The following is a 288358-nucleotide window of genomic DNA, read 5'->3' as shown; positions in this document are numbered from 1 at the left end:
CTTTGTAGTTATTTTAGCTATTATATGTATAAACACTTTAGAATCTTGGTTTAGAATCAAAATGGTCCTATATGAAGCTGGATCTTATGGGTCTTCACACCCATCTTTAGGCATTACAGTCACCACAGCTTTCTTCCAGGATGTTGGTGCTTTTCCTTCTTTTAAAATACCACTAAAAAGACATCCAGATCTTTACCACTTTCTCCCCTCCTAGCTTCCAAACCTCCACAGGAATACCATTGATTCCTGGAGACTTTCCTGTTGATTATTTATATGTCAACGTGTTTATCTCATCTCCTCCAATCCTGTTAGCAATTGAGCATCATCTACCTCTAACCATGGCATATTTAATTCTTCCATAAACATTTCCATTTGTACTTTTTCTTGAGTTCCACACTTACCTGCTCTGTACAGTTTTTCAGAAATTTTTGAGAATATTTCTAATACCTGTGCAGGATCTCTGGTTATTTCCTTCTTATAGGCTCCCTAAGCTTGGCAACAACCCTTTCTACTTTCTGTTGTCTGAACCATTGTGCTAAAAGCTTTTGTGCTCTGGAGTCATCAAAAGGTAGCTGATTTACAGCAATCTTTCTAGACCCATGCATATTATCAAGATAGACCCTTATTTTCTCTTTAGCAGTTGCACCTCTTCTTATTCTGTGAGATTCCCTTATTCTGCAATACTGTAACCTTTGTCATTCCATCTAAATAGTTTTTCTTACATCTTAACCATATCTCTTTTTCTTCGATTTCTACCCTATTTTTAAACTTCACTTTAATTTTATCCCACTCTCTAGTTATATATTTTCTAAAGAAATTTCTATCTTTCCTAATAACTCACGAATAATTTCCACTACCCATTCCTAAAATTCCTTTCTGTTTATCATATAGGTGGGAAGTGCCAATGTCTCATTTTTATTTCATTACTCTGCATTTTTATTTTAGTTATTAATGGTGCGTGACCACCTCAAGACTGGTGGCAACGCACGATGCATCGGAGACCATCCAGGTGCAATTAACCATAGGCAAGACTGCTCTGCAAATTGTAGCATGTTACAGGCCACCCTCACAAACTCAGGAAACTCACATGGCCTTCCTGAAAACACTAGAGGGGATAAATGTATCACCAAACACCATCATACTAGGTGACTTCAATTACCCTAATATAGACTGGGAACACTACTCAAGCCCAAACACCCTAGCCCAAAAGTTCCTGGAATTCATAAACTCAAATGCCATGGAACAACTAGTCACCATCCCCACAAGAGGAGATAACATACTTGATCTCATCATGACGAACATGGGAGCACAATGTTCAACACCGGAAGTATACCCCTCACTGGTGAGATCAGATCACAAACTAATCTCGCTGGAGGTCCTCATCCCACCCCCACCTGAAATAAAAAAGACCACAGTAAAGAAATTCTCTAAAGCCGACTTCACTCTTCTAAAAACCAGTGTGGTCTCCTTTCAGGCCCCCGAGCCCGTGGAAAACAATACTCAAGCCGCTGAATCACTTACAAACGCCTTCTACCAGCACCTGCAGGACTGCATGGATAAGGCAATCCCAAGCAAAACAAAGACTCTTTGTACCAAAGGCAAGCGTCCAGTCTGGTGGACCCCAGCCATAAACAAACTCTACAACAAAGGAGGAAGCTACTACAAGATAGAGCAAAATCCTTAAAAGGTAAGACACCCTTGATCACTATAAGTAAAAACTAAGAGCTCTCATAAAATCATCCAAAGCAAATTTCGAGAGAAAAATAGCTAAAGACTCAAAAGACAATCATAAGGCCTTCTTTAGCTATGTTAGAAACCTAGGAGGAAACTCCCAGATATGCTCAGAACTAGTTCAAAATGATGTGAAGATTACTGATCCTACAGACATTGCCAACATACTGGCTGACAGGTTCAGTGCAAACTTCTCCCCTCCCCCAAAAGGAGAGATATCTATACCAAATGAGTGCAGCCCCCAAACATCTCCAGCGCCCAAGTGAGAACTGCTCTCTCCAAAGCAAAAACACAGCATCCATGGGACCCGATGGTGTCCCCGGCTGTGTGCTCCACGAACTCAATGAGGAATTAAACCCACAGCTAGGACAGCTGTTTAATCAAAGTCTTACCTCTGGATACGCACTCCAGGAGTGGCGCACTGCAACTGTGGTCCCACTTCACAAAGGCGGTGCCTCCACAGACCCTGGAAATTACCGCCCATTAGCTTGACAAGCCTTATCTGCAAAGCCATGGAGAGGATCATAATGGACCTCATAAATAAAGACATAGGGAATTTGCAGACTTTGGATCCAACCCAGTTTGGCTTTGTCAAAGGCAGATCATGCCTTTTAAACTTGGTTGACTTTTTCAAACAGTCACCAAAGCCATTGATGAGGGAAAGGCAGTCCATACAGCCTACCTCGATCTGGCTAAGGCCTTCGATACAATACCCCACTCGGGTATCATTGAAAAACTCATCAGCTTAAATGTTAACCCATACATCACAAGATGGGTTGCAAACTGGCTGAGTGACAGAACCCACAGGGTCAGAGTTGCTGGCGCCATGTCAGACTCAAAGCCTGTCACAAGTGGTGTCCCACAGGGCTCAGTCCTGGGCCCACTCTTGTTTGGCATCTACTTTTCCGAAGTACAAGCAAACACAGGAGGGTTATGGCTGACAAAGTTTGCAGATGACTGCAAACTGGGCCATAGTAGAAAACACATCTGACACAGATATCCTTCAGAAGGGTCTCACAGAAACGGATAACTGGTGCCAGAGCCACGGCCTAAAGTTAAATGCCAAAATATGCATAGTCATACCCTTCGGGAAAAACAAGGTTACCCCTAGCTACCAAATAGGTGGCAATCCACTGAGCACAGAAGAAGTTATCAGGGACCTGGGGACCCAGGTTGATAGTAGTCTGTCATTCGACACCCATGTAGCTAAAGTAGTTAGGAAGTCCTTCTACATTGCCCACCTTATCATGAAGGGATTCTCATCTAGATCAAGGAGGTCATAGTCTCCCTTTACTCATCACTCATCAGACCAATGATTGAGTACAATGCCCCATTCGAATGTATCTGACCCGACACTTGCAGCAGCTGGAGAGGCCACAAAAGTTCCTCACCAAAAGGATAAAGGGTCTCAAAAATCTGTCCTATGCTGCCCGACTGAAAGAACTCCAGCTCTATTCAGTCGCCACCGCCTGCTCAGAGGTGACCTTTGCCTAACATACAAGGCCATGTCAAACCCAGATTTGATGAATATGCTTCACCTCAAAAAATCTAGATCCATCAGAGCCACAAGGGCGGAGACTTAAACCTCGACACGGCTATTAATAGGACGTGCTGGAGGGATAGATTCATCACCCAAAGACTCCCTATGCTGTGGAACAAAATCCCGGTACATGTGAGGCAGAGCACCTCGCTGGCCTTGTTCAAGAGAAATCTTGACCAATGGATGGGAGATCGCAGATATACCCCAGGAATTACCTCAGTGTCACTGCTCGACAGAGGCACAGCAAAATAATGGGTATAGTTCCCCATACTAAAGGGGTGGCGTAAGCCACAAAACAATGGGCTAGGCTTATAAATGCCCTCGGGCAGATAGCCTAGTATGAACCTATGAACCTATGAACCTATGAAATAGTTATTGGATGTGTATCGAAATTTTCAATTGAATACCCATATTCCTGTGAAATATAATCTCCTACTACTAGTCTAGCCCAGTTTTTCTACCTTGGGAATAATATGTAAATTCTTTCTGAGCTCCTACTACTTAATTTACTCCTTTCAAGCTAAATAGTTTCAAACATTTCTTCAGAAATCTATACTCTTTTGTCAGTTTCCTTCTAAACCCCCAGATACATCCTTACTGTTGCAAATAAAATTCCAGTCTCTACCTATAAGTAACATTCCCTGCTGAAAGCTGATTATTTCTCTCAGAATTATCTTAAGCTATATTGTAGCAGTTTTAGGTGGAATATAAATACATGCATGCATAATCTTCCTTCCTTGCTAGTATCTATGACTACTACAAGTCTGACATTATTATCTTTTTTTCCCTCTCCTATCACTATTGGACCTCCTCTATCAATTAATATAAATACTTCTTGTTCAAGAGAAATCTTGACCAATGGATGGGAGATCGCAGATATACCCCAGGGATTACCTCAGTGTCACTGCTCGACAGAGGCACAGAAAAATAATGGGTATAGTTCCCCATACTAAAGGGGTGGCCTAAGCCACAAAACGATGGGCTAGGCTTGTAAATGCCCTCGGGCAGATAGCCTAGTATGAACCTATGAACCTATGAACCTATACCCTTTTCCTTTGTCCCAAATATGCTGAATAACCATCATGAAATCCTTTCTTTATCACATTCACATGCTCATTTCTTTCCAAATGTGTTTTCTGTAGCATAGCTATTTGCACTCTGCATCTTTAATATAGTTCACTACTCTTTCTTTTTTGTATATACCTGTGAGACCATTCACATTCAAGGATAATATGGAAAGTGTTGCCATTATGATAAGAATTTATTATTCCCACCTGTTATGCATGACAGCTTTTTAATGTCTAGTTTTAGCTTTTGTGTTAAATGCATACACTAATGTTTTGCAAGTTGATCTTTTATACAGTTTCTTGTCATATTCATTTAAACCTACGTCACATCTGTCAATAATTTTTGCTTTAATGAACACCCTTAAACAAAAACAAAAATACACACTCAGAGCACCCATATAACCTGTAACTTAATACAAACATACAAAACTATGTTCATCTTCAAATAATGAAGTTTAACCCTCCTAATAGGAACAATTGCCCAAGATTCACAGCTACACTCACAATTTTGAATTGACTTATAATAAAGGTTATCAATGTTAATATGCATAGTACAGCTTCTGTTTCTACTTACACTAAGTGTTGTCTGTTTTTGTCTTATCTGCATTCCTCTCTCAGATGTACAAAACAACTTGAATACTTTCAGCAAACATTATCTTTTAGCCATTGAAATAAAATAGTATTATGTTTCTATTGCCCTTATCAGCTTTTTTCCAAAGAAACATAAGAACCAGATACACAGTTGTCTGCAGCTTCAAGCTTCTTATATTGCACTGTGATCAGTTATTTGCTGCAGGAAAACTTTTCTTTAAATTCAATGCTCTTTTATTTATGCTTTCCATTAAAATGTGTTAGATCTCTTAAGCCAAGGGCTTTAATCCTGTCATTCCCGCTATGCAAAAGTAAGAAAAAAACATATCAAAAGCATATTAGTTTTACTCATATCATGCTATTTTGTCCAGGCTTTTTTCTCATTTTACATTGCAATGCCTATATTACTTAAAACTGAACAATATGGAAAAAAGAAACAAGAAGGAAAAAAGGGAACATGTTTACTTTAGAATCCCTATTACATACAAAAATAACTGAAAAAGCTTTACTTTATTACATGCAGCATTGGTCATGTTTTATAAAAGTAGTGTTAAGAACAAAAACTGTTTTTCTTACAGTTACCTCTCTCCTTCTCCTTCCCCTTTCCTTAATGTTCTTCCAAACATTAATGAAATGAATTAGGACATATGCTTTGAAATCCCCTATAAATTTAACAAAGTAAAAAAAAAGTCCAATATTTTTGGTTGTGCCATATTCCAGAAATGTGATTGATTTTTTTTGTAATGCTACATTTATTCATTAATTTCTGAGTTGGTGGTTTTCTTCCTGTTGATTTCAAGTCTCTGTTTCATTTCTAACATACTCACATTTTTTTAGTTAACTCTTGTGCTTTTTCTGATCTCTCAAGCATTTTCCTTTGGAACATTGGAAAGGGTTTCACTGTCATAGTCTTTCTATAAGCTTTAATATCAGAAGAATAAGAAGCAGGATCTCTTCCTTTTTGATAGGTCATTTTTTGTTGGACAAACTTTTGTATTTCCTCTTTAGCATGTTCTGCATCAAAAAAATACTTTAACCCTCTAGGATACAGCAATTTCAGCCTCACACATGCTTCTCAAAATTCTGTGATTGCTGGAATAAATTTACTTCTCTTCTGCTTGGTGTGTACAGTGATTAATCTTTTTCCACAAACACTCTACTGTCTCCAGTGTTTAGTGCTTTGTCCTTTTGCCACAGTTTTGTCAAAATCAATTCTTTCTTCTGGTAGGATTGCATCTTTACTATTAGAGGTCTTGAATGCTTTCTTGTGGTCATGTTTGGCGCATACATATGATGTGCCCTTTCAATTAACAACTTCTGTTGTGGAGTACCAGTCCAGTTGATTTTATGTGATTTTATAAAATTAATATAGTTTGTTCTTTACTGTTTCTCTGGTACAGCAGAACATCTCAGGATTTCCCTATGTGCTCTGCCTCTAATTCTACAATTTTCTGAAACATCTCTTCTCAAGCAGTCTCATAATTAGCCAGCCTTTTCTTCATTTCAGCTTCTGATTGTTCCAATTTTATTGGCTCATCTAAATATCTATATAAAGCTTCTTCCATTTTCCAGCCATTTGTTATACGCAAATATATGTGTTATAGGAGTTGATATACTCCTTCAGTGTTTCATTTATTTTAATCAGCTCTCAGCATATCTGACTTATGTTTTTCCTCTAGATTACTAGAGGTCATGTCTTGCACCAAAGCTGGAGCTTGAAATGCTTTTTGCTGAAGGACTACAGGATTCTTCCCAGCCAGTGTTTTCTCTTCACCTTTTGTGATTGATTTTCTTTCAAGTTCTCCAAATTTCTTCTTTGTCGACATTCAGGCAGTGCACTTTCTAGTCAGTAGTAGTGAAAATTTACCCAAAAAGACAAATTCACTGGTTCTCTTTGTTGAGCTTCTATTTTCACATATGGAGAGCTGACATTAAGCTGTTACTCGGGGTACAGCCATCTTGGAAGTCCCATACCATCTTCTTTGTACAGTTTGATACACATCCAGTTCTTTTCTCTCTACTTGCCCTCACTCCAAGTGATTTTCCTAATGCCAACCAAGCCTGCATTTATGCATTATACATCATGTTTGGTATACAGCACCAATACTGTATTTATCAGGAACATTTTAACTACTTTATGTTCATCTCCTCCTATTCTATCTTTTTTTTTTTGATTGGCTAGCTAGTTTATTTCTTTGACATCTGTAAGAGAGCATCCAAGTTTCAACCATTCATAGTGGGTTCACGCTTTTGCTTTTCTATACATATAGGGTTATCTTAGAAAAATATCCCACATATATTGTCTTACTATTTTCAGTATACCTTGAATATAGCTATCAAAAAAAAAAAAATAAGCACACAAAAATAAAAAAAAAAAACAGCCAGAATAGCTGATTCAAACAGAGAGGAACAACTTTCCTAGCAAAAAGTAAAGACTAAGTGTAACTTGCATAACAGGTGACCTTACATATCAAAAGAGAAAAATCTCCAAAATTAATAGGAGGAGGATCCATGGGCAGACATACTGAAATGGCTGATAATTTCCCCTTATCAAAGGATAAAACAGGCCATAGGGTAGTAACTCACAGAAATGTTTGATAGCTAGAGGTATAATGTTGGATAGAGCTTTGGTTATATGTGAGATACCAACTAGAAAATATTCCCCACTGGTTAAAATAATATTTCCTAGTAGCAAGATTTCTTCAGAATGACCCTGATCAGTGGAAAGTATAGAAATGCATATGGGAACATTCCCAATCACAAGAATGAAAATGCATCTATTCTCCAGGACTGTCTGCAATGAGTCCTGGTGCAAAGTTTACTCTGTTTTCTGTTTTGAAAGGGGTTTTACAGATGTATTTGAGGTGTTCCCCACAACTGGCTCCATACCTTGAAGTCATACTCATTCAGTTTCTTTTTGTGAATGCCTGTCCTGCTCCTGTTCTGCTTGTCTGCCACTACATTTTGATCTGATGGTATATAAAATGCTTGGAGGGTTATATAATGCTGTAGGGCTACTTCCCATGTCATTATAGCCAGCCTGCACAAGGGGTGGGACCTGGTACCCCTGTTTTATTTATGTATTATATCACTGTGGTATTGTCTGTAGTCATCTGTAATGGTCCTGAAGACCACAGGCAATGAAGAGATTCTGTAGCATGGATCACAGCTAACATCTCTTTGGCATGCATGTGCTTTGGTTTGTCTAAACTGTCCCACAGATCTCATACCTTTACCCCCATCAGAACTGCTTCCCAAGCAAAAACTGAAACATAGTACTGCCTCCAGCATTCCAGTTCTTTCTTGATAAAGCCCAACATTTGGAATCTGAAAATCCCAGAGGATAAGAATGCTGTGGCCACATTTCTAATAAGTCATTGAATTTTCTCATGTATAACCTGGCAAGAGGAATCAATCGAGTTATAGAAGCCAAGAACCCTAGAATCCTGAGATAGTGTCTCTCTGAAGTCTCAAACAGATTGGAGAAGATCCAAAAAGTTTCCAGATACAAATTTACCTTTTTCTGTGTTTAGAATGCTTTTGAAGAGATGTATCAAGAAAGCATGCTAAAAGCACAATCCTGTGTGATGGAGCCAAAGAGGATTTTTAAACTTTTATCTGGAAGCCCAGATTGACAAGGAGTGAAAAAAATCCATGTTAAGGACTTCTGATTTCTGGCAAAAGACTCTGCAAAGATTGATAAGTTGTCTTAAAAAAAGGAATCTATGAATGCTTTGCAGTCTGTGTTGGACTATCCCTGGAGACAGATATTTTGTAAACAATGTAGGAAGTGTATCTAACTCAATGGGTAACACAGATAAATGATAATGTGACTTAGACACAGAATATGAGAGAAATTGTCTGAAGCCTGTGGCTATGAGAATGTGATAATAAGCATCTTTTATATCTAATGGCATCATAAAACACAGAAGAGGAATAACTAGCAACAGACCCTGAAGGGTCAACATTTTGAATTTTAGTACTTTCACAAACTAGTTGAGAAAGGAAAGATCTAGAATTGACCTAGAGGAAAGATCATGCTTTAAAACCAGTAATATCCTGGACTAAATGCTTTCTTCCTTTGGTCTAAAGGCAATGGTACTATGACTCCTAGGGTGAGCATGTGTTGAAGAGCCTGAAGAAAAATCTCTAATTGGTTTGGAGGGTGGTGACGAAATCCTCCTGAACTAGTATTAGTATCCAAGAATATGAAACAGTCTGTTGCCAAAGGGAAAAACTGTCTAAGGAACAGACTTAGAGATGTATGGACAAGAGGGGAGCAGATAGGTAAGGTGATTGCCAGAAGATGGCATGGATTGATTATTTTGTCTTTACAAAATAATATCTGTTAACACTTGACAAAATAAACTGGAAGAAGGAAAATTTCCTATGAAATCTGTCTGATACCTTAACTTCTACTCCACAAGGGAAGGGCTGGTATTACTAAATGTTCTACTTTTTTTTGGCAGACTGAAGGCTGAGAGCCAGAGTTATTGCAGGCAACATTTAACACATCCTCCAAGGCTGACATAATAAGAGGTATGGGTGTAACATATGGTAAATCCATTTGCAGCATATCATAATATCTCCACAGTTTAGGGAGAACATCCACTTGTTGCCACAAAATTATATAATTCACCCTGAAACTAGTCTTAAAAAAAGAAAACTCCTCTGAATCAGAGCCTTTGGCTTAGGAATCAAAAAGCCCTGTTTCTGTTTATGTCACTATCCTCTGACATATTTTCCTCAGGAAAATATTGACCTAATTAGTCTTCTGGTATAGATTTCTCCAAGATAGAATACCTGCAATAAACCTCCAACTAAGGTAAAAAAATCATCCTTATGAACAGACAAAATATCTTTGGATAAGCAATGTATAACCTTTTGTTTCTTTTTTCTAGGGACATGCCTGAAAGGAGACCAACTGAGAGGTGGCACTTGATCCCATGTAGGAAGTCACTATCACCTGCTGCTCTTGAAAAACCTCCCTGAGAAACTGCTAGACCAAAAGAAGGTGGTTCTTCATTGCTGAGATTGGGCATTAGAATAGTTGCAGCTGCAGAGGAAGTGGCTTATTCTCAGTCCATGCTGGAAGGGAGCAAACCAGAGGAATCCAGAGAAACCAGTGAGTGATCTGAGGAATGACAAATGGGCACTGCAGAGTCAACCACCATGCGTGGCGCTGTCTGAGCCTGGATATAGGCAAATGCTTTTATTCTGTTGTTTTTTCTTTTAGGTATAGTGGGAGAAGAAACAATGCAGGTATAAGAGTCTATGCTGTAGCCGAGGAAGAAGTGTGATTGCCAGTAAGCACTCTTGGAAGTAGTTTGCTGAGATGATAAGTTGTTAGGCACGTGATCAGCAGCTGTGCACACACTTACACTTCCCCACACAGTACCTCAAAATTCAAAAGTAAAAGCAAAAGCAGTGCACCAAAACCCTGTCAGACTCTAAGTTCCTTTCACATAAAGTGCTCAGAGAGAAAACAAGAAATGAAGATAAGTTTTCATGAAGTGTAAACAGCACCAAACATAAAATACATTTCTAGATGCTTAAATAACATCTTCAAGCAAAATGTCTCAAGCAGCAAAATAATGAAGGAAGGTTGTCACAAAGTGTATACAAGCAGCAAAACACTCAAACAGTATTTGAAATAAATAAAATACTCCTCACCCTTTAAATCCTTACATTTCAATTAAAATATTTCAAAAATAATACCGTTTTCTCACAGACAATCACAGTATTCAATAATAAGTCCAGGACCAAAAATAACAGTTTCTGACAAGTAACTGTTATATTAATAAAACAGTCAATATTCTACAGAAAATAAAAAATACATAAAAATATCATCAAAAATGTTTAAAACAGCAACACTTTATGTGTAGAAGGGTGCCCCTATGGGGATTTATCTGCCAGCAATGAAGCCTGTAGCCAATTGCTGCTCCTATGAAGCCTTAGAGCTGCTTTTCCTTGAGGTGGCAATAAAATACTGAAGATCTTTTCACTCTGACTGCTGATTTCCCTCCTCCTGGCTGTGCAATCAACAGTCAGAGTGAAGGTGTGAAAGGGAGCTAGAGCTATTTCAAGCTGACTGGTTGTTGCTTCTTATTTACTGCAGCAATTTAAATGATGAACATCTTAATCAAATTTTAAAATGAGGTGAAGAAGTCAGGTGCAATTTGCAGATACCCTCCATGCCAATCATGTTTAATTTTTCACTATCTGCAAACTGGCAAAGCAAGCCATTCATATAAAGACATCCAAAGCATTCACATCCTAGCAATTTTCCTTACAAAATTTCATCAAAGCAATTTTAACAGAAGGTTAAGTTTATGATTGAATATAAATCTCCTAATCAAAACTCAGCACTGTGCTATATTCTGTGCACTAAAGGACACCTCTTAGTATCTGACTTGCTTCAAGAATTCAGCAACCTCCCATCTCCCCTCTACACATCCTGTGCCACACTCCCCTATATCCCTCTCTTCTACTTTGAACCAATTGCAACCAAATAAATTGTAAACTCATTTGAAAATATTCTGTTTGGATCAGATATGTTATATTCATGGTTCCAGTTCCATTGCACATAATTTATAATCAGTCCTCTACTTCATATTTACAGTCTTTGCTTCACATCTAATCTTATGACCAACATATGGAAATCAGCACTTGAAAACTCATAGCCCAAACAGCCTAAGCCACTAAAACTTCTCACATCTGCCAAGTCTCAACTACCAGGACTAGGTAAGATGCTAGAAATATATACAATCAATAGTCAAGCTGTCTACAACAATACCACCTCCTGTCACTGAAGCAACATGGGTTTTTGCATGGGAAAAGCACCCTCACTGATGAAATCCTTCTAAACATGGACAAAGGAAGCCATAGTGGTGCAGTCTTTATCTGGCCTTTGACCTCGCAGATGTCTACTTAATCCTTTCTCATTGGATTGAAATATATGTCATCCCATGAGCTGATCCCTGGTTTGTAGACTTCCTATCCATGAGAATCTTTAAAGTTAAAATCAGGTCAGTCACTTTTACATATGCTTCTATCCAAGCAGCTGTCTCACAGGGCTCTATTCTAGTACCACTGGTGTTTTGTGTGTGTGTGTGTGTGTGTGTGTGTGTGTGTGTGTGTGTGTGTGTGTGTGTGTGTGTGTGTGTGTGCGCGCGCGCACGCGTGTGTGCGTGTGTGTTATTGTCTTTTATAAACAAATTTTACTCTGATCTTCACAGTTTCCCTTTATTATTATTATTATACATTAATGCCATGCTCATTTATAGTTCCAGACCTAGTCATACTGACATACAAAGTCAGCTCCAAGAAGACCTTCTAACACTCATCTCCTGGCTCACTAAGTAAAAAATCTATTTAGCACAAAGAAAACTAAATCTGTGATTTTCAGCACCTACCAAAAACCTCCAAAAGCCCTAAAGCACTAAACAAAAAAAAAACTAAAGCAACCTTCCCATCAAAACCATCAGTACTTTCAAGGTCTATGGGTATATGACTACACCAAACACTTAACTTTCAGATCCACATAGAAAAAAATAGAACAAAAATCATTCACCTCCTATTCTGAGACTGTATGCTGTCCCGCTTTCTTTCCCATCCAGATGTAGTCATCATATGTAAGGTATATTATTTATCCAAATGGTATATTGTCTACCATTTAATGCCACTGCTCCAAGAAAAAGTACACATCCTTGCAGTTACTCTGTAATAAAATCTGTGACTTCATATGCAGTTCCCCAATAAAGAACACCAGTGCCACACCACTAAAAAGGCTAACTGGCTACCAATAAAACATAAAGACAAGCTCTAGTCAGACTCCTTAGTATATAAGGTCCTGCATCAAACACTGTCATTCCATGCTGCACTAAACCGATACCTATCACCCCCATCTACAGCCTCAGAAGGCAATCTCTATCTGGGCCATCCCTCCAACTCCCAAAACAAAGTTTCACTGTACCAACCACGGCTTCACTCTGCTGTCCCCTAAACTCTGACATGAGCTTGCCCTCCACGTAAAGTATATTCCAACCTACACCCAGTTCAGATTGGAATTTAAATCATATTGGATAAAACAAAACCACTGTAAATGTCCAATCTCCAGCCACATAACTTAATGACTACACTTGCCCATTGCATCTATCCTGTCTTCATACTTGCATTTCTACCCTCTGCTGGCCAAAACCTGAATATATGCACATTGCATTCATCACTCACTACTTTCTTTGCCATGATATCTCTTCTTTATTCGTCTGTCTATTCCTCTGCATACAAATCTTCTCATTTTTCTGTTTAACTATCACTACTCTATAATCAAAATTAATAATCTATTCTACCACGTATACTCTGTTTTATAACTGATGTTGCAATGTTTTACTTGTATCCTAAAACCTGGGCTGGCCCTGAAATTGGGCATTGGTTGATCAGCACACTACCCCAGTAAACAAACTTAAATAAATTACTAGTATATTATACTACCTGTATGGACCTAATTGTGCAGAACTGTCTCTGCTTCCTGCTGAGCATCTACCCTGATTAGACATTAACTGTGCTTAATCTATTTATTTTATCAATCACTCCCTGATCTTTTCCCCTTTTATTTTCAGCTATTTCATCAGTATCATAATCAACAGAATAATATAGCTTACTTCCATAACTTGTGCATTTAATGTTACACTGTTTAAGAATGACTATATATAACACAACTGTCACATCACTTTCTGGACAATTTTGTATTAAACACCCTGAATATTTCATCAATAATTTCTGGCAGTGTTTGCTATCTTATTGCATTTTATGCTGCAGATACAGCACAGGGCACATTTTCTTCAGTATTCATGCCTAACCATGCTCCCCAGCAACTATTCTAAATGTCTTCTGTGTCTACAGTGTCCCCATGCACATTCAGAAGAATCTTCTAGAAATGGGTTATAGTTTCAGCACCATAGCACTCAATGGAATCAAGGACAAATCCAGAAATAATCAGGGACAATCGGGGCACTTTTAATATAGTAGTACTATTAACTTGAGACATTGACTTAATAGGATAATGTGAATTAATGTCCCTTTTGTGAAGTAAAGGAAGTCTATAACACTAACTATTGTCATTATTTATTAAATGTAATTTACAAACCTTTCTCCAAAAGTCATGAGTTTTAGGATGGCTTAAGAAGGACAGAACTAAAATTTGAGTTGAAATCAGGGACATTTGAGACGTATGTTCAACATTACAATACAGTATCTATCCTAAACTAAAAAAAAAAAAAAAACTCTCCCTTTTTTCTCAAGTAATGAATGACTATAAATGCAGTGTTTGAAATCCTAATGGTTTTATAATGTTATTCATAGGTTCTGTTTTCTAATACTATAGATGCAGTGTCCAGTGTCCTTATGTGTTAATCTGAACAAATGCTTTTTTTTTCAAAAGAATCCAAAAAATGTAACTCTGTTATCACAAGCAAGAACTGCTGCAGCATAAGCATTTTTTTTTTGGTTAAGAGCTCCAGTATTCCTAACAGATTTTGTTCCCATAACACGCATTATTAAATGTTCAATAACATCATGCTAATAGTATTCACTGCCTGATAGCATTTACAATACAGGACAATGCCGGCTTTTATTCCATTCACTGTCAGATATGAATCCAAGCTCTTCTACCAGTTCTGCCTTAGCTAAAATCTCTCCATCGCACCTCAACCTGCATTTGGTGTTTAGGCACCTAGTCGTCTGCAGAAGCATATCATTAGTCAAATGATTTTTAGTAATTTTAACTTGAGAATTGTCAGTAGCTTCTAATTCCATCTCCAGCACACTGCATGCCTTCCAGTTATCTTCCATTTTCTTCAAGTTCATAAAACACATTACTGGCCACACTTATAAAGACTGTGGTTATTTTAATTACAGATTTGCATATGTTCATATTTTATTTTGGAAACATCTACTTTTGTACATATTTACATTGTCAATGATATCTTTCCTTTTCCTTCATTTCCTTTCCACATTCAAAGCTTCTCAAGGTCTTTTGTTAATAAAATTAACATGCTTTTCTTAATTTGTTTACAACTTACTAATTCAAAATCTTAATTTATATCAAACTTGCATCATGGAAAATGTATACTTCTCTGTAGTGTCTCCTAACATAAACAACTTTTCATTATTTTATAATCCCTTTACATTCCAGTTTTCTTAAGCTGTCAAACACTATCAGCATTATCACATTGCTTATTATCCAAACAATTGTCACACTTCTCATTCCATACTGTCCATCCTTCAATTACTGTTATTATATCAGTTCTTACATATTTTTCCATTGGTTAGTTCTGATAAACATCACCACCACCATCATCAATCATCATCACTCACCCATTTCCCATTTTCTATCATGTCAAATGTAACCTATCCTCTCAATTCAATGCCACTTTCCTACCTGCTTCGACAGTCATGCCTGACTGTCACAGGTCTTGTCTCACACAGTCCGTGAACCTCCTTGCTGGATGCCCTCATTTCCTATTGTCTTCTACCTGTCTGTCCCAAATCGTTACACCAGATTGTCTTCTGCTTTTCTACACATGTACCTGAACCACAGTAATCTTTTCTCTTTAACCTTCTCTGCAATTAGAGCTAATTGGGCTTCTGATTTTATGTCATTTTGCTTGGTCAGTTCCACAGTGTGTATCCTACCCCCCATCTTAGGCACTTCATCTCCAGCACCTCTAACTTTTCCAATTGTTCTATCTTTACTGCCCAGGTTTCAATACCATACAGTAGCACTGGTTTTGTACATCTTACTTTTCAGCTTCTTTGGCATTGTTTGGTCACACATTACCCCTGACACTGTGTGCAAGTTGGCTGCAGCCCCTCTAATTCTAGCTTTGACCTCCTCACCCAGACTTCCCTTCTCCTCAGCCACCCCTACAAGATACTTAAATCTGTTAAATACTTTCCCTTCTATCTTAATTTTCAGCCTCTTCTAATTTCTGCTGTTATGACTGTCTTTTCTGTACTCAGTTTCATCCTGTGTGCCTTCAAGTTTTGCATCCCATTCCCCTAGCATTTGCTGGTTCTTGTTCAGAGTCTGCCCGTAATGCCACATTATTTTCATATAGCAACTTCGTTGCTCTGTTCCTCCTGCCTGTTTGGTAATGTAGTCCATCACCAGTATGAACAGCAGTTGGCTCAAAGCTGAACCCTGGTGCTCACCCACTCCCACTGGAAGACCCTCTGTGAGTCCTGACACTTTTTGTACTTGTGTCATTGAGTCTTTCCACATAGTCTGCACTAATTCTTCCAATGTTTCTAGGACTTTGATCCATCAAAAAGTTGACAAAATCAACTTTTTTTGGGACCCTGTTACATGCTTTCTCCTAGTATAGGAATGTCTAGTTGGACTCGTTCATAGGTCCATAGGTTCATAGGTTCATAGGTAGGTACTAGGCTATCTGCCTGAAGGCATTTATAAGCCTAGCCAGAATGTGTTGGCTTTCGCCACCCCCTTAGATTAGTTCTCTGTGCCTCTGTCCAGCAGAGCCACTGAAGTGATCCCTGGGATAAACTTTCTGTTTCTCATCCACTCGCCAAGGTTTCTCTTGAAGAGGGTTAGCGAGGAGCTCTGCCTAATATAGATTGGAATCTTTTTCCAGAGCATGGGAAGTCTCTGGGACAGGAATTTATCTCTCCAGCACGTCCTATTTATTGTTGTGGTGAGGTTTAGATCCCTGGAGTGTGTGGTTCAAGGGGATATGGTTTTCTTTAGGTGGAGCATGTCCATCAATTCTGGGTTGAACATGGCCTTGTATGTCAGGCAGAGATCACCTCTGAGTAGGCTGTATGCAACTGAGTACAGCTGGAGTTTCTTCAGTCGAACTGCATAGGGCATCTGCTTGAGGCCAGTGATCCTCTTGGTGAGGAACTTCTGTGGTCTTTCCAGTTGTTGCAGGTGTCTTGTAAGGTACATCCCAAATGGGGCATTGTACTCTATGATCTGATAAGTGATGAGTAGTGGGGCACAATGACCTCTTTTGATCTGGATGCAAACTCTTTTGTGATTAGGTGGGCCACGTAGAAGGATTTTCTAACCACTTTGGCAATGTGATTATCAAAGGAGAGGTTACTATCTACTTGGGTCCCCAGATCCCTTATTACGTCTTCCACATTTAGGAGGCTACCACCTATGTGGTAGTTTGTGGGTACTTTGTTTTTTCCAAAGGGGATGACTATGCACTTTTTGGCATTTAGCTTGAGGCCATGGTTTTGACACTAGGTATCTGTCTCAGTGAGACCCTTTTGGAGGATGTCTGTGTCAGCCGGAGAGTCAATTATAGCCCCTAGTTTGCAGTCGTCTGTGAACTTAGTCAGCCATAGTCCTCCTGTGCTTGCCTGTACCTCTGAGAAGTATATGCCGAACAGGAGGGGTCCTAGGACTGAGCCCTGGGGAACACCACTTGTAACCGGTTTAGAGTCAGTCCTAGCTCCCGCAGCTCTTACCATGTGGGTTCTGTCCATGAGCCAGTTGGCAACCCATCTCATGATGTAGGGGTTTATGTTCAGGCTGGTGAGCTTGTCTATAATACCTGAGTGGGGAATGGTGTTGAATGCCTTTGTGAGGTCTAGGTAGGCTGTGTGGACAATCTTTGCCTCGTCTATAGCCTTGGGAATTGTCTCAAAGAAGTTCACCAGGTTTCTTCTCAAATATCTGTCTAGCTGCAAACCTTGGGTTGGTTGTGCAGCATTTTGATCTTAGTCTGAACTACTCATTTCCCATCTTACAGTCTACTACTCTATATATTCATTTAGCAATCATCCTGTTCAGAACTTTCATGCACTGTGGTAGGAGTTTAATACCTCTGCACTGCCCAGAGTTGTGAATGTCCCCTTTGTTCTTGTACACTGGACTAGAATGCTTATTTTCCAGTCACCTGGGAACCACCTTTCTCTCCATGCTGCTATGAGTACCCTCTGGAGCCACTTCTCCTGTAACTCACCTAGCATTTTGATCATATCAACAGTGACCACATGCCAGCCTACTGCATTCTGACTTTATTTTCAACTATGCTGTTTTCACTTCTTCTAAGGTGGGCTCCTCTCTTCTTCTTCTATTTTCATCATGGCCTAATTCTGGAGCAGTACATCTTCTGTTGGGATTTCTTCATTTAGAAGCCCTTGAAAATGTACCTTCCATCTACCTTTGAGGTCCTGTGGGCTGCTGAGTAGGTTGTTGCTGGCATTTCTTATGAAGAGTGTCTGCTGACTCTCTTCTTTGTCTTTCTGTCTTTGTCTTGCAACCTGATAGAGTATCATTGTGCCATCAGCTGAGTCCATTTCTCTGAAGCTGGTGGACTGCCTCTGATACATTGTATTTTGCTATTGCAACTGCTGTCTTGGCCTCTTTGTTAGCCAACCAGTATTCCTTTTTAGTCTCGTCTGACTTTTCTATCTCTTACTTCTTTTCTGCACTCTTTCCTTTTTCTTTTCTTTTCTTTTCTGGTGACTTTATGGACTTCTGTAATAAGCACCATATACCACTAAAAGTTCAAGTGTGTCACAACAGGTCCACTTAGGATATCAGAAGAGGCAGTCAGATGAAGAAGGACCTTGATCTTGACAACCTTTTTTCACAAAGAACTGTGCATCCTTCTTAAAGTGAGAAGAAAAAAATATTAATATTTAAGCAAATAGGTCAACAATGTGAAAAGCAACTTAGCTGGATTAGTGGAAGCAATGCATATCCCACTGTACAAAAACAGTTATTGTCTTACATGAGATGCCTTTATGGCATGCCAAGTAATGAAAACAAAATTATCCCTGTCATCAAGTCTTCCATGTAAGTTCACGGCATCATATCATGCTATGTATCTTATGAAGATTATGATTATGCAACCATTTAGAAGTCAGAGATATATAATGCATAAAAACAGGTAGAATTTGATGCAGTGAAGAGTTTAGCAAGTTATAACAGAGACCAATACATCTCAATCATCTGCAATGAGATCCATATGGAGCTTCAGCTTCAATTTCAACTTTTGCCTTATTAAGGTGTTTTATTACAAAAATACCAGTAACAATAAATTAATAACACAGTTCAGAAATTACTAAATAATCAATGATAAAACAGTAAAATGAACAATTAGGAATGCATCATGCAGTAAAATGAAATACCCTTGAGTAAACCAGACATTAAATGAATGCAAAAATTCTGCCAGCTTAGAAACGTATCAGAAATAAAACAAAAGACTCTTGAGTAAAACAGGCATTAATTAAAAGCAATAATTTCACCAACAGGTAGACTTTGATAATGAATACAACAGTAAAATTAAACCATGGACATTAAACATAGTAATAAGGCAACTCAGTCATGTTCTTATCAAAAGTCACCTGAAATGTAAGCAAAGCTTTGGTAACAAAAAGTCTGCAATTGAATCTCTGCACTCCCTAGCAGCTCCAGGAAGAGCAACCATAGCTCATCAGGTAAATGGGACCCAATCATATATGGCTAATCTACTAACAACAAGATTTTAAAGAAGATATTATAATGGACTAGGATCCAATGTGAACTCCTTAATGCAAGTATAATATTATTGCAATGAAAATACCAGTAAGTCACCTGACCATTGAATTTGGTACTAGCTTAAAGGATTATGCTGAGAGTGAGGAAGTCCTTGATGAATGACATTGCAGTAGCTGAGGTGACATGAAACTAGATCATGAACAGCTAATAAGAGATTCTCTTGAGGAATAAGATGTTTGATCTTGGGAATATTCCAAAGATGGAAAAAGGAAGCCAACTGGTGTCCAGAATTATATCTAGATCACTTACCTTACTTATAAACTCAAGCCTGTTGTTACTAGGAATGATAAATGGTGGCAAGGCAGCCAGCTGAATAAAGGAAATATCATTAACAGTGAAGTTTCCCGTATCTTTACATTGAAACCTACTGGGAAAGAGCAGAAATCTAAAGATAATCAGACACTGATCAGACCAAAAGGCTCCTTCTATAGCCACTTTGAATTATGACTGCATGAAGTGAAAACACAAATAAATACATCTAAAGGCTGTCTTTTAACAAATTGCAGAAGAAGTCATGTGAGCAAAGCCAACACCCAACATAATGTGGAGGAATCCCAGGGCTAGTCCATCTAATCTATCAACAGTTTAGGCATTTGTCACAAATGAATAACTATTTTTTGTAATTAGACACTGTCAAACGCCTGAAGAAAATCCAAGATAAATGATAAATTAGAAAAAAACTAAAAGACATGCACAAAAAGCTGACATTCTTGCTTCTAATTAAAATTATTTACAGCCCTTAATAAAAACCTCATCTAGCCATGATTGAATGATAAGCACCACCTCAATATCTCATAGCCAGTGTGAAATACTTCCCAGCTTGTTACAAACTGAACTGTTGCTACTCAGCAGAATGTGACATAATGCCTAAGGAAAACAAGTTATATCAATCAGTCAGGAATGATGATTTAACTCCCTGGTTCCTCAAAAAGACAAGAGAAATGTCTCCCTAAGGTTTCTTTCTCCATGGAGGCATCTGGTAGTCCTTATTGGAATCAACCCACCCTCATCTATAATTATTGAAAATCAGCCTCTGTAATAACATATAATGGTACTAGGCTTTTCCAAGCTGCCAGTACAGTAAAGTTACTCTAGAAGATGGACATACAATATTGAATTGTGCTTATCGCAATGGAGACATATATCATATGAGGAACCAATACATTAATTTACAAAACTGTTAGCAATTGGAATACATAAAATCAAAAACAGCAATTGGACAATATTTAGCTGTGATTCACAAGATCAGAGAAATATAAAAACTGCATTGTCCTGTACAAACTAGTATGCAAAAGTTGCTACTGACAGTAGATATTTAGTATTACTGTTAATTGAAACTCTTGCCTAATATCTAGAATTTTTTAGGCACAGTATAACTGCAGAAGAAAAGTTATTCATATCAATTATTCCTAGCTATAATGAAACAGGCAAATTCTACTGAACTCAGAAAATAATTGACAAACTACTCAATAGTTGTATTATGTGAGAAAATGAAGCAAAATGTTCTAGAGGCAAATAAATCAACATTAACAGAATAATTCACATTTGTTTGCTTAATAAATGAAGAATAGTGAAGCCATAGCTAATGCCAGAGAAATAGTATAGCAGAATTGGTTAACATAAAATCATTAAGATGTATCATGTGCAACTGCCTGGACTGTTCAGTCTGAACCATACATGTACACAGGAAAAGAGCAATCCATTTACTTCTGGTAATACAACATCCGTAATACAAGGCTTGCTTAAAAAACAGTCATTCAACTGTCCTTATGGATATCAAAGTGGTTATATTTTGGACCACAAAAATTATATTCAAATGTAACCATGTTTAGGCTTGCATTTACTTTCCTCTTTATAAATTTGAAATAAAAGGCAATAAATAAATAAATAAATAAAACTGGAAAGTCAGACCTGCTTGTTTAATGATTTTCTTACTGAGAGGACTTCTGTAGCACTTTAGTCTGCACTACTTGTTCAGTTGACTAGATTGATAAAAGCTGTACAGTGATGACAGAAACTCTGTGGTGGAGTTTGAGAGTTACAGAAGTAATCAGCCTATCAAATTATAAAAAAATATCTAAATGGCCTTAGGATTATTATCCAGTACATGAGATCCTTTAACACTTCCCCTCATGGCCCACAGGTGAGGAATTGAGATCTGAAATCCAGAACTGATGGCTACATAGTAGTCACAGTGAGCTGACAGAAAGGATTGTTCATTGCTAAATACCTTCAAGCAGCCCTCCAGGGTAATGATAAACAAGGTTAAAATGATAATGAACTCACTCATTTCATTCCAGAGGGGAAAGGCCAACCAGAAGCAAAGTTAAAAAAATAGAAACACTTCAGTAATGTGGCTAAGAATACCAACATAAGAAAAATACTGCACGGTCAGTAATTTGTAAGGAAGGGCCTACTTATCTTAACTGTAATCGAAGTAGGGTGCGAGTCAGGTCAGAGAACACAAACTGTTTTTTAAGGGAATGCAGAATTTAAGTTAAATCCAGACCTAGCAGAAGGGAAACATTTGATAAGAACAAACCAAGGAAAGAATAAGTAAAAAAAAGATAAGTTCTGGAAAGAATAAGTAAAGAAAAGTTAAGTCCAAGTAACACAATTACTCACAAATTGGTAAATCAATAATAGTTACTATTTAGCTGCAGTAAAATTTTGCTGCTGAATTAATTGGCGACTATTCACTACCATCTTCTTCAGTATTTCTGACAAATGAAATGATTTCTGTGTCAGTATATATGCGATTGTATGTCTATAAGTAGAGTGTTGAAAAAGGAGACATGGAGGTAGAAAAAACTCAGATGTAAGACATTATGAAGAATACCTGAAAGAGATGTAAGGCAATATTTCACAGAAAAGTTGTAAGATGATTAGAAAGCCCTCCTGCATGAATGGTAACATCAAATACAGTAACAGAATTTAAGAATTCCTGAGAAGAACATAACACAATTTGTATGCTGACATATAATAATAAAAAGCCTTACCTTTTGCTAAGCAGAATACACAGTTTATCAAAAAGTATAAAAATAGACATGTAATACATGTGTCACTGATTCGTATATGCTTACTAAATCAACGTTTCTGTTTTAATGTCATTATGCTTCAAGGATCAGCACTTCAACATAAAATCTATTTCAATTGAAACATTGGACTTATATCGAACCATATACATCGATCCATTAAATGAGAATGCCTCTAGAACTCTGTCAAAATATAACAATTTTTACATTTATTTCATTATCTTGTCTCAAACAGGCAGATTTCTAAGTGGAATTTATTAGAGGAAAACAACATCTTTAACTTGCATTAAGATAAAAGTTAAGCTCGATTGTAAAGATGTTTTTAGACATGAACTGTCTGTTTCAACAAATTTCATTTTTCCATATAAAACTCTCAAATGGCATATTAAGATTGCAAAATAATGCATTTGAATACTACTGAAAAAAGAATGTTCTTCATTAATATAAAACATTGTGATTACTCAGTTTATTTAAAGAATACAAATGGTCTCTTACTGAACAAGAACAAATAAATTTTGCTTTGTGGCATCTGATTTGCAAAGCAAAAAACTCAGCTGATCTGCCTTGACAAGATGTACAGCTGCATACAACATATACGTCCTTATTGACTATTGAATTTTCAGTGTGAATTTGTTATTTGAAATCTGCTGGTGACTAGCTGAATTGAAAATATAATGCTCTGTTAGGGTGTGCGTGAGTGTGTGTGTGTGTGTGTGTGTGTGTGTGTGTGTGTGTGTGTGTGTGTGTGTGTGTGTGTGTGTGTGTGTGTGTGTGTGTGTGTGTGTGTGTGTGTGTGTGTGTGTGTGTGTGTGTGTGTGCGTGTGTGTATGTGTAAAGTAAAAGTATATATGTTGGTCTGTTTGTCTCTCTGCCTATCTGTGCAGTGTGTGTATGTCTGTGAGGGAGTTAAAATGGAAAACCATGGTAAGCTAAAGTTTATTGGGTACTTTTGATATAGCTTGGAAATACTAATCAGAGACAGAGGTACATGACATTGCTCTTCTGATCATTTGAAAACAAATGAAATTATTTGTGTAGAAGTCCAAGTCAGAAGGCCCCCAGTGGTGATCACATACATTGTGCATAGAATGAGATTTCTTTCTATTCTATTTGGCCATCTGTAGGACTCAGTGGTCTGGCGTTCCATCATTCAGGTAACTGGGGATTCACGGTTCAGAAGTGGTGGAGATAGAGCTGCTCTTCCTCTGGAGCCAATGAAATATAGATAAGGTAGTGGTACAATAAAAGCATTTTACTGATGGAAGTTAATCATAATCTAATTCTCCAATAAGACCACATTCACATCAACAGAATAATCTACCTTAACTGTGCACCAAGACTCCCAGATTAAACCAAGACAATGGCGTAAGTACAGCAGATTGTAAATGCTCTGTACTTTTAAAATGTTTTTTTTTTACAGGACTTCATTATAAATTGTATCCAGTCAATGACAGAAGTGAATGAAAAGATGTATTTTGTCCCATGCTCAAATTATAACAGTCAAAAATTCATAATTAAAAAATACCCTGTCAAAATATATATCAACAGACCACTTGAAGGATGTTGGTTTTCAATATTACTGGACAACAGACCATCTCTACAAAGAAGGATTTGCAGAAGGTGTTCTCATCTGTATAAGAATTATCCTTACAAGTAAACAATATGGATAAAAAGGTATTCCACATACAAAAGAATGTAAAAAAAGTTTGAATTTCTATATAACTTGATCCGACGACAGAATGCTCATATAGACAGTATAGAAACACGTTTAAATGACATTGAGAGAAGAATAGGTGAGAAAAAAACACTGAATCTTTTCTAAAATAAAATAACTGTCTTCTGTATAAGGTAGATGACAAAAAAGGAAAAAATAAATAATACAAGAATTATTTGGGGACAGATACTAAAAGACTTGATCTCAGTACAAGTCTGCCCTGATTCTGAAAGATCTACTGTCAGTGTAAGTGACTTACTTTGGTGTAAGGCCTATCTATAAACAGGCCCTTCTATGAAGACCGGATTCCAAATCACCTGCTTTCAGTGTAAGTGGTCATTTACACTGAGAGCAAGTCTTTTGGAATCAGGGCATTGTGATGTGCCTGAGAAAAAAAGGAGAAAAAAGTGGTTAATTTTCTTACCAGCTGGATTCCAAAAGTGTTAAACTTTCAGGAAGGCTTGCTGTATGGTATATTGAGATTTCATAAATCTTTCACAAAATATGCAGTTAGGAAGTCATTCTTAGGTCTATAAATGTCAACTCCACCTCACATCTCCATTTCACAAAATCTGCAGTTAAGGAAGTCATTCTTAGGTCTATAAATGTCAACTCCACCTCACATCTGTAGAAATAACTTATTAGAATTGCCTGGACAAACTCATCTCAGAAGTTTAGTAGTTCTGTCATCAGTTTTCATCATGACCATAAACAGAATATAATGGGGGGAAAGGAAGATATGCTTACCATTCTTAAAGTCCCTAAAAACGTGGCATTGAATGGCAAATGTTATTTCCAGCAAGATTAAGAATATTTCTTTCAAAGGAAAAAAAAACACTTTTGACTCTTTAGATGATGATCTTTCCTTTCTTAACTCAGAAAAGATAAGTAGTCTTCAAAAATAAATAGACTGGAGTCATATAACTCTAAAGAGTCAAACAGAGAAACCTGAATAGCAGACTGTTTATTCTAACAAAATCAAAAAGACTTATGAAAATGGAAAGTTAATACAAATTATCTTTCTGGACTTCATTGAGACATTATTATTCATTTTCTGCTATAATTTAAAATCAGACCATGAGAATAAATATTATTCCTTTAATTGGTCAGCTTAAATATAATACAGCTTTTCAAACTGAAAACAAAAAATGAGTACAATGAATCTTGGGTGACTGATAGTATTAAATTGCATAATTGATTTCTTTGTCACTTTCATCCTGTACTCAAACAAGACTTCTTCGAAATAAATTTAAAAGAAAACAGCCCAACTTATATAAAATAATGTCTAATCATATGACACAACCCATCCAATGAAATCATTTTTATAAATAAAAAACATCAATTTTTCATAGAAAACATGTTCATTTAAAAGTTGCAAATCTGTTCATGTTTCAATTTTATAATGGTTCCCTACTGAAATGTTGGCATTCAAAATGCCAAGTGCCAAAAAGTAGGTGAAAAAAAAAGACTGAAAACCTGGAGAAAAGCAAATACCTAAAATTGCTCTTCTCCTTAAAACTTCCTTTTGCAGGAGTGGGACCATCTGCATCCCCCTCCACACTCCCCAAATGTGTGTATATATATATATATATATATATATATATATATATATATATATATATATCAACTCTGAGATCACCACACCTCAGGGAAAAGGGAATATTCAGAGAAATGGCATGTTGGACTTGATATATACATCAAGGCCCATCTTTTGGCCATTCAGTGTCTGCATTTTGGAACTTGTTCTAGTGGGTCCCGATATTTTGAATGGTTACCTTTTAAAATGCAACTAAAAGATATGGTTTAATTTAAAGTGACACTTGTCTGATTCAAATTTCAATCACCAATATAATTCCCTTATAAACAACTTTTTTTTAAAATTACCCCTCCCTTCTCTCTCAACCCTTTCCAAAACAAAAACAAAAAATACAAATTTGTTAATGCTCTATTTAACCAAAGCATTCAGCTCATCGTTTAACATGTTAACATCATAGCAGTGTTGATAAATATGCTTTTTGAGGGCATTTTCAATTTTCTAAATGTAAAAAGCAGAACAAGACAAACATATCGCTACGTACATCACATTAGTCATGTTACAGTTACAATGACCATAACAATTGTGTGTGACATTGTTATGTCCTAAATAACAATTCCCCACATTTACATATCTGTATTGTTGGCATGCCCCACATTTAAACATGCCTAACTATCTACTCTGATGGGCATTTATGTTATTAAACTCAGCTCTACTTTTAAAACTAGCACTGTTTCTATATGTAAAACATGGTGGCATATTAAACTTGTCAGCTATACCAGCTACATAAAAATATATTCCAATATTTGCCAACAATGTCCTGAATGTCCTTATTGTCAACTGACACTAGTAAACACAGGCATTATAATAAATAAGGCCATTAATATTTTTTCCAAATCACTTTTGTCAAAAGCTTAAAAAGAATGGGTGCAAAAGAATCATTTTTATATACTTGTCAGACACACTGCCTTTCTTATCCTTTACACATGAATATAGACTGACAGCCAATAGTTTTATTTGGGGAGGCATGATTCATTTATATAACCATTTGTTTGTTAAATTTGGTTTTAACATATACAAGAAGTCTACATGTTCAAATTCATATTTGCATTATTCCAGTGGACACACCAAGCTGGTGAAGCACAATACAGTTGTCTTGCTGACAAGTTTCGTATGAGGCCACACTTTACATATAGAAACAATGCTAGTTTAAAAAGTTCTCACCATGACTGTCTAATCAATAAAAAGGGCCTGTTGCCATGGATATGAACTTTTCCACTATCTCCTTTAACAGCTTGGAGGATATGGGCATCCTTAATCAATTTAGAAATTGCCTCATGTTTTCTTACATCCAGCTAATTCTCAACCAGAGTGATAAGTTATGTGAGAGATGAATTTACACAGTGTTACTGGAGGAAAAGCTCTCACATAAAAGCACTCCTAATATCTATGAGGTTTGTCAGTAGTACACGTTACACCCATTGCACACAGCACAAAGCAGACACATTAACTCATATATGCTGAGACACTTAAATGTAACCTTCCTAAGCCCCAAAGACCTTCTAGACATAGTAGACATAAAAAAAAATGCTCTCCACACCTCAGAATGTAATCTTTCACATCAACACATACAGCCACTTCTCATGGATTGCCTACTTCTAATCCCATAAGGTAAGCCACTACACAATCAACATTCTGCTCATTCGAGTCTCCATTGTGAGACACACTGATGTTCCTCTTACCAGACTGAGTAAGGAGAAAGTCAGAGAGTTGTTTATTGGGGCCAAGATCTGCCACATTGCACTTTCACTCAGGTCATTTGACCAGAAGTACCAGTATGACTGAGTAATAGTCAATGTGGGTATAAATGATCTGAGACATACCTCCCTAGACAGGTCTATATTATAACATCAAAGTTGCAAAACTTTGAATGTTATAATATTGAACCCACTACACCGAAGGATGAAAATAGTGAAGCCCCAGAACATCGAATTCTTACCTAGGGCAAGATTTCAGTGGGCCGTTCCGTGGCTTTGCTATTTCCTCCACTGTGGTGTGATAGTTATGGACCTTAGGGTTAGGGTGCGGGTTAAGGTAAGTGGATAGGTAGGAATGTATGTATGGTGTAGTGTAGGGTTGGGTTTTGTTGACTGTATGTGTGTGTGTATTAATTAGTTTGTTTGTGTAGTTTCGAAGGGTATGTGTGCGATAGTTACGGACCTTAGGGTTAGGGTGTGGGTTAAGGTAAGTGGATAGTTAGGAATGTATGTATGGTTTAGTGTAGGGTTGGGTTTTGTTAACTGTATGTGTGTGTATTAATTAGTTTGTGTATAGTTTCGTAGGGTATGTGTTCGATAGTTATGGACCTTAGGGTTAGGGTGTGGGTTAAGGTTAGTGGATAGATAGAAGTGTATGTACAGTTTAGTGCAGGGTTAGAAGTAGGGTTTTGTTAAGTGTATGTGTGTGGTTTATTTATTTTGGTGTGCTTGTGTTGTGTGTATGTTTCTCGGAACAGCAAATTTTTTTCCCTGGGAAAAAAATCACTATTCTAGGTGTTCGATGTTATCATATTTCGAAATTCCAAGTTCGAGCTTATGGTGTTCAATATTTTGGAATTTCGAATATATGATAGAGACCCTCCCTAGACTATATGAAGAGCAGCATCATGGTAATCTTGGAACATGTGTGCAGCCTTCTACCTTCTCCAAGGATAATACCACAATACGAACAGAAGATGACAGACTAATATTTGGCTTAGTTTCTGATGTCATGCTAAAGGGGTGCACTAGTTGCTAGCATGGAAGGAGATGGTCAACAGACTATACTGCTTTTCCACAGACTGTCTGCAGCTCTCCCCTCTACACATTTGAATATTAGCTAAAACCTTGTCCTCCCCATAGTACCTTTTGTAGGCAATGCCAAACTGAAAATACTTTGGGTATAGCAAATACAAACCAAGAAAATGCAAAGGTACTACTCAATGTTAAGGGTCTAAAGAAGAAACTCCACTCCCTACAAGCTCTCCTCACCCTAGAGAACACTGATGTCTGTGCAATCACTGAGATTTAGTTTAAAGCCACTGAGAGCACCCTAGCAGTGCAAGACTACAATGCCTTCCATACATTTATACCAGCTACTACTCAGGCAGAGACTAAAGGTAGACATGTCTCAGTTTACATCAAAAATAAATATACCTCAAGGCTGGTCAAACAGGACAATTTATTTGAATTTCTCCATGTTCAAATCACCAAAGGCAAAATCCCATGCCACTTCATTGCAAGGTATAGGTCCCCCTCTATGACCTAAGAAAACCATAGTAGGTATTTAAGCTTCCTGGAAACACTCACCATCCAACCCGGTACCGTATTCATGGGCAGCTTTAATTACCACACTATGAACTGGAAATCATATGCAACACCAAATATGCAGGCATATAAATTTCTGGATTTTATGAACACAAACTCCCTGAACTAGATTGTCAGTACACCAACCAGGGGCACAAGCATACGAGATCTGGCTTCTATAATACGGGGGAGTGCTGGGCATACCTACTCTAATGTCCCTCTGGTAAGGTCAGACCACAAAATGCTTTCCTTTGAAGTAAAAATAAAAGCTGGAACCCAGCAAACTCTGGAATGTTCAGGAACTGCTCTAAGGCTAACTTCCTAGTATTAAGTGATAGGTTGGAAAAAATTTAAGCCCCTTCTTAATAACATATTTAGTATAACAACGTACCCAACACACTAGTTATAGGTGACTCTATAGTCAGGCACACTGATGTTCCACTCACCAGGCTAAACAAGGAGAAAGTTACTGTCAGCTGCCTGTCGGGTGCCAGGATCCACCACATAAGTGTGGAAGAAATATTAGCTGAACTGGTAGTTAGTCAGTGTTTGCGCCTATTTAAGTGGTACAGTGTGAAATATTTTCTGCTTAAAAACCTCCTCAGCTTGGCGGCTAACAACTTGCTATATTCAACTGGTATAAGAGACAAAAAAATACAGTATTTAAATTGATTTTAACTGTGTGGTTCAGTGTGGAAGAAATATTAGCTGAACTGGTAGTTAGTCAGTGTTTGCTGAATTTTGTTATTTGCTAGTAATTACAGGTGTGGGGATAGTCACATTCTTTGATTTCCTGTCCTTGCCTATTTAAGTGGTACAGTGTGAAATATTTTCTGCTTAAATAACAACTTGCTATATTCAACTGTACCTTTATCTGCTTTTTTCAAAAATACAGTATTTAAATTGATTTTAACTGTGTGGAAAGAATATTTAGCTGAACTGGAAGTTTTCACTCTGCTCTTCAGTTTGTCCCACCCACCCTCTCTGTTTTTGTTTTGGTGTTAATCTTAGTTGGCCCAGCCTGCCCGCCCCTCTTGTAATTTGTGTTTGGATGCTCCTTCTGGGCCCATCTCATCTGCTCACTCAACTGAGTGCAGTGAGATCATATTCTGATTTCAGGCACGAGCCCCAAGCCCTTCTGTGTTGGAGAGTTTTTTCCTATAACTAGCCAGTTTTCTAGTTTCAGCACTCAAATCTGTTTCTTTGATCTCAGCACTTGTACTGTACTTGTGTTTCTACCTACTTTAAAGTACTCAATTGTATTTATTACTGCTTGGTGTAACTCATTCTAAGCCTTCTGGTTTAAACACTTCGGACCAGTTGTTTTGCACTGAGAGGGTTTGTGGTCTGCACTGTAGTGGCAGAACAGGTAGCTTACATCCTTCTAGGTTGGGAACTGCTGATTGAGGGCTCAGTGTCTGTTATTCTAAAAGTGTATTAATTCTGGTTTAAGCACTTAGGCTTTCAGGCCAGTTATTTTACATTAAGAGGGTTCGTGGTCTGCACTCTTGTGGGAGGAGAGGCTGGACTCTGCCCTTCTGAGCTGGGAATTTCTGATTGAAGGCTTATAGTGCATGCATATCTGAACTGCTTCTTACTGAAGTTGGTGGCCTTGTTTGCTGTGGCATAGACTGGATTCGGGCCTGCTGGATCAGTAACTTGATTAAAGTTTAGCTGTCATTCTAAGTCTTTTGGATTAAGCACTTGGGCTTCATACCAGTTGTTTTACATTAGGAAGGTTTGTGGCATGCACTGTGGTGGCAGGACAGGTAGCTTTCATCCTTCTAAGTTGGGAACTGCTGATTGAGAGCCCAGTGTCTGTTATTCTTAAAGTGTATTAGTTCTGGTTTAGGCACTTGGGCTTCAGGCCAGTTATTTTACATTAAGAAGGTTTGTGGTCTGCACTCTTGTGGGAGAAGAGGCTGGACTCTGCCCTTCTGAGCTGGGAATTTCTGGTTAAAGGTTTATAGTGCCTGAATATTTGAACTGTATCTTACTGAAATTGGTACACCTTGTTTGCTGTAGCATAGACTAGATCCAGGCCTGCTGAATATAGCTTTGTTTATATGCTTGTTGTTTGTTTGCTTGTTATTTCCTGGAACGCTAATTCCACTGTGGCTCACTAGTGATATCTGCATTGCTTACTGTACTTATTTCCTTGTTTCACTTGAAAGAAAGTTACTGTTTGTCGTTTTGCATTTAAGTTACCTGTAACACATTGCACTTAAGTTACCTGGCACTTGCTCACTAAAGCAATTATATAAGTCAGCACTAAAAATTAAAAGCACTACACCCTCACTCCCCACTGGCCCTGGTTTTCAATTATTAAGGAATTCCCAATATTATTCTAGCATGTCCAAAGGTCAGTTGTCAATCTCCTCTCAGTCCAGCTGGTGAATCTGGGAATCTTGAGGCAATGTTACAACTGCCTCATGTACACAGACAACCCTCTCCTCCTCCCAACAAATTCCAACACATGTGAGAGATGCAACCATATAGCCAAACTGGAGGCTAAGCTCTCTCAACTCAGTACTGGCATAACCAGTCAGGAGGAGAAGGAAACCATACCCACTACAATTCCAGTCTCACATAGACCTACCACGACAGCAAACCAAACACATAATCACACAAAACATACCGGAGGCTCTAAATAAAGATCTAAGCAGCAGAGACCTCCAAAGCAGACATAAAACAAAACACGTGCAACACATATCTCACAAAGCCAGTGTGCCAAACAGTCACAGCCCTTAAGACTAAACCTGATACACTTGTAATAGGTGACTCAGGCACACTGACGCCCCGCCACCAGGCTGAACAAGGAGAGGGTCACGGTGAGCAGCCTGTTGGGTGCTAGGATCCGCCACATAACACAAGCACTCAGGTCACTCCAAGGCATGACTCAGTCATTGTCCATGCTGGTGTGAATGACCTGAGATGTACCTCCGACTACATGAAAAGAGACATAAAGGAGCTCTCTGAGCATGTAGCCCAGGCCGGTATGACCCTGACCTTGAGTAGCATCTTACCTCACCAAGAATGATGCCACAATATGAAGACAAGATGATCAATTTCAACAATTGGCTTAAGTACTGGTGTCATTCAAGGGATCCAATGCCTGTCAGCTTGGGATGATATGCTCGACAAGCCACGAACGGCTTGCACCTGTCACCCTGGGCTTTCGGATATTGGCAAAGGCTCTTGCTACCCCATAGTGCCTTTTTAGGCAAGGCTCAAAAGACAAACCCACCTCCATAGGTATCACAAGGATAAGAAACTAAGAGTAATGCTACTCAACGCCAGAAGTCTAAACCTCAAGATGCAAAACTCTCCTTAGCAAGGAGAACATCGATATCTGTGCAGTAACAGAAACCTGGTTCAGGGCTATCGAGAGCACCCCAGCACTACCAGGTTATACCTCATACCATGCTTTTCGGCCCCAAAACTTGGACAGAACCACAAAAGGAGGGAGTATCGATATTCATCAAAGATACCCACACCTCCAGGTTGGTGGCAAAGCACGAAGCATCAGAGACTATCCATGTGCAACTAACAGTGGGTAAACTGCCTTCCAGTTTATAGCCTGCTACAGACCACCCTCCCAAACCCAGGAACCCCACTCGGCCTTCCTGAGAACACTGGAAAATATGAAGGTCTCTCCAAACACCATTATATTGGGCGACTTCAACTACCCAAACATAGACTGGGAGCATTACTCTAGCTCCAACACCCTAGCCCAAAGGTTCCTACGAATTTATAAACTCAAATGCTATGGAACAACTTGTTACCACTCCCACAAGAGGGAAAACATACTGGACCTGATCATCACCAACATGGGGACTCTATGCTCCAGACCAGAAGTGTATCCCTCACTGGTAAGATCAGACCATAAACTAATCTCACTGGATATTCACATCCCACCCCACCTGCCCAGAAACCACAGTGAAAAACTTCTAAAGCAAATTTTACACCCTCAAAACTGAGGTGGAATCCTTCAAAGCCCCGGCCTGTGGAAAATACAGCCCAGACCACAGAATCCTTTATAAACGCATTCTATGAACACCTTCAGGAATGCATGGATCATGATCCCAAATAAAATCAAGACCCAATCCTCCAAAGGCAGACGCCCTGTCTGGTGGACCCCAGCCATAAACAAACTATACAATAGAAGGAGGAAGCTACTAAATGATAAAGCAAAATCCCAAAAAGGGAAGGCATCACTGATCAGTATTAGCAAAAACTACGGGCACACATAAAATTGTCTAAGGCCAGCTTTGAGAGAAAAATTGCACAGGACACTAAGGATAATCACAAGGCTTTTTAGTTATGTTAGGAACCTGGGTGGTAATTCCCAGATATGCTCAGAATTAGTCCAAAATGACAAAAAATCAACCCACAGACATTGCCAACATCCTAGCTGACAGGTTCAGAAACTTCTCCCCTCCCCAACAAAGGCAAATATCTATCCCAGCAGAGTGCTGCCCCTGACATCTCAGATGCTCAGGTAAGAGCGCAAAAACACAGCATCAATGGGACCAGATGGTGTCCCGGTACATGAACTCAAAGAAGAGCTAAACCCAAACATAAAACTACTGTTCAATCTCAGCCTTACTACAGGATATGTGCCCAAAGAGTGGCAGCAACAGTGGTCCCTCTCCATAAAGGTGGTGCCTCAACGGATCCTGGAAACTATCGCCCATAAGCCTGACTAGCTTGGTCTGCAAAGCTATGGAAAGGATCATCATGGACCTCATAAATAAAGATATTGGGACCTACAAACACTGGATCCTACCCAGTTCGGCTTTGTTAAGGGCAGATCCTGCCTCTTAAACCTGGTTGATTTCTTTGAAACAGTCACCAAGGCCATTGACGAGGGAAGGTGGTCCACACAGCCTACCTGGACCTTGCAAAAGCATACCCCACTGGCATTATAGATAAGCTCACCACCTTAAATATAAACCCCTATGTCACTAGATGGATTGCAAACTGGCTCAAGGACAGAACCCACACGATTAGAATTGCTGGAGCCATGTCAGACTCCAAACCAGTTACAAGTGGTGTCCCACAAGGCTCAGTCCTGGGACGGTATATATTTCGGAGGTACAGGCCAACACGAAGGACTGTGGCAGATGACTGCAAACTGGGTGCCATAATCGACTCTCCAGCCACAAGCATCCTCCAAAAGGGCCGCATAGAAACAGACAACTGGTGCCAGAGCCATGGTCTCAAGCTAAATGCCAAAATGTGTATAGTCATCCCCTTTGGCAAAAACAAAGTGCCCACAAATTACCACATAGGTGGAAATCCATTAAGTACAGAAGAAGTAATTAGGGACCTGGGGACCCAAGTTGATAGCAATCTCATTTGACAATGGCCAAAGTGGTTAGAAAAATATTTTATATAGCCCACCTAATCATGAAGGGATTCACATCTAGATCAGCTCTCATCAGGCCCATAATCGAGTACAATGCCCCTTTTGGGATGTACCTTATCAAACACCTGCAGCAACTGGAAAGACCCCAAAAGTACCTCACCAAGAGGATCAAAGGGCTCAAACAGATGCCATATGCTGCCCGGTTAAAGAAACTCCAGCTCTACTCAGTGGCATACCGCCTGCTCAGAGGAGATCTGTGCAAAGCCATGTCCAACCCGGAATTAATGGACATGCTGCACCTCAGAAAAGAGACTTGAACCTCAGAAATGAAATAAATAGGACATGCTGGAGGGACAGATTCATAACCCAGAGGCTCCCTTCACTCTGGAATAAAATCCCAGTCCAGGTTAGGCAGAGTCCCTCGTTGACTCTCTTCAAGAGGAATCTTGATGAGTGGATGGGAGATCGTAGGTTTACCCCGGGTATCACTTCTGTGTCACTGTTAGATAGAGGCACAGTATACTAACCTCGAAAAAGGGCATAGCAAAATAAATTTAAAATGAGTGGTGAAAGCCAAACACATTCTGGCTAGGCTTATAAATGCCCTAGGGCAGATAGCCTAGTATGAACCTATGAACCTATGAACCTATAATGCATGCACTCAGGTCACTCCACAACAAGTACAAATGTGACTCTTGTCATTGTCCATGTTGGTGCAAATGACCTGAGATGTACCTCCCTGGACTACATGAAAAGAGACATGGAGGAACTCTCTGATCTTGTAGTCCCAGCAGGTATGACCCTAGCCCTGAGTAGCATCCTGCCATCACCCAAAATGATACACAGTACAAGGACAAAATGATTGACTTCAATAATTGGCTAAGCTTCTGGTGCCATTCTAAGGGGATCCAGTATCTGTCTGCCTGGGATGACATGATCGACACACCATAATGCTTTGCCAGAGATGGCCTGCACCTGTCACCCTTGGGATTCCGGATACTGGCTAAGGCTATTTCTACCCTTATAGTGCCTTTTTTAGGCAAGGTTCAAATGACAAATTCTTCACTGTAACAGGTACAAGCAAGCAAAATCTGAGGGTAATGCTACTCAGTGCTAGAAGTCTAAACCACAAAATGCATTAACTCAAGGCACTCCTTAAAATGGAGAACATCGATATCTGTGCAGTGACAGAGACCTGGTTCAAGGCTGCAGAGAGCACCCCTGCATTACCAGGCTATAATTCATACCACACCTTTTGGCCACCTAACCTGGACCAAAACACTAAAGACGGAGGCGTGTCCATATTCATTAAGGATATCCATACCTCCAGGCTAGTTGCTCAGCATAATGCATCCGAGATTATCCAAGTGCAACTAACTCTGGGCAAGACCACAATCCAAATTGTAACTTGCTACAGATCTCCCACCATGCCGCTGGATTCCCACTCTTCATTTCTTGACACACTGGAAAATATTAGGGTACAACCCAACACCCTAATAATAGGTGATTTCAACTACCCCATCATTAACTGGGAAAACTACTCATGTACCAACTCTTCTGCTCAATGTTTTCTGGAATTCATAAATTCCAGCGCCTTGGATCAACTTATCCACACCCCCACCAGAGGCAGCAATATCCTAGTCATTACCAACATGGGCGACCGGTGTTCCACACCAGAGGTCAATTCCTCGTTGGTCAGATCCAACCACAAGCTAATCACCCTAGACATGCACATCCCACCCAAACCCCCATTAGGGAAACCACTGTAAAAAATTTCTCCAAAGCCAACTTCACGCTTCTTAAGACAGAAGTGGCAAACTTAACGATACCCATGCAGATGGACAATAGAGGTACGACTGCTGAATCCTACACAAATGCACTTTATAAGCACTTACACAAGTGCATGGATCGTGCTGTCCCTAACAGAGTCAAGATGCTATCCTCCAAAAAAAGGAAGTCAATCTGGTGGCCCCCTGCCATAAACAATCTCTTCAACAGAAGAAAGAAACTGTTGCAAAAAAGAGTAAAATCCCATGATTGGAGGAACTCCCTGGTCATCCTCAGTAAGAAGCTGAGATCCCTCATAAAATCCTCCAAAGCTAGTTATGAAAACAAAATTGCCACTTATTCTAAAGACAACCACAAACCATTCTATAGCTATGTCAAGAATCTCAATGGCAACACTCAGATCTGCTCTGAGTTACAGCACAATGGCACTAAATATACAGAACCAACTGATATTGCCAACATCCTGGCAGATAGGTTCAGTGCTAACTTTACCCACCTCTCACCCCCTAAAGGGCCCATTTCTATAACAGAAGAATGCAAAGTTCCTGTAATCCCAGCTGCAAAGGTAAAAACCTCACTCTCCAAAGCCAAGAACACAGCATCCATGGCACCTGACAACATCCCAGGCTGCGTTCTACATGAAATAGAGAATGAAATGGCACCCCACCTAAGTAACATGTTCAGTCATAGCCTCACCTCAGGCTTTGTGCCCACTGAATGGTGCACAGTGACGGTTATCCCACTCCACAAAGGGGGAGCCACCACGGACCCCGGGAACTATTGCCCCATTAGCCTAATGAGCCTGGTCTGCAAGGCCGTGGAACATATCATCATGGAACGTATAAACAAAAACATTGGCAATCTCCAAACTCTGGACCCCACCCAGTTCGGGTTTGTAAAAGGCAGATCATGCCTTCTAAACTTGATAGAATTATTTGAAGCAGTCACCAAAGCCATAGACGAGGGTAAGGTGGTTCACACAGCCTATCTAGATCTCGCCAAGGCTTTTAATGCCATTCCCCACCCTGGAATTATAGATAAACTGACTAAACTAGGTATAAATCCCTATGTCATAAGATGGGTTGCCAACTGGCTCACTGACAGAACCCACACTGTGAAAGTAGCAGACTTCAAATCCAAATTCAGACCAGTGACAAGTGAAGTGCCACAGGGTTCAGTCCTGGGTCCTGTCCTGTCTGGTATCTAATTTTCTGAAGTATAGGCTAACACAGAATGTCTTTGGCTAACAAAGTTTGCAAATGACTGCAAACTAGGAGCCATAATTGAAACTCCTAACGATGTGGACATCCTACAAAAGGGCCTCACTGAGACAGATGCCTGGTGTCAAAGCCATGGCCTCAAGCTCAATGCCAAAAAGTGCTTTGTCATCCCCTTTGGTAAAAACTCTGTACCCATGAGTTACCACATAGGTGGTAGTCTACTTAACACCAAAAGTGTGATAAGAGACCTTGGGACACAGGTGGGCAGTAGTTTCTCCTTTGATAATCACATCACCACAGTAGTCAGGAAATCCTTCTACATGGCACACCTCATCACAAAAGCTTTCTCATCCAGGAAAAAAGAGGTCATTGTTCCCCTCTACTCATCACTCATTAGACCCATTATAGAGTACAACACCCCTTTGGGTATATACCTCACAAGACATCTACAATAACTTTAAAGGCTGCAGAAATACCTCACAAAGAGGATTACCAGCCTCAAACAGATGCCCTATGCAGACCATCTCAAAACGCTCCAGCTTTACTCTGTCACATATCACCTACTCAGCAGTGATTTCTGCCTAACATACAAATCTATGTCAAACCCAGAGCTGTTGGACATGCTCCACTTAATGAAATCCCAATCCCGCCAAGCTACACACTCTAGGGACCTAAACCTTGCCACCACAATAAACAGAACATGCTGGAGGGATAGATTCCTGTCCCAGAGACTTTCCATACTCTGGAACAAACTACCTATCTATATCAAACAAAGCTCCTCATTAGCACTCTTCAAGAAAAGTCTTGATAATTGGATGGGAAATAGGAAATTCACCCCAGGGATCACCTCTGTGGCTCTGCTCGACAGGGGCACAGGAAAATTATTTTCTTGGGTGGAGAAAGCCAGGGTACCTTTTTGGCTGCTTATATAGGCCCTAGGGCCAATAGCCTAGTACCTACCTATGAACCTAAACCCTGAGAACACTGTTGCCTATGTTGAACTGTTGACAGAAGCCTTATACAAGCATGTTAATACCAGCATAGAGACAGCTGTACCCACCAGGAATAAGTATAGAACAAACTCAAAAAAGAGGTCATGCTGGTGGAATCACAACATCTATGTATAACAGATGGAAGAAAATCATGCAAAAATCAGGAGGTGTAGCACCTAGCAGGAAAAAAGTGCTTTCTTCAAACTAAACTTGTTACTCAGAGGACAAATAAATTCTACCAAAGCCAAATTTGACATAAATTTAACCTTTCAGGCAAAGGACAACCACAATGGATTTTTTTATGTCCACAACCTCAAAGGCAATACACAATTGTGTGAAGAGGTCATTGTTAACGGAGCCACCTATACTGAGCCAGAAGATATAGAAAACCTACTGAGAGGGAAATTCGGCTCTAACTTTACCCCTCTCTCCCCGTCAGCCTCCTCTAAGGAAATACCATCAAATATAATTCCCCCTACTATTACTAGGAAACAGGTGCTCAATGAATGCTCTCTCTAAGGCCTAGAACACTGCCTTGATGGATGCAGACAATATCCCAAGCTGCCTTCTAAATAACATGAAACATGACTTATCAAGCCCTCAAGAATCTTTAGTTAACCACAGCTTCCAACCAGCTTTGTGCCTCAAAAATGGAGAACACCAACCATCATGCCTTGCACAAAGGCAGGCCATCTACAGACTCTGGAAACTACAGACTAGTCTTAATTGGTCTAATATGAAAAGCCACAGAAAGAACAAGCATGGAAATAATCAGTAATGGCATAGAAAACCTCCAGACTCTGCACTCAACACAGTCTGGTTTTGTTCAAGGGCAGGTCATGCCTGCTCAACCTGGCAGACATCTTTGAGAAGGTCACCAAATCAATGAACAAGGGCAAAACAGCTCAGATTGCCTATCTTGAGCAAGCCAAGACATTTGACACAATAACCCACTCAGGCATTGTTGACAAATTCAGAAGGTTAGGTATATATATGTCACCTAGTGCATAGCCTGCTGGCTCACTGACAAGGCCTAACAAGTTAGAATTGTGGAGTCCACCTCTACAAAGAGGCCAGTCACAAGCGAGTACCACAAGGATCAGTCCTGCAACCACTCCTTTTTGGCTTCTATTTCTCTGAACTCAATGCCAATGTCAAGGGCCTCGGGCTGACCAAATATGCAGACAATTGAAATTAGAAATCATAGAATTGTGCACTGACACTAATGTTCTCCTCAAAGAGTTGATAGAGACAAATAACTTGTGTCAGAGCCTTCGACTAAAACTATATGCCAAGAAATACATAATAATATAATTTGAGAACTCATCCACCCTGGTAATTATCATATGGAAAACACATTTCTAAGAGTCAATTCATAGTCATGGACATGGGGGCACACCTAGACAGTAATCTAGCCTATGACCATTACATGTTTACAGTAATGCAGAGCTCATTCTATGTTGTGCATCTTATAAATAAAGGTATGGCATCTAGGTCCAAGGAAGTCATTGTTCCTCTGTATTTGGCATTTAGTTAGTTAGTTAGTTAGTTAGTTAGTTAGTTAGTTAGTTAGTTAGTTAGTTAGTTAGTTAGTTAGTTAGTTATCAAGGAGTATAATGCCTCCTTTGATATGTACCTAATCAGGTGCATCCAGCAACTGGAACATCCACAGAGAGTTCTTCACTAAAAGAATGAGTAACGTCCTATGCAGACCAGCTCAAAGCCTTTTCCCTGTATTCTGCCCCTACTGCCTGTTGAGGGGAGATCTATGCTTGGCATTCAAGGCATGGTCAGACCCCACTCAGATGGACCTCCTGTATATCCACAAAATGAACACCACCAGAATTATTCATTCTAAAGACTTTAAACCTTGCCTGAAATATAATTAGGACCTGCTGGAGAGACAGGTATGTATCCCAAAGACTACCCCTTCTCTGGAACAAGCTTTCCATCCATGAAAAGCAGAGTTCTTCCCACACTCAGTTTAAGTGTAACTTGGACAATTGGATGGAGAACAGGAAATTCATCCATGGTTTGGCACCTATGTCTCTAATGCCTACAGGCAGTCTGTGAATGATTCACCTTTCATGCGCCTGTTTGTAAATGTTCCATCTCTCAAGCCTTTGCATGCACTTATCAAGGCTACCAGAATTTGCCAGAGATTTGGGATACTTGGCTAGGCTTAAAAAAGCCCCTGTGGCCATTAGCCTAATATGCACCCATGAACCTATGAATCTATAAATTACATAATTTAATCATACCAGTCACTGAAGACACATTGTGCATGTTTTTTTATTTTCAGATGTGCAGTTAGTACATGTGCGCTTCAGAGACAAGTTCTGTTTTTGCTTTTGTACAACTTTTCAGTCTGTGTCCTTTACTTCTTAGGACAAGGACTGTAAATATCATCTGTTGTTTGATAAGACCTGCCCTACATATGTCTTCTTCAGTGTTTAACATATTTTATTTACATACATAAAGTCTATTCTACAAGTATATATCACTTAATTAATGTGAAAACATATTTACCTGGCATTTTTAGTATATTCTTTCATGTAAAATATGTTTTACAGTAATTTATTTTTTCCTTTCAAAATATAGTATTACTCTTTCTATACTGCTGTTTTAGGTGATTTTCATGTTTAATTTTCGGATCAGTTCATTAATTTGCAATTTCATTGTTTTGCCAGTTTTATGCTAAAATAAATATTTCTCTCAGACTAAGCCTGAGCTCTCTCACTTGTGTAAGCTATAAGAATCAGTTTACAGCATTTTAAAAACTCATGATAAAAATAAAATGTGGAATCACTCTCTGACTTTTCCCAATCCAAAAGGAGAGGCTTCTGGGTTAGTGATTCCTGTTTGGTGTGCAATCAGTCAGAGGAGGAATGCATTGTTTGTCTACTTTACATGGCTTTTTATTTGAATGTTCATCTAATGTCATAAACTAGGGCTAGAATAACTTATTTACTAAGAGTGAACAGAGCACAATGTGAGGAGGCAGAAAGGAATGCTCACGGATTCAGCATGGTTTATTTTTCAATGGGGACATATATGTATCAGCATGTTTACACATAAGCATTCACATTTTTATATCCATCTTTCCAAGTGTTAACTTTTGTCTTTTAAAATTATTTTGTAAAGACTATATCATATATATACATATATATATATATATATATATATATATATATATATATATATATATATATACATATATATATATATATATATATATATATATATATATATATATATATATTCTTCTTCTTTCAGCTTTTCTCGGTTAGGGGTCACCACAGCAGATCACCTGTCCGCTCATGACTGGCAGTGGAGTTTTACAGTGTTGAGTTGCTAGCCCGGCGCCCAACCTTCCACAGAAGGCACACACACACACACACACACACACACACACACACACACACACACACACACACACACACACACACACACACACACACACACACACACACACACATGCACACCTAGGGCCAATTTAGAGTGTCCAATCCACCTGCAGCTTGTCTTTGGGATGTGGGAGGAAACCAGAGCACCCGGAGGAAACCCATGCGACCACAGGGAGGACATGCAGGCTCCGCACAGAAGGCACCCCAGCCGAGGATCAAACCGGAGAACCTTTTGTTGTGAGGCGACAATGCTAACCAATATATATATATATATATATATATATATATATATATATATATATACACAGTGGATATAAAATGTTTACACACCCCTGTTAAAATGCCAGGTTTTTGTGATATAAGAAAATGAGACCACAATAAATCATTTCAAAACTTTTCCCACCTTTAATGTGACCTATAACCTGTATAATTCAACTGAAAAACAAACAAATCTGTTAGGGGAAAAATATAAAAATCAAAAACATACAATACGCTGGTTGCATGTGTGCACACCCTTAAACTAATACTTTGTTGTGTATGCATACTCTTAAACTAATACTTTGTTGTGTGTGCACACCCTTAAAGTAATACTTTGTTGTGTGTGCACACCCTTAAACTAATACTTTGTTGAAGCACCTTTTGATTTCATTACAGCATTCAGTCTTCTTGGGCACAGACCTGCCATCAATTAAAGAGACTCTGATTAACCCCAAATAAAGTTCAGCTGTCCTAGTAGGATTTTCCTGACATTTACTCAGTTGCCTGCTACAGCAAAAGCCATGGTTCACAGAGCTTACAAAGCATCAGAGATCTCATTGTTGAAAGGTATCAGTCAGGAGAAGGGTACAAAAAACATTTTCATAGCATTGGATATACCATGGAACAAAGTGATGATAGTCATCAAAAGGTGTAGAAAATATGGGACAACAGTGAGGTTGCAAAGAACCTGACATCCCTCCAAAATTGATGAAAAGACAAGAAAAAAACTGGTCAGGGAGGCTGCCAAGAGATCTACAGCAATACTGAAGGAGCAGCAGGAATTTTTGGCAAGTTTCTAGTTGTGTACTACATGTGACAACAATCTCCTGTATTCTCCATATGTCTGGACTATGAGGTAGGGTTGTAAGACAGAAGCCTTTTCTTACACAGAAAAGCATGCAGGCCTGGCTAAAATTTGCAAAATAATACATTGTCTCCCAAAAGCATGCGGGAAAATGTGTTATGGTCCGATGAGACTAAGGTTGAACTTTTTGGCCACAATTCCAAAAGGCACGTTTGGCGCAAAAACAACACTTTGCATCACCAAAAGAACACCACCCCCTGGTGAAGCATGGTGGTGTCAGTATCATGCTTTGGGGTTGCTTTTCTTCAGCTGAAACTGGGGCTTTAGTCAAGGTGGAGGGAACTGTGAATAGTTCCAAATACTAGTAAATTTTGGCCCAAAACCTTCAGGCATCTGCTAGAAAGCTAAAGATGAACAGGAATTTCACCTTTCAACATGACAATGACCTCAAGCATACATCCCAGTCAACAAAAGAATGGCTTCACCAGAAGAAAATTAAAGTTTTGGAATGGCCCAGCCAGAGCCCAGACCTAAATCTAATAGAAAATCTGTGAGGTGACCTGAAGAGGGCTGTGCACAAGAGATGCCCTCGCAATCTGACAGATTAGGTTCATAGGTTCATAGGTTCATAGGTAGGTACTGGGCTATCTGCCTGAAGGCATATATTAGCCCAGCCACATTGTGCTGTATTCACCGCACCTTTGGTTAGTTCCCTAGGCCCTAACAGCTAGTACCCTTGGCCCCTCTCTAGTAGAGCTGTTGGTATGATCCCTGGTGTAAACTTTCTGTTACCCATCCACTCATCAAGGTTCCTCTTGAAGAGTGATAGTGAGGGGCTCTGTCTTATGTAGATTGGGACCTTGTTCCATAGCAAGGGAAGTCTTTGCAAAGGGAATCTATCCCTCCAGCATGTTCTATTCATTGTTGTGCTGAGGTTTATATCCCTAGAGCGTGTAGCTCGAGTAGATTTGGTTTTGCTAAGATGGAGCATGTTCAACAGTTCTGGGTTGGACATGGCTCTGTATGTTAGACAGAGATTGCCTCTGAGAAGGCAGTATGCAACAGAGAAAAGCCTTAGTTTTTTCAATTGTGCTGCATAAAGCAACTGTTTGAGGCCAGTAATCCTCTTAGTGAGGTACCTCTGTGGTCTCTCCAGCTGCTGGAGATGCCTAGCCAGGTACATTCCAATTGTTGCATTGTACTCAATAATGGGTCTGATGAGGGAAGAGTAGAGGGGCACCATTACATCCTTAGATCTTGACGCGAACCATTTTGTGATCAGATGGGTCACATAGAAGGATTTTCTAACCACCTTGGCAAAATGGTTATCAAAGGAAATCTGACTATCTACTTGGAATGCTTTTGCAAGGAAGAGTGGGCAAATATTGTCAAGTCAAGATGTGCCATGCTGATACACTCCTACCCAAGAAGACTGAATGTTGTAATTAAATCAAAAGGTGCTTCAACAAAGTATTAGTTTAAGGACATGCACACACAACAAAGTATTAGTTTAAGGGTGTGCACACTTATGCAACCAGCGTATTGTATATTTTTATTTTTATATTTTTTCCCCTAACAGAATTTTTTGTTTTTCAATTGAATTGTACAGGTTATTGGTCACATTAAAGGTGGGAAACATTTTGAAATGATTTATTGTGGTCTCATTTTTTATAACACAAAAAACTGACATTTTAACAGGGGTGTGTAAACTTTATATACATATTTAGCATGATTTTTCTGACTACTATGGGATTCTGAATAAGTTATTTAATCAAACAGTGCTTTTTTTGGGGAAGCTGGGATGGATTCTTAGTAGTCTACATGACTGCAGGCCTGATGATTGCCTATGACCCTAAATATTAAACAAATGTTTCAATGGGTTCAAACTATTGTATAATGATAAGGAAGAAGAAATTAAATCAGAATTTCTCTCTTTTTCATTTTTCACATTTTTTCTGGACAATGTGGTTGGTACTTTACCTAAAGCAAGAATGTTTATGCTTTAAGCATTGAGATAGGGTTGTTAAAAGACTGTTACATAAATGGCTTTAGATTCATATAAATAAAGGTGGGTGATAGTTTTGGATATCAGAGCAAATGGCAAATGGTGTATAATTTTACTTCTGGAATATGAACAGTGTTAAGAAACTTAATAATATGAGTGTTGGGAGAGTTTGAAGTCTGGCAGTTAATATAAGTGCATTGAAACAATAAACTGTTGACAAGATTACAAAAAAGGGAAAATACATTCTTATTCTCTTATTCCTAAAGACTGACATACTTTAACAATTAGATCCAAAATAACAACAAGAACTAACCATATCAACAGCATATCTATACCACGTAATAAAAGGAAATATACAGACATGGAAGAAAAGCTGGACTATTTTAAAAACACACTATGAAAAAAATTAATGCACAAAACAGTAGTGTAGAAAATGAAAATGTAATTGATGCTTTTTAAATATGAATAAACAAAAAATTAATATTTTTAGAGCAAATAAGGAAAATAGAGTCCCAGGTACCTGAAACTCTCTGTCTTAAAGACAACGACTCAAACATCTTGCAGCTTGTGTAGGCTGATGCTTGACGTCAACTCAAATATGAATTGAGACAAACAGCTGCGGGACTTACCTGAACACATTGTTTGAGAGGTAAGTCAGGTAAATGCATCAGCTGTGGCTGGGGGGGATTTGGAATAGCGAATGGGAAGGGAGTTTTAGGGATAGGCAGTAGAATGGACATTTTAGGATTAGTAAGTGATAAGACAATTTAGGTTTTGGGAGTGGGGTTACAGCTTTAGATTTAGAGAATGATCTGGGACTTAAGTATTAGCACATGGTTTGTGTTTGCAAAGTTCTATAACCTTTTCAAAAAAATAATGTTTTCTGCAAGCACTGTGGTCAGATAAATTTTCATTAACCAAAGTTTTGGTGTTGCTTAATGCTCCAGTTCCCATATGTGCACCCAAGCCTCAATTTCCACAGTGTACACGAGCCTCAATTTTCACATCTCTTTAAATTATTAACAAAAGCCAGGAAAATGTATATAAAGAAATGAAAAATGTCATTATCCCATCATTTACAGCATTTAAAAATACTGTCACTGCTGTGCATCATAAAGAAATGTCTACTATCAATTTGAAAACAAACAAAACCACATATATTTACTTGATAAAACTGAACTCATCAGTACAGATGTATTAATCTATGTTCTATGATCTATGTATGTTTAATTCATTTTATTAATGTATATATCTATAACTGATGTAGATGTGTAAATAGTGATTTTTATTACATTAAATGTTTGCTTCTATATATTATTTCAATAAAAATATTAAAAAAATACTGTCAGATTCATTTATATTAATCATTGTAATCTTCTCTCTAGAGTTGAGATCAGTGAAATCTGGATTCGGTGAAATTCCTCTGACATTTTATAAATTTTGTAAAGTTTATATCAACAGTGCATGCTGTCTGGTAGTTATGCCTACTTTGTGAGGGAAGAGGAATAATGGATAAATTGATGGCTAGGTGAAGATCTAAGTAAATAGCTGGTGTCAGCTTTCATAATCCATATCTTGCAATAGATTTTAATACTACCCTGAGTGGACTGCTGCTGGAGCTTTCCTTGGACAATTAATTAAATTAGAAATTGCTTAAAACCCATATGTGTCCTCCTTCTATGTTTGTTACACGTGTTTTTAATGTCACAGCTATCCTGGTTTTCAGGTATAGCTATATAGACATAGTCATTCTTTGAGACAGTGAGCTTAACTTGTTAGAATAAAAATCTGCAAATGTTAGAGGAGGCACTCTTCTCTTCTCTTCTCTTCTCTTAGTCATAGATCGTTGATGAGTCTATCCATCCTGATATTAAACTTTTAAGCATCTCCTCCTGGACAGAGAAGCTTGTTTCTATGTCCTTTTATTTCTGGTCATTGTCTACTTGCTATCTAGGTTTGTTAATTTGTCATGCTTCTACCCTATCAGAATCTTCACTATTGGCTGACCTTAATGAACTCCAATGATCATATCTTTTTATCACTCTTAACTTTATCAATTTGTTTTTGTCCATTAAGCCCCAATGTCATATTGCTTGCACCTGTGGCATATCCTAATAACATCCTGACTATGGCTTATGGATTAAGATGATTTTTTTTTTTTTGCATTTTAGTGTGTTTAATAATACTGTGTTATAGTATCCATTTATACAGTGACATGCAGCTGCCTGACCAGTTAACTGTGCAAATGGTAGGCACTTACGTAGCCATAGGTGTGAATTTAATCCCATAATTAATTGTTTGGATGTATGGAAACACATGTTAATCTACAGTAAATTCAGTTATTAAACATTTGTCTAATAGCTACATTTTGAAGGTCTCCAGTTTAAACAAGATGGCTTCAATAATGAGTGTGTAAATTATCAGTTAATAATTTAATTTTTCGGTTAATTATTAAAGTAAGCATATGTAGGTTTTCAAGAATGTGTTTAACTTTCATTTATGTTTAAGTTACTTTCAATGACATGCTTTCTAAAGAGGTATTGTAATGGGTAGAAAAACATGATGGTTTGCATGACATGACAGTTTGGGCAAAAGATGATTTCCTTTTGTGAGATTGATTATTGAAAGTATAAATTTAGATATGGATAGGGTGCTGCAAAGCAGCAAAGAGAAACAGAAAGAACTCAGGAAAAGATTATGACTAGGGTAGTACAATATGTACAAGAACTTTAAAGAAAAAAAGAAAGTAGTAAAAAAAATGCAAAGTAAAACAAGTTAACAGAAAAAGAGAATAAAGAGTTGGAAAAGGTAATTTCTTAGCTAAAGTATTAGGACAAGCAAATATAGATTTGGCTGCAGGACCAGGGGGAATATGGTATAAAATGCATAAAAATTCATGGGATTGGCAAAAAAAATTAAAGAATATTTTTAAACACATTGAATGAATGGTTAAATGAAAGTTTTATGTATAAAGAATTATGTAGTGGAATACATAAATTCATATGGAAGAAGGAAGATAGAAGATAGAAGACAATTAAAAAACTGAAGACTAATAGTATTGAATAGTAATGATTATAAGATATTTATAAAAATAATACAAAAGAGATTTGAAACTAAAATTTACAATATTATGGAAGCTAGTATAGCTAGATAGTACAAAAGTGAAGGGTTGTCAAGAATTATTAATGACAGAGAAATTGTGGATAATATGAATGGAAAATAAGTGAAAATCATGATAGAACACCCTAATAAGGCATTTGATACAATTGGACATAAATATAGGTAATAATGAAAGAATATAAGTGAGAAAGTTAGAAAATTATGTATGTCAACATACAGTAAGAATAAAGTAAAAATACTTGTAAATGGCTGGTTAAGTCAAGAGGTACATATGAAGAGTAGAATAAGACAGGGATGTCCAATGAGTTGTATACTCTTTGCATCAGTTATGAATATGATAATATGTGAAATAAACTACAAAATGAAAGAGGTGGGGTATATAACACCTGAAGAATTCCAGTTCTGTTAACATATGTACTGTAGATGGCATCATAATACTTGCAAAAAATAAATTGGATAAAAGAAGTAATACTTTTCATAAATGAGTGCATAGAGGTGATAGAGATGGCTTTAAATAAAGAGAAAAGTAAAGGTTTCTGTGATGTAGTAAAGACTGGAGGTGTATATTTTACAATAAATGAAATTTCTGTGTTAGGTATAACATTTGTGAATAAAGATGTAAGTAGAATTCAAAGGGGAAAAAACAAAAGAAGAAATAAAACAAACCATTTTTTTCTGTTGAACATATAAATTATTTTCAGAAAAAATCTTATTTTATAAATTCAGTACTGATGGGGAAAATTATACTTAGCAAGTATATTTACGTTGTTGAAAGTATTTGAAATGGAATTATTGCAGATATTTTTTCATTTATATGGGGTTCTAGATTAATACTAATAAAAAGGGGAGTTTTGTATGTAAATAAAGAGGAATGAGGTTAATATATGCTGCTTCATTAAATGTGTACAGTGTTAAAGTGGATAAATGAAAAAGATGAGAGATTAGTAGTAAAACTGTATAAATATAAGTATGATACATTTTGAGATATGGTAAAAAAAGTAAAACAGAAAAAGAGTATATAAATGAAGAAATAAAATGTTACGAAGAAAAAAATATTTTTGTGGAAAATAGAAATTGATAATATAGAAAAAGAAAAGTATGGTATAGTATGGTATAAGAATGTAATGATAAAACATTACTATATAAAACCATGGGGAAAATTAACAAATGAAAAAATGGAAGCTGTAAAAATAAGAAGAAAATGGGTGTAATCAGAAAGTAGAATGCCAAGATTTTTTTGTGGAGACTGGTAATAGATACATTGCCAGTAAAGAGATATATGCTATATAAAAAGAAAAGTGATAGAATATGTTTACATTGTCAATAAGAAGAACCTATGTAATGTGTTTTGAAATGTAAAAGAATAAAAAAAATGGAGAAGACTATGTAAAAAGATGTTTTTGAAGAAGTGGATAAGATAAACATGGATATGATTAAACACTAATTATATAAGAAAATAAGTAAATAATATGTTAAAAGAATATATAAAAAGTTATAGGTTATATGGAATGAAAGAATAAATAAAATTATGTTTAATGTAAATGGATTTTAGTAATAATATTAAGTAAAATTAGATGGTGATTGGAAGGAGTGGAGGTGTAATAGGGATGAACATTTAGTATTATTGTAAAGAAAATTATGAATATGTACAAACAGATATAGATTTGTATATCTATATATTTATACAATTTGCAAATATATTGTTAATAAGAATTATTTTGGCATATAAATAAAGGACCGCTACTCTTTCTGATAGGTGACATGGGATATTTTATATCCACCTGAGCTAATAACATCTCAGGACAACACACTCTGGAATGCAGCACCCCCCCCCCCCCCAAGGTTACACTGCAGTGCCAGCAATCTAGTCACCTGAAATATGTATATGAGTAGAGTATGTGGTTCAAGATTTAATTCAATGTCTCCTGCTTTATTTGTATGGTACAAATATGTTTATTGTTCCAACTTTTTTGTAAGGTAAAACGTTTAAGTAATTAAGATTACTTTTATTTAGGATGGTAATATAAAATTGATATGAGTGATAATTGTTTTTCTATAATATAAGAGAGCTGTGCATGTCTTGCAAACTGCCTGGTAGAGTCTGTGCAGCTTAAGAAACTGGATCTGTTTTCCTTTAAGATATATATTTATAGTATGACTCTTGTAACATAGTCTAAAAAATATGTTGGAGGAGTACAGGAAGTATAAAGGTGCATGCCCTGGAAGCAGCTGGGTATGGAAGCAGGAGGGATCAAATTAGGTTCCCAGTCAGTGTGAGTGGCAGCTAGTCAGTGGACACATACACACACACACACACACACGCACACACACACACACACACACACACACACACATGCACTGCATAGAGAATGGTGGAGAGATGGTGAGATCAATAAGTAAGCTGTACAACTATACCAATGTTAAGAAAGAAAACTGATCTCCAGTGCTGTAACTGAAATGTAGAAATTACTGGGCAGTGTTAAGACAGGGAAACTAAAACCTAAATGCAAATGTATAGTGCTGCTTGTGTAAAAGTAGGTCTCATGGTTCAGAGCAAACTATATGCAGATGGTTTGTTGGGGACAGATATAAAAACAGTAATGCTGCTGCATACAGCTAAAACAAAGTGTATATGCCTTACAAAAATTAAATAAACCTTTAAGATCATTTGTGTCATTGGCAAACAGATTCATCCAAGTACACCATGAAATGGGACAGTAGCAGCACCTCATCACTTCATTCAGCAAAATATCTGAAGAGATTTAGAGGTGAGCTCAGTTTCTTATAGAGCTTGTCTACTATTGCAATGTATATAGTGTCAGAAAGACAATAAAAATACACCACTAATTGTACTCTGGTAAAAAATAATGCAGGAAAAGAAAAATGGACTTGGGTTCAAGAGATACCAAGACAAGAAAACAGTAGATATAACATATTGGCAGCAGTATGTCAGCAGCAATTTGTAGATACATTCCAGACTTATTTTCACATGACCTTCCTTATATGTTCATGTCTGTCAGCAACTGCTTTTCTGTGTCAGTATCCATATACTTATTTTGTCTGTGTCTCAATCAATGCTATGGAAGTACAAAACTAAAGATAATTGGTTGAACCTCTTGCAACAACATTAGCCCCATACCTGTGATCCACTTACAATGCAGCTGGCTTTGTCTCATCATATTAATGAAAGATGGAGATTCTGTCATTAAATTCTTAAGCATTATGAAACTCTTCAGTTGTTTCTGTTCACAGTGCTACTCTCTGTCTTCCTGAAGTGAGCTTCTCTTCCCCATTTCACATATTTCAGGATTTCAGTTTTTTTCCTGATGGTCTTCCATTTTATTTTCTCTGGATCAGGTTGCATACTCTTTTGTACTAATAACTGTCCCACGTATCTGATACTAGCACATTCTGCTTTGTTTAGTTTAAAATTACTATCTGCTACAGGACACTTTCCAGGTCCCAGCAACATACTCTGTCTTTAGAGGTTTCAGTTTAGTTTTGTCCTATAAAGTATATCTTTAGTAATGTTTATAACAAATGACATGCCTATCAGTTATCTGTACAATAGCTGTTTTAAACACCTCAGGTGCTGAAGAAATAAAATGCATTCTTAAGAGTCTCTATTTTCCCGGTGGTGTTGAATATACACAGATATTTCTGAATCAAGTTTGATTTGTCAGAAGCCCTGACTAGCATAAAGTACAATAAATATTTAGCTCCTGGTATCATGGACACAATTCCTTCAACTGTCTAATGTTACCTTAGAACTGCTTTGTTGAGATCTTCTCCTTCATCTGGATCATAGCCACGTTTGTGTAGTTACTGAGACTTGGCTTAAATCTAATGAAAGCATTCCCTTTATACCTTGTTTTTTACACAAATTTTGTTTCACTGCTGATGGTAATTCACATATCTCCATATTTGTCAATGATCACATTTTCTCCAGGCAGATTCCCAAAGATGTCCAAATAGATGTCATAGAACACCAGATCACAATAAATAAGACAAACTAGCAATTTACTATGTGCTACAGGACACCTTCCATATCCCAGACAATCATTCTACCTTCCCAAGACTGTTAGAAAAAACTCATTAACAAATCATTACCATTATTTTGGTATATTTTAACTGTACTGCATTTAACTAAAGGCTGCAGTGGTACCATAGGATCTTTTACATCCAGAAGAGCTACCACCAACTCAGGCAGATGAGCATGAGCTTAATGTCTCATCCAAAGGACAGCATACTCAGGAGTGAAGTACCCCTCCCCCCCATGCTGCACTGCAGTGTCAGTATTGGAAAGTTAGTCCAACTACCTGGCATGGGAATAGAACCCGTAGACATTTGATCTTCCAGCACCAAAGGCAAGTATGCCCTGACATGGCAGGGCAGTTAACTTACCCATGGCCTGCCCCTGTTCCATGTGGTGAGTTGTTAGATAAGCACCCAGTGTGCTTATCAGGCTATAAAGTATGTAGTGTTGCTGACACACACACACACACACACACACACACACACACACACACACGTGTGTGTGTGTGTGTGTGTGTGTGTGTGTGTGTGTGTGTGTGTATGCGTGTGTGTTTATGCATTTGTGTGTCCATAAGCATTTCAACCTCCCAGTCCCTGTACTCACCACGCTGGAGTACTTAACATACTGACTATACCACATGTTTCATGATACACAACACAAATCATGTACTGTCATGCACATGATACAGTCCGTGAATTGCATGTATTACAATTCTGCATACCAGATGGGATCAACTTTACATATGATACAGAGTAAACCATGTATATGAATTTGGCTGTTGGCATTTCTCACAGACTTATTGGATTCATTTTGAGACATGCCCCCCCAAAAGCCCATATTTTCTATGCGCTTCATTAATTAATATATTCCCCTCCACTTACACAAATATATTTTCACTATCAAATGATAGCCTTAGAGAGTATCAGTCATTGATTTGTGGCTTAAGATTTTATTTTAAACTTTAAGATTATAGTGAGTATTTTTTCTATCTTGCTGTCTACTGCTATTAATAAACAGGGCTAGATTTTATGGATCTATATGGGTGCTTCTTTTTTTTTCCACAGCATGCATGTCAGAAATTCAGCTGTTCAATGGTCTTAGTACTTTAAGTCTTGCCACTGAAATCTTAACTGCCCTCCCGTTTTTTTACTTCTCATTACTATAAAATGTGGTTATCTGCAGATGTGCAGTATTACAGTAAGAATGACACTCTCCAGATGTGCAGTATTACAGTAAGAATGACACTCTCCAGATGTGCAGTATTACAGTAAGAATGACACTCTGAAGCACTGCACATTGCATACTGCACACGTTTCTCAGCATTTTTTGTCAGAACACAGGATTATGATTGAGGAACTTGTCAATAGGTTAACAAATAAGCCAAAATGAACTTTACCTGGAAATAGGAAAGAAATACTCTTGCATTGTTAGTTAGTTGCTGTGGTGCTTACCTTAACAAAGCTACATGCAATGTAATTTCTTTTCATTTTTGATTTACTTCTGTATAATGATTACAATATTAGCACCTGTTCAAACCAAATTTTTCATGGCATTCTTTAGTAAAACCCTCACAAACAACAGGGTACCATCTTGCCCATAAATGTCTAGCATATCCTTTTATGTCTCCTTTTCACCATATTAAGCCACCAAGAATATAGTTATTTAGTTTTCACTGATCATTGCGTTATCTGACTGCTTGCCTGATTTTTTGTTATTTCCTGATAAAAAATGAAAAATATGATGTGTGATATACAAGTTTTCATTCTTACTGTTATGTCTACAATAAAGAGCAAATGAGAGACAAAATATCAACATAATGAGCTGAAAATCTTTAAATTTATATGTTAGTTGTATGTTTCTACTTATCTTTCACATGACATATGGACAACCCCCTACACCAAGCTCTTTGCATATAATTGTTTTAATTTTTACTCTTAATGGAATGTTTGTTTTGTGTAACATCCTTTATTCCCACTAAACTCATAGCATCCACTTTATGTGACATTTACAATGATCTTTTGTACAGCACATTTTTTGTAAACTACTTACAGCTTTTTTCTCCAGGTCTTGAACAAAAATGGCTACAACCCATACCTGATCCATCTATAGAGATATAGGGACTGATAATTTTCAGCTCATTATTATAGCAAGCTCGGATGCTCATAAGCCTAACTACTTATTATACAGCAGGTTATTGTAACAATTGTTAATGTCTGTTATGTACTTCGCAGATGATAAATACTCCAGTTGTCTACTGATGTACTATGTTCTTCATCTGTAACTATGTTTGTAATTGTTAATTGCTACATTGATCAAATTGTTAATTGCTATGTAAATCCAATGTAACTACTGTCTGTATATTTTAACTGTAGAGCTTTTTTCCCCGGGCCTCCCCTGAAAATGGACCTACATCCAGTCGGACACTCCCAGTCAACAAATGTAAATAAATAAATAAATAAATTATTACCCAGGTGATTGGTTTGTTTATTAGCCACAGCACCTATGGAGCTGGATAGAAATGACAAAGGAGTAAACGTGTGATGCCTGTTCACCTTTCTCAGGTAGAAAGTGGGTGTGAATGCTTGGGGGACACAAGGGTGTGACAATGGAGAAAAGCAGTAGAGGGTGCAACTGAGAACTGCAAAATTGCACATCCAGCATTATTTTAAGTATTTAAAGAGGAGGATCAATACAGGAAGCAAGACTTACTACTGTGTAAGCCCAAGGTTTTGTTTTTTATTTATTATCTTCACCAAAAAGTTTACGGGGTGTGGGTCTGATGTATGAAACCAGCTGGTACAAAGATAGCAAGTATTCTTCCCTTAAGAGCTGATCAGGTGCTTCATCTCTGTGCTCTTGCACAAGGTTTTAGGGCAAAAACCCCAAAAACTCAAGTCACTACTGATAGCTGCCTAAACAATGTCTCCTCTAAGCCAATCCTTGCTCCAGTGATAGAGACAGAAGGAAGAAATTGGCTGAGAAAGAGAAATGGATGTCCAACAGACAGTGAAGGCAAAGTAACCGAAATATAGGTGTCACAGCAATGGTAGTCAATGCAACTGAATATATAAATACATAAACTAGCAGAAAAACAAAAAGATAAATAGCTACAATATTGCATACACTGATATCAAAGAATCCATTTTGTAATAATGCTTATCAAACTCATGCACGTCTGTAATGTGAAGAGTTGTGTCAGCACTTTCGCTGTTGCAGTAGAGGAATGCAGCTTATCTATGATACTTCATTTTTTCTCATTAGGGAAATTTAGCATTAAGTAGTATCTGGAGCATTTCTCCCCGGGCCTCCACTGAAAACAGGCTCTGCGAAACCTAGTAGGACTTTCCCGGTCAACAAATGATAAATAAATAAATAAAAAAGTACAGTGACCAACTCTCCAAGGCAATTGTTATATAACAACTGAAAAAGTAGGGTGCGGAACACACATATGGAAATAATTAACAAAAATATTCTGCAACTAACAGTTTCTCTTGCCAACAAGGAATTTACATTAAGACAGTATATTCATAAGACAAGTTTATTTACACTGTTCTCGCTAAATTTTTAATATTGTTTGTTTTGTGACTATCAGAACTCCAGGGCATATTTGCCAAATACAACATTAAGCTTTTATTTTACATTAGTATCATAAAATATGTTGTCTTTTATGGATGCTTTGTTAACAATTTTTTGCTGTAGGCATAGTACTAGTAGTGGTAGTAACCTGTAAAAGGCATTTTACATTTTGTAGATAAGAAATAATGGCAAATGAACTATTGCTGTAAAAGGTGTAATATGTCATTGCTTCTAAAACATGATTTACTTGGAACTTCTAAATATGATCACCAAGCTCAAAATGAAGTGATGAATCAACCCCCCCCCCCCCATATTTTTCCTTATATTATTGCTTTATAATGTGCCAGTATATAGCTTAGGACTGAATTTGATAAACTTTTGCATCTTTTCAAACCAGGATGCAATTATTCATTACTTTTATGGGGTTCTACTTAGAAACAGGGTAAAAAGACAATCAGTGCTGGTGGGATATGAAATAAAATTATATCATTTTAATCTCATACAGCTGGGAAGATTCTACAACTTGTTCCTCATAACATGGTGCCTTGCCCAATAGATCCCCTGCTTTCACCCAATTAGTAAGTTTATTCATTTTTCTAGAGGGACAGCCAGGAACCCTTCAACCTTTGTGGGATCCCTTTGGTCCATTTGTTCTCTGCTTGGAGGGCCTAATCAGCCTATTCCTTTGGCTTAGATAGGAGAGAGACACGTGATAGGGAATGTGGCAGACTGCTGGGCTCAGTGAACTCTCCTGCCTTTCTCTTGGAGCTCCTTATCCCCACAGTGCCTCTCCAGAGCTCCATTACTGATGCCAGATATGCATCTATAGGCATGCTAATCACTGACCCCCTAGACAGTTAATTCTATGCAGGTTTGAGTTACAAGGATTCATGTCGATCCATCAAAGGTAGTTTTGACAAATGCAAATAAACCCAAACCAGTTCACTGAAACTGCCTTCATAAAACATGGGAGCATTTTTTTATGTGGAGAGACACACTCAACCCCCTGGAATTATACATACCAACTCTATGGTTGCATAACAGTGGAGAAAAAGGCAATGTCTACTTTCGTCAAAGGTGGTTTTGGCGAACTGACTTCAATTTGTTTGCATTCACTGAAATTGCTTTTGACTGATTGACATGCTCCAGAGTTACAGCATCTACCAGTCCTTCTTACTGTCCCCAACGTGTTGAGCCAGAACCACCTCCCTCCACCCCGACGTGTGAGCTGACAACAGCAATTCATTCCCAGCAATTCAAGTCCACTTCCTCCAATGGCCATGCTGTTAACTGAGCACAAGTCATTTGGGTTGTAGTTAAGACTTCATCCTGACAGAATAATACAGACTAAAATATCTTCAAAACATAAAGCATGATACATTTGATGCAGTAAAATACATTCACTAATTGCATACAATACTAAAGAGACACGTTTCACAGATTAAAAAAAATCAGTCTTTGCGAAGTATAATGTTTGTAAACATGAACTTATTAATACCGTTTGATTGCTTCTATATAAATGTAAATGTGCCTATGTCACAAGTGATAATTCAATAAAGGTGATTAAAATATTTCAAACTTTTAGAAGATAAAACTGGTATACAAGATAAACGTATTAACTATGAAATGATTTTTTTATTATTATTAATGGTATATTGTGTTGAAACTTCCATTCTAGTTTTGAGTTTTTGTTGGATTTTTTAATTTTTGCTACTATCCAGCTTGAAATATAATACCAACTTCACATTTTTTGTTTGTTTTTTTACAGAAATGACTCATGACAGGGGCCACTAATATTAATCCTGGCTTTACAAAAACTTATTTGGGCAGAGGTTTGAGAAGACAAATTAATGAACCACCACAGTCAGTGTAGACTTTAAGAAGAAAGTTTCCATGATGAATATACATATTCTGAATGAGCTGATCCCTTACATTTGTAATTTTCCACAACAAGCTACTTGTGTGCCTAAGGAGAACGTTTTAACACTACACCAAATGTTTTTCTAGATGATGGCTAGCTGGCTGAGCCAAACTTTTCTAGCAAAATGTAGGGTACATACAATTTTGACTAAGAGAGAACTGTACACATTACTTTGTCTTTCAAAATGCCATAAGAAGATTTTTGAAAAGCTAGAAAGAAGCCTAGCAAGACACTATACCAAGTCTGGACAATAGCATGTATAACCAAATTTCACTACGTCATTACTGGTCTGACTCTGCAAAACATATCAAAGAGTAATTTGTTTAGTCTGTTTTAAATATTTTTACAGGAAAATGTAGCATTTCCTCCACTGGCAGGCATGTTGGTATTACAGCTATTGTTGTCCATGCCTTATTTAATGTGGACAAGAAAGCTAGCAAATCTCATCCACTCTACTGTTCATTAACCATGAAACAACAGCTACTTTTCAAAGTATTACATAGGGTGTTTCATGTATATATGCATTTATACCCCCTGATTTTATGAGGATTGCTAGGACAAAGAACCATGTAAAATTTAAAGTCTTAAACTCTAATTAAGTGACAGCTCAGTGCACTTTAATTCTGAGATTTTTACATTTTTTTCCAAATTGAGCCAAAAGAAATGAAATATATTCACAAATCAGTATACAAATGGAAAATATCAGTTTCATGCTGCATCGGAAATGTCTGTTTGTAATTCTGAGCAACACAAATGTCAAACAGTTTAGGAAAAAATAAATCTAGTAAAAATTAACAACATTCATAGGTAGTAAGCTCAAGTTTACATCAGTTCATTTATAGTACTATAGTGTCTTTTTAGTGGTTCTGTGACTTTCTGTTGGTGTTCAATGATCTGATATTCCAGCTTTTGCTGTTCCTCTTTGTGAGTCAGCACTTGACAGAAGTCAGTTGCTAATTTGACTGCTTGTTTAGCACAGTCGTTAACAACTTGCAAAGCTGTAATAGTTTGTTTAGCAAAGATAAAGTCAGGCATGTCACTCCATGCTGCAGGATCAGCTGTTAAGAAAGATGGGTTTATGTTGACAGTGGTGAACAGACTCATTGATCTGTTGCAAAGTCAGATAAGGTCATGCCCTGGAAACTGGCAACAGGTTTTGCATTGACTCTTCTTAGATCATCCTTACTGGGTGGCTTTTTCAAGGCTTCAGTAATGTGCTGTTTCTCTTTGTTCCACACTCGATCTGAGAACAAGGACAGTGCTATGAGATCTTCGCTCAAATACCAAAGGTGTCCCTTGAGCTTTCGCAAAGCAACTTGAGCCATCTGGTTGTCTATGGCTGTAAACGACTCCAGTCTCTGCAGCAGGCAAATATCATTGAGTGGAGCATTGCAAGTGTCAGTAGCTGAAAACTATGCCTTAACATACACTGTCACTGTGAAGAGGCAGATTGGGTGAAAAGCCTGACTTTCATGTGCAGTTAATCTAAACTGCTCCTGGAAGGAGTAGATTTTAAGGCGGTATATGCCTTTTGCCATCCACCTGGCATGATGGCATGCACCAGGTGGATGGAAAGCAAATGCTTCACCTTGTGGTTTGTCATCAAGGATGAGCAATGACAGCTTGAGAAATTCAAGATAGTCATCATGAGGCTGTGTTTTACACATTAGCTTGTCTCACAATAGTGCAACAACCTCACTTCACTTATCAGCTAGCCAGTGTTTCTTACAGTCTAACAGGCATCCATTACCTCCAGTTTCCTTAACCAGTGGTGCATATGCATTCGAGTCAAGAAGTTCCCAGTATTCTTTAAATCTTCTAAAAACTGCTGATTGTGGTCCTGAAGATGGGAAGAGCATGTCAAACAGTGCAGTAGAAATGATTTCTAAAATGTGATGTCTGCATGGTAAAAACAAGAGTAGTTTCTCGAATGCTCGTTGAATCACTGTGATGGCACCTGTGTGCACACCAGTATTGGCACTGGTAGTATCAAAGCACAAACCGGCTAGCCATTCTGGAACACCTGGCCAGCTATGCAATGTCTGTACCACTGCTCACCAGTGCATGATAGAAGTTGGGGTTTGTCCAGCACATTTTCAGTATTTTGACCTGTAACAACAATTGGCATGTAATCAGCTAATTCTCCATCACCTTGAGGTAACAGCTTCCCATCAAAATGTGCTACAAGGGGTGTTGATGATTGAAACGGCTTCTTTACTTTCTCAGCAATGGATTGTTGTGCAGCTTGCCTTGCTCTGTGTATTGAACTTGTGGAGATGACCAGATCATTTACGTCAACGCCAGCCACTTGCAGCACCGGTGCCACAATATGCATCACTTGACGAGAAGTTATTCTTGTGCGATCCAAGCTGGCAACAAAAAGAGGATCAGCCACCAGTTTTCATTTTTTTGGATACCGATTCAGGTGATCCTGTATCTACTGTGCTCACTTCTTTGACAGGCTGTCTACCATTTACTAAATTCTGGTGGTATTTTGACATGTTTGCTACTGCATCATCTTCATTGCCATTTTCATGTTCACTGCTGTCTTCTGCCTCTGTCAGCTCTCCAGCTTCTCTGACTGTTATTTTCAGCTGTTCTTTATCTTTGCATTTCATTTCTTCCTGTAGTTGTTTTTACTTTCTGTCCATTTGTTTTTTGAATTCAATGTCCTCTCCACCAACTGTTCGTGTAGAAAATCCTAGTCTTCTTGAGTCTTTATCAATAATTTTGCATCAGCATGCCCCACATCAAAAAGCTTCAAAAGTGCATTGCTAAAGTCTGTTTCTAACTGAGACTGTGTATCTCACTGGTGCTTCTTAGTCTTCTTGATTCTAGAATGCTTCTCATACAGACATTTGAGCTTTGCCACTGCATTCGGCTTCTGTATTGTAGGTATACTAGCTAACTGCCATAATTGCAGAACTTCATCAACAGCATTTGAACAACTCGCCGAAAGAGTTACCTTGTTGGTTTTAAAATCATAGAACAGTATGCGTAAAACATGACTGTTGGTTGGAAGCTGATTTGAGCAAGCTGAGATATTAAGGGCAGGTAACTGCTGGCCAACAAGCCAGACATCAGTAGCAGCTCTGGTTGACTTTCTCACTGAGCTCATGGTTCACCATTAGGGGGACTGGGCTCTATCAATTAACATTAACACTGCCAGCTGCATGTGCAGAAACTATATGAATTGATAAATCATCAAAAAATAATTAAATATGTTTCACTCTGCACAGTGCAAACAGGAAACAGCACAGAATTTTGAACAATGAAAATAGAATTAAATAGTGCACAAGGCTTTAAATAAGTAGAGTAGGTTGCAGAAGGTTATGGAAGCTCAAGTAAAACTGACTGGAGATAGATAAATGCAACACTGGAATGCAATTAACAGTACTGGAAATTATGTGATTTTTTTACATGCTATGAGCTGTCACTTAATGAAGTCAGGCAATTCTAATTTTTTACATACACACACAACTCACCAACCCTCACATTTTAGAAACCTATGCAAAATGGTTATTTTTTTGAAACACCTTAATGTGACAGTTTGAGTGAGAAATTGATAGCATGTCTGTTTGCAGCAACTATTATCAAGTCCTCTTGCAGCAACTGTGTGACACCCTACTCTCAGTAAATTTTGTTTCTCTACCCTTCATACAATGTAGTCAGTAGTAGGTGCATAGCATGGCAGTCTATGTACCCACTGGACTGTAAAACGTCCATCTCAACCTCTCCAATGCACTTTATACCTACACATAGCAGAAGGCAAAGTCTGTGTTTGATTTATGGCTTGTATCTATTATGAAGATTTGCAGAAATGTTCACAACACTACTGGCATGCATAGCACACAGCCTGCTCTTCTGCATTCCTTAACCCTAGCATTGGTAATTCTGAAGTGCCCCTAGTCCAGTCAAAATGCAGTTTGCATCTGTAGTGACTTTTTTTAGCCTTCATAGTCCAGGTTTATTTGGCCTGCAACACAGACACGTGTACTCATGTACAAATAAAGACACATGCACACACACACACACACACACACACACACACACACACACACAAACACGCACACACCCAGATATGTGCATATGCACATACATGCACATACACAGACACACATGCACATATAAACAGACACTAAAAGGTAGACATGCATACTTGTATGCGTGCGCGTGCATGTGCATGTTAGCATGTATACAAGTGTGCGTCTGTGTATTGCATGCAGTTAGGCCCATGTCTTTTCATATGCAACACCCCTACAGCACATGCTGCAGCAGTATGTCATATGTAATTCATAAAGGCTTTGTAGTGGTCCACATATGAAAAGATTATGTACACCACATGAATGTATACCATACTTAACATGATCAGTGAACTATGCATTTCCCTGAGCTTTACAAACGTTATGTGATACTGTGTACATGATTCTTTGTGGACTAATGTTTACACCAGCATTACATTTCAGACATGATCTTCCATGTGTTAGAGATAATTGTCAGACCAGCACTGAAAATCATTCTGCCTGTGTATTATATTATAGACTTCTGACTACTTTGTGTGTGAATCAGTTCAGAATGGTGAGATATGTGATCCTAGTTGTTGGCTATAATCACAATGTGCTTTATGGTGCTTGCTGTGTTACTGACTCTAGGTATTCAGTTCCTTATCTGGAAGGCTGTGCCTTGGGTGCTGTGCACTTGCTCTATGCTGCTTGCAGTGTTATTGAGTGCAGTTATATTAGTCTTTACGTGGAAGGCTGTGTGCTCTGGATGTTTTGCAACTCCTTAATGTTTCTTGCTTTGTTATAGACTGCAGTTATGATACATTTCCCCAGAAAGGATGTGTGTCCTGGATATCATGTACTACCTGTTGTATTGTTCTCTTGGGTGTTGGTACTGCCAGTTTGACTCTTCCCTGAGTTTGGCTTGTTCATCACTGCACCGGTAAATATTGTAAATGCAATTTTCTAATATATATTCCTATGCAACTGTTAGAATGTATAACATAGCACTGCAAGTTTTAGATTTTTACTCATATATTCCTCTTTGCTATACCATGATAAGTTGTCACATCTTACTGTACATATGTAAATTTATGTCTGTTCTTCTGCTTTTAGATGTATACTGGCATGTTATTTACATAACTATGGAATTAAAATATACACAATTGTGTTTGTTTTGTGACCAGGTTCATGACTAAAAAGTGCCTTTAACCAGCCCACCCATCTAGTTAACAAACAAAGATAAACATACAAAAAATAAATAAATAAACAAGTAAATAAATAATATCTTAGGAATGCTGTTGTGAGTAGAAACCTACTTCCTAAATACTTCTTTATTAACAAAACATGCAATAAACTAGTATGTTAGAAAACTGCCTTCATGAGGGCCAGAACCTTTAAAACAACTATTATTCATACGAGTTAAAATTATGTCATACACGCTGGAGCCAATTAAAAACATGGGAAAATTTTAAGTAATATTCAGGAAGGTGAACAAAATCACATCAATTTATAAGGACAATAAAATGGAATAAATATGTGGATACTAATAAATAAATACATATTCATATTAGTTTTCATATATATTCATACAAACATTCACTAGACATAAAATTGGTGCAACAAAGTTGTCATATTTAATTTCTCATCCAAGTCAGTTGTTTTTGAGGTATTATTTACAAAAATAAAATGGACTTCCTTTTGTTGTATACATATGTAAGATCAATTATAAACTGTATTGAAGAGTGACAAAAATATCTGAATAATCTATGGTCCTGGGACTGTTCAGTAATAAAGTGATGGACCACTGTGCTCAAAGCTAAGCCTTTTTGAATCTCTTTAATATGCTTCTGAGCCCATGTTTTAAAATCACGTTAGTACTTCATGGCATATACAAAGGCTTGTGTATAACAATACTAATATTTCTTAATTCTAAAGTCATATCTATTTATATTCTGCTGTATTCCCCTTTCCCTGCAATCACAATTAGAACAACCCTTACATCCCACTGAAATGTAGATACTACAATCCAAAAAGTAACCAAACTGATAAATCAGTCTATCAGGCTTGAGAAGTTTTATATGCAAACTTAACAGAGGGCCCTACAACTGTTTCCAGCAAACTGTCACTGAAAATTTATATCAGTATTTCTTTATATCCTCACTATCCTCCCCATTGAAGAATCACTATTAGTTACAAAATACACGTCTCAAAAAGATATGTCAAAATAACTGACTGAAAGGACTTCCTAACCTTAACCTAACAACCTGGAAGAAACACTATACTAAACTAGATGGAGAACAGCCACTACATACGATACTGTGAATGTTATCCAAAGCCACCTGATGAAAATCCAAGTCTTCAGAGCAAATTGTTTTAGCTCTTTAGAGCTCACTCACTATGGGGTAAAATTGTATTAGATGGTCTGGGTTGCACTCATAAAATACAAACAATCATCTCTTGCATGCTTTCTATATAACATTGCAGCTTTTTATTAGATACATAAATCCTCACCTTGAGACAGCCAGGTCTCTCTTTTTGACAGTTTCATTGATGCAACAGGTAGCCCACTCACCTTTGGTGCAGAAGGTTGTGAGTTCTAGTCCTACACCAGGAAAATTGATTGCTGACACTGCCATGCAACATAAGGGGGGTGCTGTACTTCAGATTAGAAAGTGAATCCCTCATCTGCTTGAATCAGTGGTACTTCATGTGGATGTCAAAGATCCCAGGGCACTTATCAAAAAGAGTAGTGCAAGATATTTGATGCGCCGGACAAATTTCCACTAGTAGCATAAATACCACCTCTAGTTCTTCCCTGAAGAGAAGCTGCTAGCCTACTGGGACTAACCTGGTTAACAAAAGACATATTAAATGTATACATTTTTAGCACATGGTAGTCTAAAATAATTAATATTAACATTCAAAAATCATGATGGTGAAAAGCAAATTAACAATATAGCATTTATAAAGTATAATTATGAATAAAAATCTTTCATATATATATATATATATATATATATATATATATATATATATGTATATATATATATATATATATATATATATATATATATATATATATAGTTTCATAGGTTCATAGGTGAGTAAAAGGCTAATGGCCCTGGAGCCTTTACAAGCCTAGCCCATAGGATTACCCTGGCATCGTGCCACCCAACTTTAGTTCCCAGCGCCTCTGTTGAGTAGAACCACTGGAGTGATCCCCAGGGTGAATTTTCTATTTCCCATCCACTCATCAAGATTTCTCTTGAATAGGGCCAGTGAGGTGCTCTGTTTGACATATATTGGAAGTCTATTCCATAGCATGGGTTATGAACCTGTCCCGCCAGCATTTTCTGTTGATTGGGTAATGAAGTTGAGGTCTCTGGAGCATGTGGTGCAGAGGGATTGGGAATTCTTTAGATGTAGCATTTCTAACAGAGCTGGGTCAGACATGGCTTTTTAAGTCAAGCAGAAATTGCCTCTAAGTAGGTGATATGAGACAGAGAATAGTTGGAGTTTTTTTAGTCTGTCCATCTAGGACATATGTTTAAGGCCTAGGATCCTGTTTGTGAGGTACTTTTGCAGCCTCTCCAGTTGTTGTAGGTGTCTAGTGAGGTACATGCCAAATGGGGCATTGTACTCGATGATTGGCCTAATGAGGGAAGAGCAGAGGGAGACAGTGACCTCTTTCTTCCTGGATGTAAAACCCTTAGTAACGAGATGTGCCACATAGAAGGACTTTCTGACCACAGTGGCAATGTGGTGGTCAAAAGAGAGGTTGCTGTCAATCTGTGTTACCAGACATCTTATAATGCCCTCTGTATTCGGGGGACTTTCCATCTATTTGGTAATTCATGGGAACCAGGGTTTTGATGATGACACATTCTTTGGCATTGAGCTTAAGGCCATGGTTCTGACACCAGTCGTAGGTCTCAGGGAGGCCTTTCTGTAGGATGTCAACATCACTTGTGGAGTTAATAATAGCTCCCAACTTGCAATTGTCTGGGAACTTTGTCAGCCAGAGTCCCTTTGTGTTGGCCTGGACTTCAGAGAGGTACTAGAGGACCCAGAACTGAACCTTGTGGGACTCCACTCATGACTGGTCGGCAGTCTGACTTGGAGTCAGCTACTTTCACACTGTGAGTTCTATCTGTGAGCCAGTTTGCAACCCACCTAGTGATATGTACGTATATATATATATATATATATATATACATATAAACACACACACACACACACACACACACACACACACACACACACACAAGCGCACACATATAGTTGCAGTACTTGTTAGAATAATCATTTAGTAGAATCATATTTGGCAGAAAAAAATTACTAGAAAGCATATTTGGTGGAAGATTCACTTGGCAGAATCACATTTAAGCACTTGAACTCAGTGGGTGCATTTTCAGGATGAATTTTGAGAAGTGAGTTTGTTGGCTGATTTTTTGCAGTGTGTTGTTTCTGAAGTTTTTTTTTCAATATTTTATAATTTTAGTGATGATTTTCTTAGTCTGTAAGGGCAACAGTTGGCAAAATGTATGTGGGTAGAGAAGCATGTTTATTGTTTTCTGTGGGAAATCACATACTACTTTATTGTGGATAGCAGGAGTCAAGGTCATATTTACACAACTATATACACACACATATTGACTGCTGTGAGATTAGAACCCACTACCTCTCTAGCTGTGCAACCTAAAGATTACAGCTTAATGCAAGTGCCACTGCAGAAATCTGATTTGTATATTGTGAGAGTACACTTTATAGAGGATGATATCAGTGAGTTGTTGCAGAGAAGATGATGTTGGGGGAAGGGTCTGACAATGATGTGGACTCTCCCTGAGTATAAAATTTACTTCAGGATACTACTTTGTTGTGGATAGCAGCTGTTAAGGTTATACTTACACAACTCCATACACAGACACACACACTCACACATACACACAAGTTGACTGCTGTGAGATAAGAACACCCTACCTTTCTATTGACACAACCTAGAGAACACAGTACTTAACACAACCACCACTGCAGTAGTCTGACTTTTACAGTGTGACAGTGCAGTATACACAGGATTAGCATCTCATTCTGTGTCAGAGAAGATAGTGTGATGTTAAAGGTTTTGTTCAAATCTATATTTGTTGATATGATGGAGTAAGTGCAATGTTATGATCAGTAATAAATACATACTGCTTACTTATGTCAGCTATGCTGTCATTAATTTATACTGCAGAAGTGAAAGTGACATATGTCTACCTGTCTTGTAATGATGGTATGTAAACCTTAATGAATGTGACTGATATTAGCAAAGGTGTGCACTTATGCATGGACAATGTGGACTATCCATACCAAGCAATACTTAATGTTCCAATGCGGGAGGGATAAAAAATGATTATTTATTTGCATCAAGGCTGTATGTGGTTGTATATTGTTTGTAAGTGTTAATGCTGCAGTGCAGATCCAGCGGTCCAGAATGAAGTGGCCAGTTAACGCGCACAGTTCACTGCATTTCATGAGTACATTAAAAAGTTTTCATGTAATAAATTAATATAATCCACTAGCAATACTTATTTTTGTACCAAATCTCTTCCTAAACCGCAATGCTGAAAAACATATTTGTGTAGATGCTGTTAAATTGTTCACGCATACGTTATTATACCTTGATGTGTTTAATTTGGACTGTGAAGTACCAGTGTTTTGTGTTGTTCATTAGTACTTTCTGCCAACTGTTGTGATACTGATTACATTTACAACACATCTGTTTTGCCTTAACATGTTGCTTACATATGCTTTGCATGTTTTACTATACCTTTCAATGTTGGCTTCAAAGTTCAAATCAGAAATGAAGCTTTGCACCTGCCTTCCCCATTTGTGTGACATTATGCTGCAAACAGAGTTCTCTGCTGAAGGAAAATGTAAAAGACTTTAATTTGGTGTGCCTTCTACAGTGCAAACAGGCTTAGTGGCAATGTCTGGCAATCAGCACTCTGGCAGTACTTAGTGGAGAAAATTCACCTGTCAACCTAGCTTTCTCTGTGGCACCAGGTGTAAACTCACTAAACTAAATGAAAACGGATAGATGATGCATCCCATATGCAGATTAATTTACAAAGAGTGTCGGAATGTGATTGTTATAGTAACTTTTTATCATGACTTTAAGAATACCTAGGAATCACTATTATAAATACGTTGCCTGGCCTAATTGTGTGTGTAATAGCTAGTGAAATAAACTCTTATGCCTACTACATATGACGCATGTTTCAAGGGTTATCACAAGTTAAGTGGGTGTACAATGCGGTGTAAGGCAAACACTTACTGCATTTTTCAATGACATCTGAACTGTCATTTTGCATCACTTACTGCAGTTGTTCATTGCCCAACCTCGTGCAAATGCTGAGGATGGCAACTGATCAAGCAGAAGGGGGTTAGAGAGGTATATAGGCAACTCATTCATAGGAAAGACACTTATGAAAACAGGCAGTAAGAGTTTCACTTAATGCTGGATTCAAATTGTTGTCAAGATGAAAAGTTAAGTTTATAGACTTGATCATCTCTACACCCCATCAAGGAAACCCCATACTTTACACATCTCAAAATCACAACTTTGAAGGGACAGTGATAATGTATTCAGCTAATGGAAGATGTAGGTTTTATTCTTCAGGAAAGTAATTATGGACTGAAGATGCTATAACAAGAAATTTATATCCATGAGCCTAATGAACAGTCAACAGTACAAAGGGTTGAGAGGGAAGGGGAGAAGATAGAGGCAGATATACAGACACATATAAAAGGGTTGTGTTATGGGTCATTAATGCACTTCTTTATGGTGTGTCCTCAGTAGTTATCATATTCTGTATCAGTAAGTGATGAAGAAGCTGTAGGACAGAAAAAAAACTGATAAAGACATAAGTAGAATAAGCGTGGTTTACTAAATCTTCCTTATGGTCATGGATGTGTTGGCAAATGCTTAACTGGATAAAAAGTAAGATATGTGCAGGAAACATCTCATAGACTTACAATATCACAGTAAGAAATAATGTGACATACATCTGGAATCAAACTATAACTTCCGCGGTGGTGCAGCGGTAGCATTGTTGCCTCACAGCAAGAGGTTCTCCCATTCGATTCTCGGCTGGAGTGCGGGGAGTGCCTTCTGTGTGGAGTCTGCATGCCCTCCCTGCAGTTGAGTGGCATTCAAAAGACATGTGCAAGGGCGTGCCTTCGTTGAAGGTTGGACGTCGAGCTGGCACCTTGGCGTTCGTGAAAATCTACTGCCAATCATTAGTGGACCGGTGTTCCATGTGGTGACCCCTAACCGGTAAAAGCTGAAAGACAAACAACAACAACATCTGGAATCAAACTCTTGATGCAGTAATCAAAAATGAATCTTCAGACAAAGGATTTATGTTGACACTCCACAAAGGATGTTGCACTCAACTACATCCAATAGTCAAAGAGCCGTCAGAGTAAATGTTACCAGTGATTTCCTTTAGACTGCCTTTACTCTATATTTTGATAGCACAACATGTTTAAGCAGCTTTGTGCAAGGAGAACCAGACTACTTCAGGTGATGGCAACAACTGACCAGCTATTGTCATAGGACATAAATAGCCATTCACCATCACTCAGCGCTGGTGCATGATGCCAACATCTGTGCAAATGCAGAGAGAGAAAAAAAGTGAAGACTTTCTTATGGGCAATTTCTGGCTATGTGTGTTGTGTGTCATTTTATCTTTTGACCTGCTTAAATGTGCAAAAAAGGAGTTGATAGGAAAGTGGTGAAACTGGGGGAAGAGGAAGCAAGCAGAGGGGAGGACACAGGGTACAAAGTACAGGAATTTGCATGAAGTTAGTTAAAGAGAACCATAGATATCCACTTCTTCACAACAGAAATGTCAAAGAGTAGCCACACTTTGCTGTATTTGGACTGCCACCATGCAAAGGGTAGGTGACAACAGCAGAATAATGTCATACAGCCAATTGTACCAGCTCAAAGTGTGTCAAGAAGACACGCAGGTGAAGTGGAGAACTATGTATGGGTCATTATGTTTTGAAGGACAGGTGCCCGTTTTTTACCTTTTTTTCAAAGAAAGAAGAATGTTGAGGAAGACGCTTAGGAATATGAGGGTCAGATAGGAAGGTTAGGCAAGGAAACAGGTGCAGACATACAGGACAAAGAAGACAGACAAGGATAGTGATGGATACAAAAGGCTGGGGGACGGCATGATTGGGATAGGTAGGGGACCTAGGAGGCGCACCCATGTCAAGCCTCAGAACATAAGAATCGACTCCTCATCCTCAGAACTATTATCACTGTCTCTTATCATCTTTCTGTATCAGTACTCGATGTGGCATCATCTTGCCAATGTCATGAAGCACTTTTTGACACGGCTGATATGGGCACCATGGCCCTTTCCATTATACCCTCCACCAGACCTGTCAAGTCTTGGTGGGCAACAAATACACCATCTCTACTAATACTACTCCTGCAGGGTATGAGCACACCAGGTGCCAATGCACCGCTACTTGATACAGATAGAGCAGGTAAGGCAGAGGTTGTGGAGGCAGTGCTGACAGTTTGGGACCCTGAATTGCTGAGTGTCAGTGCTGCAACCTGTGGAGGAATGGCAAGCCAATCCGCAGTGGGGGGTCTACCTCTCTGTGCTGCATGTCAGTTTTTGTAAGCAGAAATGTATGACAACAGAATATTTTTAAGCCATATAAAATGTCCACCCCAAAAAATTAAAAAAAAAATGTGATAGAAATGAGAGGAGTGAAACAAAAAGAGAGAGAAGTAGATCCATTGCATATCACATTACTATATAATTTCAGACAACAAACAGTTATGATTATCCAGTCTATACACCTTTGCCACATCTGGGTATGATGGGAAGGTTTTACTCTGTTGTGCCATTAATCAATGTCACTGCTATTAATCTAGTATTGCCATATTATATTCAATTACAATACTTATTAGGTTTACAGTAAGACCTGATGCATACATACCCTGTGCCTGTCTGAGGCGGTTTAACCTCTCTTGATCTGCCTCACAGTTCAATGCAATATCTTCAGCAGTTGTACAAAAGAGAAAAAGGAAAGAAGAGACATGAAAGCATATTGAATAATAATCTTGGCTGTGTCCTACATTCTATATCATTTAATACTGGTGGGCAGTATACTTACACAACTGAGGGATATCTCACTATACTGGTGACAATTCTCTACAGTGCATATGATGCCAGTTGCACTAGAGATAGCCTTGGCTAATCTGTTCCAAGCCTCAGCCTTATACTGAGACCCAATACAGTCCCCCTGAAGCAGCCTACATCTGTAGAGCTTCATGAGGAGTGCAACAAAACTCTTGGACTCCTCCACACCCCAACTTTGTGCTCTAAATTCAGCACCATCTTCTCCTGCACCAGCCATGCCTGCAGACGTCAAGCAGCAACTCTGTCTGAAATGGCACCAAATTCCAATCCTGCATTTAACAGCCAGTGTGCAAACATGCACAACTATGCCAATTGCATTTGTGTGATGGTTAGCACAAAGAGGGATTTGTAAACAAAGTAGAAGGCATTTTATCAAATGTCAAAGAAGGTCAAAAACATGGCAGCATGATTTGCCATGCATGATGCCTAACATATTCACACTTTTTCTATATGGTCAATGCTGACAGTCTCAGTGTCTTGACTTGGTATCCTTCCTGTTTTACACGTTAAATAGGATGATTTGGCATATAACTTTCTGGAATTGCACACTGAAAAAAGATAGTTGACCAATGTGGAAATCAAACCTAGGCAAAAAAAAAATGCATAATTTTAATCAAGGTGATTATTTGTCAGTGCTACAGGAGAACTTTGTTTTTCAGCCATGTTGATTACAGATAAACCGAATTCAGTATGAATGGAGATTTACTCCACATGGGCCTGTAAGTATGTGACTTTAGGAAAGTCCTGTGAAATCCAATCCAATGAAAGAGTCAGTATTACTGTTTGTAAATGTATGTCAAATAGATAGACTTTCAAGAGCTGAATAATATAAGTAGGGGTATGATACGTACACACCTCATTACACATACTGTCTTAAACACAGAGTTGGTCTATGTGAGGAGGAGAAAAGATGATTTTAAGTTAGGTATTCTGCCCATCCTAGATATGCAAGTGCAGTTTTATTCCATTATCAAAAATATCCTGCTTAAACAATTACACACACACACATTCAACTGCATTTCATAAATAAATCTGTAATAACATATCTATTTGGAAAAAATTAATTTGTAAAAGCATTAATGACACATGTATTGCAATAAATATAATTGTTATAGCTATTTGTATGTAGTGTTACCTTCCTAATCAAAGTGTTATTAATAATTGCATTCTGACACCCTTTGTAAAAATAAGTGTCATCTGGATTTGAACTCTGGACCACCCATGTTCTATCTCTAAAGTCTGTTGTCTGGGCAGCTGGACGTTGAATTTTTAGGTTTATTGGTACATACGTGTTTTCTAGGTTAATGACCACAAGGGCCTTTTTAAGCCTAGCCATGCATCCCTAATCTGTTCCAAGTTCTGGAACCCTTGAAAAGTGTAAGTAGAGGCTTGGGAGATGAAACATTTACAAGAGGGAATTTGGGAGATGAAACATTTACAAGAGGGAATTTGGGAGATGAACCATTTTCAGGGTGCCTATGTCTATTAGAGATATAGGTGTCAAACCAGGGATCAACTTCCTTTTCCTGAGCCAGTTGTCGAAGTCACACTTGAATTGGGTTAAGGAGAAAATCTGCTTCACATAGAGGGGCAATCTGTTCCAGAGAAGGCGTAGTCTCTGGGATACACATCTGTCTCTCTAGCTGGTCCTATTTATATCACAGGAAAGGTTTAACTCTTTAGAATGGGTAATTCTGGTGCTGTTTGTTTTGCATATATGCAGGAGTTGCATCAAGGTGGGGTCTGACATTTCCTTGCATGCCAGGCATAGATCTCCCCTCAACAGCCTGTAGGAGACAGAATACAAGGATTGGGCCCTGAGGCAGCCTGCATAGAAATGTTACTTATGCCCTATATTATTTTAATGAGGAACCTTTGTGGACATTCCAATTTTTGGATATGCCTGATTAGGTGCATACCAAAGGGGGCATTGTACTCAATGATGGGTCTGTTGAATGCCAAAATACAGTGGAAATGGCTTCCTTGTTTCTAGGTGCCATACAAGTGTTTATAGGTTGCACAATATAGAATGATTTACTGACTGCTATAGACACATGATGATCAAAGGCTAGATTACTGTCTATGTGTGTAACCATGTTTCTAGTTATTGATAATATTGCCATCAAGAAAACATTTACACAACAAATGCCATCACTGCAAACATTTTAACAGAAAGGGTGTAATGTTAATGTAGTAATCGTTTTTTTTTTTATGTGGGGGGCTCCCTTAGCTTGTATATGATCCAAAATGAGTATTGTGTGTTCAATTGTTTTGTGTTGATGATGGCGTACTGGTTTGGTTTGAGCAGAATGGTTTCTGTACTACAAATACTTTTTTTTTTCTGTTTCATGTCATACATGATTAGGGCACCCAGACCATCTGTTCCACAAAAGGCATCATTCAGTAATGCAGAGAACTAGGTCATCACTGAAGCCTTAAGCCACCATAGATCCTTCCTACGTGACAGAGGCAGAGGTGATATGTTGGCCAGAAAAGCATATGGCAGCAGGTGGTCGCTGACATAAATGAAGTAGGCAGATGTGCCAGAAATTATAATCAGGTGCGGCACAGTGCCACTGATATGATTACAGCTGCATGCAGGAGGGCAACTGTGGTAGCACAAGAACAGATGGCTATGGTGGGGGTCCTGCTACAGAACCACCTCTAACTGAAAATGTGCATTTCTTGTCCACTGTCAGAGATCCAGACAGCTCAGAACACGGTTCACACAGACTCCTTGATGTTGGTGCTGATGTGAGTACAGGCTATGGCCCTCAAGACTACAGGGAAGTGTGCTATAGTATAAAATTGTATTGTTCTTGCTCTCTCCTCTGGGGTGCATAGAAAATAGATGTACTCCATTGTATGTTCTAGTATAATATTGAGACATTGATGAGATATTCTGAAGGCTGAGGCCTGTGACACTTCTCTAATATATATATATATATATCCACTGTGGGTCTCTGAAATGTTCCAGTAGCTAATATCATTAATACCACAAATACCTTAGTTTCCACTTGTATAGATTCTCCTTGAATTCCCCTGTGTCTGCAGTGGGGGTAGCAGAGGTTGCAGAGTACCTGTACTGTTTCCCTATCAACCCACTATCACTCTACTATTTCAGTGTCATGCAGTCCAAGATATGTTACTTGGGGTCTAAACATACTTCTGGATGAGGTCTCTCAGCTGCAGCAGCAGCATAGATTTGAATCTGTTGTACATACACATGCAAGAGACCCACAGCAGCTGCTCACATTGCTATTTTTTCTAACTGTGATGGCGACTGTATTCCAATAGGTTTTGGTGTTCATGGCAAAGGGCTACACCATCTCTACAGAGTTATTTTATAGCTTCCTGAATGGCTCTGCCATATTAGATTGGTTCATTAGCATGTAATTCAGCTAATTATGTGCTGTTTTACTGCTGACTGTTATTGGAAACCCTGAAATAGAGGAAGAAGAATGCAAGTCTGTGGATTTGCATACAGAACAAAGCAGCAGGTTGTCCTATAGCTAGGATTTGTATATGTGCTGGAATGCATGTGTCAGACCAGCACTATTGTAGAGTGTACTTATCAGGCTGCCCCAGGTTGAAAAGGGTTGGGGCTAACCAGAAAACCCTGAGAACTGTTTGGATAATAGTTTCTCATATCTGCTTCTAATTGAAAAGCATGATGGGGGCAGTCAGGTTATGAGAGTGCTGGTATTTGGTGGGCAACAGGGATAAAAAATGACACACTGGAAAAACAATCAAAGTGAATGCCCATGCTAAAGGAAAGATACTCATATGGGATAAGAATACAGTCTCTTCAGGACTCAAGTAAATATGACGGCAAAGTAAAGATAAAAAATGTGGAATAAAAATCTAATTCATTCATACCATTTGAAATCCTTTATATGATATGTATTATCATATTGACATGTTTTTTTCACTTTTATTGGCGTAAATAATAATGCTACTGCTACATAATAATAATAATAATAATAATAATAATAATAATACATGTTATAGCAGCACTAGATATGCAATAAAAATATATATATATTTTTTTTAATTTTCAAACATCTTGTGCGTTTAGTTATTATTTATTTATTTATTTATTTCCAGTTTGATTACCGGGGAAGTCCATTGGGCCAAAATGACCCATTTTCAGTGGAGGCCCGGGGAGAAAAGCTCCAAGTTGCATAATACATTTACAATACAAGTGGTACATACGTATAACATATACAGTATACAAAAGTAAGAGTTAACACATTTGGAGTCATGGTATTTAACAGAGTTCAGGGTTTTACAATTTCATTTAAGGAGAACTCTAATGTGTGGAGTTTAACAACAATGTATGTATGAACATGAGTAGAGGGAGAGATGACAGATAAAAGACATAGAGAATACACTCTGCTTTACAATTCAAATTTACATAAAATGGGTATAGTTTACAATCGCTACCCTTAGTGGATATTCCAGCATTGAAAAGAGGATGGGAAGCTCAAATATATCTTTTACCATCAAAGCCTAAAAGTTTTAATTAATGGTCAAATTCTTCTCTTTTCTGAAGACATACATGCATTTTTGTAATGGTCATATGTTCAACAGTCACTTAATTATTATAGGTCCTATTTATAAACTTGATATTCAGTTCCACAGGGCTGAAATGCAGTGGAATCTACATATACTGGAGCCCTGCAGCTACACGATTAACACACACATATACACACACACACACACACACACACACACACACACACACACACACACACACACACACACACACACACACACACACACACACACGTCAACAGTGACACACTGGCCACTAATCAAGCCTAAATGACATACCCACAAAACAGGGAGAAGGTATTCAAATATGGGCAGGCTCATGCTTGAGTCATAAAAATACAAAACACCAGTCTTTGAGCCTTTGTTATTAGCATGCCTTACAAGCATGTGATTTTTGGATCAGCTGTAAGCATGTATAATAAAACACCCCCATTTGCTCTCAGCAACTGATGTATTGGTCAACCAATTGTTGCTGAACAACAAATCAGAAGAAATTCAATAAATAAAATGGAAACGTCTAAGAAATATGGGATGCATCAGAACCATTCTCTACAGGAGTAGCAGTCATGGCAGCAATGTGCCTCAGCCACACATAACTGGTCTACAAATACTGTGATGCACTAAGCCACACACAGTGGCAGCTGTAGTAGCACTAGATCAACTTATATGCATATCATGTGATTGCCCACGGTTCTACATCTATGGCAACAGTGGCAAATACAATTTTTAAATATCACTTGTGCATGACCACAGAGCAAGGGGTATCCAGTGTACATTGCTATTGCTTTACTAAGTGAATCTGGAGTCAGTATAATGAAATTATTGTACATTATGTTTGCATTTAATATAAAATTCTCCACATGAGTCATTTGTCCAAATGTGCTAAATGCAGCTACTAAGAAAATGTTAGTACAGCACTAAATATAGCTTTTTAGATGCTGAAGTCATATACTCAGACTGCTTAAATTACATCAGTGCTTTTCTCTTGACATATGCATGGTCAAAGCTTTGACAGTTTATAAGGTCTTTATAGCAGAGAATGCCAACACTGGGTCCCACCAGACATGAGTTTGGAACATGGGGCATGTGTGTGTTGAAGGTGTTGTGAAGATATGGATAACTAGTACATAGGCAGATAGCAACAGAGATTCATGTGTGATGGGTGAAATCTCAGCTTAGAAATGAACCAGGAAAGCAGTTTATTGTCTTGTCATGGTTAAATAAAAAAAATTAATTATTTTGGATATAAAAAGTGGGATAAAAATGCTGGAGGTACTTTCCTTTAACATGAGAAGAGACTGTTAAAAGTTTCTGATTTGATGAGGAAAAACACAAGGATACTACCCAAACACTGGCACTAATGGGTATAACATACCAGCCTTTAGTACTAGGCACTCCAGTACAGGATTCATTACAGTATCCTCTCACTATATCATTTGTCCAATCCATCTTTATGAATCAAAGTGTTCACACCTGTTTTCTGTGAGTACATTCAACACTTACAAATACAAAGGCTCTCATGTTTATTTATTTATTTATTTATTTGACATTTGTTCACAGGGAACGTCCGACTGGGACAAAGCCCTTGTTCAGTGGAGGCCCGAGGAGAAAAGCTCCACAATACAAATATAAAAAATACATGCTACAACAGAAGTATAATATAATAAGAATAGCAATATATAACATGATGATAAAAAAGAAGACAAGAAGAAAACAGAATAAAGTAAATTAAATATAACAGAAGTGCATGAAGGTATAACAGATATATAGAGCAGAAGATAGTAAAATGCAGAATATTGACTGGAAACTAAAAGATATCAACAGAAGGAGAAATATGTTAAGGAAAGATAGAAGTATAAAAAGAAAAGAAAAGATATAGTAGGAACTAGATTCAGGTAGGGTGATTCCAGTGACCTTTCCAAGACTGATTCAGGTATTCTTTGAGAGATCTCTTGAATTTATAAACTTGAGGTATGCTTCTCAGGGTCATAGACAGCTTGCTCCATTGAATAGCGGGTGAGTAACTATTTAAGTTCTGTCCAACAGATTTTTTAGGTTTATGAATCCGTAACCAATACTGAACTTGAGCTCCTTAGAGATCAGGGATGGGGTATAAAATGAGACTAGCGAGGACAAGCTAGGGCAGTAAGAAGGCTTATTGATGATAGAGTGAATGATGAGCATTTGGGTGACTTTAAGTTGGTTAGGGAACTCAAGCCAATTGACTGATCTAAGGGCAAGACAGTGGTGTGATTTGGATGGCAGATTAGCAGCAAGGTAGTTTCAAGTATAGTGAGAAGAGAAGACCGAAGATTTGTGAAAATTTGTGAGGTGTAGAAAAGGTTAGGAATATGATAAGCATTTGCTAGTGAGATTCTGGCATCAGGGGTGAGGAACCTTTTGTTTTGATATAGGAGGCCAAGCTTTGGGTGGGTTTTCTTTATAGAGTGATGTATATGAAGGTCAAATTTTAGTTGGGCATCTATGATTATTCCAAGGAGCTTAGTCTGGCTAACATGGGTGATGTTATTATTATTCAGTGAAAATATGTTAAAAGAGTATTTGAGGTGGAAGAGGAATTTGGGGAGGAAAAGTAAGAGTTTTGTCTTTTTGGGATTAAGTATTAGATGGTTATGAGTAAGCCATGTTTCAATTTGTTTGAATGAAGTTTGTGTGAGGGTGAGTAGTTCAGTACAATTGTCAGTTATAGATATAATAGTAGAGTCATCAGCGTATTGTATTAGGGAAGACTGAGGACAGGATCTGTGTAGTTCATTGGTAAAAATATAAAAAGGGGTCCGAGAACAGAACCTTGTAGGATACCAGTTTTGATGAGGAGAAAAGGAGAAACAGCAGAGAGCCATTTGATGGACTGCTGCCAATTTGAAAGGTAGCTCTTAAACCAGGAGATAGTTGCTGTAGAGAGATTAAGTTGGGATAGCTTTGAGAGAAGTAAAGGGTGGGAGACGGTATCAATGGCTTTTGACATATCTAAGAAGAGACAGGACACAAGTTTATTATTATCTCTAGCTAGGGAAATGGTATTGGTAAAGGAAATAAGAGCAGTAGAGGTACTATGGTGTGGGTGGAAGCAGTGCTGGGTAGGGGTGATCACGTTCCTATGAATGAGGTAGACCTTGAGTTTTTTGTAGATGCAATGGTCAAGCATTTTTGCGAGGGGAGAAAGTATGGCAATAGGTCTGAAGTTAGAAAGTTCTGTAGAATTCCTACCTTTGTGAATAGGTATGGTAAAGAACCTTTTCCAAACAATAGGAGCAGTAGCTTTAATAGTAGAGTGGTTTATGAGGATAGAGACATGATATGCTATAGAAGTAGCAGCAGTTTTTAGGAAGAAAGATGGCAGATTGTCAGCTGATGGGGAACAGGTTTTAAGTATGAGAAGAAGTTTTTTGATGTAACTTGTAGGAAATGGCCTTAAAGAGAAGGTAGGGTTGTTGTTGAGCTATAGCCGGTAAGAGATAAAAAGGGTTAGAAGTCTACAGAAGTTTGCTTATGATGTCAATGAAGTAAGAATTGAATATGGATGCAGTTTCAGAGGGAGTATTGCTGGGGCAGGGATTAGGTGATGAGGGATTGTCTGGGTAGAGTATTTGGTTTATAGCATTCCAAAACTGTTTAGGATTGCTTGACTGTGTAGACTAAGGTTGTTGGTAGAAATGTCTTTTATCATCATTAATATGTTTTTTGGTGAGATTATGAAGTTCCCTATATTTATTTATTGATGTTTGATTACTTGGAAAGTCTCACTGCTTAAGACACCATTTTCAGTGGAGGTCCGGGTAGAAAAGCTCCAAAGTATTACAAAACTTTTTAAAAACAATAGTTATGCAGTCTTTAAAAATAATACAAAAAACTCTATTTTAAATAATTAAACCAAATTAGAAAACATTAGTTAATAATAGATATAAGTTATATGACAATGATTTAATAGAGAAATTTTAGCCAGTTTAAAAAGAAATTTGAGGTAAATTAGTACAATACAAACAAGAATGGCAATACGAAGTTAGAGAAAAGCAGGCTTATGGTACAGTTAGAGAGAAAGCCAGGGGAGAGAAATTGATAGAAGTAAGGAAGTGATTAAAGAAGGGAGAGTAAGGAGATGTAAGATATGAATCAGTATTTGTTCACGTTTAGGGACAGAGTTTATCCTGATGCTGAGCAAGAACAGAGCCAACCTTTGGCTAGGAAGTCTTTCAGAATGGTTTTGAAGGATGGGAGGGTGGGTATTGACCTGATGAATACAGAGAAGGAATTCCAGACTTTAGCAACATGATAGGAATACAGACCATGCACAGAAGATTTGATAGGTTTGTGGACAGACAGGAGATTTGGTCACTGGATCATAATGGTCGACTGGGAATATAGTTATGTAGAATGTTATTTAGTCTTGGACAAGCAGGTGGATTCTGGATAATTGTATAGGTGGTAAGAAGCTGTGTAGATGTTAGTTGGGGTAGTTCTATCCAATTTAGGCTTTTTAGTGCTATACAGCGGTGGGTTCTGAAAGGGGTACTTGCTGCAAATTTAGGTACTTTGTTTTGCATTGTTCAAGTTTTTATTTTTGTGATGCCTGAAGGTTAGTAAGGATGGCAGTGCCATAAAGAAGTGTGAGGAGAAGATAAGTAGTGGCATGAGTAGCTTTAGTTATGTCCATGAGTAAAGTTTTTGTTCTATAAAACATCCCTAGTTTTTGATGAGCTTTTCTTATACAATTTTGTATATGCAGGTCAAATTTAAGATTACCATCCACTATCAACCCTAATAATTTGCTATGGGAAGTGATTTCAATGGCTGTATTATCAAGAGAGAGAACTTCCAATTTTTATTTATTTATTTTTTATGTGAGAGGGATTTGGGAAAGAAAAGTAGTAGTTTGTACTACATATGTTAAAGGTACTTATATACATTTTGATCATTTTTCTAGTAAGCCATTTTAAAGAGCAATACAACTCAGAAGGCAATTCCTTAGGCATCTGTGTATTATATAATAGTGTGGATTATGATGTCCAAAACAACCTGTCTGAAATCCCAAATGAATTATTTAGCCTTCTGGTTTATATTGTATTACTATCAAGAAACCATCTGATGTCACACTAATGTATACTGTTTAGTGAAGAAATGTCCTACATGTTTATTCTTCACTAATCTACTATGACCTACTTCAAGTTTAACAAAGCAAACGCCCCAAAAAATCCTGAACATTATACAGCAATTTTATCTTGCATTCCTCCATATCCTTTCAGGTATGTAGAATCATAGATTCAGAAGTACTTACTAGGCTATTGACCTGTGAGGATCTTAAAAAGCCTAGTTTGACATTCTGATGGTAGTTTTCCCCCTGTGTTTTGTGTACGAGTGACCCAAAGGTGAGCAGAACAATGATATGCTGGAATATTTACTTGTTGCTCCTATCCAAGAGGGAGGTGCTAAACTAATGATGAATTTTTGTTTGCCATCCATTCATCCAAAGTCTATTTCAACAGTGTGAGACAAGTACTTTACTTTATGTGGAGTAAGAAATGCTTCCATACAAGTGGCATTTTCTGTGATGAGTGGCATAGCTAGGGTGGGGTGAAGGGGGCAACTGCCTCAGGCACAAAGTGTTATGGGATGCAGCCATCCAATCCAAATCACTCCTTAGTGTATACCATATTGCAAAAGCCAGTATTGCATTTACAGTCAATTCCAGCTCTGTGTGCTACAGTTAAAAGGAAACATTTTAACTAAATCCTGAGGGCTGCAGCTCTCGATGCATAGAATAAACTGTAGCAACTGCTTGCTACAAATGCAGTTTGCTACAGTGTAAAAGAAAAGGGTGAGTGTTGTAGCATAGTATAAATTGCAGCAAGCAAGTTATAGTTATGCTATAGTTAAAATTAAAAAAATAGTATTTCTTTAAACAAACTCTCAGTGAATTACGCTCCATGTGCAGTATAAACTGTAGCAACTACTTCCTACAGTTTAAAAGAAAAAAAGCTACTTTCCTTCTTTTTTTAACTAAATTTTGAGCACTGTAGCATGAGTAGATTGCTACAGTTTAAACAAAAAGTTTTTTTTAACTAATTCACATCTGTGGAAGGAGGGTTGCAGAAATGGGATAGCCACAGGATTTGGCTGGCTGGTTGGGTCCTGCATTCCATGAGCACAAGCCACCAGACTGCAGATCTTTTTTTTTGTTTCTGCTCCTCACTCAGCAATGTTGATGAGCTGCATATTGAGAAATGCACCAGGAGCTAGATGAGCCAGCTATGCCAGTTTCTGTGATACTTACCTATCCCTCCAACATGTTCTATTGAATGGGTGTTCATGCTACCACTGGACATGCGAATGTGTAATAGGACAGAAAGGATAGGGTCGGTTAAGGCAAGGCAGAAGTAATCTCTCAGCAGCCTATATGATGCTGAGTGAAAGGACAATGCTTTGAAATGGTCTGCATAGTATTTATGATTCAGGCCCATCATTTTTTTAGTGAGTAGGCACAGTGGTCTTTCCAGTTTTGACAAGTACCTGAACAGGTATGTACCAAAAGGGCCATTATACTCAATGATCGGCCTAATGAGATCTGAGTATAGTAGAATGATTACATCCTTTCACATAGACATCATACCTTTAGACATAAGCTGTGCAATGAGAAAGGGCCTCCTTACCATAATGGATACAGGGTGATTAAAGGGCAGTTCATAATCAAAATATATTCCTGGATCCATGACTTCAGGATGTTGTCAATGTGATAGAAGAGAGGACATGCTTGCCAAAGGATACTCTTAAACATTTCTTGGCATTTAATTTTAGTCCATGGTTTTGACACAAGATATTTGTTCGGGAAAGGCCTTCTTGAAGGATCTTGGTAGTCTCTAGAGAAATAACAATGGGACCAAGTTTACATTCAACTCATACTTGGTCAGCCATAAACCCCTAACATTTGCTTTGAATTCCAAGAAGTAAATGCCAAAGAGAAGTGGTCCAGGGACTAAACCCTGGGGTATACTGCTATGGATAGGTATTTTGGAAGCTGTAAAGGCACTCACTATAACATTGTAGTTTCTAGTTATGAGCCAATTATCTATCCCACATAGGGATTTACTTTAGTCTCTTTTTTAATTTCTCCAAATCTTTTGGGTTTCTAGTACCATGATGGGAAAGGACCCCATTCCTAAGTCAAAGTATGATTAAAGTTCATGAAATTAATATTGTTTCCCTCTTTGATGTTAGTCAGACATACTCTTTACAGCACCCCCAGTTTACCCAGTAATGACTCCTTCTGCAATTCATACAGAGTAACATGTATTGGTAGCATATTTAAGTATATAAAAAAATTAAGCAAACATCCACACTGGCCAAAAGACTTTAATTACTAAAATAAGAAACATACAAAATAAAATAGCATGTGCTTCAGCGGATGTCCCGCTTCTTCAGACTATTAACAAGAAAGTAAACCAGAACAAATAAGAACAATATTTGAATACATACTTTTCCAATAAAAACACCTAAAACAAAACACATGACATACTTAAAACAAATAAAATCAGTGAGTCAAACCACTGTTTTTCAAGAGAGGTTTTAAAGAGACGTGATTATTAAGACCTAGACTAAAATTTGTTCTAAAATCAACAATCCATTGCAGTTCACTACATTCAGTTCTATTACATATATCTTATAACTTTCCCTAACACTGTCATTAATCAAATCTAAAACTAAAAATGTAAACGAATGATCATAACCACTTCCAGAAATGTGTTAGGCTAGAGCACTATTGACTTTCATATTTTTAACATCATTACAATGTTCAACACCCTTTTCCTGAGTGGGCAATTTGTTTTGCCTATATAAAGTCCTTCACATTTTGTGCACTGTGCCAAATAGACCAAGTTCTTAGTACTGCAATCTGCATAAAAACTAAACTCAATACTCTTGTCAGATCTGGGGTGCCTTATACGTGTCACACTCCAAATATGCTTACACACACTGCAAGACTGACAGGGAAAAGTTCCATGATGATCTGACAGCACATTGGGATTTACTTTTTGTCTTTTTAGTTTCCCCACATCTTTTGGGTTTCTAATACCATGATGAGAATGGACCCCATTCCTAAGTCAAAGTATGATTAAAGTTCATAAAATAACATTGTTTCCCTCTTTGATGTTAGTCAGAAGTGCTCATCACAGCACCTGCAATGTGCACAGTAATGACTCCTTTTGCAAGTTGTACAGATTTACATGTATTGGTAGAATATCTAAGTATGACAGTAAATTATTTTTTATAAGACCCATTGCTTCTACTACTACTGGAACTGTCTGGGTATCCTTCTTTCACATTGCTCTTGTTTCTGCCTGCAAACCCTGGTATTTTATGACTTTGTGTCTCTCTGTATGTAAGACACTATAGTCACTAGGTATAGCAATTTCAATGATCAATGCTACTTTTGACTTCTTTTCACAGACTACCATATCTGTTTTTCTTGCATTTATTTTTTGAATTGTTGGTAATGGGTGATCCCATGTGTTATAAACTTCATCATTTTCTATAATGCTTTGTGGTTCATGTTTCTAGTGTTTTTCAGTTACGTCGATATTATAATGTTTACACAATCCCCAGTACAACAGTCTTGCCACATTATCATGTTTTTCAGTATACAGTCTTTCTGTCATTAGCATATCACAACCACCAAGATATGTGACTGTTTCCAATTCCATTTTACAAAACCTACACTTGTCTGTTTCTCCCACATGTTAAATGGACCTTATAAACCAATGCATACATAGTCAACTATCTGGGGTTGCCAATATTAACTTTTTGTTTTTTGTTTTAAATTCACCTCTACTTAACCATTCCTACATTTGATCCTAATCAATATGAGATTGCTCCAAGGGTTTTCTATATTTGCAACTATATTTATATGTTTTCCACATTTCTTGCCTTCTCATCGGATCTTTCACCTTATATTCTTTCTTTAGTTTTTTGGCAAATTCAGTTGCTGCCTGAGTTTTATTGACTTTTGGTTTGATTTCCACTCCCACTTGACACCGCTATGCTTCTGCTAAACTAAGCAGGGAAGTCATCTTAGACTTATTCTCCTCATGTTTCAAAACTTTCACTAAGTTTGGGTCTTGTGAGGTCAGCAAATATGTATCCAGTGCCACGATTGCAGATCTATACATGAAGTCAATTTCAAGGAGGCCCACACCCCCTTCAGAATGGGGAATATATAGACTTGGTGTGAAGAAAATGAAAACACCGTCATCTATGCTAGCATGTCTGGCAAGAGATTTGTGTATAGTCTCCAATTAACTTGTATTGTATGCCAGCATGTCTAATCGTGAATATGTAAATGAGTTTTTAAAATGTTGAGTATTTCTCTGGTTATACAAAATGTTTAAAGAATATGTAAGTGTTTTGATACATTTCTAATTGCACATGTTTGTGAGGGAGATTCTAAAGTAGAAACTAACTGTGGAGAATCAGCTGATCAGTAGATGATGTCATTAGAATGTTCCTGGTTGCTATGTAATTATTTGAACAGATGATTGACAGAAAAAAATATTTTTTTCAAACAGCTAATTGTTATTTTAAAATAAGACAGTTGAAACTGTTAACCTGGACTATAAAAAAGACTGCTGAAGTCAATTGTGGGCAGTTAGTTAAGAGGTGCAGTTAGTTAAGAGTTGCAGTTACTTACAGTGCTGTGCAGGGATACCCAAGAAAAATAACTCATCAAAAACTATAAGCCTGCCTTACTGTTATGTTTTAGATTAGATCGGAGACAATATTCTCTAGTTAGATTAGGAAAGTTTAGCTTAGAGTTTTTCTAAAATGATGGGACTTATATCCTACAGTTTAATTTTATATTTCCTGGTGATTGCATTCTGGTGTTTATTGAAAGTTATTTATTTTTTTTAATAATCATTTTACTTATTATTAAATGTTTTTCATTATTTTACATTGTAGCTGGACAATCAGTGTATTATTTAGAGTTTAAAGGGTGCTTATACCTTTTTGATACTCCTCAGACCACCTCAAATACCTGGCTGCTTCTTATCATAGTTAACATTTATTTTCATATTTAATTTTTAATAATTGATCACCCTTTGAACAGCATGTAGACCTATCTGACTCTGGTGACAATGTTTACCACTGGTACTGGGGACGGGTCACAACTGGAAATCTATGTCAGACTTCTCATGTTTGAGTGTGTGAGATTTGAATTTATTTTGAGTGTAAGTGAGTCAGAGGTCATAAACTGGAACAAACTGCTCTGAAGTGATAAGGGATTACATTTGTGGTGGACAGAGGTATATAGTTCAGCCCCAGGAAACAGAGTGTGTTCTTGTTGTGCTTGTAAGGGAAATTGTAGAATTTTACAATTGTGTGCTCTGCACTCTGATGTTTTCTGTGATGCTCCCACACTGGAGTCAGTAGGGAGGATTGAGGCTCCTTAATTACTGACCCAGGTTTTAAGTTGGGGCACATCACATTATCGATGACAGTCCAGATGGATATTAACTAGATGTCACATTATTGGTGGCAGTCTGGTAAGATATTAACAGCATGTCACACTTGGTATGCATTGATTTTTTTATAAATCATTTTATAAATCATTTGATGAGCATGAAGTACCCTTCTTGTTTTTTTGTCCAACCTAGCCAAGATATTTTGGGGCCAGTCAGCTGCTTTCAGTATTCATTTAAGTCTTCTAAAATATTCCTTACTAAGTTTTGTTCACCTTTGTTTAAGTTTTATTGTTGATCCTTCATCAATTCCCAAATATTTATATAGTCCCTCTTCCTCAAGTTCTTGTATATTAAAGTCCTTTCCCAAACCGATGCTTTCTTGGTGCTGCAGCTTTCCTGCTTTAAAGGTTGCTTTTGCACATTTATCAAGATCAAATGGCATTCTTATTTATTTATTTATTTATTATTTATTTTACATTTGTTGGCCAGGATTGTCCGACTGAGCTGAAGAGCCCTTTTTCAGCGGAGGCCCGGGGAGAAATGCTCCAACATATTATACAATTTTCATTATAAATTAGCATTAAACAGCAATGTTACAGGATTATTACAAGGCATTAAGTAGCAATACAGTGTTATATAGTGTCAATAATCAGGAGTATAGGATAACTATTTCACGATGTATAAAAAGAAATATGTCATTAAGATGAGTATAGTCTTTGGAGTAAGTGGTTAAAAAAATCCAGTTTTATCATGATGTAGTTGCATGAAGGCAAGACAATTACAATAGAATGTTTCTCAGAGGCAACAGGCTTATATCATCTGAAAATGTTTTAGCCACTTGCAGTTGTGCTTTCAGTTCTTCATTTAATGAACTATTCCAGTTTTAAACAAAAAGAAGATGAGAAGTCTTTACAGTTTGTTGTTTTCTGGGAGCAAAATTGTAACCCTGACCCTAACCTGTTAAACAGGCTTAATGGGTTAAGGACAAGAGAAAACAGTAGCAGTGATGGAAAGTCACCTATCCCCCTTTGAATTTTTATTCCTGGAATAATAATTTGTCCTTTATCATGACTTAACTACAAAGTTGTTTGCCAATGTTACATGTAATATAACTGATCAGTGTGGGATGTATCTTATACATTTTTAAGCACTCTTTAATCCACGTTTATGGGATACTGTGAAATGCTTTTTTTGTATTCTATCCATGCCATGCTTAGATTCTTCCCCTTTTTACAGTTCTCCATTATGCCTTTATTTAACAACAAATGATCCTTTATTCCATATGAATTTCTTTTATTACCATTTTGTTTTAGTGCCATGATTGAGTTTTCTTCTAAATGACTATAAGCTCTGTCAGCATCAATTCCATTGTGTAGTTTATACTTCACTGAAAGGCAAGTTATTGGTCTATAGTTTTTAGGGTACCTTACAGGTTTGCTCTTAAGTAGGAGTGTTGTTTTTCCTGTTGTTAACCAGGTTGGTGTCTGTTTGGGGTGCACATATAAATAGTTTTTACTAATGGCTAAATCATCTTGTAAGGATGTTAATACCTTTAGCGAGAAGTTAGGTAATGCATCTGTGCCTGAGGTTTTCCAATTGGAAGCTTTTCTTAACTTTGTTTCAATCTCTGTGATCATTACTTCATACCATTTCATATCCTGTACATTTGAACTCATTCTTTTTACTTCTTCTATCTATTTACCATCTTTATTATGTTCCAAAGGATCTTCGTAGATATTTCTCCAAAATGTATCTATTTCCTCTTTCTTTGGTAGTCTTTCAATTCCTTTTGCCTTGTTTCTCAGATCTCTATAAAGCTTTTTGGGTCATCAATAAATTTCTTATTTTGTACTTTTTCTTTATATTTATCTGCATATCTTCTAAGTTTTTCTGCCTATGCTGATATTTTTAGTTTATTATTTGCAATAGAGCACAATAGATCCTGATCTGTTTTGAAACTGTGCATTGTTTTTATCACATCTATTTTTCTGAGCATTTTTGCTGATCTGTTCCCTCTTCTATACTCTTCTAACAGTGACACTTCTTGTCTTAACTTCTTTATACTTTTCTCTATTTGATACTTCTGTGATGGCATTAGATTGTTTCCTTTCTCTTCTCTTACTACTCATTTGTTATTATTTTAGCTGCACAGTAATATATGCTATTTACTTCTGTTATATCATGATTCCTAATTAACGTGTGCATTTGTTTTATCAAACTTCTATTTTGGGTTTTATTGACTTTCTGTATCTATATTTTCATTGAGCTTAATATGTCTATCCATCTCTATTAAATCAAGTAGCTCTTCTCTTATTTCATTTTCTTCTAAACTGAGGGCACATTCTTTTTCCTCCATTACCTGAAGGCATTCTATAGAAAGTAACAGAGCATCTTCCTGTGCCACATTCTCTTCAATTTTATCCTGTGAACTCACTAGCCTACCATTCCACAATGCTGACTGCGTCAGAGAAGCCACACTTTCCTGCTCCTTCCCTTGCTATACAGAATGCTTATACTGCTTTCTTATGGAAGACTCCAAAGTATCTTCATGTGCCAACTGATCAATGTTTCTGCTCCACTGTTTTTCCTTAATTTGGTGATCCATTGCTTTAACCTGCTGTGTTGTTATCTGAGTAAGGTTTTCTGCACTAAATCCTTCACTTTGTAGGTAATCCATAACCTCAGTTTCTGTTTCTTTAACTTTTCCATTGTTAATCTTCTTTTTTACTTTTCCTCTTTGTTTTCTTATTTTTCGTATTGTAAAATTTTCTGTCTGGATGACTTTGCCTGTATTTCCCTTCAAATATCTTTGATGCCACTCTTTTTGTATTAATTAGTTTGCTTCCTCCTTTTGCATAAATATTGCACCATATTAAATCTCTTTTTATTTCCCATGTCCATATTTCTTCTTCAAATGTCTACCACTCATCCTGTTTCTCCTTACTTTGGGGACTCATTTCTTCATCATGCATACAACTTGTGTTAGATTTCTACACTAGATCCCTTACTTTGTAAATATTCCATAATTTCAACTTCAATTTTTTTTAACTTCTACTTTACTAATCTTCTGTTCTATATTCCCTCTTTGTGATCTTATTCTTTTTATTGTGAAATTTTCCATATCTGGATGAATGCCTCTGCCTATATTTCTCTTCTAATATCTTTGGGACTGCCCTTTTGTATTAATTAATTTGGCTTTCTCTTTTGCATAAATTTTGCACCATATCAGATGTCTCTTTTTCCAATGTCCATATTTCTTTTTTACATTTTTCAAAAGTATCTAGATTTTGTTCTTTATATTTTCGCACTTGCTGAGTCACTTCTTTTACCAATCAGCTCACGGTTTCATGGTCTTTACAATGTTTTTCATAAATCTGTTGTATTAATGAACACAAATTTTTATTTGAAACTTCTGACAGTTTTTCTTGTGGAATTATTTTTCTTTCTTCAAATTTCTCTCTTAATCTTTTTGTATATCTTCTGTCTGGAAATTCTGGGCTTCTTGCATAATAACAACAATACATAATTTCTTTCTTATCCTCAATAGTCCACTCTATCGTCTTTCCAGCTCTTTTTTGGCCTGTCAAATTTTGTGATTTTTGTGGACTGCTACTTCCTTCTAAAGCAGGGGGCCATCCTCCCCATTGGCCTGGCTTAGCCCCATTGTAGGAATGTTTCTTGTCTTGAGGACTCTACACTGTCATCTTTTCAGTTCTGGCATCAGTGTACCTACCAGGATTGGGCACTTTTTAATCCTGACTCTTGTGCACCCAGCTATCTTTTTTTAATTTTTTTAACCTACTTCTGTCCATGATATATGCTATATAAAATACAGTCTATATATCAGTGTCATCTTGATGAGATTTTGTGAAAACAGGGTCAACTCCATGAAGGTACTCACCAGGAATTGAAGATTAATTCAGTTCTAGCAGTACCACACTCCTTTGCTTGCTAACTTATCATCTCTCCATTCAGACACCATTTACGTTTAGCTGGAAGAGTTTATCTATGATACCAGAGTGTGGGACAATGTTGAATGCCTTTGCAAGATCTAGATATGTAGTGTGCACTGATTTAACTTCATCCATTGCTTTGGTAACATCCTCAAAAAAACTTACCAGGTTAAATAGGCATTTTTTCACTAACCTCCTAAAAGAAGTTTATCTGGTTAAATAGGCAGAATTGGTTCTGGATGAATCTAAACTGTCTTGGGTCAAGAGTTTGTGGGTTACTTATGTCCTTATTTATTAATTCCACAATGACCCCTTCCAAAGCCAGGTCCATTAACATGACACATTTATGAAGGGGAATGGCATAAAGCCTGTTTGGAGCCTGATGTTGAATAGTGGTTCGAAAGTCCTGTTTCAAGGCAGTCTGGTATGTTATCTGGTCCCACAGAAGTTGTGGCCTTGGCCTTGGATAGTGCTTTGAAGAGTTGTTCTTGAGATATTAGAAGAGTAGAGATATGGGTATGTGCTCTGGTAATATATGAGGGGAGAAGGGATTAAGTTTGGGTTAAACATGTCCAATAGTTGATTGTCCATGTCCTCTGGGCACGGCTATGTGATATAATTTACTATTAGCTCTGCACAGTACTAGAAATAGTTTCTGAGGTTTCTAACATAAATAAAAGGTTTGTGGTTATTCTTCAGCTGGGTGGCAGTTTTTCTTCATATCTGGCTTTGGTTAATTTGATCAGAGTCCAGACTTATTGCATTCAATGAGTCTTTTTTTTTTCTTTTATTGTACAGCCTATTAATATTTGGGTTCCACCATAGGGGTTATTTTTACATTTTGCATTGCATTTACTTGGAATGAAGATAACTGAGTCTATGCAGCTATTTACATGTGTATAAAGGGGATGTTGAATCTAGCCAGGTCATCACTCACTTTTAGTAGATCAGCCTTAGCAAAATCTCTGAATATTGAGGTATTGGAAAAAGATTTTGGCTTCAGTCATATGGTGAATGTTACTGAGTTGTGGTTTGATTTAACCAGGGAGAAAGTTACAATTGGTGGGGAGCAAAGCTTTCCCATATTGGTAAGGACCAAGTCCAAGATTTTATCATCCCTGGTTGGGGTGGGGATTAACTCACCCAGAGAGTTTATATTGATGAGGTCCATGTATTTCCGGTATACATGCCTCCCAGTTTATGGAAAGGTAGTTAAAGTCACCTAGGAGAACGGTGTTTGGCTGAAGGGGAGATAGAGAAGGTACTTTAGTTATCTATGATATGATAAGGAGTTTTACTGATAATAAGTTAAATGTAGAGAAGTTTCAGGTTATTATCTTGCCTAAAGAGAAAGAAGAATATGGAGATAAGGCCATTTTAAGTGCTTTAATCTAGTGTGGTGGGCCTGGACATGTTGTACTCATTGAAACCCTGCAGTAATGGAGAGCTGTCCTTGGTCTTGAACAAGGTCTCTTAATTGTTGCATATATATATATATATATATATATATATATATATATATATATATATATATATATATATATATATTTATATATATTCCATGATGAGGAATGCTTGTAGGGAGTGGAGTGTTTTTTGTTGAGACACCTAGCATTGAGCAGCAATACCTTTATGCTATCCAGATTCTGATTTGTTATGTTGGAAGCTTTAGGAGACTAATATTGCCTAAAAAGCACTATGGGGTAAGCAAGTATTTAGCCAATGTATAAAAGCCTTGGAAGTATAGGGGCAGATCATCTCTAGGCAAAGCAGTTAGGACTATCTACCATCTCCTCCCAGGCTGATATTAATTCTTCTACTTTTGAAGGACCTAAGAAGCAAAGCTGAAGCTTATAGTCTTCTGTTTGTACTGAGGCATCATTCTTATTGATGGTAGAATGCTGATCAAAGCAAGGTTTATACCTGCTTCAGACAAATATACCAAGAGCTCCATCCTGACTCTCTTCATATAGTCCAGGGAGGTATGTCTCAATTTAATTGTACCCACATGAACTATGAGTGGTGAGAAATATTACTCAGAATTAACCCTCAACAAGAATACCATCTCAAAGCTTTCTCCCTCTTCTTGCATCATACAGGTTACTGAGAGAAGATCTCTGCCTTGTATATAGAATCTCAGCAGACCTTTTTCTGTCAGACCTATTACACATTTGTAAGTCCAGTAGTTCATAGGTTAGTACTAGGCTAACTTCCTGATATTTGCTGTAAGAAGCTATACTACAGTATATGAATAAATGTATGAAATAAAAAAAATGGTGTTATAGTGTGCCTGACTAGTTTTATCAAACCAGTGTGGCAGCTATAATGAATATACCCTATAATGGATATGCAATTCAAAACACACATACTCACAAAACAGACCTTCACACACACAAACACACACTCATACGCACTCACACACACACACACACACACACACACACACACACACACACACACACACACACACACACACATGGTCTCTGTGCATGATACCAATCATATATATATATATATATATATATATATATATATATATATATATATATCTCTAGGTCTACTTCACATGACAGTTCATTTGATCGACATTCATTTCACCGAGACCAAAACCCCTAAAGTCCAAAACACCAAAACCCATTTGATCGAAACTCATAACATCGACACATGAAATAAATCGCATTATGCCCTTTTCTCCACTATAGTGCGATCCTGGAGTTAGAATATATAGTTAGGGGGGTATGGGGGGTGTAGACCCCCACATACTTCATATATTTGAAAGATACACATGGATACTTATAACTGATATGAGCAACTCTTTGCAGACAATAGTTATCTAAACTATGTGGGGGGCTATGCACCCCACACCCCCCAATGTAGGGGGCTGTTCCCCCCACACCCCCCTAACTATATATTCTAACTCCAGGATCGTACTACAGTGGGGAAAAGGGCATAATGCTATTTATTTCATGTGTCGATGTTATGAGATTCGATCAAATGGGTTTTAGGTGTTTTGGACTTTAGGTGTTTTGGTCTCAGTGAAATGAATGTTGATCATATGAAAGTTAGGTCATATGAAGTAGACCCATATATATAGTTATACTGTATATGATTATCATAGTCACATACACAGTCAACCATTCACCTATATATATATATATATATATATATATATATATATATATATACACGCACACACACACACACACACACACACACACACACACACACGCTCACTGTGCATGATACCAATCATATATATTATATTTATATTGAAATATAAATATAGATCTATACTGTATATGATAATTGTAGTCACATACACACTCAACCATTATACGATCATAGGATCATAGGAAGTTACTACGCTACTGGCCCTGAGGCTGTTACAAGCCTAGCCAAGAATTTAGCCCATGTTCCAACAAGTCAGCACCCGATGCTCCTGTCCAGCAGGGACACAGGTGGAATCACAGGGGTGTATTTTCTGTTCCCCATCCAGTTATCCAGGTTGCACTTAAAAAGGATTAATGAGGTACTCTGCTTGATGTGGAGAGGGAGACTATTCCACAGAAGGGGGAGTCTCTGGGACACAAATCTGTCCTGCCAAGTCCTATTGATGTCACAGACCAGGTTGAGGTCACGAGTGCGGGTTACTCGAGTGGAATTCGACTTGCTGATATGCAGCAGTCTCATGAAGGTGGGACCTGAGATTGATTTGTATGTCAGACAGAGGTCACCTCTGAGGAGTCTGTATGAGACTAAGTAGAGGGACAGGGCTTTTAGACTATCTGTGCAGGGTAGATGTTTGAGGCCCTGGATTCTCCTGGTGAGGAACCTCTGTGGTCTCTAGCTGCTGCATGAGCTTTGTGAGGTACATGCCAAAAGGGGCATTGTACTCAATAATGGGTATTATAAGGGAAGAATACAGGGACGTTATGACATCCTTGTCCCTGGATGAGATACCCTTACTAATGAGGTGGGCCATGTAGAAAGCTTTCCATTCAACGGAGGCAGTATGGTGGTCAAAAGTCAATTTGCTATCAACCTGGTTTCCCAAGTCCCTCAAAACTGATAGCATGTTTAGGATCTTGTTATTAATGTGATAATTTGTGGGGATGTCACTCTCCCCAAAGGGGATGATGATGCATTTTGTGGCATTCAGTTTGAGGCCATATTTCTGGCACCAGTCATTGGTTTGAGTGAGAACCTGTTGGAGGATGTCCACATCACTAGGGAAATTAATGACAAGGCCCAGCTTGCATTCATCTGCAAACTTGGTTAGCCATAGCCCACTGTTTTTGGCCTGCACCTCAGAAAAGTATATCCCAAACAACAAAGGCCTCAAGACTGATTGTTATGGTTCTACTGCTTGAGGTAGCTTCCCCTGTTTTGATTAGGTGGGTTCTATCTGTAAGCCAGTTTGCTACCCATCTGGTAACATATGGATTGATGCCTAGTTGAGAGAGTGCATCTATTATACCCGAGTGAGGAATAGTATTGAAGGCATTGGGTGGTCAAGGTAGGTTGTGTAAACCATCTTTCCCTCGTCCGTGGCTTTGGTGATTTTCTCAAAGTCAAACAAATTTAACAGGCATGACCTCTACTTGATGAAAACAAACTGTGTGGGATTGAGTGTTTGGAGGTTGCCAATGTCCTTGTTAATGAGGTCCATGATAATCCATTCCATGGCCCTGCAGATCATGCTAGTTAGGCTGATGGGTGTATAATTTCCTGGATCTGTGGATGCATCACCTTTGTGCAATGGAATGACAGTGGCTGTCATCCATTCAGTTGGGATGAAGCCAGTATTCAGGTTTGGTTGGATAGGATGTCTAATGGTGCTGTAAGTTCAGTTCTTGTAGAATGCAGCCTATGATGTTATTGGGTCCCATGGAGGCTGTATTTTTTGGCTTTGATAGGACAGGGATGACCTGCTCCACAGAGATAAGGGGAGAGGGGCAGGTGCTGGGTATGTGCTAATTAACTGATGGGGGGACAGAGGGGTGAAGTTTTCATTGAACCTGTCTGCCAGCAGGTTAGCTACATCTATGACATTTGTGTATGTGGTGTCCTTGACCACCAGTTTTGAGCAGATCTGAGTGCTTCCTTTGAGATTGCAGATATATGTGAAGAAGGCCTTAGGATTGTCTTTAGTAGATGTGGCCAGTTTGGACTCGAAGTTTGCTTTGGAGGATTTCACTAGTGCTCTTATTTGTTTGTTCAGGCTAAGGCGAGATTGCCTCCAATTAGGCACCTGCTCCTTCTTGGTCTTGGACAGCATTTTATACTTTTATTATAGAGTTTATTTATTGCAGAAGTCCACCAGACAGGTTTACTCTTCTTTTTGAGGATGATTTTTTCTTGTCAGGTATTCCTGATTCCATGCAGCTATATAATGCTGATATAGTACTTTGGTATATGGTTGGACATATGTGCCAGTTCCTATGAACGAGGAGTGGACTGTGAAGCTATTTCTACCCTCCCTTGGGAGTTTGCAATCAGTTTTGAAGATGTTTATTTGTTTGACGCTAGCTGGGGGGGGGTGTCATGGAAGATGGTGACTTTGAAAGTAACTGCTTTGTGGTCGGACCTTACCGGGGAGGATGACACTGTACAGATGCTGCAGTGGTTACTCATGTTGGTTGATACTAAGTCCAAGATATTATCACCTGTTGTGGGGGTGTCGACCAGCTGGTCCAAGGCATTTGCACTGACGAAATCAAGGAATCTCTTGGCATTTATGTTTTGGCATGAGTAGTTCTTCAAATCTATGGCTGGATAGTTAAAGTCACCCAGGATCAGGGTAAAGGGTTGAATCTTGATAGATTTGAAGAGGTCCAGATAGGTGGAGTGGGCATCTTGAGTCAAAGTTGGGGGCCTGTAGATATCTATGATTTGAATAGGGGACCCGTCAACTGTTAACTGCACCTGGAGTGTCTCCTGTGTGTCATACTGTTTGACCAGCCTGGAAGTGTGCACATCTTTAATATATATTGCAACTCCATCTCCTTTTGCTTTGCTGCCCATGGTTTTGGGTCTGAATGTATGATAGGATGAGAAACTTGGTATGGCTAGGCTACTCTCTGCAGCTTTGAACCAGGTTTCTGTGACTGCAGAAATGTCTGCATCTTCCAGGGTTAAGAATTCTTGCAATGAGTGCAGTTTCATGTTTAGACTCCTAGCATTTAGCAGCATGACCTTTAACTTGCATTTTGATGAAATTTGTTTGTGATAAATGTTATCGTGAAGTTTAAATAATCAGTGAAGCTATTAATCAATGAAACAAACTCTGACAGACTGTTCTCAACTCCTTTCCAAACCAGAAACAAATCATCCACAAAGCGTCTATAAAAAACAACATTCACTTAATCCAGAATGACGGCGTAGCAATGGGCACATCATGTGCTAACAGCTATGCTAACATTGTTATGGCCAGTTGGGAAGAAGAGAAGCTGTTCCCTCTGGAGAGTTTTAAAGCGAATGTTGGTTTTTATAGACGCTTTGTGGATGATTTGTTTATGTTTTGGAAAGGAGATGAGAACAGTCTGTCAGAGTTTGTTTCATTGATTAATAGCTTGACTGATTATTTAAACTTCACGATAACATTTTCCAGGCATCACATCTCTTTTTTAGATATCAAAATTGAGAGATTAGATAATGGCCTTCTTAACACGGGAGTTCACAAGAAAACTTGTCATAGGAGTACACTATTACACAGGGACAGTATGCACCCTTTTTACATTTTTAAAAATGTTATGAAAGGCCAAGCATTGAGGGCCTCCAGACGTAATCCAACTGAAGATGGATTCACACAGGAACTCTTAGATCTGAAACAAAGGTTGGTTGATAGGGCTTACAGTCCAATAAAGGTGGACAAAGTTATAAGGGAAACTAGTTCAATGAGGACCACTAGAGCAAATCCTTATTTCTCAGATAAATGCAGTGATACTAACATGATGACTATGAGAACTTGTGATAACATTAAAGTACCCATGTTTTATACTTCTGACATCAATATTTTGAGGGACATGATCAGGAGACATTGGGGTACCCTACTCCTGGATGACAACATTAAGGGGATTGTGGGTGATGAACCCAAATTTCTGTTCAAAAATAAAAGGAACGTGAGACAAATATTATGTCACCCTTCCAATTTTAGGGCAGGAACCTACAATAATCACACTAATATTGGTACGAAACCTTGTAATAAATGCAAACAGTGTGATCATATAGATACAAGGCACACTTTCTCACATCCCTTTCTGAATCAAGAATTTACATTCCATGTTTCAGCTGATTGCCAAACTGAACATGTTGTTTACCTTGCTAGATGCATGTCTTGTGAAGCATTCTATATAGGCAAGATGAATAGAAAGTTCAGGGAGAGAATCAGAGAACATCTCTATCATGCACGTATAGGTTCTGATTTTAATGCACTTGCCAAACATAAGATTACAGCTGGTCCATTACATGTCTTTAAATTCTCAGCAATACAAGTTATAAACCCTAATATATGTGGTGGTGACCTTAAAAATTATACAGAGGAATGTGAACTAAGATGGATCATTAGGTGTAGAGCAGACAAACCACCAGGGCTTAATGACAAAGTGCCACTAAGACCAATACTTCGGAAAAGACGTTTGAAAGCACCCAAATGAAATGCTGTTAGGGTTCCTTTAATTAATCTATCTTGTCCTGTATGCAATGTTATTTCTATACTTGTCAGTAAAACCCCTATACTTGAATTGTAGCCCTTCATTATTTTACTTTCCTAGTCCTATATGTTATATGTATACAACATTAATTAATCAATCTCGTCTTGTATGCTATGTTATTTCTATACTTGGCAGAAAAACCCCAATACTTGAATTGCAGTTCCTTATTACTCTGCTTTCCTAGTTCCATATGTTATATGTATACAACATTTATCAGAGGTTTTTGACAAGTTTTATGTGTTGTCAGTCCTTGATTTTTGCTTGTTATGTACTATATGCATTGTTTACTTGCAATGGTCGAAATTTGTATATATTTTTAAACTTCTTATGTGTGTGATGTTTATCACACATTTATTTAGGATGCATTTGCATGCATTTTACGCTTTGTATCATTATCCCTTGGTCACACGATTTTAGTACTTTGTAATGAGTGCTATGCCATGATTCTCACTAGGAAATGATATTAGTTATTATACTACCAATCAGAGAATTTGTACCATTATTTGAATGCTGCTATTCTGCATAACTTTATGGTCTGATGAAGCCTACATGGTGAAAGTGCTTACCTGTTTCTCATGGTGTCGAATAAATACTTATATTTTTATTTTTTACGGAGTTGTTCATTCAGTATTTGCTTCGTGTTTCTTTTTGGATATTCATGTTACAGTCTACCCTAGAAAGGACAGTTGCTGTGATAGTTCCTGTGGATGTTATTTATTTCTATGTGTAATCAATTAATTACACCCATATTAAAAAATTAGTCAATTAAGTAAAAACTTTATGGTTCAACTATACAATTTCATATAAAACTTCTCCAGTGACACTCTTTGCTCAATCCTACTGGTTGTAATGTATTATATTTTAATATAAAAATTGATTCTTTTTTTTGAGTAAATATTTTTTTTCTTTCTTCAGTCAGAAAACTAAAATGTATTTGTTCCAAGACACAAACCTGCAAATTACTAACATCTCCACCATGTTTCTTATTAAAATGCTCTGCTACAGGGCTTATTATTTTATTATTTCTAACATTTCTAACATTCTCTTTTACTCTTTCACCCAAACTTCTCTTAGTTTCTCCAATATAGAAACTGTTGGAAGAACATTTAGTAACATAGCACTTGCACTTTTGCAAGTATAATTCCCTTTTATATGAAATAATTTTCCATTGATTTTATCAAATGTACCTACTATATGCTGACATATTGTGCACTTACCACAGGGAACAGTGCCTATCTTTGATGTTATGCATGTTACTGTTTTTACAGGTCTTTTATAAATACTATGTACCAAGAAGTCCTTTAAATTTCTCCCCCTTTGGTAAGAAAATTTAAGATTCATTCCTGCAAATGAAGGAACTTCTCTTTTAATGATATTCCACAAATCCTCTAACAATCCTTGCAGCTTTTTTGAAAATAATGTATATTTGGAAACAAAAATAATATTTTGTTCCAAATCCAATTCCTTTTCCTTAGCCGCAAAATAATTACTTTGACTATTATTTTTAAAACTCCTATTATTATATTCAAATATTTTCATATAACTGCCCATAACAATTTTTTCTTCATATCCTCTGCTTATAAACATATCTATTACTTTTTCAGCTTCTCTTTTTGCAAAATACATATTACTGCATAATCTCTTAATTATTAGAATTTCTCCATATGGAATAGCTCTTAAAGTATGTAAGGGATGACAACTTGAAGTGTGTAACATGTGACTGGACTGTTCAAATTTTCTATAAATCTGTGTGTTTATTTTACCATTTGATAAACCTTCCAAAGTCAAATCTAAATAATTCACCTTTGTTCCCTCTTGTAGTCCATCATATTTAATATGGAACCTGTTGTCATTTAAATAATCAATAAATGAATTTACTTCATTTCTGCCTCCTTTACAAATATCAGGTCATCTATAAATCTAAGGTAATCCTTTACAAAGCTTCTATAGAATTTACTCTGATATATATGATTATATTCCACTAAACCCATGAACAAATTTGCATATATGGGAGCAAAAGAAGCACCCATAGCTGTTCATTGTAACTGTTTATATAAAGTGCCATCAAATTCAAAGATGTTATTTGTTAAGCAAAAATATACTAACTCTTTTATCTAGTGTGTTTTAGGGCTATCTCCCATGAAATAACTCAAAGCCTCCATACCAAATGTATGCTGTATGTTAGTATACAAACTAGCTACATCCAATACTAAGAAATACATTTCTGATTCCCAGTGTATGACTTCCAGCTTTTTTAACAAATCAAATGAATCCTTAATATATGAAGGTAATTTAAGTACTTCTTTTAATAAACATTCACGTAAAAAACACCCTAAATTATGTGTAAAATAGCCACTAGCTGAAACTATAGGTCGACCTCGGGGTGTGGCATATTTTTGTGTATTTTCAGAACACAATAAAATCTAGCCATACTAGCACTGTCTTTACTAGAGAATTTATCTGCCATATCCGATTTAGAAAAATAATTTAAACAGACCCCTTTATTCTATAATTGTACATATTCTCTAGTGGCTTGCAAATAAATCTCTTCATTCACTTTACTATAAACATCTTTATTTGCTAAATGTTCCATACACATACTAAGGTAATCGGAATTTTTCATAACAACCAGTTCTCCCCCCTGTCTGATGGTTTAAAAACTAAGTGGCTATTGTCACTAAGATGCTTTAACGCTAACCATTCTTGTTTTGATAGATATGTTTTTACTTGTTTGTTGAAATCATGCAATTCCTTCTCAAGTATTAAATTACACACAGTATGAAACTGCTGAATGCATTCATTTCTAAATGGAGGCATAAAAGTAATTTTAGCCTTTATTTTAATTGTATCTAGTTTACTATATGCATTACTGTCCATGACCAACTCACATGAATAGAAACTATAATCAGTGGAAGAGTCCATAACATCATCTAGCACATTACCTTCTGTTTTATTCAAACTGAAAAAATATTATTTTATGTACATTTTGCGTACTAATTGAAAGACATCACATTTTAATTCATATAGTCTAGGTAAAGCTGAGGGTATAAATTTCAAACCCTTTTGTAACACAGACATTTCAACATCATCGAAATTATAACCTGACAAGTTGACTACATATGAATCTAAGTTACTTGTTTGTACCTTATAAATTTGTCCATTTGCTTCTTTCATTGTACGGACCATAAGTTTGCTCCTTAGTTGTACCATGTCCATACCAGGAGCATTTTTGGTCCCATTTTTGGTCCTGTTTGTTCATGGAACATATTCCAAAAGGATTCACCATTCTTCGGATGTGGCAATCTAGGAAAATGTTCAACTTCATCTCCTTCATCCATTGAAGATGCCACGCTTTCTCCGGTTGTAAAATAATTGGGTTGCTGGCCTACCACTTCCTTGTCTCTTTGGAACCTTACACGATTAAGAACAGGCTGCTGATTGGTAGATAGCTGAAATGCCTTCTTCCTATCGTAATCGTGTAGGTCCCTCTGAAGTTTATTTTTTTTTTGCGGTTCAGCAATTCTTTTTCATGGGTTAAAAGTCTATCATTTATACTGCCCAAAAAAGATTCTAAGACAGTATTTGATGTTTCTTTAATTACATCAGAACAAAGTTTTTTAGTTTCTTCCTTAAGCTGATTTCTTTTTACCATGTCCCTTTCTATCAGGATCGTTACCCATTCACTGCTGCAGCGATGAGCAGCAGCTACCCATCTGTCATGAAATAAATGATCTTGCTCTTCAGCAAGATTGAATGGGGTAGATGGAATTTTCATAGCCCGAAGAACTCGGGTGTGATTTTTAATTGTTGGTATCTTTGTAAACTATGTAGATTATAGAAAACTGCCATTTCTTTAAAAAACAACTTTTCAATTTGATTACAAAGTTCTTGTACCACAAGCAGAGTTGACAATTCTGTCCTTTTGCCTATGGCAGCAAACAAATTGGTAGTTACACAACTTCTATCTTCATCCCATTTTTTGAATATACTGGGTTGTGCATCCAACAAATTGCTGGTAGATGCACCCATATTTTCCACATCAGGATTAAGCAAAGACTTAGACCCCTGTTGCACATTAATATCAGCACTCTGTTGTGATATATCCATACCCGCTTCCTGGAATATGCGGGGTAAGGAGGTAAAAGAGTCACTGGTCATAAATACTATGTAAACCACAATGTACACTAACTGTTATTCACCCATATGCGCACACACACACACACACACACACACACACACACACACTACTTTTCCCCTAATTAAGCCCCCCTACTGTGACCACACAGTCAGACGCACATACACACACTCTATATAAAGTCATCAGACATCAAACATAGCCCTGCAGACATGCCGCCTCAAACTCCCACACACACACAAGCATTCATATCCCTCACCACTACTTATGCACTGAACTTCTTGGCACTGGCCTGTGACATAGTCTCTCCCGTTGGAAATAGTGGCATTTTGGCCATGTTAATTAGCGTGATTGCTTGTGCTAACTGGCATAGATATTTCTGTGGGATACCAAATGGCTAGTTAGTATCAGCCACTCCTCCCGAAAGCCTTATTAGCATTAGCACAATTGTGGAGATAGCCTACCATGGGGATTCTACCATCCATGTAAAATTACTGTACTGGGCCTGAAGTGCTCTTCGCAACACCCACAATTTACATCCATTAGTGTCCACTCATGGTAGGCTTGCTGATTGCAGCAGCACTTTCTGAGTTTGAAAAAATGTGATAATTTAATACTGCTATATTAACTTATCACAATAACACTGTATATGTGATAACTGTGTCAACAAATTTGGGACATAAGAAATTCTTAAAAGCTTCCGATGTTTAAGTTAAAACGCAGACATTGATAATTTAAATGTGCAAAAGTACATCCATAATAATATACAAAATGAGCTATCTTATTTTTGCAAAAATACTCAACTCTAAAATATCATTTAGACTCCCATTTTATTTCAAACTTTACTGCAGTGTGTTACTACCTGAATACATGATCTTGTCTTGACTTTCTGTTGATTTTTTTCTGTTCTTCACTAGTCAAAAAGTAAAGGAAACATGTATCAGTCATTCAGTGCCTTGTAATAAATTAAATTTTGGTTATCAAATCTTAAACAAGTTGGAGAGTTAACATACTCTTTACCATTATGTGTTTATATATATATATATATATATATATATATATATATATATATATATATATATATATATATATAATATATATATAAGGGATTATGTAAGAACATCAGAAATATCAGAAATATTTACAGTTTGACCTTGTGAACTTATAAATGGCAAAATTGCAATCTGTTTTCAGAGACAAATTGCATAAAGTAAATAATTTGTGGTTATTTAATTCAATCAGTTACATGTTCGATTCATGTGAAACCTCCATGATACCTTCCTGATGGAAAAGTAAATGCACTATTGTATGACTCAGCTTGCACAGTAGATAAGGCTCTAGCAATTCACAAAGGAATGCCAGCAATGCAGTTGCATTAAAAGCCATTCTGGAGTTGTGCTTCATTTATAAATAAGAGCCAAACTATGAGACATTTTCAGAAAAGGGCTGATAGTGCAGGTACCCCAGCATTGCATAGTAATGACTACTGAGGTGCACACCAGTAATTTCTGGCATCAACTATGCTATCCACCTAGTACAACTTCAAAAACTGGATATTAGTGTATGATATACACAGGTCTTTACTGATCCATTCAGCATCCACTTACACATTTATGTATTTTGTAAAAAGCAGTATTTATAGGTGCTCCTAGATAAGATTTGTTGCATGGTACATCATGGGAAACTAAATGTGCACAGTTTAGATGTAACGATATATGCAAATTATGCATGTCAGTGCACACCATTATGCCCAAGCTACATACATTGTCCATCTCAATGCAGCATATGGTCTGTCTTTGAATAAAATATGGTTGGGGAAAATGTGCAAATAATGTGACACTTGAAATATGCTTGTTAATAAAATACCAATTATTTTTTTGCTTGTTGTGTACTAGATAACTCTTGAATTTCTATAGCATTACAATATTTTTTTATTTGTTGCTATTTCAATGTTTGACTTCAGATGTAGGAAAATTATATTTCTATCATGACATTTAAAAATTGATTAGGAGCATTTGCACAACCTATTTTTTTAGTTGGATTGAACAGGTACAGAGTGGCAATTTTGCTGGTTCACTTACTATAAGGGAACAGATGGAATTCCAGTATACCACAAAAGAGACTGATGTCTCTAGTCCTGCTGCAAAATATTGGGAATATGCACCAGCTTGTTCATCTGTGGCATGTCGGCACTGATGATATGACATGCTGACAGTGTGAATGGGACAAGGATAGTTCATTAAAAAAAACACCTGAAAATAATGGCTTGCTGTAGCCAGACACATCTGGCAATATGGCTTTAACCAGGCAGTGGAGAAATTAATGGGTTAATGGGGTGCAGACTAACTTGATCATCATGGCAGGGTGGGCAAAAAAAATAATTTTATTGGTGAATGATATATTGAATAACTTTCATACCATATGCTATGTCCTTTTATATTTTAAGTATTGACAATTGTCATAAAATGGGGAAATTATATTACTCTAGTTTTCCATCATCTACAGAACCAAAAAAAGTTAAAACAGTGACATTCATAAATATGGGGTATTCATACTTCTCAACTGTGCAGGTTTTCACAGAATTCCAAATTTTGTCCCATATTTTTGTTCCGTTTTTCATAAAATTGTGGTTTTCTGGCAAATAAGTGGCATTAAAGCATTAATAATCATTAAAGATTAAAGTATAATATAATTATAGACATGTGAGTTTCAGACTTCATATCCTTCAGAACATTCATACTAATGCAACATCTGTTATTCTATCAAAGTTCTAAGTTTGTAAGAGCAATATTTTAAAAAGTGACTCTATTTGTGGGTCTTTGGCCCTCTTTTATTTATGGCTTTGTGCAGATTTCCTGCTCTAAAGGTTGAGAGGTATGTTATACTGCACAGCAAGGGATCACTCAGTAGTGGCAGTATGTAGGTTGTAAAGATAATGATTCAAAGACATGAAAGGCCACAGCAGTGTGTACACCTAAACCCTAATGAATTGTGTAAAAGTAAACACAAAGTACACCATGCACCGTCTATGTCAGATAGTGCATGAAGCAGAGCATGGTAGTATGTGCAGCACAAATGAGTACCAAAAAGACATACTGCTTAAAAAAATAATCCATAAATACCACTAGCAGTGCTTGGTGTGTGGGGGGAGGGAGGCAGCCCTCTGGATATTTCCACACAAGAACAGGGCAGTAGGCTGCACAGTGACATACTGAACTGCCTTGAAATGTATATATAGATAGATAGGACATTGAGCACAGAGTCAGGATTATGAATTACAGGCAGTGTAAACACAAGTGAAGATTGCCGCTACCATATAGTCATGGAGATAAACACAAGCACATGCCCATGGATGTCACTGCACAGGTTCTGTGCAGTATATGGCAGTCTACATGGAAAGGTCAACCAGCAACAACATGTGTGAAGCAAATGTAGTAATACCAGGATAAGTGATGTACAGAAGGTGAGAGATATGGAATACACGGAATGGGCACTGACCCCAAGATCATCTGCATATTGCACAGCCAAGTGACTGACAGACTGATAGTAAAATGTAAAGGTCATGATACAAGGCCCAGGGACATAACACCCTACATCGCATAAAGTTATGCCAAGAGGCACCTGTAACCAATAATAGTTAACTTGGTCGAATCACATTTGTGTGACTCATAGGTGCATAGGTTTATAGGTACATAGTAAGCTAGCGGTCCCTGAAGGCTGTATTAAGCCTAGCCATTTTCACTTTTTTGTGCTCAAAATAACTTATCCCATTTGGTTATAGACTGGCCTTACCCATCCCATATTCAATAATTATATATTACCCAAATTAGAATTACTGAGATCATGCAACAGATAATTTGAGAGGACCCATACATGGGATAAAGCATTTAGGAGTTGCCTGTGTCCATTAGTTGTACAGGGGGAAGTCCTGTGGTAAATTTGATGTTTCCCATCCATAGATCTAAGCCCTGGTTGAATATGCACAAGAATAAACTTTGTTTTACGTTTCACAGTAGAGGTATCCTCTGCGAGATAATGATGTCCCTCCAAATTGTTCATTTGATGTTGCAGAAGAGATTTAGATCCCTAAACCAAGTACTTCTGATGCCATTTGACTTTCTGATGTGCAGTAAATCCATCAGTAATGGGTCAGAGGATGCCTTGTATGCCATACACAGGTCACCTCTTAGCAGTCTGTAAGATACTAAGTATAGTGACAAGGCTTTGAGTCGGTCCATGTTGGACATATTTTTATGCCTTGTATCTTTTTAGTATGGTATCTCTGAGAGCATTCCAGTTGTTGCATGTCTCTGGACAGAGACATGCCAAAGAAGGCATTATATAAAATGACTGGCTTAATGAGGCCTGAGTAAAGGGGCACAATGACATCCCTTAGATCTAGACACAATTCCTTTGTTTATATGCTGCGCAATATAGAAGAGCTTTCTTACTATAAATGATACATGTTGGTCAAAAGTTAGGTCACTGTCCACCTCAGCTCCCAAATCCTGAATAACTGGATCAACTCTTAGATGTGTGTTGCCAATGTGGTAGTTCCCTAGGTTAGATGAATTCCCAAAGGATACCAAAAGGCATCTAGTTTCATTCCATGATTTTGGCACCAGTTATTTATCTGAGACAAATCTTCCTACGGGATGCCTAAGTCATTTGGGGATTCAGTGACTGTTCATAGCTTGCAGTCATCTGCAAACTCAGTCAGATAGATCCCTTTAGTATTGGCTTTTACTTCAGAAACGTAGATGCCAAACAGGAGATGTCCAAGCACAGAACCCTGGGAGACTCCACTGGTTACTGTCTGGGGAGGTAGCTTTCCCTATTTTCATTGTTTTCCTCCTGTCGGTGAGCCAGCTGGCAATCTAGTGGGTGACATATGGGTTTATTGCCAGTTTATTTTGCTTTTCTGTTATACTTGCATGAGGAACTATGTCAAAACTTTTGACCAGAATGAGGTATGCAGTGTGTACATTTTTGCCTTTTCCATTGCTTTAGTAACCTTTTAAAAAAAATCCACCAGATTGAGAATGCATGACCTGCGCTTGACAAATCCAAACTGAGATGGGTCCAGTGTTTGGAGGTTCCCTATGACCTGACTGATTAATTGCATAAGTCCTATAATGGCTTTTCATATAAGGCTGGTCAGACTTACTGGTCTGTAATTGCTTGGGTCTGTGAAAGGTCTTTTCTTATGCAGGGGAATGACTGTAACAGTTCTTTATTCATGTGGTACAAAACCTGTATGGAGACTGAGACTTGGCAGTGTTGTTAGGGGTGTGGCTATATTGTGCTTCGTGCTATTTAAAATGCATCCATGGATATTATCAGGACCCATCAATGCAATATTTTATCATTTGATAGCACTTTTATTACTTGGTCTTGTGTGATAGCAGGAGGCGAGCCAGTTCCATGTATTTCTTGAAGGATAGACAGGGCAGATAAGGGTAAAGTTAGAGCTAAATGCATTGGTCAGGAGCTTTGCTATACCTTCAGCCTCAAAGTAGGTAACATCATTGACAATCAGCTCAGTGCTTTACTGCATTATACTTTTGAGATTGCAAACATAACTAAAAAGTGGCTTATGATTGTCCTTAGTCTGAGTAGCTATTTTCATCTCAAAATTGATTTTGTTGGATTTTATTAAGCTCCTGAGTTCTTTGTTTATTTCAGTGATAAGGGCGGTAACATTCTGGGAATTAATCTTCTTACTTTTGGTCAAAATTATTTTCCTTTTATTATAAAACTTGATGTTATGGTTCCACCATGTGGGTTTGATTCTGGGGTTTGCTCTGCGCTTGTGCCTTTAGGGTACAGCTGTTCATATGCTGGTATGGTGTGATGGTGTACATTTATTCATATTCAGTGGAGTTAACTGGGTTAGGTGGGGATTTGAAGCATGCCAATGTATCATTTAGGAGTACATAGTTGTCTTAAAGAAATTTCTAAAGGTATCATGGGTTGAAGGGATCTCTGGTTTCAGTTTTATTTCAAAAGAGACTGCTTTATGATCTGACCTAACAAGTGATGAAGATACACAAGGGATGATTCAAGATGCTCCCATATTAGTAAGGACAAGATGTTATTCCCCTTAGCGGGTACAATGACTAATTATTCCAGGACATTTGTACTGACAAGGTCCAGGAATCTCTGTGCTTGTGCAGTAATGGTGGTGTAGGCTTCCCAGTCTATAGATGGATAGAGTAGATCACCTAGGAAAAAGATATTGTGTTTAATAGTGAGTGAATCTATTTCTTGTAGATAGGCCCTGTGGCCTTCTTTTGGCATAGACAGAGTTCAATAGCTAATTAATACTTGGTGCAAAACCATATATTAGCTAGCTAATATATGGAACTGGACCTTTTTGATGGTTATATGGACATGAAGAAGCTCTAGTGCGGGGACGTCGCCAAGATGCCAGTCTGACAGCAGCAGAAATCCATAGCTCTACTTAGATTTTAATATCCTGACAGGAAATATACTTTACGTTTTAGAAAAATCTAACTAAAAGTATACTAAAACTAAGATTAACATAGACTCTTTATTATTTTCTAAAAATTAATACATAGTCAAGAGAATTTTTTAATTATTCCTGTCAAGAAATTTTCTACTGGAGATCTCAAGATGAGCAACTCGAAAAACCCACAGCAGGAGAGTGCAGTGAAGAAAGAACTACATCTTATAGGTTCATAGGTTCATAGGTTCATACTAGGCTATCTGCCCTAGGGCATTTATAAGCCTAGCCAGAGTGTGTTTGGCTTTTGCCACCCATTTTAAATTTATTTTGCTATGCCCTTTTTCGAGGTTAGTATACTGTGCCTCTGTCTAACAGTGACACACAAGTGATACCCGGCGTAAACCTACGATCTCCCATCCACTCATCAAGATTCCTCTTGAAGAGAGTCAATGAGGGACTCTGCCTAACCTGGACTGGGATTTTATTCCAGAGTGAAGGGAGCCTCTGGGTTATGAATCTGTCCCTCCAGCATGTCCTATTTATTTCAGTGCTGAGGTTCAAGTCTCTCGAGCGTAGCTCGATGGGATTTGGATTTTCTGAGGTGCAGCATGTCCATTAATTCCGGGTTGGACATGGCTTTATACGTCAGGCACAGATCGCCTCTGTACAGGCGGTATGCCACTGAGTAGAGCTGGAGTTTCTTTAACCGGGCAGCATATGACATCTGTTTGAGCCCTTTGATCCTCTTGGTGAGGTACTTTTGGGGTCTTTCCAGTTGCTGCAGGTGTCTGGTAAGGTACATCCCAAAAGGGGCATTGTACTCAATTATGGGCCTGATGAGGGATGAGTAAAGAGGCACGATGGCCTCCCCTGATCTAGATGTGAATCCCTTCATGATTATGTGGGCTATATAAAATGTTTTTCTAACCACTTTGGCCACGTGGTTGTCAAATGAGAGATTGCTATCAACTTGGGTCCCCAGGTCCCTAATTACTTCTTCTGTACTTAATGGATTACCACCTATGTGGTAATTTGTGCACTGTTTTTGCCAAAGGGGATGACTATACACTTTTTGGCATTTAGCTTGAGGTCATGGCTCTGGCACCAGTTGTCTGTTTCTATGAGGCCCTTTTGGAGGATGCTTGTGTCGGCTGGAGAGTCGATTATGGCGCCCAGTTTGCAGTCATCTGCGAACTTGGTCAGCCACAGTCCTTACAAACACCCAAGAACTGTCACTAAAAATGGTCAAATTCGAAAACAAAATGGGTATTATCAAACAAGAATCCAGTAAACAACTGGAACTTCTAAATGGAATAGTAAAAAACAGTCTGAAGAGATTCTTGCCTTAGAGAAAACAGTAACTAACCTAGATACTAGAGTGACAGAAAATGAACATCACAATGAATTTCTTCTGAAACAAAACACCAGGCTGATTGAGAAACTGGAAGCCTTGAAAGCAGATCAAAGATTAATAACATAAGAATATATGGAATTCCTGAGAAAGAAGCGGGTGCTAACATGATTCAGTTCCTCAATAAGTGGTTTTCATCAGCACTAAACATACCTGAATCCCTCTCTTTTGGAATTGAGAGGGCTCATTCGTCCTTGGCAAATCCAGCTTCATCTCTGAGTTCATCTAACCCCAGGTCTATAATAGGTAGAGTTCTTTCCTCGCAAGACAAGGACTTAGTGCCGAAATCAGCTTGGACTAATTCCCCTATCAAGATGAGTGAAAAAGTTATTCATTTTGACAATGACTACACCTCTACAGTTATATCCAGAAGAAGGGAGTGTGTTCCTCTAATTAAGCCTTGACAAAAGCCAATATTAAAGCTCAAATTCTTTTTCCTGCAGGAATAAAAATCACCTTGCCAGAAGGAGTGAATATATTTGATTCCCTACAAGAAGCAGTAGAATTTATCCAAAAGAAGAAAATACTGTCGGACATAGTAAAAACTGTATGGTCATCCCAGAGTTTGAAGAGACAGGCAACAAAAATGGATGGTCTATGAAAGAAGGAGCAAACAAAACTAAGAAGCTAAAGGACAAATGAATAAATTCCTTCTAATTTTAAATGCATTGTTTTATGAATCATATTTGATTCTGGAAAGTCTCTATGCTGTAAGCTAATGTGAATCATCTTTATTATTAACTTTCTCTTTTCCTTTCTATATCTAATTCTTCTAATTACATATAGTACTAAGTATTTAAATAACATTCTCTCCCTTTCTCTTCTTTCTTCCTATTCCTTTTTGTTACCAATGTTCCTTTTCTCTCTTTTCCCCATTATAAGTACGTTACATACTTTTCCCTTTTAAATAACTACAAATGATGTATGTCTTCTAATTCTTCAGTAATAGTATAATTTGACAATACCAAAGTGCATTTTTTCTAGTGGGTCAGTGGTGGGGTAACAAGGTGTTTCTAATTAGTGTGTGTAACTAGATGTTTTAGACTTTTTGTTTAGATACATTTAAACATTAATACAGTACATTAATGGTGTTTTATAGATAGCTAAATATAAGTTTATATATATATATATATATATATATATATATATATATATATATACATATATATATATATATATATATGGTTCTACCTGACTTCGTCGACAGCGCAGAAGACCGACAGCGGAATTCGGAGCTCCAGAAGATCGAAAACGAAGAAGACCGGCGCGAATCGCAGTGGCAGAACATCGACAATGCAGAAGACCGACTAGACGGATGACAACACCAACGCCGAGGATGCCGACATGGGGAAAGGCTGTGTGAGTATGCGGTAGTGACGGACGTTAGGGTGCGAGGCAGGTAAGTGTGGAGATTGACGGTCTGTGGGGATAGGGGTGGGTTAAGTGAGTTAGGGTTAGGGAGCGATAGGGGTGGGTTAAGTGAGTTAGGGTTAGAGGCGATAGGGTGGGTTAAGTGAGTTAGGGTTAGGGAGCGATAGGGGTGGGTTAAGTGAGTTAGGGTTAGGGGCGATAGGGGTTAAGTGAGTTAGGGTTAGGGAGCGGGTAGGTAAGTGTGCGATAGTGACGGACCTTAGGGTTAGGGTAAGGTTTAGTGTGGGCTTGTAAGGATTTTGGTGTGCTTGTGTTGTGTGTGTGGTTTGTGGAATGGGGATGTGTTTTGTTTTTAATAATTGTTATTGTGGTGTGTGCAGTGTATGGGGTTTCGTGTTTGTGTACCGTCGGTTATTTCGTTGTCGGTTATGTGTGGTTTCGTGTTTATGGACTGTCGACTATGTGGTGTCGGTGATGTGGTTGTCGGTGTTGTGTGGTTTCGGCTATGTCAGGTAGAACCATATATATATATATATACACACACACATATATATATATATATATATATATATATATATATATATATATATTAGGTTCCTTTTTTCACCTCTCTCGCTGGCCTGGTTAACTGGTGAGTAAATGATTGAAATGTTGTGGTATGATTTCTGATTTGAGGCAGCTGTTGTTACTTAAATAGCTGTTTTTATATGAAAGGATTGATTTTTTCATGATGTTGATGCTTTGTGAGGAAACTGGTGGTCTGTGTGACTGTTCTCATTGTGGAGATTCATGACATGCACTGACAAGGCAGCTTGAGTGTTTTTTTTTTTGTTTGTTTTGCTTTCTGTAGACTCTAAAAGCTTCAAGATCTGAATTTTCCACTGAAAATGCTTTTTTCTTCACTAGAGACAACTTCTGTTGTGCATGAGCCTATTTAGATACTTTTTAACAAGTTTATAAAGCTGCAGCTTGAGGAAACAACAGTGATGACATCATTTGACCTTTTGAACTTCTTAAACGGTTGTACTTAGAATTCTTTTCTCTTGAAATTCTGTTATCCTTCACTAGATGCTTTAAATGGTAAATAATTAGTTTTAATAAACGTGTTTAACTCCTTTGAAAATGCCTATGTTCTCTTATAGATGCATACATTCTGCAGATTCAGTGACACTATTAGTAACTAAATGACATCAAATGAAATAGGAGCTGCATTAGAAAACTCATTATACATATTAACATCAGACTTATGTTATATAACTAAACTTTGCTAACTAAACAGAGGGTTGTGAGGTCCCTTCTTTTTTTTTCTCTCCCTCTCTCCGCCCTTCCTGATTTAAGACGTCAACATAGGTATTGTTAATACATATGAGTAAGATGTGTATAATTGCAAAATATAATAGTTATGTTGCAATAAGTGTTATATATATATTCAACAGATCCTTACATGAAAAATGTTAGCTAGATGACTGACAAAATGGTTACATTATCTGATGTTTCATGAAAAGTCTTGGAAATAATGACAATCTGCTTAGCCTTCAGCTTCTAATGTTTATACGTACTTTGATCTGATGTGTATTTCTGGCATATCTACGTATTAGAGGTGCTATTATCATATGTGTCATATTCATTTAGCTTCAGATATATTGGACACTCTCATTCTAATGTATATTTCATGGATTCAGATTTTTTTAGTTGCTTTCATAATGCTTTTCTTTTTTGTTTTTATACTATATTCTAAGCAGAGATGGATAATTTGTGTCTTTTTGGTATTGGAGAGGTGGTGGATGGATGGTTTAGTTAAGTTTTTAACTAAACCATACACTTTATATTTCATGTATGTGTTTGTAAATAGTTTGGGGTTTTTTAAAGTAGTGCTTAATACACATTATGCATTCATAAGTAAGTTTTCAGTAGATTTCAAGTCAACACGGAAGAAATGTCTTTCAGTTAGTAACAATATACACATTATAGTCAATGGCTTATAAATGTTTATCATTAAATATTAATGGTTTGAACAATAATGTCAAAAGAGCTGGTTTGCTTAAATATATCAAAATGCATAAAGCCCAGATCTTTTTTTTACAGGAAACCCATCTATTAAAAAAATACTCATTCAATGGCTATACCATTCTGGCTGATTCATGTTTTAAGACTAAGAGAAGGGGCACTCTTACTCTATGGAAAAATGCTTATGCTATGCCAAGAATTATAGATACAATTTCAGATAAAGATGGGATGCTAAGCATGGTTATTTTGGAAATCAATAGAAAATAGTGTACTTTGATTAATACATAGTGGATACCAGGACTGAGTATTAAATATGTTGAAAAATATCTGGACCTGATTACTTTAAATGCAAAAGAGGAAACTATAGCAAAAGGTGATGTTAACTGCCTATTATCAGGCAATGATACTTCTAAAAATGGTACATGGTCTAAGAGAACATTATTCCTTTTTCTATACTCACTATTCATATCGGTTTGGTACACAAACAAACATTGATAAGGTCTTTGTATCAAATAATATATACTCTAAAAAAAGTGATGTATCTATAATGACTTGTCTATTTTCGGACCATAATGCTATAAACTTTACATTAGCTACACATACAGAAGATTTAAGATTTCTACAGAGAATTCCTTCTTACATAACTGAGTTAAATAACTTTAGGTAATGGATAATGAAAGAAATAGACATGTTTATGGAAACAAATGACAATGGTGAAGTGACTGATCCTATACTATGGGACACCTTTAAAGTTTATAAATATGGTAGAATAAAATCTTATTACCTTAAAAAAAGGAGAGAGTGGGACAAAGAACTTTTAGACTTACAAAAAACAAAGACAAGATAAAAATGGATGCAAAACCAAATAACAAAGTAGCACATAACAAAATTATTAAGTTAAATAAAAAATACTTAGAAGTTCTGAATCATAAGGTAGCCATAAACCTAGAAAAATTGAAATTGCATTCTTATGCTGTAAATCCCAAATATCTACATAAAATAGCAATAAGGTCCAAAAAAATAAACAATCAAAATTTTATTAATGAGATTAAATATAAAAGTGATGGTTCAATTATGAGTGCATCTAACTTAATGGACATATTAGAAGTGTTCACAAACTACTATAAAGATATAAATGATAACACACCACTTTTGCAGACAGATAATGTAAGAAATACTTTTATTTAATAAAATATAACTACTAAGGTGCCAATGCAACAAAATAACACATTAAATAAACAAATAACACTAACAGAAGTGAAAGAGCAAATAAAAAATGCAAAAGATACTAAAGCTCCAGGACTGGATGGAATAATTCCTGAACTATATAAGATTTTTCCTGATTTTGTAATAAAGAAAATGATGAGTGCCGTTACTATGGTTGAGCAATAATTTATAACACCCCCATCATGGAAATACTCAATTATCTCCCCCATATTAAAATAAGGTAAGGACCCCAAATCTTGTGATTCATATAGGCCAATTTTATCACTAAATACTGATTATAAAATTTTCATGACAATATTAGCTAATAGGATAAAGAAAATATTACCTAATCTAATACATAATGATCAGACAGGGTTTATTCTTCATAGAAAAGTGAAAGATAACATTATTAAATTACTATCATTAATAGACATGCAAATACAAAAACAACTATTATCAGCCTAGACATAGAAAAGGCTTTTGATTCTATTAGTTGGTCTTATCTACAAAGAATTCTGATTGGTTTTGAATTCTCCTCGGATTCTGTCAACTTATTAAGGAAAATTTATAGTGGGGCACAAGCTTATGTGAAAATCAGATCATGTCTATCCTCACCACTAGAAATCCTCAAGGGAACTAGACAAGGTTGTCCTTTGTCACCATTATTGTTTGTTCTTTTAATGTAACCTTTTGCTGCATATATCAGAAACAAGCAAAATATAAAATTATTTCAAATTAATAAGGACTATTGTCATAAGACATAATTATTTGCTGATGATATGTTGTTAACGTTGGGTGATATTGATGGTTCTTTGCATGATGTTATAAATACCTTAAGCAAGTCTGAAAGAATTTCAGGGCTTAAATTTAATATAATAAAGCCAAAACATTACTAATTAACAAAAAAGATAAAAAAAAAACCTAAGATAGATTAGCCTGTTTAATTGGGAGAATTATGTATTAGAATATTTGGGTGTCAGTATAAAGAGTACATGGAAAGAGTCTGTTAAACTAAACTACAATAATTTAATAACCATCATTAGTGAACTAATCAAAAGATGGAATAAAATGTTCTTCACAACAGAGGATAGGCTCTCTTTAATTAAATGATAATTTTATCTAAAATTTTGTTTTATATACAGTCATTGATACCACCCCTCCCAAAAAACTTATTTAGAAAATTAGATTCCATGCTACTTAAATTTTTATGGTTCCCCTTAAAACCTAGGATTGCATATAAATGGCACATTAGAGCTTGGAACAGTAATGGGATAGAATTCCTTAGCTTAGATCTTTATTCCAAATCGGTTATAATTAACATAATATTACATTGGATCACACCTACCTATATATCTGGCTGGAAAGCAATACATGAGATTCATATAACTGATGTCAGAACTATAGAAAATCATTTTAAGGAACAATATGGAATAAGTACAGTTCATTGGCTTTTACATGAATTTTGTTTATTGAATAAGTTTGAATATTTTTCTTATGGCATTAATCGAATATTTAATAACTTTAAAAATGTAATTGATTGTAATTACAACATTAAACAATTTCTATTTCTTATATTCCCTATAGCATACTCCCAATTGCCTAGATTCTTTCAACATCAATGCAATGCAAAAATTAAAAGAAATAAACTTGATATTCCGGCATCAGTTTATTGAAAATAAGAGTATTAAACCACTAAACTCTCTTTTATGTAGTTTTGATAATAGTCAAGACAATTGGTTGTTTATATACTCACTACGGCAGTTTATAGAAAACAAAATGAGAGTATCAATCAACCTAGAGACTGAATCTATGCCTAGTTTGATTCAACTTTTTATTAGGTATCTTGTAAAGACAGATAATCAAAAATTAAGTATCTCACCTGGAGACATGCGTGAATGGGCGTACCTTCGTTGAAGGTTGTGCGTCAGGGTTGGCAACTCAGCACGTAAAAATCTACTGCCAATCATTAGCGGACCGGAGTTCCACTGTAGTGACCCCTAACCAGGAAAAGCCGAAAGACACCACAACAACAACAACAACCTATCTATAAGATATTAAGAGAAGACACTCAAAAGTTTGACTCAGATTTTTGGAATTACTATGTAAAGATTAATAGACAACAAATATCGGATGAATCCAAAAAATTGTTATTGAATTCTACGTATCGTATCTCTTCTTCATTATATTGGAGATTGTATACATGGAAATTTATGAATAGGAGTTTCTATACTCCACATAAAATAAATCTTATAGTCAAAAACAGTGAAAGTAAATGTTGGAAATGTGATGAATTACAGGAGGCCAATTGGGTTCACATGTTCATTTAATATAGAAATGTTGTTCAATACTGGAAAGACTGCAAATATTTTGTAAATGCTTTATGGTCTGATAACTGTTATATTTCTAACTCACTAATCCTATTCAAGTTCCTCTACCTAATATAATACTTAAATCTCAGATTCAGTTATTCTGGTCAATTCTTGCAATTTCCAGAAAAGTTATTACTTTGAATTGGAAAAGTAAACAAGATTTGATGTGTAAAGATTATATTAATTTAGCAAAAGTTTTTGTAAAAAAGAACTGCAAATCATTTGTTATAGAACTCATAACATTACTCATAAAAAATAGCATGGCAAAAATTGGAAAACCTTTTGAACTAATACTGATAACTTCTCATGGATAAAATGATTGTTTATCATGGACGAATGTAAATATTGTAAATAGTTTTGTTATTGTTTTATTGTGTTTATTATATGTACATTTGCGTATGTTTATAATGAAAACAAAATACAAATGTTTTTGAAAAAAAAAGAAGCTCTAGTGCTTTAGGTTGATTTACCAGCCTTGATGTCAGCCCCTTCTGGATGCAGATTGAGACACCTCTACCTTTTCTCCCCTCCTATGCAGTAGAAGGCATTATAGCCCTGCATAGCCATAGTGTTCTCCACTGTTTTAAACTATGTCTCAATCACTATACAGATGTCAATGTCTTCCATGGTGAAAAGGACTTGTAGGGAGTGGAGTTTCTTGTTCAGATTCCTAGCATTGATCATAACACTTCATATTTTCCTTTGCTTGTTTTGTTATGTTGGTAGATTTATCAGTTTGACATCACTTAAAAAGGCACATTGGGGGTGAACAATGTCTTTGACAATAATCAAAACCCTAGACAGGACAGATGTAGGCTGTCCCTGGTGAAGCAGCGCAGTTTGTCCATCATATCCTCCCAGGCTGACAAATATTGGACCCAATTTGAATGACATCAAAAACTAAGACAATTATTGAAGTCAATTACTTATTGCTCATATTGCGGCATCATTCTTTAAGTAGGTAGAATGATGCTCAATGCTAGGCTCATACCTGCCTTGGACACATAGTATGAGAACTCCATCATGTCTCTTCATATAATCCGGGGTAGGTACACCAAGCCATTGACACTGGAATGAGCTATGACAAAGTCATACTGGTACTTGTTGTTCAAGGACTTGAGTGTGTATGTGATCTGACAAATCCTGGCACCAGATAAGCAACTAACCATCACTCTTTCCTGGTAAGAGACACATCTGTATGCCTTAAAATGAAGTCAGCAATCACAAGAATGTCTGCTTGGGTCAATGCCCACCTTATGGGCTCAGCATCTGTGACTTTGGGGCTCCTTGTGCTATGTGAGGAAATAGGCTTAACATGCTGAGTGTGCTTTGTACCTCTGTTGTGTTTTGCATGTCTTTGAGGTTTAGGCAAGTTCATCTTTAAAACTTCAACATATGATGGATTATGTGTAGTGTGATGGTCATGGAGAGGTGTGATGTGTGGTGTACTGGTGATTATTTTGGTGTCTGTGTTTACTGTGTGTGTGTGTGTGTGTGTGTGTGTGTGTGTGTGTGTGTGTGTGTGTGTGTGTGTGTGTGTGTGTGTGTGTGTGTGATGTTTTTGCCTCCAAGGATATTACATACAACTCTCATATACTGTGTTATGCTGTTTGAGTAATAGATGATTGTCAGACAGCATGCAACAATTCTTACACTCTCTCAATCAGGCTAGCTAGAGAAGTTGTAGGAAAGTGCTGGTCCATGATACAGACATGAATGACTCTGGGGGAAAAGATAACTATAACTGCTTGGAATTCTGTTTTAGAATAATGTTTGGGTGGTTTGCAATGGCCTCAAGACTTAGTAGGCTGAAAATGTCTTGGACCATAGTTGGCTGGAGTGTGGAGGTGGTGTCAAAGCCAACAGCAATTACCCTCTGAAGCTTCTTCAAGATACTTGGTAGCACATCAGCAGTCTCCACATCCTGGAGTACCTTTCATGACACCTAAAATTGTTCTGCTTGTGTCTTAGATTCCTTGATGCACTGTTCTCAACCTCCTCCAGAAGAAGTCATATAGCCCATTCCACAGCTGTACCCACATTCTGCAAGAGGATCATCACTACCTTCTGTCTAACTGCCTTCCTGCTCTACTGATGCACCTCAGTAGGCTAATCTGAAATACTCATGATAAAGGATATGTTCAACATTATGGCACAGATAGGTGGGCTTCATAAACAAACAGCATCTGACTTCATCACAAGTAAACAAAGCAACAGTAATATAATGCAGACAGAAATTAAAGTAGACGGCATGATATGTCGAAAGGGGCAATAAGCATTGCCTAGCATATGTGCTACTCTGAAGGTGTAGCAAGCAGTTCAGAAGCAATGTCACATCTGTTTACACAAAATGTGTTGATCTGTTATGTGTAGACTGCTTTGTTGAGACAAACACAAGACTAAAAGAGAAGAAAGATATTCTGCTGTGTCCACTTACAACAGTACAAGTTCCCCAGCATATGAACATTGTGGTGACAAACTAGTACGCTTTGTCCACCACAAGTACTTGCATCTTCATAGTGAACACATATTAGTAATCTGCGCCATACCTCTCAACCTCTTAGTACAAGAAATCTGGCAAAGCCTACAATAAAGGTGGGAAAAGGGCCCAAAACTAGTGACAGATTTTAAATATTCAGTCCAAAAAGATGCGTGACTTTCCAATGAGCAATAAAATGAAAGTAGAAATTCAAACAAATAAATCCATGTAAGTTAGCAAATTGTTTATTCCACATGGATTTATTTGTTTGAATTTCTACTTTCATTTTATTGCTCATTGGAAAGTCACGCATCTTTTTGGACTGAGTTTTACTAGTGTTTTAGCGTGAGTATCCTACCTCAACTAACAGCAGCTCTGAGTTTTGGATTTGTGCATTTAGATTTTAAATATTGTTCTTATAAACTAGAAAGCTGCTAGTATAACAGCATTTGTGTTAGTATGAATTTTCTGAGGATGTAAAGTCTGAAACTCAAATGTAGGTAAAAAGCTTTCTCACACTGTGAAGGACAACAACGAAGAAAAGAAAAGGCAAACACTACTAAAAACTCCTGTTGTCCACCACGGCAGTAAAACTTGATAATAAAATCAAAACTTTAATAAAAAAAGAATATAACATAAAACAAGCAGACCTCAGTCTTCCGATAAGTGCTTTCGGCAAATATGCCTTCCTCAGATCGTAAAAAAGGAATGTTCAACTTTTGTATTTATAAGGCATCACAGCCATTCATCTGTGACACGCCCTTGTTGGAAACCAAAAGGAGGAACGTATCCTTAGACATTTAAGGGACATCAAACAGAAAGATCCCAATAATGCCTTAGCAGCCCATATAGTACAGTATCCTTCTCATCACTTTGTATTTAAGGCCATAGAGGCAGTCTAGACCACAAGAGGAGGTGATGTTCATAATCGCACAGAGTTAAGGGAAACATGCTGGATAATTAATTTAAGAGTGAACAGATTACCAGGTTTGAATACCATTGTGCCATTAAAACCTGCGGTTAGGAATAGAAGGAATACGATCAGCAAGCTTACTTGAATGTTGCTTGATTCATATAATGTATTCACATGCATAGATACTAGTTTTCTCATATACAATCTCATAGTAAACAGAAGAACTGCCCTTTAATTATAATGAAGGAAATTATACCTCTTTGCTAGCTGGCCTCCTTTTGGTTTGCAACAAGGTTGTGTCACAGATGAATGGCTGTGATGCCTTATAAATACAAAAGCTGAACATTCCTTTTTTACGATCTGAGGAAGGCATATTTGCCGAAAGCACTTATCGGAAGACTGAGGACTGCTTGTTTTATGTTATATTCTTTTTTTATTAAAGTTTTGATTTTATTATCAAGTTTTACTGCCGTGGTGGACAACAGGAGTTTTTAGTAGTGTGAAACTCAAATGTATGTCATTATTTAGTGACTTCAGTCCTCAGCAATTTGCCAGAAAACTACAAATTTTATGAGGAACTTGCCAAAAAATATGAGGCAAAAATCTGGATATTTTGCAAAAATCTGGACAGTTGAGAGGTATGAATTATGCACAACAACAGCTAGCATTGCACAAATTTTCCCCAGTTTAAGGCCTGTGGAGTCGGCATGTACACTGGTGCAAAATGCACTATTATGGCATATCATATGCACTACAGACCTGCATACAACCTGCATGGAAGATAATGGAGAATACTGGATCAAACAGAAGGTCAGGATCAGAATACCAATATTGTGATCTCTCTAATTATTAGCTTGAGAATGCCTTGAACCTGTGTGTATCAATATGAAACTACATATAAGTGCAACTTATTAACTGTATGTTGCAGTTACATGAAAGAAATGTATGTTGTTAATTAGATGAAGTTACATAAAAGAGAGCTCCATGTACTTAACATGACAGAAATGCCTGCTTTCATTTAGCTGAAATTACACAAAAGCAAGTCCTGTTTGTAGTTTTCTGATACTTCCTCATGGCAGCTTCAAGGACTTTTCTGTTGCTGGGTACTTTACAGTGAGTACTGTGAACCACCTCTAGTCCAAAAGTGTGATATCAAAGATCACGTGAAAATGAAGAAACTTCAAGGACATTATCAGAGAAAAATAATATTTTAAACACTGCTACAAATAAAACTCACACATATAACTTCTACTGCATTTTTCTGCTTCAGGCATTATCCCCTTGTATTAGTTGAGTTTGAGTGCTTAAGAGAGGAAAAAGCATAATATTTTTAGGACCGGTCTTAGGTGAAATGGCAGATCTTTTTCAGTTTATTGAAGAACAAGATTGTCAAAACCTATATGGTTGGAACTATATGTCTACAATTTAGTTTGTTGATAAACTACATAAAACCAAACAACACCTGCAAACAGCACAAACAATGCTTTTGCAGGGGACAAACCCCCCCTGCACTCCCTGTTAATTATTTATACCAACTCTAACATTGCTCTACAGTTGGGAAAAGGGAAAATTCCCTGATCCCCATTGCACTGCGATCTCAGTCAGAATGGTTCTAGGAACTAAACTTTCAACCATATGGGTTTCAACAATCTGGTCCTTCGATGAAATGCAGTAGAGTCTAAATGATACTCTGGATGAAGGGCTAGGCATCAAACTACTGCCAACTGCTCCAACTTGTACACACTCTGCAGTACACCCGGTTTCTAACATCCTGGAGTCTTCATAACATCCATCTTACTTTTTGCAACCCTTTCTTGCACATCCATTCAACACACCATAACTGGTCAAGACTGCACTACAATAACTGAAAAGGAAATAGCTAAATTAATCCAGGGTCTGGGGGGCTATTAGGACCCCAGAAGCTATAAGTTTCTAGATGGTCTGAGGTGCTTTTTATTGTTTCTTTCTATTTTCCATCTTTAATGTTTTAAATAATGCAATATTTGGCCTTACACAGATATTGCAAATGAAAAGGAGACTTTTGCAGAAAAGAGGAAAATCCCAGGATGCAAAAAACTCCCTTACTAGCCTCAGTAAGAAACGGAGATGCCTCATAAAATCCTCCAAAGCTAGTTACGAAAATAAAATTGCCAAAGATTCCAAAGACAACCACAAAGCATTCTATAACTATGTCAAGAATCTAAATGGCAATGCTCAGATCTGCTCTGAGCTAAAACAGAATGGCATTAAATATACTGATCCGAAGGATATTGCCAATATCCTGGCAGATCGATTCAGTGCCAACTTCACCCCCTCTCACCCCCTAAATGGCCCATCTCAATACCAGAAGATTGCCAAATTCCAGTAATAACGGCCACACAGGTACAAAACGCACTCTCTAAAGCCAAGAATACAGCATCCATGGGACCAGATGACATCCCGGGCTGTGTACTACATGAACTACAATATGAACTGGCACCTCACCTAAGTGTCATGTTTAATCATAGCCTCACCTCAGGTTTCGTGCCCACTGAGTGGCGCAGAGCTACAGTTATCCCAATCCACAAGGGGGGATCCACCTTGGATCCTGGAAACTACCGTCCCATCAGTCTGACAAGCCTTATCTGCAAGGCCATGGGGCGTATTATCATGGAACTTATAAACTAAGACATTGGCAACCTTCAAACACTGGACCCCACCCAGTTTGGGTTTGTGAAAGGCCGATCTTGTCTCCTGAACCTGATTGACTTCTTTGAATCAGTCTCCAGAGCCATGGACAAGGGTAAGGTGGTCCACACAGCCTATCTAGACCTTGCCAAGGCCTTTGACACCATCCCCCACTCTGGAATCATAGATAAACTTACTAAGTTGGGCATTAATCCCTATGTCACCCAATGGGTTGCTAAATGGCTTACTGATAGAACCCACACTGTAAAAGTAGCCGACTCCAAATCCAGCTCCAGACAAGTGACAAGTGGAGTACCTCAGGGTTCAGTCCTGGGGCCACTCTTGTTTGGCATCTACTTCTCTGAAGTACAGGTCAACACTAAGGGACTCTGGCTAACAAAGTTTGCAGATCACTGCAAACTGGGAGCCATTATTGAATCCCCAAATGATGTGGATACTCTACAAAAGGGCCTTACAGAAACAGATGCTTGGTGCCAGAGCCATGGGCTCAAGCTCAATGCCAAGAAATGTATTGTTATCCCCTTTGGGAAAAAACATGTATCCATGAATTACCATATAGGTGGCAGTACACTAAACACAGAAAGTGTGATAAGAGACTTAGGGACACAGGTGGACAGTGGTCTCACCTTCGATAACCACATCGCCACAACAGTCAGGAAATCCTTCTATGTGGCACACCTCATCACAAAGGGCTTTTCATCCAGAAAAAGGAGGTCATTGTCCCACTGTACTCATCCCTCATTAGACCCATTATAGAATACAACGCCCCATTTGGTATATACCTCTCAAGACATCTGCAACAACTGGAAAGGCCTCAGAAATACCTCACTAAAAGTATCACAGGCCTAAAGCAGATGCCCTACGCTGACCGCCTTAAAAAACTCCAGCTATACTCTGTCGCATATCATCTACTCAGGGGCGATCTCTGCTTAACATACAAGGCCATGTCAAACCCAGAGATGTTGGACATGCTACACTTAAAGAAATCCCAATCCCTCAGAGCTACACGCTCCAGGGATCTAAACCTTGTCATCACAATAAACAAAACATGCTGGAGAGATAGGTTCCTGACCCAGAGACTCCCCAGACTCTGGAATAGATTGCCCATACATGTCAAGCAGAGTGCCTCTTTGGACCTCTTCAAGAGGAACCTTGACGAGTGGATGGGAGAAAGGAAATTCACCCCAGGGATCACGTCAGTCGCCCTGCTAGACAGGGGTACAGGAAAGTAAATAATGTGGGAAGAAATAGCCAGGGAATTGTTATGGCTAGGCTTGTATAGGCCCTAGGGCTGATAAACTAGTACCAACTCCAGCTATACTCTGTCGCATATCATCTACTCAGGGGCGATCTCTGCTTAACATACAAGGCCATGTCAAACCCAGAGATGTTGGACATGCTACACTTAAAGAAATCCCAATCCCTCAGAGCTACACGCTCCAGGGATCTAAACCTTGTCATCACAATAAACAAAACATGCTGGAGAGATAGGTTCCTGACCCAGAGACTCCCCAGACTCTGGAATAGATTGCCCATACATGTCAAGCAGAGTGCCTCTTTGGACCTCTTCAAGAGGAACCTTGACGAGTGGATGGGAGAAAGGAAATTCACCCCAGGGATCACGTCAGTCGCCCTGCTAGACAGGGGTACAGGAAAGTAAATAATGTGGGAAGAAATAGCCAGGGAATTGTTATGGCTAGGCTTGTATAGGCCCTAGGGCTGATAAACTAGTACCAACCTATGAACCTATGAACCTATGAACCTATGAACCTATGAACCTATGACATCGGGTACAAATACTGCTTGTTGGCATGTTCCAGTAATAAAATACATGACTGAATTATGCAAAGCAGATCTGATTTTAATGTTTACTCTTGTAAGTATTCACTTTATGTGGATGTATTGTGTGCTAAACAACCCCGTTCAACATGTTATGCTACTGCATGTTTTTTTTTTCTTGCTTGGTTAACTCGCCTTTGCATATGCTGAGACAGACTGCTATTCTGGCAGCTGTTAAACCATGTTACTACAGTAACATTTAATCAATAAGCAAAAACACTGGCGAGGTCTCATGTTTTCTGTTATTGTCCATGCATGTCAGCTGTATAGAGCTGTTTATTATGTTACTTTATGCACAATGGCCAATGTATAATATTACTTCTGTATGCAGGCATACTGAACTATTTTTATCTCAGTAACTCAGGTATGTGGTTGTCTTCTGTAGACTGTGTTTTTGGTATGCCAAGATGTAGGTAAACAGACTACAGATAAAAGAATAATGAGACCTACCTTGTAACACTCTTTGGCTGTGTCCTTGTTGGTCATATTCAAATGCACTGGAAAGGTGAACTTTACTTAGGAAGAAAAACAAGTTCTCTTAATGGAGTACATGTGAACTCCGATCTGTTACTAGGCCAGGGGCAAAAATGAGCAGTAGGAGCAACACTGGGCTCAATCTGTGCAAATGTAAATGAAGTTCAAGGCTTTGGATACCTCACAAATGAATCTGATATGAAAATGATAAGCATGATGGTGAGGGAAAGGAAGAATGTACAGAATATGTATGGGCGGGCTAAATTTAGGAGTGTGGGTATGTCCACAGGCATAGCCTTGGCACTTGCCAAATAAATCTTGCCTACTGACTTGGAAGTTGCCACTTATCATGTAGAAAGCATGAATGATATTGAATACAGCCTATCACAGATATCTATCAGTACTTGGAAGTTATGGCATTTGTGCACATCTGCTGCTTCTGTTACTGTTTATGACCTGACCTTCCATAGCTGTTATTAACATTATGGTAGGAATGCCTTCAGGTCCACAACATTCTATAACCATCAGTCACCACTGATTGCACAACCGCTGACCAAGTGGCCACATATGATTAAGATAGGTGTGCCTGCAAATGCACTGTTATCATGGTAGTTGGTGCCCCATTTCATCCTCAGATGTGAAGTAACCCTTTACTACATAGAACCATGAGCAAGTACTCATGCTATGTACTGTAACCATAGACTCATCAACTGCAGTGACAATCTCTGACCTGAGGATTGTGACATCCATCACAAAATATTGGACGGACATCTGGAAACCTCCCAGTGTGGTTACTGACAACCTATATATTCAGATAGTGGTATCCATGCCAGTTTAAGCAGGCAAGCACATTATCTCTAGTGAGTATGTATATATGCATGGAGATGTGAATAGAGTCTGTAGTACTAATTATGCCATGTATTCCTACCACTACATAGAAGCTCCTCATTTTTGGTGTCTTCCCAGCAAGGACAGTGGCCATATGGAGCTGATTCGCTGCCTTCTGCATTATGATGTACACAGACTTGTATGGGATTTAATTGAATGAAGCCTGGGATATTAGAATATGGTTACTACCGAGTCTTTAGAAAGTCCCTAATATCAGTACTGACACTGAAGTATGTCCCCCTGGTCTGCAGTGGTACTGACCTTATCCAAGCACCCATCACCTCCCCAGCCTTGCATATATCACACAACCAACTGAGCACAGAACTGTTCATTAGATATTAGTCCATTTGTTGTTGCTTTTATCCATACTAACAGGGTTGCCTATGATGCACCTTTGACTGAGGTGTGCAGCATATTTATGATTAAGACAACACTATGATCCCATGCAGCTATTGGTTTTGCAGATTAACTACGTTGATTTTCATTGTTTTTTGTTGGCTCTTCTCTATTGTTTAGCACATATAGTACTTTTTTAACCTCCCCCTGCTATTTATGCATGGTGCTGTTTGAGTACATTCCGTATGTATGATAAGTATGTATACACACTGCTACTTGCATACCACTTGCCACTTGCTATGATGATTGTGTCTTTCACTGTACTGTCACATTGCACAGTGTGTTTATAAACCTTACCCAAAGGTAAATATAACTGAAACATGGCTAATATTATACATATTGTCATGAGGAACAACATTTTCCTCCCTCCATCCTGTTATTATATTAATTTCCAGTTACACAAGTTTATTAAAACTATCATATTTTTTCCAGGTTACAGCCACTTCAAATGTATAAGTAAGTACATGGTCTATTAGTTTGTATAAATATCTGTCATCATGCACCTGCCTATACCTCTCAGTCTCTCAGTGCAAGAAATCTGAACAAAGCCAGAAAAAATAGGGGGAGCAAAGGTCTAAAAATAGGGACAGATTATAAATACTGCTCCTATAAACTTAGAAAGCTGATAAAAAGACATATGTTACATTATTATATAGTTTCTGAAGGATATGAAGTCTAAAATTTAAATATCTGCCAGAAAACCACATATTTTATAAGGAACAGACAGTAAGAGGCAAATATCTGGACATTGTGTGAAAATCTGGACAGTTGAGAGATATGCACCTGCCTTTTTTAGTTTTAAAGTTATTTAGATCTAAGCATTGCAAACAAAATGATGGAAATGAGAATGAATACTCGGTGGCTTGACAAAAACAACCAAATTGAAATGTAGAATAATACTGCCACTGAATAAAACACAGTCTGAACAACCATAAAATAAACTGGTTTCAATTAAAAGGCATTTAATCACAGCCAAAATAACCAGGTAAGCACTTTCACATATAGCTTTCTCAAACCTTCTAAAAAGACTAATCAAGAGCAGTGTGTTTAAATAGCATTTCAATTAAGCTTATCCAGTGATCATCACAGTAAAATCTGTAATTAATTACACAATCTTACAACAATTCCTGAGCAAAGAAATCAATTACATCAATTCCTCCTGCAGATACCTCCCATGAAATCAGATGCCTGTATCACATCAAGAATAAAATCAAGCCAAAAATGCCTGATAATAAGATCAATAAATAAACATATAAATACATAGATACAAAAGTACAAAAGTATAAATTAAACACAAAATAAACTGCAAAAGTTAATTCCTGACACCATGTTTTCTCAAAACGGGTCTTAGAGAGGCTTTTTCATTCAAGCCTCTACCTTGATCTGCCCATAACCTAATAATCCATCTAATTTCTCTGTTCTCCAGTATATTCCTACAGTTACCTTGTCATATATTTCATTAAACCCTAACCCTGTCAATGGCCATGAATTTAAACGTATGTGTTGCACTATAACTTAAAACATGCTTATTTAAAGAACCAATACGTATGTATAAAGATGTTTCCTTATGTGATCGTTTAACATTTGATCGGTTTTGCCCACATAAAATGAATAGCATTGTGTACAATGAGCAAGATAAACCACGTTTGGTGTTGCACTCAGCATCAACATTGAATGAATATTGATGGATCATATCAGGATGTACAAAGAAACCAGAAGTATCTATGTATTGACAATAATTGCATTTCATCCATGCTCTTGTAAACTTCTTTATAGGGTCTTGACCAAAGTCAACATAATCTTTAGGATAACATAAAAGTCTTTTTAAAGATTTTTTCATTTTTATAAGTGAATGGAGGTTAATCACCTACTATTTCTTTAATAAGTGGATCAGCTGTAAGAATTTCCCAATGTCATTTAATCATTTCAGTGATACCTTTTACATCATTGGCATAAAAGAGTGGTACATTTACCTTTCTCAAAGTCATATTACAGATGGATTTATTCTGGTCAAGGTCCGGACAATCGGAAAATATGGTAGACCTATATCATGTTTCAGAGTGGGTATCTGTAATAACGTGTCATCAATCTCAACCACACCATACCCTCTAGTGGCAAGTCTGTCCCTGAGAGCAGACAATTCCATATGGAAACTTTCTTCAGAACCATTTAACCTGGATGCCCTTAAACCCTGTCCCTTTGTTATGTTTCTGAAGACATACAGGGGGTGCATACTATGTCTGTGTAAAAGGGTATTTCTATAACAAGATTTTCTATACATCCCTGTATCTATGTTGCCATTACTCAGTTTCTTAATGAAGACATCCAAATAATTGATCTCTGAGGGAGAAGAAAACAGAGAGAATATAAGAAATGTAGTTCTGTTCAAGTGATCTAAGAAAGTATAAAGTTCCTGTTGTTTGCGAGTCCAGATGAAAAACAAATCATCCACAAATTGATGATAGAAGGGAACACATAATTAATTTATACCAATCTGTTTCAAGCATAAATGCTTCTTCCCATGAAGCCATTACTATGTTAGCATAGCTTTTGGCACAGTGTGTGCCCATAGCTACTCCGTCATTCTGTAGATAGTATTTATTGTCAAAGGTAAAGATATTATTCTCAAGGACTATTTCCATGGAGAGAAATCAAATCTACTAAAACAATACAGATCTTGCAAAACATGTTGTGTATCATTTAAAACCATGGTATTCCTATCCAATATAGGTCTCAAATGCCTTCTCATGTATATCAAGAAAGGTTCAGTGAACCATTTACACCCCACTACTATTGGTCTTAAGATCGGGTATAATGAGTCCTTACGTATCTTCAGCAGGCCTTAGATTAAAGGTATCAAGGGTTCATCTACCAACAAAAATTTGTACAAATCCATGGAAATTAGTCTACTTAGGAGTCAATCATTCAAAGTAATGTAAATTCTCTTATTTATTCTATCTCACTAATGTCAATCAATCTATAAAAAGAAGTGTCACTCAACATCTGGTTCATGGAATCATAGTAAGGTTTCCTGTCCATAATGACAACTGGACCACCTTTATCAGCGAGTCTCATTACACTTGTTTCATCATTCTGCAATGTTTTTAAAGCTGCCTTTTCTTTATAAGTCAAATTATAGCATCTTTTTTGTTTGTGTTATCATCTCTCATGTAGAGACAGTAAATGTTATTCTCAACCAATTTGCTAAAAAAAATCAGTTAGCGGATGAGAAGATGGAATGTATAAACTAGGTTGCTTAAAGATATTAATATCAGACCTAGACGTATTACTAAATTCCAATTTCAAGAGAATATTTCTGATCTTCTACTCCTTTCGGCTTTTCCCGGTTAGGGGTCGCCACAGCGGATCACCTGTCCACTCATGATTGGCAGTGGAGTTTAATATCTAAGATGGTATCAGATCACCCTTTTTTGTGAGGGTATGAAAGAAAGTCCTTTCTCCAACAGTTTCATTTTATCTAATGTTAAAGCTCTTCTCTTTTCAGCTTTAACTCCCTTTCCTTATTCTACTTTTTACTTCCTTATACTTGCCTCATATACTTTTATACCTCCCTCTCCTCTCACTTCCATAGCATATATATTCATATCTGTCTTTGCTTAAAAAACTAATTTTGATTGAACGGTTTATTTATTTGTATGTACTTCATGTGTGATATTTTCTAGACCTGTCAATTGTTATTCAACCTACTCTATATACAGATATTCTCTAACTGTTGATTTTCTTATTATATTTCATGGTGGTTTTATTTTTTTGCTCTTACTTTTATTTTTGATTAGATTTTTATTGTAAAAATATGTAATAATTCTGGAGCTTTTCTCCTCAGGTCTCCACTGAAAATGGACCCCTGGTTCAGTTGGACTAACCCGGTTAACAAATATCAGTAAATAAATAAATTAAATAAATAAATAAAATAACTCGTGGAAATGTTCCACACTATTGCATCAATGTTTGCTTTCAAACTTTCTTCAGTGATTGGGTGGTATTCTGTTCAACTGGTAACTTTCCTTTGGTACGCCCTCTGCTCCTGGATCGACTCCATATCTGATGAAAATCACGATTGATGGGTAAGGGAAAATTTGAGGTGGTATCACTGGGTAGAGTGCTGGTATTGGAGGGAATTTTCCTTCCCCTGTCATTTCCTAAGTTAAGAGCTTTTGGAGGTTCCACAGATGTGCCACATTCAAAATCAGTATTAGGTGTTGCCAAGTTAACTTGGCTGGTGCTATCACAAGTGTTGACTGTTCATGCCGAATTTGTCACCTCATTACGGATACTGGAAGATAGCTTCTTGTTAGTCTTAACCGTGTTATTAGTAGAGGAACCAGGGCACTGCTTAGGCCATGTAAAAACATGGTAATTCCTAAAATCTGCAATATCCCTCTCTAATGTAGAACATTTCTGCATTAATAGTTTTCTCTCATAAATCAAGGCTGTATCAATCAGGGTATCTATGCTGTTATTAATAAGCATAGCAGGAAAGCGTTCATGCAAATCTAACTGTTGTTTCCTGATGTCACTTCTTAAAGTCTCTTCTTCAGGTGCAAAAAATGTTTATTAACAGTTTCATATAACTCATGCTTACAACAAGACTTAACTTCTGCCATCTCAAAAGTAACTCAGGATACTGCTCACCATACGTGGGCATTTTAAGCAAACGCAGCCCACGAGGAATGATCTGTCTCTGAAGACACACTTCCAGATGTTGTCTCTGTGTCTGGAGGCATTTCAGTCTTAACAAATTATATTCCAGATTATCTATCACGGTGGTCAAAGCATCAAAATCCACATTTGCAGCACAACTTTTCTCAACAATGGTGTCTTTCTCATATAACAATAGCAGATTGTCATCTCTGGTGATACATCACAATAACCACTCTGTTTGGTTAAGAGATTGTTCACCGGAGCTCATGGGATTATAATCTAATTCTAGGTCTCTTGAATATCCCTTGGCCATGCTTCCCATTGCCATAAATGACACAGTGCAAACAAAGAAACAAAATGAAGGAGATGAGAATGAATACTCGGTGGCCTGACAAAAACAACCAAACTGAAATGTAGAATAATAATGCCACTGAATAAAATATGGTCAGAACAACCATAAAATAAACTGGTTTCAATTAAAAAGCATTTAATCACAGCCAAAATAACCAGTTAAGCACTTTCACATATAGCTTTCTCAAACCTTCTAAAAGCACTAATCAAGAATAGTCTGTTTAAATAACATTTCAATTAAGCTTAACCAATGATCATCTGATCATCGCAGTAAAACCTGTAATTAATTATACAATCTTACAATTCCTGAGCAAAGAAATCAATTACATCAGTTGCTGCAGATACCTCCCGTGAAATCAGATGCCTGTATCACATCAGGAATAATATCAAACCAAAAATGTTTGATAATAAAATCAAAAAATAAACATATAAATACATAGATACAAAAGTACAAAAATACAAATTAAACACAAAATAAACTGCAAAAGTTAATACTTGACACCATGTATTTTCAATATGGGTCTTATAGGGGCTTTTTCATTCAAGCCTCTACCTTGATCTGCCCATAACCTAATAAGCCATCTAATTTCTCTATGCTCCATTATATTCCTGAAGTTACCTTGTCATATATTTGATAAAACCCTGTCAATGGCCATGAATTTAAATGTATGTGTTGCACTATAACTTAAAACATGCCTGGGGAGCCCATTATTTAAAGAATCAATACGTATATTATAAAGATGTTTCCTCATGCAATCTTTTTTAACATTCAATCAGTTTTGCCCACATAAAATGAATAGCATTGTGTACAATGAGCAAGATAAACCATGTGTTGCCTTCCAAATGTAGGCAAGATTTCACGGCCAACTGCTCAACTTTCTCAGCTGTGCGAGTTAATTGGGCTTTAATTCCCCTCTCCTCTTCTGCCTGAATGATGTATTCTCTGACAGTACAGGTCTAAAGTAATCACAGGTGACTGGTTCCACACAGCAGGCCTTACTACACTGCAGTATACAGGCTGACACATATATCATGTCGTCCTATCCTGGAGCCGATCCGGAGACTGGCCTACCTTCCAAAAAGTAGCTGTCATACAGCAAGAATTTCTTTTTGTTGCTATAACCTTTGCCTAGGAAGGGAAGAGCCACTCAGCCTCTCACAATAATTTGTCTCTGGCACCAATGAACTCTAACATTCAGGATTGCCATTGGAAATCAGGTCATATGCAGCACAGTCAGGGTGCTATCCTTGTGTATCCCAGAGCCATCCTGTGCAAAATACTATAGACAGTTTGTTAACAGTTGGCACTTTATGCAGCCCTCTAACAAGTATCTGCTGTACTTTCTACCTTCACTAGAGGATAGAAGTAATTTAGTTAGTTCCTTCACCTGGCATCTAGTAAGAAAAAGCACAAACTACCTGCTATATCCCAAGTCTCCCTGCCAGCAATCATTGTAATAGTAAAACTAGTAAAATCCAGATTCCCAGCAGCAAGTGAGGGAATTCAATTGCTAACAATATAATACTATCAGATGAGGATAACCATTTGAAATGTCAGGACCCACTAGAGTAAGTTCCTGAACACACAGACTGATTGTAAAAAAAAACAGACTTAAATATAGTAAGCCCGATATGGCCATTTCCTAAGATATACCCTTTTCTCTGAGGAAGGGCAGTCTTGGAGTTAGTATATATACATTTTGGAGGTACATCAGGGTTCAGGAAGGCCTGCCCTCCTGCAAAAAAGAAGTTTAAAGGGTAAGAGCGATGTTCGAGATTGTTTTGATTTTCTTTATTTTTTTTGTTGTCGGAATTCAACATTTCAAGTGCTGACATTTCAAAGGGAGCCTGGATGAGGGCAGAAGTTATATGAAGATACTATTGATTCCTAAACTGTATTATAGGCATAGAATGGCATAATGGTTATTGCTATTTTTTGATTTGTTCTAATGTACAGAATATGTATGATAGCATAAACTGGTTTTGTAACAGTACATTTTCTCTGAGGTGACACCACACAGACTAAGTATGTAATGATATTGTTAACATTTTGTTCTGATGCACACATTTTTTTTTACTTGTAATTTACAATATTATTATAGTTAAAACCTATAGTGATGGAAGCGGGATATATATCCTCACATGCTGGCCTATTTATTAATTGGTTTAAAATATTATCTTGAAACAATATCAGAGAGTTTTGAAATAAATTTTTTTATAGACAATTTAATTTTTTTATTTGTAAAAGATATTTATTTATTTGAATAACAAAAATTTGGGTTTACCTTTACAGATACAACAGAATAGCAAATCCATCTGCCTAATAGGACTTTACATCCCACCACGAAAAAATCTAGCAGCCCATGGAGAATTTCTACCGTGGATACACAACAATATAAATAAAGAGACTATAATCCTAAGTAATCTTAAGTAATGTAAGTATTGATTTGGAAACAAATACCCATGCCAAACCTGAACTAAACTTATTTATGTTCTCATAACTAATGAAAATTACTACCAGGACACACAAAAAACTAACCACACTGGATTTAATTCTTACAAACAAGCCTCACAACACCAGTGAGACCGGACCTTTACCAGATAGTATTATTGACTTTCTACTCACCTATGTTATTAAACAGCTGCTAAACATTCAGAGATAAGTAACATGCAAACAAATCTGAACTTGTATAATTTAAACCGTAAACTATAACAGCCCGAAAGCAATATAATTGAAACTGACTAAAGTCCTTACCACTAGATGATGCAGTTACTCATTTTAACCATATCTTCCTTACCATACTGAACAAACAAAACCCATTCAGAAATAAAAGTTAAAACTATCCCAGTACCCTGGCTAACAAAGACTGCCAAACAACTATTGACAAAAAAATGACCCTACCTGGAAAACATATGCAACAAATAAAACCAAACAACCATACAAATCTATAGACATTTCAGGAATCTCAAAAAAAAAACAGATACTTTGTGACAAAAAGTATATTTTATTGATCTAAAAAATTCCCACCAAAATAACCCCAATGTTTTCTGGCAGTGCTTAAAGTCACTGCTTATCCCTGGACAAAGCTGTACCCCCTCCCCAACAACAACTAACCACTCGGGTAACACAGCAACTCAACACCCAGTTTTTAAGTTATGTCTTGGTACTAACCAAGCAAAACTCCTCATTAGTCCTCACTACTCCACAACCCAATACCACCAACAAGCTACTCTTTAAACTTGATAGTACCTTCTTCCCAAGAAAAAAAAAATCTAATAAAACTGGAACCAACATCCTTGGGTGCTGACAAGTTATCACCTGAGTTCCTAAAAATATCAGCAGAAGCTATAGCACTCATTGTCTACATACTGATTAATAGATCCATACATGAAAACCACACTCCCAGTAATGGGAAATTATCATACATTATACCCACCCACTCAAATATCTCACCAACAACAAACTACTCTCCTCAAGACAACATGGCTTTCGACCTAACCACAGCGCCACTACTGACCTTCTAAACTTCACAGTTACAGTGAATCAACTCAGTAACCACAGAAGGTTTGTCTCAAATCTCTTCTTGAACCCGTCAAAAGCATTCAGTACAGTAGCACACCAAAAACTCCTCCAGGATATGATCCCTCTAAGCCTCAATGCCATATCATTAACCTGATTCCACAGCTACTTATCCAATAGGACACAAGCTTTGAAATGACATCAAGACTACTCTGATTTCCTCCCAGTAATGGTCAGCATCCCTCAAGGATCAATTCTAGGCCCCTTACTCTTCATTATCTTTATCAATAGCCTAACTCCACCATTAAACAAGCTATGCTTACCTGGTACAATGTGCAAATGATGCCACACTCATTTGCTCAGCTCAGACACTAACCTCTCTACATGATGGGTTCATATTATAAGAAGGAAAACTGAATTGCGTGAACACATATTGAGTGACACGTAAAGGACGAAAGCCCAAAATATCGAATCCCAAACATGACAAAACCAACAAACAAATACTGTCACTAACTGTCGTATGCAGGGGGCAAGCCCCCCTGCACCCTCCAGACCCCTCTACTTAAATATACCAACTCTGAGATCGCACTCCATTGAAGCAAAGGGAAGAATTCCATACGGCGGTATCTGTTCATACCTTCGATATTGTGAATTTTCTCTCTTTACGTGTCGCTCAATACGTGTTCGCGTGATTCAGTTTTCGTGCTTATAATATGAACCCCTACAGCACAACATCCAACAGTCCTTTCTAGCCATTGAAACCTGGCTAAATAGCTCAGACTTGGTCCTAAATGCTAAAGAAAAACAATTTATGCTTTTCATCCCTAAAAAATACTCCAATCAAGAGCAATCATTCCATATCCTATCTGCCAATAAAACTAAACTAGAATCCATAAAACAAGCCAAACTCCTTGGAGCATTACTTGATGATAGTCTTAAGTATGACCAACACCTAATACAAACCATCAACAAGACAAACTGGATACTAGGATACCTCTAAAGAGCCAAAACATTCCTTATAGATCACTCCAGAAAACCATAGCACAAGCATACCTACTCTCTTCCCTACTTTATGCCTCTCCTATCTTTACAAACCTTAACACAACCATCAAAGAGAAACTAGTGATGGCCTATAATAACATAGAAACATTTGCAACTAGTAACCCCAGCAAAATCCACTACTGCACAGCTCTAAAAAGCCTTGACTAGCTAGAACATACAATCTACCTCAAATATTTTCAACTTACCACAGCCCATAAACTAATACACTCCCCAGAAAAGTGCCCAGCTCTAAAAGGAATACTACAACTCCATACTATTAATCGAGTCCTATGGTCCAGCAACAAAGCTCTACTATCCATAATAAGAAATAATAACAGCACAGGTGATTCATTATATTCTAACCAGGTTGCAAAAACCTGGAACCAAACCTCCCCTGAAATAAGACAGATAAACATGATAAATAGCTTTAAGGTATCACTGAACACCTACTAAACACCTGGTGTGCTCTTGTGCTACACCTGGCTGAACCCCCAGAAGTCAACCACACTCCTCCTTCTACAGCCATACACACCCTGAATCCATCCTAATTACACTCTGTTAACTGTATATTTCTTTACTCTAACTTACACACTCTCTTTCTTTTGCACTAACATAATTACAATATACTAACACCCAACATGGGCCTCTACTACTTTTTGCCATTCATCTACAGGCTTTCCAGTACAGCCCACAACCCATCTACTCTTCCCCATAACAAATCTTCTTCCAGGTAACCACTGATACATCTATTTCTTTCATATATGCTTTTACTGTCTGTCTACCCCTCTTCTACATATATAGTATCCTATTAGAATTCTTCTTTCTTTAAATACATCCTCCAATATAATCCTTCTGGCTTCCTGTGTTATCCATCTTTACATATTCTACGTAAAAATATCACTGGATAAGTTAACTACTCTTAAATGTCAAATCTGTCATCAACTACCTCATGTTTCAATAACTCAAATGTGTATAGAAAGTATTCTGTATTGTCTAATGTAGTGCAATATATCACTGAATTGTCTATATTATGTTATATTCTTTCTGTTATGCAATGTATTTTTTTCTTATCTGTGGAGATTTTCTCCCCAGGCCTCCACTGAAAATGGGAGAAACCCCAGTCAGAATTTCCCTGTAAACAAAGAGAAATAAAATTAATAAAATCATAAATGTACTACGAAGTGTACATGACCATGTACATGAAACAGTATATTTTTTGTATTCATGAAGCACCCTTACATGGTGCTGTACAGTCCGCCAATATAAAGACATGAAGCACAGCAAAGGGCTGGCCCCGCAGTCATGCTGAATGATAATGAGACATTCTGGGGGGAGCATCTACATGGTCAAGGAATTCAATAAACCACTTGGCACTGCCATTCCCCACCATGTTGCTATAGTGAACATAGCCAAAAGGCTGTGTTTGACTGTAAAAAAGAGGACAGTGGCAGAATTACTCTACATCAGAGGATCAGAGGTCACTGTAAAAGTGCCATAATGGCAACAATCATCAAAACTGGAATCAGAACGTGGAGTAGGGGTGGGGAAAACAGAGGACACCAAGGATAATAATGTTTAAGGTGCTGTTTCAGAACCACTGTTACTATGGGGACCAGGGTGGAGGGTTGCACATTCTACTGTGGCAGCACCAACTTGACTACAGTGATAGGGGAATATGCTGGACACTAGGAAATAGTGCCCTAAGGCACAAAACAGTATGATGGAGGGGGGGCTTCAGACACAACTCTTAAGTGCTGTAATGGCATCAACAACAATATGGGGAATGGGGGTGGTGGGAACCACTGGACATCAGGCATGAGTCTCTAAAGTGCAATAATGGCAACAACATTACTATTGGAATGGGGGAATAATTAATTGATGCAACCTCATTTAAACCTGGGAATTTATCTGCCCTAAATCTAGAAATCTCATTTAAGTTTGCCATATTACAGGTGATGAATAATAATTTAGGAGGGAGTGATATAAAACATATACAGAGTGTGAAGAGTATAAATGGATTTCTAGGTTTAGGGCAGAAAAGTTCCCAGGTTTAAATGTGGTAGTATTAATCAAGCCAGTACTAAAACAGAAGCAAACTGAATGTTGATTTTTATTGGTATATCTGTGATACATGATTTTTTACAAATGATATGGATAGTGATTCATGAACATGTGAATGTTTTAATACATGATGAAGCACTTCATTGTGTGAAAGCTTGCTACATTTATATGTGTATTTCTTAAACATTTTGACATTTGTACAGGGGTTTGCCTAGAGCTGGAAACTGTTTTCCATTGTGAATCTGACTTTTGTTTCCTTGGTTCGATGAACATGCTGGAGCTGCCAAAGCTCTTACGAGATACTTTTCTACTGTACTAAGAATCATTTATATCCTTGCTGGGGGAAGATTAATGTCCAAAACAGATTTTGGCAACTATCAAGATACTGCTACTTCTTTCTGTTTAGCTAATTAAATGAATGAAACAATGTCTTCTGCCTACTCTTTTTTACATTAAATGAAATCAGCAATGTTCATTAACTGACACCTTTCACTGTTATACTGACTTCATCAACTAGCTTGTTGACAAATAAATTACTGCTTCTAGCATTATGGAACTGCTTAAGTGCTTTTATTTCTGCAATTTTGAATGCCAGGTTTTATTTCTGTACATATGATTATTTTAATAATTCTTCTGCTTGTGAAAATATATATCATGAAGGAAAATATGTAAATAACCAAAGTTTTCTCTCTTCTCATCTTAAGATTTGCTAATCTCTGCTACTGTATCCGAAGTGAACTATAAATGATGAAAGCATTTAGAAGCTATAAAATACAGTTATGTATGCTGTCCATTAAAACTTACAGACATAGTTACATACAAAAGCTTTCTAAGTAAATCACATAAATATATAGCTCATTATGGAATAAAACTGTAAAAATCATAGAAAATGTGCAATAATATCAAACTTATTTCTATCTAAGTGGCAAATCAGATGAAACTTACATCATATCCCAGTGCCACAGTTCATCGGGCCAGATGAAACTTGCATATCCCAGTGTCACAGTTCATCAGGTCATCTCTTAGGTTGTCAAACCAATGATATGCCTGCACTCCTGAAGGATTGATCCCTAAATGTGGCAATTCAGCAAAAGAGGACCTTCCATGGTCCAGAGGAGTAAACATTATAGTGCACAAGTATGGACAGTATTAGCTAGGTCTCCTGTTCTCCCTAGATGAATGAAAATGTTTCATCATAACACACTTTTCATTTCATGTATCATAGCAGCAATCCACAGATATAGCACATGGTACTCCAGCCATTTCAGTCCTGAGCTTCCAAATACAGACCAAAATGCTGGAGCTCAAACATCCCATATATAAGGGTTTACCACATAACAAGATATACAGATCATACATTAGTATATCACATGCATTCATGCCAAACCCCTCTGAGATATCCTGTAAATAGTTATGAAGCCCTGCTCATTTTCTTTATCAAATAAGTATGATGTGTATCCTAAATAAAATTAATGTATTCCATGACATTTAATAAAAGTGAAGCTCTTAATAATTTGTAAAAGCGCATATAAATAAATAAATAAATACATGGCAAATGCTGACTTATTTCTGGAGTAACATGAAACTGAGCTAGTCTTCTGATTCAACAAGTATGATGTCTGCCTGGTACATACTACATTCACATACTGCTGACAAAAATGCTGAAAACAATCACTGATAAAAGCTATGAGGAATAAATATTGACGTAAAACTTTACTTTTCTAGTAAAACAATATAATAAGTGCATTTATATGTGTTTAAAGACAAAAACAGTGTGTTTTATGAGAAAGATAAAGTTTTGCACTGCTATTTAATTCTCAAGGTTTTAGTTAGAGTCTATTATCAGTAATTTTTTTATTAATTTTAGTTTTGACACTGGTTTGAGACTTACATTTTTTTTAAGTGCATTTACAATTCAATATCGTGCCATTAAGAAATGTGTGCAGCTGTCTGCAATTTCTTATTATAGATGCAGTGCACTTTTGGTTATGTTCAGAATGTCACCAGTACTGTATGGTTATTAAAATATCCATTGGGACCTGCAGCTCAGTGATACATGTCAGCTGCTATGTGTGTGTTTGGGAATAGTTTATCAATGCTGTGACTATCTGCATGTGACTGTGGGCTGCATGTGCATGGTACTTGCATATGCCAGTGACAGCAGTAGCAGGAGAGTTTTACATATGCAGAGAATGAGGAATTTCTGGACATATTTTGACTGCATGTAGTGCCACTACTTGGTCATTGGTGAGTAGTTATGAGCCAATATTGTCAGCAGGTTGAATTTGACTGGTGGCTCTGGAAGCACAATGTGAGACACTCATCATGATGTCATGGATATGCATGATTAGACATACTGCGTTCTGCAAGGGAAATTGAGGCAACTAAAATCTCACTGGTGGTAGTACAATCCCTATCTCTATTAAATGATACAGAGGAGTTCATGGTCTTCCTTGGTATCCATGGATACAACCACAGGATACCCCATGAAACATTTACTTTGGTACCCTTCCTTCACACAGGTTGGTGTTTTACCTATAATTACTACTATTTGTTTGTGATATACAGCTCTGGTCATGGTGCTGATATTTAACAACTTCATTTCACCTAAATTGTATGCCTTTTCCTACAAGTAAGGATAGCCGTTCTGCAACTGTTTCTGGTGCGAGACAAGATATGGTGCATAGTCTTGCATATCATGGGTCACTGTTGCCATTACATCACATTAGTTCATGTATCACATGCATACTGCTTATCATTCAAGGCCTTCCAGGACAGGAGCAGAGGTCAGTTAGTCCTATAGGTGGGTGCTGTTCCCAGGTATGACATTAATCATTAATGCATGCTTGTCTTACTGTTATCAGTCTTCAGTCTTTTAGGCAAAACTGTTATCCAACCTTTGTCCAAATGTCCAGTTTCTGGCATTGCTGAATGATGCAATGAATCAATTAATACTGACTTGTAAGAAGTTGTACATGTCTCCATCAGCATGGAGACGGCCTGGGATGTTGTAGAGCACATGCAGATCATGACAACAAGTAACATCGGACATGGCAGTTGCAAATGCACCAGTACTGTCTTATAATGGTCAGGCAATAGTTAGGCTCCTGAACTATATTAGCATAGGGGAGGTGGGATTCCAAGAGGACTGTGATTCTAGTGATTCTGAAGGGAAAGACTCTATCAAAGGTCATCACAATGCACAATCACCTGTCAGACAACAAGGCACATTTGATTCATGCCTACATGCAGTGCCATCTATAGCAGATGGATATGAGGACAGTAATGAAAATGAGAACCAGGACATATACAGTATGTAGGATCTGCCATTTCAAATCTATATGATCATGCAGTCCAACAAATGTCTATAGTGGTAGATTGTATATTTTGCCATGTTTGCTGGGGCTTTGACTGATGCATTAAAAATATTTGTCATTGAACAAACAGAGGCTGAAAGATGCCACTATGAGCATGCAGGTTAATTTACTGGAATAATGCCTAGTTGCATATCAGTTTCTGTCTGAATGTACACAGACTGTAAGATTAGTACATAAGTTTCTTAGTATGTGCTGCTCATGGTGAAGCATGTGTATTTTATGGACTTATGTATGTGGTCTGGGTGTCTGTGACTATGTCAAGGGTGCACAAAGGAAAATATCAACTTCAAAGTCTCTAACATTGGCACAGACCATGATCAATAGTCCTGCAAGCTCATGGCTAGAATGCATACCCCACCTTGGTATACCTTGGGGATCAGAATCTCTTTATGTGCATCCATTCCATGGTCAACAACACACAGCCCAGCTACAGGCATGAATTTCCATTCAAAAGCTCATAGTGGTAAAGATGCCTCCTCTGTATGCAAGACTTACCATGGGGTGGACGTGCACATAAAATTACATCTATGCTACATCATGGGCATCCACATCACAGTCTGTGGCACATATGTGTATGTATTATGTCACCCCCTGTGTTTCTGTGATGAATTGTTTTGTGTAACCTCTAATGCCTTTGCAGATGATGGCTGCCATGCTATTTTATGCAATGTCTTTATAATTATTTCTGCCATGTGCATAATTATTTCTGCCATGCACATAATTATTCCTGCGATGTACATAAGCTTTCTTTAACTGAGGCTATGTTACTGGAATTAACTGTCCTTAAGTATTGCAACCTTTTCATTTGTTTAAACTGATTGTATACATTTCCTGGAACTTTTCTCCATGGACCACTATTGAAAATGGGCTACAATCAAATGAACAATCCAGTAATCAAAACATAAATAAACATAAATGAATAAATAAATACTGTAAAGCATTTTCTGGTTTAAATTGTGGGTGCAGTCTGATGTTACATGAGTTCATGACATGCTCATATTAATGTGATTTGGGCAGGTATTGACAAGGAAACTATCTATGCTGGAATCATCTTTTCTCTCTTCTCCACCTTCAGGTGGTCCTTGATGGAGGATCATGCTGCATCACTTGTGCATGGGCACACTGCAAGCACTTTCCTCTTGCATGCTGCTGTTCTTTCTCATCTGGGTCTTTGTTGCCATGTACTGATGTGTCTCATTACTGTTCCTGCTTAGTTATCCAGGGTTCATAGAACAAGTCTCCAACACCTTAGATCAGAAGCCTGCCATGCCTGTCATCATGTTGTGCTGGAATTCATGCCTGGTGATAATCTGAGTTGTTTTCCCAGGTGTATATTACATAGTACTCTTTCAGATGCATTTAGGCATTTGAATTGGGACTTCATTAATCCCCAACACTCATTCAGCCTCATTCCTGATGATGCCTGATTGCAAGATTCAGTCTGGCAGTTTGAACAGATTATTAAGGTTCTAAGCTGTTCATGAGCTGCCCCCTGTATTCAAGAGTAATGTGTTTAATTCCTTCCATCTCCATTTGCCTATTACATGACACTGAACAAGTCACTTAACCAGCCTTAGTTCCTAGGTCAGTCCTGATAAGGGACACTTTGTTCAATGGGCTTACTCTGTTAATAGATGGATAACAAAAAAATCATCTTCAGATGACTGAGGCTGGCATTACTGATGTCATAAAACAGAGCTCCAGGAGATACCCACTGTAACTTTAAAAACCTAAGGACATATTGTTATCACATATGCAGTAGTTTATGTTCTTTGTACACGACTACATGCTACCGTATTTTCTATATTATGTACTTACCCATTAAATTATGTTCAAGAATGATCTTCATGAGGGGCCTGTGTCTCCATAAACAGGTTCACTATATATGGGAACTGAGAACAATAAAAGAGAACGAGGTTAAGCCTTAACAGGACTTAACGACTGGCTAAGAGAGAGTCAAGTATTTCATTAAATGCCATTCATAAAAGCTGATTTATCTCTGATCACCATCTCTGGGAAGGGATTTTATAGCAATCTGGCTGTATTCAGTGCTCCCTCCCCCATTTCAAGTGCATCCCAATTGGATGTTGAGGATGACAAGAAAGGAATAAAAGTTCTCTCAAAGTTAAGGATGAAAAAAAAACAGGAAAACATTCTCTCAGAAGGATTTTCAGGTAGGCAAAGAATCATATCTTTGATCACACCTGTGCTAAACTAAACTAAAGAGCATGCTTCACCAGTTGCATTGAGGAATAAAGCCCAGACTATAGCTCAGGTGACTGAGGTTTGATTAGCAACTCTGCTTGATTGCGAGGCCAGAAGGGATAGGTATGATCACCATGCAGGAAATTGTAGATCTCAGCTCATCCAGGTTGATAACTACTAGAGGGCAGGAACTGAGATGTAAAAGTGGTGACTGGTGCAAAGAATGATGTGGGTGCTGCCAACCAAGATGGTGATGGTAACCCTTGTTGGCCACATGAAAGAAAATGCATGAGCTGACAGAGGGACTTAGGTAATCTATACAGTACTTCAGATGCTCCTGTCATCACCCAAGGGGAGGAGTTAGGGCCTTCAACATGAAGCAGCCGTCATTACCGTGATTCCTGTGAAAGCACCAAACTCTTTGATGTTTGCCTGGATAAAAACAATTTTAGGTGGCTCTTAGCTTAATGGATCTGCAAAGGGATTCCTGCATCCCTAAGAAATTAATGGATTTGAGTCCAGTAGGGGTTGGCTTGATGATAAGCAGGCAGAGGGGGAAACAGCACCTGAAAAAATAGCAAAGTAATATGAAAGCTCGTTGCTATAGCTTACTGACTGTAAAATATAAGATTTTTTTGGGATAGACAAAGAGTTATTATGTTGATACATAACATCTATTTGTTAAAATGCTTTGCTAAACTGTAGCATAGAGCTATACTATCTTCTTACTATAGTTCTTAACACACAAACACTGATTGACTGTCACTTAAGCAGCAACAATTCATGAACATAACAGCTTATTTGCTGTCTCTACTTGCAAGGACTGATCAGAACTCCAATGAGCAGCCCAGTCATGCTGCCTAACAGCCTGCACCTAGCATACTCACCTACATTCTCCCTACATTTGCTACACCTCTAGACCTGCCTCCTATCCAACAGGGGCCATTATGTTACCTTACTGGTTGCTTCCTTTTTTCAGGGTGTGCAGCAGATGGTGTCACCTCATTAACCATCAGCATATTCACCTGCAGGGTGGCACCTGCCAGGACTTTATAAGTCTTTCAGCTTGATTGATACCATCCTGTCCTGAAAGTCTGAGTCAGAGTGGCTCTCCACTTTTTAACTATACGTTTATAAAGGCACAGTGATACCTGGATGGATTGCAGAATTGCACATTGCTGGTGCCACTTCACTGTACATACCTTCACTTGCACACTTTGCCTGAAGATGATCATTATGGAGTCACCAACATCAGACAATGTCCACAGCTTTCACATAGTGTCTTGCCTAAATGAAAACAAGACTGGAATCCATGCCTTAAATTTACTGTCCTTGAGATTCAGAAACATTTTTTACATTGAGGGAATCAACTTTGCATAATCAGTAGCTGTGTGCAGTATGTGGGTAATTCAGAGACACCCTGATCATGAGTGGAGAAGCCTAAGACATCCTGTGACCCCCATAGTATGCTAATGGTGGTATAATGAGATGGTGTTGAACAGCAATATTAAAAGGAGCATCTCTGCAAATGTCAATGAGTGTTAACAGAATGATAGAATAATCCACAGATATACACATAGCATAACTACAGGCACTAGTTCCATTGTGAATGACTGCAGCAAATCGTGGAGTTACAGGAGACAAATAATCGGGCAATGCATGGTTAGCCACAGCATTAGCAAATCTGCATGTACAACAAGCTGCACTTGTTTCTAGTAGCCAAAGTATTGTGCATCATCACCTTTGCTGACATCATGTAATCTGTCCATGCCTACATCATTTCATGCCCTCCATGACACTGAAATTGTGGATCACTACCATGTGGATAGAGTCACTATACAGGAGTGAGTTGAGATGTGACACCCTCCTTTGCATGCCCACATAATGTTTGAAGTACTTGTCTCTTTTGATGACAAGGTATGTGAGACTGTGAATACTAGGCACATGGACCTTTCAGTGACCACTGGTGGACACAGTGGGTATATTAAAGATATCTGTATTAAGGGTGCCTAGATCTTCAATCCCATGCTGTAGCATGTGGAGGACCATATGCACTTTCCAGTAACACAGATGAGACAGCCAACACCATGCTGGTTTTATATGACATAACTCATTTCCCTGTGGTACTGGGAGTCATAGACTGCAACCACATTACAATAATTCTCCCACCTAGGTAACTGAGCAAAGGTTTATGAAGTGCAATAATTTCCACTCCATCATACCTCTCAACCTGCAGACATAACAACAGGAAAATGATACTCTTCCTTAAGAGTGAACCTGCAAGCTATCTTAAAAACTATAGATCAATAGCTTGCCTTCCGACAATGTATAAACTATATATTGGAATTGATGCTGGCAGAGTTTATAGTCATTTAGAAGAAAACTCAATCAGCAAGACAGCAAAAGGGTAACAAAAGAAAATCATACAGATCAAAGTATAATTTGTTAAATAAAGTTTTAATGGAGAATTGTAAAAATAGGAAGAATCAAAGTATGGCATGGATAGATTACAAAAAACATTTGACAGCATCCCACATTCATGGATAAAGGAGTGATTACAGGTATATAAAATACACCCTACATTGATCAGTTACATTACAGTGGCCATGTAACAGTGACAAACCACTTTGTAGCTAAGACATGATAAAGGATAAATTATTATCCCAGGGATACAAATTCAAAGAGGGATGTTCCAGGGTGACTCTTTGTCACCTCTGCTCTTTTGTCTTGTCCTTAGCCCATTAAGCTGTCTTCTTAACAGATTAGATCATGGTTACAGTTTGGCTCCCAGAAAGCAATGTGTAAAGACTTCTCATCTTCTTTTTGTAGATGATTTAAAACTGTATAGTTCATGAGATGAGGAGCTGAAAGGACAACTGTAAGTGGTCAAAACTTTCTCAGATGATATATGAATGCCATTTGGTCTTGATAAATGTGCAAAAGCAACATTTAATGCAGGAAAGCTGTAGTACCAAGAAAATAGCAGTTTGGGACAGGAATGTGATATAAAAGAACTTGAGCAGGAGGGAGTATATAAATATTTGGGAATTGATGAAGGATCAACAATTAAAAATGAACAAATGCAAACAAAACTCAGTAAGGAATATTTTGAAGATTAAAATGAATATTGCACTAGAACAAAGTCCAAGCTATAAACCAATTTGCTTTTCCTGTTCTAACGTACAGTTTTGGGGTGATCGACTGGCCCCAAAATGTATTGAATCAGTTGGACAGGAAAACAAAGAAATGATTCATGCTTTTCAAATGATATATAAAATTCAGTGTATACCAAGATTATATATTCCTCATTCTGAAGGAGGTATGGGCCTCTCAACATTGATTGTATGTATAGATTTGCAATTGTAGGATTATATATATATATATATATATATATATATATATATCTGTTGACCTCACTGGGTCCAAACTCAGTGAAAGTTTTAAAACATCAAGTGAACAAATCTAAAATCACTTTCCTGCTTAGTTTTGCATACATATACTGGTGTCAAGTGGGAATGGAAACCAAACCAAAAGTAGACAAAAATCAAGCAGCAACTGAATGTGCCACAAAAGAAAAAAAATGAATATAAGGAGAAGGATCAGATGAGAAGGCAAGAAATGTGGAAAGGCATAAATATAGTTGCAAGTACAAAAAACTGCTAGGACAACCTCATGTCGATCAGGATCTGATGTTAGAATGGTTAAGGAGAGGTGGATTTAAACCTGAAAACGAAAGGTTAATATTGTCAGCACAGGATAAAGGACTACATACACATTGGTTTACCAAGTCCATTGAACATGTGGAAGAAACAGGCAAATGTTGGTTCTGTAAAAGAGAACTGGAAACAGTTGTATGTCTTGTGATGCACTAATAGCAGAGGGTCTGTATATAGAAAGGCATAATAATGTGGCATGACTGCTGCTTTGTGGATTGTGCAAACATTATAATATTAAAGTATCTGAGAACAATTGGAAACATGAGCCACAAAGTATTACAGAGAATGATGAAGTTTATATCACATGGTATCACCCATTACCAACAGTTCATAAAACAGATGCAAGAAAAACAGATATAGTGGTCATGAAAAGAAAAAAGTAGTATTGATCATTGACATTGCTACATTCACTAATTACAGTGTCTTGCATACCGAGACACAAAGCCATAAAAAATAGCGAGATTTGCAGGCAGAAACAAGTGCAATGGGTCTCATAAAAAATATTTAGATATGCTAGCGATACATGCAACTCCATATGAATTGCAGGAGTCATTTCTGGGCACATTGTGGGTGCTGCGAAGAGCACTTTTGGCTAACATCAAAGACTGAAACAGTACTAATTTCATGAACTTTATTCATACTTTGACTTAAGAAAGGGGTCCGTTCCTGTTATGGTATTAGAAACCCAAAAGACATTAAAAATAGGAACAAAGACCACTGAAAAGTAAAAACATCCAGCTAAAAATTGAGACAACTAATTAACAAAAAAATAAATACCAAATAGCACAAAACTCTAAGCTCTTCCAGTAGGAATGTGGAATACTGCACAAAAACATGCTGAAAACTGACAAAAGTGATATAAAAATATAAGCACCTTTTGAAAGAAACAGTGTAAAATCTGAAGACTTTAGTGAAGTATATTGCAAAATTCTGCCCCACAATGCCACTTATTTTTGCTTCAGGAAAAAAAGCTGATGTATGATGTGTGTCCTCTTTCTTTAAATTGTTGCCATTGGTTTGTTGGTCCTGAATAATGGTTTTCTGTGTACAAGACAGCTTAAAAAATCCCATATGATGAGGATGTTTCAAAAAATTCTCTGAATGGGGTAAATCAAGCATGAAAATATATACAGGGACATCCTGTGCAGTGGAAACTTACACTTGGAAATAGGAGTGCTCCTCCAAAATATGACCAGCTGAGAGGTCTGCACTCCACTGCTAGGTGGACTGTAATGCACAAGGTATAATAAACAAAGTGTCTGCAGGCCACCCCAGCACTACCCACAACTCTCACATATGGTACACATGTGACCTATATCAGTAGCTTGCATGAGATGATTTCACCCAGAGGCATATACTGCTGTTACAGGATACACCCTAGAGCCATGCTCACTGACACCTATCAGAAATCTCCAGACCATGGTAGAAATTGGCTTTAACTATGCCCTGACACAAATCTTGGTCATTGTTGAGTATGTTTTGGGCCTGATGAAAGGGAGCCATCCATCCTGCATTATAGCCCTGACTCATGCAGTAAGATATTTTCAGTCTGTTTTGTGTTACATAACAGCATTATACACAAGCAGTTATAGCAGGGCAGACACATTGAGGATGAAGAGGCCCCACACCTTGTAGTGGACAATGAGTCTGTTCAGGAGCCTGCAGAGGAGCTGGCTATAGGACAGGCAATGCCAGGGAAAGCCAGGTGGCTAGTTTATAATTATGGGCCAGCCTGAAGCAGTATTCAGAAAAGAAAAGTTGTGCATACAGACCTTTGCCCAATCTGTGCTCTTCCATACATGGACTGCCTACTCTGTGGATTAGACAAAGGCTGCTCAGACTGCAGAGGGTAGGGCACAGTTATAATCATCTACATTGGTGGAGAGTGAAACAGTGTCAGATGTTAGCCATGGGTAATTGTATATATGGTGGTATGATTGAATATAACTTAGTGCTGTAGGCATCAGAAATGGAGGGATGATACACTGGGCAGGGAGGGTACACTGTCTACAATGTTTTGTGTGTGTGTGTGTGTGTGTGTGTGTGTGTGTGTGTGTGTGTGTGTGTGTGTGTGTGTGTGTGTGTGTGTGTGTGTGTGTGTGCATGTGTGTGTGTGTGTGTGTGTGTGTGTGTGTGTGCGTGTGTGTGTGTGTGTGTGTGTGTGTGTGTGTGTGTGTGTGTGTGTGTGTATGTGTGTGATGGAATACTGCCCAAGCAGAACAGTGGTGATATGTTTCAGACAGATCCATGGCACCTACTGGAAATGTATGTGCAGACCATGAACTCCCCCAAACACAGAAGTGCACTGCCTTGTGTGAGATGTGTGTGCAGACCATGCATGCCCCTGACAAAGGAAGTGAACTCTCCTGTGAAGGTCACAGGAACTATCCGCAAGAACTGGAACTGAGACTGAGAACAAGAGACACAAGTTTTAGCGTAAACAACAATTTATTTTCCGCTTTTGTCATTAGAATTCATCAGAAAACAATACATTCAACTGTAGAAAGCTTTCAGTTTAAAAATATCCATAAGCCAATAGAAGGTACATCTTCATCCCACAATTAAGTGACATCACAAACTCAACTATTAAAGACATACACTTCTATTAAAAACTATTTGTTCAAGTGAACCCTGTGGTTCTTTAAAAAACACAATGTTAACTACATTATTCAACCCTGGTGTTTTGTCAGAGTTTAACCTGATCTGCCACGATGCTTCTTTTTGTTCCAACTCTGTCTTAAAATCCCCACCCTTTATGTGTAGTGATCCCTATTCCAGAACTGAAAATAGGTGTGTTTAAAAAACGCATTTCTGTCATCCTTCTTTTTTATGCTGTAGTAGTGCTCTTTGATCCTTGCACAGAGAACCCAGGTGGTCATCAAGATATAAAATGCAGTACAATGAGAACATACCCCAATGTACACCACACCTTTGGTTTTGCAGTTAAACTATTGTTTTCTGATGAAGTCTAATGACAAAAGCAGAAAATAAATAGTTGTTTATGCTAAAACTTGTGCCTCTTGTTCTCAGTCTAAGTTCCAGTTCTCCACGAAAAGCAGAAACAAACTAATAAAAATAGTGCTTCTGTATTTTTTATAAGTTCCAGTTCTTCCAAGTTGTTGTGATATTCTGGAAGTTTTAGTCTGTTTTTGTGGTCACAGGAACTATCCTGACATTAACTATAGGAAGGAGTATTTTGTAAATTTGATCAATGGCCTGTGACATACATCAATGCAGCACAATCGACTCACTCTCATGAACGTCCACGTTGTATACTACTACCCTCCCTTTCACTTCTCATTAGATAGTGGAGTGGAACTGATGGCATGTGCCTGACCATGGCCTCTCCTCTTCCATGGTGACCTTCACTACTGGAGACAGAAGTAGAGCAGCCATGGATAGTGCACCTGCCACAATGCTTGTGTGCACAGTGAGACGTAGGTTGTGCAACCTGTTTCTGCAACATGTAGAATACAAATGCAAAATTCTGTACTGTTGGCTAATGCCAGAGTTCAACTATCCATGAGGAGGAGGGGTTGGCAAAATAGTAAAGGTCTTGTTTTATTTTGACCTCTGGTTATTGGCTAGGCTTGTAATAGTCTTCAGACTGATAGCCTCGTATTTGCCTATGAACCTATGAACCGATGCTAACTTTAATGGCTAGTAGTAGTGCTTGGGATGATCTTTCACTCCCTGGCATGCTTTAGTCTGTTGGGTTGTGGACTGCACAGCTTGCCTTGGTGATTGTCCAGATCCTACTGACAACAGTGTAACTAGTGACAGTGTTTTAGGTACTAGCTTCTATGTGGTCTCTAATTGCTGTGTTTAACAGTTGTTGTTGAATTGTGTTATTGTTAATGCTCAAAAAATAAACTTCCAATCTAAATGTATATGGCTTCAAATTTTCTACTCAAAGGTAATGTAGATCCAGTCATAACACATTAGGTGGAAGTATCAGACAGGTATGCACATTACTTAAGTACTTTTAAAAAGTTTGGTGCTCTCTTCAAAAAGAGATTTATTTCTATTATCAGTCATACATTAGGCTGGAGATTGTTGGAGAGTAGGCAGGACATGGTTGGGGAATGGATCCTGGGGAAATTTGCTACATCATACAGCTAATGAGTTCTGTACTATATTTATGCACCTAATATGGACTGTCCAGTGTTTTCTGTACATTGTCCTAAGACTGTATAGAAGTTAATTCACAATGTGGAAAGAGAGCTGATGTTGCATAATGTTTCTGAAGATGACCCATTTTCATTTAGGATAAAATATGTCTGGAGAATACACTTCTTAGTATTTTTAGATTAAGAAACACAGAGTAACATCACTAAGGGGCTCCGGGGTTTATGCAATACACCCTATCCAGTCTTCTGCCTGCCAAGGTTTGGTGAGAGTCTTTTAAACTCCACATCACTACTTTATGTCAAGGAGCCAAGAAACTGGAGTTACAGAAGAGAGAAGGGAAAACTTGATGATTATAGGAGGAAGCAGCTCACTTGTGGGGAATGTTAGAGGGTGTCATATTTTAGGGACCCTATGCAAGTTTGAGAGTGCAAGCTATCCATAGGAAGTGTGGCCTAGCTAAAACAAATTTTTCTAAGTTATGTTTAGTCACCAGGCTATGTCCTACAAAAAATCATGGGATGAGTTCTCCTCTGGCACTTTTAAATAATGCCAAAAAAGATGCTTGTTTTGGTCATATATTTGGGTGAAAAATATCACAAGCTGGCTAAGTGAAATCAATACAGCTTTAAAAGAATTCCATGAGAACCCATGAATCTGTGTTAAGTATTCATTCTATCTGGTCCAAACAATTTCAATAAAGTATATATCTTTTTGTTAAACGTTAACATTCCTTGGCTGACCAAGATAAAGGTAGAAGACATTAAATCCCCTATTATATGGAAAGAAGTGGGAAAAGCCTATCAGGGATGCTCCAAAAGATAAAGCCACAGATCAGATGGTCTTTCTAAGAGCTCTTTCACTTACTCCAGGAGACCTTATACCAGTAACTGACGAAGAAGATTTTAAATACAGCAGACACCTGCTTTCCTCATCCTCTTTATCCATCATCTCATATGTTGGTAACTCTAATAAGGCCTTGTCTAAAGTTAGTAACTATTACTCAAATTTCCTCATAAAAATAGGTATTAAATATTTGCCACAACCTTGGGGAACAGACTTAAGATGCTATTACTCAAGAGCCTATAAAGGCTATTGCATCATTTTTTTATTAATGTCTAGCATAATAGACTATGCTTCTAATACTTTTGTATATACTGATTGTCATATTTAACTGTAGTTCTATTATTATTATTATTATTATTATTATTACATCACTGGTATCTCCTCATACTTTATTGGATTCTGCATACTCTGCTGTCAAATTGTATGCATATATGCTTTTTAATTACATCAATACTACTGGAGCTTTTCTCCCCTGGCCCTCTGCCGAAAATGGGTATTTATTACACAATCGGACTTCCCAGATAAACAAACGTCAATAAAAAATAAATAAATAATTACCTAGTTTCATTTACCCCCATGAAGGCAACTTTATCCTCCAAAGAACTAATGTAGAATACTTTTGAACAATAATTACTTTAATGCAACCTCACCACCAGAGGTAAACCACAATGATTTCTGTTTCCACTGACATTGAAAAAAGCCTTTTTATTTCTGCTAAGCCTACCTCTAGAGGATAGTGGGAAAAATGGGAACCAGGCAAGGCTTCTCAATATGGCAGGCCCTTTTTCTCTTTACAAGTAAGCCTTTAACTAGGTTTTTGCAGTCAGACACATATGACAATGAGTGGCTCTGTACTGGGGTAAAAGTCCAGTGTCTTTTTGCTGACAAGTGCTTGCTTCTTTCCCTGAATCCCATATATGATACTTTTCTGTTTCAAAAGAAAATGTTTTCCTTTGCTTTCATCTCCAGACTACATATTACCATTGTGAAAAGCAAGATGTTCCTTGCCAGTCAGGCCATGATGAGGCAGAATGACAGTTGAGTTTGTGATGATGTAATGGGATGCCACACGTGTCAGACTTAAATTATATCAAAACCATTTAGGAAGCTTGAATTAAATCTATACTTTCTTCGGACAACTTGCTTGAGTTCATAAATCATATGTATGTTGTTTAACTTCACACGTGATGTAGGATGACTTTTTCTGTACTTGGATGAGTGGCAATAGATAAAATGTTTTACACCCCCATTAGTTTTGTACATCCTGAGGAACATACCTTATGGGCACACTTATCCTGTACTTTCAAGAATTGATCAATTAGTTTCCCATTTTGTATGCTAAGTCCACAGAGAAGTGTTTTTGCGCCCATGGGAGTGGGAGGTTTGGGAACCCACGGTCTTGCAAAGTTTGTTATTGCATTTATCTGTTATTCCATTACAGTCTGACCCTGAGAGGATGACTCATTTGTAGCAGTAACTAGAAGCTAAACTGTTGAGACTGACTCAGAAGCAGCACATTTACAATATTTGGTCAGCTTGCTGAAATTTACTGAGGGATGTTACATTTGCTTTGTTATGTAGTAAGGTCCAAGAAGTACAAAGAGAAAGTCTGCCTCAGAGAATTAACTGAGTTTTGACATCCACATTGCAGAGACATCCTCTCTATCAATTGGAAGAAATATAGTGAGATGGTGAGGTTGGGCATCAGTAGGTATTATGTATCTGAAGGATGAGTGCGACAAGATCAGTGCTATGCTAGTCTCAGCATATATTCAGCATTTATTAGAGAAATGCAACTACTCCTCTTAGGGATCAGTAGAAATAATTTGCTGTGGAATGGTGTTAAGTCAGACCTAAGTCATATTTTCCAAAAAGGGATCTCTTTCTCTGGATGGTCTTGGCTCAGTATGTAAGTCAATCTCAATATGGTGGAACAGTGCTAAAACCTTTGTAGTGTTTCAGGCTATTGAATGCAAGGGAGAAGGAGTAAAATGCAAATCCCTTTCAGTGTGTGTGAACATCTTTGAGGTCAACCTGCACCTTGACACTGTAACACTGTTAATTAAGTCCTTTGTGTAGTACTACAAGAAATGGTTAGTCTTCCTACATCAATGTGACTATACTTCTAGCTTGAGTCAGAAGAAAAGGTTTGATAATAAGATGAGCTATTTAGATGCAGAGTGGATGCCCTGGACACATTGCATTCATTTTGGGGGTGCTCATCAATTCAAATGTTTTGGGGACCTGATCACAGACCTTGCCAAACATGTGCTGGAAACTCCAGCAACTAATGCTGTTGACTCTTGCAAGACAATGGCAACCGTTTGCTATATTTTTACTAATAGGTCAGTCTAGAATACGGCTCAGTTCCTTATGTCCAATCAGAACATTGTATTATGGCCCACTTGCATCCCAGTTACTTTGATGCCCTTTTAGAAATTTCCATTTGTTTCTTTATTTTCCACAAAATTTCTGCATCAAACTTTATTTCTGTATTGCCACTAAACATGAAGGCTGCAGCTGAGACATGGTGGGGTCATGTGTTTCCTGTCTTTTAGGCATCAAAACTCCAGGACCCAAACAGAGATCACAGGCAATGCATATATTCTGCTAAGCTTTGGAACTGTTGACATGTTGCGCACTTTCACCACATCACATTTATAGGTTCATAGGTTCATACTAGGCTATCTGCCCGAGGGCATTTACAAGCCTAGCCCATCGTTTTGTGGCTTACGCCACCCCTTTAGTATGGGGAACTATACCCATTATTTTGCTGTGCCTCTGTCAAGCAGTGACACTGAGGTAATCCCTGGGGTATATCTGCGATCTCCCATCCATTGGTCAAGATTTCTCTTGAACAAGGCCAGCGAGGTGCTCTGCCTCACATGTACCGGGATTTTGTTCCACAGCATAGGGAGTCTTTGGGTGATGAATCTATCCCTCCAGCACGTCCTATTAATAGCCGTGTCAAGGTTTAAGTCTCCCGCCCTTGTGGCTCTGATGGATCTAGATTTTTTGAGGTGAAGCATATTCATCAAATCTGGGTTTGACATGGCCTTGTATGTTAGGCAAAGGTCACCTCTGAGCAAGCGGTAAGCGACTGAATAGAGCTGGAGTTCTTTCAGTCGGGCAGCATATGTGACCAATAAATGGTGGGCCATTGATATAGATACATAAAGCTTGTTACTTTCACAATATTTATATATATATATATATATATATATATATATATATATATATATATATATATACATAGAGAGAGAGAGATGTGTCTTACTATATACTGTATAGAGATATATCTCTATATAGTTATATCTATATCTGTATCTATATATCCATATATATAGATACTGATATATCTATATATCTGTGTATATAATCTCTGCAGAGCTATACTATATAAAAAGCTCCACTACAAATTGATCACAAACTCAGACAGTCAATATTCTGGGATTAACATTTAGCCCCAGTGTTTCATTTTATGTGATAGGAATAAAGACAACTTCTCTGTAAAACCTTATTGGAAGTTGTAATTGTGTAATTTGTGAATGATTTGAATGGAGCTGCAGTTTAAAGGGAAAGTTCTGACAAGATTTTAGTTCAAGCTTGCTAACTTACAATGTGCAACAAAGCCATTACTGATAGTCTTTATTAGCCGCTGAGCTACTGCTTTTTTTCTCTTCTGCTGAGTGTCGAAAGGCAGTCTTGCAGCCAGTCAGACGACTGGGAAGCAGAGAACAGGACAGCTTGAGCTGCACTGCAGTCTGTAATGCAGGTGCTTGTGTGTGTATACGACTGAGTGGCTTGCTCAGCATTTCAGATTGACAGACTCAGGATTACTGGCTTTTTGTGTATTTGCTGATATATAATAAAAAGCACATTCATACTGGACTTTCTCCACCACCTTTACACCCTTATGTTATACAGATACAGATTTCAACTAGATAACAACTGGATGCATTTGACTTCTTCACTCTTGCTACTATTTTTATTATTACTTTATTGAAGAATAGTGTGTAAACACCAACGCTCAAGGTTTGGGCTTTAATGGCATTAGCTGGATAAACTAACCGGTGCCCATTCTGGGTCTGCTTTGACTTATGAGAATGTTATTGGCTTTAGAGAATTCACTGACTTCTGAGAAGTTTACTGCCTTTTTCAATCTTACCTGTGGTGCCTTTTAGTGGTCTTTGCAGGAGTTGACTAGAGGCCAGGATTATGTTGAATTGGAGCCATTGTATTTTGGCATTGGTCTGACCATCTGACACATAATCTAGCATAGTAGTGAAGCAACCTGATTCTTTGCAGTGCTTGTGATTTCTCCAAAGACACCTGCTAATATTAGGGCCCAGAAGGTATTAAATCTTGCTCTGGTCATTTTTGTTGGTTTGCTTAAATATCTGTCTGTAACTGCATTGCATACTGTTTTAAGTATCAAAAGCTATCATGTGGATTCATAAAAGTTACCACAAAGTTTACACTTTATGAATGCAAGAACAGCCCCACCAGAATGGTTACACTAAATGTACACATAGACTATACTTTGTGGTAACTTTTATGAGTCTAGTCATTTATATGCTTTTTTTGCTGACTCCTGGTCTGGCTTAAATCTGTATAGTTCTGTTTATTTTACTTTCATTGCTTTAAATTGTTTTATAAGCACTTTATTTTATTTACAGTTTGTTTTATCTGAATACTAATTGGATTTATTTTAGTTTAGTTTTTGGTTTTAAGTATGTCAAAGTTTTCTGTGTATTTATTAATTTTTTCCATTTAGTTACAGTGATAGTCTGAATGAGCAGCAAGCCCCTTTTCAGCAGAGGCCCAGAGAGAAAAGCAGCATTACAGTAACATATAGAGTATGCAAACGATATTAGTTAAGCAATCAAGTTTAAAATACAGATAGTATTATAAGGCCCAAATAAGATACAGTTAAGTATATACATGAACAATAAAGTACAAGGCTCAAATAAGATACCATTAACTATTGTTTTTGAAAAAACAATAGACATTATATTTGGAAAAAAAAGATACAGTTAAGTATATATGTGAAAAATAAACTAAGTTCAGATATCGACATTTAGTCATAGCTATAAAGTACAAATACTCTACAATTTGTAGTTGCAATAATAAGCATGGGTCTGTCTGAAGTCAATTTTAGATTTACTATAGGTGGTGATACAATGTAGGAAGTTTTAATAATACCCACTGGACATACAATCCATTTTCAGGGACAACATCTGGTTAAGTGACTTGCTCAGGCTTAAATAGTGGGCAAATGAGTGCTGAGGATCAAACTCTTTTACCACTGAAGCTACAGATCACAGCATTAATCCTCTGCACCAACTGCCAGACAGGAGAAAACATTGCAGAAAGTGAGAGCTAGTGCATAGAAATATGGGAGGAAGAGTGTAAAGGAAAGTAGTAATGCAGACTTAAAGTTGAAGGACAGATAATTGTGAAATAGTATATACTATTACTTAATTGGATTGTGCAATGATATTAGCCTGGGGAGGTACAGGACCATTGACAGAAAAGTTGTGTTCTGAAGCATTTTGGATTATCAGATTGACAGAAATTCCTATGGAGTTCCACTTCTTGTGACCTTATTCGATTAAAGTGAGTCCTTGCCATGTTATTAGATTTGGTAACAACTAGCTGAAGTTTGATTTTGGAGAGAAGTAGCCTATTTGTGGTATAGTGGGAGATGTTGTCAGTTAGTGATGGTCAGTTTTCTGGTTTTGTAAAGAATGTATGGGTTGTAGCTAGCTGAGAGAAGAATAGGCAATTTAGAAATCCTGTCCACTGATGTTGTTTTAGTATGAGGCAGTGAAGAGTCCTATTTGGCAGGTTGTAACATTACTCTAGTTGTTCTAACTCTGTGGTTTATACGTTTGTGAGAAAGGAGCTGGCATATAAAATTGTTGGAAGAAGATATATTGAGACAGTATGTTTATTATTTAACTCTGTATGGAGGGCCAAGTTTTCAAAGAGTTTCTTTTTATTGCCTGTTTAATATGCTGGCTGAATTTCAAGTATTTATCTATAGTTACACCTAGGAGTTTGGTGAGAGTGAGTTATTTGATTTGAGTATTATCACCTGAGGCCGTATAGAATAGTGTCTTTTGTATTAGCAATTGTTTCAGTGCCAATAGATTTAGTTTATTTTTGGGGGTTTTAAAAATTTGGGAGTTTGTAAGCCATTTTTCTGTGGAGGTACAAGACTCCTTGTATGAATTCATACAGTTGTTTGAGGGTTTTGACAAAATAGGTCAAGACTGATTTGTCTTTATATGCAAGCAATAATGCCAGCAGGTTGTGTGTTAATATGTAAATAACACCTGCTCAGGGGTGTTATGAGGCCCGACGCTGCAGGCAGAGGGCTTGTACACCCCTGGAAGGGTGTTAATTACACATTAACACACACCCTGGAGGGCATTATTGCACTTAGACAATGGGATCTCTGTAAAATTGTTGTGTTTTACTTACTTCATGTTTTTTTAAGAACCATATAATTTTTTTTCATGTTTGTGATGTAAAATAGTTCCCCCGCCTAATGTTTAATCTTGCTGTATTGAATGTTAATGGTGATGGAGGAAGCATTTTACATCTAAAACATAACGCTTTAAAATGTTCAAGTATTTACTTTCTTTTTTTGGTTCCTTTCATAGACAGTCAAACTATGTTGCTGCAAACACAAAAGCAACTATTCTTGAAAGGCAAATAATGCTTATTTCACCATATGTGCCTTAAAATTCAATGCTTGCATTTTGCCATTAGAATTTTTTCTTCTGATAGAACAGTTACCATGCATTACATGCATTAGGTGTATTGGCACAGTGTCTTATGAAAAGTAAATATTCACAAACTGTTTGATTCCAGATTATACATCTCTCTGCATCATCACAGGGTCACATTAAGCAGTCCAAGTCTTAACAGGCTGAATTACATTGTATTATCAGATGATTCATTTAGCTCCATTGTAAGACAAGGAAGACTGCATTACAGGAAGGATTACAAAGCAATTCAGTCATACTTCATGAAATGTTTTTCCACTGTATAGCTTGTATTTCCTTATTATGTTGTACATCCATATTTTACTATCCTAAGGTAAGAGATAAAGAGGTATACAGACCTCTTTAACTGCTGCTGCTGCCAGGGATTGCTCTCGCTCTTCACTCTCTCTCACACACACAGTTTCTTTTGCTTTCATACATGCATACACTCTCACTCACAGACACACACACACACACACACACACACACACTTTTCTATTTTGTTTTTTTTTTTTCTTTTACACTCACTAAACACCAAAGTGCTGCTTAGCGAGTGTAAAATAACAGCTCTATCGATCTCACTGTTCAATCTCTCACTCTCTCATACTCACATACACATCCCAGGATTCATGAAGCTTGCGCCAGGCGCAGGCATAGCGTAGGCGGTATAACGCCAAACATGGCTGCCGAGCGATTCAGGTACGATCCAATTCCACGTGCACTACCGGCATATGCCAGATCTGTGCAGCCCTCGGCTTAGGTATGCAAATCACCCCATGCGTAGTGCCGCACCATGCAAATGAAGGTACATAGTGATTCATGAAGTGGTGCAGGCATAGTGTAAGCCCACAGAAATGTAAACCAAAAAAACACGGTTTACATTTTTCCAAACAGAATATCGGAGCTATAAAAGTGGGCCAGACTCATGTATTACAAAGTTAACATATGCCAATGGCTAAATATACAGCCAATGGCATAAGGAAAGATGCACAACACCTAAAAAGCAACATTTAATGTCAAGTCCAAAGTAACGCAAAGTACAACCGCAGGACATGTGTGCGCAAATGGGAACACAAAGAAAATATATACAAATGTCATAAAATCGCAATGTAATACAAATCATGATTTCACCATAATACTCAATGGTATGCATGGTACACCACAACCAAGCTGCAAGGGTTGCTAAGGGTCTGTGACAGTGTTCGGCGTGGTAACTAGGAATTAATAGTCAATGCCATGGAAATGAGGCAGGCAATAGTGAATCGCAAACGTCCCGCCGGACTAAGGATGTACCATACGGCGCAGCGCTACAACACTGAAGAGTGGCTTAGAGGTATGCATGACATCAGCAGTGGGGTGTGCCACCGGAGCTGTAAGCACATTGCAGCAATGCAAATCCGGCCTGGCCGTTGCTAAGCAAAGCCGCAGGACACTGGTGGGGAGGTAGGCATAGCATCGTTTAGCTGATAGCACATATGGTGCCTAAAAGCACATGTGTACAGGGAGGAAAACGTGCCAAAAACCCGGTAAGCAGACGCACGCACCACACACCATAGCTCAAACAGGAAGGTCAGGGGAAGAAAATAAGGAAATGCCGCAGAAGGGTAATTGGAGTACAACTGAGCAATTAACACCTATTAACTCACAGCGGGCAATCGACGGCAGCTGACAAGTCTGCTCGCAGAAACCTGCAAAACACGATAGGGGAGGTGTCGGATTGCAAAGAAAAGAGAACTGTCATAGCAGAGCAAAGCAAACCTGCAATAGACCGGCCATAGAACACATTACGCAAGATAAGCCAGGTGTAGGAAAGTACAAATGAAAGCAGACTGCTGGATGCATGCCAGAAAATGGGAGGTGAAACGTGAAGAAATGTAAAGGGAAGGGCAAGAGGTAATCCACGGCAGCCAAATGTAATTCAACACCAAAGGCACCACAATAGTAGTTCCTGTCGTAAAACACATAAGATACATACACACCCTATGACATCATCGGTGTTCACAGCACAATAGTATAAAGCGTGAAAGCACCCCACACACACCTGTGTATTCCCAAACACTGCACCATAGGTATAAACATACGGGGAACTTTTACAATGTACATGTTGGGAGCTGCCATAGCTGCGATTCATCACCATGTGTTAGAGACTGGCGGTGTTGTGGAGGATGATGTTGACAACCACCGCAGGCCCCGGAGGAGGAGAAGACTGTTCAGACCAAGGGTAACCTACCAGGGGCTACATGATCTGGAAATAGGAGAGCATTACAGGGTGGACAGGGACATCTTACAGCAAATAGTTGAGCTGTGCCGGCCATGCCTGAGATCCAGAAACAACAGAGGGGAACCCATCCCAGTGGACACGAAGGTATATGTAAGCTTGCGAATACTAGCCACAGGTACCTTTCAAAGGCCAACTGGAGATATAATGGGGATCTCACAGGCATCAGCATCCAGGGTACTACACCAGTTCCTGGATGCCATGTTACCACATGTCAATGAGCATATATACTTCTCCCAAACTCAGGAGGAGTTGGCCAGCAATATGCGTCTCTTCCACCATGTGGCACACTACCCGGAGGTCCTGGGTGTGATAGACTGCACGCACATACATATCAAGTCACCACCCGGTAGGCGTTACATAAACCACAAGGGATACCACTCCATCAACTGCCAGGTCGTGTGCAATGCCCAGGGTATTATCATGGATGTGTGTGCTGGCAGCCCTGGAAGCTACCATAACTCCCACATCTGGCATGCCACACAGCTGTATCAGGTATTTGTCAAGGGGGACATCCCACATGGCCACCTTGTGGGGGATGCTGGCTATGCACTGGAGCCGTGGATGATGACTCCCATCAGAAATGCACACACACCCATGCAAGAACGCCATAATGAGGCACACGCACAAACCAGAATCATCATAGAGCATGTGTTTGGGATGCTGAAATCATGGTTCCGTTGCTTGGACATATCTGGTGGAGCCTTGCAGTACTCTCCAGGCACATGTGCCCACATCCTCATAGTATGTGCCATGCTACATAATATGATCCTGTGGAAACAGCTGCAGCAGGGACAAAATGGTGAAGGTCCTCACAGCCCACCGCAATTGCCAAGGCCATTACAGGCACAGAGGGATTCAGACCACAAACACCCTGTGCCAGCCCCAGTAGGCAGATGGAGGCATGCCCAATATGCCTATGCCTTGGCAAAGAGGGAACTTATAGCACATACTCTGACAGTGTAGGCCCTTATGGACTGACACACCTCTCCACCTGCACACACAGTAAAATGGATGGCAAACACACACGACCACCTGTAAATTGTAATGTATAGGTGGCCTACTTTGTGAATCCTACATAGGCAGCCCTCAACCATTGTACACACAACAGCTATTGGAACAAGGAATGTCAACACCTGAACAGTACACGCACCTATCAGCATATGTTGGTACTGTGTGTATAGGTTCCTAGGTACATCGGTAGGTACACGCCCGATTGTCAGAGGCCATTCATCAATTGAGGCAAACAGTGTCTGCTGTCGCCACCACATCGAGTAACCAACTATCGCTCAGTGGAGCAGAGCCAATTGCGGGATCCATGTGTGTAATCACTGTTCCCCACACACTCTGCATGGATTCCCTGGTGCGTTAATGAGGGGCTCCATATAATGTAATCATGGATGTAGTGGCAATGCATGGGGTGTACCCATGACAGGTATCTGTCACCCCAGCATGCTCCACCTATGGTTGTGTGAAAGTGTAGCACATTATAGTGTGTGGCTCACTGTGACATACATACCCAATGCTGGAGCACATCCATTAAACATCACTTGGACATACCATTAATAGGTCTCATCCATATGTAAACTAACTGAGTTACCCATTTGATCACAGTATGGAGTAACAGCCCACATACAAAATGCCATAACACATGTACAAATCCCAGATGCCCAAGTGGTAAATGCAGTGAATGTCGTGCATGTTCCCAGTCCCACGTCCTACAAGGGATGTAATGTAATCCCGAAGGCACGAATAATGCATGTTGAATGCAGGTCATCCGAACATGTTTAGCACATGTTAGTGGGAATATGCGTTGCCCAGTGCTGGTAAGCGTTGTTTAAATATGACTATACAGATATGCGCGAAACAGGGCTAAGCTTCTCTGAAAATCACGCAGATCACGGTCATTGATGTCCAGAACAGGTGAAACCAGCATTATTCACCCCTGTACTAATAGTGCCTGCTCTGAAGGGTAAAATGACCACTGCCAGGAGTAGAACACGCAATCATGTACACAATCACCTAACACTAAGCTACCCAAGATGTACCAACGGCAGGTGTGTAATGTGACAGGTCGAAACACAAACGTGCAGAGTCCAGGTAACAGTATACACCGACATGTACACAATGAAAGGTGTATTCTGCCTGTCACTCTCTCTGTTTTATATTTATATATATATATATATATATATATATATATATATATATATATATATATATATATATATATATATACACACATATACATAATAGAGATAGAAAGGGTGATAGAGAGAAATATGTTGATCTATACGGATTCACCTATATCTGCAAATATGTAGATAGGTCAATGACATATACACAACCATGGAGGTACAAATAAATAGGATACTGCCAACTATGGAATGTGTCACATACCAACACGCGTAATCACGAGGATGAAAGACCGAAAGAACACAGTACCGGAACACTAGAACCGCATGTAATATTATCACGATATTAAGGGACATTTAGTTATCGCTGCCGGTGTTGCGGTCCACGTTGGTACTATGTTCAACTGTGTTTGTGATTGCTGTAGTCTGTGTATGTGTGTGTTGAGGGTGCCGTGTGTGTTTCTGTGGGACTGTAATGTGTGTGTGTGTGTTTGCATCATGTGTCTGTTAGTGCTAACTCGGAGGTAGATCATTACAGTAGGTGTGGTTATAGCTGGCCGTAGGCATACGGTTACCACCTGTCCCACTTTAAGAGGGACAGCCCCTCCCTGGGCAGTTGTGTCCTGACAAAAAATATTAAAAAGGGCAAATGTCCGAGATTGTAGGACATAATTATGTCCCATATATTATGTAATAGTTGCATTAAATAGTTATGCCTGTATCTAAAAAACGTAAATGTTACATGAAACATGATAAGTAGCTAAAGTGCTACAAGAATAAGTATGTATTCAGGATAAAAGTATGTGCTATCCTGTGTACTGATCGTGGGTATGTGTCGGCCTGTAAACACCGATGTGTGTCCTGCAAATGTCCCACTATGGCCATTTGAAAAGGTGGCAACCCATGCCAAAGAGGTTCAGTCACCAACACAACTGCAATGAGTGCAAATATCTGTGACAGAAATACACAGGACAGCTGTCATTTAGTAACATTCCTTTACATATTGCTGTATTTCCGGAGGTATGGAAGTATCAACCTCATCTGCATACTATATAGAAACCAATTAACAATGGCCCAATGTATAAGACCGTAACAACCATAGTTTCAGTCTACTAACTGATAGGTCTTCAATTAGGGAAGGAGCCCAGACACATATATGGAATAAGTAGAAATGCAGTCCCCACAAACCTGTATATGCTATGTACACCCACCTACATCTCCCACACATGAAACAATAGCAATACAGACTGTAATATCACAAACATCCACTCACTCAATTACATCTGCAGAAGCATTAACATACCTTGTGAGAAACACATTTGTAAAGGCGCCATGTGAAATCGTAGCTCTTGTAAAATGGAACAGACGGCGATGTTACAGGTTTTGTTTGCAATAGTCCCTTATCAGACGGTTGAGATGACAGGTACACTCACATGTAGAACCACATACCCTAGCCATCACACACAATCCACGAGGGACATGAATCCAAAATATCTGTGTCTCTACAAATAGCAGTTGCAATTCCACACAACAAAACACATACAGGCTGTCTCCCCGAAGGTTGGGCAAAAGGGCAACGCCCAAGTGGAGAATTCAATTATACCCCACTGTTGCTGCGTAATTGGTGAATGGAGTAGCTGCACAGCTGATGTGCATGTAATAATTTACTCAGGAACACCAATTGGCGGCAGGAAACCACATGTTACAGGTATCGATGTATATAAGGATGACTTGCCAGACATTCAAACCGTATGCTCATACCATAGAACTGTTTAAACAGTAAAGGTGTAAGAGAGATAAGTACGAACGTTCGGAACGTTAACAAGGTATGTAGAACACTCAGTATGTTAGTGTATGTATAGCCTGTTTTGTATTAATTAAAAGTGTCTGCAATGCATAAAGTGGGAAAAGGTATTATGTAGTGATGTCTTGCTGAGCATAGTAATGCTTGTAGAAATTGTGTGTCCTGCTGTGGGCCACAAGGTAAACATCACAGACACCACAAGGGATGCTACATGAGGGCTTTAAACAGAACAATTCCAGACCACCCGCCGTCAGTGGTAGGGTATGTCCAACAAGTACGTGCCATAGCAAGGGATAGTATATGTTGATATAACTGTCACAGTAGGCATGTGTATGGGCATATAACGACAATAACATGCCTAAGGTGGTCCTGCTGTGCAAGTATGCTTTGCATTATGGGATAATATGTAAAATATGTGTAATGTACAGTATTGTAGGTAGATATGTCAGATATTCTACACAGCATAACAGTTATATCATGCAAACAAAAGGTATCGTCTATTGGCATGTACAATACGCAATAACAGGATACATATGGCTTGTAGTCACGGGACACTGTAACAGCATGATAGCTAATCGAAATGGAACAGCTACTCAATTAACCATGCACAAAGGACATGTTATAGCTTCACAGGTTCATAGTGAGGTACTATGCTGTCTGACAAGTCTATGTGTAAGCCCAACTAGAAGTGTTTACACCAGCGGCACCTCTCTAGGGTAGTGTCCTGTCTATGAGCAGCAGAGCAATGTGTTACATGCACCTCTGCACAGTACAGCCACTGCAGTGATCCCTGGCATACATGTGTGTCTCCCATCCACCAAGTGAGGTATCTCATAAACAGTGCTACTGAGTGTCCCTGCGTGATGTACATAGGAATTATGTTCCAAAGCATGATGAGTGTCTGGTTTGGGAATGTAACCCTCAAGAACATCCCACTCATCGTTGCGTTTGTGCACATATCCATGAGCATGTTGTTCTCAGTGGCTTTTGCTTATGTCGCTTATGTGGATACATCCATGAATATTGTTGTGGACATGGACCCTGTATGTTCAGCAGAGGTCACCCCTGAGTATGCAAATGTGTACAGTCGTGGTGTCTGTAGTTCTGCCACCTACGTCAACCTTCGGAGCTCAATAATCCTCATGGTGTGTTAATGTTGTGGTATGTAAAGCCATTGCTGTTCTGTAAGGTACACCCTAAATGGGGTGTTGTACCCTTGAATGTGTGTATACGTCAGGAGTTTAGAGGTACAATGGGTGCCTTTGTTCCAGCTACAAACCCAGTACAGATAAGGGTGGCCACGTAGAAGGATATCCACGCCACATTGGCAATATGGTTATCAAAGGAGTGGGTGCTACATACATGTGTACTAAGATCCCATATAATGTCACATGTATGTAGGCGACTACCACCTATGTGATAGTCAGTGGGTGATTGGTGTAATCCAAAGGGGATGTTCAAGCACCATGTGTCATGCAGCTTGAGGCCATGTTATCAACATCGGGTATCCGTCACAGTGACACCATTATGGAGGTAGTCTGTATCATCTGGTGGATCAATCATGGCACCTTGTATGCAGTTGTCTGGAAACCTAGTCAGGGAAAGTCACTCTGTGCTAGCCTGTACCTCAGGGAAGCATATACCGAACATGAGGGGCCCTGTGACTGAGGACTGTGGTATGCCAAGTGTAACTGAAATACAGTAGGTACTACAGAATGCTACCCTCATTGTGTGGGTCCTGTCCGTGAGCCACTTTGCATAACACCCTGAGACGTAGAGGTCAATGTGCAGGTGGATGTGTATGTTGTCAATACCAGAATGGAGAATGGTGCTGAAAGCCAATCAGAGGACAATGTAGGCTGTGTGGACCCCCTTACCATCATCAACTACCCTGGTAACTGTATCAAAGGAGTCCACCAGGTGTAGGAGCCATGGTCTGGCCCTAACAAGTCCAATCTGGGTGGCATCAAATGTCTGGAGCCCACCAATGTCGGCGGCCAAATGGTTAAGGTGTTTGCCTTACAAACTCAAGGTGCAGGTTTCAGTCTCACAAGGGGTAATTGGCTAGGCTTAAAATGGCTCACAAGGGCAGTTAGCCTAGTACTAACTATGTGCCCCATAGCCTTGCAGAACAGTCCAGTCAGGCGTATAGGGCAATAGTCCCTCTGGTTCATTGTGGTGCCACCTGTGTGGAGTGTGATAACTGTTGCTGTGCACCATTCAGGGGCCACAATGTGTAAATCACAGCCTGGGATGTTGGATGGTCACATGGAGTCTGTGTTCCAGGCCTTAGAGAGTGCAGGTTGGAACTGTGTAGTTTTGACTGCAGGGACCCCGCAATGTTCCTGCATGGATTATGGCCCTGTAGGGAGTGAGAGGGTGTAAAGTTAGCATTGAACCCATCCGCCAGGATGTTGCCAACATCACTCAGTTCTGTAATGTTCCTGAGTAACTGTCATATGCCAGAGCAGATGTAGGTATTGCCATTGACTACTGACATACCTCCATAATGCTTTGTGGTACACCCTGGAATGTGTTGCAGTAATGTTTACGTAGCTAGGTTTGGAGGATGTGATAAGGGATCCCGGAGCCCTACTGAGGCTGACCAGTGAGCTACCCCACCCATGGGATTGTACTCCACTTTGCAACAGCCTCCACCTTTTGTTGTATATTATGCCCATGGAACTGGACCCCAGAGTAGAGTCTGTTATCTGGTGGGTACCATCATGGCTCTGTTTGGAATAGCATGATCCATGCAGTCGTGTAAGTGCTAATGAAGTGCACTGGGGTATGTTTCAGCATTTGTAGGTGCATTGTCCATCTGCACGGGTGTCATGACGTTTACTACTGCTGTCATAAGACTTCTGTAGTAGGCGTTGTACTAATCTTGTACTGTGTATGCCGTGAAGGGTGTGGTGCCAGGATGCGGATAACAAGGGTTATTAGCATATGTTTGGAAACTACCAACGAGGGGATAACCACAGGTGTGGAACACCAGTGACTTGTTGGTAATGTCCATGTCTAGGATATTGTTGGTCTTGATGGTGGTGTGTATGGGTTGATCCAGCCAAGTGGAGGTTATGAATCCTGGACAGCGTTGGCCTAATGTGTCGGTACATGAGTAGCTATCCCAGTTAAGTGTGGGGTAGTGTCAGTCGTACATCAGTAGTACCTGTCTGAACCCTACTGTCCAGTACACCAAGAAATGAGGGCTGGTAACCGTGGGGTATGTTGTTGAATCTGTAGCATGTTACAATGTGTATAGCAGTTCTGGCCACAGTTAGTAGCACGTGGATCAACTCTGATGCATTGTGCTAAGTAACCAGCCAGGAGGTGTGTACAACATAGTGAAATATGGACACACCTCAGCCATGGGTGTTCCGGTCCAGGTTACATGACTGAAAGGTGTGGTCTGCGTATAACCTGTCAGTGCAGGTGTGCTCTGCAGAGCCTAGAGGCAGGTCCCAGTCACTGCAGAGATATTGAAGTGGTCCATTACAAGGAGTGCCTTGCCTGCGTGCGTCAGAGATGATGCCAAGCATTGAGTCACATGACCCCATGTTTTGCTTGCCTGTTCCCGTTCTGGTGGTGAATGTTATTGGAAACTGTGCAGTATAGGAGCAGCAAGAGCCTTACATGTTATCTGTACTCCCAGGGCTGACAGGTGCAGGTCATCTGTGCCAAAGCATCGTGTTTTGTTGACCATGTCATTCAAAGCGGACAGATACTGGATGCCTGTGGAATGACAGCAGAAGCATAGGCAACTGTTGAAGTGAAACAGTCAGTTGTTGTACAGTGGCATCTAGTCTGGATGAGTGCAGAATGCTCCCCAGGGCTTGGCCGATACCTTCTGGGCTACAAGACCGGAGAGCTATTGCATGTCCCTGCACATGTAGTCTGGGAAGTTACATCTCAGGGCAGTCACACTAACATGAAGAATGACAGTCAAATTGTACCTGGTGAGGTGTGGCATGGGTGCATAGGTTATGTTGCAGAACCAGTTACCCGACAGCTAGATGTAAGCGACTATTGTCTTGTGTAGCCTGCTGAGTGGGACATCAGTGTGACCGCCTACAGAGTCACCTTTGACTGGTATGTTGGGTATGTTATAACATCCTATTGTCTGTATTTGATGGGCACACATGAGTCTGTGGGCTATAAGTAATTGTTGTTGTTTTTGGTGATGGGGGCTGCCTCTGGTCCCTACACAGAGTATGGAGAGGTTCTGCAAATGTCGTACTCATACTATGTGTGGCCTGTGGTGGTGGAGATCTTGTGAGACTATGTGAAGAGTGGGGTGTGTTGCAAATGTTACACGTCCCCACATGAATGTCAGGTTCAGTCTGGGTTGGTGAGAGCATTACCCCCAGCATGGCTACATATGTGCATCTCCCACAGGCTGTAGTGTCGTATGTTGGGAGGTGAGCATTGACTGTGTACATGAGACAATTGCTCTATTGCCACATGTTCGCCATATTCATCATATAGACAGGCAATAGCACTGGTACGTGACAGTTGGACTTGCCTGTATATTCAACCATGTCTCACAAGATATGTGAGTTACGTGTGTACAACAGCTGTTGTACTGTAAGCAAGCTGGAAATGTAAGGACAGACAGTGTACTTGTAAGAAATGAGTTGGAATGGGTGCTATAGTAATTAGTAGCTCATGACGTGCTCACAAGTTCTGTACAAGTGCTGAGCATGAATATGCAATACAGATAGGATGTTGGATAATATCAACCCACTGCAAACCACAAGTGGAGACGACAGTCATAATTGGAGGCACTGCACTATTACCCTGCTGAGTATGGTCTGCAAGTCTATGAACCTTTATCAACGTAGATGTTCGCAGTACAGAAGTAGATGACAGTACGGATGATTTCACACTGCATAGCATACCTGTGACAGGTCATAGGACATCATCACCCGTACCGTGTTCCAGCTACACTGAGTATACTAGATGTACCTTCGTATGTCACAGGAGTGTTCTACCAGTGGACTGTTGACAGAATCAACACTACAAAAGGTGTCAGAGTGACATGTGCATATCACACCAGTGGCAACTACAGTAAAACAGGGTTAATGTTTTGTATTCCCCCCTCATTGTAGCCCATACCACACAGACAAATGGGAGGCATCTGTGTATGTAAGGATGTGAATGCCCATGACCTGGGAGCGATAGCTGTCTCAGTGTTGTAGACAACATACAGAATGGGCTTTGTGGTTGAGGTGTGTGACATATGTGCACAATCTGACAGCTGATAATAGCATTGTCAACGCTAGGTGAATAACCCTGTACCCATTAACTACCACCTAGGCAGCGGTCAACATTATGGACACTGCGTAAGGGATGGTGCTGTGCAGTTCACCTCCCTGAGTTGGTGACGTCTCCAGGCCTATTAGGTAGTCATATGAGGCACCCATGTCATGACAGGGTACCATCCATGAGCATGGAGATCATTGGACAGGCATACTCAGCACTCGGGTGACCAATATCGGATCACCAATCACCTTTAAGGGGTATTGGCCATGCGTGGATGGGCGATACCAGCCTTCACAATTCTCACCTCCACTATGCAGCATGCTGGCTACCTTGCATAAAGACATGTACTACACTGTGATGTTGGACATGCTACACGTACATATCCTGATCTGAAAGACATACGTCATGGACAGCCACCATCCTACTACAAGGATCACCACATGCTGGACAGATCCCTGTACCATACATGTTACATACTCCTGCCATACCATGCAACCCTATCCATCAAAGCTGCACATGTCATCTCTGTCATACGTGGTGTGATGACCGCATGGTAGATGTATTATTAACTGTCTGGATCAGTAATGTGGCACTGATGCACCTCGCGGTGGCAAAATGGCTGTCGGATACAGCTAGGAAACCTTGCCCGTACATGCTATAGTTGATAACCATCCCTGCGAATGATGTCCGGCTAGCCATTGTCCCATGTCTATCACATGTGCAACACAGGCGATCCGTGGCAGGATGTTGAACTGCTGTACAGTGCCGTGTAGATGTATATTGCAAAACACATGCATGTAAAGGTTCCATGCGTATGTGTGCATTGTCACTGCTCATGTCCATTAAGGCAGTGTATGTGTTGATATGTGACATATACACAGGATCAAGATAAAACAGCATCACTTTGGACACATCCAGGCATGTGCTGATAGGTAAGAACACCAGTACAGGCAAACAGACATGCCCACATCAAGACAGCATTCACATGGAGTATGAACAATGTAAAGAGGTGACACACATATATGGTGATGATATCCAATGCATAACGGGTGTTACAAGTGCGTGACACAAACATGTCAGTCGTGTCAGTGTCACAATGATTTGCAAAGATAACTGTGCAGATGTACTAGATTTAATACAAATGTATGTGCAGCTGTATCTCTGTACATCTCTGTGATGCTGTGACCTGTCACCATCATTATGTCTTCCAGATAATGCCTCATTCACGGCTGCCAGTGTACAGCCACCAGGAGGCTGATGTCCTCATCCCGTACCTCCATGAGAACTATGAGGTGTTGTTCAGCCATGTGCCACAGCATGCCCAGCAGCATGACGACCTGTGGCAAGACCTTCGCAGGAGGGTTAATGATGTGGGTGGCCATAACTGCACCTACCAGCAGGTGCGCAGACACTGCATGGACTTGATATGACATGCAAAACAGTGTGCCACTGCAATCGCCAGGGAACAAGGTGGAACAGGTAGTGGGCCACCAACCCAGCCCCCACTCACACACACCGAGGAGCTACTGCCCAGCCTGGGCACACCCTCAGAACAGCATCCACAAACACTAGCTGCCATCGTGGAGGTGGGTGTCTCCCAACCAATGAGCCTGGAGTTGCCTGGTAAGTCACTACTGCACATATGTCTATTATTATCCCATTTAGTTGTATGTGTCACTGTACAATATGTAATGTAAAATCATATGCAAGGTATGTTTACACACATGCTGCATACTACAGTATGCTACCCTGTGTATGCACACATGTGCATACTATATGCTATTGTACAGGCGAATGTGTTAACATGCACAGTGCACCCTGTGGCTATCATACAGTCATGGATAATGTTCAAACTGCTGTGTCACCCCTATACAGGTACCTCTGGCGTGTCGCACAGACATCAGTCCGTTGCAGGTGAGACTGTCATCAGTATCAGGCATGTTAATGCATATATCTATTTGCCATGTGGCCAATTAACACATGTACACATGATGTATGGTCCAGTCACGATACACAGGTCGCATCTCCCAGCATTCACACTGGCTACCCATGTGCAATATATACAAATGAAATGAAACACCAACATGAAACCACAGTATCTGTCATTGCTACATGTGTGGACAGTTGTGCATACAACAGTGGAGGTGTTGTTCAATGTAGGCATATGTACTATACATTGGAACAGCACATGTGTGGTACGCAAACAGTACCACACAGTGAGCTGGGATATGGGCAGCCTACAGGAGTCACCATTGTGTTATATACCCCTGCAATTGGTGCACACATTGTGATGTGCCATCTGACATGTCCCAGACATGTAGTGTTCTGGCTGCAATATTGTCACACTATCCCATAATACATACCCCACATACCAAACATACAACCCATTGTCTGCATAGCCCTGTGAATGGTGACATATCTGACATATATGGGTGTATGTCATATGGGACTACACAGACGTGAGATAGATGGCCATCACAAACATTTGGCCAACACATGTTCACATATGGCCATGGAGGATGGCCAGAGACATGTAGCCGCACAGTAGATGTGATGTGTATACATCCTGTTGCACATTGTCCACAAATGGTCCAACTATAGCCTTAGTTGACTGATTATACAGTTGATGTGGTACACTGGACATCCTAAAAGCCTGTGCACAGCTAGTGGAGGTGTCACATAAATCGACCATATAAGATGTGTTGAACATCATGACTGTGTCATAGCATGACAGTAGTCACCTGTACAGCTTCCACAGACATTGACACCACATCAGGCCACAGATACCGTACATTTCCCTTGCTGCTGTAGGACATCACCGTCAGCCATGCATCTTGTGTGTGTGGTACATCAATGTCATGTGGGACATGGTGTATTGACAAGTCTGCCATGTGTGGACAAGGTTGCCAGGCAGCTAAGACTCTGTAGTAGTTGTGCAGGGGTGTCATCCGTAGGTCTTCCAGTGACCTGTCACATGACACAGCATAGTTTGGTGTGTATACACCTCAGCAACTTGGGTCACAATCCACAGTTATGTCATGTGTATGCACGTAGTTATGGCTATGCAATGTGTGCATATTACACACTGTATAGCAATATAGACGCTTCATGATGCCATGCAATGGCACAGTGTCTGTACTTCACACTGTATAGCAATGTAGACGCCTCACACTACCCTTCCATGCTCATGCACATTTGCTAAACGTGCATTCTATCTGTAGGGCATACAGACAACACTGCAATGTGATACCCATTACAATGCTGTACATGTGTCAGGACACCATTGTGTCAGATATGTATGCATGTCAATGCACAGGTCAGCAGATTACATGTCAAGGTCACTTCAGCCATGTGTACTGTTAACCTGTGCTGGTCCACATGGTGTATCACAGGGATGCATGCTTACTACCATGATTGTGTGAACTGCATGGCTACTGATGAGACACCTGCTTGCTGTTGTGTGCAACCCAGGGAGGTATGCTAACTACCACTATTAATGTCTGAGCTGCATGCCGTCTGCTGTATCACATGCATGCTGCCTGCCATCTGTTAAATCACATGCATGGTGTGTGTGTGTGTGTGTGTGTCTGTGTGTGTGTGTGTGTGTGTGTGTGTGTGTGTGTGTGTGTGTGTGTGTGTGTGTGTGTGTGTGTGTGTGTGTGTGTGTGTGTGTGTGTGTGTGTGTGTGTCTATTGTAATGTAGAGTCTTTCTTTGCATTCACAGGTGATGTAGGTGCGTTACTCTCCTGCGGTCCGTCTGATGTTAGTGTCCCCACAGATACTAGCAGTGATAAACATATGCATGAGGTACAGGCAGGGTTGTCAGCGGCTGAATCTGTGCCAATGATTGCCATCCCAGCTATGTCCCCCTCTTCCCCGCACACAGTGTTGGCATCACCGTGTCATAGCAGCTAGGCTCCCAACAGGAACATTGGTGGCCACAATGCTTAGGCCTGGAAGCCATGGCAGTGCCGGCCCTCCAGGAGACCTCAGCCGGATGTGGCTGCAGACGCAGGACAAGAAGGTGTGTTCTTCGGCACACAGCTGACTGTGTACCTTAGTGCTGTCAGGAGGACCTGTCGGGAGGATGTCTGGGAGCACACCAGAGCAGGTGAGGTGCGTCATTCGCCACATTCATAATAGGACGGCTGGCCGCTAGAGCACACAAGATGTGACCCTCAGGCTGGTAGGCACGGTATGCTAACAGGTAGTGATGCAAATTGTTTAACACTGGCTGGCCTCGGAAGATGCCGCAACTGGTGGTCCACTCCACCCCAGGAACATCACCAGACTACGAAGGATCCATAGAAAGGAGCGGCAACCTGAAAGTGATCTCAGATGCGTGCAAAGTGAATTAGCCACTCACCCAGACTCCCTGCCGTACTGTTGCGGATGTGCAGTAGCATGCATTAGAGGTGGCCAGAGGTGGCTGGAATTAATAGATGGTTTTCTCTATAATGGGCGAGGACAGCAGCGTAAAGGGGCAGCTGGGTCAACAGCATCCTTGTTGACCCTGGCAATAATCATACCGCAAACTCGGCGTGAGCTAATCTAGCTCTAGGCGAAACAGCCAGATTGGGTGACTGGAACTTTCAAGCCAAACCACCTAGTCGGGCCCGTGGGCCATTTCAGAAGCACATGGATGAGCTTGGCCAAGATCAGCGTGTGCAAACCCACCCTGCAATACCTCCGCTATCAGAAACCCAGGTACCTCTGGATGGACCTGCTTTGCAATGCAGGTTAGCGAGCATAGGCTGGTGCATCTGCCCAGGTGGGCTACAGTTGCCCCACATGGCTACCCATACTACTGGTAGCCCATAGCAGCTTCGAATGCCGCCACCTTCAGTGGCTCATGTGTTCTGCTGCAGGAATCAGTAGTACATTCCAGGTAGGAATTGACTACAGCCCTTGCGCTAGCCTATTGCCCACGCCATGGGCCCTACCAAGGGGAACTCCCACATGTGTGGAGTGTGTGTGTAGACAGCAGCGTCCTACCTCTACACCCATGGTGTCCGGTCCCTAGCTCGGAACCCCTGGTGACAGCAATGCCCGTCCCACATCGTTGTAGTGCAACCTCTTCACGGTAGCTGCGGGGACACAATCTGGACAGTGACACATTTCCACCCGGCTAAAGCGCCACCGCTTTGGTCTCACAGCTCCTAACATATGGACGCCACACACATGCGGTCAGTTTCCAGTGGTGAGGACGAGTCGCTAGTGGGAAATAACAGTCCCCTGTAGGCATACCCACAAAAGTGAGCCTCAGTCTGTACCTCCTCAGGTGAGCCAGCAAATGGCCTACAACCCCTGGCGGTTGGTAAAATACCCCGGGTACATCTGCTGCCAACTTGGTGCCCACATAGCACGTAGAACTGCATGCCCTGCACACTTTACGACTGCTAGTGTCCATCTTGACCACCCCTAGGGCAACATCTGGAAACGTGTCCTCATCGGACACACTTCAATAAGCGTTCACCTCCATTGTGTGGGCTGAACACACAGTGACCCTGGCAGCTTCATAAGTCCAACTGTGTGGGGAGCAACATCAGGATTTGGACCGTGTGATAAATGCCCAGCTTTTGAAGCTCAAAGCTGCATCCTCGTCCTATAACCCACATAAGATCACCCCTGGCCACTATCACCGTAGCCATGTGCCGGATCACTCACTGGCACAGGGGGTACACATGATCATAACGAATGTGCAATTGATTGGAAATGGGTGTACACCCTGTGCTCATGCTGATGGGGAACGTTACGCCCCAGTATTTAAAATATGCAAACAGTCGACCCTTTTACGCGGATGGACACAGCTTTGTCAGTACGTGCAATAAGGGGTTACCCCTCGCGCTAGGGTTCAAAAAAGGCAGTCGCGCTGCGTATTGAGTAGCCAGGTAGTTTCCAGGGTCATCACCATGGTGAGCAATGCAGTGACAAGTATCTCCATAAACAGTGTTGTCGAGTGGTGATCCTCGTAGTGAGGTCAAACGCATGTTCCAACTGCATTCAGTACTTTAGCAAAGGTGTTGAATTCATAGGTAGCAGCCTGATGCTACATGTCACCAATACCTGTCGCAGTATATGTGCGTTTAACTTGGAGTCTGAGTAACTCATGACACCAGCCTATGACCACCTGATAACCGACTGGGTACAGTTGGCAGCGGGTATGAACTTCATACATCCTAAAGGCCTTATGGTCTAAACACCAGGGTGAGCAGAATAATGGCTGAGGGTTCAACATGTCTGAGTTACGGGCGCCTTATTGTCCTCTCATAACAATCAGTAGTAAACATGCATGCTGGAGTCCACATACTGATGTGGCTGCACACCCTGCCATCCATGCACTAAGGGCGGATATTGTACTTCCATAATTACACACACACACACACACACACAGGTGCGAGGTACATTGGTCTGATATGTCTTGCATGTGACACGCAAAAAGCAGGTACAGAGTTATGGTAATTCTGTGCCGTTTCGTGAATGCAGAGTGTCTGTGTCAGATCATCAGATGATAAAGTTCCTGCATACTAATAATGAATAGCTAGAGTTGGTAATGATGCGCCTGGGGCAAAAATCGATGATAAACCTGAAACAGAGCCTTGCAGGGTGCTTCGTGTCACTCGCATTCCAAAATGAAAACACTGTAAGTACTTAAGGTAATCCCATATCAATGACTCATGGTCCGGGTCACCTATATGGTGAAACAGGTATGTTTAAAGTGGCCCCAGATGCTGGGTATTGAGGACACATTGCGGGTGCAATCACAGCTGACTCCAGGTACTGTGTAATTCTGAAAAACATCTGCTAGTACACATGCTATGAATACACAGTGGACCAGTATTCTGCTGCCAGTGGTATGACATGCTGTGCGATTCCAAATCACTTGGAAAGGGTGTGTGTGAGGTCGGCTCATTTTTGAGGCCTTGTGTCCTCCATATACGCGGGATCCACAGCCATAATGCAGGTTTCATGTCACGGTTTACATTGATAAAGGCCTTCACTGTGGTGTTCTGAGACCAGAACAGTAACATAGCGTCTGTTTAGAATAATGGCAGCGTCTATAGACCCATTGGCCCATACTGCTGCCCAACCTTTGCCCAGCCGAACCGTCTTGATCATTCTGCGGGCAGGGGGAATTCTCACCAGCATTATACCATGGGGGTCTATCACCCCACATCCATCAGGGAGCCATTCTATAGTTGGTCCTCATCCAGTCCAAAATACTAGTGAACCCACACAATCGGAGTGGCCTCATAGAAACTCACAGTAGCCATTGCTGGCACCATGATATGCTGGACCGATGGCAGCAGCTTGCTTATGTACAGGCAGTGGACCCCCCTGCCATCTCTATACCGCGAGGGGTTATTGGTGGACATAACTGTCACACATGCCTACTACAACTCACCCATAGGAATTTTGGCTTGAGACCATGGCATACTCCGCCACAACAAAACACAGATTTGATAGTACCAGACTTTTGTACCACAGTCTTAGTAAACCCCTGTGGCATTGCGAGACATGCATTGAGCAACGTGTCACCTTAGCCACATTTGGCATGTACGTGGCCCTCCTATGTCTTTGCATGTGCTCGGCTGTACAGGGTGCACACCACAGAGTATATGCAATGGTAGTACTGTGCTAAGTAATTCGTCAATTGTGCAGACAATTTACATTGCAGGTATTGTCTACATATTGCACGGGACACACATGTAACTCCGATATGGTGGTCCCTCAGTCCGCCCTGACCTAACAGCGCATATGACTGAGCCTAGAGATGGTCAGGAATGTTACAACCACTGGCATAAACTGTATCCCAGACTATATATTACATTTGGCACGATACGGATTTAGAATGCAGTTATGCCCAGCGGTGCATTGAGTGCCCTGTTAACATGCGCTACAATGGGACCCTGAGCATGCCTAGTTAAGCTGCAAAGTTTGCATTAACCATTTAGACAGATCCTCTGAAGCAATTTGGTACTGCAGAGAGGTGACAATATCTGCCCAGTGACTTCTCATCTATTGGTTGTGCCACTTGGTCTGACAACAGTAACTGGGGTAGCCCCTTGACATCCTGCGGGACTAAAATGGTGAAGGGTCGAGTGTATCCAACAATGAAGTCGGTACCACCTTATGGTGTACCCCCGATATGTGGTGTCCACAATGTTGTCCTGTCATGTAAATTACACAATCCGCAGGTAACATCGTACTACTATGCTCCTCGACCGCATGTACACTACCAAGCACCTAGCATTATGATACATCCAAGGCACTGTGGAGACAACAGCTATGTCTGGATCCACCTTAGTTTCAGCCTGAAGAATAGCTACATGTGATGTGGCCTTACCGAGCTATGTAGTGATGAAAGCCATGGTAATGCGGTAACCAACCACAGATTGGAGCTGTTTATTGGGACAGTATAAACATATGCATGAGGTACAGGCAGGGTTGTCAATGCAGGTTGGCTCTGAATCTGGGACGTACCAAGGGTGTGGAACGTACCTATTTCAGGCCAGCTATGTCGTCGCCGACTTACACGTAATGACCAGTTGGACCTACCATTTTTGATTCAGGGCATATGCCAACACATACCCCATCACCAGTGGCCAGAGGAAGGACAGATTGCCTATAGCAGCCACAGTGTTAGCTTGGAACAGATTAGTTACCTGGCTCAGAAGGTGTGTCCACACCATGGTGTCAGTGTAATGACTGCAGATGTGCTACACAGGCATGTGGCCAGTGCTGCTCACGTGAGAGGTTAACAACTTTGGCAGACATGCACCTGCAGGACCCTCAGCCTATGTGCCTTTAGCATATTAGCTGTCACAGTCACCACATGGGATTTACACACCTTGCGCTAGAACTGTAATGGTGGCCACCTCAATGTGGCATACAACAGAGCTTGATTACCGGAACATGTAATGCACAGGATCCAGTTTGGGCACTGACTGCGTTACCCTATCAACATATATATATATATATATATATATATATATATAGTAAGGGAATGCAGTGCACTCATGTTCCCTCATAGCCGATCCATGCCTCATACCGACAACATTGAACACGAGGGGTTACATTGGTAGCCTAATACCTCCGATTTGTACATGATTTGCTGGTGATAGCTTCCAAAATTGTCACAGTAGGCATTGGGTGACATGGCTAGCTAAGATGTCACATCAGCCCTGTGTTAACCCACTGCAGTGGCATGCAATATGCTTTCAAGCGTGAGCTGTCTGTGCTGGAACATCTGGTCTTTAATGTTTGACTTTGTATTCCGTCGATATGCGCAGTATCTGTGTCACATAGTAGGCGATAACCGATTAGGCCCTAGTGTGCCTAACTGATTCTGCTGGCTACCTCCTAAGGGGTTAGTGCCATTAGTTGTATCCATTAATCTTCGTTATGGAGCCAGTAGAGCCATCACATGCACCGTCATCATGTGGATCTGTCAAACATGGTAGCAAGGATGATTGATAGTGCAAAGCTGGTGCTGGAACATGTGTACCGCAACAGCCTGTGTCCAAATGATAGCATGTGCCTATATGTTCTGCATGGTGTAAGTTTGCTGCATTAATTAGAACCATATTTGTGACGCACTGTCTAGACCATGGGACTACGCTGATGCCCGTAACATGTGGTCATGGGACGGAGTCAGCCATCTGTAAACCAATGGCCAGTGTGGTAGTACAGGCTATTCCGCAATCCCTGGTTCCAGTCGCCCCGAGAACAAACATCCATTTGCAGTTAGGGACATAAGTTGTCGACACAGTGATTGTGGAGGGCTTCTATTACCTGGTCTGTACAATCTGGGCCAGCTGCCCTCTAATTGTTTAGATCCTACCACATTCTGTGTTTAGGAACCCCTTTGCAGCTGCTCACTATGTAAATTGTTATGGAGCGAGAACTGTGTCGTGAGCCACGTTGCCCATTGTACAAATCCTGTACACAGTTGCATTGTGTAAACATCTGTGATGGCCACATTCGGGTGCAACTGCCCCACATGCAGGTTACCATGACCACACATGTCCAATCAATTGGACGTGCAGGCATGGCCTCCTCATACACACACATGATGTGACATGGTCTCAGCGTGGATCGGCCAGAGGTTTATGTCAACCGCGATTCTGGGTAAGGGCATTCGATCATGTTCGTGGTAGGCTACTTACGTGCATAACTGGGATGTCTTTGTTTGGCACAGATCCCTGTCATCCTCAGCTACCATGGTGTTGCAAGGCACATGACTAAAATGGTCTGATGCACACTGGGGCCCCTGATACCATTTGATTTCATAGGTTTGGAAGACCGTCTGGTGTCAATGCCACTCTGTGTATTGGCGTATATTACATGATAGTTGTGTGGACTGATACCTGGGTACTCCGTTGATGGCGGCGGATAACCTGTCATTGACATTACCTTCATGTGAGAATGGTCCTCCACAGGCTTGCCTTATGTACGATGCATTGTTATATGTTCACAGTATGTGATCTGCATGGCGTCAACCCGAACAGTAAATCTATAGCAATTAAAAAACCAATGTTGGTAATGATGCCCTGTGGCGTTAGCCCAATGAGACATACTTATGGGACTGCACTACAATCCATGCATGTGCAGCATATGCCCAAGTAGCAGTGTTTGTCTAATGCCTCTCTCCCCAACTGTGTCAAACCAGTGTGCTGCAGGTATACCACAGGGACATTGTATGCGTTCTGTAAATCAGCCTTACAGGTCATGACTGATGGAAACCTGGGGTTCAGGACCTTTCAGTACCAGACTGTTGGAAAGGGTATGCTGACATTTAATCAACGTGACCAGACAGAAGTGAACCCTGGGTTGCCGGAAAGTTTGCACAGTTGCTGTAGCTCTGGGCATCCAAAGAAGCATGTGGCTGTAATCATGCATATGTGCAGGACTACAGTGGGTCTACGTTAGACTTTGACATCCTGGGTAAGCTTTACCACGGTTCTGGGGACAGTCACAGGTATGAGGTTGACATGGTGTGGCGGCAGTACCTGCTGGTCCAAGGCACTAGGCATCTGGGGTAGCTGAGTCGTAATGTCCTATCAGGTGCCGAGCTGCCTGGGGACGTTGCATGGAGGCCGCATGTGTTGTAGGGGGCTCACGTTCCGAGATAGCATTAACAAAGTTCCTGGTGCATGGCCGCCCAACTTTTCACTTTATCGCCGATGGAAGCACATCTGCACAGTAATGCCCATACACAGAAACACACAGTAACATGCCCAACTGCACTCGTGGACACCGCAGGGTATGCACAGCAACAGCTGTTATAGAATTCAACATGAGCGTCCCAATAGTGTTAGGGTCAGTGCGGAACCTTTGCAACGCATGTGGTCATACTGCCACTGGGCTGCTCACAGTAGACCTGGACAGTACATTCCTGGGAGTGGTAGTACTTCCATTTTTCTTCAGTTAATCTTGGTGAACACACAGCCAGTGTACATGCTACAGCAGTGAACCAGTCTTTATACTGCGCTTTTGCGGGAGCTTACCGTGATTATAGCATCAACAAGCCCTTGCCTCAGATCTGTTAGGACTGCATTAAGGCAGCCCCACCTTCCGTGAGCGGCGTTTAGTGACTGCTTACCCAGCCTCTGGCATTCTGCCTAGTGGGTTCCAGGGCGGTGTTTTATGTTCATTGTGCTGTGTGACACCATGGCGTATCACAGTGTATGGTACAGGCATGAGCTAAGCAGGTTTAAGGTATTTTACAACAGGAGTGGGGGAGGGCAGGTTGCTTAGTCTCTTATTCAGCTGGACTTGTACATGCGAGGTTTCGTATGGCTACACATGTCGTACTTATGCTACACTGGGGTGACATGCAGTTGAGGATGATGGTAGACTGTTCTGCAGGACATTTCATGCAGGCTATCATGCATGTGTGTGACTGTAGTGTGTGGGCACTGTACATGTTCAGTCACGTTGTGTAGGATTCTGAGGGCACACACTGGGAGGCTGGATGCATTCTGATGCTGTAGCATGCTGTATTCACACACTGTGTATGTTAGATAACCCTGCCAAATGTGTGGGCCATCGTATTCCCTAGACAGGTACCTGTGCAATGGGGACACTAGCCTGGGTGGCACGTGGTGTGTTTTACTGCACTATGGATGGACCAGAGACCTCCTGCCGGTATACCGTTGACGGCATGTTCTGGCTGCACACTGGCGAGTATGATACAGATCTTCACTGAATACAAACGTGAGTACATGGATGCAACAATCTTTGCCTTGATGGGACATTTTATTCCAGCTGCGACCCAATTGTGCAGGCGATGGTGTTTTGGATAGTTCCATATATGGTCACACAAACAGAACAGGAGACACACTGCCGCAGGTACTGTTGGAGGAATGATTCTATGGCTCAAGGCATAACTGGCAGTAAATCCAGATGCTATGCATTGCACCAGTGGCTGGATGGTACAGACATGTGCAACAGGCATGTATCCTTCGGAGCTTGTATTATGCTCATGTTCTAAATGACGGTATCATACCGTATCAGGCAACTTGTATGCACATATGCAGTTCATGGGAGTGTGTGTGGATGACTACCCTTGTGCCCCTCTAACATATGCACACCGGATTCTTAGGGGACAAGAATTCAGTTTAATTCATTGCCCCAGGTGTGTGTGTGTGTGTACGGCACAGTTTATGGACAGTATGCACACGGGCCAAGTAACAGCGTTTTATGGAACAAAGGCAACTTGTCACCACTGGTAGCCCAGCCGCACATGGTAGGATGAATGTGTGCTTGGGACACAACAGCTGTGCTAAGGCCACCTGACCAGCCACCTGAACATATCCATCTGGGCAGAAAGGGCTGGACATCAACCTATTGCAGTGGTGAGTGCCGACCAGGGGCAGGGATGTGCGATCCACTCCATAAACCTCCATGGCACAATGGTAGCACATGCTCATTAACATGATGTCAGTATTATGGCTACTACACCATATACAGGTGGCGGTTTGGTCCAACTTTCGGATGTCTTTGGAACCATTAGCCACACCCTAATCACTGCTACTGCATGGCCGAGCCTATACAATACCCTATATGCAATGCCCTGCACTATACGGTTCTGGACATTCGATCAGCCCTACTGCACTATAGGGGTCATCAGGGTAGCTGCCCATATACCTGCAGATTAGCACCAAGCTCTACATGTACATCCGTGGGCCGCATGATTAGGTCCACATACATGCCTGATAGCTTTGCCAGCTAACATCGGGCCTGGAACAAATTGCAGTAATCCTGGTGGACATGTGTGATGACAATGATCATAAGGCCTGTACCATTGCAGCACTGTTGTAACCCGTACGGAACTATTGCATGTGTGTACGTCGGGCGTAATCTGCCACCGAGGGTACAATTGGATTTGAAATGTTTCGTGCATGTCAACATTGTCAGACTGATGTATATCAATATGTCACTGTGTAGCAATCTCACACAGTGGCCCATAAAGTAGATGCCGTACAACAATTCCATGTCTCTGACACATCGGCCAACGGATTGCTGTAGGCCTGAACTTGGTCTGGGCAGTTCTACAGCAGCTAGTGCTATGCCATATGTGTTGTGTGTGTGTGTGTGTGTGTGTGTGTGTGTGTGTGTGTGTGTGTGTGGGTTCCATGCACATATCCCCCACTTTTGCGCATTACATGTCTAACTCGTGTGCATTTAAGATCTCTAAGCCACATACACCACAAGTGTGATTCTTTAGGTGTACATGACCATTGCTAGGGTCATTGTGCGTGTACGTGACAAAAGCTGTCTGCTAAAAGACACACAGTTATAGGCTACGTGGCTCGCCAGATTTGATTACTTTGAGCTGACCTGGTTATACGAGATCCATAGGCCTTACATTGCAGCTGGTCCAGTATAACTGGACAATGAATCCAATGATGGCCGTCCAATAACCGAAGCCTCTGTTCAGTACATGGTCCCCTGTAAAGTATTTCCCCGTACAATAACCTGTGGTGCTTGCAATAGTATACTGTCCTCAAGTCTATGTCACCCCACTGGATATCTCAAACTGAGTACCGAACATGTTTAGTCACACCCATGTTGTGGTAATGTATGGATGTGTGGCGCTACAGCAATTGGTACCGAGTAGGACTGGACCGGGTTGGTACACAGTGACATCTGGCTGAGTATGGGTGCATCTATATAACATGTACAGCCTCACATTAATGATATACAATGCTCAGTGGATATGCACTGCATGGCAAGGATGACCCAACCCCTGTGCATCCCACATCTGTGATGTAGCAGTAAGCAGTTCGACACAGGGTGCACCGGACTAGAAACTAGGGATGTCACAGGGTGTCCAGTGCTGGTCCCATAAAACATGGTAGGACCGCTGGTTGATCAAGTTTAACACCTATTTACTGTGGACCAGGCAGCACCCCTCTCTCAACCAGTACAAAGTGCCCTTCTGTGTAAGAGACATTACCTGAACCCAGTCTGTACCCTCAACGTTAACCAATGACGAGGGGCATACCTATTACTATTTGGAGCTTGGAAAACAGCTAGCGGGCGGGCAATAGGCAGTTTCATGGAAGAAACGACATCAGTATGACCCTGCTGTGTTGATTTACGGCCACACACCATGTACGGAAGTTGTAGATGGACATAAGGATGCACAGTCCAATCTGGTGCCTAATTCCATGTGATTTTCACGACCCCACTGGCGCCATGTGCATGCAAGTACACTGGTTGGCCACTCTGCACCACACACGGGGGCTATGTGTGAGCATGCCCAGTAGTTGTTGTGTAGGGTGGACAACATGAAAAGTGGCTTTATTCCCATGTACGGTTGTGTAGATGGACACATGCGTAATAGTTATCACTTAAAATGGGCGTGACCAACACCTTCCATGGTTTACCGAATCCATGTAGTGGGAGAACTTTCAGGGCCTCGGTGGGATAAAAAAGCAGCTTATTCACAAGTGTAAAGAGCATGCAGACAGCAGCATGTGTTACGCCGTTGTGTAGATGGACACACAGTACATTCCAAATGGACGTGTGATACTAAGTGTGTGAGCATGCCCAGTGACACCTTGTGTCAGTGATGTGCCTCTGTGTATGGGCATGGCCATTGACATCCTGTATAGTGATGGTGGTCATCCAGGCAACAGATGTCCATACCCCACGTCAGGATGTATGCCTACATTGAACACACTGGTTGACTGTCTTGAAGGGTGTACTGTCTGTGGCGCGTCTCGTATCTATGTAGTGTTGTAATAGTGCTCCGTAGATAGGCAGTTGTCCCACTCACACCACTGCCGTGTGTTTGTCTACATCTACCTTGGGACAGTAATATGCTTTTAGACTGCTCACTCTCTATACATTCCCTATCGGCGTCTTTGCCTTTACAGATGATGTCATCCACCTAGAATTATGCCTCTGGGAGTGCTGTCTTCCAGTAATCTCGGTAGCACGTTCTGTAACTGCGTAATGCTGTAGTGTGATAAGGTAGTTAGGTGTATGTTCGACTCCCAGCCCTGCCAAGTGTGTGCCTGTGTGTGTGTGTGTTTCCAGCTGCCTAGGGACAGAGTAATGCTTTTAGATGGCTCACTCCACTTACATTCCCTATCGGCGTCTTTGCCTTTGCGGATGATGTCATCCACCTAGAAGTATGGCTCTGGGAGTGCTGTGTACCAGTAATCTCGATAGCGCATTCTGTAACTGCATAATGCTGTAGTGTGATAAGGTAGTTAGGTGTATGTTCGACTCCCAGCCCTGCCAAGTGTGTGTGTGTGTGTGTGTGTGTGTGTGTGTGTGTGTGTGTGTGTGTGTGTGTGTGTGTGTGTTTTTCCGGCTGCCTCGGGACAGAGTAATGCTTTTAGACGTCTCACTCCACATACATTCCCTATTGGCATCTTTGCCTTTGCGGATGATGTCATCCACCTAGAAATATGCCTCTGGGAGTGCTGTGTGCCAGTAATCTCGATAGCGCATTCTGTAACTGTGTAATGCTGTAGTGTGATAAGGTAGTTAGGTGTATGTTCAACTCCCAGCCCTGCCAAGTGTGTGTGTGTTTGTGTGTGTGTGTGTTTCCAGCTGCCTGGGGACAGAGTAATGCTTTTAGACGGCTCACTCCCCATACATTCCTTATCGGCGTCTTTGCCTTTGCAGATGATGTCATCCACCTAGATGTATGCCTGTGGGAGTGTGGTAATGCTGGAACTCGGTAGCGAGTTCTGTTACTGCGTAATGCTGTAGTGTGGTAGACTAGACAGGTAGGTGCTTGATTCCAGGGCATGGCAGGTGTATGTGTTTGACAGTTATACCGTATGTGTTGGTATCTGCGGGTGACTAGCTGCGGGATGTGTTCAGTGTGTTTTGATGCTGACCTATATAGTGTCCACAGCCTGCATATTCTGCCAAGACACTGGGTTGTCAACACATACATTCACCAATAGGTCTGGTGAGTAACTGTCAGCAGCCCTACTCTTACCCTTGATACGGTCTGACCCGTGTGACACAACATAACACACGTGCCTTGATAGTAACAACACTACATGATGCAGGTGGCACATGTTGTTTCCTTTTCATTCCTGTCTAATGCATTGCTGTCATGTGGTCCGCTGTTGTGATATAAATGCCATATCTAAATATGTGTGTACATGTATATGTATGTGTATATATATATATATATATATATATATATATATATATATATATATATGTCCATGTATATATGTATACAAATAATATATATGATATATGTAGATGTAGAGGTGGACATAGATGTGAACATATATGTCTGGGGACATCAGCACTATTTAATGTTTGTGCCGGATGATCTGTATGTGATAACCTGGGATCTATGTATATCTGCCATGGCGTGGTGGTAATGCACATTGTCTGTAGTGTGCAGGGCCACAGGTTGTAGTCGTGTAGACACTGGTTATTTTGTTGCTGGGAAGACCATGGGACATTGAATATGGTGATAGTAAGGCACCTGTTGCCAGTTGTATATGGATCTGAGTGACACTGAGCAGTGGTTATTAATTTGGAGGTTCAGTATGGGTCATATAACTATTCATTAGAAGACTATACTATGCAGATGAGGTTGACTATAGTGTATCACATTTATCACCAGGGTGTGCTGTTGGTCCCTGGAGTGTATGGTGCTATTAACCAGACACATTCACAGTCACAGAGCATATGTATTCATTCACGTTTGTAGAGGTACATGCTGTTTATAACTCATACATGTTGTCATCTGTCATTACCTGTATTCCGCCATCTGTTCACCTAATATCACTAGTTCTGGAAGTGTTTAGTTGGACTTTTTTACATTCTGATACATAACTATGGACGTCCATGCTAATCGGGTACACGACACTGATTTGGTCTCTATGTATTCCCCCGATGGTTTACAGACTATCCGGTAGATGTGCTCTTCAGGTTTGGGAGGTGTAGGCGTATGCTATGCCCACATAGGAATATTAATGACTTCCACTGGGTGGGCCTACTACATCTCTGCCATCCAGCATCTGCACACTTAAGCCCATTAATGCATACCCATGGTCCACCTACCTGGCACCTCTCTACAGCAGTCATGACAAATACTTACTGCGAGCTCAGCTGGGGTATGAGCACACCCCTACACATTGCCCACTCTCCCCATCTCGGAACACATGTACGTTTTGTCAACCCATGTTTTATCACACTTGCACAACCTACTGTTCCATGTACACCTACATCCTGCTCATATTGATGTCAGCAGATTCACACGTACCATGAATTTTTGGGGTCTGCAAGGGACACCGTTATCCATGTTTAAAGTGTAGACCTTGCAGAACTCTCCCACTGGTACTTTCCTACCGGTGTTTTGGACAGCGGCAGTGTATTGATCTGTATTGCCTGTCTGTATGTCTTTCCGGCCTAGCTGGGCGATGTGGGGGGTACAACGTTTATTTATTGGACCTCCCAGTCACATATGCCTGGGCTGTAAATATGTTACCCCTGATTGCTGTGAAGCAACCTATTTATGTACATGTGTATATCTACACTGACATATATATTTTGTTTTCTGTGTATGTGTATATATCACTACCTGTTGTTTGTGTATATATATCTATCTATATATATCCGTAGTATATCCTTGTGCATGTCTATATATATATATATATATATATATATCCGTATGGATATATATGTGTATGTAAATTAATATAGATATATGTATATATACATATTTATCTATATATACATCTGTGACCGTTAACCTATACATTTCCCGGACATGGACACTTACACATGCATATTGGGTTTTATCTCTGCTTCAACAGCATACTATTGCCTTAGTCAGTATGACACCGACACTTCACTCCGGTGAACTTGTGCTCAGTATATTGCACGTTATACAGCGGACAGATGTCACACGTTTTTCATGTCTGGGGTGCCGCTGCTCACTGGGATGTGATACAGTGTCATTTGACCTATTACTCGTATGTGCAGCCTATTATTCCTGCTACTGTGTTTGTTTCTGTGCACATTCATATTATTACTGTTGATAGGATGTGTGTTTGTGTTACTGTGACTGTACGTCAACATATTGTTGTCTTCATGTAGTTGTGTCTTTCTGCTTTTCCCAGTTTGGGGTTGTCACAGCAGAACTCCATTCCGCTCATGGGTGGCATATAGGTTTTACATGCTGGGCTGCCAGCCCTGACGCACAACATCCGACAACAATATGCCCATTCACGCATGTCTCCATGCAAACGACACTCTATCTGGGAATCGCACCTACGTACTAGCTGACCTCCACGGGCTGCTCCATTGCACCCGGCGCAACATACCCTAGCACTCCTGTGTCCATAATCGCATATCCATAGTTTCTCCTGCACACCCGTGTTGAGTTTCCATGCATAACAGCCATTATGCACCTGATATTGCAGCCATGACACACCTTTACACATTGCCCTCTCATGAGCGTTGGGGCCCTACACACATTTTGTACCAAATCGTGTATTCACAGGCTCACCATCCATTCACATTTGCACATACGTGCCTTTCCTGGTGTTATGGATTACGAATGATTTGCGCGTTACAATTGTAGGTGGTCGCAACATGTACTACATTCCGTCTGTTTACAATGTTGACGTAGCACTTCAACGATGTTATAGCCACTGGTATAACCCTGCCTCTGGTGTGAAGAGCGGTGCTCTACTCACACTTGTGCAGCTTTATGTGATATATGCTGCGAGCACTTCATAATTCCTTACTTGCTCTGGATTCCCTTCACAACCCTTATGTTTGCTTTCGTCTTTCGGCGTTCCTTACATATCTATATATATCTATATATGTATGTATATATATATATATATATATATATATATATATATATATATATATATATATATATATATATATATATATATATATATATATATATATGTGTGTGTGTGTGTATATATATATGTATATATATATATATATATATATATATATATATATATATATATATATATATATGTCTATATATAGATAAATATGTAGATATATAATTGCATATTTCTGTTATGTCTGTGGATATTTATCTATACACACATCTATCTATCTATATATATAAAAGTTACAGCTGTACAAGACAACATACATTTGCTATGCTAATAGCTGCGTACACCCACACAGGCACACTTGCATCTACTTATTCTGAGTTACATATGTTTACAGGCACTTCTTTGGGATTACACGTGCCTTATCCCTTATGAAAGTACCACTTTGATGGAATCCGGTTAACGGACCCATGCGGATGCGGTCACCTTTACATGTATAAATGTTGGCTTTACAGCACAGAGACATTCATTACACAATTAATATGTGCTATAGTCGTACTTGAACCGGGAATGCCTTTATGTTGGGCGGATGCTGTAACCACTACACTATTGGTGTTCTGGCACATTTCTATGTATACCCATGGTTCATAGCTACTCTGACATACACCTCACCACTTCCCTTACACAGCAGGCATCCATTCTCCTGCTGGGAAAACTGCAGTACTACAATTAGGACATTCCCTGTTTCCTACTGCTCTGGACCCATGCTGCAAGTCTACTCACTCCAAGGATATTCAGAACTCCTACGCTTATAGTCCTCGCACATATGCATGTTTAATTGTCAGGGTGTTCATGTGCTGGTCTGGGTTTAGGCTTGGCCGACTGGTGACTAGAACTGCCCTAATGCTGTTCAAAGATCAGATGTAGCACATGGACAGAGTTAGTCCAGATGTTAACATTTGACCTGTGTTTACAGATGCAGGTGTTTGGGCACCTCTGACCACATTATTGGGTCAGCGCTACATAATTTAGGGGGGGGAATGGTTCCACTAAATAATGCAGGTTTGAGGGTGGTTTCCACATGTTTCCCTTCCCATTTGACTATTTCATTCATTTATAGATACAATGAATATTATTCTGGAAATCTGTTATAAATTCACTACAGGTATGCAATAGTCCTGTCAACAGATGTAACAGTTGGTTGGTGTACTTATGTGTACAGACCTCTTTGATACTCAGGAACTCATTTATACAGGGACAAGGCTATGACAACTCAAGGACAATCACGGACACTTCTACCATATTAGTACTATTAACTTTGAACGTGTTGACATTTTCGTAATACTACTAATTTTCTGCAGTTAAATGCATCTATTACTCTTCATTGTTGTAAGTAGTCATTCTCATTCAACACCTTTCCCCCAAAGGTCACTGGCTTTGTGAGTGGTTAAGAGGCTGGCCAGTTATTGTGCGAATGCTCTGACCACTGGTAGCATTGGCATTGTCATATGTACAGGTTGGGATGTATTCTGGGGACTAGTGTTGCCACCTTTTCAAATGGCCAAGTTGGGACATTATCAGAACACACATCAGATTTTACAAGCCGACACATACCCACGGTCAGTACAATGGATAGAACTTTACTTATTTGCCTACATAAAAGCCTATTGTTGTAGCAGTTTAGTTGCTTATTCTGTTTCTTGTAACATTTAGGTATTTTAGATACTGAAATAATTATTTTCTGCAACTATTACATAACATATGGGACATAATTATGTCCTACAACCCCAGGACATCTGCCATTTGTAATGTATTTTGTCAGGACACAACTGTCCAAAGAGGGACTGTCCCTCACAAAGCGGGACAGATGGTAACCCTACTGTGGACACCAGATTGTTTGGGCCAACACATAGCCACGGTCAGGTTTAGAACATTCATTTGTTTCCTAGCTGTGAGCCTTATACCTTTGGCACTTTTGTTGTTTGCCTGTTTCTTCTATGAATTATGTTTATTCTATCCTGATGTGACCACTTTAGGCAACTGTTACATGCAGTATGGTACATAGTTATTTCCTACAATCACAGGACATTTGGCATTGTATCATTGTTGGTCAGGTCACACCTACACACACATTAATTGTCCCTCACACAGTGGATCTGGGGGTATCCTGTTTACGTCAGTGCCTTCAACACCCTTATACCATGTGCCACTATGTGAATGTGTGCAATATATTCTCTCGCTTATTCGTGTCAGGACACGTGTGTCACAGGCAGGTGTTTGATCCTGGGTAGTAGGTTCTGCATGACCATCTAGGGCGGGACAGTCTTGTGCACCACTACTGCACATTCCAACTTGTGTCCAGATATCTACAGGTCTGGACTTCGTGTCTTCATACCCATTCTAATGTTTACACAGGTTACTTATCCCATGAGGGATATCCCAAAAATTGAACAAGACCAAAACAAGACAAATACCGAACATTCTTCTGGCATTATGAAAATGTGCTGGGGGGCTTACATGCAAGGGATACATAGTTTGCAATCCTGAAACTGCCTAGGGTGACACTACCTACTACATATGCGTAGTGGTCACTATGTGTAGATGTGGCTGCACCAAACCAGTAGGCCAAGTATGGCTGGATTTAGTGGATGTTCAGGTATGGGAGCGGGTTGTGTGCTGTGGAGGGGATGCTGGGTAGTCCATTATGCATTCAGGTGTGTTGCATTTGATATGGCCAGTTCCATCAGGACCAATCTGTGGGTATGTGCCGGTGACATGTCTATACATTTGTATTGCACATTTTAATATTCAGTGTCGCCTTGGAGGTTTATACCATTACCCATCCCCCCACACACATATTCCTGACACTCCATCCATCACTGCTTTGGTTGATGGCCCATGACATGGTCAAGGTAACACATTGCATACCCTACATGTGTCAGGTACCTGTATGGTTGTGTGGACTACCCTGCCATGTTTGACTTTCCACATGCTATACCTCACGCACATAGGAACACGCCCATACTTAACTTTCATGACATGGTTGGTATACCCGGGTAATACCCGTTCAACTGTGACACATCCTGACTAGTTCGGCTTGGACCGCTGATGTGCAGATTTTGGCCGACTGTTCTAATCATTGGTAGGATGCCACCTTTTCCTATGTCCAGGATGGGATATATTCTGGACACATATCCGAATGTACTGGACAACACGTACCCACAGTCAACGGTACGGATAATACTGTTTCTTTCAGCCTACATGTTGCCTTATTGTTGTAGCAGTTTATATGCTCCTTCTGTTTTGTTTACATGCTTATTCTATTTCCTGTCACATTTGGTATGTGAAATACGGACATACCTATTGTATGTGACTATTACATGCGTTGTGGGATATAATTCGGTCATACGGTCACTAGATATGTACATTTATCGTGTTCTTTGTTATGGACACATCTGCCCAGCTGTGTACCCTCCCTCACAATATGGGTCAGCTGTTGACCCTGACCATTGGGCTGGACATACCTATTGGCGGCGCGCTAACATATGATGCATTTCACTTCCACTTGGTATAACTATCTATACTGCATTGGACTACGGGCACACAGTTTTCAATGTCATTTGTTTGTGGGATAGGGACCTGTTATTCCCTACCGTGCATTTGTGCTTGTTTCTTCATTTTGTGTTCGCAGGAACTGTCTTGCATGCTTTGCATACGTTTCAGTATCCACGGACACTGACAGATGTGATTACTATTTCTTGCAAATTGTTATATGCAAGCATTTTAGGTTGCATGTCGACAGCTGACATTTCCACACCTCCGTGCGGCACTTTGACACGCCCTATGCACTCGCTCTCCTTTCCTATGCACGTGGCTGTGGCGGCAGCGCGCCTTCATTAATATACATTTGGTGCTACTGCACCATCTTCACACCGCATGGTCAGAGCAAGCCTAATGCCAGCCTTGCGCCGAGCTTCATGAATCCCAGGGACAGTCTATTCTGCTTTCATGCACACATTCACTCACACACGCAGACGGAAACATAAACACACTCATACACAGACATACACACATACACTTTTTTCTATTTATTTTACACTTGCTAAACAGCAAAAGCACTGCTTAGCAAGTGTAAAATAATGGTTCGATTGATCTCACTTTCACTCGCATGCATACACTTACACACTTTGTTTATTTTCTTTTTTTACATTTTACACTCGCTAAACAGCAGAAGTGCTGCTTAGCGAGTATAAAATAATGATGGCCATTAGGTATTTTCTGTCTGCACTCCATGGCCACGTTCTTTTACATTAATGCCCTGCTGAAGAACGTTCATTCTCCAATCAGGGTGCTGATGAAAAGTTTGCCTATTCTCTAATGGACTATACAGGCATGTTTGTTAGCTAAGTGAAGGTCATTAATGAAGGTGCTAAAGGGTAAGGGACATAAGAGAAATCCTTGCTGTACACCAACATCTACAGGTAGGTGTCATTCAGTTAAATGGCAGGATACCATCTCAGCCATTCTACCTGGAAATAAGTAGGTGATGGGGCTGAAATTCCTAGGGAGATTAATTTCTGTAGTAATTTATAATGGGAAACCATATTGAAGGATACAGGATTCCCTGAATTGCTGTGTATGTTTGCAGTAAGCAGTAAGGAGAAAGCTAAGAAAAACAGTAGTGGTGGTATAGTGAGGTCAAGTACTATTTGTGAATTGGTTAATAAATTATTTTTGGAGATGTAAAGCAATAGTTAGGACTGAATGCACTTTTCAAGGATTTTTGATGGAGGTGATAGAATAGCTAATGGCCTGTAGTTAGATATGTCCTTAGATGAACCTCCCTTGTGTAAGAATATGATACAGGATTTTTCCACAGTATTGTCACATAGGATTCATTGATGGACCTGTTACTTAATATAGAAATGGGATAGGTTAGCGAATCAATGTCAAGTTTGATATATTCTCCAGGTATAGTGTCAGGGGCTATAGTGGTTGGTTCTAATTTAAGAAGTCCCTTGATCTGAGTTTTTAATTGTTGATTTTATCGGTATCTATACCTGCTTTAATTTATCATGGGCTGTTTAATTCAACTTGTTATGGCAACATTAGAACACTACAGATATCTTCTATTTACATTATATCCTTTTGTCCCACCTCAGTTACACCTATCTGTTTTCTACCTTTGTAAACATTGTGGTGCTCAACATAGGTTGACCTCTTTGTGTAGTTCTCTCATAAAATCTAGTGGTGAGGTGGGGGCACAACACTACTCCCCCATGGCAACCTTCAGAGCTTGTGCCTCTTAATGGTATCCAGCATCCCATTCTTACAACAGTGGCAGGTAAAAGAGACCAATCCTCCCAAGATCCCTCTTATGGTTTTGATGATCAGTCTGCAATAAACAGGGATCATCCCAGATCTTTTGCAAGATGTTGACCTTGTTTTTATTTCTGAGTTGGGATGGGATGAGAACTTTGGATCTTACTTGGCTGCAGACATTCCACATGAGCTCTTGGTAATATAGTGTTTGAGAAGATAATGATCTGAAAAATCAATACCCACTAGAGTGAGTCCCAAAACATGGAGACTGAATCGCTGAAAAAAGGACTTACATATACTAAGTCTAAGATGGCCATTTCTCAAAATACTCCTCTTTTTCCAAGGTATAGTGATCTTGGAGTTGATATATATATATATATATATATATATATATATATATATATATATACATATACGTTTGGGGAGTGAAAGACTTGCCCACCACATCAGCGGTTATGGGGGGGATGCAAAGGAACTTGATCCCATGCAAAGAAAGAAGTTTAAATGAGAAGAGCAATCTTCAGTGTTCACTCTTTTCCTAGGTTTTTTCTCTCTTTTTTTTTTTGGCTTGTTGGCACTCCCCATTTTGAGTGCCAACATTTCAATAGGGAGCCATTCAATAAGGGGTAGGATTAGGATGATTGCAGTCTGTGGTAATGACAGGTCTGGGTTGACTCGGGTTGCCATTAGAAAGACCAGTTGAATTTCTTTGAGCATTTCTTGGTCACATGAGCAAAGTATAGGTTTTTCCATCTCTACCATCTGCCATGTTCTGGTGGATATTCCTACAGGAGTCCACTGATTTACTCATCTATTGTGGTTGGTCATCAGCATTTAGTTGTTAGGTGATTTTAACATTTGGTTGATAATAAGTCAATGACTTGCTAAAGAGTTTACTTGTGTATGAAAGGCATTGGATTTGCTCCAGTTATAATCTTTGTGACCAATAAATGAGATCATAATTTGGACTTGATCTTCTTAGGGTACATGATGATATCAAACTTGCTGGTGGAGTTAGTCTCTAAGTCAGATCACTTCTTGGTTCACTTCAACTTAGAAATGATTCACTATAGTTTCTCTGATCTTAAACCACAGGTAATTCAGTCAATAGGTCAACTTAGTCCAGAACTTTTTTCCACCACAATATTTCAGTTCCTTGAAGAGAATAATGCTGATTCTTCAGATGTCATGGTTGAAGTCTATAATAATTTGTTCTCCCTGGCATTGGAGTCTCTAACCCCAGATCAAGTTTGTCGAGAGTAGGAGGCACAAGCACTGGTTTGAGCATGGTCTCTGTCTCCTATGATGAGAGGGGTAATAGTTGGAATTTTGCTGGCAGCAAGCAAGTCTGTAGAGTAATGCCACCTGCCAAGTAGAAATTTCTCAAAAAAAGGAGTATTTCTTTCTAGAGAGATCGCTTTAGAGGCTAACCGAACAACTGCACTCTTTCGAATGATTGAGAGGCTATGCATTTATGTTACAATTACAAAAGCATTAACTTCCTCATAATGTGAGTATTATGTTTGGTTTTCCACAGATATTACTGCCACGATTACATTCCACCAGCTGACCCCATGGATAGTACAGTCATTCCCATCTGTGGAATCTGTTACAGAGGTATCTTCAGTAGTGCCTGAAACTGACTGGCTTCTACAGGGTGCTTAAAATTTCCCTTTTATTTGTGGCTTGTGATGGGGTGGATGATTATATTTGTTTACTCTCTATTTGCCAACATTTATTATAAATTCTGTTAGTTGTTTCATTAGTTGTCAATACTTATATTTGGATTTTGTCTCACTTGATGTCAATAACACTGAAGTTGTAGTTTAAGTAGTCACATCCTTAAGTGCTTGTATTGTTAGAAAAATTCTTAGTTTAACCATGCAATAACCCACCTGCTTTAGGATTTGGGTGACCTTGATGGGTACTTTTTATTTTCTTAGACTTAAGGAAAAGATTGTGTTCTTGTAGCCAATTTGAGACCATGCTAAGCTCATTTTCTAACTTACGTTTGACATTTGTTGGCGAGGTGTTTAATCGACATATGTTCACGTCATTAGCTTAAAGAATGATAATAAGGTGAGGTAGAGTAGCAGGAAACTTGTTAATAAATATGGAGAATAGTATTATGGAGAAGGCTGAACCTTGTTGCACTCCTTTGTGTGGAGGCATTAGTTAGGAAGGGCTTAAACTATTGTATGAAAAGAAGATTGATTCCTATTGTCATTAAGAATTTTATTAAGATAGCATGGCCCAATAAATTAAAGGCCTTTGTAAAGTCTATGAATTGGGGAGCCTGTTCATTGCCCTTTGTTCATACTTTGTAGCATGTCATCTGTAATTGTATATGGCTGTCATAGTCCTTCTGTCTGTCTAGGAGCCATAAAAAGCAGCAAATGTTTGTTCTACAACTCAGTGTATTAACCAGGAACCAAAGAATAGAACAACCATGCTGACAAGATGAAGTGCTCCAGGATAATCAAGAAAAGATACATCTTCTTTTGATTAAGCACTTTGGTCTGTATATAAGTTGAATCAGACTTCATCAGAATCTGTTAAAACAGCACCAAGTACTCTGTTTAAAGCCATTCAAATAATCACATAACAGCTGACCTATCTTTCTTAAAAATACATACATACTTAAAAACTTAAAATATGTGTATGTATATATATATATATATATATATATATATATATATATATATATATATATATATATATATATACAGTTACTCATGAGTGTAAATAACAATAAAAATATAGATGTATGTTTAAAAAAACTTATTTGAATTATATTAAGCAACACATAATGTTTCTGGACCAATTTAAATGTTGCCATTGGCAACAACTGCTGACCAGTCATTAGTTCTGGAATTAGTTTTTGCACATTTTTTAGATGTATCCTCTGTCTTCTAATCTGTGCCAGAACTGTAGCCAGTGACTTGCCAATGCTGTCAGAAAATACTACCTGTTAATTATAATATTAATAAAATAGATAAGAAATTTCATAAATACATTGTCATAGATAGCAAAATCACTTCCTTAGGGATAATCTTGTCTAATAATATTGAGGCTATAACAACCCTTAATTATAATAATAACTTAAATTCCATAAAAAAATCATAAATGGAATCATTTTTTTCACTATGGAAGAGAGACTCTCATTAACTAAAATGATTATCCTTCCTAAACTTATGTATATAATACAATGTTTATCCTTCCCACTCCCCAAAAAATATAAAAAAGTATAATTCTTTCCTTCTGAGATTTTTATTGTTTCCTAACAAGCCCAGATATGCTTTAAACCATCACATTAGAGATTAGACATTGGGTAGTATTGGTCCATAATCTTGTCTAATAACATTGAGGCTATAACAACCCTTAATTATAATAATAACTTAAATTCCATAAAAAAATCATAAATGGAATCATTTTTTTCACTATGGAAGAGAGACTCTCATTAACTAAAATGATTATCCTTCCTAAACTTCTGTATATAATACAATGTTTATCCTTCCCACTCCCAAAAAATATAAAAAAGTATAATTCTTTTCTTCTGAGATTTTTATTGTTTCCTAACAAGCCCAGATATGCTTTAAACCATCACATTAGAGATTAGACATTGGGTAGTATTGGTCTTCCAGATTTAGAATTATATTCTTTATCCTCAGTTGTTAAAAGACAATCCCCCGGATTCATGAAGCTCGGCGCAAGTCCGGCGTAAGGCTTGCGCCGGCCATGCGGCGTAGATATGGAGTAGTCGCACCATATGCATATTAATGAAGGCGCGCAGCCACCACAACCACGTGCATAGGAAACGTGCATGAGTGCAAGGGGCGTATCAAAGTTGCGCAGGGAGGCGTGTCAATGTTGGCTGTCGAAGAGCAACCTAAACTGCTGAATATTACATTCCGCCAGCAATAGTAATCATACCTATCAGTGTCTGTGGAGACTGAAATGTAAGCAAAGCAGAGTCCCTGCGAACAGAAAGGAAGAATCAAACACAAATGCACGGTAGGGAATAACGGGTCCCTACCCATGAACAAATGACATGAAAACCGTGTGCCTGTAGTCCAACGTAGTGTTGATAGCTATACCATGTGGAAGTGAAACATATCAGATGTTAGCGCTCCGCCAGTAGGTACGTCCAGTCCAACGGAGAGGGTCACCAGCCGACCCATAATATGAGGGAGGGAACATAGCTGTGCAGATGTGTCCATAACAAAATACACGAGGAGAAATGTAGATATAGGTAGTGACCGTATGTCTGAATCATATCCCACAAGCCCATGTAATAGTCACATACAAAAGGTATGTCCGTATTTCACATACCAAATGTGATATGAAATAGCATACGCATGTAAACAAAACAGAAGGAGCATATAAATGAGCCATGACAACACGGACACATGTAGGCTGAAAGGAACAGTATGATCCGTACCGTCGACCAAGATTATCACCTGTCCCACTTTGTGAGTGACAGTCCCTCTGTGGGCAGATGTGTCCTGACACAAACATGTAAAACTGGCAAATGTCCAGAGAATATAGGACATAATTCCTCCGTAGACGTCATGCAATAGTTGCATTAAACATATTTCACTGGACGTATATTACATAAATGTCAGAACAAACAGAATAAGATACCGAAATGCTACAAGAATAAGCTTAGATATAGGCAAGAATTGTAAGTTCTATCTGCCGAACTGGCCGTGGGTATGTGTCGGCCTGTAAAATATGCTGTGTTTATCGCAACTGTCACAGTAGGGTTGCCACCTTTACAAATGGCCAAAGTGGGACATGTTTGGTACAGACATCAGATTGTACAGGCCGACACATACCCACGGCCAGTACAAAGGACAGAACATGAACCTATGAACCTATGAACCTATGAACCTATGAACATAACTGTTTTGCCTACAGAAAAGCGTATTCCTGTAGCATTTTAGATGCTTATTCTGTTTCTCATAACAGTCAAGTATTTCAGATACAGAATTAACTGTTTAATGCAACTATCACATAAAACATAAGAAATATGTTTGTCCTAAAATCTCAGGGCATTTGCCATGTTTACAATTACATGTCAGGACACAACTGCCCAAAGAGGGACTGTCCCTCGCAAAGTGGGACAGGTGGTAACCCAATGTCACACTGTGGCCAATTGAAAAGGTGGAAACACAATCGTCGACTGTGGGGAGGCAATGTCCACAACAGTAGGACATGTGTAAGGAATAGCTTGGACATAGGAAAAGGTGCCATCCTACCATTGAGTAGAACAGGCTGGCAAAATCCGGAAGGCAGCTGTATAATCCGAACGTGTATGTGACACAGTCGAACGGGTAGTACCCGGATACACCAACCAAGTAATGAAAGTGAAGTAAGGACGTGTACCTATGTGCGTGAGTTTTAACATGTGGAAAGCAAACATGGCAGGGTAGTCCACACAACCATAAAGGTACCTGATACATGTAGGGTAGTCAATGTGTAACTCTGGCCGTGTCATGGGCCAACAACCAAATTAGTGCTCTATGGGGTGTGAGTAATTTGCGTGTGAGTGGTGTGTGTTTAATGGTAAATTCCACAAAGGCGATACTTGTGTCGTATGCAGAAAAGGTGAACCGGAGGTGTATGAGGGGGCAGCGGGTGAAGTTGAAAGAAACGCAACCTCATGTAGAAACAGCTGCAAGACAAGCAGACAGACCATAGTGTAGAACACAATCCCACAAACATATGAATACGGAAATATGCGAGACAAATGTATAGATACGGCACCGTCACATACCCACAGATGGGTCCTGATGGAACTGGCCATAACAAACGCAACACACCTGGATGCATAATAGCCTACCCAGCATACCCTCCACAACACACAACCTGCCACCATACCAGAACGTCCACCAACTCCAGCTGTACTAGGTCCACTGGTTTGTTGCAGAAACAGCTACACACAGTGACCCCTACGCATATGTAGTAGGTATTGTCACCCTAGGCAGTGTCAGGATTGCAAACCATGTATCCCCTGCAGGTAAAACCCCCTGCAAGTTTTTGTGCAGCCACAAAAATCTTCGTTATCTAACTTGTTTTGGACTTGTCCAATTTGTGGGCTATCCCTCATGGGATGACCAACTGGTGTAAATAGTAGAATGGGTATGACGACATGATGTCCAATCCAGTAGATATCTGGACACAAGTCAGAACATGCAGTGGAGGTCCATGACACTGTCCAGCCCTAAGTGGGCATGCATAACCTACCACCCAGGATAAAATACCTTCCCGTGATGCACGTGTCCAGACACGAATAGGAGGGAGAATATAATGCGCACATTTGCAAAGTGGAAAACGGCATGAGGGTGAGGAAGACACTTAAGTAAACAGGTCAACCCTGATCAAGTGTGAGGGACACTGACTGTGTGCAGTCGTGACTGACCATACCTGTCAACCTGTGTCAGCAAGATATCTGGACAGAGCCGTGAATATAAGTGAGACAAAGGTCCAAAATCAGGGACAATCTGTAAACATATCTCTTAGAAACAGAATTTGATAGAATAACAGTTTGCACATTGGCATTAATGTCTGGAGTATGAAGTCTGAAACCCAACTGTCTGTCAGCACGTTCCAACTGCAGTCTTTAATGCTGAGCTACTGCTGTGCCAGAATACAACAGCATATTACAGAGGTCCGTGCCATACCACTCAACTGCCGGATATTCGCAGAATGACTAGGGTCACCACCTGTCCCACTTTGTGAGTCACAGTCCCTCTGTAGGCAGTTGTGTCCTGTGAAAAAAATCAAGACATAGCAAATGTCCTGAGAGTTTAGGACAATGTTATTTCCTAATTTACTTTAATAGTCACATAAAACAGTTATTTTATATATGAATCCTCAATATGTTATGTGAAGTAGCATAAGCAATACAAATGTTACTAGAATAAGCTATTATATGTACAAAAAAGGTTAAAGTTCTGTACTATGCATGGCTGTAGGTATGTTCTGTCCTGGAAAATCTGACATCTCTACAGAACATGTCGCACTTTGGGCAGTCAAAAAGGTGGCAACCCTAAGAATGACCACAGGTTCGCCCCATAGTGTTGTTGTGTGCCTCAGACAATCTGCACCAGTGTGGTAAATAGCTGAGGATTGACGTCACTAAATAATGAGAAATATCCTGAGTATAAGACTCCACAACCTGCAGAAAAGTCATGCTAATGCAAAACTTAGCATTCAATCAACGTTCTAAGCTTGTATGAGCAATCGTTAAAATGTGTCCGTAATTGTCCCCCCATCATGTATGTTTTGCACAGGTTCGGTGCTCTAAGAGGTTGAGAGGAATGGTCCGTACATATTTACAAGAACAGCCCTTCACACTTGTGTAATGTACAACTGCGTACCTGTACTCACTTCATGTCCAAAAATAATAATCCCCGTATGACTGTATACAGGTAATAGTCAAATGTCAATGGGAACACCCCTCACCATGGAGTATGGACTGTAACAACCCCACCCATAATATGTAATGCCAACAGAATAAGCTGCTGACAGGTGCTCAAACACCTGTGTCTAGAAACACAGGTAAAACTTCAAAATAGGGACATAATCCCTGTCCATATGCTTCGTCTGATATTTGACCTCGGCCAGGGAAGTTCCGTGCACCAGGTGGACAAGCCTAAACCCAGACCACTACATGAACACCCTGACAATCAAAGACCTGTATGTGGCTGGACTATATACCTTGGTGTTCTGCATGTCCTCAGAGTGATTAACAATGCAGCCGGAGTCCACAGCAGTAGGCAATAGGGAATGTGTAATATGTAGTACCGCCTTTTTCCCAGCAAGAGAATGGATGCCTGTGTCGTAGGTGAAGTGGTGAGGCATATGTTGATGTAGCTAAGTACTATGGGTATGCATATCAATGAGGGAGAACACCAACAGAATAGCGGTTAAAGTATCCGGCCAACGTGAATGCAGTCCCGGTTGACCTACGACCACTGCACATATAACTTGAAAGTGTAATGAAAGCGTTCGTGCTGTACACACATTCAAATATGTAAAGGTGAACATGTGTTTCGCAGTAGTCCGTAAACTGGAATACAGATATGAAACTGTTACAGTCAGAATTATGAAAGTTCACGGAAGCACAATTATCTATGAAACATATGTAACCCACAATAAGGATATGCAAGTGTGCCTGCGAGTGTGTAATCCGCTCACAGAATAGAAAATGAATGGTGTTTTCCCCACATTCTATGTACATGGCTCATACCTGTTAACCCCGTAAAGTACGAAACTGGACAAAGCCATAACAACTACTGGTACAAATAGGGACAATCCCCAGATATTGCCTAACAAACATAGAAAGTGGATAGAATAGCAGGTGTGTCACTACCATTGATTCTCTGAAGGGTATGAAGTCGTAACCTGAAATGTTTGTCATTATTTACCAACGTCAGTCTTTAATGATATGCCACTAACTTGCCAGATAGACACAAGGTTATGAAAAACAGACCACATATAGGGACAATCCCCAGATATTGCCTAACAAACATAGAAAGTGGATTGAATAACAGGTGTGTCACTAGCATGGATTCTCTGAAGGGTATGAAGTCGTAACCTGAAATGTTTGTCATTATTTACCAACGTCAGTCTTTAATGATATGCCACTAACTTGCCAGATAGACACAAGGTTATGAAAAATGGACCACAAATAGGGACAATCCCCAGATATTGCCTAACAAACATAGAAAGTGGATAGAATAACAGGTGTGTCACTAGCATGGATTCTCTGAAGGGTATGAAGTCGTAACCTGAAATGTTTGTCATTATTTACCAATGTCAGTCTTTAATGATATGCCACTAACTTGCCAGATAGACACACGGTTATGAAAAATGAACCACAAATAGGGACAATCCCCAGATATTGCCTAACAAACATAGAAAGTGGTAGAATAACAGGTGTGTCACTAGCATGGATTCTCTGAAGGGTATGAAGTCGTAACCTGAAATGTTTGTCAATATTTACCAACGTCAGTCTTTAATGATATGCCACTAACTTGCCAGATAGACACAAGGATATGAAAAATGGAGCAAAGATAAGAGGCAAACAGCTGTACATGCAGCGGAAATCTGTACGGTTGAAAGGTATGATATGGAGATATATATACACATATATCCACAGACATAATCCAAAGCAAATTACAAGATGAGGAATGTGCAGACATATGTATATATGTACAGATATATATATCTATACACACATGATATATGAATCGATATATACACAACAAACATATGTCCCTGTACATATAACACATGTACATAAATAGGTCACGGTATAGCTAATATGGATAGACAGACAGACATGCATGAAAGGAGAATACACCGATGGTTTCCAAACCATTTCCTGGAAAGTACCAGTGTGACAGGGCCTGCAAGTTCTACACGTTAAACATGAATATAGGTGTCCTTTGCAGGACTCCAAAAATTGATCCGTATGAAGTGCGAACCGTCATTGATGCTAAAGATGTCACACCTGCAACTACGATATAGCTGTACATGCAGCAGTAGCAGGTGCAAGGGTAATAACACATGGGTCGATTGAATGTATGACGTACAAGCTGATATCCGCAGAGTGGGGAGTGCTCGGAAGTGTCCTCACACTTTATTATCGCTCACATTAAGCATGTCTAATGGGTACTGTGGAGGTGTGTCAGGTATGGGAATCATGGGTATGCAGAATTGGGCCAAGGTGTTGGTTGGCACAGATCTATTAGGTACGCCCCATGGGAGTGATCAATATACCTATGTGGGTATAGCACACGCCTATATTCACCAAAAAGGTGGAACCCATCCACTGGATATTGTGTAAACCATTGGGAGAAGACATAGGGACCTATATCAGTGTCATGTAGGCGATTATCATGGATGGACACGCATACGACCAAGATGGTAACCATACCTGCCAGAATGTCAGAATAAGACAGCTGGACTAAGGCATAGTACACGACAGACAAATAGGGACTATATTAAATATACCTCAGACAAAGTCAGACCATTGATAGAATAATTGCATAGTCGGGAATACGAATGTTATGAGAGTTAGTAATCATGAAATAGAAATGTCAGTCATGATTACCTAACCGCACAGTCCGTCATGGCTTGCCAGCAATCTATCAGAAAGGCACATTATCATGACAAATGTAACAGAATCATAGGTCAAACCCCAGGTCGTATACCCATAATGTGTACAGATGAGAGGTATGAAGGTAACCCGTCCTAATGAAATGTACAGAACTAGTGATACTAGGTGGACAGGTGAGAAGAAAGACGTCAGGACAAATGACAAAACATGTACAAGTCATAAGCATGTTTGTCCACAAATGTGAATTACAACATATGGCCTATGAAAGTCAATGTGGAAGGTTAATAGACTCAAACAACATGTGTCCCTCAGGGTGTCATGCAGTGTCACCGATACAGTGTCCAGTCCCCCATACTCATACGTGAGCTCTGCCACTGACGCAAAGCGCAAATACCGGCATACACATAAGGTACATGATGAAATAAGTAGTGTGGATAAGCACCTGTTGGCCTGTGTGAGGAATATAACCCAGTGGGTGGGTGTGTCCTGCAATAGGAATGTAATGGTAACTGGCCTGTGATGGCGCCATGTATTGTGTGTATTGGCGTAACTGTACGAATGTGCAGATGTATGCCTCATATGTGTGGTGTGTTCCTCTCACAATCTGTACCTGTCTGCCAAATACCTGAGAACTGATGTCATTAAATAATGATAAACATATGTGTTTAAGACCCCAAATCCCTCAGAAATGTCATACTAATGCAAAACCTATAATACTGTCAACTATCTACGTTTGTAAGAGCAATATGTAGAATCTGCCCCTATCTGTCCCCCCATCATGTTAGGTTTTGTACAGATGTTTTGCACTAGGAGGTTGATAGGTATGATCAGAAACAGATACATGTCTGAGGAAACAGCATTATCAACCGCAAGATAACGCAGAAGATATGAAAAGCGCTGCAGTAGGAAGTTCATCCGCAGGTATGTGGTGACATGTCAAATGACACAGCAGTCTACAGGAAGTACCTATAGGGTGTCACCTTTACCAATGATGACAGTGGGACATACCCACAGCCATGCATACACCACAAATAGACATAGCACACAGCAAAGCCTAGGCCATGATACACGACGCCTTCGGCGTGTATGGATTGAGTGAGAGTACAACAAGGAAAGATGACTGCCAGGCTATTCAGCAAACACCCACAGGGGCGTGCAAGACCGCCCGTAACACGAACATTGCATGGACAATGTTGGGATTTGCAACATACCCCATTTGTATTTGCAAGCTATGCAAATGATGTAATTATAGGGTTGACACCTTTTCAAATGGCCAAAGTGGGACATTTGTGCTACAAACATCAGATTTTGCAGGGCAAAGCATACCCACGGCCAGTACAAAGGACAGAACTTCAGTTGTTTGCCTGAATAAAAGTTTATTCTTGTAGCATTTTTGTTCCTTATTCTGTTTCATATAACATTTAGGTGTTTCAGATACAGAATAACTGTTTTATGCAACTATTACAAACAATATAGAAAATAATTTTGTCCTAAAATCTCAGGACATTTGCCATTTTCTCACAATATTTTCCAGGACACAACTGCCCAAAGAGGGACTGTCCCTCGCAAAGTGGGACAGGTGGTAACCCTACATAATTACGTGATACATGAAACAGTAAGCTGTCTGTGCAAGAGCAGAGTTATGTGCAGAAATGTACCCGGATGTTATGCGACTAACATTTTGCACGTTGCTAAACAGAGCAATGACAGCTGCAAATACAGTATGAATACAGTCGAAGAAGCATACCAATGTCCAAGTCCAAGGCCAGTGGTGGCTTTGTCCATTGGATATCAATGAACCAGTAGTTGTCCTCCCCCAATCCCTGGTATGGAAGCGTAGCGCAGCACCACGAAAAAGCTCTGCACTTCAAAACAAGACATATGGATAATATACATACAAAATGTAGGTTTAGTTAGATGTTAGTACGCCATGCAGATGAATGGCAAGCTGGAGACAACATGGCTACTGCGTACTGGTACCTATGTGTGGAAGCGCTCTGTCAGAGATGTAACGAAGCATTTGTAGGCAATGTGAGGCAAGTAAGGCTGAGGATAGTGAATCACAACATGTCATGTCATATGAGCCAAGCCTCTACAGTGTAGTGTAGGTTAAGGGGACTATTAGAGTAGACGATAGGTGACAACAGGAGTGTGTATGTACAAAACACTGTAACCTCACCGGAGCAGTGTCACATGTGTGCTGTCAGTACTCAGTGGAAGAGGCATGTCATGAGCTATCCTAGGGAATGTCAGGAGACTGACGGCATACACCATGGATACCACCGATGTGACCTGCAAACCTGCCCACAGTGTGTCTGCACCCATGTGCACCAGTAAGCTCGAGTAAGTATGTGTGCGTGCATGTTAGCCCATGTGCACGTGTGGAAGAACGAGTAAGCTAGTGTACGAATGGTGAAGCCCGTGTAATGTCATGTATGCATTTGTAAGCAGGTATACATGCATACTACACACATCACACACGTACTGCACAAACAGACACACATGCTGCCAATACTACACACATCAGTGAAATGGCACATGGATGGAGACTACATCATCAGAGGTAACAGTGCTGTAAACTATGCTACAGTGATGGTCATAGCTACAATGCATCATGCCTGCTGAAGTACACCTGGAAGTAACACACTGTGTGTTAACAGCATGCTAACATCAATACAGTGCAATAAAGCCACTGTGTGCAGCAGCACCAGGTTAGTCAGATCCTGCATCAATGTTACACATCACAGGTGGTGGTACAGGTGACATCATATGCACAGGGTGTGGTGTTGACATGTCCAGAGCTGTCATAGAGCCATCCAATGTACACGTAGGTGTGCGTGTGTGAGGGACAACGGTTATTGCATGGCCCAATGGTGGTGCAATGGGTGTGTGTATGTGATAGCCGTAGCTGTTTGTGGTAAGTGTGTGTGTGTCTGCATATTCACAGGTACAGCATGTGTCAGCCATATACAGGAGGTTGTGGGACAGTCACAGACCGTACCTGCCAGGCTGTAGAGATCCCCATTACTGGCCATGGACACCCCCCCCATGCATCCAACACAACCCAGTCCTGCACCTGTCAATGTCTACACATACAGTCCTGGGATCTGTACCACAACCTGTGGATAAACGTGCGTCTGTAATGTTAACCTGGGGTGCATAGAATTGACAGTTACTACAGACGGATATGAGCCATACTCACACTCCAATGTAATAACCACTGCTGACTGTTGGTGAGATCTGCATACGACCAGTCAAAGGTGCTGCACTAACATTGTTTCCAATGCCCGTGTAATACCCAGCAACACAATAACCGGTCACTACACATTTATAACCCACGATCACTACAGCACACAGTATGTGCACTATCACAGAGCCATAGCAGATGTACATACATCCAAGGTGCTCACGTACAGACAATGCAGCACAGTCAAGAGTGATAATCCCAACATACATATCTATATACAATATATATATATATATATATATATATATATATATATATATATATATATATATAAATAATATACATATATATATATATATATATATATATATATATATATATATATAGCTATATACATACATATATCTATATACATACATCTCTCTCTCTATATATATATATATATATATATATATATATATATATATATATATATATATATATATATATATGTAGATAGATACATATACACACACACACACACACACACACATGCGGCAGGGTTGGGAGCAGAACATAAACATAAGCACTGTACCACACGACAGCATTACGCAGTTACAAAACGCGCTACCATAATCAGGGGATCACATGATTCACACAGGCACACATCTAGCCTGCAGACAGCAGCATCAAAGGCAAAGACGCCACATGGATGTTATGGCATCTAAAAGCAAGACTGAGTCCCCAGGCGGACGGGAGCATGCACGCAAACACACACACACACACACACACACACACACACACACACACACACACTTGGCAGGGCTGGGAGTCGAACATACACCTAACTACCCTAACACACTACAGCATGACGCATTTACAGAACACGCTACCAAGATTACTGAACACAGCACTCCCAGAGGCATACTTCTAGGTGGGTGACATGATCCTCAAAGGCAAAGACGCCGATAGGGAATGTATGTGGTGTGAGGCATCTAAAAGCATTACTGTGTCCCCAGGCAGCTGGAAACACACACACACACACACACACACACACACACACACACACACACACACACACACACACACACACACACACACACACACACTCAAACACACACACACACACACACACACACACACACACACACACACACTTGACAGGGCTGGGCGTTGAACATACACCTAACTACCTTATCACACTACAGCATTACGCATTTACAGAACGTGCTACCGAGATTACTGAGCCCAGCACTCCCAGAGGCATACTTCTAGGTGGGTGACATCATCCGCAAAGGCAAGGATGCTGATAGGGAATGTATAGAGAGTGAGCAGTCTGGAAGCATATTACTGTCCCAAGGTAGACGTAGACAAACACACGGCAGTGGTGTGATCGAGGCAACCAAATATCTACGGAGCACTACAACAACACTACATAGATACGGGATGCGCCACAGACAGTACACCCTTCAAGACAGCAACCAGTGTGTTCAGTGTAGGCATCCATCGTGACATTGAAAATGGACATCTGTTGCCTGGATGACCACCATCGCTATTCAGGATGTCAATGGCCATGCCCACACACTTAGTATCACACGTCTGTTTGGAATGTACTATGTGTCCATCTACACAATGGTGTACTGGGCATGCTCACACACTTAGCAGTTGCAAACGGCGGTCTTGCATGCACACGGATTCTAAATACGGAAGGGCGCAGTTTGGAATGTACTGTGTGTCCATCTACACAACGGCATACTGGGCATGCTCACACACTTAGCAGTTGCAAAGGGCCGTCTTGCATGCACACGGATTCTAAACATGGAAGGGCACAGTATGGTATTACTGTCCCCACGTACATGAAGGCCACTCACATGTATTGACCAGTACACACTCACAAATGTCTCAGGTGCATATCACAGATGTACACACCACAATCTACAATGTAGCCCTCCGACATCACCATGTCATTGGACCAGCAATACACGGCCATACATTAACACAACACCGTGTGACTCATGGCCAGTGGACTGTACATAGGTCTACAGCAACTGTGCAGACTACACATGTACCGACAGGGTTCCATCATGTGTTATGCATTACAATGATACCACTGTACATAATCAGGTCGGCTCCACACATACCATGGGCCCTGGGTCTTACACAGCTGTGGCAGATGACTGTCGCTGTACACCAACGAACACACATGTTTGGCTATGTCATACATGTAATTGCAGTGGATATGTGCATGGACCACACACACAACACATATGTACATAGCATAGCTTTTGCTGTCCTTCATGCAGACAAGTGGCTACAGCAATCATACGCATGCAAATGGAAGGTGGGTCCATGGCTGTTGAATGCTAACAGTACATGAGGCAGCAATGTTGACTGAGGACACATTCCCTCTGTACTAGTTACCCATGACACCCATCATATCATACAGCAGCCCATGTGTTATGTATGTCAACACACATGTCCACCAATTGCAATGCATGCAAACATGGCTACATGACAGACATGTAGGACCAACACACATGTACAATCTGTAGTGTGCATGCAGCTACCATGCATGTGCAGTAGCTGATGTAAGTAACTCATCTGTGCCTAACTACAACATGCAGTTACAATGCAGCCCCATCATTGGCACCTGTATATGGTGACATACTGACAGTACGGTAGGATGTACAGCAGGTATGGATGGATGTGTGTACATAAAGTGGTGATCCACCTGTGTAGATGGATGTTTGCCGGGGACGGCTCAAAGATGTGTTACACGCCATCCTACCATTACATGTGCAAACAGTACGCTATGTTACCGTTACTTGACGGTGGAGACATAAAACCTACACAGCGGTCAGGTGTTACCGACAGTATGTCACTTGACACCTGTAACACTTACATCCTCCCGTGTGCATATACCAGCACAATTGCCAAAGGTAGCATTGGTACACATAATGCGGCCAATACTGCTGCATGTCTGTCAGACGTATCATCATATAGCGGGTGTATCATTCACAGTACTGCCATGTGTGTTTGCTTGTGTGACCATATATGCCACATATGGTGGGGAATACATCCCAATTGTTACACTCCCCTGTACACTGTTGTAGAGATCTGTACATACTGCAGTGTGGAAAACATGGTGTAGGCAGGTGTGGTGTGTGTATCACACACATCAGCTATCCATATGTGTATGACATTTGTGGTCTCCACAGTGTGTGTGTGTATGTAGGTATGTATGGCTGTCTGGTGCATGGAGTGAGGGTGTATGCTACCATACAGAACACACAGGATCGCTAACCCCTCATGGTGATGCAGTCCACTACCCTGTTGATGCCATCGGTCTCAGCCGCACTGGCTACCTGTACATGTTCTTTCTCTGTGTCGCGTCATGTGGGTTCACAGTACTGTGACAGTGATGACCACATAGGCAAGGGTCCTCACCTTAACACTCTGGGTTGTGCGTTATAGTGTTGTTGACCCCATGAGTGTGAGCATGTTCCTGTAATGTGACAGGGTATTACTGCTACACAGTGAGGCCTCATGTTATCAAGTGGCCTCTAACATTATCATAAGCTAGACCGCTGTGTACAACCCCTGCACCATGTCAACATACCTGTGATGTGACCTGGTATGGATGTCACGTCTCTAGCCACTGTAGCCTATTAAACTGCCCACATGCTTCTGGATCAGTATATGTGTGGACATCTGTGTTATGTTAGACTTTCCAACAGTCAGGCTGAGGCTACGTATAGCATGCTGATATTGCCATATGTGCCTGTGAGTACTCCAAAGTTACACATGGGAGACTGCAAACAGTGCTACCTGTAGGCACATGCAAGTAGACCATAAGGAGGGAACCAGGGCATCATTACCAACATGCTGTTACTGTTGTTACCGAGACACATACTGTGAACATATAACAATGCATGCTAAACTTGTACTACATGGTATGTCTGGTGCGTGTCAAAAGTACACAACTAATGTAATATACACATCTCTCACTATTCACACACAACTAATGTAATATACACTTCTCTCACTATTCTTAATAAACTAATGTAATATACACGTCTCACTATTCTGTTCACCCTGTGCATCAGACCATTTGAGCATGTCCCTGCACCAATGGTGTGGATGACAGTGATGTGGCACAGGCTTCATCATATGCACAGGGTGATAATGTTTGCCAGGGGCATAGGCTGCACCAATGGATGACATCTTGTGTGTGGGTAAGGGCCAGTGATATGATTGGACATGTCTGTTCAGTATGCATGTGGGTGTTGTGGTGCCCTACAGATGTCTTTGCTGTGTGCATGTATGTGTGCACACAGTTCTGCCTTTTGTGAGGCCTACACGGGGTATTATTGACAGCTCCAGATTGTACAGACCAGGTTGTACAGCTCACTGTGTCCGGCCATGGCCACGAGACCTGTGCCTGCCAGGGGTTGCACGGGCACTACCAGGCGGAGGTACAGCTTGGCTACTGTTCGACGACACATGTCCACTGGAACCGTGTCCCCTCTGGGAACATCCAGGGCCATGTCCACATGGCCTGCTGTGTCCTGGTGTGGACAGCGCAGCACCAGCTGCACTGCTACTGCTACCAGCACTATGGGAGCGGGCATGTGAGGTGGCACGCTCACGTTGACCTGCACTAGGTGGTGTAGCTGGCCTACGTCCACGTGGCCTACACCTCACTCCTACCAGATGTTCCAGCACAGACAGCTCACGCTCGTGGACTGCCATGCCATGGTCAAGGATTCCGACCATGTCACCCAATCGCCTGTCCAGAACATCAGCAATCTGCTGTTGAGCATTTGCCAATACTTGGATGTTGTCATTTAGGGTACTGATAGCAGCCCTCTGCAGCCTCTGCCCTTCTCTGTTCTGCCATTCAGCACGTGCCTGTGCCGCCATTACAGTCTGGAACATGCGTCTGGTGATACCAGCTGCTGCGCTCTGTCCTGCAGGTGCATGTCTGCCAGAGGTCCTCCGATCGAGCAGCACTGGCCACATGCCTGTGTGGCACATCTGCAGTCATTACACTGACACCATGGTGTGTAGACACATCTTCTGTAGCCACCACACGTTCCTGTTCCATGCTAACAGACGCTGACTGTCCTTCCTCTATGGCCACTGGTGATGTGGTATGTATTGGCAGCAGTACTGTGTGCGGGGAAGAGGGGGACATAGCTGGGATGGCAACCATTGGCACAGATTCAGCCCATGACAACCCTGCCTGTACCTCATGCATATGTTCATCACTGCTAGTATCTGTGGGGACACTAACATCAGATGGACCGCAGGAGGGTAACGCACCTACATCACCTGTGAATGCAAAGAAAGACTCTAAATTACAATAGACACACACACAGACACACACACATGCAGACACACACACACACAGACAGACACACACACACACAGACACACACACACACACACACACACACACACACACACACACACAAACAGACACACCATGCATGTGATTTGACAGATGGCATGCAGCATGCCTGTGATACAGCAGAGGGCATGCAGCTCAGACATTAATAGTGTTAGTAAGCATACCTCCCTGGGGTGCACACTATAGCAAGCAGGTGTCGTATCAGTAGCCATGCAGTTCACACAATCAGGGTAGTATGCCTGCATCCCCGTGATACACCATGTGGACCAGAACAGGATAACAGTACACATGGCTGACGTGGCCTTGACATGTAATCTGCTGACGTGTGCATTAACATGCATACATGTCTGACACAATGTTGTCCTGACACATGTACAGCATCGTAATGGGCATCACATTGCGGTGTTGTCTGTATGCCCTACAGGTAGAATGCATGTTTAGCAAATGTGCATGAGCATGGAAGGGTAGTGTGAGCCATCTACATTGCTATACAGTGTGAAGTACAGACACTGTGCCATTGCATGGCATCATGAGGCATCTATATTGCTGTACAATGCATAATATGTACACATTGCATAGCCATAACTGCATGCATACCCATGACATAACTGTGGATTGTGACCAACGATGCTGAGGTGTATACACACCAAACCATGCTGTGTCAAGTGACAGGTCACTGGAGGACATACAGATGACACCCCTGCACAACAACTACAGGTTCTTAGCTGCCTGGCAACCATGTCCACACATAGTGGACATGTCAATTCACCATTTCCCACATGACATTATGTACCACACACACGAGGTGTACAGCTAATGGTAATTTCCTACAGCAGCAAGGGAAATGTACAGTATCTGTGGCCTGATGTGGTGTCAATGTCTGTGGAAGCTGTACGGGTGACTACTGTCATGCTATGACACAGTCGTGATGTTCAACAGATCTTATATGATAGATTTCAGTGACACCTCCACTAGCTGTGCACAGGCTTTTAAGATGTCCAGTGTAACACATCAACTGTATAATCAGTCAACTAAGGCTATAATTGGACCATGTGTGGACAATGTGCAACAGGGTGTATACACATCACATCTACTGTGTGGCTACATGTCTCTGGCCATCCCCCATGGCCATGTGTGCACATGCGTTGGCCAAATGTGTGTGATGAACATCTATCTCACATGTCTGTGTTGTCCCATATGACATACACCCATAGATGTCAGATATGTCACCATTCACAGGGCTATGCAGACAATGGGTTGTATGTTTGGTATGTGGGGTATGGGTCATGGGATAGTGTGACAATATTGCTTCCAGAACAGTGTCTGGGACATGTCAGATGGCACATCACAATGTGTGCACCCAATGCAGGGGCATATAACACAATGGTGACACCTGTGGGCTGCCCATATCACAGCTCACTGTGTGGTACTGTTTGCGTACCACACATGTTGTTCCAATGCATACTACATATGCCTCCATTGTAGAACACCTCCACCATTGCATGAACAGCTGACCACACATGTAGCAATGACAACTACTGTGGTTTCAAGTTGGTGTATCATTTTGTTTGTATATATTGCACATGGGTGGCCTGTGTGAATGATGGGTGATGCGACCTGTTATCGTGACTGGAATGAACATCAAGTGTGCAACTGTTAACTGGCCACATGGCAAATAGATCTATGCTTTAACATGCCTGATACTGATGACAGTCTCACCTGCAACGGACTCATGTCTGTGCGGCACGCCAGAGGTACCTGTATAGGGGTGACACAGCAGTATGAACATTATCCATGACTGTATGACAGCCACAGGGTGCACTGTGCATGTTAACACATTCACCTGTGTAATAGCATATAGTATACACATGTGTGCATACACAGGGTAGCATACTGTAGTATGCAGCATGTGTGTCCACATACCTTGCATATGTTGTTACTTTACATAATTTACAGTGACACATGCAACTAAATGGGATATAATAGCCATATGTGCAGTACTGACTTACCAGGCAACTCCAGGCTCATTGGTTGGAAGATACCCACCTCCACGATGGCAGCTAGTGTGTGTGGATGCTGTTCTGTGGGTGTCCCCAGACTGGCCAGTAGCTTCTCAGTGTGTGTGAGTGGGGGCTGGGTTGGTGGCCCACCATCTGTTCCACCTTGTTCCCTGGCGATTGCAGTGGCATGCTGTTTTGCATGTCGTATCAAGTCCATGCAGTGTCTGCGCACCTGCTGGTAGATGAGATTATGGCCACCCACATCGTTCACCCTCCTGCGTAGATCCTGCCATAGGTTGTTCTGCTGCTGGGCATGCTGTGGCACATGGCTAAACAACACGTCATAGTTCTCATGGAGGTACGGGATGAGGACATCATCCTCCTGGCGGGTGTACGCTAGAAGGCGTGTACAAGGCATTATCTGTAAGACATAATGATGGTGACAGGTCACAGTTTCAGAGATGTACAGAGATACTGCTGCACATACATTTCTATGACATCTAGTACATCTGCACAGTTATCTTTGCAAATCATCATGACACTGACATGACTGACTTGTTTGTGTCACACACATGTAACACCTGTTATACATTGGATATCATCACCATATATGTGTGTCACCTCATTACAGTGTTCATACTCCATGTGAATGCTGTCTTGATGTGGGCATGTCTATTTGCCTGCACTGGTGTTCTTACCTATCTGCACATGCCTGGATGTGTCCATGGTAATGCTGTTGACCTTGATGCTGTGTATATGTCACATATCAACACAGACACAGCCTTAATGGACTTGAGCAGTGACAATGCACACATAAGCATGGACACCTGTACATGCATGTGTTTTGCCATATACATCTACACAGCACTGTACAGCTGTTCAACATCCTGCCACGGATCGCCTGTGTTGCACATGTGATAGACATGGGACAATGGCTAGTCGGACGTCATTTGCAGGGATGGTTATCAACCATAGCACGTACGGGCAAGGTTTCCTAGCTGTAACAGACAGCCATTATGCCACCGCGAGGTGCATCAGTGCCACATTACTGATCCGGACAGTTGATACTACATCTACCATGCGGCCATCACACCATTTATGACTGGGATGACATGTGCAGCTTTGATGGACAGGGTTGCATGGTTTGGCGGGAGTATGTCACATGTATGGCACAGGGATCTGTCCAGCATGTGGTGATCCTAGTATTAGGACAGTGGCTGTCCATGACGTATGTCTTACAGATCAGGATATGGACATGTAGCATGTCCATCATCATGGTGTAGCAAATGTCTTTATGCAAGGTAGACAGCATGCTGCATAGTGGAGGTGAGGATTTTGAAGGCTGGTATCGCCCATCCACGCATGGCCATTACCCCTTAAAGGTGATATGTGATCCAATATTGGTCACCCCAGTGCTGTATATGCCTGTCCAATGATCTCCGTGCTCATGGATGGCACCCTGTCATGACATGGGTACCTCGTATGACTACCCAAGGGGCCTGGAGACGTCACCAAGGCAGGGAGGTGTACTGCACAGCACCATCCCTTACACAGTGTCCATAATGTTGACCACAGCCTAGGTGGTAGTTAATGGGTACAGGGATGTTCACCTAGCGGTGACAATGCTGATATCATCCATCAGAATGTGCACACATGTCACACACCTCACCCACACAGCCCATTCTCTATGTTGTTCACAACACTGACACAGCTATTCCTCATAGGTCATGGCCATTCACATCCTTACATACACAGATGCCTAAAATTTGTCTGTGTGGTATGGGCTACAATGAGGGTGGAGTACAACACATTAACCCTGTTCTACTGTAGCTGGCACTGGTGTGATATGCACATGTCATGGTGGCACCTTTTGTAGTTGTGAGTCTGTCAACAGGCCATTGGTAGAACACTCCTGTGACATATAAAGGTATTTGTAATCAAACATCCATACTGTCTTGTACATCTGTACTGCTAACATCTACAGTGATAATGGTTCATGGACATGCACACCATACTCAGCAGGGTTATAGTGCGGTGCCACCCATTATGACTGTTGTCACCACTTGTGGGTTGATATTATCCAACACCCTATCTGTATTGTATGGTCATGCTAGGCACTTGTTCAGAACTTGTGAGCATGTCATGAGCTACTGATTAATATAGCACCCATTCCACACCATTTCCCACAGGTACACTGGCTGTCCTAAAATTTCCAGCTTGCTTATGGTACAACAGCTGTTGTACACATGTAACGCACATATCCTGTGAGACATGGTTGTATATACAGGCATGTCCAACTGTCATGTACCAGTGCTATTGCCTGTCTATATGATGGATATGTCGTACATGTGGCAATAGAGCAATTGTCTCATGTACACATTCAGTGCTCACCTCCCAACATACGACACTACAGCCTGTGGGGGATGCACTTATGCAGCCCTGCTGGGGGTAATGCTGTCACCAACCCTGACTGCACTTGACAGTCATGTGGGGATGTGTAACATTTGCAACACACCCCACTCATCACATAGTCTCACATGATCTCCACCACAGGCCACACATACGAGGACAACTTGTGCAGTACCTCTCCATACTCTGTGTAGGCACCAGAGGCACGTCCCATCACGGAACACAACATCACCAACTTATAGCCCACAGACTCATGTGTGCCCATCACATACAGCCAATAGGGTGTTATAACATACACAACACAACAGTCATAGGTGACTCTGTAGGCGGTCACACTGCAGTTCCACACAGCAGGCTACACAAGGCAATAGTCGCTTACATCTTGCTGTTGGGTAACTGGTTCTGCAACATAACGTATGCACCCATGCCACACCTCACCAGGTACAATGTGACTGTCATTCTCCATGTTAGTGTGACTGCCCTGAGATGCCACTTCACAGACTACGTGTGCAGGGACATGCAATAGCTCACCAGTCTTGTAGCCCTGAAGGTGTGGGCCTAGCCCTGGGGAGCATTATACATTCATCTGGACCCGATACCACTGTACAGCAACTGACTGTGTCATTTCAACAGTTGCCTATGCTTCTGCTGTCATTCCATAGGCATCTGGTATCTGTCCGCTTTGACTGACCTGGTCAAACACAATGCTTTGGCACAGATGACCTGCACCTGTCAGCCCTGGGAGTACAGATCACATGTAAGGCTCTTGCTGCTTCTATACTGCCTGTCTTGCACAGTTTCCAATAACAGTCACCAGCAGAACGGGAACTGGCAAGCAAGACATGGGGTCATGTGACACAATGCTTGCATCTTCCTCTGTGACGCACGCAGGCAAGGCACACCTTATAATGCACCACTCCAATATCTCTGCAGTGACTGGGACCTGCCTCTAGGCTCTGCAGAGCCCACCTGCAATGACAGGTTATAGACAGACCATACCTTTCAGGCACATACCTGGACCGGCACACCCACAGCTGAGGGGTTCCCATATCCCACTATGTTGTACACACATCCTGGCTAGTTACTTAGCACAATGCATCAGAGGTGCTCCACGTGCAACTAACTGTGTCCAGAACCGCTATACACATTGTAACAAGCTACAGATTCAACAACATACCCCACGGTTACCAGACCTCATTTGTTGGTGTACTGGACAGTAGGGCTCAGACAGCTACTATTGATGTGTGACTGACACTACCCCACACTTAACTGGGATAGCCACTCATGTACCGACACATCCATGAGTCATAACCTCCACTCGGCTGGATCAACCCATACACACCACCTCCAAGACCAACATTAACCTTGACATGAACACTACCAACATGTGACTGGTGTTCCACACCTGGGGTTATCCCCTTATTGGTGGATTCTGAACATATGCTAATCAACCTTGTTAGCCACATCCCGTCACCACACCCTTCACGACATACACAGTACATGAGTACTACAACACCTACTACAGACGTCTTATGACAGCGGTTGTTAACGTCATGACACCCGTGCAGATGGACAATGCACATACAAATGCTGAAACATACCCCAGTGCACTTCATTAGCACGTACACGACTGCATGGATCATGCTATTCCACACAGAGCCATGATGGTACACACCAGATAACAGATGCCACTCTGGTGGTCAAGTTCCATGGACATAATGTACAACAACAGGTGGAGGCTGTTGCACAGTGGTGTACAATCCCATGGGTGGGGTAGCTCACTGGTCAGCCTCTGTAGGGCCACGGGATCCCTCATCACATACTTCAAGACTAGCTACGTAAACATTACTGCGACACATTCTGGGGTGTACCACAAGGCATTATGGTAGTATGCCAGTAGTCGATGGCAACACCCACATCTGCTCTCACATACAACAGTCACTCAGGAACATTACAGACCCAGGTGATGTTGGCAACATGCTGGCGGATGGATTCAATGCTAACATTACACCCTCTCACTCACTACAGGGCCACAATCCATGCAGGAACATTGCGGTGTCCCTGCGGTCACACCTACACAGTACTAACCTGCACTCTATATGTCCTGGGACACTGGCCCCATGTCACCTTTCAAAGTCCCAGGCTGTGATGTCCACAAACCTCTGAATGACATGCCTCCCCACTAGGCCACCATATTCAGTAATAGCCTTGTATCAGACATTGTGGCCCCTGAATGGCACACAGCAACATTTATCTCACTCCACACAGGTGGCACCACAATGCACGAGTGGGACTATAGTCTTACACACCTGACTGGACTGTTCTGCACGGCTATGGGGCACATCATCAAGGACGTCATTCACAGAGACATTGTTGGGCTCTGGTCCTTTGATGCCACCCGGGTTGGACTTGTTAGGGCCAGAACATGGCCCCTACACCTGGTGGACTCCTTTCATACAGTTACCAGGGTAGTTGATGATGGTACGGGAGTCCACACATCCTACATTGTCCAGTCATTGCCTTTCAGCTCCATTCTCCATTCTGGTATTGACAACATACACATCCACCTGCACATCATACCCTATGTCTCAGGATGTTATGCAACGTGGCTCATGGACAGGACACACAATGAGGGTAGCATACCATAGTACCTACTGCATTTCAGTTACATTTGGCATACCACAGTCCTCAGTCATTGTGCCCCTCATGTTAAGTATATGCTTCCCTGAGGTACAGGCTAGCACAGAGGGACTTTCCCTGCCTAGCTTTACAAACCCCTGCATACAAAGCACCATGATTGATCCACCAGCTGATACTGACTCCATCCATATGGGTGTCACTGTGACAGATACCTGATATGAATATCATGGCCTCAAGCTGCAAGACACAAGGTGCATGAACATCACCTTTGCATTACACCATTCACCCACTGACTATTACATAGGTGGTAGTACCCTACATACATGTCACATTGTACATGTTTGTAGTGCACATATATGTCGCACCCACTCCTGTGGTTATCATATTGCCACTGTGGCATGGATATCCTTCTATGTGGCCACACTTATCTGTACTGGGTGTGTAGCTGGTACATAGGCACCCATTGTACCTCTGAACTCAAGACTTCTACACACATTCAAGGATACACCACCCCATTTTGGGTGTACCTTACACAACAGCTACAGCTTTACATACCACACCATTAACACGCCATGATGTTTATTGAGCTCCGACAGTTAAAATATGCGGCTGAACTACGGACACCACATCTGTACACATTTGCATACTACATACTCAGGGGTGATCTCTGCTGAACAGACAGGGCCCATGTCCACAACAATATTAATGGATATACTCCACATACGCGACATAAGAAAAAGCCACTGTGAGCAACATGCTCATGGATATGTGCACACACGCAACAATGAGTGGGATGTGCTTGAGGGTTACATTCCCAAACCGGACACTCACCATGCTTTGGAACATGAGTCCTATGTACATCACGCAGGGACACTCAGTAGCACTGTTCATGTGATACCTCCCTTGGTGGTTGGGAGACACATGTATGCCAGGGATCACTGCAGTGGCTGCACTGTGCAGAGGTGCAGGTAACACATGGCTCTGCTGTTCACAGGACACTACCCTAGAGAGGTGCCACTGGTGTGAACACTGTAGTTGTGCTTACACATAGACTTGCCAGACTGCATAGTACCCCACTATGAACCTGTGAAGCTATTACATGTCCTTTGTGCATGGTTACTTGGTAGCCCTTCCATTTAGATTAGCTATCATGCTATTGCAATATCCCATGCCTACAAGCCATATATATATCCTGTTATTGTACATGCCAATAGACGATACCTTTGGTATGCATTATATGCCTGTTATGCTGTGTAGAATATCTGACATATCTACCTACAATACTATACATTACACATATTTCACATAGTATCCCATAATGCAAAGCATACTTGCACAACGGGACCACCTTAGACATGTCATTGTCGTTATATGCCCATACACATGCCTACTGTGACAGTATATCAACATATACTATCCCCTGCTATGGCACGTACTTGTTGGACATACCCTACCACTGACGGCGGGTTGTATGGAATTGTTCTCTTTAAAGCCCTCATGTAGCATCCCTTGTGGTGTATGTGATGTGTACCTTGTGGCCCACTGCTGGATGCACAGTTTCTACATGTGTTAGTATGCTCAGCAAGACATCACTACATGAATACCTTTTCCCACTTTATGCATTGCGGACACTTTTAATTAATGCAAACCAGGCTATACATACAGTAAATAATTAATAAAAAACATGCTATACATAAACTTACGTACCGAGTGTTCTACATTATTATTGTTACGGACGTTTGTCTCTATCTCTCTCACACTGCTTAAACAGGTATTTTGTATGAGCATACGGTTTGAATGTCTGACAAGTCATCCTTATATACGTCGATACCTGTAACATGTGGTTTCCTCCCACCAATTGGTGTTCCTGAGTGACTAATTACTTGCATATCAGCTGTGCAGCTACTCCATTCACCAATTACGCGGTAACAGTGGGGTATAATTGAATTCTCCACTTGGGCGTTGCCCATTTGCCCTACCTTTGGGGAGATGGCCTGTATTGTGTTTTGTTATGTGTAATTGCAACTGCTATGCATAGAGACAATTATACTTTGGATTCATGTCCCCCGTGGATTGTGTGTGACAGCTAGAGTATGTGGTTCAACATGTGGGTGTACCTGTCATCCCAACGTCTGATAACGGACTATTGCAAACAAAACCTGTAACATCGCTGTTTGTTCCATTATATAACGGCTGCAATTTTGCATGGCGCCTTTAATTGTGTCTCTCACAAGGTATGATGACGGTTCTGCAGATGTAATTGACTGACTGGATGTTTGTGCTGTTATTACAGTCTGTATTGCTATAGTTTCTAGTGTGGAGGATGTTGGTGGGTGTACGTAGCATATACAGATTTGTGGGGCTTGCATTTCTACATATTCCATATATATGTGTGTGGGTTCCGTCCCTAATTAAAGAGCTATCAGTTAGTAGACTTATGTTACGGGATTGTACATTGGGCCGTTGTTAATTAGTTTCTATATAGTACGCAGGTGAGGTTGATACTTCCATACCTCCGGAATTGCAGCGATATGTAAAGGGATATGTCTAAATGACAGCTATCCCATGTATTTCTGTCCCAGATATTTGCAGTCATTGCGGTTGTGTTGGTAACAGAACCTCTTTGTCATGGGTTGCCACCTTTTCATATGCCCATTGTTGGACACTTGCAGGACGCACAGCGGTGTTTACAGGCCAACACATAGCCATGGTCAGTACACAGGTTAGCACATACTTTTATCCTCAATACATACCTATTGTGGGACTTTGGCTACTTATCATATTGCATGTAACATTTACGTTTCTTACATACAGGCATAACTATTTAATGCAACTATTACATTATATATGGGACATATTAATGTCCTACAATCTCGGACATTTGCCCTTTGTAATGTTTTATGTCAGGACACACCTGCCCAGGGAGGGGCTGCCCCTCCTAATGTGGGACAGGTGGTAACCATATGCCTATGGCTAGCTATACCCACACCTACCGTAATGATCTACCTCCGAGTTGGCACTAACAGACACATAGGAAATTCATAGGAAATTCATAGGTTAGTACTAAGCTAACTGCCCTTGTGAGCCATTTTAAGCTTAGCCAATTATCTCTTGTGAGACTCAAACCCTGCACCTTGTGTTTGTAAGGCAAACACCTTAACCATTAGGCCACCCTCCCAACCCTTTGGCATGTACAATAACAGGATGGTTCTACGACTCCGACAGCGAAAGAAGAAGATCGACAATGCAGAAGACCGATGACATCGAGGCTCGGTAGTGGCGAGGCAGGTAAGTTAGGGTTAGGGTTAAGGGTGGGTTAAGTGAGTTAGGTTAGGAGGGTAGGGGTGAGTTAGGGTTGTTAGGTTGCGGACCTTAGGGTTAGGTAAGGTTTAGTGTGGGCTTGGTGTGCTTGTGTTGTGTGTGTGGTTTGTGGAATGGGGATGTGTTTTGTTTTTAATAATTGTGGTGTGTGCAGTGTATGGGGTTGTTTGTGTACCGTCGGTTATTTCGGTTATGTGTGGTGTGTTTATGGACTGTCGAATATGTGGTGTCGGTGATGTGGTTGTCGGTGTTGTGTGGTTTCGGCTATGTCAGGTAGAACCAACAGGATATATATATGGCTTGTAGGCACGGGATATTGCGGACACACACACACACACACATTACAGTCACATGGAGATGCACACGGCACCATCAACACACACATACACAGACTACGGCACTCAAAAACACAGTTGAACACAGTATAAATCAAACACCATATACGCTGTTCCCTATGGCAATAAAACGAGTAGCAACTTCCAACAGTGAAATAAACGAAGTAAATCGTAGCAGGCAGTCCTTAATCTTTAGTAAAACTTTTATTTGCAACAAAGTGAGTGCTTTCGCCAAAAGGCTTCATCAGACTTATGTAACTATACACAGTTCTTCAAGCATTTAAAAAGCCCTCCAAATGTTGTGATTGGTTGCAAAAATTGCATTAGAGACACAGTGTCATTTAAAGTGCTCAGTACATACATGTAAATTCCTTTGTAATATACATTAAAAATTCATAGACATATAAAACTACATATAAAGATGAATACATTATAAAAAATGTCATAAAAATTCAAATTCAAACACATAAAATTTTTATTAATATATATAAAAAAGAGGTCATGTGCACTGCCATCTATATAAGCAGACATATCACTTGAAACCTAAGTGATATACTATGCAGATACACAAACTGTGGAAAGACCATGAGAATGTAACTGATCTATCCTTTCTTTAAAACACTAATACTCTTACAGGGAACATAACTGGCAGGTAATGTATAAACTCCAAATACAACACGTAGGTTTAGTTTTCACACCAATACCAACTGTGAAACCAGAAATGTTGTTTATCTAGCTATCTGCAACTCATGCCCGGCCTTCTATATTGGGAAGACCAATCGTACCCTAAAGGAATGAATTAGGGAACACAACTACCAAATTAGAATAGGCTCTGATGTCAATGCGTTATCTAGACATTATAAAGAAGCAGGGGCTGACCATATGTTCAAATTTTATATCATGCAGACACTTACACAAGGTTTAAGAGGTGGTGACCTCATTAATAAAACATTGGAATGTGAGACAAGATGGATTATCAGATTGAGAGCAGATGAACCACCTGGTCTCAATGACAAGGTACAGATAAAACCTTTTCTAAAGAGTAGGAGGATATACAGACCGAGGTAAACATGACTTTACCATCGTGCCATTTAGTAAATGTGTTCTGTATTATTATCACAAAACTCTATTTATACCCTCTGTTAGTGCATTTAAATCATTAAGAATGACTTGAACAGCTAGAGGGCCCACATACTATTCATGTTCGTTGTCAAAGCACTCGAGATTTTATGATAGGTTAGATTAGCCATATTCTGTATGTTTTTTGAACAGAGTGTGTATCTGCATAGTATATTTATCAAGCCCTTAAGTTATATGACTTCCTATATAGATGGCAGTGCATCTGACTTCCACTTGCACATACTTGTAAAAAATTTTATGTGATGGAATTTTTATGACGTTTTACATGTATTTGATTTTTGCATGTACATCTTTCTTTTAAAGTGCAGGAAGATACACAGATTGAGGTAAACATGAACCCATTATCCTTCATTTTAGTAGGTGCGTTTCGCAACAGTTTTAATAGGACTTTATTTATAACCTTTGTTAGTGTATCTAAGCCGTCAAGAGTGACTTGAATAACCAGTGATTTACCTGCCATTTATGTAAATAAAATTAATGTTATGTGTTGAATTTTTATTTTATTTTTTTTTTATTTATCATCTATCTTTAGTTGTAGTTTTATATGTCTTTTTATTTTTTATATGTATTACAAAGGAATTTACATGTGTATACTGAGCAATAATGACACACTGTGTCTAATATGCAATTTTTGCAACCAATCACAACATTTGGAGGGCTTTTTAAATGCATGAAGAACTGTGTATAGTTACATAAGTCTGATGAAGCCTTTTGGCGAAAGCGCTCATTTTGTTACGTGCAAATAAAAGTTTTACTAAAGATTAAGGACTGCCTGCTACGATTTAATTCGTTTATTTCACTGTTGGAAGTTGCTACTCGTTTTATTGCCATAGGGAACAGCGTATATGGTGTTTGATTTATACTTCTATATTTTCTTTACGCTTGTTCCCGTCTCCGTTGGTGTGCCTATCTGCATTGTGTTTACAGTTGAACACAGTACCTATGTGGACCGCAACACCGGCAGCGGTAACTAAATGTCCCTTCATATCATCATACTATTACTCGCAGTTGTACTGTTCCGGTACTGTGTTCTTTCGGTATTTCAGCCTCGTGGTTATGCATGTCGGTATGTTACACATTCCATAGTTGGCGGTATCCTATTTATTTGTACCTCCAAGGTGTTATGAATGTCGTTGACCTATCTATATATATTTGCAGATATCGCTGAATCCGTATATATCAACATATATCACTCTATTGCCCTTTCTATCTGTATTATATATATGTACATATATATATATATATATATACATATAGATATATATATATATATATATATATATATATATATATATATATATATATATATCTGACGGGGAAAGTGGCAGGCAAGCTACACCTTTCATTGTGTACTTGGTGTATAGTTTAATGGACTCCGCACTTTTGTGTCTGTACCTGTCACATTACACACCTGCTGTAGGTTAGGGTTACCAGCTGTCCCACTCTGCGAGGGACAGTCCCTCTTTGGGCAGTTGTGTCCTGCAAAATATTTGTAAACATGGCAAATGTCCTGAGATTTTAGAACATACTTATTTCCTATAGTTTATGTAATAGTTGCATAAAACAGTTATTCTGTATCTGAACCACCTATATGTTCTAGAAACAGAATAAGTAAGTAAACATTACAAGAATGAGCTTTTATCTAGGCAAAACAGTGAAGTTCTGAATTTCATACTGGCCGGGTGTATGTGTCGGCCTGCAGACATCTGATGTATGTCCCACATTGGTCATCTGAAGAGGTGGCAACCCTACCATAGGTACATCTTGGCTAGCAATAGTGTTAGGTGATTCTATACATGATTGTGTGTTCTACTCCTGGCAGTGGTCATTTTACCCTTCAGAGCAGACGCTATTAGTACAGGGGTGAATAATGCTGGTTTCACCTGTTCTGGACATCATTGAGCGTGATCTGCGCGATATTCAGAGAAGCTTATCCCTGTTTCGCGCATATCCATATAGTCATATTTAAACGTCACTTACCAGCAGTGGGCAATGCATATTCCTGCTAACGTGTGCTACACATATGATCTGATGACCTGCATCTGACATGCATTACTCATGCCTTCGGGATTACGTTACATCCCGTGCAGGATGTGGGACCGGGAACATGCATGACAGTCACTGCATTTAACACATGGCCATCTGGGATTTGTTATGTTGTTTTGTACGTGGAGTATACTATGGCTGTTACTCCATACTGCACTCACATGGGTAACTCAGTTAGTTTACATATTGATGAGTCCAGTTAATGGTATGTCCATGTGATGTTTACTGGATGTGCTCTGGCATTGGGTATGTATATCACAGTGAGCCACACACGATACTGTGCTACACCTTCAAACGACCGTAGGTGGAGCATGCTGGGGTGACGAATACCTGTCATGGGTACACTCCATGCCTTGACACAATGTGGAGCCCCTCATTAATGCAGCAGGGACTCCATGCTGAGTGTGTGCAGAACAGTGCTTACACACATGTGCTCCCACAATTGCCTCTGCTCCACTAAGCGACAGTTGGTTACTCACTATTGTGGCGACAGAAGACACTGTTTGCCCCATTTGGTGTATGGCCTCTGACAATCAGCCGTGTACCTACCGATGTACCTGGGAACCTATACACACAGCACCACCACATGCTGATAGGCGCATGTACTGTTCAGGTGTTGACATTCTGTGTTCCAATAGCTGTTGTGTGTACAATGTTTGAGGGCTGCCTATGTAGGATTCACACACTGGGCCACCTATACATTACAATTTACAGGTGGTTGTGTTTGTGTGCCATCCATTTTACTGTGTGTGCAGGTGGAGTGGTGTGTCAGTCCGTAGGGGCCTACACTGTCAGAGTATGTGCTATACGTTCCCTCTTTGCCAAGGCATAGGCATATTGGGCACGCCTCCATCTTCCTACTGGGGCTGGCACAGTGTGTTCATGGTCTGAATCCCTCTGTGCCTGTGATGGCCTTGGCAACTGCAGTGGGCTATGAGGGCCTTCACCATTTTGTCCCTGCTGCAGCTGTTTCCGCAGGATCATATTATGTAGCATGGCACATACTATGACGATGTTGGCACACATGCCTGGAGAGTACTGCAAGGCTCCACCAGATGTGTCCAAGCACCGGAACCATGATTTCAGCATCCCGAACACACACTCTATGATGATTCTGGTTTGTGTGTGTGCCTCATTATGGCATTCTTGCATGGGTGTGTGTGCATTTCAGATGAGAGTCATCATCCACAGCTCCAGTGCATAGCCAGCATCCCCCACAAGGTGGCCATGTGGGATGTCCCCCCTGACAAATACCTGATACAGCTGTGAGGCATGCCAGATATGGGAGTCATGGTAGCTTCCAGGGCTGCCAGGACACACATCCATGACAATGCCCTGGGCATTGCACACGACCTGGCAGTTGATGGAGTGGAATCCCTTGCGTTTTATGTAGCGCCTACCATGCTCACCGGGTGGTAACTTGATTTGTATGTGCATGCAGTCTATTGCACCCAGTACCTCCGGGTAGTGTGCCACATGGTGGAAGTGACACATATTGCTGGCCAACTCCTCCTGAGTTCGAGGGAAGTATATATGCTCATTGGCATGTGGTAACATGGCATCCAGGAACTGGTGTAGTACCCTGGATGCTGATGCCTGTGAGATCCCCATTATATCTCCAGTTGGCCTTTGAAAGGTACCTGTGGCTAGTATTCACAAGCTTACACATACCTTCGTGTCCAGTGGGATGGGTTCCCCTCTGTTGTTTCTGGTTCTCAGGCGTGGCCGGCACAGCTCCACTATTTGCTGTAAGATGTCCCTGTCCACCCTGTAATGCTCTACTATCTCCAGATCATGTAGCCCCTGGTAGGTTACCCTTGGTCTGAACACTCTTCTCCTCCTCCGGGGCCTCTGGTGGTTGTCGGCATCATCCTCCACAACACCGTCAGTCTCTAACACATTCTGATGAATCACAGCTATGGCAGCTCCCAACATGTACATTTTAAAAGTTACCCGTGTGTTTACACCTATGGTGCAGTGTTTGGGAATACACAGGTGTGTGTAGGGTGCTTTCACACTTTATACTATTGTGCTGTGAACACCGATGATGTCATAGGGTGTGTATGTACGATTGTAGCTACAGGGTATCTTATGTGTTTTACTACCAGAACTACTATTGTGCTGCCTTTGGTGTTGAATTACATATGGCTGCCGTGGATTACCTCTTGACCTTCCCTTTACATTTCTGCATGTTCCACCTACCATTTTCTGGCATGCATCCAGCAGCCTGCTTTCATTTGTACTTTCCTAGACCTGGCGTATCTTGCGTAATGTGTGCTATTTCCGGTCTACTGTCGGTTTGCTTTGCTCTGCTATGATAGATCTCCTATCTTTGCAATCCAATGCCTCCCCTCCTTTCTTTGCATTCCAATGCCTCCCCTATCCTGTTTTGCAGGTTTCTGCGAGCAGACTTGTCAGCTGCCGTCGATTGGCCGCTGTGAGTTGATTGGTGTTGATTGCTCATTAGTACTCCAATTACCCTACTTCGGCATTTCCTTCTTTTCTTCCCCTGACCTTCCTGTTTGTGCTGTTGTTCGCGGTGCGTGCATCCGCTTACTGGGTTTCGGGCATGTTTTCATCCCCATACACATGCACTTTTGGGCACCATGTGTGCTCTCAGCTAAACGATTCTATACCTTCCTCCCCACCCCTGTCCTGCAGCTTTGCTTAGCAACGGCCAGGCCAGATTTGCATTGCTCCAATGTGCTTACTGCTACGGTGGCACACCCCTCTGCTGATGTCATGTATCTCCTCTGAGCCACTCCTTGGTGTTATAGCGCTGCGCCGTATGGTACAACCTTCATCCAGCGGGACATTTGCGATTCAGTATTATCTGCCTCATTTGCATGGCATTGACTACTAATTCATAGTTACCGCGACGAACACTGTCGCAGGCCCTTAGCAACCCTTGCACCTTGGTTGTGGTGTTCCATGCCTACCATTGTGTATTATGGTGTAAACCTGATTTGTATTACATTGCGATTTTATGACATTTTTATATAATTTCTTTATGTTCCAGTTTGCGCACACATGCCCTGTGGTTGTACTGTGCGTTACTGTGGACATGACATTAAATGTTGTTTTTTAGTTGTTGTGCATATTTTCTTATGCCATTGGCTATTTATTTCGCCATTGGCATATGTTAACTTTGTAATACATGAGTCTGGTCCGCTTCCATAGCTCCGATGTTCTGTTTGGGAAAATGTAAACTGTGTTTTTTGGTTTACATTTCCGTGGGCTTACGCTACACCTGCACCACTTCATGAATCACTATCTGCCTTCATTTGCATGGTGCGACACTGTGCATGGGGTGATTAGCATACCTATACCGAGGGCTGCGCAGTTCTGGCGTACGCCGGTAGTGCACGTGGTATTGGATCATACCTGAATCGCTCAACAGCCATATTTGGTGTTATTCCGCCTACGCTATGCCTGCGCCTGGCACAAGCTTCATGAATCCTGGGGAATCATTTCTGGTTAAATAAGAATTATAATGTCAAATGGAAAGATATTCAGGGAGGTATTTGGTGTAAATCCAATAATTTAACAAAATCATTTCATACTAAAATAGCTATGGATAAATTTCATTGGTTAGTAAAACCACTATTTTATTGAAAACAAAAACAAACCAGTTAACTTTTATTATATTAATATGATAATAACCTCCTTCAAAAATAAAATTTTTAGGAACCCTGATTATAAAGCATGGATTTTCTTTGTATTTTAATTGCCTATACTCCAAATAATATTAATACATTTAATTTAACAACAATGAGTACATTTAAGGACAAAAATCTTTTATACTGGTATCAATTATTAGACAATGGGAAGTTACAAAATGTTAACCATATCATTAATACATCTGAGTTAAGTAAAGACATGGTTAGAAATTCAAAACTGTAGACAATTAGTTGAACATAAGATTAATCGAATGCAATAAATAGTTATAAATTCTTTCCCCACATTCATTGATTTACTCGTTATTCTAATGCACCAGAATAAAAGTGAAAATGGAATTCTATCTAAAATATATAAGATACTTAAGAAATCAAGAGTATGTCACAGAGAAAGATATTGGGATTATTTTAGACTTGTTTAAAATAACTCCCCAAGTGAAGATGATAAAAACCTAATACTCCAATCTTCAATTTACTTCTTCACTAAGATGGAGGATAAGTTCTTACATAGAACCTTTGTCACAGTCCTAATAAATACACAAACACCCTCAGACATTTGACGACCTTTATTGTGATAAATTGCTTAATAAATTAACTTTATTTAAACATAAAAGACATAAACAACATAAGGGCAGCATCCCCGCCCACCCCTTGAATACAGTTAGCTAAGGAAACAACAAAACTGTATCAAACATCAAATCAACATACAGGCAGCATCCTCACTCACCCATATATACAATAGCCAAAGACAAGACAGCATACCCACTCACCTTGGATAAACAACAAAGGCAGCATCCCTGCTCACCTTAATTCCTCACAACTACCAATTTTTCATCCACCATCCTGTAGAAGGGGAACAGAAGAGGGTCAGGCCTGACCCTCTTCGGCCAACAAACCTCAAACCAAAATCAATTGAGTCGGGCAGGGAGGGCAACAAGACCACACCAAAATGTGCTTATTCACTCTGGATTTCCTTTCAAACAACAAAGGCAGCATCCCTGCTCACCTTAATTCCTCACAACTACCAATTTTTCATCCACCATCCTGTAGAAGGGGAACAGAAGAGGGTCAGGCCTAACCCTCTTCAGCCAACAAACCTCAAACCAAAATCAATTGGGTTGGGCAGGGAGGGCAACAAGACCACACCAAAATGTGCTTATTCATTCTGGATTTCCTTTCAAACAACAAAGGCAGCATCCCTGCTCACCTTAATTCCTCACAACTACCAATTTTTCATCCACTTTCCTGTAGAGGGGGGACAGGACAGTTCTTTTTTTTATGCATACCCCTGTATAAGTTTTTTATGTATAATCTAAATAATGTACTGCAAATCATGTTACTACTGCATATAATGTATGTTATGTCACTGCCTATGCTTGGAGCTTTTCTTCCCTGGCCTCTACTGAAAATGGACATATATTCAGTTAGACTAGCCTGGTCAACAAATGTAAAATAAAAATAAAACAAATGTAAAATAAAAAATAAAAAATAAAACCCCTTCAAGCCACCCCCCTAAAACTACCTCACTTCCCTTCAAATCCCACTCACTTAACCCTTTCCTAACCCTTCTCAGCCACCCAAATAACCTAGCACAGCTACCACCCAGCATTCCCCATCCCAAATTAAATAGTCCCATGACAAATTTGTCTGTGCCAAACTTCACTTGTTATGGTCCTAATAAATACACAAACACCCACAGACATTTGATGACCTTTATTGTGATGAATTACTTAATAACATAACTTTATTGAAACATAAAAGACATAAACAACATAAGGGCAGTGTTCCCGCTCACCACTTGAATACAGTTAGCTAATGAAACAACAAAACTGTATCAAACATCAAATCAACTTACAGGCAGCATCCCCGCTCACCCATACATGCAATAACCAAAGACACAACAGCGTACCCACTCACCTTGGATAAACAACAAAGGCAGCATCCCCGCTCACCTTAATTTCTCACAACTACCAATTTTCCATCCACCATCCTGTAGAAGGGGAACAGAAGAGGGTCAGGCTTGATCCTCTTCTCTGCCTACCAGCCCTTAAAGGGCTGTTCCCCCTCAAACAATACCTTTCTTTACAAGATCCTCCACCATCAAACCCAAATTAAGGTTAAATAAATCCAAACCGAAATCGCTGAGGTGAACACCATCTGGTCTGTACCACACTGGATCCTTACTGTCAAACTCTACATGCCAGACCGTATGTACCCCAATTTCTCCCAAATATTTTGCCAACTTAAAATTGACATATCTGTGAGTCTTCTCCATGGTGGCAAAATTCTGTGCCCCTTTCCATACCAACCGAGGAATAATCTCAAATCAGATAAAAAACATCTCCTCAATGCTAAAATGCCCTCACAAATTTGACAAAACAACTGCATCTTAGGTACTCTGCCTAAGTCATTGCCACCTGAATGAATTACTAACACCTGAGACAACCCCCACTTAACCTGCAACCCATTAAATTCTTGCAATATTTGACTCCATCTTAGTCCTCTAACACCATGCCAAATGATTTTAAGCTAAAATGATCCAAACCCAGATTTATGCCATTGGGTCTAACCTCCACATGCCTAGCAGCCCAGAATATGAAGGAATAGCTCAAAATGATGATCCATCTCTGATCTAAGAGAAGAGAAAAAAAAAAGGTTTTAAAAACAAAGCCTCTACAAACTATTTAATATAATTCAAAAAGGCATTGGATGTCCACCAACCCACCCATTTGATTACTTCCACTGACCTACCTTCCCTTGCCAGATCCGATGCACTACCCATCTGAAAGGACTGTGAAGAAAACTTATCCCCTTGCAAACCCACACTTCAAAGTGCCCTTCTCATAACCATATTCAGTTGCTTGCCTGTCAATGCCGTACCACTCACTGCTGAAAAAAACAACCCTTGAATTCTACCCTTCTGTACCCCACACAACTTTCTTCTCCAAACTAGTGGACATCTCCAAGATACCCCCACCTCCTCCAAAACAATGGGTGGCTCAAGCCCCTCCTGATCTGTCTTCAAAGAACGCAATCTAATATGCACCGCCCTAGGTAATATCAATACATCCTCCCATACAAATGAACCAAATAAGTCCGACACATGAAATGCACAGCAATACATCCAAACACTAACTGTATACCACAACAGGTCTACTTCTAATGAACAGCGATTCGCAGCCAGTGAAGTCACCGACACCAAACCAGAAACACAACAACAACCAAAACAAAACAACAACACGAACACCATAACACACGACACACTACCGTAAACAACACAGTACACTACAACACATATCCACCTACCCCTTACCAATTTCACTTACACCCGCCACCACCCACCCTGCCTCCCTAACACCACCCTACCTGCAACTCCACTACACCCCGCTACACTCTACACCCACACACCTATCACACACACCCTAACCTAACACCAACTACACTACACACTCACCACCCAAGCCCCAAGCTCCGACACACACTACCACCACCTATCACCACCCCTAACCCTCACCCCTTGCACTGCACACACTCTGCCTGTCTGCTCCTACTCTACTATCCTCACTGCACTTACTTACCAGGTCACACTACATTTCCTGTCGGTCTTCCGTCGTTCGGGATTCAGCGGGCGGTCAACAAGCGTTGTCGGTCGCTTTCGTGTACCACAACACATACTCATCCAAACAACCACACACTTTACCCAAACCCTTTAACAACATTCTTAAAATACTTTTTGTAACCGGCCATCTCCTATTCGTGCTGCTCCCTTCAACTCTAGCTCACCATTTTAACACTCTACTCACCACCCATGACCTAGTGAAATCCTCTAATCCAACCAACTGAGTATACGCAGAAATGGCTGCTAAGGCCACCCTCACCATTCGCATTGCCTTTCCCTGCCCCTTCAACATGGCTAGATAATGTAATAGTACATTCTCAGACCACATGCAGTCCTCGTCAGATAACTGACGCATATATTTGTCAAATTCAAGCAAATTCAAATTCAAGCAATGCCCTACCGTAGGCTCATCGTGTCGATCCCGCCCATGACTGTTACACCAACCTGCCAATCACTATTGCCCAATCTGCCAAATGTTGGGTGGGACAACTGACGGATGCAAAGCCACTTCTGGAGCCACCTGACAGAACCTACGGAACTGAAAATGAGACAAACTATCAGCTATCTCATTCAAAACCCTAGGTACATGCAACCCTGTAAAAGAAAAGTTAATCAGCAAGCTATGCAACACCAATTTCCTAAGAACAAATAACAAGCGAGGTGCTTTAGCAATTTTTATCTGTAGCACTCCCACCACAACAGAATTATCTGAATGGAATACCACCCTCTGCCCCTTCAAACGATCCTGCCATACTACCGAAGCTGCCCAGATTGGCATCAACTCCAAAAAGGAAACATCCCATTTCAACTCCTCTGACAAATACTCCGGCCATGGAACAGCAAACCATTGACCCGCAAAGTAAGCACCCATTCCCGACCCCCCCCAGCTGCATCAGTAAACAACTGCAGTTCTACTTGTGTAACCCAATCCAACTGCCAAAGTGAAATCCCATTAAACTGCTGTAAAAACTCCATCCACAAATCTAAATCCTCTCATGCCAACTTACTGACACGTACTCTGTCATGCTTACTCTTATGTCCTTTCAACAAAAATGCCACAGACCGACAAAATGTCCCCCCAGGATGCACCATCCTGCAGGCAAAGTTCAACAAACCCAACAATTCCATAACATCCTTCACCTGAACCTTAGGCCTAGACTTCACCCAAATGATCTTGTCCAGCAGCCTAACCATCTTACCTGGAGGCAAACAAAACAAACCCTGCTCTGTATTTATCATCAACCCCAAAAATTCTAAGGCCATCACTGGGCCCTCCAACTTATGCTTAGCCAAAGGTACCCCCCAAGGCCTCACACATCCCCACAAACTCTTGCATAGCTACCTGCACCCCTTTCCTACCTTCCCTCACCAATAAAAAAATCATCTAAATAGTGTACAGCTTGCTGATCCTCCACCCTCTGCTGCCATACCCAGTGCAACGCTGAGCTAAACTTCTCGAAAGTAGCACATGCCACTGCACATCCCATAGGCATGGCAGTGTCAAAATAAAAGTTGTCCCCTACCACCATGCCTAATAACGGACAATCCTCCTCCCTCACAGGTAGCAAAAGAAAAGCTGACTCAATATCTACTTTAACTAACCAAGGCTCCTTGAAACTCCTAATGACCCGAACTGCATCATCCAAAGATGAATACGTTACTCTAGCCTCTTCACTGGGAATGAAATCATTCACTGACTCACGTGCAGGGTACGATAAATGATGAATTAAGCAAAATTCACCCTGCTTTTTCTTTGGAACCAAACCTAATGGTGACACCTTAAAGTTAGGGAAAGGAGAGTAACAAAAAGGATCCAACAGCTTCCCAGCCTGACACTCTTTGTCAATCAGCTCTTGCAAAATCACCTCCCTACCCTTGACAGACCTCAAATTTCTCCCCACCCTCCAACCACCCACCAATGCAGACTTAATTGAAAACCCTTCAGAAAAACCTTCTATTAACTCCCCCGCTACAAACGGCAGTGGATAATGCGTCAATAAGTCCTTCAGTACATTCACCTTAATAGGTGAATAGTTCCCCAAAACTTCCTCTACTACCACAAAAGGACCCCCCCTTTTGGCCACAAAAATTAGCCTGACCACGCCCGCCTAGCAACACTGAATGGGAATTATTCTAACCTCTTATACCCCCAAAATGCAGTGCCTGACTCTCAACCTGACCCCCACCCCCAACATTGTGTAAATGCATGTGCTCTCATACACTTCAAACAAATATGAACAAATCTACAACCCACACAGAAACACCTACCGGCATTAAAAGCCCAACATATCCTTGCACCTCCCTTGGATGGCTGAGATAATCTGCTACCCCCTCTACTGGTATCCATCATGGTGGACAGCCAAATGTCCAGATGTCTGACCTCCCAACACATAGATTTATCTACTGCTTTACACTTGCGAAATTTTTGGTCATACCATAACCTTGCATAATGGGGCTTCAACCTCTGCCCTTCCCTAATAGTTAAAAAATAAGCAAAAAGAAGAAGAGCCAGTGAAGTGTCCCTTTCCAAACACACCGCCATATAATAAATGAAACCTAGGACCGAATTATCCCATGTCTTAGCTCGAAACCTCTCTACCCTTTTGTGACCTATCGCAGCCAATGCAACCAAGAGGTCCTTCCCATTAGCCGTCTCCACTTCCATCAACCGCTGAACCCGATCTGCATCAATCAATTCAAAAATATTGATGAACTCCCCTTTCCAAATCTTCTCCTTTACAAACAGAGATATGTGTGGGGTCAATAAAATGGGTGCCCCTTCCTGTCACAGGGCCTGTGATGTCAACCAATCCCCCGGCCGTAAACCAAAATCAGACCCTACCTCATGGACATCTGGCCCTAACTCCTGATCTAACAGGGACAGGGTATCCTCAAAAACCCCTCCACACTCGGCTAAAGCCTCCAAACTGCTACCCAGTAGCCCCCTATGGATACCCCACTGTCCCCTACCTTACCCCCTGCACCTGCTCCTGTCTCCTCACCCCCCCAAGCTTGATGAATTATTACCTGCTGCTGATACAGGGGGCATCATCACCTCTGTAGCCTTCTCCACTGATGCTGTCGCCCTGGATGCCCAGGTTGTAGTCATCTTTCACTTCTTATGCGTGGACACACACTGTGTGCTAGTTGTTGGTACCTCAGCAGGAATGGCATTGAACAAATCTTCAGCCTGTGCTACAATACTGGCACATCTCTGTCTTAAAGCCTCCACCATAATCACCAAGAAAGAAACAAAGAGGTTAATGACAATAAAAACTTGGCACAATAAAGTTAATGTCAATAACTACCTATTCTGCCACAAACCCATTCGCACTCCAGCTATACACACTGTTGTCACCATCACCCTAGGTCCCTCTGAAACCCCCCCAAAAAAAACCCTTGCCTCATCATCATGCCTTTGTCTAAATGTTAATCCTATCTAAATCACCACACATACCTCTCCTGTCTAAGCATGCATCAGCAGTAAGCTGAACTGTCTACGTTCTTTCTTTTTTTTTTTTCTTCTAACCTATATATACAGAAAACTAGCAATAAAGGATTGCCCGCACTACCACGCATGTGTGGAAAGCTGCACAGCTCGACAAGCTCGGGAAAGCAGAGCATCTCTGCTCTGCCCCCTCAGCACTAGACCACCAGGAAACCATACAAGGAACAAGAACCAGACTCCACCATCATCACACACCACCACAGAACCACACTACATCACCAGGGAGAAAACAAACAGCCATCCCACACAACAAACCGCTAGACCACCAGGGAAGCAAACCAACTGAACAGCCATCCCACACAAGCACCATACACTAGATCACCAGGGAAGAAATCAAACAGCCATACCACACAACAAAACCGCTAGACCACCAGAAACAAATGACCAACAGCCATCTCACACAAGCAGCATACGCCAGCACTAGACCACCAGGGAATGAACAAAACATCCATACAACCCTCTTACTCTATCCCCACACAAACACTGCACAAACACACTAGACCACTACAGAACAACACGGCCATGTTACTTACCACCGCACGCCAACACTAGGCCCCAGGGACGAAGACTAGGGGGTTAACTGCTTGAAAGGCAGATTGATAAGCAGCCATCTTACTTATTTCTCTCTCTTTTTTTTTTTTTTTTTTTTTTTTTTTATTAAGATCCATAGAGCACTGCACCAGCGCCATTGCGCATGCACATCCGGTCGTTAACGGTCAGAAGCCAGCCCGTGAATTACCAGAAAACTTCTTCTATGAACTGGGCAGCACTAGACCACCAGGGAAAGCTGAATAGCAACAAGAAACTTAACGGCGCAGCACTAGATCACCAGGGAAAGCTAAACCATAGCAATAAACTTAACAGCACAGCACTAGACCACTGAGAAACATAATATTACACAAACTTATAAATGGCTCAGACTTATAAACAGTGCAGCACTAGACCACCAGGGAAAGCTAAACAGTAGCAAGAAACTTAATGGCTCAGTACTAGACCACCGGGGAACATAATATTACACAAACAAAGTTACTAATTAAAGAATAAACCACAATAGCCCACCAGGGAAAGTTAATACTTGAATCAAAACTTTTCCTAAGGATGGCCCAGCACTAGCCCCCCAGGGAAAGTTAATAAATATACAAAAAACTTCCTAATAACCTAACAAGCCACTTAATATACCCCTTTCGCCCAAAAGCCGATGCCACCATGGCCTCAATTAACTGGAAAACAAGCCCCACACCAGAAACAGACCTAACACTACATTTAATTTTTCTTATATATCCTTTATAAGGGGAAAAAAAAAAGAATCCTTAAAAACCCAACAAAGGTGTACTCAACTCACTGCTTATAACTACCCAAGGCCTACCTTACTCACAATCTCAGGTCGTCTGGGATGTGATCCTGCCTCACAACAAGACCACACCAAAATGTGCTTATTCACTCTGAATTTCCTTTCAAAACCCCTTCAAGCCACACCCCTAACACTACCTCACTTCCCTTCAAATCCCACTCACTTAACCCTTTCCTAACACTTCTCAGCCACCCAAATAACCTAGCACAGCTACCACCCAGCATCCCCCCATCCCACATTAAACAGTCCCATGACAAATTCGTCTGTGCCAAACTTCACTTATCACACCACATAAACTTGAATTGATGTTTAGTAAAGACATAGGCTGCTGGAGATGTAAACTAAATGTTAAAGCTGAAAGCTGACTTACAGCATATGTATTATGATTGTATAAAACTTAAAACATATTGGGATAATACAAATTCTCTCTTACAGTCTGTTTTTAATGATAAATTTATGCTGACCAAATCTCTTATTTTATTTAATACGCCTATTCCCACTTGTGTCATGAAAATAAAGTACCATCTTTTATGAAGTGTCTTAACATTAGCAAGAAAAGTCATCACCAAGAATTGGAAGAATCAGACTACTCCTACTATGAAGGAATTTGTACACTAGACAACTGAAGTTTGTCATATTGAACTTATGATCAAGCAAGAACATCTAGAATCACCTCTTCGTGTAATATACGGTTGAAATTCAAAGAACTGCTGGATAAAGAGACTTTAATAATTAACTAACAACTACTCTTACCACGTTTCTTTTTCTGTTTAAAAAGATTTGTTTTATAGTAGACACCCTTGTAAATCGTTATTTTAGTTGTTCTTTATTACTGCTCTTTTTAAATATGTATATTTGTTTTATAATATTTATATCATATATTAATGTTTTGTTGCTAAAATTTTCAATAAAAACAACTGAGAAAAAAATAAAAATGCTCTATATGATGTTATAGACATAGTCTTGTCTTTGTCTCATATCGTACAGTGTTTCTTAAGACTACTGCATTTTATTACATCTATATTAATTCCATCATATTTTCAGAAGGACAAGTAACAAAGCCTGTATACAGATAAAGACATCATTTGGGTATCTGATAATTCACCTAAGACTTCTTGTAATTTACTTCTACCCTGACTTGGCTGCATCAGGCCTGCAAAGATAATATACTCAAATTTAGCCACAGCAAAATTAATGCAATGCTTTATGGTAGGCATAAGTATCTCACCTTCAGTACTGACAAATGGAGCTACTAGGCCTCAGAATGTGCTACAGTCCTTATAATATCTGGGTTGGGGGGTCACATCTGACTCATCATTTATTTTTTCTGCTCACATTCATAATGTGCTTAATAAAATAACATCTGTGCCAAAGAAATCTTCTACTCAAACAAGAATTGCTGCAATTAGCAAAGGAATTGTTTCTTACCACCCCTTATATTCACTACCATTGCTAGCTCTACTTTAACTAGAAACATACATAAATTTCAGACAATACAAAATTGAGAGCTGCTACTCTATTATTGGAGTAGGCAGGGGTCTCGACCACTTTAATGCAATCCAGCCAGCAGGATTGCTTCCTATTATTCTAAGAGTTAAACTTACAGTCTCTTCCACAAGGACCATTACAAAACCTTACATCACCTCATCTCTGCTAAACAATGCTCTTCAGTTAATGAGAACAGAGAAAGTCCAACTGTAAATTCAATTTTTTTTTACCAGGTAATTGGAACTTTCTCTTGGCCTTTTTGACCCATGTCCTGCAATGAACCACATACAGGATTAAGTGCAGGAGTACTTTACCCCCCAAAACAATACACAAGTAATAAGACAGAGTAATAAGAGAGAGAAAGTATCAGCAAATACTTTGAGCCACAACTCAACTAAGTTACTAGAGCAATTAAAATCACAGTATCTGGGACTGAAACACGGACCATGTGGATCAGAATTCTAGCTACACTACCATTAAGCTACTGAAGCAGCAAAGACTGGCCACCATTTTGAAGTTTCATCTTTCCCTCATTTATATCTGATTCACACACAAATAAATCATTAAGACCAATACGAAAAGAGGAAGCGCAACTGCACATTCTGTTTCTTTAACAATTTAAGTAGACTGTTCCTCAGAGCCTTTATCAGTCACAATGGTTAAGGTGTTTGCCTTACAAACACAAGGTGCACGGTTTGAGTCTCACAAGGGATAATTGGCTAAGCTTAAAATGGCTCACAAGGGCAGTTAGCTTAGTACTAATCTATGAACCTATGAACCTATGAACCAGTCTTAATATGAAGCACATGCATAATTATGTACAGAAACACCTACCTTCCTCTCCCAAATAGAATGCAAAAGTAATAATGCAAAAAGAAAAATTGAGAAACTCATCAACACCTCCCTGAGCCAAAACCCAGACCATGTTTATTCTGGGATCTTTCAGTTCTAGTAAAGAATCAAGCCTTCATGTGCTCCTACCAGGAAAGAACCCCATAGTATATTATGCTCTCTGTCTGTGGTCACAGCACATCAGAAAAAAAGGCAAATCACTAACAACGAATCTAACATATCTTGCTCTTTATATAAGGTGCACTGAACTCAAACCACCCAAAGTTCATGGAAAAGTGAGTATATAGTCTTACTTTAAAAAAAAAGTGAACAAGAGGAACACAAGCAAAGAATAACTTCAGCCAATACAGTTAAGCAAGCATGAATGGAGCTCAGGAATCAGAGCAAGTGAATGTAAACCCACTGGAACTGAACTGAAAAAACATTTTGTGATTTTAATTTCAATCATGTGAAAGTCTGCTGAACTAAGTCATACAATGACATCTGAAGTGAACTATATAGCTATATATTGGAACTGTGCATAAAAAAATACCCAAAAACACATAACTTGTGAAGCACTTTTGAAATGTATCCTTGTATTTGTTGTATCTACAGCAGATAGCTTGGCTACCCTCATGGCTTATCAGAATTATAACTAATGTCTTTACTGTCTCTGAGTTATTTGTAGTAACTTGATTAAGTTTTCATGCTATTCATGTTCATATGCAATCTCTGGACATGAACCTACACAGCATTCAGACATTTTGAAACAAAGTACATCTGTGTGAATCATTTTACTTGTCATTAAATCTCACCAACTTCTGACTGGTGAACAGCTATGATTCCTGCTTGTTCCTTCATATTCTATCTGATCATGTTTCAGTATTTTACTCTGTAACACTATCACAGGCAATTGCAAAATATGTTCTACAGAAATGACTCAGTGTAGTATTTTCGCTTCCTACAATTGTTTAATTACACCGATTTAAGATTAATATTCCAAACAGCTTTTCATAGGTTTATTGGTTCATAGGAGGTTACTAGGCTAATGGCCCTAGGGCCTTTACAAGCCTAGCAGAGTAAAAAAAAACAATGATCAGACTGGTACGACTGTCTTTTGCCCTGAAGTTGCTGATCGAAGAATGTCTTCAGTTTTCCATTCTTCACATCAGCTGAGGTTGTCTTCTTTTATTACTGATTGCTATTAGTTGTAACATTACCCTCAGCCAATTAAATTATTTCAAATTAATTACTGCCTCTAGCAATCTGAAGTTACTCATTATATAGCTGCCTTTATTTCCATTACTCTTGTTTCATTTTATTCTGGTCATTTAACTATCTTTTTAATGTTTGATGCTAGTTAATATATTACAGAGTGAAGGCAATAAGCAACTGTCAGTGTTTTCCCTTTTCCCAAATGAAACCATGGCTGTGCATTGATCCTCTCACACTCCTCCACTGCCTTCATTTATTAAAGTGAATATTTACAATCCTACGTTCTAACTTAATCCTCTAACACCTTCATCTGTAGTTGTGATCTAAGGATGCCTCACACATCTCTTCTTGCTTTCCCTTTACTTACGCCATCAGAACTTTTTGCCTTTGTACTACTTTCCTAACATTATCCCATAGATGTGTAGGATTCCTTCAGTCCCCATTTTCCTGCTGTGAAACTGTAAGCAAATCACTGTAACCGGTCAGTACTCTGTGGTCATTCACAAAGAGGAGAATTTTTGGCTTATACATTTACCTCAGATAGATAACTAAAATAAAAATACATTTTATCAAAGCTGGTTTCCAATTCCTCCTCAAGTATGTTAAGCATACACAACTACTTTCCTTACTTGCCTTTGACAAAAAAGTACTTTATTTTTTAGCTTTATTTTTATTACCTTGCACTCAGTATGATTTTTGTGCTCTGATTACATTTGCGGTCTGAGATTCTATAATTTACTAGTCTGATCACTTGAATAAAGGTTTTCATAACTTTTTCCATTAACCTTCACCCATCATGACCCTCATTCAATGTGTTGATACGAGACTATGCACAGGAAGAACAATTTCCCACTGAGCCATCCAAGAGAAGGTAATCTGACTGTTGTATCTGGTTTCTAAAATTTTAAATTGATCACAAGTGAGCCTCCTCTCCATGTCTTTTAAAACTCACATTAAGTACATTGTTTCTCTGTGCTGGACCTGTTATTTATCTGCTTAGTAGGTATATATTTCAGCAATGATCTCATTCAATAATTTTAACTTATTAACATAATTGATTCAACAAGTAATATGTTTGTCTTGAGATTACCAGATCCTGGATAAAGTCAGATCACCCACAAACTATGATGGGTCTGATGGAGTGTTAGGAATTACATCTAAGTATAAAGGGATACACTGAAATTACTTTTTAGTAACTAAGCACATACAAATGCCTCTCTATACAGATGACAGAACATAAGTGTATTAACCTAAAGACTGCATTAAGAAAAAGATGATTTTAAAATGATAAAAATGATGCATTAAGAGAGTAAATACTGGAAGTAGAATAAATAAATGCAATAATGCAGTCTGCGTTAAACAGGAAAAGAATAAGATGAGGTTGAAATAATTATCTTATTTGTGAGTATCAATTTAAAAATGAGATATGGTAACATACTGTTCTACACTAGTCAGAGTAACAGAAGAAGGAGCTTGTGTGGTTATAGAATATAAGATATATAACTGAACTTGAGAGGAATGGTTTTCTTATAAAAATGGAATCATAAAGGAAACTGCCCCTCTCGGTAAGATAAACATACAGTAACTGTGATTCCAATTTAGGACAATTCCACTGTTACAATTATAAATACTATAATTATAAAAATGGGAAATAGAATTTTGCAATATTTAGAAAGAAGTTTATTAAAGAATAAACTGACTGACAATAAATGAAAGATAAGCATTATTCAATAAATTGAAACCATATTGTCGTGCGTAGGTGATTTTAGCTGTGAAACCGAGAAAATGAAAAGGATGAGAAACAGGGAAAGAGGCATATAATTTGTCAGAGTTAAGGAATTTGTTGGAAAAAGAAAACATGTATAGGAGAGATAAATGAGTATAATTATAACATTTATATTTGGAACTAAAATTAAACAAGAATATGAAGTGTTTATTGGGATTATTTATCTAATCATAAAGCACTACTGTGTGGCTAAGGGAGATAAGGAAAGAAGTTGGCTATATTACTCATTACTTTTGCTCAACATTTTCTACAATAAAAGGAAGAGAATTTTGAGCAAAAGTAAGACAAGCAATTTCCAGAATGATAGAAACCTTGTTGAAATAAGTATTTTGGAACATAATAAAGTCCACCAAAGTCAAGTTTGAGGCTAAAACAGCCACACAAGCCAATGACAATCACAAGGTCTTTTTTAGTTCTGTCTGTAATTTCAGAAGCACAATGCAGCAATGTGTCGAGTTAATTGCGAATAATGTTATCTAAACTAAGGCTGAAAATATAGCTAACCTACTGGCCAATAAATTCAACTCAAACTTTAACCCCTTTTCCCCACAAGATATCCCTGAAACTGACTTACCTCCAGCTGTCACACAAGACCAAGTGCTGAAACAACTATTAAAAGCTAAAAATACTGAATTGTTGAGTCCTGACAATATCCCTGGATGCACAATTTTGGCATCCCTAACAACACTGTTCAACCTCATCCTCCATGCAGGTTCATACCAAACAACAGAGAACAGCCACTGACACAGGCTATTTCAGACCCATAAGTTTGATGACCCTCATATGCAAAGCCACAGAAAGAGTTATCATTGAACTATATTCATATATATTAAAAACTATATTCATCTTAATGACATTTTATTTCTTTTTATACATCTTGAAAGAGCTTTGCTATACCCCTGATTATTGACACTGTATAACATCGTATTGCTACTTAATGCCTTGTAATAATCCTGTAACATTGCTGTTTAATGCTAATTTATAATGAAAATTGTATAATATGTTGGAGCTTTTCTCCCTGGGCCTCTGCTGGAAAAGGGCTCTTCAGCTCAGTCAGACAAAACCGGCCAACAAATGTAAAATAAATAAATAAAAATAATTAATTAATAAAGACATAGGGGATCCTCCAAACTCTGGACTGTCTAATTTTGGATTCATCAGGGGAAGGTCATGCTTACTTAACCTGGTGGACGTCTTTGAAAAGGTCATCAAAACAATGGATGAAAGTAAAACAAGTACACACTGCATACCTCAACCTGGACAAGGCTTTTGGCACACTTTCCTACTCGAGCATAGTAGAAAAGGCTAAATAAACTAGAAAAAAACCTACATCACCCACCAGATTGCCAACTGGCACGCAGACAGGATTCAGGATATCAAAATATGGGAAGCTACCTCCACAGAGAGACCAGTCACCAGTGGAGTCCTCCCAGATTCAGTGCTGAGACCTCTTCTGTTTGGCATTTACTTCTCTGAGGTAAAAGCCAATATCAAAGGGCTCTGGCCAACTATATGTGTAGATGACTGCAAGCTAGGAGCAGCTATAGTATCACTAAATGACTTAGCCATCCTGCAGGAAGGTTTGTCCCAAACACGCAGCTGCTGCTAGAACGATGAACTGAAATTAAATGCCAAGAAATGCACTTTCATATCCTTTTCGAAGCTGTCTACCCTACCCCAGGGTCCACCAAACTGACAGTATATCCCTAAGAGTCATTCCAATAGATAGAGGTTTGAGAACATACAAAGACATGACATAGAGCAAAATATGTCTTCTGCTGTAAGGTGGTGCTTCTTTATTGTTCACCCTACAAACAAAAAGTTAGCATCTCAGCCCAGAGATGTCATTGCCCCACTGTACTCACTCCTTATTGGGTCCATTATTGAGTATAATGTCTTCTTTTGATATGTACCTACCCAGCCATATGCAACAACTAAGGTGCCCACAGAAGTTCTTCACAAATGTAATACAGGGACAAAACCATATGACCTACATGGACCACCTCAAAGCTCTATCGCTATACTGGGACTCTTATAGACTATTAAGAGGGGGTCTATTTTTGGCCTTTAAGGCATCCTCTGACCCAGTACTAATGGAACTACTCAACATCTGAAAGGCAGATAGTATCAGAAATACCTGATCCAGAGACCTTAACCACTTCTGCAACATAAACAGAATGCTTTGGATGAACAGATACATATCCCAGAAGATACCTCTACCTTGGAACAGACTCCCATCCAAGTAAAGCAAAGTTCATCCTTGTCACTAGTCAAACACAACATTGATCAATGGATGGGAATAAGGAAATTTAACCAAGGACTGTCCCATTTGCTAGTAATGGCCAGAGGAAGCTCTTAAATGCCCTATAATGCAGCATGATATGAACCCAGAAATATTTATTAATGAATAGGGAAGTATAGGAATACAAATCATGGTAAAGTATTTTGAACACCTAATGGGCTGACATGGCTAGGTTTAAAATGGCCCTTCAGGGCAGTTAGCCTTGTAACTATGAACTTAATTCACATTTCTCTGCTGTCATTGAAATGTAAAGGAAATCCATCATCTCAAATTGTAGAGATGGTAGTAACAGACCACTGCTTAAGAATCCTTCCCTTCCTCATCTGTCAAGGGGTTGGTCAAGGAAATCCTTGGCAAATGAGTTATACTAAAGCCCCACAAACTTCTCATTTCAGGAAAAAAATCAGAAGAAAATGTCAGGGAACTTAGCAATACTAAGAAAACTGTAAAAAAGTAGTGCAGTAATTGATTGCCACTGAAACCATAAAGCAGGCACCAGCCATTCCTTTAAAATTTGTAATTACGAATAAACCCAAATGAAGCCAAAACACCAAAGTCACATAGCATGAATCGGGAAAGATGACCTAAACTGCTTCCTTCCCTACTGATAGGGACTTCATCAGAATAAAACTTCCATAAAACAGTTGGTTAAATACTGACAAATGTTAATCACATGACACAAATTGAAAACACATTAAAAACATGTATACAAATAAATATCAATACAGAATTTAACACAACTGTACACTCTTATTCATAGTAAATACATAATTTCCTGTTATAAAAAAATAAATATATTGAAAATGTAAATATGAATATCAATATAAATATAAATATGAAATACAGATATTATTTGTAACCACAAGTGATGTACAAACTGTTTAAATATTTAAATATTTAAGTATTTAAGTTATTTGATGTTATACCAAATATTAAAAAGAAGGCATGTCTCATAATTTCGCTGCCCTAAGCTTTAAAACTGATGTCAAGGAAACATGGTCATTTAAACTTTCCGGATTTGTGTAATGTTGTTTTGGTGTTTTGGCTTTATTTGTTATTAACATTTTTGAAGGAACGACTAGTGTCCACCTTCTGGTTCCAGTGGCATACCACTTAGTGCAATATATCCTTAAAGGAAAAATAAAATACATAAAATGGATGGACTGGTAAGGGCCACCCAAAATATAAAAAAAGGAAAGACATGCGCCTTCCTATTTCAACCCTACAGTGGCCACCTTAAACTTCCCTTTTGTGTAGAAGGAATTACAATAATCTGAAAAGCTGCAAGCTTTAAATGCTCATTAATGACAAGATAGCTAATAGCTGTTCATTAAATACTGAACCAATACATAGGGATGCATGGGCCAGGTGGACTGAGTATGCATTTAAGAATGATGTAACTGTAGCAGGAAAAGCATATAATGAAAAGGAGAAAGACTCTGCAGTCTCAGTTAGCCCTCCTCTGTTTACTGTGGGCGTGTGCGTACAACTAGCCACAGTATTCATTAACAATGAATGTGGCTAGGCGAGTGTGGACAAGGAGCAGCTCATTAAATGTCCTAGCAAGGACTGCAAGAATAGCATGTAGATTATGGTGCAGCCACAGGGATGCATAAGCAGCATTAGTGCTTATCTGTTGTGAACGTACCATGACAAAGAACTTATGTTGCGGCCTTACAGGGTCATGAGGCTTGTCTGCTTATCTATTGTTTTTGACCCAGTATATAATATATATATATATATATATATATATATATATATATATATACATAGATATATATATAGTTATATATATTTTATATATATATATATATATATATATATATATATATGGTTTCACTTCATATTCTCGAAATGCTGAAATCTCGAATTTCAACATTTCGAGACCATGAAGCTGAAACCATTACAACAGTGAAACATCAAAAACCCAAAACCAGAAAACTGAACACACAGCATACACTACACCACACACAAACCACAACATCCACAACACAAAGCAAACACAAACCAACAAAAGACCAAACACGCAAACACCTACACTATAGAAACCCACCCACACCCCCCTACTTATATATACTAACTCCGAGATCGCACAAACAGTAACAGACAGAACACTCACACCCAGACATTCCAGTGTCCCCCGCACACACATCATACATACACAAACAGCAACACATCCAACAATCACACACTCATACGTTAACCTAGCTACCCTAACCCACACACACAACTTAAAAACAAAGTGACACATATTCAAAGTCCCACCCAAAACCTTTAAAAATAGTCACTTACCTTACACTACATGGAAACCCATGCACCACATCCAACAACATCCCAAGTAAACACCACGCATCACGTAACGTAAAGCCATAACTGCGAATTCAAGATATTCAAATTCACGATAATGCACTTTCCACAATTTAAACTTTCGGCTTTATATTGTCGGAATGCTGAAATTCGAGATTTCAGCATTTCGGCAATATGAAGTGAAACCATATTTAAAAAAAATATATATATATATATATATATATATATATATATATATATATATATATACACACACACACACACACACACACACACACACACACACATATATATATATGTGTGTGTGTGTGTGTGTGTGTGTGTGTGTGTGTGTGTGTGTGTGTGTGTGTGTGTGTGTTTGTGTACATAAATGGATCTACTGAAGTTAATAAAAACTTTAGTAGACTGACAGCCTAAATGTCGACAAAAAAAGGACAATGAAAAAATCAACACTTCGGTGCACATGCTCTGAGACATAACCTCAAAGTATGCAAATCAGAAACAATACTTTTGCAGGAGGGGCAAGCCCCACCCCCTGGCTCACCCATATGGGGGGCTGTGCAACCACACCCTTTGCTAATTAAATACACCAACTCTCAGACTGCACAGTACTAGCATATTCCCCAACCCTGGTATTATGTTTACCTCACAAAAAATTCAAACAGTTTTCTTGTCAACCAAATTTAAGGGTTACCACATATCTAGCTATCTATCTTGATAAAAAGGTAAAGTGTGGAAGATAGTTAGAGAATTAAGGTAAAGATAGGAGGCTTACAGCAGGTAGCAGGGCCATGCAAACAAATATATATAACACAGACAAGACTATGAGGGGAGGTGGCAACACAATCAGGGATGTGGACGACAATGTAGAAGGGGGGGATATCAGACACTGAAGAAAGAAATGGTATTGCTGGGGGGGGACATCAGCAGCTGTAATTTCTGATGGTGATTTAATAGACACTGGTCGTGGTGTGGCAGGCCTAGATGGTGCCTGGGTTCTGGTCTGGATGTTGCTGCATATAAATTTGAAATAACTTAAGAGAAAAAAATTAAAATAACACATACCTGGGTGGGAGAGAGAAAAATATACAGTTTGCCTGTGCTATAATGTAAAAGAAACCACCACCTTACTTTAACAATGATGTGCCTATATTCAACCAATATGTACGTTGACTCACTTGAATTGTTTAAGACATTTGATTTACAGATTTAGTTACGACAGCTGTCAGACAAAAGCCTTTATGGAAATGCTCAGTAGTTGTGTGTCACAGGCTTGCAGAATGAGACTAACACATACAACTCCTATGGGACTTGAACCCAGAATTTTCATCACCTATATATTGGACAATGCATTTCATTTACATGCTGAGTTACAGCACCAGTCAGACAAACTTAGGGAAATCCAGAGTAAATTTGTGCCACATACTTGCAGAATGAAAGATTAAAAGATACAACAATGATTCCGCAGGATACCACCTTTGGCATCTAAAGTCATTATCCAAAGACATAGTGAGCAGTGTAATAGTTTACTAATAGCCATGATTAAAATGTTGTGGCCATACCTGATTTTGGCTGTGGCAACTCCCACTCAGCTCATTTGTACATCCGGTGTCAAAGAAACCAATATAAGTGGTATATGACAGTGGTTGTACATAATACCTAGAGGTGTGAAGTATGGTAGCCAGGATCCTTTCTGTATGATGAGTAGTAGTAGTGCTTGGCAGCTGTATGTGGGCATCAGTCATTCGTTTTGTGACCCACCTATCAAAAGTGGAGTAGAAAAGACATACGATACAGAAGCTTTATATGGGCATAAGTGAGGTGAGAGCTTACTCACCACATTGGGTATCATCACCACAAGGCCCTGTCTCAGATGGTGGAAACAGTGTTGGACAAGGATGTGATTCATTGAGTGACCAGGTGAGGTTCTGCATAAGGCTGATTCTGCTATCTACCATCTTGTTCACTATCTCCCCACAATGTCTGCCAGCTGGGTGACAAAGGTGTCACCTCTACTGGTACTGCTACTGATAGGCACGACAGTTCTAACCTCTGACCAAGAAGTACTTGCAGTTAGTGGTGCAGAAAGAGAAGGAGATGTTGAGGTGATTGTGTCAAGTGACACGCTGATGTGTCGGGTGCTATTGGTGGTGGTAGTGGCAGTGATGGTGCTGTTGCCACCTATGGGAGGCTAACAGGCCTTGTCTGTGGGGAGGGTGCAGGTCTAGATGCTGCTGCATATAACAACATAATACATTAGATAAATGTATGTAATAGAAAGGATACTGACAAAATAGATGGGGAGAGAGAAATACAAATAAAATGAAAAATATGGCTGACATGTTCTTGTCTTATGAGCATGTCACACCAAATACACTTGAAAAAACAACAACACATGTCCTATTTTAACAAGGCTGTCAGCACAGACAAGTGAAAGGGGGACCTGAACCTACAGTCATCATTGCCTGTATTCCGAAAGTTGGATATTCATAGGTGATTATGTATCTGGCACCAGAACTGTGGAACTGGTAGTGCCTGATGTTGGATTATCTGCAGACTCTGATAATGATGGTGGGGATGAGGTGTCACAGTCAGCGGGCAAAGAGTGCATGTTGGTCACAGGAAATGTGATCACTACATCCCCTACACAGATCATAGATACACCCTCTATGCTTGCAGATACCCTGGATACACACAACACAGATTAACGGGGACATAATCAGTCAGGGGAAGTGTGGTGATCCCTAGTAGGCATATATCAAAATCTACATATTGCAACCATTGGCAGAGAGGTAAGTACTCGGAAGGGGGTGTTAATGGTGCTCAGTGGTGACAGAACTACTGTCCTGCACCTGAGGTGGGTGTCTCAGTGGCTGCAGCCCATGGTATGTACAGAACCATCATGAAGGCACAGGCTAGAGCCACCACAATAATGGCAGAGTTAATGAGTGTGATGCAGAGTGTGCATGATGACATCCAGCAGTGCATTGCCACATAGGTGTGACTGTTTGGAAAGACTCAGTTACATAATGGAACATACCATGTCCTCTCAGGTTCATCTGTCAGGGGTGAGGGACCATCCATGAAGCCAGTCCACCTCCACATCCAAAGATGGTAGCCATCGTGGCCATGAATGACCAAGACCCATTCTGCATCTGTAGTATTTTCATGGCTACATCTGTTGTGGCGGTATCTACACCCAGGAGCTGACATCCTCATAGTTGTGGCAGTCATGACAGTGGCACATCTTGTAGAAGATGCTGCTCACAGTCATCCAGCACTTCAGCATCTAGCCAGAGTCATGGTACATCCACTGCAACTCCTGGTATCTCATGGGTGGATGCATGTACAGAATATTGAGACCTCTGCAATTTATGCACTGGACCTGTCCAGTAAATCAAGTTGCAATGCAGCAACTTCTGCTGTGGCTGTCTCCCAAAAGACGTACAGTCATATCATCAAAACCCCAGTACATCACACACATAGACACACACCTCCACTGACACTGGCCCATCATGAAGAATTTTAAAATAACCCCCTCCCACCTCCCCAACTCTGATAAGCAACATAATTTAGACTATTTCCAGAGACTGTGGCACTCAACATTTTTCCCAAAAAAGCTAATACTTATTGGAAGACGCTGCTTTAGATGCTATTAATAGATTATTTTGAAGGCTTCTTTAGGAGTCTTATGTCTCCAGAAGATTCAGAATGTGTTGTTCTATTCTGAGCCAACTATCTAATCCATCTGGACCATTCATGCCTATTAAGTGCAAACATTTTATTTTCAATTAGCTTATGAGTCAGTCTACCATGGTAATGTAAAAATTCCTGAAGAGAATTAAACCTATGTCTACAGTTCTCTCGTGACAAAATACTTCTGTTTTCCAACATTTGTTCCTAGAATATTAAACCCAGAACATCTTTAACCCAGGAAACTAAATCCTGGTCCCAAGGACCCCAGTAGTGACTGTTAGTAATTGACAAGATATCATTTATCCAACTTGCTGTTCCCATAAGATCAAACATTGTGCAGATAATCTTGATTAAATGATCTCAACATTTTGGGAAAATACATGCCTCCAGTGAGTAGAATTATTATGTACTAGCTCACTAAATCTTTCTCCAGTGTGAGTCTAGTGAGCTAACAAGGTCTTAGCCCAACTTGCCCCTTTGTTAGGATATATCATATCTCCACATACTTTTCAAAAGTGTCACCATGGCATATCACTCCAGGTCAGGCAGACCTGACCCTCCCTCACCCCCAGAGTAGGGGGGGTATGAGTTAATTCAACTGAATTGCAGGTTTGTATCCTGCCCAGACAAAATCACATAGATAGGAGTTCATCTTTATCCAGAAACATTTCGGAGGAAACATAGGAGTCCCCTGACATGCATATATAATCAAGAGAAGAATATGCCAGGTTATAGCTTGAATACTTTGGAGATATCTATACAATGATGCTTCTATCTTTGACAGTAGATTTAGTCTTACCGAATATACTGAGGCCATCAATGATCCTCTCATTTGAAGCCTAAGTAAGTCATTTTGTCTTTAATACATTAAAAAGTTAATTCCTTTTTTAAACAATCTGAAGTATTAAAATGGATTCATTTATTTATTTATTTGGTTTAATTTATGTCGGTGATTAGAGAGGTCATCTTCAATTTGATGATGGATCCTGAATAAAGCAGAGCAAAAATATATTCCAATAAGGCAGGGAACCCCAGCCAAAGCAACACCTCCTAAAGAAATGTCCATCTTACTCTATCAAATATCTTCTTGGCATCCAGGGTCATTATTACCAACTTTTGATTAGCCATATGCACATAGTCCATTATTGTAAACACAACTAAAACTAAAAATACTGCGAGAACGCCAATAAGTGGATAGGCAGATAATTTCTACTAAAGATCCACATTTAATGGAATTATTGTCTAACCCTTCTGACATCATGGGAGCCTTCTGGAGGTATTATCAGAAACTATATATGAGTGACACTGATGCTACCACTTTGAATCTAAATCCAAAAGATTACCATGAGCCCTTACCTTGGATCTTTTCAGAAAAGAAATTGACAAATATGTCACTTACACCAGCTACTTCACAGGAGATATGAGATGCCCTAGATCATTCTAAAGGGAAAATGCATGGTAGGTATGGAATATACAGTTGAAGTCTATAAATAGTGGGGGATGACTTAATAAATATTTTTAACTCTTTGGCTAACAAAATCCTTTACTCTGGTTACTTTCCATCTTCTTGTAAGAAAGCAATCATTGCACTGATTTATAAGCCAGGCAGGGATCTCACTTTGATGGCATCTTACAGACCACTTTCAATTTTATAAAATTTTTATAAGCATTTTTGTAAACAGGTTTGCTTAAATCTTGACTGATACTATACACATAGAGCAAACAGGTTTTGTTCATGGTAGAACAGCCGCTGATAATTTGATCAGGGTGTTTACAATAATGAAATGCAACGACAACTACCATGAACAAAACCTGTTTGCTCCATGTGTATAGTATCAGTCAAGATTTAAGCAAACCTGTTTACAAAAATGCTTATAAAAATTTTATAAAATTGAAAGTGGTCTGTAAGATGCCATCAAAGTGAGATCCCTGCCTGGCTTACAAATCAGTGCAATGATTGCTTTCTTACAAGAAGATGGAAAGTAACCAGAGTAAAGGATTTTGTTAGCCAAAGAGTTAAAAATATTTATTAAGTCATCCCCCACTATTTATAGACTTCAGCTGTATATTCCATACCTACCATGCATGTTCCCTTTAGAATGATCTAGGGCATCTCATATCTCCTGTGAAGTAGCTGGTGTAAGTGACATATTTGTCAATTTCTTTTCTGAAAAGATCCAAGGTAAGGGCTCATGGTAATCTTTTGGATTTAGATTCAAAGTGGTAGCATCAGTGTCACTCATATATAGTTTCTGATAATACCTCCATAAGGCTCCCATGATGTCAGAAGGGTTAGACAATAACTCCATTAAATGTGGATCTTTAGCAGAAATTATCTGCCTATCCACTGTTTCATTACTCAAACACAAGGCTCAATATTTATTACTTACTGGGGTGTTCTCAAAGTCCTTCAAATGAAGGATCTTTTTGGCCTGATCCATTTAATAAATAAGATTACTGTCCAACTCCTCTTTTAACTACCTAACACATTCCATACCACCTACCTCCCCTTCATCATCTGAGACTGCATGTGTAGTATGTGGCCATGAGTTGATTCTAATTTTAGTCAAAATTTCTTCCATATTGTAGCTTCTTAAATTTTGAAGAAGACCCCATTGCCTTTTTAAATTTATCCTAGTATATAAACAGACTAACAATCTGTAAACTCTACATATGTCTTATAAAAATCTCCATTTGGTACATCAAATATTTCTTCCTTACAGAGCAAATACTTATCTCTCCAAAGTTTAAACACCACCACCCCCAAACAGTAATGGTATATACTCAACCTCAGTGCCACATGGACAGATACAAAAATAGGAGAAACAGCTAAAGATTCCACAAAAAAGATGTGACTCATTATGATAAAGAAGTTATCTAGCCTTAAAAAGAACTTGCTTTGGAAGGAATAACAAGTGAAGACATCTGGGTTGAGTCTATGCACTTATTGTGCATCGACTATTCCAAACACGTGCCAATGTCAAATTACTGATTTTTCTGACATTGGGGAGGTACATCTTCTGAGTTCTCACAGAGACTTCTTAAGATTATGTTCCAATCCCCTCTCCATATTGAATCCATTCCTAAACAAGTTGAGCTATAACCTTTAAATATGTACCTGGGGCAAATACACATTGTTAAATATTATCATCTGCCTTAATACTTGTCCCTTTAATAATGCATATTTTCCCTCATCATCTATAAAAATCTCAACTAGTTGAAACCTAGTGTTCCTGGCAAGTAGTGTAATATTGCCATCCACGTGCCAAGTAAACAGGTACCATGACATCCAGTTGAATACAAACACTTAATACCTTTCTCATGCTCTTGAAATGTTAAATAAGTTTCTTGGAGGAACAAAATATTGGCTTTAAACATGCCTCTCAGCTGTACAGATTTTTCCAGAATGTCCAGATTTTTGCCTCATATTTTTGGTCTGTTTTTCATAAAATTGTTGTTTTCTGGCAAATTAGTGGCAAATCATTAAAATTGAAGTTAGAAAATAATGACAGACATTTGAGTTTCATACCTCATACACTTCAGAAAGTTCATGCTAATGTAAAACCTGTCATTCTATTAACTTTTCAAGATTATAAGAGCAATATTTAAAAACTGTCCCTATTTTTGGGCTTTTCTCCCACTTTTATTTATGGCTTCATCCAGATTTCTTGCTCTAAGAGGTTGATAGGTATTATAATTTGATATATATGAGAAAATATTATTTCTCGTGTGCTGATCCAAAATTTTATTGACATTTCAAGTGAATATAGTAGTCTTAGTCATTTCTAATTCCAGAGACTGTTATCCCAAGTTTGAGTCTACTGTTTCTCAAAGACCCACATCCATTACAATTAGATATTTTATACAACCAATAAAAATAGACTCAAGCTGTATGCACTATCCAGAAAAAGTGATAAAAATGCAAGAATAAACAAACATATAAAACAGTATTCCTAATATAACTATGCAAATATTTTATGGAATCATTTGACAAATCCCTCCCTACATATTTCAGAGAGCAGCTCATAGAAACAATTACTTCAAGACTGCCAGTAATATTAATGTAACTGTTATCATAGCACCCAACCCATCTCCCCTACATTGGATAGAAGACTGAGACTGTAGTTATTGCAACCCATTCTGAATTACAGATTTGAGTAGTTACTATCATTTCAGTGACCAGAAAGATGAAGGTCTAAACACGCCCAATGTGAAAAATCAGTTTAAGTGTCCATTAAATTCAACCGCTTAGTTAGATAACTGTTAACATGGCCTGCTGTCTGTTCATCTTGGAAACATTTTTAAATTGTGGAAAAGGCTCCATTCATTTTCTACCAAAGTTAGTTCCCTTCTCCAGTAACATAGAAGAACCATTTTCTGAAATAGCAGCCAGTGGTTGTGTGCTCATTGATAAGGATTGTTGGAGTTTGTTCAAAGTTTCAGCATGGTCTATAAAAGCAACAGACCCACTGGGAAGAGCCACTCAAGGTTGCTAGATAGGTTAATCTAAATTTGTAGATGTGGCTTTTGCATACCCACATTGCTAGACGAAACTCTGCTCTGCATTGGTGTGTAACCAAAGAATAGCCCTAATGAACAGAAATTCTATGCCCTTCTAGCAAGATTTGTTTGCTAGGGATCCATACCCTCCTCAATGTTATTTCTTTGGTTGTGTAACTTAAACATTTAAACACTGTTGGTCTGGGGGGGGGGGGGGTGTTGTTTTGTCTTAAAGGTGAAAACACTCTGTAAGCCCACTCCAGTACCAGCTGTCACTCAGATTACCCTGGCCAGTCCATGAGTTTAGGATTGATAAAGTCCATGCACTAATTCCCTCTAAACTTTCAGGAATACTCGGCAGCCAAATGCTCTTATGGCAACTTCTGTCTTCCAGATAAATAATTTTGGATTTCAACATCTCTACCATGGTTTCTGCCAGCTGCAGTGATTACTAGAGATACTGCAAATTATATATTTAAGCCATTAATTGATCAGAATGTGACATTATGTCAGTTTCTGCTCCTTCAGCTTATTGTCTGACTGGTAAACATAGTCCATCACGGTGCTGGTGATTTTTTGTAATTTCATCACCAACTGCTTGAATGTGTTATCAACCAATTCTCTGAATGATTTAGGAGTAACAGATTTTATGCATAGATATTTTGAGTCAGGTGCTTTGGCATCCACCATAGCCATGGGAAGTGTTGGGTCCATCACAGCAAACTATATATATTTTTTATTTTCCGTAGCCAATCATCAGGACATTTGGTCCTTCAAAGGAAACTCAGATTTGGCAAAACAATTACCATGTAAAAGTCTGCAGTCAAAGTTAGATTAGTTACTATGTGAAATTTAACAAATATTTAGTGAGGGATACGAAAGAGGTAAGGTTTTGTTGCTCACATCTCTATCGGAACCAGAAAATAAAGCTAACAAATCTTTAATAAACTGCATTAAAAAGAATTGACACTAAAGAAAAAAGAATATACCTTTGAACTAGAATTCAAAGCCATTCATGTGACACTTCATTCAAAAAAAATGCTAACTACCTAAAACCCTATGAATCAGAAACATATTAAAGTCACTGGAAAATACTACTATGACATAAAAACATGGAAAAATGCATAAATGAAATATCTGAGGGTGTTGCTTATGTGACACATAAAATATCAAGTTTACTATGATTAATCACATGCCATTAAGTAAAAAATATAAAAAAATAAAACAAAAGCACATAATCTTACACATTATCACAGCCCAAACTATTCCTCTAAGAATCACCATTGGTTTTGCAAGACAATAAGATCCTTCTACCACCTGTTGTTGGGATATGCCCTCAAACCACTTTCTCTAAATATACTAACTCTGAGAAGAGGAAAAAGGTGAAATAGAAATGAAAAAGCCATATTTCCCTCTCGTCTGAATACTATGATCCAAATGAACAGCACCGCATAAGCAACAAAACAAGTTTCAATGTCCTGAAACATTGACAACAAGCACTTGTAATATTTATTCTGCAGTGTTTTGTGAGGCAATAAAAAGCCACATGACAAACAATACTGTTTCCTTAAAATATCTAGGATTAGAAAACTTAGACCAACAACACTCAACCTACAGTACAATATGTTACATGTATTAGACAACAGGTTGCAAAATACTCTAATATGCATAAGTGCAAATCCTTACTGTAGATGAACCTTTCAAAAACAAAGCTTTAATGCATTTTATTCTACTCGCATGGCAAATCAGTAACTACAGAATGTCAAAGCAACATTGTGGAATATTAGGAATTAGGAATTTTCTCACTTTTTCCACTGTTGTGCAACCTCAGAGTTAGTATATGTAAAGTTGCTGAGGTATAGAGGTGAAGTCCCCTACTGGGAAGTTACTTTATTTCATAGGTATTCTGTAGTTTTAAAAGGTGTGCATTCCAATGTCTTGTGATGAACATAATGGGCTCTATTTAAAGTGGTCACTGATACCTTGACATATAGGGATGGATTTCAAAAATATGACTGCAAACTGGGAACCATTACTGAATCCCCAAATGATGTGGATATTCTACAAAAGGGCCTTGCAGAAACAGATGCTTGGTGCCAGAGCCATGGGCTCAAGCTTAATGCCAAAAATGTATAGTTATCCCCTTTGGGAAAACCATGTACCCATGAATTACCACATAGGTGGCAGTACACTAAACATTGAAAGTGTGATGAGAGACTTAGGGACACAGGTGGAGAGTGCTCTCACCTTCAATAACCACATCTCCACAACAGTCAGGAAATCCTTCTATGTGGCACACCTCATCAGTAAGGGGTTTCATCCAGAAAAAAGGAGGTCTTTGCCCCACTGTACTCATCCCTCATTAGACTTATTATAGAGTACAATGCCCCATTTAGTATGTACCTCACAAGACATCTGCAACAGCTGGAAAGGTCGCATAAATGCCTCACTAAAAGAATCACAGGCCTAAAGCAGATGCCCTATGCTGACCGTCTAAAAAAACTCCAGCTATACTCTGTGGCATATCGTCTACTCAAAGGCGATCTCTGCTTAACATACAAGGCCATGTAGAACCCTGAGCTGTTGGACATGCTCCACTTAAAGAAACCCCAATCCCTCAGAGCACACTCCAGGGATCTAAACCTTGTCATCACAATGAACAAAACATGCTGGAGGGATAGGTTCCTGACCCAGAGACTCCCCATACTCTGGAATAGACTTCCCATACATGTCAAGCAGAGCACATCCTTGGCCCTCTTCAAAAGGAACCTTGATGATTGGATGGGAGATAGGAAATTCACCCTGGGGATCACGTCAGTCGCCCTGCTAGACAGGGTTCCAGGGAAATAAATATTGTGGGAAGAAATATCCAGGGAATTGTTATGGCTTAGCTTGTATAGGCCCTAGGGCCGATAGCCTAGTACCAACCTATGAACCTATGCACCTATTATTACCTCAAAATACTCCCACTAGGATGCTTCTCTGAAGAAAGACATGCAGCTTGTAATGGCTTCTCTACAGGAATTATCAATGAAGAATGATGGATTCCAGGAAAATATAGATAATTTAAAAGAAAACTACTTTAACTAAACAAGCATATTGAAAGAAATATTATAGCAGCAGGAATCAAAATTATTTGACTTGGAAACTTCTTTAATTGATATTGATGGAAGACTTGAAGAAGAAATACAAACTGGTTTTCTATAAAAGTGATAACCTTGAGACTAGAGAGAGAGAAGATGTAATATTAGAATCTTCGGGATGTCAGAGAAATCAGAAGGAGAATATATGTTAGCCTTCTTATCCTTTTGTATTCCTACTTTTTAAACTTACAGCAGGGTCTTTCTTGTGGTATTGAAAGAACCTATCGCTCTCTGACAAAACCATCTTGTCCAAGATAAATTGTAAAAAAAATGTCTGTCATTTCTTGACAAGGAACGGATTCTAAAATTGACTTAGGCAAAAGCTCCTTTAAAGTTTGGACAACATAGCATTGTCTGACAGTGACTACTCTTTGAAAATCACTGAAGAAAGAAGGAAAAGCTGGCCACTTATTAAGCTACTGAAGAAAATAACATAAAAGCTCAAATCATTTATCCAGCAAGAATAAGAATACAGCATCAGACGGACTCAAGAATTTTTAACACTATCAAAGATGTCATGACTTATATAAGAACCAACAACATCTATATTACAGAAGACATGTATGGACTCTAAGAAAAATAAACAAAAAATAAACAAATCTACTCCCACAGTAAAATTCTTCAAATAATTACTCAAATTATTCAAAAGTTCTCATCTTGCTTATAAAAAAATCATATTAAGATACTGTCTTCTAATTGTATTTCATTGCTATTCTCTGTTCTAAATCAACATAGCAGTTTAGTATCCTGTGATTCCTTCATTACACAATTCACAACTCACTGCTTGAGAGTTTATCCCGGTTTGTTTATTCCTTTCCACCATTTGTAATAACTAGTGACATATAACAAGCTTTACCTTAAATAAAACTTTTAAATTTAGATATAAGTTAAAACATAATCTAGACTGATGTACTACTGCTGCAGAATGCTACTGCTAGTATTTAGAAACACTTAACTGTGATATAGTTTTTTTTTAGTGTAATACTGTATTTTATATTAATGACACATTATTATTGATGAGCTTACAGTGGAAATAATTGTCGAGGTATACAAATTGTTAATACTTTTTAAACATTTTCCTCAGAATCACTTGAAATTAAAAGATGAACAAAGCAAGACTGCCCTCTCTCACCCATTTTATTTTCTTTAGCTTTAGCAATTGAAATCTTAGCAATCTCAAGAAATAAAAGAATAAAAGATATTGATATAAATGACACCTATAATTCAAAAATAATGCTTTGTTACAAAATATATCACGTTATCACACCCATATTTGGAAGAATTCATAGAAGAATTAACTATAACTATTAAAAATGAACATCTCTCAGGTCTTCACTTTAATACCCAAAAATCTAAACACTTAATTATAAATAAAAATTGGGTTCAGGCACCTAGGTGGTGCTGCACCCTCCCGTGAGACAGTTGGAGGTGGACACATGGCGGGTTGGCAGTTTAGCTGCAGTGACAAATGCCTGTGGACAATTCCCTGTGGGAATAGAGGAACCCCCTGCACCCTAACCATAGGTGGCAGATACAAACCCTCACAGTGATACACTCTGCACCCCCCCAGAAGTCATGTGTGACTGTCAGTCGAATATGTGGCCGTCACAGGATGCCAAGTGGGCATGAAAGTGGTACTGTGAAACCCATGTGCAGTGGACAAAGCCTTTATTAACACAACATGTAAAGTGATGTGTGTAGTGCTTGGTGCATACTAAACCCAAATATAATCACAACTTGTAGAAATGTGCCACAGCACGCAGGAAATCCTGCACATCACTGTAGTCACACTTATGTTGCAAGATGTGCTTTAGGCGATGCTCCCTTACAACAATAGGCTTCCTACATTGTGTCACAGGCATCCCTCTCAAAAGTGACTTCCTTCGGGTATCCGTCAGGTTCTGTTCCTGTTTCAGAACAGACAGAAGGTCGGACAGCTGCACTGTAGGACGTCCAAGTAACACCTTCAGCTGATGATGTCATGCCTCCACCTGGTTATTAGTCCACAGGAAGTCAGTGTCAGAGACATCACACACATTCCAAAACTTCAAAGGGTAGGAAGATGGCAGGTGTTGCTGTGCTGAGCAGTGGGATGCATACTTCCGTGGTCGGCCATGCACATAATGATGGTCCAGAAATACACCTATAGTCTTTGCACAGTCAGGTAAGTTAGCCACAATGTCCAGAAATGCAGGGATAACATCACCAAGTGATAGGAATGCCAATGCAATCAGCTTGTGGATGGCTATTGAAAAAGCAGTGTCTGTACCATAGAGGGCCACATGGTGGTGATGCTGGATCTGGTGCCAAATGATCTGTGCAAAATGGAATAGGCACCCCTTCAGAATACTCTTAGGGAATGACTTTCAGCTGACATGGATCGCTGCCTTCTCAAAATCAGTCATAATGTATCATGGGGCCAAGGTGCATCCCTGATCTGCAGCCATACCCTTCAGTATCTCCCACATATTGTATGCAGAATCTGATTTCCGTGTCATGAGACAGTACACCAGGGGGACAATCCTTGCTGAGGTGGGGGTGCCAATACATCCATGTAACGTATACAGCTGATGGCAAATATCATCTCGTGTTGGGAAGGTGCCATCCCCAAGAATGATGTCTGACCTGCACAAATCAGCCAGATTCTGTGCTGTAGTCATTAGAACCAAGGAATCAGTCCCATCCATATCAGACTTTCTGCGGAGGATAAAGCTGCCACTACAGAGTAGATACAGGCTGACATCGAGATCTGCAAGTATTGTTGGAGATGTGGACATGGATGCCCGTGCCCTCTGCTGTACCCTGGTGATGCTACAATGCAGGGTGGCATGGCAAGGCATCTCTTGTAGTACATTGTCATCCATTGTGCCTAGGACACTCTGCATTACCAGACTGGGCAGTTCATTGCTGGTTACCACCCTCTGCCGCAGTTCTGTTCACAGTGTAGCCACTTGGGCTGTTGTTGCAACTGGCCTGTGTTGGTGTGGCAGTGATTTCAGCAGTTCTTTCACATCATCCTGGTGAACAGTGATGGCACGACCTCTGCAGGCCTTTAATCTCTGCTCAGTACATGCCCAGTACTGTTTAGGGGGTGCTTCATGCTCTAAATGGTAGAGGTATCCCTCCACTACCAGCATTGATTTGCCCTGTTGGCTGGGAACTGTGACGTATCTGTTGCCAAGCTGACCAGGGCTATACAGGTACACAGATTCCATCATGGTGACACTACTTATAGATGGCCTCTGGGTATCCATCACATCCAGTGTAGCAGGAAACGGAAGGTAGACACAACTTCTGTACGGGCCACTATCAGAGTTTTTGTATGTTGCTGTACAACACCTTGTGTTGTACCCTTCTGAATAAGCACTGTTTGCCATGGTGGCCCTTTGTAGCAGTATACACACAACCTTGCTCGTACTACCTGTCTTGCTAGGGATTCTCTATGTGCAGTTCACACAGCCATGGAATTGGCAAGTGAATGTAGTCCAGCAGGAGTCTCCCAGCTTGCATACACCACTGGTTCTGCATGTACTGCACAAGTCCCCTTTAACACCCAGCTATTGCTGTTGGCCATTCAGGGTGTGGGGCCCAGCCTCAGTTTCAGTGACAGAGATTACATAGGGATGTCTCCCTGTGTAGCACCCTTTTCTGCCTACATGCCCCTGCATATGTGCATTCCCCAGCTGCAACAACTATTGGATGGGTTTGGCAACCCCCACATTATGGGCATGCTACCTTGCTGTGGATTTGGAGGTGGGTTGATACTCTTTGTGTCCCATTCATACTTTCCCTCCCCTTTGTGTCTGTGTTCCCTTCTACTGTGGTTGCTTTTGCAATGTTGGGTAGGTGGTGTGTGATTGCTAGGGATGACATGTGTCCACCTGCCACTGAACTAGGGTGGCTCTGGCAGGACAGTGCCTTTCTGTTGCAGGCATACATCTCAGCCCCTTGGAGTAAGTAGTCTGGACAATTTCATACCATTAGTGGTACACATAGGGTCACATTCTGCCTTTGCAAATTTGTACAATGGATAGGATAACAGGTTGTGCATTAGCATGAATATTATGTAGTGTGAAGTCTGAAACTCTAAATGTCTGTCATTATTTTCTAACTCCTACGCACATTGCTTTGCCACTACTCTGCCAGACAGCCACAATAGTTCTCACTATGGGCCACACATATTCTGCAGTAGTCTGGGTAGTCTTCAGAAACTGTATGGTTGGGGTGTATGGGAAGGAATGCTTGTGTTGTGACTTGTGTACGGTGCGCATGTACAAGGGTATCAATCAGCTGCAGCTTCTTTGGCATTTTCTGTCCGTCAGCTTCCCATAGCTAGATGTATTGTATCGGTTGTGTTTGGTGGTTTGGAATGCTTGTGCGGGGCTACAGGTAAGTTGTTTTGTCTTTCTGTGAGTGTTTGGACCTGCTCCATCACTTGTCCTGCCGATCGCTTGTGTAGCACTGCTGTTTTCACTGTTAGGAAACAGCCCGCTTATTTACATTAGGAAACATCTCCATTTCACCCTTTTTCATACTGCGTGGATTCCCACAGTGTATCTATCTTTTAGCAGCACTGCTCTATGACTTAGCAGTGCTTTCCGCGTTGTAGCTCGCGGGCATTTGACTCGCAATCTACAAGCCGGAACCCAAATAAAAACAAACTCTAATAAAATACATCACAATATTATTGGAGAGCAATCTGAAACTCTATTATACTTGGGAATATCCTTATCAAAACCTATTGAAGACACAAGAGACATTAATTATGATTTTTTTTTCCAGGAATTATCATCTTTAATTACTAAATGGAACTCCTTAATGATTTCATTTGAAGATAGCTTCAATTAATAAAGATGGCTTTATTTCCTAAAGTATGATATATAATTCAAGCTCTGGCACTTCCTCTAAACAAACTACTTTCTAAAAAAAATAATAAAACTTCTAACAAACTTTCTCTAGTATCAAAAAATCTTAGACTCGCATTACAACATCATACCAGACCTTGGAAGTTAGGATGTATCAATTTCCTGATGTGATATGTGCAAAAGCAGCATCTTTTAAAATAGCAATCAATTGGATATATGGATCATATTCTTCCAGTTGGAGGCCTCTACACACACATCTCTCTCTCTTTTATAATGATAAAATGAAAATCAATAATTGAATTTCAGTTTCTAGTAAAATATCCATTGGTCATATCTATGCAACTACATATATTATAATATTCACACTCTCACACAATCAAGATACACAAATATTGTCTTAAGATCATTCAAGTATATTATTCTGGGTTCATCTGATCTGAAAAAAGTGGTTTGATACTCTAATCCCATTTAAGATAACCAGGCACTTTTTGAAAAATCATTCATCCAGAAAATAAATCAAGCAATGGGAACAAAAAGACTTTGTAGCTTGATATAATTGTCTTGAGAGGAAAATATTAAGTAAATAAAGGCTCTAATAATAGAATACAACATAAGAATACAAGATATTTACATAGCATATGAAACTACTCTCAAAATAACTTTCTTCCTCTATATTAACCCACTACCACCCAAACAGACTACTTAGATCTGAAAATCAACTTCTCTTGCATGTTGACATACCAAAACTCCCAGCTGGCAACATGCTTTATTCCTTCTCTATAACCAAGCAATGGAATTCTCTACCAATAGCTATCAGAGCCTCCAGTAGCATTTCTTCCTTCAAAAAATCTCTATGGCAACACCTCTCCACCCTATGGCAAAGCAGATATCTCAACTCTCATCCATCTATAACCTGACTTCCACACCCTAAGTCATATTCACCTTAATTTATTGCCTCACCTCTTCAAATCCTCCTTTGTCACTACTTAATAGCACATATAATTTATCTCTTCTTCCCCTTACTATCCATCCTGCCCTTTTATCTAGTAATAAATTGATTCCACTCTGCCCTGTATTACTGTGCTGGCTTATACTCTTAGAGTACCTTGTAAATATTGTAAAGTCATTGTAAATATTTCTACATTGCTGCTTAATTACTAAATTACCCAATAGGTATAATAATATGACTGTTTGGTTAGTATATATCTCTAAATTCAATTAATCTGTACAAATCTTATGCTTATTTGTTTTCTATTCTGTTTTTGTACAATATTGTTTGTTTTGCGTATACTGCCTATATCTATTATCCATTTTCAAATTCTAAACTAACTATCTTTGAGGAGCTTTTCTCCCTGGGTCTCCACTGAAAATAGGTTCTTTTGGCCCAGTGGATTTTCCCGGTAAACAAATGCCAATAAGTAAATAAATAAATAAATAATAAATAAGTAAAGTCACTCCAAAGTTAATTACATACCTCTCGGCAATTTAAGATAATAAAGTTGCTTTAAAAAATATAATTTCAACTATATATAATCATCAGTAACTATTCTCTAGTTCTATTTTGCCAGATATTCACACAGCTTTCTTGACTCCTCATAATGTCGCAATGTTTTCAAAAGATACCATTGCTACTTGATTGAGGAGCACTCAAGTTTGCAAAGCAGACTGACAACACATTTTTTGACTGTCCTTCTTTATCTACCTTTTGGAACTCTGTATCAGATTTTTTACAAGCTTTATGGACAGACAACTTTGCTTTAAATAAAATGTTAATTCTATACCATTCATTAAATAATATCAATTACAATAAAGTATTACTTTCTCTGGAGTATTTTATCAGTTGCAAGAAAAAAAAATATTACCAAAAAATGGAGGAAAGTATCTCCTCCACAGTTCCAAGAATTTTTGTCATCATTAAGAAAAGTGATTGTTAAAGATTCTACAGTCAAGAAATAATTAATATATCCAAAACCATTTTCAAAAGATCCAGGGTCTAAGACTCTTCCGCTTATTGACCTATATCAAGGACTAAATACATCTCCAGACTCCATTGTGTGAATTATCAACTTTTTTGATTTCTCATTCAATAGACTGGAAATTTCCACATATAGAATTTGTATGTCTTATTAGAATTATAGTAAAATGAATTTTGATTGTATTAACACCACAAGCAACAATATTTATTCCCAGCCATGCCTTGTAAATACTAAGAGTTTTCATGTTTCACTTTTACATGTATTGTTTACTACTCAAATGATATAAAAAAATGTATAAAATTTATAAGTAAAAAAAAAAATTAGTATTGGAAAGAGTACTAATTCCTGAGGAAAGTATTTTTTAAGAGCAAGGGACATAAAGGATCTTACATGGAGTTTAATTTCTTTATTGTTTAAGAAGTCTGAGAAACAAAGAAAAGACATGACTTTATTCCTGTTGTGAGTAGGCAGCTGAGTAGTAGTAAATGACTGGCATGATCAAAAGCTTTACACATATTTGAATAGTGAACCTATCTAAAAAGACTTTATTCATTTGTAGTATATCATCCATAAGGGTATATGAAGTAGTCAGGCTTCTCTGAGATGAAATAGCATGTTGATACTGACATGTAACTGTGTATGCCTGTATGTATTTGGAGTCAAATATTAGTTTTTCAAATATTTTGCAAAGAATGGGCAGTATTGAGGATAGCCAGAGGGCATTAGCACTTGATGCATCTTGTGAGCTTTAGTACTGGTTTAACTATAGCAGGCTCTCATTCTGAAGGCATGATATTTTTAGAGAGTTAAAGGTTATAGAGGAATTGGAAGATTTTAGTAGAAAATCTTTACATAGAATAATAAACTGAGATTAAATTCCATCTGCACTGGGGGAGCAGCATTTGAAGGAATGTGGTTAATGAGATCACTGGGATCCATTTTTCTTCTTCTTTTGAAGTAGATAAATGTGTGTATAGTGGGGGTGTTCTTGTGTGTGTGTGTGTGTGTGTGTGTGTGTGTGTGTGTGTGTGTGTGTGTGTGTGTGTGTGTGTGTGTGTGTGTGCGTGTGTGCGTGTGTGTGTGTGTGTATATGTGTGTGTATATATATATATATATATATATATATATATATATATATATATATATATATCTATGTGTGTGTATATAGGTTTACTATTGAATATTCGAAGTGACTGCTGTTGATAGGCATATGGTCAAAAGGCAGTTTTCCAATGGGCAGAATGCCGACTCAAAATACATCGACTACACTACAGTGGATGGGTAGTGTAGTTCGATTATCTGAGTTCAGCATTCTGTACGGAGATCGCAGTTCAGTCAGGAACAGGGAATTAACCTATTTCCTCTCTGTAGTGTGATCTTAGAGTTGGTATATATATATATATATATATATATATATATATATATATATATATAATTTACAGGGGGTGTGGGGGTACAGGTGGGCTTACCCCCCTGCAAAATAGTAAAATACACTTACCGTTGACTAGGGAATGTCATTGTATGGTAAGCTGCATAGCATGGGTGACTAGTGTCACCTCCTGCTATGTTGAATACATCAAACTATGAGTGTTGATGTATTCAGTTTTGACTTGGCCGCATTTTTGCTGTTCCTGATTCAGGATTTTGGGTCGACCATATGACCAGTCGATTGTATGCATTTTCAAGGTTTCGATAGTAAACCTTTATATATATGGGTTTACCGTTAAAATGTTGAAAACGATATGTTCGAGTGTTCACTTACCCAAACCAAAATGCTGAAAACAACACTTTGCGCACACTCACATGTGCGAACCTGCCACTTTAAGAAAGTTGACACTCAGGAATGTCAACTTTCACTGAAACTACCTACAGTTTCGGATTTCTCCTATGAACGTTTGCAGGGGAGCAAACCCCCCTGCACCCTCCCCACACCCCTTGCTACTTAAATATACAAACTCTGAGATCACACTACAGTGAGGGGAAAGGGTACATTTCCCAATCCCCACTACAGTGTAATCTCCACTCAGAAGGCCGAATTCACAACAACAAATGCTACTGTGCATTCGCTGCTGTGAATTCAACATTTTTTCTTAAAATGAAATTTGAAAATGTGCCTTTCGCAAATGTTGCATCACACAGGTCACCAACGACATTTTAAAGGTAAACCATATATAGGTATGGGTCTATGTCATAAGATCAAAAGCTCATAATACTGAAAAACAAAATATCTAAAACAAAATACCGAACATGGGAATTTGCCCCTTCTCCACTGCTGTGTGATCTTTGAGTTGGTATATATAATTAAAAGTCAAGAAAACAGTAACTGTGACACAAAATATAGCTCCAGTTCTCATAAAATACAGCTTCCAAATTTCACACGGTACAAGCAAATATTCCTTTATTAATAGGTAAGCGCTTTCACCACTAAGTTCAGTTTTTTGTTTTGAATCCAACATTAGTATATAAGTCCATCTTCTTGGCCAGATACGTTTTCTCATATTTATGATGCTGTTTTATGTTAACTTTTTCAGTTTTGCATTAGAATATAATGAAAGTTTATTTCTATTAATGGTTCAATTTATATTATGGCTGTTATGAGTGCTTAGAGATAGTGATTTATTATAATTTCTAGGGAACTTTAGCTTTGATTCTATTTTGATAAGGTTATATGAATAAATTAATAGCAATATATGATTCTGACTGTGGGTGTCATGGAAATGTTTAGCTACTATTCCATGAGCTTTTGGGTTTGTTTGCTTTTTAGAAAGAAAAATATTTTTATGTGTGAGCCTGTTATCATGTAGAACTGGTAAAGTAGATTTTACTGTAGTATGCTTGAATGAAAAATAGCGTGTGTGATTTGTAATTGTCTGCTCTGAAAATATGATCGCCTAGACAGGGTCCATTGACATAGCAACCGTATACATCCTAGACTTGGCGTCTTGACGTCATGTAGTTGCGCATAGACGTATAGCGAAAGGATGATCCTACTGTAAATAGTAGAGGAATCACCGGTAAAGCTTTGTAAATAAACAATTAATGGACTACCAAATCAGATAAAAGAATCAAAGAACTTAAATGGGGATGTATAAATATGTAAGAAGTTTTCGCTTTAGCTTGATTGTGTTTCTTTGTGTAATAATGTCTTTATATAACATACGCTAAATCTACTGTGATTACAAGACTTGGATTTAATGTATTTAAATGAGGCTTTTGAAGGAATAGCTTAATTTATTTGTTTTAAGTGCAGGATTATGCGACATTAGTGAATGTAAGTTATGTTGGAATGAGTGATTAAGCATACATAGTGAACTGGATATACTTGCTTATTTTGCTAATTGGTTACCCTAAATGGTTTGTGAATATAGTGATAGTGCAGAGCATAGGCTTGACATGCTTATGCTATATAGCTAGCGTAAAATGAGAAGAGTGAGTATTATTTTAACTTGTTATTATTTCTTATTTCTTAAAAGCACACAGTAATGAGCTATACAGCGTTGCTCAATAGAACACACTCGCATCATGATGCAGTTATATAAAAACAAAGTATTCAAATATAATGAAAAACTAATGTTTACATTTACTTTTAGTTATGTTGAGCTAATGAAATTTATACTATATAGGGGAATGTGCAATATGTTGAATAATGTGAGCCCATATAGCATGATTATATCTAAGGAATGATTTTTAGAAGTTTTGAAATATTTTTTAATTAAATGCCATATAACAAGTTTATAGTAAATATGTTTTTAAATTATGTAATGGTTTAATTGATGATCCCGCTCATTGAAGGTGTGTAACTGAAAGAATAGTATTCATTTGTTGAATGAGAATTTGAATGTAATGGGTGTTCATAGTTTAATGAGGGTATTTAAAGACTGTTTTTGTCAGTTAGTAGTATGTATATGGTCTGAGGAAGCCACAGTTAGATACCTATTAATAAAGGAATATTTGCTTGTACCGTGTGAAATTTGGAAGCTGTATTTTATGAGAATTGGAGCTATCCTTTGTGTCACAGTTGCTGTTTTCTTGACTTTTGCTGTCATTGTTTTTTTGCAATGGTTCACATTTACCAGCTGGTTGTTCTTTATTTTTTTGTGGTATATATAATTAGCAGGGGCTTTCCCTACTGCATTAAAAATGCTTTAGACATTTTGAATTTTAGATATTTTTGTTTTCAGTCTTATGAGCTTTCGATCTCATGACATAGATCCATATATTCATGTGCGCATGTTCAGGCACTGATATACTTTAAACTTCAGTAGATCAACACTAAAAATAGCAACTGCAAAATGTCAAAGAAAGAAGATCAACACCTTAATGCACATGCTCCAAGGCACAACCTTGGACCATGTAAAACAAGACTACTGCTTTTACAAGGGCTCCCTGTACCCAAACACCCCACTGCCATATATACTAACTCCGAGAACTGCACAATACCCATTGTAATGGCATATTCAAGCCCCAGGGATCACCAGTTTCACACAGCAGTTGACCACCTGTTTTGTCAACAAAAGTGGGCTCAATAAAACAGGTATCAACATTTGGTAGTTTTGATTATAAAAGGCACTCTACCCCCATCCACCCACAGATATATATGGGTACCCCTCATTTGACTGAACATACATGTATTCAATAAATGTAGGGGTGTCATTTAATGTCAACAGTATGGATGGCTTGAATGGTAAATATGTCAATGGTATGGAATATCAATACATGTAAGTGGGGTTGGATGGGTGAGTGTGTGTGTGTGTGTGTGTGTGTGTGTGTGTGTGTGTGTGTGTGTGTGTGTGTGTGTGTGTGTGTGTGCGTATGTGTGTGTCTGTGTTAGGATTAGGGTCAGGGGTGAGTAAAGATAGGTGTTTGCCTGGGAGTTTGTGTGTTTTAGGGTAAGGGTTAGGTTTGTGTGTGTTTTTGAGTGTCTGTGTACATGAATCTGTCTTGTGTAGTGACGGTGCTACAGGAAGGTTTTAATGATGTTAAGGTGTAGGATTAGGGTTGGAGGAAGAGGCAGCATTAGGATTATGGTTAGCACCCATTACTAAGGTGGTGCATGGGAGCAGAGCTGTCCCTTACCCCAACCCTAATCCTACACCTTACCATCACTAAAACCTTCCCATAACACTGCCACTATTCAGACAAATTTAAGGCTAGTGTTAAGGGGGGGTTAGTTTTAACATTGGGAGAGGAAAAAGTTTTCCTCTCTTGATATTATTGTGTTCATTTTTTTTCTACGGTACATTGGATGATCAAACTTATTTTATTGATGTATATTCAACAATATAGCAGTTTGGTCATTCATATTACACCCCTGTACATATGCATATACATATATAGAGAGAGATATTCAAGGGGTCCCACTTATTGCAATGAAGGTGAGTAACTTTGTTCAAATGTTTTCCATGCTTTGAAAACTTGTCAAATGCCTGTGTTCCTGGAAAGAAAATCTCCCTTTTTATGAAGAAGTGAGTAATTCTTTTGTTTTATGATGTTCTTACTTTGCTGACCTCTTCATCTGATATATATATATATATATATATATATATATATATATATATATATATCTGCTGATTAAATAAACAAAACTAAATGCATGTATTTATTGTCATTTTATCTATTTTTTTATTATTTATGTGCTGCTCATTGTGATTGTAGACTGCACTGCTTACGCCTATTTCTGTAGTTAATGCATGGTTCACAGATTAAAAGAAACTCTTTTGATCAGCTGTCTTTAATATCAGACAAACAGTAAATAATTAAATTAGCAATAAATATCCCCAAGCCTTAAAAATATCTGCTTGTTCAAACTGCAGTACTTACATTTAGCTGTATCACTTTATGACTACATTCACTTATTGCTTTTCAGATCCATTTGCTATTCTCTCTGTGCCTTTTACTGAAAGGAAAGTAAGTTTAGAATGCCTAGTTCATTTCTATGTTTCTGCAGTTGGTGTGAGTATTCTTCCTTTCATAGATGCATCTAGAAATTTCTTTATAACTATGATAAAGGTAGGCATGCTTATTCAGTTCTAATTTGGCATCTTAAGCTATCTTTATTAAAGTGTATGTTTTGCATCATCAGCTAGTTTGTTACGCTTTTTACTCATTTCTTTTGATTATATTGTGTTTTACATAAAATCAAGAAGTGGCTTTGTTAACAGCAGTTTCATTTATATAAATAAGTTACATGGTTTAGTACAATAGTTTTTTTCAAAGAGGTACATTAAAATTATTTATATATTTATTTTTCATTTTAAAGTTTCAGCTCATATTTTCCCATCCTTCCTTTCTTTGTTTTATCATTTTGATTTTAACTATACATTTCTGTTCCAGTTCAGATTTTTATGAATTAATGTATATGCAATTAACTAGAAAATATGTATGCAATTTTCCCAACTAGTTTAACAGTTTTATTTATGGCCCCACCCATTTTACTTTGTTTCCAAGAGATCTTTATGTACAGCATATTTGTAATTTTACATTTCATTCTAATTCATTTGTTAGAAGTAGTTGTCCCTGATTTCCTTTTAAGTAAGATGTCTATATTTAATGCTACCTTTTTTACCCAGGTTCTGAATCCCTGTAACTTGCCCATAGTCCTGCAAATAATCAGATATGTTGTTTCTTTTTTTTTTTTTTTTTTGGTCTTATGTTCCTATTTTATTTCTGCCTCACTGCTTTCTGAATTCTCTGCGTCCCAGAGATTGTATTTTTCCCTAAGACATTTGCACCCATATGTAATAACATTTCCAGCTGTCCTCCTGCTGTTTTCATTATGTTGTCTCCAGTGGAGTCCATATTATGCACAGTGACTTATTTAAACCCATCTCTCCTTCCTGTTAGTTTTATATTTACTGCAGAAGCACCTGCTGATGCATGTCAAGATGTTGTCCTCAAAGGACAAACACCGTTTTAGCAGTGAGCTATTGTTTGTTGTATAACATGATCTTTAGCACAGCTGTTAAATAAGATTCCTTCCGGCACGTTCATTTTACCAAAGCTTCAAGAAACTTTAAGTAATGGAAATGTGGGGTACCTTATGAAGGGTAAATAGCTGCAAAGTATAAGGCTGTAACAGCAGCATATATAAAATAAATATAGAGGTTATTAATAATGCTGTCATATTACATAATATGCAGACTGATGGACATATTTACTAGCTTTATAAGCTTAGCAAGGATACAACACACAGTGTGCATGTAATGAAAGGAAAGTGAAAAGATATGTTTTAATAAAATGGCATATAACATTATGCATTTTCATTGACAAAGAGATAAATGGGCATTTGCTTTGTAACTGTTTTTAAATTAATCTGTTTATGTTAGTGTAGTATTTAATAATGACATTTGTGCAACTGCATAGTGTACATTTGAGGACTACCCATTAAAATTATTAGCTAGGTCAACAAGAACCTAGTTTACTGAAAGAAGTTATCAAATCTGTATAGAGAAGTACCATCTTTGAATAAAATATGGAAAGGTAAGCATATTAATATATGACTTTTTGCATGTATATTATATTACTCTGTTCTTCAAAATTGCCTCATAAAGGACTGTGTTATTCTGAAAGAAGCTGTCCCTTTCTCTTCTACAGTTCTGTTAATTTCCTTTCAAAAGTATATTGGGCATTAATTGACCATTTTCACTCTATCTTTTTTAAGGAACTTACATCTAGACTGTTACATTACAACAAGCATAATTTTTCCACAGTAAATATTACACACACACACACATAATATTTTATATTTGATCACTGCTCTGTAACCTAAGCTATATGAGCTATATCCCACCAAGAACATAATGTTCAGCCAGCTTAAAAACCTTCAGGGTACCTTCCATGAGCCCAAACTATGATTCAGCTTGAGCTGATGCAGAGAAAAGCAGTTCTCTTAGGGTTTTTGACAGCCAGTGGTTTGTTAATGTTGTTCCACTGCTGGGCATATAAGTTCTATCTGGGGGATAAAAATACTTTTTTTGTGTCAGAAAACTTACTTTTTCAGTAAAAAATATATAAATATATATATATATATATATATATATATATATATATATATATATGTTTATTTATTTATTTTGGCTAGGAAAGTGTTTTTTCCAACTGTCATGTGACTTGTGCTCCATTTTAAATGGGAGAGCTACTTTTTTCATTATGTGATAAAAAAATTGTTAAAACTTTTTTAAAACAGCATTTTCTGTGAAGAAACTGGTTTGTGAAAGGGAAAGTATTTTAAGTGCTTTGTCCTGTGATTTTTGAGTAAAAGGTTACTTTTTTTACAACTTACCTCTTTTATTGACTATTGCTTCTTAGCTTTCCTGGGAATCAGGCACCTTTTTCAGCTTAACCATGGAACACCCTACCATTTCCTCAGGTCTGCCATCTTTCAGCCCCAAAAAGAATAAGAAGGAGATTATAAAGCAGCCTTTGCCACCACAACAGGCTGATATTATGCTTCACTCACAGAAGAGTGTCTCTGCTGTGGCCAAATCTGGTTCCTTTGACCACTCATCTTTTCACTGGGCCCCATTTGTGTAGTCCATACAGCCATCATGGACTGAGAACTAGACACGTCCTCTATGGCTGCTGACTTGCCTTTGTTAGACAGGGGAGAGCTACTCTTGTCTGTCCTGGGAGAAGAGGAAGGCAGGATCTCTTTGCTTAGCCCATCGTTAGGGCAAAGATTGCTAGCAATTTCTGGATCTGTTTCTTCAAGAATTCAGAAAGTAACAAAAGACTAAAAATATGTCTTCTCCTGTCTCAGTGATACGGGACAAGAGTAATTTACAGGGCTTAGCTCAGGGTTTAGTGCAGTGACACCTTTTATATGGGTGGTTCTGTTAAAATAAAAAGGGATTCTTCTTTTCCTGAAGAGATTCTAGCACTGGAACGTGAAAAGGAGTGTAATGGTACAGATGATGTAATATCTCCACAGATAGCTGATAAAGATTCTGAAGAGAGGGTGACTTCAGATAGCCATTGTGAAGGATTCTGTTTTTTGAGACTATTGCTAGAATGAGTTAGTTGAGTCAGCTGTTTCAGTGAAAAGGCTGTGGTGTTTCTCAGTCCCACTGAACATATTATGATTTATTACAAATGAAATTTCCTGAACCTATGTCTAATACTCCTATTCTTTCAGCTTTTGAGGATGTTGTGTCAAAGCCTGCAATTTCCCTGACAGTCAGCCTGCTGCCCATCTAAGCATTTTGTTAATACTAATCCCTCTCCTTCTGACAAGAATAAGGATTTTGATAAGTTTGGGAAAATGTATGCTTCTGCAACTCTTTTTTTTTTCAGAATTCTCAGCTGTTTGGCTCATATGTTAAAGTTTATCATGGTAGCCTCTGGGAATATGAGCAATGTTTTGGCTTTGGTTGCCTCTTGTGAAGAAAAATCTGCTTTGTGTAATTTGGCTTCTACTGTTTCGCACGTCACTGCCCACTGTTTAAAATGGGCATGTGACTACTGATGTCACTTCTAGGGCTGCTGCCATTGGGTCTGTTATGAGGAGGTTTGCCTGGCTGCACTCACAAAACCTTTCAGAGAATGTTATAACTTCTTCTTCTTTCGGCTTTTCCCGGTTAGGAGTCACCACAGTGGATCACCTGTCTGCTCATGATTGGCAGTGGAGTTTTATGGTGTCAAGTTGGCAGCCCGGTGCCCAACCTTCCACAGAAGGCACACACATGCATGCACTCACACCTAGGGCCAATTTAGAGTGTCCAATCCACCTACAGCATGTCTTTGGGATGTGGGAGGAAACCGGAGCACCCGGAGGAAACCCACGTGACCACAGGGAGGACATGCAGACTCCACACAGAAGGCACTCAAGCCAAGGATCGAACCGGAAAACCTCTTCCTATGAGGCAGCAGCACTATCCACTCCACCACCATGGTCGCCCCCTCAGAGAATGTTATAACTAAAATTTTGAATTCTCCTTTGGCTAGAGAACTAGTTTATGGACCTTCTGCCACAGAGGTCATCAAAAAGTGTGATGAGAGGGGGAAGCTGAGTTAAGGGCTCTCTCAAAATTTTCAGCCCTCCTTCTCCAAGTTTACCAAGGGATTCTATGCACTCTCATCTAATTTCAGTAAAAAAAAAAAAAAAACAGAATAAACAGTAGTAGCAATCTGCTGGTAAGAACATATTTAAAAAGCAGTAGGAGAGAGTTTCCAAAAATTAAGCATGACCCCCCCCCCCACAAGAACAAGGGACAGTCTAATAAGTCTGAATGACTATACAATGGACTTCACTCCCTCCTTCCACCCTGACAGTCATTTAATTCTTCTAGAAAGTCTGAATCTTCATTTCTGTTTTGGTAAGAGATTGTTTCAGACAGATGTTTTGTGTCTGGATCAGATTACCTTATCCTTTGGGCTACCAAATGCTCCAAAGGAGTCCACAAAGTATCTAGCTCATGTGATACTTTACTGCACACTGCAAGGTATTCATATTTTTTTAGTTACATAACTTATCTTTGCACAGTCTTTTTCAGTGTGTTAGGAATCCTTCATTTGGATAAGGAATCTCCTAGTAAGCTAGGATTGCAAGAGAATGTTCAGGTGTCTTTTCTGACTCCTTCTTACAGGAATGTTTCTTGGCTGTCTGCTGGACATCTCTGTCTCAACAAGGGGAATTCCTCTTGATTCCAGGTCTCATGCCATCACTGGTATTAGTAATATTTGCAAGACTCTATATGAGAACATTACAATGGTACCTGAAATTGTTATGGTCCTATCACCAACATCCCTTGACTTTTTGAATTGCAGTGCTATGATTTGTGAAAGGGAAGATTATGTGGTGGAGACTCCAAATTTCTCAGAATCTAGGTCTCCCATTCTCATCTCCTGCTTTAACACAGTCAGTCACAACAGATGCCTCACTGTCTATTGGGATAACAGTGCAGGGTTTTTGCAACAAAAAAAAAACAACCTAAAAGACATCAGCATAAAGGAGGTATTAGCTCTCATAAATGCACTCAACTGTCTAAATCATCTGTGGTCCCTAAGACCTCTACAAGTGTTTACAGACAGCACCACAGTGTTGTGCAACATAAACAAGCAAGTGGGACTAGATTTTACCCCTCTTTACAGACTAACCATGGTAACCTTGGATGTAGCTTTTCAGCACAATCTAACTCTACATGTATCTTACATTCAATCTGAGCAAAACTTTGTGGCTAAGAAGCTGAGCAGGACCAGTTCAAACCCTTGTGAATGGAAATTCAATCTGTGGGTCTTTCAAGATTTGATCCATCTTCAGGGAACACCTCAAACAGATCTCTTTGCCTCCCCTCTAAACAATCAGTTGGCAAAATTGTACTCCAGGACTCCATGCAAGAAAGCCTGGAAGATAGATGCTTTTTCTTTTCCTTGTACAGGAATATTCCTGCACGCTTTTCTGCCCTTTCCATTAATGTCCAAGGTACTTCTAAAGATTCAGAAGGACTCCCCCAAGGATCATTTTGCTGACTCCTTCTGGCCTAGGCAACAGTTGTTCTCCCTTATTCTGGAAATGGCCAGGGGCAATTGTCACAAGCTTCCTCACTGACTGGATTTATTCATACAAGACCAGGGGTGTTCAATACATCTTGAGGCCAGACAACTGCAACTGACTGCCTGGATGATAGGATCGTAATACATTTTGGGAACCTGTTGTCTGAGAATGTGCAGCAGGTATTAATGGAAACAAGAAAGCCTGCTTCTAGAAAATTATATATTAGCAAATGGAGAAGGTTTTCTAGTTGGTACCAACAAAAGAACCAGCACACATTCAGGGCTAGAATTTCTCTGGTTTTACATTATTTGTGTGAGTTACCATCCTATGGCTTATCTTACTCCTCAGTCAAGGATAATTTGTTTGCTATTTCTGTGTGTCTGCCCATGAATCTCTGTCTTTCAATGCAGTCTCATTTAAAATATTTTTGAAAGGGATGTTGTACAAGAAGCTTCTGAGAAAACAGGTGTCTTCTCTTTAGGATGATAACTTAATGTTAGAAAAATTGCTCCATTCAAACAAACTCATATGTCCTACTTGAGGTTCCTGACATGGAAAACAGTCCTACTCAATCCTTTGACCAATGCAAGATGAGTATATGAGTTTCCAGCTCTTATGGTGGATCAATCTTATTTAATTTTTCACAAAGATATGGTTTCTTAGAGAACTAATTCTTTTTTTATGCCTAAAGTGGTATCCAATACAAGACAAGCTATCTATCTCCCTGTCTTTTCTTTCCACAACCTAAAATAAAGGAGAAAGTTTACTTCAAAACATGGATGTCCATAGACAACTCAGGTAGTATCTTGACAGAACAAAATTGTTCAGAATTTCTGCTCAGTTGTTCATTTCTTGTGAAGGTAAGGAGAAAGAATGGCCATTGTCAAATCAGATTATTTCTAAATGGTTGTCTCATGCTTTTACTTTTTGTTACTCCCTCCAGGCAGGGTCAAGGGTCATTCAACCAGAGCCTTCACTTCTTCTGTAACCTTTCAGAAAGGGTTGAATTCTAGAAGAATTCTAAAAACAGAAACTTGGTTCTCTGTGCATACTTTTACAAAGCACTATGAACAAGATTTCTTCTCCAAGTCTAAGACAGGCTTTGCTAAGACTATTCTCCAAAAGCTCCTGAACCCTAATCCTTTCTCTTCCCAGTCAATCTAAGGTATTGTAATCTACCCATATAACTTAGGCTTCTGCTGCAGTGATCAAATGAAGAATATAGTACAGTTTTGCAAGTAAACATACCATAAGAGTGGATGTTTGAATGATCACTGCTGCAGTAGCCATTCTCTCTCTCCTTCCGTCCCTTCATCCCCTGAGTTGACTCACAGTTTGGGCATGTGGAAGGTACCCTGAAGCTTTGGAAGCTGGCCAGCTATTATGTCACTGGCAGGACATAACCCATATAGCTTAGGCTATAGCAGCAGTGATCATTTGAACATCTACTGATATGGTTTTAGTGAATAAAATTGAACTTTCTTAATGCCAACTTCTGTTTTGTCTACATGCTTTGGTTGAGAAAACAGATGGTTAACAGTTATATGAGATCAACAATCCCTAGTATCAGTGAATGTGCCCTTTCCCTAGGGATTGTGTGCTCTCAGAGTTGGAGTAAATAATTAGCCGGGGTGTAGAAGGGGTGCAGGGTGTTTGTGTATATGTTTTTATGCATATATATCTATAACTATTTATCTATACAGATAGATAGAAATAGATAAATACACACATGTCTATATCTATCTATCTATCTATCTATCTATCTATCTATCTATCTATCTGTAGACCCATGAGTTAACATGGTAATAAGGCTACTGGTATACACTGCTTTGGAGATATGCAACTCAGAAAATGCAATATGCAAAAAGACTTATACAATTAGTTTACTTGGGAAAATCATTCTGCCACCTAGGTCTCAAAAATAGTAAATCCAAGTTAAACAAACAAAATAACTTATTTTGAGATAGCAGATACTTTATATGATTTTCTGTAAACTATATTCAGTTAAGTCAAGCACAATTACTTGCCACTATTGTGACAAAAGGAGGTACTGCTAGCACAGCTAGCTAGAATTTTGTAAATAATTATGTAATCAGTGAATATCAAAATGATTTATATAAGATAATTGTGTTATAAATGTATTAGAACTGTATGTCATGTATATATCAAACTACTTGTACAGATTTGTGAGTTGAAAAGGTACTTGTAAAAGTGCTGTGTTTAAAATGGATCCACAGTGTGCTGTACTGGAAGACAACAGAAATACACATGCACTATTGTCACTGTTTAAATGTATATATTTTAACAGTGGAAACTGGAATACAAGAGGTTAAATTCAGAAAAATATCTGAAATTAAATTACTTTATGGATAATAGTATCTTTCAGTTTTCAATGCAGAAAGAGACACAATGTCTGTACTAGGAAACTTTCTGTATTGTCTTTAAGGTGAACTAATTACTAGTCTTGAAAACATGATAGAATGCAAATGTTTTATGACTTCCAGCACCTGCCAGAAATCTCAGGAGAAGCCCTTGTCTGTATATTTTTATAGGTAGATGCTAATTGCTGCCAGCTTCTAGCAATGGGGTTTTAGCCTGGAAACTAGTAGAAGTCAGATGACAACAAGTGATGTCATCCTGCAAGCTATCCCAGCAGTAATATTTCAGATATTATTTTGAGACGTTTATTAGTGAGATAAAGCATTCTACATTATGTCTTGGACCTGACAACAAGAACCATTCACCACAACATCTGCTTTGCTCTAATAGTAAGCTATTAGAGAACAGTAATTCTCTTAGATTCAGTCAGGAATATAATGAAACTTAGTTCTGATATTTTTCTTTATTTATTTGAGACTGTCTTGCAATGCGGATGTCATTGTGAATATATATTTAGTATTGTCATGTTATTTTATTATTTATTATTAAATATATTTAAACCTGCCATTGTGGCTGTTCTGTGTAGAGATATTTAAGTTTTGAGAGTACTTGGATATTTATTTGGTGACACTGTGTTTGCCACTCCTAATAGCTTTTCTCTTGCTCAAAATACAATTTGTATTAATAATATTATGCAGTAAGACTGGACACCCTTTGTTAAGGGCCTTAAAGTAGCTGATAAGGAGTTGACTGATGGCAGTGGAAACTACTTTATAGTCTGGATAGAAGGGGCCATAGCTAGTATACCTGTGCCAGCCTTTCCCAGGTGTGTGTGTGTGTGTGTGTGTGTGTGTGTGTGTGTGTGTGTGTGTGTGTGTGTGTGTGAGTGTGTGTAAATCAAACCTCAAAGAGTGTGTGTGTCAGCTACTTGGGCAGGGACACGAAGCACTGGTTGGACAGAGAGGGTGCTGGAAGTCTTGACTTTGTTACTCAGCTGAGATCTCAACTCTATAGCAGTGCCTTATTTGGGATCTGGAGAAAGAGGGAGAAACCAGCCCCGGACTGACTGTGGTCTCTGTGTGCTCTTAAGGGAAATTGCACTTGATGCAGAGAGCTGCATCTGGAAATAATATGTGTGTACTTGTCATCCTCTCAGTGCATATCCCTCACTGTTGCCAGTGGTGAGGATTGAAGCTCCTTGATTACTGGTCCAGTGCAGGGTCATCACAATTATAATGACCAAAAATAATTCATTCTTAAGGACACAGCTATATGTGTAGTACAAAGTAATATATGAAAATAATTTTCTTTATTTCAAGTGACTTTTCATTGAGGTGAAAGAGAGTAATTTAACCAGATAAAGCCATGCACCCTGCCAAAATTGAGCTAAGGACTGCTGCACTAAACATAGATTCACTGACAAGATGCATCTTAGAAGTGGATAACAGTATGGTAAGGAGAAGACTGGATATTTTTTATCCAGGAGACAAGACGGAAGAGCATTGCAGTGAAGTCACTTGGTTTGGGATCCAGAGTCTACTATTAGAGGGAGCACAGGAGTACAGCCAAGAAATGGTGTGGGAATTGTGGTAAAAGTGGGTCTTCTGAATAGAGCAGTTAATATAATCAGAATTAGAGTCATAGCACTCAGTCTTCAGTGTAGTATTTATAATCTCCGCTTATACTGAATAGCGGTATTGTATTTGCATGGAAAAGAGTGTATTCAAGCAGCAATTTCAAGACCAACTAGATAAAGGGGGACATAATGAGTTAGTGTTATTAACATGGGACCTGAATGCTCATATTGGGACAGACAGAGCAGGATATGAGGATTGCATGGGTCCAAATGGGGGACAGCAGGAATAAAGAAAGAACAGTCATTCTAGACTTCTGTCTGGTAAATGACTTGATGGTGCCTAACACATGGTTCAGCAAGAGAATGTCACAAGATCCTATACAAGATTAGTCAACACACAACTAAGGTACACCTCCTACTAGTGAGAAAAGATCTGTGGGATAGAATCACAGAGTACAAAGTCAATCCCAGAGAAACTATCAGCCATAGCATAAACCAAGGATGGCCACAATTAGCTTCAGCAGTGATCAGAGAAGGCTGTAAGGTCAATGATCAGGCCAAAGAGAAGGAAGTTGACTGAAGCAAAAGCACAGGAGTGTGAGGTGATACTCAGGGCTCTAGGACCTCAGGATGAAAAGAAAATAGTTGGGGTCCAAGATGAATGCAACATCTGAAACCAGCATTTGTGAAATTTATAGAACAGATATGTGACTGAGCTAAGTACAGAGATAAGATATATAAAGAAAGTTAGTGATGCAATGCATATTGTTTGTCTAACAATAAGGGTAAGAGGACAGTCTTGGCATAGAAATAAGAGTCAGGGAAACTCTATTAGTTTCTGGAGAGTGACTCAGCAGATGGCACAAAGAAACTGTATCCAGTCACAAAGCAAAGAAAGAAAGATAAGGAAGGCAATAATCAGGCACCATTTATGTGAGATGCCAGCAATCATCTGCTCACTACTCCAGTGGGCATCAAAGACATTCAGATGGAGTACTTCCAGCAACTTCAGAATAAAGAAAACTCCACATAGACCTCCCTACTGTCCCGGATTACTCAGTTTTTACCGAGTTTTGGGGTCCAAATAATGGGGTGCCACGATTCCCGAGTGGCACCCCTTCATTTCCGATTTTGTTTCTTTATTTTTTGTTTTTTTATTTTTCGCGCTTTCACTGATGTCATCAAGTGCACGATGATGTCAGCTCGGCAGGGTTACCAGCCTGTCAGAATTCAGCTCACAGCGCACGTATTTCCAGGTTTCCGGCTGGTTCAAATGCTTTGTGAGCGGGAACGAACCAGACGGAAAGAATGGTTGGCAAGGATTTATATGGCCCAGGGCTTGCAAGGATTTATTTAGAAGGCGTGGAAGGTATGAAGGCTCGGACAGTGGATTGCAAGGATTTATTTTTATTTAGAGGGCTCGATCTGGCTGGATCGTTCAAGTAAGCTGAAAGTTTAATATCTATTGAAAAGTTTGTGCTTAAGCTGAAACATCATTATTTATGTTAGTGTGTGTGTGTGTGTGTGTGTGTGTGTGTGTGTGTGTGTGTGTGTGTGTGTGTGTGTGTGAGACACCAGTGCCACACATCCAAATAATTTGGACCTGGGCGAAGACTGTCCCTTCACCCACATGGCACAGATAGAAATGACCTAGCAGAAGACGAATTCAGGGCAACTAAGCAATATACAAAGGGTGTTGCTCGTCAGAAAAGGAAGTGTTAGTTGAATATCTGTACTCTGATATCTAGCTGGATTTTCAGCAAGTAATATGAATTATTTTACTAAGGACTTACATTAATTGATATCCCTCTGTTTTGTTTGCTGTTGGAGTTTTCAAGAGGGCTGAAATAACTGGGGACATTTTCAAGAATAATCTTTAGCATGGAAATTGAGAGAGAGAGAGAGAGAGAGAAAGAAAGAAAGATACTACTTCCAAGAAAGAGATTGAGCTCATGTTTGTATAATTTTGCATGTGTTGTTTTTCAGCTACTGAATAAATGCAAAATTTAGCAACAAACAGCTTCAGTCACCTTTTAGCTGAAGATGGTTATAGGTCAATGTTGTAGCCAGCCTTTATCTAAAGATGGTACTTCAACAATGTTTATTTTAATTTTTCTGCAAAGATGTGTGTTGACACAGATAAAGAGAGATGGAGACAGAGAGAGAGAGAGAGAGATTAAAATATGACTTTATATAATTAATTTTATGTAAAACTAAGTAAGAAAAATGGTGATGCTTGAATGTTTCACTTACTGTAAGATTTCCAGGTAATACTGAATTATATATAAAATGATATCACACCTAAATGGCTGGTTTTAAGTTCTCCAGAATAATGTATGCAAGTTGAGGCTATTGAGCTATCAGGTTGTCATTAAGTAAATGGAAGCATCCAAAAACAAAGCTGAACTAAACACTGCTCTTGGAATTTTTAGATTCTTGTCCAGATTCACACAGTCTACAGTACATGTTCAAACAATATATTTAAAATGTGCTTTGTCTAACAAGTGTGCTGTATTATACAAGGAATATAACTTAATAAAGTCAGGAAGGTGTATCAAAGAAAAGAACACGTATGTTTCTTGTTTTGTGTGCAAAAGGTCAATAATTTGAAAACAGCCCAAAGGTAATCTTTATCCACCACTGGCCAGATGCATTTTCTTTGGATGTGGTGTTGGTGTCAATGCTGTTTCAATGAATGTGAGTTTCAAGGGCAGAGAAGTTTTAATGCCAAGTCTATTTTCATGGTGAGACAGTATTGCTTTGTTTAGCAGACGTCTGTTAGTGTTTGTGCATTGTTGTGCTGCAAAATGTAAAAATTAAAATCCAAACAATCATTGTAGAAGTAAAGCAGTATGCACACATTAGTGTTTATGGCAAATGGGGTGAAATAGCCAGGTAATGGGACATTGGAATGGCTGCAGGGGGACTCTGGTGCCATATTTTGGTTGTCAGTTCTTCAGTTTGTGTCTGAAAGTTGGTATCCCACAATTCTATTGGAGTGGGTGGAGTTACATAATTATGTATGCAAATTAGATGTTAATCAGCGTACAGATTTGTACCTATTTTTCATGGGCCTTGTACAGATTTTTGATGCTTCCAGGTTAAGAGGTATGACCCCACAGAAGCTGTATTGCCACATCCACAGTCTAAAATGAAGAAGAAAGAAGAACCCACCCTAGAAGAAATAAAAACAGCACTAAGGAAAATGAAATCAGGAAAAGCAGAAAACTCAGATGAATTTATGGTAGATATAATCAAGATGTTGGATGGGATAGTTGAGACATTGCTCATTTTGGTACTCATTGAGGTATAGAAAGAAAGAAGTATCCCAAATGACTTGATAATAAGCATTCTAGTTACCATGTTCAAGAATAAAGTGGGCATTTACTACTGTGGGAAGTTGAAAAGTATCACAATTCTTCTCAGACAGCAAAAAACATGCTAGATGGGATAACTGGCAGTCATGTAGACAGAGCAGTACAAAGTAAGATGGCAGATGAGCAGTTTGGATTCAGATCAGGATGCAGTACAACCAGCCCAATGTCTCCAAAGAGACAGGTAGTAGAGAACAAGCTGGAGATGATGAAATACTCTTAACTAGTGGTCACTCCTAAACGTGGAGAAAGCATATAACAAGTTCCCAAGAAATCTGACTTGGATAGTCCTGCAATACTCTGATGTCCAGAAACATTAGTAGAATTAGTGCAAGTTATGCTGAAGGACACAGTGGCACAAGTAGTGTTCAGACTCACAGAAGGGTTCACGGTTAAAGTGTGTTGTGCATCAAGGTTCATCTCTGAGCCCACTGCTGTTCATACTATTGATAGACAGCATTTCCAAACAGGTCAGGGGGGCTGATCAACAAAGATGCTACATGCAGATGATGTGGCACTACATGCAGACTCTGAGCAAGAACTTCAACAAATGATAGGGAAATTAAATGTACAGCTGAAGGTACATGGGATGAAACTGAGTGCAGACAACACAGTTGCCCTGACAGCAAATGAGGGAATTCAGAGAATCTGAAAATTAAGTTAGAAGGCAAAACAGTGGAACAAGTTAACAGATTCAAGTATCTGGGAGGGGTGGTTGAAGAGAAGGGAAGTGTCAATGAGGAAGTTAAATCCAGAATCAGAGGTGCTGCAACCAGCTAACACAGAGTGCTGGGATAGTGTGTGACAGAAGAATGCCAAAGAAGCTGGAAAGTAAGTTATACAAAACAGTGGTGCAGCCAGTGCTTCCATATGCATAGAAACATGGGCAGCAAAGGAAGAGCAGTTGAGAAAGGTTTAACTCATGTAAATGAAGTGCCTGAAATGGGTGGTAGGATGCAGACTGTGGTACAAATGAGGAAATGAAAAAATCAGAGCAGAAGCCAAAATAACCCCAATTATAAAGAAGGGCAGGGTAACTGGTTATGGTGGGTTGGCCACATGTGCGCGAAAGCAGAAGGCTATTAAGTGAATAAGATTTAGGAGAAACAGGAAGAAGGACAGCTAGCCAAGAGACTGATGGCATGCACAAGAGAAGACCTATGACAGTCAGGCCTGACTATTAAAGAAGTTATGGGAGTAGCACTGATCTGAAAGAGGTGGCAACATTTGATGCACATTATTCCCTATTCTGCTGTCTGAACTAATATGCCACAGTATAGTAGTTTCTAAGTAAATGTCAGAAAATCCAAGACAGGTTTGAGATTTCTAGACAGGGAATTCTACTGCTGATAAAATCTGTTGACCTCTTTGTCTAAATGCAAATCTTTTTACGTGGCTACTGCATCAGCGTTGTAGAATTTCCCATTGATCTGCACGTTTGGCAAAAAATCCTTTGTCTTTTTGGATGTTCAGTGTCTTAATCTATAAACACATGAATTTTCAGTTATCTAAAGTTATTGGCCTGTTTTAGTGATGCAAAATGTTTTAAACTGAGATTTCCTGTATCATACATACATCATAATGGGCATTTTATTTTTACATTTTCTCATAAATGCAATTTGGGTATCAAAATATTGAAATGGAAATAGTTCATACTTCCTTTGGCACCAAAATAAAGCATTTACCTGAGCTGATCAGGAAA

The sequence above is a fragment of the Protopterus annectens genome, chromosome 5.part1 (assembly GCF_019279795.1).
Source record: "Protopterus annectens isolate FY-2018-M chromosome 5.part1, PAN1.0, whole genome shotgun sequence".
In the NCBI taxonomy this organism is placed as follows: Eukaryota; Metazoa; Chordata; order Ceratodontiformes; family Protopteridae; genus Protopterus; species Protopterus annectens.
This window is presented reverse-complemented; position numbering follows the sequence as displayed.